This window comes from Podarcis erhardii, assembly GCF_964252035.2.
Source record: "Podarcis erhardii genome assembly, chromosome: 11".
In the NCBI taxonomy this organism is placed as follows: Eukaryota; Metazoa; Chordata; class Lepidosauria; order Squamata; family Lacertidae; genus Podarcis; species Podarcis erhardii.
This window is the reverse complement of record NC_138501.1, coordinates 13913630-14201987: the sequence shown is the minus strand read 5'-3', so window position 1 is coordinate 14201987 and position 288358 is coordinate 13913630. Positions and strand designations below refer to the sequence as shown.

The window sequence follows — 288358 nt, the reverse complement described above, 5'->3', positions numbered from 1 at the left end:
CGATCGTATGGTCAGCGGTTCGAATCCCCGCGGTGGGGTGAGCTCCCGTCTTTCGGTCCCAGCTCCTGCCAACCTAGCAATTCGAAAGCACCCCTAAGTGCAAGTAGATAAATAGGTACCGCTTTATAGCGGGAAGGTAAATGGCGTTTCCGTGTGCTGTGCTGGTGCTGGCTTGCCAGAGCAGCTTCGTCACGCTGGCCACGTGTCCCAGAAGTGTCTCCGGACAGCGCTGGCTCCCAGCCTCTTAAGTGAGATGAGCGCACAACCCTAGAGTCGGACACGACTGGCCCGTACGGGCAGGGGTACCTTTACCTTTACCTAGGGTAGTGATAAAGCGGGATATCAAATCCAAACTCCTCTTCTTCTTCTTCTTCATGGATAATGGCATTGTTCCAAGTGAATCTCCACACACACCCATCTCTCCCAATTCCTCATTCATCACTTCTACGCGGGCCACTAAGTGCCCTCTGTCTTCGAGCTCTTTGCTCTCCTACTTTTAAGGCTCGCCAGGTTCTGGGAGATGGAAGGTCTGGAATGCATTCCCTTGGTGGAAAGTGGTCATGGGATGCATGTAGGTGAGGCCAAAAGGCATCTATCAGGCAGAGGGCCTTCTCGGTAGTGGCACCCACCCTGTGGATCTCATCAGAAGTCAATGAGATAAAACGTTCAGAAGACATCTGAAGGCAGCCCTGTATAGGGAAGTTTTTAATGTTTGATGTTTTATTACGCTTTTATATTTGTTGGAAGTCACCCAGATAGACTGGGGCAACCCAGTCAGCTGGGCGGGGTACAAATAAAAATTATTATTATTATTATTATTATTATTATTATTATTATTATTATCACACACACTTGTACCATTCATACACATCTAATCTCCAGGACTCCAGTGGGAACTCACTGGAGAACAAGGGTTCATAGAAAATTAGCACCGCTCATCTCTCACACATGTACATATCACTTTATCAAACACAAACATACTTGGCTACAAATGTGTGTATTTTTAATGTTTGCAAGCAATGAAGCCACATAGAAGGGAAGGTGTCAGTCAGTAGTCATCTTGCTACATGGAAAATCACTTGATACGTGTTCTCAAATGAGGCTCTGACCTTACTGAAACCTTTGAAAGTAAACCTTTAGTTTAGCTGCTATCTCTCCCCTCCCCAATTCCTTTCCTCACTTTGTTGGTAGGGAACTACACAAGCCGAGAGAAAATTCCTACCATGATGTAAAGCTCTAATGAGTACATCATTTTGTTTGGGGACTATTTTTAGATTTCAGAGTTCTGCAAAGAATGAGTCGCTGAATATCCAATGACCGTCTGGGCATGAGCCAGTCATTGAAAGGGCCTGGAACCTCTCTGCACTGCTATTTTACATTAAAAATATTGATCTGTTAAGCGTCAAGGCTCTGTGTGCTTAAGGTGACAACTCACATTCTTTGGAAGAATGTGAGGACAGGAAACTAGGAAATGAGTCAGAAAATCACAGGCAAACCTCCTCTTGACATTTAAGGCATTGTGCCCCCCCCTTTTTTTCAAAAAAAATCTAGTCAGACAAAGAAACAGGAAATATGTTGGTGGGAGCTGCAAGGCACCAAGAATTCCTTCTTCATATAGTCATTCTTTCTGGCATTCTCTCTAAGCTATGTCAGGTATTGCTGAGGGGGAAAGACAAGGAAAGTCCTTAAAATGGAGGGAAGTGCGAAGGGAGGAGTTGATTGGCTCGAGTTTTTCTTGGTGCAGTAAATATTCTGTCAGATTTTCAACTGGCCGCTTTGCCGTGCTTCAGAAATCCTTTAGGACAAGAACCTGAGAGCTAGATTCTGTGGCAAGGACTTGTGAAGAAAAACAGCACCGGCTTGAAAAAAATAAGGAGCAACTGTATTTTTGTATCACATAGAGATGGGTTGGGAAATAATCCCATTAGCTACATATGTTTTATCTTAAAGATCAGAGGGTATGGGGGAAGAAAAGGGCTCTCAGTCATACATGTTTTTAAAATCAGTGAACTGCTTTCTTCATACGCTCTAACATTTCTCTGACGTCCCATTCCATCATGATAATTAAACTAATTATAGCCCACATGTCTTATTGGGTTGCCCCAGCCACTCTGGGCAGCTTCCAACTTATATAAAAACCATAATAAAGCATTAAGCATTTAAAAAACCTCCCTATACAGGACTGCCTTCAGATGGCTCGGGGGTCAGATAACTCCATACCTTCCGACACTTCTCCAATGAAAATAAAGACATCCTAAGGAAAAGTGGGACGCAGGTGGCACTGTGGGTTAAACCACAGAGCCTAGGACTTGCCAATCGGAAGGTCGGCGATTCGAATCCCCATGACGGGTGAGCTTCCATAGCTCTGTCCCAGCTCCTGCCAACCTAGCAGTTTGAAAGCACGTCAAAGTGCAAGTAGGTAAACGGCGTTTCCATGCGCTGCTCTGGTTCGCCAGAAGTGGCTTAGTCATGCTGGGCACATGACCCAGAAGCTGTACATCGGCTCCCACGGCCAATAAAGCAAGATGAGTGCCACAACCCCAGAGTCGGTTATGACTGGACCTAATGGTCAGGGTCCCTTTACCTCTACCTAAGGAAAAGGACATTCCAGGATCAAATCAGAAACTGGGATGGCTTCTCTAAATTGGGGGTGTCCCTGGAAAATAAGGACACTTGGAGCGTCCGCTCACTTTCCCCTTGTTACCGGAATTTATGTAAAGGTTGGGGGTGCCCCTCCAGCAGACATCATAACCCCCACCACCACCAAAATCAACACAATCACTCCTGCAAATGTCCCCACAATTTTTGAAAGCGAAATAAAATCACTCCAGTATGGATTTGCATCATTCCAGCATTGTTCAGCTCAGGAAAGGAATGGCTACCAAGGTGTGGAGTCTGGGATGTGGGCAGCCATAATCCCTGAAACCTGAGATCATGTACACTCTTGCACAAGAGATAATCACTGGCATCCTGACAGATGGGTGTCAGACAGGTAGCCATCCCACAGACAATAGCAGACCCTCCAGGAATGGATTGTACTCCTGGTCAGGACAAAGAAATGTGTTTACCTGACCGGAAAACCAGGAACTTGTAAATATTTCTATTGTAACACTTGATGGGTGTAAGGTGGGGGGCAAGGGAGGGTTGGGGGCAAACCTGATGAACAGGTTTCTGCCAGAAAACCCCTCCCTGTTTGTGACATGCCTATGATGTATCTATGATGTATGCATGATGCTTCACCAAAGGTGTTGTGGGGAAAAGGGGAAACTTATAAAAGAACATCCTCTTGTTCTGGGCTTCTTTCTGCTTCTTCAATGTGGTGGGTGGAAGTCCTGTTGCTGCAGTCTTTGAATAAAGATCAGGCCTACAGGCTGCTGTTTTGCTCCTATACTCCTGGCTAGTGTCTTTGGCAATCCAGGTGTTATGTACTAAGCTTGGATCCTAGAGCAATAGGCAGGTAGGATCCTAGAGTGCAACAACCTGATTGGCTTAAGGAGCAGCCCAATCAGACCCCAGGAGGAAGTTAATCAACCTATTAGGCCAGTAGGATACTAGTATGCAACAACTGATTGGCCTGCAGCAGCAGCCCAATCAGGCTCCAGGAGGGAAACATAATCAACCAATCAGACGGTACTCATTGTGTAAATAATGTATATAAAGCCTGAGGTTTGGGGGGAAATTCAATCACTGTTTCTAGGAGCTGAAATAAAGAGCATGAAATTACTACCCGACTCTGAGTATATTTCACCAAGCGAGCCCAAGGATTTTCTTATAATTTGTCTTCTGGGGCACATGAAATGGCTGACAGGGCTATTAGTGGATTAAAAAGCTGTTGGTGACACTGTTGGTGATGGAAGAAAGAATGGATTAATGGATGAAACTATGTTTGTATACAAAAGGCCTGACTGCTGCAGTAGTCACAGAGAGAAGGAGGGAATGTGAACAAGAAACGTCCTCTCCAGTGGCATCCACCAGAATAGCATTCTATGTTTCAAGGACTCCTTAATTTGAAAAGACGAAGAAAACACAAAGAAATGAAGAGTTCATCTTCCCATCTTTGAAATGGCTGGCTGCTGAATGTTTCAAACGAAAGATTATTTCAGAGGGTATGAGGGGATTTAGAGAGAGGGAGCGAGATCAATCTAAACTCTGTGTTCCCTGCTTTTTTCAAGCACTTAAAAATAAATAAATGATACAGTCACCCACCCACTGGCTCCTAAGCCCTGTCCTTGACACGGCACTTTGAAATATTAATTGTTCTTCTGAAACGCAATACCACCCAAGACAGGTGGAGGCAAAGGTGCTTGGGTGAATGAGGTGTGAGGCAGGTGATGATCTGAAAGAGGATGTTGCTGCGAAGGTTTCATATTTGTAGGGCCCTTTCTGCCCCTGTGCTCTGATAATTCGTGTCCATTGAAATTCTGCAGTGCATACTTGTCAGTAGCCAGAGCACTCAGCACAAAGGGCATTCCTGGGTTGAGAGAACAATGCATTTCTCTGCACTAAAATAACACTGCCATGAGAGCTCCTAAATAAGACACTTGGTGACACAGGCAACTTTGTACTTTAACCTTTTGTACTAAAATTTTATTGGATACCACGCTTGGGAAACAAAACCAGCAGCAGCACAATCACACGCAGACGTAAATGCTCCTTGCTTAGATTTACATTATTCCAGCGTTGTTTTATTGTCCCGCACAGATTTTCCCACCCCCCTTTGAATGATGTCATGGGTTTTGTGGAGAAGGCAAACAAAAATTATCTCTGACACTAATGGCTTTGCCTGCAGTTTCTATTGATCCTTTCCTTTTTATGCTTTTACCCTAGAAATCATTTGAACTTATCCGAGGGAGTTATTGAAGGCTTCCCTCCACATTACAGCATGGGCCCAGGCCACAATCCAACCCAGAATTAGGCACGCATTAATCTTTTATGTTGGATGGGGTCCATGCCAGCACTCCAACAGATCACTTCCATGTCTGAGCATTTGTGCCGTGAGGCACTTAAAGTTTTGCGGGGTTTTTTAAAAAATTGATTAGGTGTCTTTTAACTAATGAATAAATCTGCACCATTTGTCTTTTTTGTTTTTTTTTTTTACTGGTGACTAGCCATTAAAAAAAAAAAATCAAAATAAAACTGCACAGACATCTGACAGACTGAAACAAAGCAAACGTGTATCCATTAAGCTCTAACAAGCCACAGTGTCTTGTCATGACAAGATCTGATAGAGTATTTGCTTATACTTTCTTAAAAGCAGCAGGAATGATTTGCCCAAGAACTGAGCAACATTGTGCGTCATAGACTGGTCTTTCCTTCCGATGAAGCATTCCATCTGCATTTACATATTACAGTACAACTAAAGGTGCTTTTTTCCCAAGGAAAAAGCTCTTTCTATTCTTACTCTCTTTGATCTGTCATCAGCTTTCGATACAATTAATCAGTAGCTGCTTCTAAGGGCTAAAATATGTGTGAGACTTATCACAATGTTTGCAGTTGAGTGCAAACATTTCTTTCACAAATTGCCCACCTGGGGCACCCAGTCCGGATCAAAATACTGACCTGGCCAGAAGGGATGGGGAGAGAAAGCTTAACGTTTCTCAAACTTGGGTCCCTAGCTGTTTTTGGACTACAACTCCCATCATCCCTAGCTAGGGCCAGTGGTCGGGGGGGGGATGGGAGTTGTAGTCCAACAACAGCTGGGTACCAAAGCTTGAGAAATAATGTTAACCCTTTGCTACCTGTTGCACTTACAATTTGGATGGGAAGCATTCTGCCTGCAATATGCTTTGGAGTTAAATGTTTCTAAGCAAATGATCCCCCCCCCCCAAAAAAAAATCCATTTTCACACATTCCCCTTCACACATCTATGGATACCATGATGTAAACATTTGGGTTGATATGAGAAACTCCACTGTTCGTTCTCTCTCTCTCTCTCGTTTTTTAACTTAAAACTTTACAGAGATATACCAAACATAAATAATATGAACAAGATTCCAAGGAATCTCCTGGACTTCCATCCTTCCCTTTGTGGATCCTAATATTATTAATCAATTCTTCCCACATCTTTTATGATAATCCAAACCCTTTACCTCTTCCATTATGTCCAAAATTCACCATTAAACTACAAGTGGTATTCCAATCCTAACACTTTTAGCTGTTTACAATGGTCTTTAAGAAAAGTTATAAACTTTCCCCATTCCTTATTAAAATTTTGGTCTTTGTGATTTCTGACTCTTCTGGTCATTTTAGCCATTTCAGCATAGTACATTAACTTCATCTGCCATTCTTCTCTGTTTGGGACTTTATCTTCTTTCCATCTCTGAGCCAGTAACATCTGTGCAGCCGTGGTCACATACAGAAATAGTATTTTCTGTTCCTTTGGGATTTCGGCACCTAGAATTCCTAAAAGGAGGGCTTTAGGCTTTTTGACAAAGGTTATTTTAAACATTTTTTTTTCAACTCATTATATATCATTTCCAAAAATCCTTTTACTTCCTTTCAATTCCACCACATATGAGAAAATGTGCCTTCTTTTTCTTTACATTTCCAGCATACATTTGAGCATGTTTTATACATCTTTGCTAATTTACTAGGAGTTAAATACCATTGGTACATTATTTTCATATAATTTTCTTTCAACGTATAACATGCCATGAACTTTAAATCCCAATTCTGTAAAAGCTCCAGTGCTCTTAGGGTCTCAATGCACATGCTATTTCTGGTGCTCCTCCGACCCAGAAGTGTGCCGGAAATAGTGTGTGCGCATGCACACTTCTCCGTCCTGCACACGTGTGCACACGCTATTTCCGGCGCACATCCGGGTCAGAGGAACACCCATGCGCATCTGCACAAGCGCCATCAACCCAGAAGTTGGTCCCCATGCAGCGCAGCACCAGTAAGAGCGGGGGAGGCAGGGGTCACCATGGGCCAGTTAGACAAGCCTCGTGGGCTGCTACTGGCCCATGGGCCTTAGGTTGCCAACCCCTGGTCTATGCTGTTCCTTTATGGGAGGGGGGTGTACATCCATCTAAACCTGTAACATGAATTTCCCACAGTTGAAGGGAATAAATTAGTTGCCCCCATGATTTACAAACAACAGCCCGCCTCATGCTTTGTTGGCCCGTCATCTTATCCTGGGAACAGAGAATCTGCACAGACAGGAGCCATTGTTCTTTTGAAATTAAGATGTTCTCAACTTGAAAGAGAAAGTGCTTCGTTCCTTTTGACCCCCTACAAAGCAACCGATTAAGAAATGTGGCTGCTTCCGTGCTTCTCCACGAGTTGAACCTGCCCTAAGTTAGCAGAGCAAATCATCTCCTTGGGTTTAGAGATGTTTGTGTCCAGCTCGGAGAAGAACAAGAGATGTCTCCGGTGCCAAAAAATTCTTGAGTTGCATTAATTAATTCATGAATCTTTGAAGAAAATGTTGTCCTGTTAATTTACTTCTTGGATGAGAATCAATGGCTTCACTATTCTGCCATATCAACTTTCCAAATATCAGCACCGTGATTTTATTACAGGGTGCACAATGGATTGTATGTTGCTGAGTGAAATTCACCCAGGCAGCTGTTCACTCAGATTAAATACACACTGGGGGGTGGGGTGAGGCTTTTCATCTCAGATCTGGTGGATATAACAAGGAAGTAGGCACATACACACCAAGTCCCACACTTTTAACCAAGCCCGTGTCCGAAAATGACTAATGGTAAACTTGGAAATACAGTGGTACCTCAGGTTACTACGCTTCAGGTTACATACACTTCAGGTTACAGACTCCGCTAACCCAGAAATAGTGCTTCAGGTTAAGAACTTTGCTTCAGGATGAGAACAGAAATCGTGCTCTGGCGGCGCAGCGGCAGCAGGAGGCCCCATTAGCTAAAGTGGTGCTTCAGGTTAAGAACAGTTTCAGGTTAAATACGGACCTCCGGAACAAATTAAGTACTTAACCTGAGGTACCACTGTAGATTAAATGAAGAATGACAGTAAAAGAAGTAAGAACGTAAATAAGTACCGGTAACTAAGAATGAAGGCAAGTGTTAACACAATACAAGGACAGTAAGCATGGCACCATATGACTATTCCTCCAACTTTTTCTTGTCACTTTATCCACTCCAAGATGTACATCTATCTTAGGGCTGCCAATCATCTGGATTTTCCTGGACATTACTGGGATTTCAAAGGTGGAATTGACAGCCGGGGGGAATTTCCGAAAGTTGGCGCTTTGTCCTGGATCTTAGGTGAGTCAAGCTCATCATTTTTGGGGGTTTCCTAAAAGAAGCTCAACAACTTTCAGAGTGTCCTGGTTTTTACTTTTTGAAATATGGCAAGCCTATCTATCTAATGAAACCCGAAGCTTTCCAACAAAGCCCTCATACACATCTTGCATGAAAACTGAGTGTGCCTGACAACTTTCTAAGCTATAAATAGTCCTTGTCAAAATTTTGTGGATTGTGGGTGTAATAAAAATAGAGCTCAACCAAGTGAACAAAGGAGCATTTTTCCTTTAGGGACGGCTTGACTTGCAGGTGCCCAGTAAAGGAAAATGCTTCACCTGACATCATGTTCGTGTCAGGTGATTGGCAGGTGAGTGACACTACTCACCTAATAAGGCCTGTGGAGGACATCCAGCTCCCCACTTCTGCCCTATTGCAGTGACTGAGAAAACCGGAAAGTCATGTACTTTCACGTGATCCACGACTTGATCGTGGATGGAGGTCTTGACTTGGGATGTGTAACAGAGACTTGGTTGGATGAAACAGATGGGCTTGTTCTTGCTGCTGCGTGTCCACCAGGTTTCTCTTACGCACAGCAACCCAGGTCATGTGAGTGGTGAGTGGGGGTTGCAGTGGTTTTTAGGAAGTCATTAGCTTACACCAGGCGTCCTATTGAGAAGACCCAGTTCTCTGAGTGCATGTTCTGGAAGTTGGGCAATAGGGGCAGGAATTCCTTTTGGTGTACCGACCTCCCCGCTGCACCAAGGATTTCCTGCCTGAGGTGCTTCAGGTCATGGCGGATGTTCTCCTGGAGACACCTAGTTTGGTCGTCCTGGGGATTTTAACATCCACGCCGACATGGCCTTACAAGGGGCCGCTCGGGACGTCATGGAAAGCGTGGCCTCCATGGGGCTGTCCCTGAATAAGTTTGGCCCAACTCATAGTTGCGGACATGCCTTAGACCCGGTGTTCACCTATATGGGTAATCTGACACTAAGTAAAAGTTAAAGAGTAGTAGTACTAGTAGTAATTGTTGTTAGGTTCAAAGTGACCCCACAAAATGCTATTTGAAGTTTGTAGCTACTCATCATGTCAACAGAAGCTTAGCCCAAAACCCTTTCTCTCCATTTCATGTGAGAAAGGAGTGTAGAGAGTATTTTTTTAAAGAAAAATCTGTTTTCATAATAGACACTCTTAACATCATCACAAACAGTATCAAGGATCAACAGGTTTACAACCCACTTTTACAAACCTGAAGTTTAAAAACACTTTCCCTGAATTGGAACTTTCCTTGTGATCCCTCCCCCACCCAAAAAACCTGTTTTCTTTCATTACAGCTATCAGTTTGTGCAAAACTTTCAAACCTGTTTTTTGGGGTCACGGGGATGCCAACTGCATGTGCAAATGTTTGCAGGTAAACTTCACCCTTATTTTATCAGGTGACCAGCTCTAATGGGAACTCTCAATCAAGGAACTTTAGATGAGCATCTTTGCCTGTTCATGGAAACATCCTTTCATCCACTTCTGAGACACGGTGCTAGTGGCCTCTTTCAAAATAATCAATGAAAAGCTCTGGTTCTTACAGTGAACTTCCAGTGTAAGGGTCAAGCTTGCCCTGTACACAGCCTACAGGATAGATTTGCCCTTAGCATTTGTGCCATCTGGAACCATTGCAGATCTGATAAACAATTGTGTTGTTGTTGTTGTTGTTTAGTCGTTTAGTTGTGTCCGACTCTTCGTGACCCCATGGACCAGAGCACGCCAGGCACTCCTGTCTTCCACTGCTTCCCGCAGCTTGGTCAAACTCATGATGGTAGCTTCCAGAACACTATCCAACCATCTCGTCCTCTGTCGTCCCCTTCTCTTTGTGCCCTCCATCTTTCCAAAAATCAGGGTCTTTTCCAGATAAACAATTAGGGCCATTCAAAGGGAGATGCTTAATTAGGGTTGCCATATGTCCTCTTTTTCCAGGACAAGTCCTCTTTTTCATGGGTGAAGTCGACATAGCGGTTCATAGTTAAGACTCAGCAAATGTGTCCTCTTTTTTACTCTTCAAAATATGGCAACCCTAGAAGCCAGAGACCACCTGGCTGTGAGTCCTGGAAGACTTGGTCTCCTCTTTGTGGGCTTTTTCCACCTGGCTGGGAGAGTGGGGCCCTGATTGACTCAAGCTACACAAACTGAGACTGCTGAACAGTTTGGGGGTGATTATTGGGGGCTGTTCTATCTTTAGGTTTTTTTGAATTTTTCGTTTTAGATTTTTCTGTGAATTATGATTTTGTTTGTTTTTCTATCTTTTAAATGTTTTATTGTTTGTTTATGACTACTTTTGTTATGTTGTAGTTATGTATTTTTCACACCTTGAGCATGGGTTGAACAGTGGAAAGTCAACATAAAATCCTATGTCATAAAATTTTATGAACATATGTCATAAAATCCTGATTGCAGTTCCAGTGTTTATGTGCAGTTCTGGCACCACACAGGTGGGTGCATTGCCATTATAAGAGACCAAGGGTGAGTTCTGGCTCCTCTTTTTCTCGAAAAATAGCACTGAGAAGGAAGGTGCCCCAGCTGCTTAAAACTTAAGGCAATAGTTGTTACTTTAAAGGTAAAGGGTAAAGGGACCCCTGACCATTAGGTCCAGTCGTGACCGACTCTGGGGTTGCAGCGCTCATCTCGCTTTATTGGCTGAGGGAGCCAGCGTACAGCTTCCGGGTCATGTGGCCAGCATGACTAAGCCGCTTCTGGCGAACCAAAGCAGCGCACGGAAATGATGTTTACCTTCCCGCCGGAGCGGTACCTATTTATCTACTTGCACTTTGATATGCTTTCGAACTGCTAGGTTGGCAGGAGCAGGGACAGAGCAATGGGAGCTCACTCCATCACAGGGATTCAAACTGCCGACCTTCCGATTGGCAAGCCCAAGAGGCTCAGTGGTTTAGACCAAAGCGCAACCCATGCCCCTGACATCACATAGATCTTGCTTCCCTTCTTAGCCACACAGAGGCTCTATCACTGCCAATGGGACTACTCTGGAGCTGGCTGCTAGTTAAGTGCTATTGCATCTCTGGTAAGGCATAGATGGATGAAGTGTGACTTTGCCCTCAATGCAATATTAAGGAAAGTCATCTCCTTAAACTGTTCCAGCTCAGTCCAGCAGCTAAAGGCCCAGATCAGGTGATTCATTCTACCTCTGTAGCATAGCATGTGAGAAAACTCCAGTTCATGTTTGCATTAGCTCACAGAACTTTGAATTCCGAAAACAAATATTTGATTCTACATACAGTGGTACCTCTGGTTATGAACTTAATTCTTTCCGGAGATCGGTTCTTAACCTGAAACCATTCTTAACCTGAGGTACCAATTTTGCTAATGGGACCTCCCAGTGCCTCTTCAGTCATGTCACTTCAATAAGATGCACCGAGCTTCTATTTAAATGCTTTTACAGGCCCAGCACTGGATCAAATGGTAGCCCCTTTCTGTTTGCTCAGCTTCATACGTTGTTTTTAAATACCTATGCAGCTCATTCCCCAACTTCATTGCACAATTTGCATGCAATGATTTATCAATCGGATGATAAATTTACACAAATTGATCAGATGATAGTAACTCCCCCGTGCACCATTAATTTAATAGACATTGGTGTTCTACATTTTCCCATTAATAACTAATAGCTAACTAAGTACAACTCAGAGTAAATGAATGAATTCAACTAAATTATGTCCATTAATTTCAATGGGTCTATCATGGTTCTGGCTAAGACTGGGAAAAGCTAAAATTATTTTCAGTTGGTGTATTCTCATTTTGCTGCAGTGTTCAGTTCCTTCTGTTCATTTGTGTCTTTTCCTGGTGCACACAAGCGTGTGTACATATTGATGATGACACACAGCACAAAAAGGAAAGGCAATGGAACATGGGGAAGAGTGAAACCACAGAATTTAACAAGAGGAATTCAATTCATTCTTTACTACATATAGCGTTAATTTGTGTAATGTTTTTAAGGATTGGTTTGCAATATCACCATCAAGGCTGGTAGTCTAGAGGAGTTAAGCAAGTTTGGTTCAAGGGCAACTTAGTCCATAACTGCGCAAGTTGCTCATATTGAGAGGAGTCAGCCTAAGTAAGTTGCTTTCAGGTAAAGGAAAAGGTAAAGGTAAAGGACCCCTGGATGGCTAAGTCCAGTCAAAGGCAACTATGGGGTTGCAGCGCTCATCTCGCTTTCAGACTAAGGGAGCCGGCATTTCCCCACAGACAGCTTTCCAGGTCATGTGGCCAGTATGACTGAAGCACTTCTGGCAACGGGATACCATGATGGAAACCAGAGCTCACGGAAACACTGTTTATCTTCCCACCGCAGTGGTACCCATTTATCTACTTGCATTGGCATGCTTTTGAACTGCTAGGTTGGTAGGAGCTGGGACAGAGCAACGGGAGCTCATTCCGTAGTGGGGATTCAAACCGCCGACCTTCTGATTGGCAAGCCCAAGAGTCTCAGTGGTTTAGACCACAGTGCCACCAGTGTCCCTTAAGTTGCTTTATGAGACCAGAAGGATACCCGCACAGACACAGTCTTGTATTGCTTGGGGAAAACCCTGGAAAAAAGAAGACTTAGGCAGCTGTAGAGAGATGGGAACCAATAATAATAATAATAATTTATTATTTATACCCTGCCCATGTGGCTGGGTTTCCCCAGCCACACTGGGCGGCTTCCAACAAAATATTAAAATACAGTAGTCCGTCAAACATTAAAAGCTTCCCTAAACAGGGCTGCCTTCAGATGTCTTCTAAAAGTCTGGTAGTTGTTGCTCTCTTTGACATCTGGTGGGAGGGCGTTCCACAGGGCGGGTGCCACTACTGAGAAGGCCCTATGCCTGGTTCCCTGTAACTTCACTTCTCACAGTGAGGGAACCACCAGAAGGCCCTCAGAGCTGGACCTCAGTGTCTTCAGTCTCAGCAGCTACTTCATGGAGGCAAGACCGACCAGAGATGAGTTGCTGAGCTCATTAGGCCTGACACTCCTGTGCAGATCCTGCGTTTGCTAATAAAGAATTAACTCCAGCTTACTGTATATAAGCACAGGTTACAGTGATATAACTGAAGAAACCTAAAAAGTCCCATTATCTTTGCAATGCACAGCTACAAAACTGTTGCAATGCTGGTTGATTTATAGAAGATGTTCTATGTAATTGTACCGGCTTTTGTCAGTGAAATATTACCCTTTCCAAATACTTCATGTCTCTCTCACATTGAATACTGTATTTGTTCTCTTGACAAGTAAAAGGAAACACCTATAGGTTGAACAAGGCACTTTTGTGTTTGCCAGAAGGGCAGTGTCGGAGTTTTGACTTAGCATGAAACTGGGAGCCAGCCAAAGGCATGGGATCTAAAAGCAAATTCTACCACTTCCTTCTTGAATACCCTTGAAGAAGTCAGCAGCTTTCCCCTACTGGACACAGTTGTATAACCTGCCTATGACTCAACTTCTTCTTGTGAAAATATGAAACAACAAAAACAACAGGCACTTGCAAGAATATTTTGGAAGCTGGCTGCTTTGTAGAGACAGAAAAGCCTTTAACAAAACATCCCTTCTTGTTAGCAGGCAAAAGGGAATTGAGCCAAACGATGTCAATTTTGAAACATGACCTTGTGCTTAAAGTGATGAGTTCTTTTTAAAATATTTTTATTGACAATTTTCGAGATAAAATGCAGTAAGAAGTGATGAATTCTTTTTGAAAGTGTTGGTAATTACAGGGAGTACATCATTTTAAAATCCAGCTTAGTAGGATTTAAAAGATGTTTGTCTCTTGAGCATAACATCCATTTCCTTATTTTACCACCACTGGTATGGTTTTCTGCATTCTGTGTTTCTAGCCTAAAGTTCAGATCCAGCTAGATATTACTAGGTCTAACCAATATGGAAGCATTGCAATCAGGAACTGCATTCTTACACTGATTATACTGGCAGATGCCTTAGGTGTGGGAAGCGTGACTTTTCATTAACAGCTTGGCAAGCAAGTTTCTAAAATACCATAATCTCCTTTTTAATTACTGTATATTTACCAGATTTCCTCCTAGAATTGCAAAAGCCTCCAGCCCTTGTACCTCTTTTTGGCAGTCAAATTAAGGTGAGAAAATGGTGACGGTGATTTCACCTTTTACACTGGAGAATTAAATTTCCCATAGTGCCTTCTTTGCATATGTCACTGCTGGGACAAGCTTGTGAACATTTTACTGTGTAAGAAAACACTGTGCTTCTTTCTAAGCAAACTTAATAGTCACACTATAGATTAAAGTGCGTTTAATAGTCTTTCCATGGGACGTGGGTGGCGCTGTGGGTTAAACCACAGAGCCTCGGACTTGCCGATCAGAAGGTTGGTGGTTCGAATCCCCGCAACGGGGTGAGCTCCCGTTGCTTGGTCCCTGCTCCCGCCAACCTAGCAGTTCGAAAGCACGTCAAAGTGCAAGTAGATAAATAGGTACCACTCCGGCGGGAAGGTAAACGGTGTTTCCGTGCGCTGCTCTGGCTTAGTCATGCTGGCCACATGACCTGGAAGCTGTACGCCGGCTCCCTCGGCCAATAAAGTGAGATGAGCGCCACAACCCCAGAGTCAGCCACGACTGGACCTAATGGTCAGGGGTCTCTTTACCTTTAATAGTCTTTCCATCGTCGCAGGAAGATCTGGGAATGATTGTGATAGGTGGGATTGCCTGCTAGGAACAAGTAACAGAGAAATCCCCCAGCATTTCTCTAAGTTACAGTTCCCAGCATTCTTTGGGGGAACCTGATGTTTAAAGTGGAATAAAACTAATATTCACTGGTAGGGTAGACAAAGCATTAGAATGGCACATCTTTGGAACAATAAAGTTTGGTATTCCATATGTAGTATATTTTCAGTTGTTTGAATCTGATTCAAAGCGATTTAGGCTGTGCACACATTCCTATTTACTCTGGCTTCAGTATACTCCCACTGCTGGTGTTTGAAGCCATGGACACATGACGGTAGCCACAATCCATACCAACGCTGTAGTTTTTTGAGAACTACTTCTGTTTGATGTGTGTTCTCTGAAACCAGCTTCTATGCAAATTGAAAACATAAGCCACATTTGCTTCAGAGTTGAGCTGAGGTGTGAACCTTTGAGCTATTGTGAGTACACAGATGACAGTGCTGTGCAGACTACAACTTCATGAGTAGGGGCTCAGGGGGGTTGAAGTGCAGAGAAATCAAAGAGGAATATGCATCAGGTTAAGAAACCCCCACCCTTTCTTTGGTGTTTACAACAACGTGCAAATACACCTTGGAATGCAAAGTGAAAATCTGGACACAAAAGTTGTTGAGCTTTTTTTGGCAAAGAGCTTTCTTGTTATAAGGCTTGCTTGTTTCCCTTCTTTTTGCTACATCTAAAAAAGGGGAAGTTTTTGAGCTACCAACATCTTCCAACATGGGTTGCTACATCGGAGCGTTTTCTGCCAGGGACACTGTTTTCAGCGGCCGAATCCCAGTTATTTCTGGCAGTCCTATGTCAGCCCTAATATAGCCATAGATTTGCACTGTTAGAATACATGCATTTTGGGTAACGGTAATTAGAGAAGTCAAAAAGGCCTTCTGCTCCTTTAACTAATAGACAACATACAATGAACTCCCACCAATTATTTTAACATTTAATATAATTACAAGCAGTCTACTGAGCAAAGTAAGAATGTCAATACAAAAGTCCAGTAGAAATCTACTGATCAGTAGCTCACATAGTTTATTTATTAGCAGCTAGAAACTGTTAAATGTGCCTCACACCGTGATCTTAAATATAATTACCTGGAAGCAGCCCTGGAACCTACTTCTAGAATCTAGATAAATGCATTTAGGACTTCAACAGTACAATCCTATAATATCTACTCAGAAATACCACTGAGTTCAGTTGGCCAACAATTTTGGCAAGAGACGGCAATTTACTACAGGAATATAGGACTGCAGTCTAAACCACATAATTAGGAATAATTCAGAGTAAATGGTGTCAAAAAGAATGTTTACAAATGAATTCTTCCCTGCCCATTGGCATGACAGCTAAAGTTGGACTGAAAGGGTTTTAAATGTTCCCAGGGAATTCTTTTATTTATATATATAATAATTTTTATCAGTTTTCAATTACAATCCAATAATAGGCTCATTATAACAATACCAATTTATAATACAGTTATTAATACCAATCGTTCAAATACCAAATTATATAATTTAGATAAAGTTGCCCCCGCATGCGAGATTGGATATTTTCTTTATTTCTGCATTCCAAAATCTTATTAATTTCCATTAAAATCCAGTCATAATAATAATCCCTTATACAACAACTGCAATATTAATAACTTCTATTCGTGTTGACACATGAAATCATTTCTAAAGCTACAAGTGAGGAACTCAAACTATATCCTTGTTCTTCCTGTGTGTGGCAATTATTCTGTCTGTGGTGTTTCTTCCTGTCCCTGTAAGATGTTATGTTTTTCTTTCCCCCGGTTGTTGCTGTTATCTGTCATGCCTTGGGCGGAGCTGATGTCCCATCGCTAAAAATGTTCCTGTTAAGTTGTGGGTGAACATATCAGACGACTCAGCGATTCTTCAAACAGCTCTTGTTTATTCACAGGCCAGAACAGAACTGAACTGAAGGGTTCAGCCAGCCTGCTTATATAGAGCTCCAGAACCACACAACTGTAACAACTTTCTGTAACTATCCAATCACTGAATGTCACTTTCAATCCCTTATTTGCATATGTGGACCTGAGTGAAAACTATCTACAGTATCCCCCTGCTGGCCCAGGGTGAGAACTTCAGTACATAACAGTTCCCATGGATTTCTGTCCCATGTGCTGGTTTCAGGGAGAATAAGCAGACTACCTGTCAGGGAACTGCCATCAGAGCCAGAGGGAGAGGGAGGGCTCCAGAGGGATTCCGGAGAGCGTTCCGGGAGGGAGAGAAGCAGCCCATCTTCTGGGGAAGGAAATCAGCGTAGCACCAGTGGAGAAGGGGGGCAGATGGGGGAATCGGCGAGGTGGCTCCATGACTCCTCGCCGGAGACCAGCGGGGAGAGCACGGGTCCTCTGCTGCCCACACCCTCCCTGTGCAGAAGGCTTCCGCGCAGGGAGAGTAGCCAGGCAACCCAGCCAGGTGTGGCGCCGATTTATGCACGAGCAACCCCTAGAACCATTACACTACCCCATGGCAAAACACTCCTAAACTGGCCACTCACTGAACACCATTACAAGAAAAATATCAGCGTTGGGCAAGGAAGGAACAGAAAAATTATAAAGGCATTCCCTCCCCCGTCACTGCCATTCAGTTAATGAGAGATTCAAATTTTCTTTCACATTTCAAGCATCTAAAATAAATTCTGCAATTATGGATTTACCAGTTTGCTTAAATGCTTGTTTACAATAACGCTCTGCAAAAGCTTTTTTGCTTCTTTTAGGTATGCATTATATAGAGAGTGCCTACGGATGATGCATTTATTTTGATGATCCACATAGTACATAATAACATTCCAATACGGTGCAGCAGGCAAGTTATTGCAATTTACAGCCCAGGTTCCAGTTTACTGAAGTTAAGTACCAGCTTGGTTGGGTGTTTTAAAATTGCATTTGTTTTCAGTACAGGACAATGGCTTTACTTGTTTTTGTTATGTACTGAAGTTTTTGTTTTAGTGCCTGAATGCTTTCAGTTGGAATAGCTAAAAATTATAAAACCATAGTATCTCTGTAGGGGAGGAGAGGTTTGTGAGAACAGAATGTATGTCAGCCCTTTCATATGTTAATACCTAAACAGAACTCTGGGAAATCTTTTCTTAACAGCTGTATGCAGATGAAGATAAAAGTGATGCATAGCAGAAGGGAGTGAAATAGAGAGACCTGCCAATTACCGGTAGGTTTTCTACAGCCTTAGGATTGGCACTTAAATGGCATTGTGCAGTCATCTTATCCGGTGTGTGTTCCGTAAGGGTCAATACAACCTTGAATGTGAAGTGTGTATTGTTTTCCTTTGTACAGATCTTCTGCTCAAGCACCAAAGTTGAAATATCTTTCCAGGTCCAGGAACAGAAGAAAACAAAATGGGAAGGAAGACTTAACAATAATTGAGCTTATGAAGGGCAAGAGTCTATTTCACCCAGGTTAGCCTTTTCCCCTGACACTGTAGTACACCTCGTTTCTGTAAAAATCGGGACTTTGCCTGTGCAAATAAGTTCCATTTCCTGAGAAGTAAATACAAGTGGTTCTGGAAAGCTATTTCAGTGCAAGAAGGGGGTCATGTTAGTTTACCACAGCAAAATAAAAGAGAATCTTATGGCATCTTTAATGTATTCATTCTGGCATACACTCTTGAGGACTAGAGACTACTTCATCAATGTTGACCTTAGTTGGAGTATACAGACACTCACACATGCATGTGTGTGTGTGTATAGACAGTAGGAACTAAGATATCTGAGGGACCCTGACTGCAGAAGGTGGACATCAGAGGAGGATGTCCTACTCAGTTTTCTCCTGTCTTGTAAGATTCAGAGGATTAGGACATAGGACAAGGTCTTCTCTGTGATGGTAGCCAGTTCTGGAACTCTCGTTCTGGAAGACAAGGCCCTTTAGATGCAATTAGGTGGCAGCTCAAAAATAAAATAGAAGGAAACACTCCAACATGAAACATTAATGCTCACTTTCTTCCTTTCTAAATAGTGAGGAAGAAGCAAACACTGCAGAGCACTGTGTGCTGTATACATTCAAAACAAACTACAAAAAGGGCTATTTCTTCTTTTTCACAGAGGTCCACACCGTTTCCAAGTTCTACAAAACATCCTGGCAAATGAAAGTCCTGTTATAAAACAGGTTTTCCCAAACTTACTCAGATGTCTCCATCTCAGTAAACAAAACATAAAGTCCCAAGTCCAGCCCGGACTAATATCCTTTCTGGAAGGCCAACTCTTGGTGGCAAGAAACTGGGCTTGTGGGGGAAAGGCTACAAGATCACAACAAAATATTGGCAAGGTAATATGGAGGGAAAGAGGGGCAATCGCTCATTCAAACAGACACCCACCTTGCATTCCAATGGTAGCACCTGATTTCCCGAAAAAATAATTTACTTATCATTCCTCAACCTATGCACATTCTCTAAAACCTGATTCATTAGTAGGCATTGATTGATTGATTGATTGATTGATTGGTTGGTTGGTTGGTTGGTTGATGTTTGTTGAGATATGAATACATATATCAATATATACACACACACACATACAGGACCTGATTTGACACTGATGTTATTGTGCTAAAACCATGCTCTCTGCTCAAGTCATTCCTCTGCGTTTCCTGGGCCTTGACAAATCTTATGTCTCTCTAGAAGCCATGAGCAATAAGCATGGTGGTCTCCATGCTTCTGGTGCTGGGCAGCATCTTGGCAAACCTGATTCGTTTCAGCTTTGGGGACTACAGCTGTGCAGAAATGACTTCTTGAAATTCTTCACCCTATTCTTGAACAGTGAAACTAAGGAGGGCATTTCACTGAATTTCTCCAGAGACAGGAGAGAGAAATTCTCCTGCAGTTTCTTGAGATGAGCTTATTGTTAATAGTGAGAGTAGCACAGCTTTCTTTCTCTTTCTTTCTTTCTTTCTTTCTTTCTTTCTTTCTTTCTTTCTTTCTTCCCTTCCTTCCTTCCTTCCTTCCACTGCAACCATAGCAACTGCAGTTGTGTTGACAGCCTGGCCACCATTTCTTCCTCAGTGCTATAGAACTAGCATCATTCCCGATAGAGAATATTCTGAGACATTTCTGCAAACATTCATATTTCTTTTTTGTGTGTTATATAACACACACACACACACACACACACACACACACGGTAGAGACCATTTTGTACATATCCAATTGTCACGCAAATGACACGTGCGTGACTTTCAGTCCCAGAAGAGGTTGGAACGGGGTAGGGTGGAAATGGAAAGGGCTGACACGTGAAATGACCCTGAATGCAAACCAAGAGAGTAAAAACTTTAAAGATTAGCATTTACTTAGCATCAAATAATCCCCCCCCCCCCAAACAAAGGATATATCATAATACAGAACAGAAATAAAGTATCATCTCAAAAAAAATATGATAGGAATGATTTTGGCTCTTTCTTGCAGCACAGATTATATTTTAATATATATACCCCCCCACTCACACATTTTTTCAATAGCATCTCTATGTCCTGGAAATGGAAGGTGTCTGTACCTTTCAGCGATGGTACCTTATTATATTAAACTCACACTAATTTGAAATTGCACTATGCTTTGACTATTACTCCACAACTATTTTTTTTTCTATACAAGGCTATAAGTGGGTGAAATGTAACATATTTGTAGGGATTAACTACATTCTTGTTACTGCTTCTGAAAATGTACAAAATACATGGACTTTTAAAAAAATGGGTGCATGGTATTTCACATAAAAATATAATGAATGAACTGGTCCAGTAGTACCATCTATAAAATGCTAAATTTGTGAAGGTTTTCAGTTACATTGTTATTTTTAATTAATGCAGCATATTAATTTCAGATTGTTGTGACCCAGACATGGATTTAATGGACCATCTTAGTTAGCTTTGATCTCTGAGCCATATAAACATATGGACAAAGAAGATGATGAAATCCAACCTTCCAAATCCATATTTATGCAGCTGAACAAATAAACAGAGATTAAAAGAAATGAACCTTCAACAATACCACCATGAAAAGCCTGTCATCTGTTGTTTCTATTATACATAACATTAGCCACAAAACATTTGATACGGTATTTAGCACATACACAAACTAATCCTATCAGAAGACCAGCCATGGATCCAGTCTATTATATTTGTGCTTGGAGCCTTTTCAGTTGTGGTTAGTAGACTCTAGAGCATGGGTAGGTAAACTAAGGCCCGGGGGCCGGATCCGGCCCAATAGCCTTCTCAATCCCACGGACGGTCTGGGAATCAGCATGTTTTTACATGAGTAGAATGTGTCCTTTTATTTAAAAATGCATCTCTGGGTTATTTGTGGGGCATAGGAATTCATTCATTATCATTTTTTCAAAATATAGTCTGGCCCCCCACAAGGTCTGAAGGACAGTGGACTGGCCCCCTGCTGAAAAAGTTTGCTGAGCCCTGCTCTGGAGTCTCTTACCTGAGAGACCAGTCTGACCACCCCACCCCCCACCCCTTTATTGACTTTCTGACAATCAGTTAAAACCATGTTGTTTTTATTGCGTCTTTGGTTTGGATTAGTTCTGTTTTCTTATGTTCTCCTGGTTTGCAGTTTTAATTATTCCTTTGATTTCATGTGGGTTTTTGTTTTTTAGTGTGGATTTCCTCCCCTGCTTTAGTATCTCTGTTTTAATACGCATATTCCTATGTATATTGTTTATTTTATTATGTCATAATCTGGTTTGGAGATTTTTCAGCAGAAAATTGCCTCAAAAATAAATATATAAATGCAAACACAACGCTTATTCAGAAGTAAATCTCACCAACTTCAATTGGGCATAGTCAGAAGTATTACAAAACTGTATCATTGCCTTCATGAAAAGGTTCAACTGGAAAATGTGGGGCTTAGTAGCAGCAGCTCAGACGTTTGATTGAACACTTTTTATTATATGATCCACCCTCCCCTGGAAACAGAATCACCAGGAAACTTACGGGCTGTACATGGCTATGAGCTGAGTGCCACATCTAGGATTCCTTCACACCAGAAACACAAAACTAGTTTGAAAGACATTTAAAATGAAGTATTCTTTCCTGTTTTCCAATTAAAGAATACTTGCGTGTCAAGACCCCAGCGTACCCCCAAGGATAAATAAATACACACTGACACAGAAATTTAGTTTAAAGGCCAAAATTTAGACCACAACTTTATTGATTACAGCAATGTGAGTGGTATTGGCTTAGGCATTGGCAATAACTATATCTGACTCCTGCCCGCCTTGCAGGAAGTCTGGAGGGGTAAACAACCAAATGAGGGAACTCCATTGATGGCAACCAACTGAAGCTCACCCCGGGGTTCCCGCTGGATCCTGGCATGGCCCTAGGCACTCAAGCGGACTTCAGACAAGATCCAGACCCACGGATTCCCTTACCGAAATATCCTTGTACCTGGAGGGGCAGGTGATGGCTGCACCTCACCACCCCCACACCACAATAAGCCAATGCCTAACTGCCTAACCTTACAAAAGTTGTGACGATTGCTAAGAGGTAGGCGAAAACCAAATGGCCAGTGCCAATTTGCCAAATGGAAAAAAATCCTACCCGGCCCCTGTTCCAAAACAGGCAACCAACCAAAGTCCAGAGCAAGGCCAAAGCAAGCACATAAAATACAGGGCGGGAGGGTGGGTATTCGGCAGCGCGAAACTAGGTGAGGCCCCAGTCAAGCGCCACCGCCTTTTATATGCCCCCACGATCACACCACCAATCTGATTGGCCAATAGGCTGTGGTGTGATCGTGGGGCCATCGCATGGGCCGGGCTCAATCCACCCCCCCCCTTAAGGTTAGTGGGGGGGTGCCTTGGGCCCACACGCAACGTGGACCCTCAGTTAGGAGGATCTGATTTGCATACATTTGCAAACTCATCCTGCTCGGTCGACAGTTTGAGGCTGACGTTGAAATGATAACCCAACTGGGAGAAGCTGAGCAAATCAGTTTGTTACACTGGCCTGTTGATCACTCTGCTGGATCTCACTGGTGCATAAGAAGGAAGGAAGGAAGGAAGGAAGGAAGGAAGGAAGGAAGGAAGGAAGGAAGGAATCTACCAATAGAGGCTTGGGTTAACAACATGTTGAGCATAGCTCTATCAAAACACCTCACATACCATTGGCGAATAATCAAAGGCATCATACACACACACACACACACACACACACACACACTTGACACAATTTCGTCTTTTTTTCTGTTTTATTGAAGAACAGGATATTTTAATGTGATCATCGCAGATGTGTCTGTGGATGGGATATATTGACTGAAAGCCAAAACCAAATAGGTAGTTAGGTGTCTATTGAGGGTATTTTGCAAGCTAACATGAGAGTGATGGGAGATTTTTTACACTTAAAAAACTGATGCATAATAAGGTCTGCAGATAAGATTTACTCAATGAGTTACTTGTGTGAAGACATGTGCAGGGTTATGCAATAAATGTGATAATTTATCATCCTGATACTTATTATTATTGCCTGAGTATCTGCCTGATGCAACAAAATATTGTTTAAACATGACATTGCATTGGCACCCCAATAGACACATCCCATCCAAGCAAACATTTTATTTGCTGGCATGTTAAATCATGGGATTGGCTCATAGGATAAGTTTCCGGAGTGTAAACCATAAACATTTCCAGAACTGGCAATACAGTACTGTAGTAATTTATTTTCTTAAATTTTAGGAACATGGTAACCGTAGAGCAGTTGAGGATTTATGTAATTATGCCCTTTCAATTAGGATGTACAACGTTGTGTCTGCAAATCTGGAAGCCATTCTAAAAGGTGATTTAATGCTGGTCGTGTAGAGATGAGGAATGGGAAGCCACTTAAAAAGTTGGCCTGACTTGTCAGAATCTGCCCACTCGTTTCACAATCTGATTTGACTTTGCAAAAGGTGGGTGGCGACATTGCTTTGGGGCTCCCATAGGCAGAAATGGAGTGAAGCAATTTGCTGCGACGGTGTTCCGAACGAAGCTCCTGTTTCTTACGGAACCCAGCTTAATTTATGAAATATTTAAGGTTCTTTAGTGAATAGCCTATTTGTGTTCTCCAAGCTTACCTTCCACAAAAGGAATCCAGAGGTTAGACTACGTTCCCTAACTCAGTAACAGGCATTTCTGAACTATAATTAAGTTAAGTAGGCAGTGAGTGCCATTTACTTTAAATGTTAATGCAGCTGAAAGAATACTCCTCTGGCAATGAAGTATTTTCTTTATTAGAATTTTAGGCACAATGAGGAACATTTTACAACAGGGCTTCATTGTTAAAATGTTCCACCGACATCCAGATTCTAGATTGAAAGTAGTGTATTCAAAATTGGGTGTTTTCACCTCATTCTATCCAAGAGGCAGGAAAGAAATCCTTAGAAATCTTTGCAGAATTCCTTTACACTTCACTTTCACTTCATTTGCTCCAGTCTCTCTGTCTCCACACTTAACTGGAAGACAGCAACATCTAGTTCAGCAGATGCTCTGATTCTGAGCCTGTTTTCTTGGAAGCAAACCCACTGGAACATATTTAAAAGTGTGTTTAGCACCACAACTTAAATGATGGACTCAGAAACCACATCAAGGTTAACGGACGGGCCATTTATCAATATTTGCTATATTGAGCTTCTCGGGCACACTACCTGGAACATCTGTGGAAGCAGCTGTGTTCAGTACAAAGCTGGGTGGATTTATGAAGTACATCTTGTGATTCCTCTACTGGCTTCTTAGCTGTAACAACAACAACAATTTATTTATACCCCACCCATCAGGCTGGGTGGTGCCCAACAGAATATTCAAAACACAATAAAACACCAGACATTAAAAACTTCCCTAAACAGGGCTGCCTTCAGATGTCTTCTAGAATTCAGACAGTTGTTTATTTTCTTGACATCTACAGGGCGGGTGTCACTACCGACAAGGCCCTCTGCCTGGTTCCCTGTAACCTCACTTCTCGCCGTGAGGGAACCGCCAGAAGTCCCTCGGAGCTGGACCTCAGTGTCTGGGCTGAATGATGGGGGTGGAGATGCTCCTTCAGGTATACAGTGGTACCTCAGGTTAAGAACTTAATTCGTTCTGGAGGTCCGTTCTTAACCTGAAACTATTCTTAACCTGAGGTACCACTTTAGCTAATGGGGCCTCCCGCTGCTGCCGTGCGATTTCTGTTCTCATCCTGAAGCAAAGTTCTTAACCCGAGGTACTATTTCTGGGTTAGCGGAGTCTATAACTTGAAGCGTCTGTATCCTGAAGGCCCTCAGAGCTGGACCTCAGTGTTCAGGCTGAACAGTGTCTGGGTTATGTCTTATTTGAGTCAGGATGGGTGTCACTTCCATAAATGAATGTTTTCCCCCCTCTCTTTTTGTTGCATCAGAGACTGCCACAACCAAGTAGCATGGAATTGGTCTGTTTCTCCCTCTGTTTTCGAAGGCTTACACTGATTCACATAGCGTGCAAAGTGATGCCACACATTGCTCAACTGACCCTGCTGAGCAATGACGAAGAGCTGAGGAGCACATGCAGCTTGGTTTAGGGCAGCATAGTAGTACAGGCAGTAGAATGTCAACAGTCCTAAATAGGCGCAGTGTTACAACCAGCATGGAATCAGTTAGGGATGGAAGAGAAATTGGATTCAGTCTGCATTTAAAAGCAAATCTATCTAATTCACTTTCCCAAACTGTGTGTGAACCAAAACACATCCTTTCTTCAAAATTCACACTTCTTTAGATTTTACAACTCAGTTTTCCAGCTAAGTAATGTATACAAAAGCGCATAAACTGGGGTAAAGTGTGCATTAAAATGCAAATATTACTGAAAATAAAATACAAAGACACAGTATTAAGGGAAATTGCTTAGGAAAATATGCCTATGAGGAGAAATCTGCACTAAACACTGATGAATTTTCATAAGGACTTAAAATAAATATGCAAACCGATGCAAATTCAGAGGCCTGGTGGGCCTTGTTATGGCTGCAGGCTGGACTTTCTATGTGAAGCAGTAGTCCTTTTTGGACTTTCTTAATTTCCCTGAACTGATTACCATAGTGGGCAAAAGGAAGACATGCTCTTCAAATCTGTCAAATAATTTAGAGCCTGGGTGATATTTTTTGGTAGTAATTTTTATTGCATTGTTTATTGCAACAGTACAACAAAGTGTTACTGGGCGACTTTTTGTGTATGAATTATATTTTATTTTGCCTCTTCCTAAAATATGTAGCTTGGTTGCCTTACTGCATTATCTGAACATAGTTCCTTCGTAAGGACCTTCCATCAAATTCAGGCAAACTCAAAAGCAGCTTTTTTTGGTCAACAGTCCCATATAGATTCAAGAATATTGTCATGCAAGCATCTGCAAACAGCTGCAATACAACAAATTTAGTCGTGTGATGCTGGCCAACCTTACATATTACAAAATGCAACTTTTTCTGCATCGAGATGTAATTTGTATAATTTACAGTCACATTTCCTCCAGCTAAATTATTTAGTTCCTATTCAGGTATGTCAAAACGGACTCAGGGCACAGATTCAACAAAGCACTTAAAAGAATGTGATATACGAAACCACACTTAACATCTGGTTTCGCTCCATTTTAAAAGCTCGGCGAAGGTAGGAAGATTCCATGCTCTTGCAAACAGAAGGCTGTCCAAGACCAACAGACTATCACCACTTTGTCTCATTTTGCCGTGCTGCCAGAACAGCTACAATCTAATGAAATCATGCACGTAGTATATATTCTCCTCCGAAACAAAACCTAAGTGTTGAAATATTTAAACCAACCAACATACATGTCTCTTTATGCAGGGACCTAATTCTTTCTTTTTCCTTTTTGGAAAAGGCCGCTTACAAATACTTCTGTCAGCCTCTGATCCACAGGCCCTTTATTTATGATAAACTTGCTCTGCTGGTTTCTGAACGAGTGAGCTATGAGTCAGTTTCCCACATGGCCGTGACCCAAATATGAACATTTTGGCATATCAAGCTTCAATTTCATTTATTTAGTTATATGGACAATTCCTGTACTGTTCTTCAGCCTGGGGCTCTCGGAATATTTAACAATGATCTCATTCATATGTGAGCATATAATTTTTATTTTTATTTTTTTAAAATCATAGGCTGATCCTCAGTCCCACCATGCTAACAGCTGCTATGCCATAGATAGCAGGCACATAATGTAATCACAGTCCTGTGAACTCACACCAACAAAGCAAAACAATATCGGGACAAGCTACAAGCTAAGGTAGCTGTCTAACCAACTGGCATTCCTTCAATGCCCCTATAAACACTGCTGCTGTCCATTGGTTGAGATGCTCTGCAATACCTATGAACTGAAGGCGCACCAATCAATGCACAGAGGAGCAGGAAACACCATGAGGTCATCACAGTCAACCCAGAGGGCTCCACGCGCAGTGCTAACAATAAGCTTTAAAGAAGCCTTCGCAGTGGTTGTCCTGTTAGAGGCTCCCCATAGCGCCATGGTAGAGGGCAGAAATTGGCGACATTGGCCGCAAAGTTTGACCAGGTTGAAGGCCTCCTCAGTAGTGGCAACCTCCCTGTGGAATGCCCTAACATCAGATGCCAAGGAAAGAAACAACTATCTGACTTTTAGAGGACATCTGAAGGCAACCCTGTATTGGAATTTTTTTGACGTCTCATGTTTTACAGTTTACAAAAGTAAATTGTCAGGGGCCTGAATCCCTCGGCAGTCCAGAAAAACCACCACCAGCTGATAAACAGCTATTTGATAGGGAGATGCCTAGAACAGAGTTTCCCAAACAGGGGTCTCCAGCTGTTTTTGGACTACAGTTCCCACCATCCCTGACCACTAGTCCTGCTAGCTAAGAATGATGGGAGTTGTAGTCCAAAAACCCTGGCCTAGAATAACACAGGGAAGGAAAGACTGCCATTACAAGTACTGTATACTAGCCATTTTCATAGTGTTCTCTTCGTTGTGGAAGTAACAATTTGTACACACCTGACCCGGTAGTCAGTGAATTAAAGGTAAAGAGACCCCTGAGCATTAGGTCCAGTCGTGACCGACTCTGGGGTTGTGGTGCTCATCTCGCTTTATTGGCCGAGGGAGCTGGCGTTTGTCCGCAGACAGCTTCCGGGTCATGTGGCCAGCATGACTAAGCCGCTTCTGGCAAACCAGAGCAGCACATGGAAATGCCGTTTACCTTCCCGCTGGAGCGGTACCTATTTATCTACTTGCACTTTGTGCTTTCAAACTGCTAGGTTGGCAGGAGCTGGGACCGAGCAACGGGAGCTCACCCCATTGTGGGGATTCAAACTGCCGACCTTCAGATCGGCAAGCCCTAGGCTCTGTGGTTTAACCCACAGCGCCACCCGCGTCCCCTAGTCGGTGAATTAGTGGGGCACAAATTTCCTTTAATGGAAGAGGTGGCGTATAGATTTTATGTTAAAGGTTTGTATAGCCAACTTCATTCATTTATTCATTCATTCGAGTATCAATCATATAGAAGGCACATCAATTGAGCACTGGGGAACAGGGTTGCACCTCCAGCCACCTACTAGTTGGCCTTGGCATTTGAAGTCTGTGTGTAAGCAGCTGCTCCTCTGCAGGCTTCCACATGACTGGTATTTTCCAGGAATCCTTTTGGGTGGCAATGAAAAGCCTCACTTCCCCACTCTGAGGATTATTAAGGCTTGTCAAGCATCTCCCGCCATCCTCCATTCTGGCTTGTCCTGTTTTGAGAATGCTTTTGAAGGCCACTGGCAAATCTCTCCTCCCACAATGAAAGGCTGGTTCTTCCAATGTGTGAAGAAAGAGCATGTGGGAGTTGTGTTTTGCTGTGTGTGTGGTTTGGCTTGGCCTCTGCAAGAATGCTGGCAGCTCTGATGAGGCAAGCTTCATATCTTGTGCTTGAACTAGATGAGAGGCCTAACAATGTCCTGTTTACAACCTCTTCTAGTATTCGGGGAGTGCTGATCTACATTGGACTACTGGAATGCGCTCTGCGTGGGGCTACCTTTGAAGGTGACCTGGAAAATACATCCAATCCAGAATGCAGCACCTAGACTGGTGACAGGGAGTGGCTGCCGAGACCACATAACACCGGTCCTGAAGACCTATATTGGCTCCCAGTATGTTTCTGAGCACAATTCAAAGTGCTTGCTGCTGACCTTTAAAGCCCTAAATGGCCTTGGCCCAACATACCTGAAGGAACGTTTCCACCCCCACTGTTCAGCGCGAACACTGAAAAGTAAAGTTACAGGGAACCAGGCAGAGGGCCTTCTCGGTAGTGGCACCCACCCTGTGGAACGCCCTCCCATCAGATTTCAAGGAAATAAACAACTGGCTTTTAGAAGACATCTGAAGGCAACTCTGTTTAGGGAAGTTTTTAATGTCTGATGTTTTATTGTGTTTTGAATATTCTGTTGGGAACCACCCAGCCAGATGGGCCGGGTATGTATGTATGTATGTATGTATGTATGAATAAATAAATAAATTATGTTTCTTCTTTCTGTCTGTTTCTCCTTTGTGGTCTAGCATCCTCTTCTCACAGTGGCCAACTAGATGCCCATGAGAAGGCTGCAAGCAAGAACTGAGCACAACAGTACTCTCCTGTTGTGAATTCCAGCATCCGGCATTCAGAGACATAATGCCTCCGACTATCTATTATGGATGTAGATTAAGAAATTTCACATTGCTCTCATTGAGACCCAAATGTCTTTATATTTGCTGAAGTCTTTTGAAGCTGGAGATACAATATCAGAAGTAAAAAAAAAATAAAAAAAAATCCTTCCAGTAGCACCTTAAAGACCAACTAAGGTGCTACTGAAAGGAATTTTTTTTATTTTGCTTTGACTATGGCAGACCAACACGGCTACCTATCAATATCAGAAGTGACATTGAACAAACGGAACAGCATGCCTTGGTACTACCATTCTGTAATATTAATACTGATACTCACTATACATGTCATGAACATTCCTTTATTCTTTATATATTTTTCCTAGGGAACTCACTCCCCAATGAAATGTTTGGTACTCTTGAAAGATCCCCAGTGATTTTCTAATTTGCTGAAACAAGGGAATGGACACCTGAGCAAAACAAATGGGTTTAAACTGGCCTTATTTTATCAACCTGAGTCATCCATACTGAGGTTGAACTAAAATAGCTGGTAAACAGTAAGCAGCAATAATATACCACCGGCTCTTCAGTCGAGTCCACAAGTAACAGACATTTTTGAGAACCCTGCAACAGAAAACAAAGTATTACTCACCCATGACTGATGAATTCTTGCTACTATTTTCTAATAGCAGACTGTTTTGTCATCTCAAGCTTAAACTGCCTTCTATTAATCCTAGGCGTCCACTCAGTATTTCATGTCTAAATCAGTCATGATTGCAGCTGCTTTAGGTGGCTGATGGCTAAATTTGTTCTAAACATAACCAACAAGTGAATGTCAATGCCTTGGAAGGAAACTCAAGGGAAACTGAACAGCAGCAGTCAATGGAGTAGTCTCTGCGGTTTTTGAACTGATCTGGCATCCCCAATTTTTTTGAAGGTTACCCACCAATACCCAGTTTTCAGTACCTTTCTAGATATTTGGCAATGGAGAACAGAGGCAGGATGTATCTATAACTGCCTGGGTGTAAAGATTATGTCAATGACTCTCAAATGGTGGGTTGTGTGAGCCAAAGTATTCCAGCACGTAGATTGCAAGTGGAGAAGACATTCGCAACACATTTTATTTCTAGTTAAACAATTGGAATCAACAGAAGAATCCAGCACAATTGCTGAAAGGACATACTCCCCACCTTAGACTCAGGAAAGTGGAAGAGGGGATTTCCACAAGTGCTATGCTTATTGTTCTATGCAGACCTCACTTTGTACATCTGGCTGATTCCACTTCAAATATGCTTTGCCTTGGTCCAATACCAAGCCTTGTTTCAGAAAATCCAAGGCTTTCTATGCCTGCCTTCTATGAGGAAATCGTAAACCGGCAACAACTTTCTTTCTGACAGAACTGGATGAAATTTGCAGACATAGCGGACCTTTCTGAGAGGATGGTGCCTGCCAAATTTCAGACAGATAGGTACAGGTGATTTTATGCAAAAGGAGACTTAAAAGTCTGAGAGAAATTGATTCACTAATCTCCCATGGGTTTGGAGGGGATTTGTATTAAAATGGCATGAGGTGTCGAGGTGTACCAATGTTAAGTATCCTTTCAGAAGGCTAAATGCAAGGGGAGTTGGTCTTTAACATTTTGCAGAGAAGGAATTCACCCCATTTTTGTGGGAGCGGGTGGAAATAGAAGAGGTGTCCAGAGAGCCAGTGTGGTGTAGTGGTTAAGAGTGGTAAATTTGTAATCTGGGGAACCGGGTTCACGTCTCCGCTCCTCCACATGCAGCTGCTGGGTGACCTTGGGCCAGTCACACTTCTTTGAAGTCTCTCAGCCCCACTCACCTCACAGAGTGTTTCTTGTGGGGGAGGAAGGGAAAGGAGAATGTTAGCCGCTTTGAGACTCCGTAGGGTAGTTATAAAGAGGGATTTCAAATCCAAACTCTTCTTCTTCTTCTTCTTCACCACCCCCAACCCACTCCCCGCAAGCAAATGGGAGGGTAGGATTGCTCCTACAGACTGCCTGACTCTACAGTGGTGCCCCGCAAGACGAACGCCTCGCAAGACGGAAAACCCGCTAGACGAAAGGGTTTTCCGTTTTGGAGGCGCTTCGCTAAACGAATTTCTCTATGGGGTTGCTTCGCAAGACGAAAAAATCTTGCGCGTTCCCGCGGGTTTCCCCCCGCTTTTTTCGCCCTGTTCCTAAGCTGCTAAGCCGCTTAACAGCTGATCCGCTGATAAGCCGCTTCTCAGCTGATCGCTAAAAGCCGCTAGACCGCTAATAGCGCTAATCCGCTAAGCTGTCAATGGGCTTGTTTCGCAAGACGAAAAAACCGCTAGACGAAGAGAATCGCAGAACGGATTAATTTCGTCTTGCGAGGCACCACTGTACTGGCATCCTCTGAATTTTCAAGGCAGCCCTGAAGACAGGGCCGGCCCACCCAGGAGGCAAGGTGAGGCAACCGCCTCAGGCTGCAGATTCCATGGGGACAGATCAGGCCTTCGAGGAAGGAACCCCATGCCATTGCTGCCTTTGAAGCTGCAGTGTGCTCCTCGGAGGCCAGATCCGCACCTTCCTCGGCAGCCCCCCATCCCAAATTCTCCCTCAACAGCAGCCTCAGGGTAAGAGCCCACCCTTGTTCCCGATTTAGATATTCCCCCCCTTGTTTCTGAAGTACATCGTTACTCGCCTCTTCTTCCCTGGCTGCGGGAGGTGTGCTCTTTTGTGGTTTGCCTCAGGTGCCAAAAGTTATTTGGCCAGCCTTGCCTGAAGCTCTGGGAGAAGCCAAATGCATCTCACCTCATACAGAGCCTGAAGCAGCTTGCTTGGCTTTTGGAATCAGGACTTCATCTGAAGCAGACACACAACCCAAATTTCTACTAGCAGCAACCAAGAATGCAAATGAACATGCTACAAGCCTCACATGCTTTAACAATCTTTGTAGTGTTATTTCCCCCCCCCCCCCAATATTTTTTTAACATTACAAACATCCATTCAAACAAAATAACACTGATATAAACTTGGGGTTCTCTGAACCCCCAGGTTTCCCTCCCCCCCGTTTTCAAAATGTACATTTTTAATCCTTACTGAATTTAATTACATTTATCTAACTTTAATGTAATCCTTTTTAAAAATCTTTTGGTTTCTGCAAATTACAAGTGTTATAAAAATCCTGCTAACATCTTTAAGTGTTTACAATGTTCTTTAATAATGTATTTTTTCCATTCTGTATTAAACTTGTTGTCCTCTTGGTGTCTGATTCTTCCAGGCATCTTTGCCATTTCAGTGTATTCCATCATCTTCATAATCATCTCTTCTTTAGTTGATGTTTTCTCTTCCTTCCATCCCTGGGCATAAAGCATTCTCTCAGCTCTCGTCATATACATAAACAGTCTTTTCATATCCTTTGGTAATTCTATTATACCTATTAAAAAGGCTTCCGGTTTATCTTAAACATTTTTTTTCAATTCGTTATATATCATTTCCCAGAATGCCTTTGCCTTTTTGCACATCCACCAAATGTGGTAGAATGCTTAGCAATCTTTGAATGGAGGACCTTTTTTATGTACGCAACCACAGCAGCAAGAATTCTCCTGGCAAAGTATTGGAAGATGCAAGAATTACCTACTCTGGAAGAATGGCAGACGAAGGTGACTGAATTTATGGGACTGGCAGAGATGACCGGCAGAATCCGTGATCAGAGGAGAGACAGTGGAAGAGGACTGGAAAAAATTTAAACTATATCTTAAGAACTGTTGCAAAATTTCGGACTGATAAAATGTTAAGGGTTAAGAAATAAAGAACTATAGCTGTAAATATTTAAGTTAAGAAAATTTTGAGGGAAACTAAATATTGAAAAGGAATGAAGGATTGCTAAAAATTTCTGAAACAGGGGTGCAGTGAAGGGGAGGCATGGGGAAGTCATGTGTTGTTTATTTGTGTGTTTTTTTGTTTTATGAAAATTAATAAAAATTATTTTAAAAAAAATGAATGGAGGACGTACATTTTAGAGACAAAAGGAAATGTATAGCTGCATGTGATTGACAGCAAGTCTCCTGGCTAATATCCTTCCCAGCCTTATGTTACCTGAACTTGACACACTAAGGGGAGATTGTGGGGCCTATCATACAAAGTAGCCCCTCTGCTACTAAGTTACGGTGCATCTAATAGAATAAAGCGAGAGAGAAGTTGGGAATGTACAATAATTATTATTCAAAAAACACCCGAAAGGCTCCTTGTGGTGTACTTCTGATTTCCTTGCAAACTTCTGTCACACAGCAGAGCCTGAGAAGGTTGGAAATAAAATAAAAATCGAACACCCTTCAAGGAAGTGTGAGAAGATTTATTTTTGCATGTGCCAACCTTAAAAAGCATCTTGTTAATTTGTGGAGAGTTCAGTAGCATAACTAAGAAGCAGGATCAGGATTTAATTGAGGAAATTGTGATTTAGAACGAAAGGAGGCTGGATTTATAAATAACAATCCCATATAATCTGACACATGCTTATCTCAACTACCTACACTTCCTAAGATTAAAAGATTAGGCTGCAAATAACGTAAGAATGGGATTTCTTACAAGACGTTTGCTAGGGTGCTACCTAGCCAACTTTCAGCATGTTGATGCAAGAGAATGGGAGAAGCAAGTGCAAAGGTTAAATGGGTCTTTCACCTCCTTGTAGCCATTGTGTGACTGGACAGAAGTATTCTAGTTTCATCTTGTCTGAGACTCTAAAACTCTCTTCTACTGGGAGAAATAACACTTGCTCAGGGAAGTAGCTCAGGGGAAGGGCCGTAGCTCAGTGATAAAGCATCTACTTTGCAGGCAAGCAAACTCTTTTGATGAGAGTGAGCAATCATTGTTTCTGTTTATAATCTCGACGCTTCATTCCAAAGTAGCTGGCAAGCTTGGGTCTTGATTTCAGTCCCACAAAGAAAACTTTCCCCTTTATGCTCCACGTTAATTATTCTACCCTTTGTTTGTTAATGATCTCATAAAGTCCCTAATGGAAACTGGAACTCCCACTTCAGCTGTAATAAAACATTAGAAGATGGGGACAAAAATAAAATCCCTTTTTTGTCTCGAGTGTAAATATAAAAAGGGTGGTTAAAAAGTTTTATAAGTAACTAATCTGTTTGAAGTTAATCTTGAATGCGGACCCAGAGATGACAGCTTTTTCCAGTTGTTGTAGGAAGCTGAGGAAGAGGTACTTCCTAATATGTAGCAGGAGCCAAGCCCTTTTGGCCACCCTATATTTTTGGGTAGGGGCTGGGGCCACCTGATGTCCCCAAAGCCTAGAGCCAAATTTGGCGTGCCCCCAGAGACTAGTTCCTCCTCCTCCACTGACATGTATCATGCACAGCTTCAGGCCTGATGAACATGATGGGCTCAATTTTTAAAAACAAAATTAAAACCGGCATCCTGAAATTCATAAGATGCAAAGTCCACATGAGCAGCAAATGTTAAAGAAAATTTGGAATGAAATATCTGAAATGCCTCTGAAGCACCATTGCATACACAAATGCATGGTGAACCCCAATAAAAGAAAAACACTAATCAATGTAAGATATATATTTTAATAACCTTGGTGAACAAGGTCTATGTACTATTCTGTTTAGAACAGTGTGTCAGATAGGTCTAGGAGCTCATAAGCAGAATATGAAGGCAATCAACATTCCCCTTTCTTATAGTGTGAATGCTCTTTGAATATTAATAGTATATTTCACATAAATCATTTTTTAAATGCTGAATTTTTTATTTTTAAAAAACTGGAACATTTGGTACTGAGGACTTTTTATACACATAAGTATTGGCCAATTTACATCTTCAAGAAAAATAAGGCAGCCCAGTGCCAACATGTAAAACTGGTCAGAAGTGCTGCACATTCTTACAACTCTCACTGTGAACACTAAAGGTAGAAAAACCTGGAGGCTGGAACTATTTTCTCAGTACTGTGCTGTTCCTAATATCTAGAGCATGGCTAGGTTAATAAACACAGCCCAGAAGAGTGACTCATCGACAAGCCAAGAAAAGAGGTGATGAAATCAAGACACGTTTAATGAAAACTTGACATGTGGCAGACTAAAAACACACACTATCTTGTTCATCTGAATATTGCATAAACCGAAGTCCCAACCAAAGAGTGACAAGTTAAGTTAATAGAATATGTGCAGCTTGCAGACTTAACATATAGAAGAAGAGAAGAAAAACATACCTTTAGAGAAGAATGGAAAATGTTTATTGAATATATGGGAAATAGCTTGCAGCATTAAGATAAATTCAACTATGTAAATAAGTTAGGGTGGATGTAATAATGGAACACTGAATGGTATAGTTTTGGTAAAATATGCTGGGATTTATAATATGTAAAATGAACCATGGAAAGAGAAGGGAAGTCACTGATATCTTAAGGATGTAAAAAATGAGTACAGTTATACCTTGGGTTGAATGTGCTTCGGGATGAGCGCGTTCGAGTTGCGCTCCGCGGCAACCCAGAAGTAATGGAGCGTGTTACTTCTGGGTTTTGCCGCTTGCGCATGCGCATATGCTCAAAATGATGTTGTGCGCATGCGCAGAAGCGGCAAAACGCGGCGCGTGTGTGCGCAGACGTGCCATCGCTGTTACGTTCGCTTCTAGATGCGAACGGGGCTCCGGAACACACCCTGTTCGCATCTAGAGGTACCACTGTACTTTAAATTGTAAAACAGAAAATTCAAGAAAACTTTTCAATATACATGAATATTGCATAAACATAGATGTTACTTGCAGCAAAGTTTCAAAACTTTTTTAAAAAATCACCAACATTTTCTTTGTCATTTGAACCTCTACAGTGGTACCTCGGGTTATGTACTTAATTCGTTCCGGAGGTCCGTTCTTAATCTGAAACTGTTCTTAACCTGAAGCACCACTTTAGCTAATGGGGCCTCCTGCTGCCGCTGCACCGCTGGAGCACGATTTCTGTTCTCATCCTGAAGCAAAGTTCTTAACCCGAGGTATTATTTCTGGGTTAGCAGAGTCTATAACCTGAAGCGTATGTAACCTGAAGCGTATATAACCCGAGGTACCACTGTACATGTCATACAAAATATGAGTATCATGCACACTTTGGAAAAAAATTCAGGACATAAGACTTGAATGAATATCTTGGTGCAAAAGGCCACACTGTGCACCAAGGTATTATGTTTCAGTATTCCTTATACCTAAAATGAGTCTCTAGCTTCTCAGTGGAGGCCATCATCTGCTGCAATGATATCTCTAGGTTTAGTGTTTTACCTAACTTGGGGAGGTGAATGCTATCTTTGCCTCCAGCTCCTGATGACCTCATCTTCGGGGGGGGGGGCAGGTTTTCACTTCTCTCCCAGTAGTCTTGCTGATTGAAACCTGTTTACAACGTCGCCCCATAAAACATAATGAGAACCTTTGTGAATCGGGTCTACTCCAGCATGTGCAGCCCTGCCCTGGATTCCGATTCTTGGTGATGCTACGGGTAGGATGCTAGAGAACACAAAAGCAAAGATGGGACGAAAAGGTCTCTGGTGTGTGGACAGTCTGTTTACAAGCATGAAAACAAAGGTAAGAAGTGGGCCTTCTCAAAGCAAGTCACCAGCAACCCACTAAATAAAAGGTAGCGCCTGGACCCTCAAGAGAAATTTGATTTTGGACTCAAGGGCAAACCAGAATCTTATACATGAATTATGTTAACTTATTTTAAGCTGGTTCTGCACTATGGGCTTATCCACATACACAGGTCCACACTTTAAAGCCCCAGGTCTTGAGCTTTTTGAGGAAAAACCTACTCTTCAGCACTCAGTTGGAGCAAATGGCAATTTGGGATTTCTGTGGATTGCCATTTGCTCTGATGCAGCTTTAAAGAGCAGGTTTTCATGGAGAAAGCTCCAGAGCAAACAGAAACAGAAGCAGTGGTACCCGGACATGGAGAATAAATAATAATAATAATTCATTTATTTATACCCCCGCTCATCTAGCTGGGTTTCCCCAGCCACTCTAGAAGGCTCTCAACAGAATATTAAAAATGCGATAAAACATCAAACAATAAAAACTTTCCTAAACAAGGTTGCCTTCAGATGTCTTCTAAAAGTCAGATAGTTGTTTATTTCCTTGACATCTGGTGGGAGGGTGTTCCACAGGGTGGGTGCCACTACTGAGAAGGCCCTTTGCCTGGTTCCCTATAACCTGACTTCTCGCAGTGAGGGAACCGCCAGAAGGCCCTTGGAGCTGGACCTCAGTGTCCGGGCTGAACGATGGGGTGGAGATGCTCCTTCAGGTATACTGGGCCGAGGCTGTTTAGGGTTGAAAAATGCAAAGGAAAGGTAAATGTGGATAAGCCCTATGTGTATTTATACTTTGGGCCCATCCACACTGGTATTTTATTATGGGTATATTCTGAAATGCATTTTTTATACAATAACAGTTCATTAAAGACTGGATAGCTCAATTGGTTAGAGTGTGGTGCTGATAATGTGAAGGTTGCAGGTTTGATCCCTGTATGGGACAACTGCATATCCCTGCATTGCAGGGGGTTGGACTAAATGATCCTCAGGTCCCTTCCAATTCTATAATTCTATGATCAGCACTAGCTTTATTCTGCTTTAGTTCATTCTGCAATGCTTCCTCAGAGCTATCACATTGCTGCTGTCTGGAGGGGCTACAGCACAACAAAAGTGGGACAAAAACCAACCAGAACATTACTGGTGCAAAAAGTTACAGAATTTCGGCAGGGATATTCACCGATTGGAAATGTAACAGTGCAACCACCTCAAAATCTTTGAAGGAACAAGCATTATCAAAAGTGGGATCGCACGTGCGTGGCCCGATAGCACTATGAGCACAAATCATCACAAACCCTGCTGCCTATAAAGCTTATGAGACTGGTCACTGCAGATTGCTGGATACAAAGCAAGATATTTGACCTGTAATGGCAGCTATGATGTTCTCATTTTCAAGAAACAGCTGGTGTTCCTTAGATCTCATTATGCGTTAAGGGTTTTCAAAAGCTGGCTACGGTGGCAGCCAAATATTTCAAAAGCAACGGGAACACTTATAATAGGTACCTAATAAGTGCACAGTTGCTGGCTTAATTTAATTTAAGAAGGTACGATTTGTGTAATGAATACAATAGCTATGTGTAGCAGCAAACCAAAGGGCCTGAAAGGTTGTAATTGCCCCCGTTCTTTAGAGATGTAAAATGGTCCAACAACAAAAATAAAGCAGTCTGTTATTAGGAGAAGGCCTCCACTGATGAAAAACAAATTCTAGTCTTATTTTCTATCATCCAATTGTGTAACTGGGTCTCTTTAAGAATAAAATAATGCGTCATACTACAAACTCTTTTGTCAATGGGATTGCTGCTGAAGAAACGATTTGAGGAGCACAGATTTTGTCCCTCTGGCAGAGGCAAGTACTATTTCTTTTACAAAAAAAATAAATAAATTCCACAATGCTGCAAAAGAAATCTTTTATTAGCTGATGGTTATGAAAAATCCCCATTTACCAAACAAATAAACCTCATTTCAACTCCAGATAGATTCTCTGTGTTGTACCTGGATGTGAAAAACCTTTTGACTGTTGTGCTGAAATGAAAAGAGATCCACAGCCTTGGTGACCTAAAACTGAGAACACTCTGTTCCCACTTCCTAGTCAAGCAAATTTAGGGAATGCTGGAGCGTTCCAGCTGAGTCAGCTTAGAAGCTGGCTTTAGTAAATACCTGTTTCTTAAAACAAACAAACATTAGATTTCAAGGAAAACACTGAAAATATACTGCAGTGGTGCTGAAATGTTTTCCTCTCAAATGATAATAACTTGGGTGTTGTTGACATTTTTCTTATTTGCACAGAAACTCCCAAGTATGCAGGAAGAAAAATCCCTATGTAGCCCTAAATGTCATTTCTGTAACATCAAGACTTGGACATTGAGACAATAGTATTATGACTTCTCCCAATCTCCCAAGGTGCTGTGTCTCTCCAATAGACAGATGGTGATACAGTACATAGCATCTCATCTCGCAGAGTTAATGCCACAACCGAAGCAGTTTGGAGGACAGAAAACTGACCCTGATAGCAACAGGAAAAGGGCTTTCCTGAGCCACTGGTTCAAATCCCACAGCATCCCAAGCAGAAATAGATTTCAGGCTGAGGGAGTCGGCGTTAGTCCACAGACAGCTTTCCGGGTCATGTGGCCAGAATAACTAAACCAATTCTGGTGCGACGGAACACCATGACAGAAACCAGAGTGCATGGAAACACCGTTTACCTTCCCGCCACAGTGGTACCTATTTATCTACTTGCACTTTTGGCATGCTTTCAAACTGCTAGGTTGGCAGGAGCTGGGACTGAGCAACGGGAGCTCACTCCGTCACGGGGATTCGAACCACTGACCTTCTGATTGGCAAACCCAAGAGGCTCAGTGGTTTAGACCAGAGCGCCAGCCGTGCCCCATAGTCGCCTTTGACTGGACTTAACCATCCAGGGGTCCTTTACCTTTTTTTCTTTTTACCAGTGGATGGGGAGATGTTTGCAAGTAGAACCCACAAGTGAAGGAAAGCCTTCTTTACCCAGAAAGGCTCAACAGCTTTTAGGGGGCCAATGATTCCTTATATGCAGTGCTAGTATCATTGCACTCAACAAATGGGGGAGGGAGCTTTTGCACACAACAGCTTCAAGCACATATGAGGCAGCCCTGAGACTGCCTGGTAACTCATTAGGAAAGAACGCATAGGACTTACAACACAATATTGCAGTGTGATGTGCCTGGGCAAAGTTCCATCGTCAGCCAGGACACTACATTCTCCCTTTATTTACTAATATTATGTTTTACACAACAGACACTCAATATTATGTGGCCACTGAGGATGCTCAGTCCTTTTTTAGCGGGGAGGTTGCCCCCTTAGAAAGTGTGCACAGGTGTTCCTGCGAACCTTGGGTCTCCTCTGAGCATGCCAATCCCTTCCTCCCTATTTTCCAGTTTCTGTTGTTTTGGCTAGAGTCCTGCTGGAACTCATCGTCTGAGTTCACCATTAGTGGGAGTGATGCTGGAAAAGGTAACAAATGAAGGCGAGATCAAACTAGCAACAAGAACCTTAAAAAGAAAGAAAGAAAAGCTTGTGCAATGGGTAAGCTTTCCCACTGTGCAGAGCAACAGCGTAGCCTTGTTGCTGTAGAGCTGAAGCTTAACCCCTGGCCGTGGACTTCCGAAAAGAGCTGGGGAGGTAATCATCTGTATTTTTAATTAAGATTTTATATTGTTCTGTGCAAACCACTTAGAAGTTTTTGTTGATTAAATGGGACAAAAGGCATGCTAAATAAATAAAATCTGAGAAAAATGCCACAGATTCCCTTAAGACAGTAGACTGAGAGTGTGAAAAGTGAAAGCATGAGAAACTTTTTATCAGAGGATATTCTGAAAGTTAGCCGTCAGCCAGGATCCAATACCTGAATGAAGACCCGGAGAAAACTCCTCAAAGCAACTTGTAGGAGGGCCAAAAAACACGAAGACCAAATACCTCGTTTTCAAAAGGCTTATAAAGCACCAGCCATGTGCTATGGTTTGTAAAATGCTTTAGATTTTTCCACTTTTGCAGAGTTAGGCAGACAGCAAACTCCACACACACCCCCACCCGCTGGCAGATTTATTAAGCCTTTCATGAGCTGACATTTGGGGTTGTTGCACTGCAGCTGGATTAGTGGGTCACAAGATAAGTATGCTTCCTCTGCACAGTCTATATTGCAACTGAAGGAAGAGCACACAAATCACCCCTCTTTAAGCAAGGCAAATCCACGAATCCTGCAACTGAGTTCAACGCACCAAGCCTGAAACATTTACATCTGTCCGAATCTACTGTGGACGTGAGCAATATTTCAGTGCACATGCGCTCAGCAGAGCAACCCTACATTATACGGAAGACGAGGAAGGCTGCTGTATCCTATACTTGCTCTGTCTGGCAGAGGAGAAGGAAACATGCACAACCAGAAAATCCCAAAATGGCAGAATGACATAGACACATCAACACTACACCCGTTGGGCAGAGCCAGTGATTATATAACACAGAAGCACAGGGAGCCGATCCATGCAGAATATATGCCAAGGACATGTCCGTCACAATGCTACACACTACAGACATGGAAGACACAAAAAGAGCCCAAAAGAAACTGTGGCCACAGCCAAGCAAACTCCTTAGTGTGCTACAACAAAGCACAAGCAAGCATTCACCCCTAGGGTGGCTGGTTTGATTCCCCCCCTCCCCCAGACAAGTTTCCCTTTTACTCTAATGCAAAAAAGCATAAACACACACGTTCACAAAATCCCATCTTTCAAATCTACACAGGGAGAACACCCTCCTGGTCCACATCAGCCGTTGTTCACTCAAAAGCCTGCAAAGGCATAAGCAAGACTGGAGAATGGCTAGCAGAGTCGGAGGGACACACAAATGAATGCTCACACTGTTGCAATTGGCACAAATGCCATCAAGAAGAAAATGCCTGATATTGCCATGAAAGAATCAGGTGGGTGGGGAGAAGGTGTGTGCAAGAGAAATGGATTAAGAGCACAGCCATCAAACGGAAGCATCTTCACTAAGTGCCTAGTGGACTGGGAATTCTACGGAATGAATTATCCCATAACCAATGGGGGGAGGAGACCAGAAGCCAGAAGTGGGAAGGGTATATATAAGTCTTAAGGACAGCTCGTGTCAGCCAGAGCTGTGAAGGCGATGTATGCTCCATCTCCCAACTGGCCAAGAGAGACCTGAAGCCAGAGAGGAACAAAAATGGTAAAAGGACAACTCAAGCCTGGCCCACCCCACCAGTGCAATGCAACCCAGTCACCAACCTGAGCTACAATTCACACAGGAGCGTATCAATGGCTGGGGATGAGAATGATGCACAGCAGGGGGGACAGGGAGGCTGCATGAACTGGCACATAAGGCAGGTGACAACAGCACACCTGCCACTAGGGAATGACACAGTATAGCCTCCCCACTCTGTGTTTGGCTGGACAAGCCCTATAGATCTCACAGGGGACAATTACTCTTCTGAAAGAGTATATTGGGGGATATATGGAGAAAATTGCTGTTTTAGGTATCCATGGCCTAAGCATTTTAGAGCTTTAAGGGTCAATATAAAGACATCAGATCGGGCTTATAAAACACTCACTTCCTTCAAGACACGTGTTGTGTAATATTTACGATTCGCTCCTGATAGGAGTCTTACTGCTAGATGTTAGGTCAGGGGCAGTCAACCCTTTTATACCTACTGCCCACTAATGCATCTTTCTTGATGGTAAAATTTCCTTACCACCCACCAGTGCTCGATGGAAGGATTCTGCTTGTGCCGTAGAACCCCCTACCACCCACCTAGAATCCTGAAACGCCCACTAGTGAGCAGTAGGGACCAGGTTGACAACCCTTGTGTTAGGCGAACATGCTCATTTCTCATGGGGATATCACAAGCACGTTTAGTCTTATATCACATATAAAATGCTTAACATATTTCCTGGGCAGCATGTAACACCAGATGTCAACAGCATCTGGCGAAATGAATGCTAATGTACGACAAATAAAAAGATTTGTGGCCGGCAAAGCAAACTCGATTAGGATGGAACCTTTTGCTCAGTCAAAAATCCTGGCGTAGCATTTGGTTCTATGACTAAAACCAAATCAAATTTTGGCTTTAATTCCAGAAATTTTGATCAAGATATATATTTTTTTAATTACAGAGTTCTTTTGAAGGAATGTGCAGAAGTTATTGTGTGGCTTAGCTGTTCTTGGCTGACACATTTGTATCTATAACCAGTGCTATTTTTCTAGAAAAAGAGGTGCCAGAATGCACCATGAACAACTCCCTTGTTCTCTTATAATGGCAATGGCGCCCACCTGAGAGTTGCCAGAACTGTGTTCCGGTGAGATCCAGATGAAAAGAAAAGCCCTGCCTATAAGCTGCCTCCTTGCCATCTGAAGATAAGGTAGGAAAACCAGCACAAAGAACTGAAAGAATCCATGGGGTTCAAAGCATGCAATGAAGAAGCCACACTGTTCATCAGGGATGCCATGGTTCTCATACCAATGATGGCTGCAGAAAGATTCCACACATTCACTGAATCAATGGCTAAGTACTTGAGGCAGGACATAAATGGGCTTGACAAGACTAATTCTGTAACTGGAGCTTAAGACAACAGTAGCATTTGCAGAGGGAGAGCATATCCCTTCTGATATAAATATTGACATGGGGAATGTTGGTATGCCCTTCTTCAGACATACTGAACAAAGCAGGAGTAATAACCATGTGGCATCAACCGGGACTGTTAGCAGCAGCTGGTCCACCCACAATCTGGACTGTATTTTACCCTCGGCAGAGCAACGCAGCATAAGATAGGTATGTTATGCTTCCTCCTTGTTCAGAGAACACTTGGGAGGCTATCATTAGTATTTTGTGCCATCTTCACATAGATTTAGTCAAGCTGATCCTATTGTCTCGGGGGCTTTTGGTGTCTCGTTTATGACCCTTTTCTTAAGCTCAGCCAACACACTTATGAATCTCGTTTTGTTGGGTCATCTGGCCAAGGACTGACAACTAGTTTGGGGGATACAGCGCAGAGGTGACCTTTCTAGGCAACAAGCTGCCCACAAGGAGAGTGAATTTTGCATCCATCAGCAGCTTAGAATCCTTGGTTGCCGAAAGTTACCTGATACCCCAGGACAGGATTCTAGACCGCAGTGGGAGAAATCTAACTTGATATGCCCGTCGCTCCCTTCTCTAGCCAAGACCAGAACAGGGAGAAGAAAGTCAGTACCTACTATTTAGGTTTTCTGATTCACGACAAATGGTACTTCGTGGATCCATCTAAGCATGTTTAACTAAGCATTCAAAAGATACAATGAGGATTGTGAAAATGTCAGCTGAAAACATCAAGTTCTAAAAACATAGTCCTTTCTGAAGATTAACTTTTTATTACTGTTTATGGTGGTCTTGATTTTAGACTGCTGAATGGAAGGAAAAACCAACAGTAACCCGAGCTGGAAGGCAGAATACCTAGTAGCAAGTATAAAAATCATACTAACTTGCTGAAATGAGCTTTCTCATCCCTGCATCCGGCCAGCAATGAAAATCATTTAGAAGTGTTTCAGCCAGAAGAGCTTAATTATGGAATGTGCCTGGCAAACTTTCAGAAATATGGTACCATTAAACAAGAAAAAGAAAAGCAAGTGTTGGTCTGTTTTAATACACAAATATACATAAGATGCCTCATGGTTATACAATATTTGTTTAGGAATTTGTCCAATATCCAGGGGGAAAGGTAACACCAGTAACAGGTTATAAGATAAGCCTTTCCCTCACACCATCACAATACAGTGCCTATGTATATTTATGGTGAACAAAAATGAAAAATAAGACATCAAAAGAGAGCAAACATTTTGAATGGCAATGAGTCTGTGAATTATTCTTTATAAAATAATTATAAAAGGGTAGGCCTGAAACAAGATGCTCCTGTTCATCATTCCATTCACTGAGCCATACCCTTTGCCAAGATATTCCATTCCATTTCCCATCAAACTTGACTTTCTCTTCCCCACATCCCTAATCAGTCACGCTGTACTCATTTGCTTGTTTGGAGGTTGGTGGGGTTTTTTTTTAAAAAAAACTCCCTTAGGGTCTCCCCCCATTGTTTCTTCCATCTGCAAACCTTTAGATTCTTCCTAAACCTGCCGATACCTCCTTCTTGCATGTGGCCAGTGGCAGTTTGGTTACATAAAAAATGGCGCTCACACTCTGATCATTGGAAATAGAGGGAACAATTGTGATCAATAGCAACCTTCCTGGAGTTAATAGAAAAAATCCATGCAGGGAATTGTGAATTTCAAATGAGCCCTCAAAAAAGATCAGTGTTATCTGGAGTAGCGATGTATGCACAAAGCAAAAAAATAAATAAATAAAATGGCACAATACACATGAAACTTAGCTCAAAGTAATCATACACACAGTTTGACTGTCAGTACAACTTATTTAAATGAGAGGGATTTAAGTACTGTACATGCTTAACTGCTCCACTGACATACATCAGACTGAAAAGTGCTCACTGATTTCAAGATATAAAGATCACAATCTGGCAGAGTCTTTGATTTCAATTAGAACTACGGTAAGTGCTCTTAAGTGAGCTGGATTATGACAACAATCCTGTGAAGGAAGCATGTTTTATCCTATGGCCCAATTCAGATGTCATATTGCAATCGTAGTTTGAGATAACTTTCGTTGTCTGCCTTATTCTTCATTTCCAGGTTTCTTTTACCCACATGTTACCATGATGTCCGCAAACTATGCTTAACATAAACTCAAAAACCTTTATTTGAAAGCATGAAAGTCATGCTTCAGAGAAGAGCGCTAACAAAAACCGCCAGGTTCACAGCCATGCTGATTTCAATCCTACAGTTTGCCCTTGAGCACAGATTTTTTCTTTCACAAATTGCCAGTTGTTGGTGGGGCAAATTGGATCAGGAGCATGGCACAGGGGTAGGAGTTTTAAACTCTCACTGTAGTCCCAATCCAGATGAGGGAGTCCAGTTCTGCCCAATGAAAAGGGGCCTGAGTCGTCCCCCCCCCCCCGAATGCAAGCTGCAGCATGCAGGTCCTGAGTCATATGGGACCACAGCAGAGAGCAAAGGCTTAAAACCTTCTACAACCCCAACCACCCCACTCAACCTGGAGTTATGATCCACATCAGGGCCCACCGACATGCTGTGAATTTGTAAAAAGCTGGAAATGGAAGTGAGATTGGCAAAAGAGGAAGAGGGAAAGCAGGGTAAGAAGCTTAAGTCTGCAATACATTCCCAATCCTCCAAACTATGATTCGGATCATCATCTGACTTAAACCTATAACTTATACAATTGTGTGTTACACACACACACACACACTGTTTTATGTATATATATATGTGTGTGTGTGTGTGTTGGATATTCAGCACTTCAATTATTTTTAAGCTGTACATAAGCAATAATTAATACAACCAAGATATAGACACACCTAGTTTATAATAATTGTATACAGTTTCCCACCCACCTACCCTGTGACAAGCAGACAAGTCCTATATCTTCAGTATGACATAAGATAATCAAATAAATCAGAAAACACCAGTCATTTCCTTAAACCATTCATTAGACACCACACCTACAGTTCTAAAGTGGTTATTCAAAATTATAGTGTACAGGTCTTCCAGTTCTTTGCCATTTCCTCTCTACAAAATATTAACTGCATAAATTTAGGCTAAATCATGTCTTGCTTCCACCATTCTCATTGGCCATTATACAGGTGTTGTAAATTTTATAATTCATTGTTTTACTGTCTCATGTTGCAGCAGAGGTAAGACTTCTATGCTGCTTAATGACAGCAGCAGGAATTCTGCATTTCTTTGCTTTCCTGATATTTACCTTCTCCTAATTGCATCACTTATGTGGAGTTAATAGCATTCCTGCTACTAAATTTTATGGTTTTACAAAGGACTGGTATAAATGACACCATTTTGAGATAATACATTATCTCATTAATTCATTATCTGTATTAAGTATTATTCCGCAAAGAAGCAGGCTATCAGTTGAGACATTCTTTACACCTCAGTCTCTCATTCTTATCACAAATACTCTCTAGCTAGGTTGTCTAGTGATGCTGAATTTCTCCACAATCAGCAGGCAAGCAATTACTAAAGCACAAGGTTATCCAGCAATTCCCTTCCCTATGCCAAGGATGTCTCCAATGTCTATTCACAAGCCCCTTCTTAATGGTAAGGAAAACCTTCCTGATTGCAGGTCCAGCCAAGATTACTGCTTTCCTACTTGAGGGTTTAGAAATAAATTCTTCTTTACTTGTCCCTTATTTAATCAACTTTAGTTTGGGGTGGTGGGAGATGTTGAATTTCCAGTTTCTTCCAAAAGAGCATATTAAAGGAAATAAGGAGGTGGGGGATAACAGAAAGGCCAATGAATCTTGTTGTGAGCATACCCTTGTTGTGAGTGCTTTTTGGCATCTTTTTACCCAAACCTGAAGTGGCACCCATAAAAACTGCCATGTGAAACTCTGGCTATATGTGCAGTTCATGCACATTCGCACATGTCCCTTTTTGGATCGAGGCCAAACGCTCTGGGAGCTATCCAACTAAGTCCTACTTAAAAGGATACCCTATAAAATCACTAGATCAAATCTGAGCTTGACTAATGCTGGATATCACCCTCTGGCTTTACTGCAAAGCAGTTCCTAACTCTGAATAGAATTATTTAGTGTATCTCTTGGGCAGGAGAAGATAATACTGCTTTCTATTTCAGACCCTATAAAGTAATATGTTCCACCTTCTACAATTCTCCATTGTTCCATTCCCATTTATATTTATATTGCATGTCATTACTTGTGTTATTCTTTATTTACACGATGAAATCCATAATTTATTACCATAAAATATCAGCCGTGCTCTATTAGGAAAAGTATTTAATAAACAGTTTCAGTTAGATACATTATGCATCAAAATATTATGACTAATTGTTACGGGCTATTTTTTATGTACAGCTAAATGAATGCTCCACTTCACTTTCAGGGATACAGTACCTTTCCCAACACAATGTGCCTGATTACACATAGCATAAAGATAGTAATTTGATCACCCTGCAGTGTTAACAGCTAAATCTTACTAAAACAACAGCATAACGGTTTGGGCTATTGTGCTGAAAGATAATGGGAGTGGTTGGGAGGCAATGAAGGCAGAAAGGATTTGGGGCACATTCTCAGTTTCTATAGGGAGCATAGCTGTGCAAGAATCAGCCAAACAACTCCAATGTTAGAAACAGTGATAGAAAAGCTATCAGCTACATGGCTCCTGGAACTGAAGTTATGAGCACTAAAAGAGAATGGCTAGTCGTCTCTCTCTCAGTTTAGCGGCACTTTCTATTATTATTATTAATTATTTTAACACATGAACTAATACACAATTCACACCAGTGACACAGTGTTAACGCCACATTTTTAATAGGAATTCTTAATTAGACACCACAAACATAAATGAGGCACAGCCCCTGCAATAGTGGCCCAAACCGCAAGTCATTTGAATAAGTAATATTTACAAATACCTGTGTGTGTTATGTAAAATATTTGACTAGATTTAAACTTACATGTTTGGGGTGGGGAGGGGAGGCAAAGTAGCACTTAGGAGTTGGAAGGCAGCAGCCAGCGATCTTGCTTTAGAGTTGGTTCTCCTCCTGTGCCCTCTGTGGAAATTTTAATCTTGAATCTCAAGTCACCGTGATGGCACCAAGATTTCTCAAATCAGACAATTCCTAGTCATAAAGTGTGCCTGGCTGATTTTGAGCGCTGGCTGAGTCTTGCTGCTTTTGGAGTGGCAGTAATTATTTCAATTATGATACCCCAGGCAGCAGCCTAGTCCTTATGTATGATTGAACCTTACCGTCTACATTAAAACCTAAACCAGGAAGGGGAGACCTCAGGCATAGGGGCCAAATGCAGCCCTCCATAACTCTCTGTCTGGTCCTTGGGATTCTCCCTAGGCATCACACATCCCTAGGCTTTACACCTTCCTTGAACAAATCACAGAATCTTAGAATTGGAAGGGACCCAAGGGTCATCTAGTCCAACCCCCTGCAATGCAGGAATCTCAGCTAAAACATCCACGCCAGATGGCCATCCAACCTCTGCTTAAAAACCTCCAAGGAAGGAGAGTCCACCACCTCTCGTGGGAGTCTGTTCCACTCCCAAACAGCTCTTACTGTCAGAAGGTTTCTCCGAACGTTTAGTGAGAATCTCCTTTCTTGTAAATTGAAATCATTGCTCATAGAATTGTAGAGTTGGAAGTGACCAGGAGGGTCATCTAGTCCAACCGCCTGCAACGCAGGAATCTTTCCCCCCAACATGGGACTCGAACCCAGAACCCAGAGATTAAGAGTCTCACATTGAATGCTTTTGCGTGTGTCGTCAAACTGTAACAATGCCTCTCGCTTGCCTGGATGAAGGGAGGAAAAGTGTGGAGTGCATTTGGGCAGAAACATCTGGCGTTGCGCAGCTGGAATGCAATCTACTGTACAGAGGTAAGAGTCCTACCCACTGTTCTGCTCATTTTGCATGACCAGATCCGCTTTTGCCTCTGGCCCTGCCCATCCCTGGCCTGCGGGCCACAGCAGATTGCCCACCAGAGAATAGGGCTGCCAGGCTGTAAAGAGATCCCCATGCATTACCAAGCTTTATTTGGTAATGGAGTCGGAGAAAGCTATTGAAAAGCTTTGACACGAGAATAACTACTAATAGAATAATATATGTGACTGTTATTTATATTACCTGGCTGAATAGTTACCAGATGAATAATTAACTCAAGCCAGTTTGTCCACGACATAAAAAAAAAAAGTGCAGCAACCCATGAAGCCAGAACAATATACGCAAACACTCACAGCAGCACGACACGTGCAAACAAATGCAGAGGCATGTCACACAAAACTGCGCTAAAAATAAATAAATAAATAAATAAATAAATAAATAAATAATAATAATTTATTATTTGTACCCCGCCCATCTGGCTGGGTTTCCCCAGCCACTCTGGGCAGCTTCCACAAAGACCAAAAATACACCAGGATGTCACACATTAAAAACTTCCCTGAACAGGGCTGCCTTCAGATGTCTTCTGAATGTCAGGTAGTTGTTTATCTCTTTGACATCTGATGGGAGGGCATTCCACAGGGCAGGCGCCACTACCAGGAAGGCCCTCTGCCTGGTTCCCTGTAGCTTTGCTTCTCGCAATGAGGGAACCGCCAGAAGGCCCTTGGTGCTGGACCTCGGTGTCCGGGCAGAACGATGGGGGTGGAGATATGCAACACCACATCACATGCAAACACAAAGGAAACCCCGGGAGCATGCAATGGGCAAAGAAATTATATGAAAGCATGCAGCAAGACATCTCCTCGCTCTGGGGATGGCCATTTTAATTTGGGGAAACAAGCTCCACCTCAGAAGCCGCAGCCTGCCAAACTAGACACGGTTTCCACAACTTCAATCAAATGGCTTGTTTTAAATGGGAAGTCTGAAATGCCGCACAAAATAACAGGTCTTCATAAAACAAGCTGAAGGGACACCCTTGTAAACTCCTTTAAACGCTGACCGAATCTGAACCACCAACAGGACAAAGCATAAGATATGCTAGGGTGGGTAGGAGAGACGCAAAAATGGTTGCTGGCGTCGGGCACATGTACCTCTGTTCAACTTTTTACCTATTTCCTCAAACTTTTTTAGATTTAAGTGGATCCTGTTCTTCTTTCAATAACTCTTTATAGGTTGCCAATTTCCCCTCCATGTTCTTTTTCTTTACCAAGATGGCCTCTAATGGTGAGAACCACCACGGTGTTTCAGGTTCCAAGAGGCTTTTATATCTTTCCCATACCTCGTATAAGGGTTTTCAGATTATATGATTTAAGAATCTTCTGTGGACTTTTACCTTATTATAACATAGATACAAGTGCCAACTTTAACAGTTGTCCCATCCTTCAAGATCAAGTATATCTGTATAATTTAGTACCATCCATTCTTTAATCCAGCACAGACATGCGGCTTCAAATTACAACTTGAGGTTCGGCATGGCAAAACCACCCCTCTGCTTTACCCCCGTTAGTAATTTATACATGTACCTCTGTTCAACTTTTTAACTATTAATCATCTTTCCTGAGAACTTATTTTGAAAAACGATCGTCAGATCATGCCCTTTACAAGACAGATTCTTCCCATGCTGAATTTCCTGTCTTTAATGGCTCGCTTTGCAGGTGCTACTAAGCCAAACAAAAGTTTAGTCCAAACATGTGCGCTCCTGGAGAAGAGACTGCAGCTTTGCTCCCACCCCCACCAGTCCTGTTGCTGCAAGCTAAGTCATGGTTTGGCTTAGCAAGTCCCCATCTGTTCCAGGGCTTGTTGTTGTTGTCTGTCTCCCCCAGACAAACCAACAATCCTTGGCTACAACAATCCTTGGTGTCAAAGCACAAGTTCAGACAACAAACCATGGCTTGCTCACAGAAATGCAGCAGGAGGACCAAAGAAAGGAACATGCACACTCTTACATTTGCACCGGGTAATAGTACAATAAATAGGATTTTAATGCTTTATCGTATACAGTCATATCTTGGTTCTCGAACAGCTTAGTTCTCGAACGGTTTGGCTCCCTAACATCGCAAACCCAGAAGTGACTGTTCCAGGTTGCGAACTATTTTTGGAAGCTGAATGTCCAATGGGGCTTCCGATTGGCTGCAGGAGGTTCCTGCAGCCAACCAGAAGCTGCGCTTGGGTTTCGGAAGTTGAATGGACTTCTGGAGCGGATTCCATTCGGTTTCCAAGGTACGACTGTATACCAATGGTGAATTCAGGTGATGACACCACCCCAAAATAAGGGAGTGTTTGCACATGCTTGTGACTCTTTACGGTAGATATGATTGGCAGAAATATAAATTGAATGTTTTAGGCAGTCAGTATCTTTTTTCCCCTTCTGGCTATAAAATGTTTCTTAATTTTTGAACTTCTCAACTTCCTCTGACTGTTCAAATTCTGTTTTGACATGTTAATTTGTTTTAGTTATTTTACCTGTTTCGACTGTTATTGTAAACTGCTGCAAGGGCCGGAAGGCAGTCTAGAAATGTGCTTGTGAATCAATATTTAAATCTGTGAATGAAAATGTTTTAAAAAAGAGAAACATACAGAGCATTGACTTGCCAGCTGAGAAAAATAAAACTGGGGGGCTGGAAGTTGGGGGATTAGCTACTCAAGGTCCTAAGAAATAGGTGGGGAACTCCCAGTTCTGATCAGTCCCAGCCACATGGTCAATGGTCAGGGACCATGAACATTGTAGTTCTCAGCATTTATTTGGACAGACATGCTTGGCATCTCTGTCCTAGCAACTTATGGTAAGAACCTTAGAGGGAAGTATTATTACCAGTGTGGAGATACATGCTGCAGGTATAAATAATTCTCTTCCGTGCAATATGCAGGGATATTTCAGTTGAAAGGAAAGGGGTAAATGCACATTTCTCTTTTCCCATTCTGCAGGCCACTATGTATAGCTTTACAACACATAGGCTGGCAGCCATAGCACTATAGGAAAGCTGGGAAACGCTGGGTAGAGGAAAGAAAAAGGCATGGTTTTTTTCCCTTTCCCTCTTGAACACCACCCCCCGCCCCCCGGCCTAAATAAGGCCACAAGACTCCAATTCTAGTCTAACTTGAACCCAGAACAGAGATACTCCTATTACAGGTAGAACTACTCTGCAACATGTTGCTGTAGTTCCCGGTTGTAATAAGAAAATACTGAAATGGCCATCAACTTTAACTGCAAAACTGCTTCCATTAGTCTATAATTTAACCCATTAGTGCAGCGTATGCTTTTTCTGAAAGAACAAGCTCCAGAATTTTAGGATGGAATAGGCTGTTCAGTTCCCTTGAACATAGTAGAGGCTGCTAAGCTTAAAAATAGAATTGTCATTCATTTTTAACCACTTTTATATTTTCAGTGGACTAGCCTCATGGCTTAATCCCCATTGATTTCAAAGGGAACTCAGTGCAATTTAGTCCGGATTCAGCCCAATATTTAAAAATGCACTCATTGTAGGACACTGGGAAATGGCAACAGCAAGGGTAGTCACATCAAATAAGGCAGGCAGGCAGTGTAAAAAGAGAATATCAAGTTCATATTATGAATTCACTTTTTCAATGACTTTAGTAAGCTGAACCAGACTTGTGTATGACCTAAAGTTGGCAACTCACCAAGCTGCAAATAATTTTAAAATAGGATGAAACAAGACATGGTGACTCACAATCTAGATAAATTTCAGATCACACATAATGAGAGTTCTGAGTGCCAAAATCAATGGAAGAAATCAACTCATGAAAACAGAAATGAAGGTAATACGAACTGGGGGGAAATGTGAAGTTTTGTATGGTTTTCTGGATTTCACATGCTACTGTTTTTCAACAATTAAGCACATGTTTATTAGGTTTGTGGATTTGTAAACAACATCCTGGCATGGAAGATTCCCGTGCCACCATTAAACCTTAGGATGTACATACTTTTGAACTCACAATGGTACTGCCAGCATCCGGATCATATATATTAGAGAAGAAGGGAATGGGCATGAGGTCATAAAGCTTGCAGAGACAATGCACTTTAAATAAGCACACTGGAGCCTTAGTTAAATAAATAAGAATCCCTGCATAGACATGCTCTAAAATTGAAAGCGTGGAGTGGGACAGGAGTCAGAATTGAACCTAAGGAAATGGTTGGACAAATGAAAACCAACATGAGAAACGGACCTAAATATAGACATTATATATAAAGTGGCGAAGTCTACTGGTAAGCTCATCCAGCCAAGAAAATACCTCTTGCCTTTTCCTGAAGGAGCAAATTTTGCTGTAGGCCAAATTTTGTGCCTTCAGGGAGCATTTTCCACATCCTCTTTGTCTGCCAAGCAATCCCTGCACATTGTAGGGATTCTAGGTCATGTTCTATGATGCACTTTCAGTACAAAGGCGGCACTGCCCAGGCCTGTTTGACTACACCGCTGCCCTGTCAGGGAATTCACCCTAAAAACAGATCCAACTATCCAGTGGCTGCTTTATTGCTGGGTGATGATCAGAAGCAAAAGGCAAGCTATTTGGCTGATGAGAATTAGAAGTGCTGATGCTCTTTCATTTGTTTTGGTGAAAAATAGTATCTGCCTTGTTCAGTGTCTGGGGCAACCCAGCCAGATAAGGCGGTGCAAATAAAATTATTATTATTATTATCATCATCATCATTATTAATCCAACTCACATTTACTTTGAGGTTTTCTACATTCAACTGGTATATACATTCTATAGAATAAGTAAATCTCAAAGTGGTCAATGGGCCTTAAGATGAGGATAGCAGCCTTGTATAATAATAATAATAATAATAATAATAATAATAATAATTCCAACCCATGTTTACTTAAGAGGTTTTTCTACAATCAATTGGTATATAAATTCTATGGAATATGTCAATCTCAAATCGGTCAATAGGCCTTAAATTGAGGATAGCAGCCTCGTAGAATAATTATTATTATTAACTTGACTTGTGTAACTAAGCGGAATATAAATAATACCTTAAATAAACTTTTGTGTGTGTGAGAACTTCAGAAAGCAGATATAAGTTTAAATAGATCCAAAGCGTAAACCTTCTAAACCAGCTATTCTCTGCAACCACGTCGGCAGCCCTTTGGGCTCGCTGCAACGTGAGAACCCCTTGCCGGGCAGCGCAGCACAGCACTTGCAAGACTCCACTGCAGCCGGATGCTACGCGCGCTTCCTCCACACACGAACCCGCCCTGCTCCGCGACTGCAGCCGCCGCCGCCGCCGCCGCCTTCACATCTCCTCGCGAGATTTTGGCCGGCCTTTCTCCGCGCGCTAAAGGGAAACCCTCCCGGGTCCGAAAAACTGTCATAGCCTCTCATTGCGCGGCAAGAGTACCCAGGCGCCGCTCCAGTCAACCTCCGGCGCGGCGGGCCTCGCGTTGTAAGCCCTAGAGCTCGAAGGGGACCCGAGGGTCATCTAGTCCAACCCCCTGCAATGCAGTGAGGCGGCGGCCGCTGCAGTGCGAAAAGCGGGCGGCGCCTCCCCTCGTCCCCCTCCGAGCGGCGGCGGCGCCTGTCAGTGACAGCCGGGGAGAAGAGCGCGCGGCCCGGGCAGCCTCGAGGCGGCCGCCGGCGGCTCCTTTAAAAGCCGAGTCCCCCCCCACCCCCGCCCTCAGAGCCGCGAGGCGATTGGCTGAGCGCGGCCCGCTCTTTCCTCGAGCGCGGCGGCCGAGGGGCCCGTTGGTGTCGCCTGGCGGCTGGGCTTCGCCTCGGAGCACCTCTGAGGAGGAGGAGGAGGCGACACCCGCCCACCTCTACACGGAGCGCCCCGGCGCTCGCCCCTTCCGACGCCGCGCGAACCTGCGTGTGGGAAACGAGGGCGGCGGCGCCCCCTCCCGCCTTTCCCCCTCAGCGGCCGCCCGTTTTCGAGGCTTGTGACGTCGGCGGCTCCCTCAGGCAGCGGCTGGCGGGAGGGAGGGAGGAGTCGTGAGGAGACGGCGGCGCTTCTTCTTCCCGGAAGGCTGCGGCGAGGCTGTGTGGAAGCCTCGGCTCGAGGGGCCGCATCTTGGCGGGGGGAAGCGTGAGGCAGGCGGGAGCCGCTGCCGGCCGAGAGCATCACCGGCCTCATCATCACCTGGCGCGGAGGGCGGGCGGGCGGGGAGGGGCCGCGGGGCGGTTGCCTCGCCGAGGAGGCGCGGCGTGTGGCGTTGCCTCCGGAGTGCGGCATATAGTGTCGCCCAGCAGCGGCGCGGCGCCGCTCGGTAGTTTAAAGCGCCCTCAGGAGTAGCAGCAGCAGAACCAGCCGCCTTCCTGCCCGCTCCAAGCCGCGTGAGGAGGAGCAGCAGCAGCAGCCATGAAAGGGAAGCAGCCGCCGCCTCACACGCCGCCCAGCGCCGGCTCTCCTCCGCTGAAAGACGACGCCGACGAAGCGCCTCGCATCCCGGCCAGCGACGGGGATGCCGGCGGAACGGGCGCCCCTGCGCCGGCTCCCGCCTCGGCTGCCGGCGACGGGCTGGCTCTCCGACCGCTGGGTCCGACGCCGAGCCAGAGCCGCTTCCAGGTGGACCTAGTGGCCGAGACTGCGGGGCGAGCGGCCGCCGGGGGGGAAGAAGAGGCGGCGGCGGCGGCGGCGGCCCCCAAACCCCCCGGGGACGGGAAAGGCGGCGAGGAAGCCAAAGGCCGGTTCCGGGTGAACTTCGTGGACCCTTCGGCCGGCGACGACAGCTCGGGGGAGCCCGGCGGCGAAGGCTGCAACGTGAGCTTCCAGAACGGGGGCGACACGGTGCTGAGCGAGGGGAGCCTGCATTCCGGCGGCGGCGGCTCCGGGGGCCACCACCACTACTACTACGACACCCACACCAACACCTACTACCTGCGCACCTTCGGGCACAACACCATCGACGCCGTGCCCAGGATAGACTATTACCGCCACACGGCCTCCGGACTCGGGGAGAAGCTCATCCGGCCCAGCCTGGCGGAGCTGCACGACGAGCTGGACAAGGTGAGAGGGATGCGCAGCCAGCGGGCGAGCTCCGTGCGCGGCTGCGTTTGGCAGAGGATCGCGGGGCAGGCGCAAGAGGGGTGGGGGCAAGAGGTGCCTTTTGCAGAAACGCCGAAAGCAGGTCTCGCAAGCCTGGGTTGCGGCGCCGTGCAGAACTGCAGAGGCATCATCTCCTCCTTCTTTGGCGATCCTTCGTAGCCGAGTAAGATTGTCTTCCCTAAACACGGTTTTGACAGTGAGCAGAGGCATCCTCGCTTTCAGGAGTCGTAGATGCGACAGCAACCCGCGGGCTAACTTAATCCCCGTGTCTAAAAGATCTTTGACAGGCGGGTTTCCGTCTATGCCAGCCTTCGGTTCCTGAGATGTTGTTGGACTACAGTTCCCATCATCCCCAGCCAGCATAGCCGGTGGTCGGGGAGGATGGGAGCTGTAGTTAAAGAGCATGTGGGAGGAAGAAACTGCCTTGCGCATTACCAGTTTGCTATTTTGCTATGCTACACGCTCTGGAGTTGCAGCCGGCTGCGATTAGGCACACGTGCTTTATTTTTATATTTCTTTAAAGCAAGAGACGTCTAGTAGACTTTGCTATGCATGGGTAAAGGGGCTACATACAGGCTGATTCAATACTCTGGTGTTGGTATAGACTAGATAAACCCCCCTATGGGCTGCCAAAACTAGCTGAGCTTAAGTAAGGAGTGCTAACCTTATGTCATTGTCCTTCATTAATTCTTTGCACATGAACTTGGCCTTCTCAGGTACACGTGGAAAATACTGTACTTTATCTAATTCTTCCATCTGCTTTGTGTATGTGTTGTCTGCTGTCCCAAGTGCACATGGGAGCATGAAACATGTGCTTATATATCTACAAAAGTAATTGGAGCATTAACAGCTGAATATCTGCAAATGAAAAAACATGGCAAACTACTTGCTGTTAATTTCCTAAGCGGTGATAACACCAACAAAGATGAGTATTTACCTCTTGTGAACGCCATCCCTTTTTCCTTCCTGTTTATTTTCAGCAGAAGTTTCTTGCACGGGGTCAGCTGGGGAGAATGTGAAGCAAGCCCCAACTAGGGATCAATCAAAGGTCACCTTGAGATAGGCCAAAGGAAATTAATTTGTCTCTGCTTTTATAAACATAGCATCTGGGTACCACCATCACCCCTTATCTAAGTACTGGAATTATTCAGTGACACAAACTGTTTCCATATTGCATAGATTAGGCTTAAAATAATTCAACTTTATTTTTTGTTCTCTTGTAAAGGCACTTGTTTACATCATGCTTCTCTTTATGGGCTGTTGCATTCTGCATACACTTGCATGTGTGATTGCCTCCTCGGTATCCTCAGGAATGATTTCAGCTTCTTTTTAACTGTCTTCATCCATTTAGTATTAGTACTTTATTAACTGTTCCTAGAATCCTAATGCTTCCTGTGGTGTTCACAAGCTGGTTTTTAAAAGTAGGGACTAGGCTTTGTTTTAAAGGGTATTTGTTACTGATTCTCACACAAGACAACTGAAGGTGCCATGTTAATTTCCTGACTTTTAATAGTAGATCAGAATTAAATACCCTCTTCATTTTTTTTGTCATGCTGTGGGAAAAGGTAACTTAACATGAGAAACTTTTTTTAAAGTTTTCTTAAGTGTGAAATACATTTATTAGGAAATCCAGTAATAAGGTTTTTGTTTTTGTTTTGATTTCTTCAGACCTTTAGATAGAAAACAACCCAATTTTCTCACATGGTAGAAATGGTTAGTACATTTTAAAGAAGCATCTTACATAAATAAATAAACATTTGAATATAATTAACTAAATCCCTATCACATGTTTCATTTTAAATGGTACATCTGTTATGTACTACATATACCTATACCTACCTGCAGGTACATGGTGACAACACTCTTTAAAATGGGACTTCTATTTCTTAAAGAGGCATACATACCTTCATCTGTCACTTATCTGCAAGAAGTTTCCTATATTATGATGAAAATCCCACAAAGAGAAGATTGTGATATTTTTAACCCCAGTAATGTGTTCACTTTTCCCAGTAGAGTAAGTTATATATTCAAATGTTCTGTTGGAAACCTTCACTGACTAATAGGATGAATTATAAACATATGAAAGCATGCTAAAGTATGGGCTTCAACCATTCACTACCTGACTTGACCACTTATTGAAAATTTTAAACAACAATAATTTAAAGATGGGAAGATGTTTCTGATACATCCAATTCACTCCTTTAAATTTCAGTGAATAAACAATAGTGCAGTAACTTAGCAATATATTGTAAATACCAGGTATTCACTCCTGACTGTTTACAATATGTTGTATGTTTAGTGTATGTAGATTTTTAAAAAAGAATTGAAATGTTTTTTAAAAAATTTGGATGGCTTGTTTAAAACCAGTTTAAAATGCTGCATGCTGCAAGACCTAGCAGCTGCCTCAGTTGTGTTTTCAGTAGTGATTGAAGTACCTGAAGCCATATTCAACCTGGCATATGGCCCCATGGTTAGTAGGTAACCATTGACTAGGTTGTGAAGAATGAAAAGAATTAGTGTTGTGTGTAAGTAGAAGAGTCTTTGCAAAGCACAACGAGGCCGGACCCTTAGCAAATACAGTGGTACCTTGGGTTACATATGCTTCAGGTTACATACGCTTCAGGTTACAGACTCCGCTAACCCAGAAATAGTACCTCGGGTTAAGAACTTTGCTTCAGGAGGAGAACAGAAATTGTGCTCCAGCGCTGCGGCAGCAGTGAGAGGCCCCATTAGCTAAAGTGGTGCTTCAGGTTAAGAACAGTTTCAAGTTACCGTAAGTACGGACCTCCGGAACAAATTAAGTACTTAACCCGAGGTACCACTGTACATCCTTTCACAACTTTGAGGAAGTTCAGAAATGTAGGTTCATTTTTTTTAAAAAAAGAATACTTGTGCATCTTGTGTACTGCTGAAAGATTATACTCGCACTGGCAGGTTACCTTTTCAAGCGGCTAAAATTATAGTACAGGGGTAGTCAGCCTTTTTATACCTATCACACACTAATGCATCTTTCTTGATGGTGAAATTTGCTTACCACTCACCAGTGCTCGATGGAAGGAGGATTCAGCTTGTGCCATAGAACCCCCTACCACCCACTTAGAATCCTGAAACGCCCACTAGTGTGCGGTAGGGACCAGGTTGACAACCCCTGTTATAGCATACCTTAAGTATAGTTGGTGGTCAGTTTGTATCTAACCCACAAACACCCTGTGATGACTCTGAAAACTGGCAAATGATGTATTTGCTTCTTTTTAAAAAAATAATTTTTATTGACAGTTTAAAAGTTACAAAAAGAAAAAATAGAAAAGGAAAAGAATTAAACAATACAATACATTACAAAAACAAAAACACTACGTAAAACATTAAATTAACAAAACAAAACAAGACAATTAAAATCACATCCAATAATTTCAAAATCTTGTCTTTCAATCACTTGTTTCAGCGACCTCCTCTCACCTCCCTTTTTGTATTCCACTTCAATTACCTGTTTCAGCAATTCCTTTCCATCTTTCTCTATCTTCTGTTCTGTAATTTGTCTTAACATATTCTAACCTTGTTTCCCCCCCCCCCTTTAATACATTAACAATCTATCTGTACCTATTTCCTTATAACATTTCTGCTAAAGCCATATAACTTCATTCCATCATTTTTCTAACATTTCATTAATTTTACAATATTTCTGTAAATAATCTTTAATTTTTTTCCAATCTTCTTCCACCGACTCTTCTCCCTGATCTCGGATTCTGCCAGTCATTTCCACCAGTTCCATATAGTCTATCAACTTCATCTGCCATTCTTCCCGGGTGGGTAAATCTTGTGTCTTCCAATATTTCGCGATGAGTATTCTTGCTGCTGTTATTGTGTACATAAAGAAAGTTCTATCTTTCTTTGGCACCAATTGTCCGACCATGCCCAGGATATAGGCCTCTGGTTTCTTCAGAAAGGTATATTTAAATACCTTTTTCATTTCATTGTAAATCATCTCCCAGAATGTCTTAATCCTTGGGCATGTCCACCAAAGGTGAAAGAATGTACCTTCAGTCTCATTACATTTCCAGCATTTATTTTCGGGCAAATGGTAAATTTTTGCAAGCTTGACTGGTGTCATGTACCACCTGTAAATCATTTTCATTAAATTTTCTCTTAAAGCATTACATGCCGTAAATTTCATACCTGTAGTCCATAACTGTTCCCAGTCAGCCATCATAATGTTATGTCCAACATCTTGTGCCCATTTAATCATAGCAGATTTCACCGTTTCATCTTGAGTGTTCCATTTCAACAGCAAGTTATACATTCTTGACAAATTCTTAATTTTGGGATCTAACAATTCTGTTTCCAATTTTGATTTTTCCACCTGGAAGCCAACTTTTTTGTCCAAATTATATGCCTCCATTATTTGATAGTAATGGAGCCAACCTCGCACTTTATTTTTTAATTTTTCAAAGCTCTGCAGTTTTACTCTGTCTCCATCTTGTTCCAAAATTTCCCAATATTTCGGCCATTTGGCCTCCATATTGAGTTTTTTCTGTGCCGCAAATGAGGTATTTGCAAAAGGAAGCTGCATGGCACATGTTGGAGACCTCTTGAGGCAATAGCCATTGTAACCTTTCCCATTGTGGCCTGGTTCACCTGTAACAGTAAATCAGGGTCAAAACAAATGATGGCTCACTGGGAGCTGGTGCACCAACCCCCTCCCTGCTTTTGCCACACCCAGAGGAAACCAGGGATAGGTGTAAACTAGGTCTTGTGGATTATTTCTCTCCAAGCCATGAAAAGCCAAGAACTCCGGGAGGAAGGGGATGGGTTTTAGTTGAGTAGTGTACACCAGCGCACTTGCTTGTTCTGTGACTTACTCTTATATGTGAACCAGGGTAGTCTTTGCTTCCTTTTCCATCATTTCAAGGGGTGGAAGGTGAGCAAGAAGTTATAGCAATCCTGAGGAGCCACTAACTATATGTGCCAGTGTAATTTTGGCAGTTTGGAATAACTTGGGGGCTTTCATGAAAACAAAGAAATACTAGTAACCTTGGCCTGTACCTATGCATTCCTTCCATAGGGGCATAGTTCATTTTTATCTCAAATTTCTAATATGGGAATAAAGTGCCTTACCATCATTAAAATGGAGCAGTAGTAAGACACCAGAAAGTAAAACATTAATTCACAGTGCTGATGAAAGAGGCTGGCTTGACTCATCACAATGATAGTGTCATCCATGATATGCGTGGGAAAATTTATATTTTACAAAAAAATAATTAAAAAAATGCTTTTTAATGTGGAAAATTTTCTGTTTTATAAGTTCATTAATAACAGTGAATGGATGTCAACTGCAAATAACTATTAGACATGTTTGACAGTTCAAGTATTTTACCCTTTGTTGACCAACCAACAAACAAGCATGCTAAATTAGATCACTCTCTAGGGTGTCAGAAAATTCTCTCTCTCTCTCTCTCTCTCTCTCTCTTTCTCTCTCTCTCTCTCTCTCTCTCTCACACACACACACACACACATATATATATATATATATATATATATATATATATATATATATAAAATCCCCTGCAAATTATTGGAACTTGCATTGGAAGTGCAATGTTATGTTATGACTGCTGTTCACTGCTATGCTGAACACTTAACCATCTAGGACAGGAAGGAGTTTTTGCATCCCCCCACTCTTGTCCCATATTGCACCCTATTTAATTGCTTCAATTGAATTCAGTGGGAAACACTGAGAACTGATCCCACTTCTAATGTGTTTAACCCTGCTAGAATCTTGTTTGTACCTTTTAAAGCAGTGAAAAGTAGTGTAGGGAATGTGCCTGCCCAATCTAGATAGGACCAACAGCACATTCCTACCATGGTTAGAAGAGATGCTGCAGCTCAGTGAATGATTGCTGTGCCTTCAGTTGTCAAGAGGGGAGGGACTAAGCTCAGTGGCAGAATGGCAAGCTTTGCTTGTAGAAGTTCCTAAGTTCAATCAGTTGTGTAGGACTGGGAAAGATCCCTGATGCCAGTCAATGTGTAGATAATACTGAGGGTATATGGACTAATGGTCTGATTGTGAATGTGGCAGATTTTAATGTTCTTATTCTGGTAATGCTTTGCCTACCATTCCCAGCTCTTGCAGGTGAGGACAAAGATGCTGGATGACTGCAAATTAAGAGGCACAATTTGACACTTTGGCTGCTCACCTGGGGGTAACTGCTTCTTAGTGAATATATCGCAAACTGCATGGCTACCATAATGGTGCAAATGGGGCTTTATGTAGTTCCATAGTTAATTCCAATCAACTTGTGCAATCATACTTGGGCTGCATGTTGATAGTAATATTCAGTACATATAATATACCGTAGCTTGTAATACATTTGCATTGATCCCCTAACTAATAAACACTTTATGATCATATATTTTCATATTGTTGAGTTTGGGATAGTAAGTAAAACACATCTTATCACAGTCTTTTGGACACAAAAGTTCCACACTTAATCCTAAAGTTGATGGATTAGATGGATGGAAAGAGTAACAAAATGTACTTACAGTATTTTGCTAACGTTGCTGTTGGCTCCATTATAATGCTAGAACATGGTAGAAGTAATTTCACTGTTCAGCTAGAGACATAAAAGGCAATTATGTCAAGTTGTGGTATGAGACCTATATTTCATTAGTATTGTCTGCTGTCTCTGAGTCTCTTGAGGCTGCAGCCCAGTATGCACTGACATGGAAGTAAGTCCCATTGAACTCTGGTGGCCTTACCACTGGGTAGGCATGTGTAGGATTGAGCTGGGCATGTAAATGCCTTCAAAAGCATTTTCAATAAATTGATTGAGAGAGAGGCATCTTTAACTGCATGATAAACAGCCAAACTATATAATTCTGTGGATCTTATCTAATGATGGCCTTTTCAGGGGACAAGCAGCCAGATTGGGAGCAATGTTTACTTTACTTTCCCCCACTATTTATTCATTTTAGCTTTTAATGTTTATGACTGTGAGATTTCCTTGACCTTAAGATTCAGATCTTGTAGTAAGAATCTTTGGGCCATGGGGGTCATTTTCAAATAAACTTCTCTACTGGTTTTAAGGCGCTGTGTTCTTGTGGCAAGCGAGATGGTAGAAGAGGATAGATCTTTTATTGATATAAAAATGAATTGCTGGGTGAAGTTGGCTGATATTTTTGAAATTTATTCATAACATATGTGATGAGACAGAGGAGGTGGTCAATAGTGCTACCAAAAAAAATACAACTTGGGAATGGAGATTTATTCCCCAGACACAGTTTGGAATTAAGCTCTGGATGAATAGAATTGGTTTTATGAGTAGCTATTCCCATGTCTGAAAATTATTTATTTGTATGGAGGATATGTACCATATTGTAGGTTTTCTGTATTGGTGTGTTTGAAGTAATGCTTTTGAATGAAAAGTTTGGAAAACACCATAAGACATCAAACCTTAACTGTTATGGCTAAAAGTAGTTGCCATTAGGATCCTTTAAACTTTCATTCTGTTGAGACATTCACAGGCTGTCTCCCAGTGTATTCTTGAGTGGTGTTTGTAGAGCAGATGTATGGCAACAATCCTTGTGTAAAGAAGATCCTAGATGTATCTTCAAATTTGTACAATGTGAGTGTCTAAGCACAACAGACTTTTCAAAAGTACTGCAATAGATGCTCCTAAAGCAGCTAGGTCATAAAACAAATGGAGTAAAACAATCACAAAGGTGGCAAATTCGAACCACACTCATAGGAATTTATGTGTGTTCTCTTTAGTTATAGTTACAGATAGGTAGCCGTCTTGGTCTGCCATAGTCAAAACAAAAAATTCCTTCCAGTAGCACCTTAAAGACCAACTAAGTTAGTTCTAGGTATGAGCTTTCGTGTGCATGCACACTTCTTCAGATATAACTCTTTAGTTATATGATTCTCTTCTCTTCCCACCCTGCACCTCTTATCATATTAAATTACTTTGAATGGTGTGTTGTGTGTAAGTGTAACTGGCTGTTTAACCCATTCCTTCATTGCTGTTTTGTCTGCTCACAGTAACCCCTCCTTCCAGATACTTTTCATCACAAGCTGCTTTTTCTTCCTCAGCTGCTTTACATGATAAAAGAGAAGATTAGGGTGGAGGTGGAAAGTGGAATAATAGGAACAACATGAAATCTGTCCTTCTGTCTGGGAATGCAGAGAAAAACTTTCAGTTTGAGGATGGGAGAAAAATGTTTGATCTGCACTTAGGGCGAATGTTGTCACGATAACCTGGTTGAGAAGAGGAAGATTGGCCTGCAGAACTATGTTCAAATGAGGAGGTGTTGAGGATTAATGCAAGGCCAAGAACTGAAATATTAACTTGATGGCTCATAAAGTCTTACAACTGACTACAAAGTTTTCCAGTAACTAATGTCCGAGAATTAACAAGTGGGAAATCTGTTTAAGGGGCTGTATTACTAAGCAAATTATAGCTAATGAAGCCCTGAGTACAGTAAACCTGTATCGGCACAGTTTGATTTGTCAAGCAGCTTGCTCAGGGAGGAAAGTCTGTAAAAGTACTATTCTTGGGTGAGACAGAGTTCAAGTTTGAACTAGAACTTTGGGGGGGGCATGTAGTGCCATAGGAGGGACACGGGTGGCGCTGTGGGTAAAACCTCAGTGCCTAGGACTTGCCGATCGCATGGTCGGCGGTTCGAATCCCCGCGGTGGGGTGAGCTCCCGTCGTTCGGTCCCAGCTCCTGCCCACCTAGCAGTTCGACAGCACCCTTAAGTGCAAGTAGATAAATAGGTACTGCTTTATAGCGGGAAGGTAAACGGCGTTTCCATGTGCTGCGGTGGTGCTGGCTCGCCAGAGCAGCTTCGTCACGCTGGCCACGTGACCCGGAAGTGTCTCCGGGAGACAGCCCTGGCCCCCGGCCTCTTAAGTGAGATGAGCGCACAACCCTACAGTCGGACACGACTGGCCCGTACGGGCAGGGGTACCTTTACCTTTACCTATGTAGTGCCATAAATTAGAACAAGAGCCCTTTCTACACCTATGGCTAAAAGTGTGAACAGAACTTAACAACTCTTTCAGAAATAAATATATTCCAGTGTGATTGACCATGATCCTTGGAAACTGACTTATGCCCAGGATACTTCTTAAGGAGCTTTTTCAAAGGTCCTGAGTGCTGGATACCTCAGTTAGTGGATAAACTTATCTGCAGCTTTTTCTCTCACAGTACTATACTTAGCAGCCTTTTGTTCCTGGCGGCAGGAGATCCATCAGTAGACTTGAATTTTCTGTTTTCCTGTATTGAATGGGGCTCTAAGCATTGTGTGGCAGCAGAGAAGAGTCTATTGTGGTGCTTACTTGACGTTATATTAGAAATACTCGTGCATAGAAGAGCTGCATTTAGAGGAACAGAACTTGGATGTGACTACTCATCCTCTTATCTCTTTGCCTAAAATAATGAGCAACCAAATAGCATTTTTATGTTCAATGCATGCATTCTTAAAGGTAAAGGGACCCCTGACCATTAGGTCCAGTCGTGGCCAACTCTGGGGTTGTGGCGCTCATCTCGCTTTATTGGCCGAGGGAGCTGGTGTACAGCTTCCGGGTTCATGTGGCCAGAATGACTAAGCTTCTTCTGGCGAACCAGAGCAGTGTACGGAAACACCGTTTACCTTCCTGCTATTTATCTCCTTGTGCTTTGACGTGCTTTCGAACTGCTAGGTTGGCAGGAGCAGGGACTGAGCAACGGGAGCTCACCCCATCGCGGGGATTCGCACCGCCAACCTTCTGATTGGCGAGTCCTAGGCTTTGTGGTTTAACCCACAGCGCCACCCGCGTCCCTCACATGCATTATTACAATACTCTAAATTAGTCAAAAATTATTACTGTTATAGTACAGGTATGGAGGAGGCTAAGTGATAAGAGCCTCTGCAACTTAACTCACTTAGCCACTATTTTGGGCCCCCTCTTACACGTCACCAGCACAGCAATATGTTTTGATTCACTGTGTTTGTATTATACATAAATAGGACAGAAAAGTAAGTGGTTGCATTTAGTAATTTTAACACTTAAGGTGGTTTTTTTTTAATGTCACTTGATCTGTGGGAGGCAACCCTCCCCTCCATCTCCCCCCAAAAAGAGCACTCTGGCAGTAAATAACATGAAGAACCTGCTAAAAAAGTTCTGAACATATAATAACCAAGAAAAATATCCCATTTACAAGATAATAATGCAGAAACTAGGGGTGGTATTAAATTAAATTTTACTCAGAGTAGGCCGATTAAAAAGAATGGCTCTAACCTTAAGTAAAACATAGTTGAATGCCAACCATTGTCGGTAATACATCATACAAGGTAATGTATGTTGTGAAATCTTGACATTTGTCACACCGCCACATACGTGCATAATGCCTCAGTGTTTTCATTCTGAGTACTGTTCTATTAAAAGGTATCCACTTACTTCAATATTCTATGTATTTATATTTACATAGGTAACACATACATAATGCAATGTTGTCTTTTATTCATGTAACAATAATACTATGCTGATTTTATAGTTGATAATTCTTTTACTATGTCTATATAATTGTTCCATGAAAGTCTAATACTTGGGTCAGGGTACTGTGCATAATTGTACATCAGTTACAACAATAATTTTTTTTTATATGTTAACATATCAAGAGTTGACTAAATTACAGCACAATCCTATGCATATCTAGTTTCACAAAATGGTAAGCCATGGGTTTCCCCCCTCAAACCATGAGTTAACCATGAGTTGTCCTGTAGATGATCAACAAACTGATTTGTTTTGTTTTCTAGTTGCTCTTGCACCATGCCTTTGTAGTTTGGTAAGCATCTGTGGTGGAGGGGTAAAAAAAATCATGGTTAAGGAAAGATGTTGGACTCACAAAGAAGAGCAAGCCACAGGTGTTTTTCCTTTTTTTGAAACCCAAGCATTGTAAGCCAACAACAAACCATGATTAATATCCTGGTAGAGTCTACTTAGAGCACTAAGTCATGGTTTACTAAACAATGGTTTAGTGTTATGTGCTAACCAGGCCTGATACTAGAATGATTAGAACACATGTTACCAAACATTAGCAGTTTTACTTTTGGGGTTTTTTTTTTGCTAAAAGCCTGAATATTTTCTAGTTCTATAAAATTAAAATGTTCTGGCATTTTATTTTTGCATAATTTCATTTCACCAAGTAGTCCAAATCTTCCCATCGCTCCTAAATTTTAATTTGTTCTATCTAGATTCCATTTTGCTCTGTTAGAAGCTAGTAAGTATTATATCATCTGTGCTGTGGCACTAGTGAGTGACCTATGACATCCTGATTTTGTGTATTGTCATAAATAGTTCTTTTTAAATGTCATGCCATCAATTTTAACTGACTGCACAACTAGTTAAAAATTGGGGAGGAGGAATTTTCTATCCCAGGCCAGTTCTTTCAAGACTTACAAAGATTTTTCCTGGACTTACAAGCCCTTGCAATGAGGGTATAATGATCATTTTCTGCCTTTTTGAATGATAGCATCAATTGGAATTTTTTTCTTTGGTATCTTGCTGAAGTATCTGAGTCCAGAACAGATGCCTTTTTCTACACTTATGGAACGTAGCCTAATGAGGGGGAATTCAGCCATTTTAACATTATGGTATGCTGTTGTATTAATGCAGTAACTTTCCATACTGGATAGAAATTATGTTTGGCTGATCAGTTGCTTTCATTTTTTCCCCATTAATACATATTAATTAGCTTTATGCCATGTTTGGTATTACTTTTTGCTGGCCAAGCTTTAAATTTAACCTTGTGTGGAGGAAAATTACACAGTATTCCCTGAGCAACTCTCCTGTGGGATCCAATGATCCTCAAAAGCAGACATTGCTTCTGGTTCATTTCACTTTTACCCTCTTGTTGAAGTGTTATTCCTCCAAATACACAAGCACAGCTAAGTTTTTATATGCCAGTGCTTTTGAAAAATGTGATGATATGAAGGCATCTTAATTCATCTTGTATGTGCTTCAAACCTTTACGTTTAATTAACCAACTTGACAGTTACCAAGATAGTGGATGAAAATAGCCTTTTTTATTAACTTGTTCCTTCAGCTTGCATGCAAATGCAATTCTGAAACATAGGTAATATTTAGATCAGTGGGATCTAAATGTACTTAGGATTGCAACTTTAAACAGAGGCTCAATAGGTTTCCGTTTCATCTAACCCACACCTTCTGATTGTTGTTTTACTACAGGAACCATTTGAGGATGGATATGCAAATGGAGAAGAAGGAACTCCTACGGGAGATGCCACTGCTACTTACACTGCTGAAAGTAAAGGGATTGTCAAGTTTGGCTGGATTAAAGGTGTATTGGTAAGTAGAACTTTGGTAATGATGAACCCATCTGTGCTATTTTCTTAGTAACTGATGAAGCAACAATTGAATATGTCTACTTGCATATATATTGCAGATTTTTTAAAAAAAGAAAGAGCAAAATAATTGATTAACGTGTAGTAGATACAAAGTTTCTGTTTTTCTGTTTCTGCTACTCTTGTTGTTGTTTTAAAAAAAGAAATATGTATCAAGATACATTTGCCTTTGTCTCCCCCAACTCTTTTTATTACTGCGCCCTAAAATGATTTAGGACATTCATGAATGGCCAAACACTTTCTCTCTTCCTGCTGTTCCTTAACTCAAAGATAAACGCTGGCTCATCTTTGAGTGTCTAGCAAATTAAATTTCATTCCTTCAGACACTTTACTAAGAGGCAAATCCCATTTAACTTGGTGGACCTTGCTTCTGAGAAAATCTTATTAGGACTGACTGTAAGGTGAAGAATAATGAAAAGGCATTCATGTTACTTAAGGCAGCCTTGTATTGCATGCAGGTCCCACTTACCAAACACAATGCATTCCCAGGAAATCGTTTGTTAGACGGGCGTTTGCATAAGGAACCGAAGATTTCTATTATTTCCTATGGGAACCTTTCTAATCCGTGACTTGTCTTATATCTCTCCTCTGCCCCCTCCATGGTTTCTGCCTGAAAATGGCTGGCGCTGTCCAGCAAACCACAAACATGAACGGAAGTGGGCAAACTCTGGCTTATCTGAATTAGCTGTGTGCGTAGTGAGGTTTGGGCTTATTTCTTTGTGTTTGGATAAGTGAATTTTTGCATAATAAGTGGGCGGATAGCAGGACCTGCGTGTATACAGTTGGCCTGGTAACTTTATTGCAAATGGACTAGCAGGGGAGGGATGACTCTCCTCCATCTGTAGCCAGCATGGAAATGCAGACACAAGTCACTTTGCACAGTTAACTCAGGAAACACGAGGGAGGGAACATGGTGGCTCAAATTTCATCCTCCGTCCGATAACTATTGGACCAATGCCATGATGTCATAAGAATACAGTAACTTGCACAGCTTATAACATTAACTAGATTTCGTTTCTTCTGGTGGAGTGCCTGGGGAGAGCAGTCATTTGGCCCAAATAAGGGTGAGGAGAGAGCAGTATCCTGGTTCAAATAAGTAAACAAAAGGATTTCATCTATAAATTGGCTTCCCTGCAGTGTTCACTTAATGGGACATTCATCTCAGCTAGTAATTTTTCTTTGACTTATTGGAAGTCTGGGGAAGAATTCAGTGTCGTGCTAAGGTGATTTGGGCAGGTTGAGCATTTTGGCTCACCCGACAGAAGGATTCCTGCTCCTTCCTTCCCATGCTACTCTGGTTTTCCTCCTGCTCCCTGCTCCCCCAGCCTATTGTTATTGTTATTATTGTTGTTTATTAAATTTGTATATCACCCTATAGCTGCAGGTGTATATTGCAAGGTGTACAAGCCCAATTTCCCATGAAAGCAGAAGCCCTTCTTTAGGACTTCCGCTGACAGGACTCATTAGTTGAATCCTGTCCCTAGAATTTTAATTGTGTTTTCGATTTTTGTAAGAAGTCAGTGAATTAACTGAACCCAACCTTTTCCAATAAAAAAAATCTCATTCACAGCTTTATCAGACTTTATAGTTGTTTGAAAATAACTCCATGGAGAAATAATAAGATTTGTAACATCACGATTTCTGTTACTGTGGTGGTTCAAGCAAATTGCAGATTTTAACTTCGATTTACTGTAGTTGTTTCAAAGTTGTACTAGTCTGCTAAGGACACAGTGAATACTAGAAGAATGTCTATCCTTCTTAACTTAGTGTTATAAAACTGCAAATGACATGATTCCAGCTCTCATGTTATAACTGTGACAGGATGGTGGAAATTAACACAGTTCAGTTTGTACAAACAAAGCAACCTTACATGGACAAAATCCCCTGTCTTCTGGAGGAATCTTGGCATGTCTGTAGTATATTTTATCTTGACATGGCAAAAAAAGGTATTTACTTTAAATAATTGGAGTTTTTGTATTGTTTTCCAGTTTACAATTATACAGAGTATTAACTACCTTTTTATTTGTTATTGTTGGTTATTATAACTGTTAGTCACTTTTCTCACTGAGTAACTCAAAACCGCTTGCATTAAGAACTTTTAAAAAACAACCAAGTAAAATCCCTAAAAACACAGCTATACAAGTAGAAGGGAGGACTAATGGATCCCACTCCACCAAAAGATGCCACAACACTGCCTTTCAAACTAAGGGCCAAAAGAGAAAAGTATTTGCCTGGTGCCTAAATATAAAGATGGCACCATGTCTGCCTTCCTGGGGAGAGGACTCCACAGTCGCCATCGAAAAGTCCAATTCTTGTGTTTCCACCCTCCAAACCTCTTGTGGAAGGGAGCACTTGAAGAAGGGCCTCAGATTCTGCTGCTGCTGCAGGGTTTGGGTCATAAACACTTATGCTTAAACATTAATAATATTTGTTTTATGTTAAGGAGAAGTATAATTTTCATAATGTAGTGACTTCAGTCACTTCGCTTTTAAAAATGGTCTGTTAAAGCACAACTTGCAAGACATCACAAGTCAAATGGGCCCACCATATGATGGCCCAGAGAAGAGATTGATAAACCCCTACTACTGCTACTGATCCAGGACTGGAAGTATTGAAGATAATAAATTGCCACAAAGCATGTTTGGTGTGCTGTTCAGCTTGAATCACAAGTTATGTGTGCCTCCTGGAAAGAATTCTTGAAAAGTTGAGGTTCTTGGTTGCCTGTATGACAGCAGACTTTTGAAGTTGACCCTGTGAACTCGATTCTTAAAACTCTGTTGTAACTTATTCAAAATGATACCTCTATAATAAATATTGGGACAGCATAGCATGAAAATTCTTTGCTCTTACGGTGTTCTAGGTACGATGCATGTTGAATATCTGGGGTGTGATGCTGTTCATTCGACTGTCCTGGATTGTAGGACAGGCTGGCATAGGTAAGTGTGCCCACCAAATAAAACATCTGTGTGTACTATGTTAATCTTGATCAACTGTTAAAGATCGGTGACTTGTAACTTACAGCATTGGATGAGAATATGATTGATGGAATGCTGCTGATTACCATTGTGATATTCTTAACAAGGAATATATGCTGCTTATCAGTTTCACTAAGAGGCTCAGTGTGTCTCCAGAGCAATGTTCTTTTCTTTGTTATTACAGTATGAGACACTGATTAGGAGGTAATACATATTTGAAGGATTAGTCCTGCTCAGAGCATTACGTAGGCAACAAGTAGTTTTTCATATTCCTTGTTAGTAGTTGCTTGTTTCTGTGGTGTCCTCAAAAGGTGAGGCATACTCTACCTGAAAAGGTACTCCTGAGGGCAGGAGAGGTGGTGGACATGCTTGTTCTTGATGTGAACAGGTGATGTCTTGCATATTGTAGGCACATGTTAAAACAAGCTTGTTTAAAACCAGCTCGTGCATGCCTTAGGTTTAAGACATTTTTTGTTGTATTGATTTATTGAAACCAACAGCCAGCGTTTGTTAAACAAAATTGTACATTTGTTTTGGGGGAAATGATAATTTCCTGTAAATAATCTTAGGAATCTTCTTACAGGACTTGCAGTCTTGGTCATTGCAATGGCGACTGTGGTAACTACGATCACAGGCCTGTCTACATCAGCAATAGCTACCAATGGCTTTGTGAGAGGAGGTAAAACAATGTTATACATGTACTTTCCTGTTTAGTTTTCTTCAAAGGGAGCCAAATCATGTGATATTTACTTTGCATATATGCATCAAATATTTTATATAATTGCGGAGGTACAACATAAGTCGCAAGGTTTTCTTCAAGAAACAATGTGATTGTGCTACTGCATTTTTAAACTGTCAGCTCGCAATAGTGAACTTTCAAAAAGTGACTTTTGGGGTCATGAAGGTGAGGAGAGGTAGGTAGGTCACAAGTAGGGATGGAGAGTACAGCTGGTAAGACATAGATAAAAGAATTTGAAATCAGGCAAATGGTGAGTAATGCATTAGAAATGGAGAGTAACTAGATCAGTGATGTGGAACCTGTGGCCCTCCAAACATCCCATTGCCCCACCCAACATGGTCTGGAGATAATCCAACATTTGGTGGACTCCAGATTCCTCTTCCCTGACCTAGAACCACCTACACATTCACAAGTTAAGAGGCAAACAATGCGATCCAAGCTTTGTTTTGAGAAAGAGGTACCATTTATTGTAGTGAGATTTACTTGCAGCTTAATTACATTAAGGGTTGTAGTCCAAGTAATTAAAAGATGTTAAGAAAACTTAAACACTGAGCTTGCCTTTCTTAAGAGGCTAATTGCAGATTTGTATCTCGAAAATCAGCTTGGCCTTCTTCCCGGATGCTGAGCAATCTCAGTGATGCTATGGAAATGTGATTGTCTTAGGTACAGCAAGTCTGGTTTATATGTTTGTTACTATCTACAGTCGGATGCTCTGTTGATGCAACATGTTAATCATGACTTACACAATTGGACAATTTTCACCTGGGCGTACTTTTGAACACAATTGGGCATATGAACAGTGCAGTCGTGCTGCTTAAGGCAGTAGTGGAGCTTTCTATAGATATACTGAGGGACTTCTAATGGGGTTTGAGTGCTTTCCTGTCAGTGGGCCTTTTCCCCTGGCAAAGTGGTGCTTTTAACAACTCCTTGGCTAGCCTTTGACAGCTTTAGCATTGCTCTTTATATCTCCTGTGACAGGAGTGGTTAACTTGTGGCCCTCCAGATCTTGTTGGACTCTCAAGTGATTCCCATTAGTTGCAACCAGCATGACCCAGTGGTAGGGATGATGGGAATTAGAGTCCCACCATATCTGGAGGGCCATAGGTTAACTACACCAGTCGTGTGAGAATAATTTATGCAGCATAAAGGTAGAAATATGATGGCTTTATTTGAGAAGCTTGCTTCTTGAATAGAGTGTCCATTGGAACAGAAAATACAATCCATGAATAATTCTGAAGTGGATTTTCTTCATTGGTCTTATTTTTTTTGGGGGGGGGGAGGTTGCTATTTGTGTTTCTTCTCTTTTATCTACTTCAAAGTGAATGTTAGCAATCTTCAGCTGTATAATCTGATTTTTTAAAAAAACAGGTTTTCTATTTTTTTTAATGATTGCAAGAAAGAAATAGTACACTTTGATAGAATTACAAGTCAACAATGTGATGCAGGAGCAAAACAAAGTAACAAACTAATACTATTCTAGGCTGCATCAACAGAAGTATAATGTCTCAATCACGTACCATTCTATTCTGACTTAGTCAGACGCCACCTGGAGTACTGGGTCCTGGGCACCACAATATAAGAAGGATATTGACAAGCTAGAACGTGAGCAGAGGAGGGTCTGGAAGCCAAGTATTATGAGGAATGGTTGAGTGAAATGGGTATGTTAAGCCTGGTAAAGAGGAGACAGATATGATAGCCATCTTCAAATATCTGAAGGACTGTGTCATGGATGGAGCAATTTTCTGGAGTATAGGACCCAAACCAATTGATTCAAATTACAAGAAAGGAGATTCTGACTAAACATCAGGAAGAATTTTCTGACAGTTGGATAACTTTAATTCTGTTATCTTACTGAAAGCTGTTACACATGTAGCTGAGGGCAACCTGATTACCAGCTGAAGTAGCAGCTAGGGGCATATCTACATTCTACAAACGTAGAGTTTTTAGCTGTGTGTGTATAAAAACATAGTACATACCAGAGCTTGGTTTTATATAGCCTTGAATCTTGCTCTAATTCTTCTTTATTCTCTCTGCAGGGGGAGCATATTATCTAATTTCCAGAAGCCTGGGTCCAGAATTTGGTGGTGCAATAGGCTTGATATTTGCATTTGCTAATGCTGTTGCTGTAGCCATGTATGTTGTTGGTTTCGCAGAGACCGTTGTAGAACTGCTTAAGGTAAACAATTTTCCCCCAGTTTTGTTTTTCACAATGATAGAAACAGTCTGAATTTTACCATCCCTTTTCTACAATATAACTATGGATTGGATTGATCTGTAATCGTTGTCAAATCCACTACACATGTGACGTAAAATCTATAATATTGAATGACTCATTTTTACACAGACATGTAAACAACCTTGGATTTGGTGCCCCCAGAGTTCTGGATGACAGGCAAAATACTTGTTGGAATCAGCCTTAGACCAAATGATTGTGACTTAGTTGCAGTAAAAATAAATGCTGGATCCAACACTTGAAAATACTTCTGTAAGCCTATGGAGGGTTTAGTCCTATCGCTAAGCTTAATAACGTTCTTTCCCCCCCTCTAATGCAGAGCAAAGTATAAAACTTAGAGGAAACATGCTCAGTTGTTTGAAAGGAATTGGAGTTTATTGGGGGGGGTGTCTATTATGCCTGCAAGAGCCTATGAATGTGTTTAGATCCTGGTCTGCACCTTCATCTAAGGTGTTTGATTTTTAAAATAAATTGACTTAAGTTAGTAAGGTAAAACATAGGGCCATTAACAGAGTTGAACCATTAAAACGTGGTGTTTAGTTCTGGTTCATGTTTATTAGTATTTCTGTTTTAAAAAATCTGTATTTTTTTTTTGAAGTCGTGAATGTTTGACTTGATTTGTATGAAAAACGAACCCTACAAAAAGAATATAATAAATTCTTAAGAAAAACTGCTAGCACTTAATACCATATTTGCTAGGACTCAAAATCATATTTGATCACTGTTAGGGCAGAATTATTTCATAACAGGAAAGTGAACATATGGTGTCAACCTTGTCATAATTGTCTCTCTTTTCTTTCTGTAGGAACATAATTTAATTATGTTGGATCAAATGAATGACATCAGAATAATAGGAGCCATCACAATTGTTATTTTATTGGGCATCTCTGTGGCAGGAATGGAGTGGGAAGCTAAAGTAAGTAACAGTGATTTAAAACATCTACTGCCCTGAAAAGCTGAACACCTTTTGAAATCTGCAAAGCAAGTGAAGTAAACATCAACTTGAACTTACATTGGAATTAGAATTTGGAATCAGATTTCTGGCTGCAGAATATTGTTGCAGGAAATGAACTTATTTATGTTCATTATATTGTTGATTAACAAACCAGGAAAATAAACCAGTTCATAAATTTTGCACTTGGGCATGAATGAAGGCAGGCTGGTGCTGTTGAATGCATAGTTGAGCCAGTTGTGTGAGACTTTAGTGCTACATGCACAGTAACTATTTAGAAACTGAAATCTTATATTAGTAGAATTTTGCAGATTAAGTATATTGTTCAAGGAGGTGGACTTATCCTTGGTCAGTCTGGTTCATGATGTGCATTAGTCCCATTATGTGGGTTTCCCTCATGCAGTCAAGTGTTCCCTTTGCGGCATCAAAAGGGGAAAGCAAAAAGTATACTACAAAATAGAGAGACCACCCAAAAACTTAGTACAATACTGAAAGGTTACTCTGCTCGTATAGGTGATGCATTCAAACAGATCCAAGTACTCATGCAGAGACAGTTTTTAAGTGGCCCCAATGTGGTGTCTGCATTGTTAAAAGCACCCCTAACCTGCGTTTCAGGACTTTAGATGATACGTAAATTGGGAATATGAAAAGCAAGCTAAATGAAGCTTAATGAAAAGTTTTAATGTATTATCATTCTAGTTGCATGAGAAAAATATAATTGGGATTGTGAAGTGAGGGAGAGGTGTTTAAAAACAACAACAGAGGTCCTATATGCATATTCATGAACCTCACTTAAGTTGAAGAATCTTACAAGTAAATGAGTATTTCATTGTGGACTGAGGATTTGGTCAAATGACAAGTAAAATATTGATCAAATAATGGTCACGTATTTTTAAAGCATTGACATGAAACAAGCTAATCACCAATCAGTTTGATACTTCATCTAATTACAAAAACAAGTTAGATATCTTTACAACTGTTATCACATTATCTTAAATAAATTCATTACCATTTTAGAAAAAAATACTTAATCCTACTAAGCAGTGGCCTTTGCCTCTGATATCTGTTTGCAGTCTTAGCAGGTAGCCATTGTGCAAAGGTTTGCTGTGCTGCCCAGTCTGCGCCAGGCTATACACTACAGGGCTAGGAGGCAAGGTGATTTCACTGCTGCCCTTGCTTAACAAATGGTGCTGTAATGTAAGCTGCCATCTACTCCATGGTCGTCTTGGAACATGTGATCTTAGTTGACCAGTTAATTGCCCAAGCCTACTGTTTACGTCCAGTTGCGCCTGGATTTAGCTTGGATAAAAATGTATTTTAATTATGTTGATGACTTCTAAAATTACAGGCACAAATTGTTCTGCTTGTGATCCTGCTAGTTGCTATTGTTGACTTCATCATAGGAACATTTATTTCATTTGAAAGCAAGAAGCCTAAAGGATTTTTTGGCTACCAAGGTAAGGGAGAATGACCAAATATTAATTTGCTGGAAACGTAGCTGCAATGGATATCTGAAACACATTGATATTTCAATTATGTTGCTAGTGGAAATATTTGCTTTAGCCAAAGCTATAAGACTATACTATATGTCTGAAGAATGAATGCCTTGGTTCGTACGTGTCTTGCAGGCATAGGCAACCTCGGCCCTCCAGATGTTTTGGGACTACAACTCCCATGATCCCTAGCTAACAGGACCGGGGTCAGGGATCATGAGAATTGTAGTCTCAAAACATCTGGAGGGCCGAGGTTGCCTAAGCCTGGTCTATTGAGAGAGCAGGGATTTGGGTTCCATGTGATATTTCATCATGCAACTCAATATGCTCATAACAGTTGATGCACAATTTCCTCTTGTTGGATTGTGTTGGAATCAATGAAGGCTGCACATCAATAGTGCTTAGGCAAGCAAGCGGCAATTACATTTCTTGGCCTGAGGGCTGCTCTGAGGATTGGCTGATCCTCCAAGGGCCACTTGCAGCGTTGGATGTGGCCAATGCACACTCCCTCGCATGAGCACACTTACCACCACAGATAATGCACACATGTTACAGAGCCAGACACATGTTCAAATTCATTCAGACAGCTGCCTACCCCCCAGAACTCAGTTGAGTAGCTGAAGACAGGTGGACTTTCTCCCCCATGGCAGTGCTGAGCTTAGGAGAAGAGGATTTGCAATGAGGAAGAAAGCTACCCACTTACCTTGCAAAGGAGACTCCTCTCCCTCTGGTTAACACCATTGCAAGAAGGTCTTAAGGCTTATGAAACAGGAAGGAACATTCCTTCCTGTTTCCTAAGACATTCATGCAGTGATGTTGCACCACAGAGACAAGGGCTTCCTTTAGAGGCAGAGGTGCCTGGTTTTTGATGGCTGGCAGGCCCCCTGCAGCAAGGGATACCTCAGCAGAAATTTCAAAAAAGAAAACTGAATTTTGGGGGGTCCGGGGGTGGTGGTGGAGTGTATGCTAGGATAATATTTGCTAAGAAAAAACCTTTTGTGGAAACTGGATCTGAGCTGTGGGTTAGCCACCCCTGGCTAAAGGAATCACACCCAAAAGCATTAACTTCTATTTTAAATTTTCCAAGAAGACTGAGCTATTTAAGTCAACACAACACCTATGTACTTTCTCTATGTACTTTTTCCTGTATTCTAGAATCAAACTCACCTGGTCCACTCATTGCCTCTCGGCCTAATTTACCTCAAATATTTATTTGTGAGGAATAACACGAAAGAAAACGTTCTTTGTCGCTCTGACCTAGGAGGAAAAATGGAACAGAAATGTGGTTAATAAAACAAAATGTTTTGGCTTACAAGAAGAGCTAAAGTTGTTGTTTTTTACAGATTTCTTCCTTTGGGGATTTAAGAGGAAGTTAAGACCTCTGCCTTAACTGGTACATGCTGCTTAAGCAGTAAACACATCATAGAGACTATGAGTTCATGCACGGAGATCTTTCTTTGCTTGTCCCTAGCGTTTTCACCAAATCTTCCATGCCCCTGACAGGCAGCCAATTTTAGTAAGAGCTGGGGAGAGCAGCCTGCTGCACTGTGTGTTTAAAGTTGAGCCTGACTTTTCTGTAAGCTGAAAAACAGGTGAAGCTAAACAGCACAACATGCAAAGGCTGGCGGTAGCTAGCTGCTGGAGGATGGACATTTATTAATTTAAAAGCTATTTTAAAAAATAAATTGTGAGATGCTGGAGTATTGGAAAGAGGTTGCAGGATTTGTGGAGGTAGCCTAAGGAAGTTAAGAGTGGCACCTGCTGAGCCCCCTAGTGGTAGCTACTGTATAAAATAAGTACAATTTTCTTCCATCATTTAAACTAGAAAGTCAATCATCTCTCTTAGGCCTTCTCTAAACATTTGAGAGATTGTGCCCTGATTCTTAACATTTCATAGCAGATTTTTTTTAGTGGTTGTGTAAATATCTACCTTTTATAAGAATATAATGTTGTGAATATTTTTGGATAATGTTGCTTGCTATATAATTTTATTGAATTGGATAATGTAATATCTCTTAATGGTGTGAAGGAAGGTAAATTAAATAAGGCCCAGCCTTCATGCTGTGGGGAAGGACAAGTTTAGGCACTTTATTTGTTTGTTTGTTGAATATAGGGGTGCCTATATTTCAGTTTTTACATTGCCGTGTAGCAAATTTGTGTGTGCTTGGAAAACAAACATTTCCGCAAACAGCTAATGAAACAAATTCTCAGAGTTCAGTTTACATGTAACACCTCTAATCTGAGGTGACTCATTGTCATTTTACTTGCAGCTGATTAGGTGGAAGACTAAATATTATGGACATTATACAAACACAGGTTACTATAATAAACTTTTTGTAACGTTCCTCCCTAACAGCTGAAATCTTTTATGAGAATTTTGGACCAGATTTCCGAGAAGAAGAAACTTTCTTTTCAGTATTTGCTATATTTTTCCCAGCTGCAACAGGCATTCTAGCAGGTGCAAATATCTCAGGTGATCTTGCGGTGAGTGAGTGGTTTTTAGTTTTGTTGCTTGTTCAGCTAATTTGAACTGTTCCATAGATTCATAATGTTGATGTTTTTCCCCCTCCCAGGATCCTCAATTAGCCATACCTAAAGGGACCTTGTTGGCCATCTTAATTACTACAGTGGTATACATGGGAATTGCAGTATCTGTAGGTAAATAACTAATTTTTACTTATTCATTCTTTGTAGACAACTTGATGTTTTTTATATTGCTGTGGTTCTATGTTGAAATTGATGTTTAGAGCTGAATTTTTATAGCACCTTCCATTATTTGGCTTTTATTCTTTGAATTGTTACAAGGGGCTGGATTAATGATTTTATAGCATTTTGATGTTAAAGCAACATCAAAACATGCCAAAATCAGAATGGTTTGAGCTCTTCTCTTCTATCATGTTACAGAAACAACCACTTAACAATACTGTTAATTTACAGTGCCTGTATGTTCAGGTCAATCCATCATCAATTACTGTTTCTTACCCAGAGTGCAGTTGGGATCACAGATTGATGAGCATAAGTGTTTGTGTATATATATAGATGGGGAAAGGGAAAGAGGGCTTGGCAAGATATGTTGCCTGTGCATTCACTCACACCTGAAAAGGGGAACAACAACTAACCAGAATTCCAGTGACTGGGCAGGTAAACCAGCAACCAGGCATTTAGTGACAGCATTATAAAAATGGATTTTAGATTTTTAAAATGAAATATGGAAAGTATAAGAAAGCCAGTCCAAAGGTGAGGCAGTGAGGAAAATGTGGAATGTCATTTTATCCAGTAGTGTTGTTCTTTTGTTACTTGAAGTGATCAACAATAACTGCAAATTGAGCATAGGTAGACGTTCAGAGTTCAGAGATTACTTTTCCCAAAGACTGGTTGAATTCCAGCATTTTCACTTTTAACTTATTTTGCTGTCATCTTGTTGGTGCAGGCTACCTAAAGCTTTTTCGAAAAGTGGTATATCAATGGACTTAAAACATTGTAAAAGTCCAATTAATTCTTTCTACTCATGGCATCATGGCAAATCTATATATTGTCTGCCTTCAAATGTAAAGAGGACTTGTGTTCCAGGGTTTCTTAGTATGGGAGAATCTATTTTGAGAATACAACTTCTAGCATTTTACGAAGTGTGGGAAGTCTTCAGCAAGCAAAGATGACAATCTTAAGATCTGAAAGAAAAAGAGAGAATCAGCTTAAATTCCTGAGACTGGCTTTGAATTTGTTACATTTCAAGCAATAGGAGCTATCTTGTGTACATATTTCTGTTGTGTCTTTTGGTATAAACTTATGGGGACTCAAATTATGATGAAAGTTGTGATTCTCAAGAGTTTGTGGGCTGAGTAAGATATTTATTACCCCTGTGCTTTTCGGCTCTTCTCTAACAACACAACACTATAGGTGAACGCATGGCAATAAGTCTTCTTGTAGGCTTACTTTGAGGGAAAGTAGATACAGGACTGCAGCACCAACATTTATAATCCAAAAAGAATGAATGCCTTTATTGTTCACCTCTTTGTCAACAGTGCTATAGCTCTAAAATTCATTTTGTGACTAGCCATACTTATTTTTACAATACCTTTGGAGGGTAGAAGTAACTTGATTGAAATTTCAATTTCCATTGGAATATACCAAGGAGAAATATAATGCAGTTTGCTTTAATTGCTTGGAAGGTCACTGCTTCTGTTTCCCTCTGCTCTAGGCGCTTGTGTTGTTCGAGATGCCACTGGGAGCCTTAATGACACATTTGTCGGTGAGCTGACAAACTGTACCACTGCAGCTTGTAAGCTTAACTTTGATTTCTCCTCATGTGAAAAAGAAGCGTGTCCTTATGGGCTAATGAACAACTTCCAGGTGAGCGGTGATTTCTAACCCTGAGATCTTCAACTGCACTTGCTTAAAATGTTTTATGCACTTTGTGCATGACTTACAAAATACATGTAGATAAATCTTAATATACTGTAAATTAGGGAGGGATGAATCAGTCTTATTTCTAGTTGGTGCCAACCATGTTCATAATACCCTTTTCCATCCTGTTCACATTAAACTGTGAGGGTTTTTCTAAAGCACCTGTATAAAGATTGGTATTTAAGTACATATTTTATTGGAGTACATTTAATCTTAAAATAGGTATTTTCATGCATTTTGAGCTGATAACGGCATCACAACAACTGGAGAAGTGCAATATCAAGATAATTACATTCCAGTCTGTGAATTAGTTCAAGGTGTGCAAACTAAATCATTTGCAGAGCACATGAAATAGATTAAAAATAGTGTATCTCCCTCACTCCACTTTGTGTTTACGTGCATATGAGAAAGAGAATGTGTGACTAGTGGTCAAAAGTTTGAAATAGCGCATTTCCCCCCTCTAAATAGAAGTCTGAAGTTGCAATCTGTCTACAAGAATATGAATTTCACACGTGTAAAGTTCATAATCTCTAGATAAAACTGCTAAGTAGGGTCTAGTATGGTTTCAAAATGGAGTGGGTTGAGATTCCTCCATTGCTGGGGTTGGACTAGATGATCCTTGCTCTACAACTCTAGGATTCCTCCTTCTTTTTTCAAAGTGTAAACTATTTTGTATATTTAGAACCATTGTGGCTGGATGACAGGCTTTTGGAATATTTTAGAATGCTTAGTGTAAACACTTAGTGTAAACACATGTTCCCACTGTCATTTCTGGTCAAACAGAGACCAGAGATGCAGGCTTTTGAAACATATTAAAAATTGCAAAAAAAGTTTGACAAAGGCAAAAGTGGGAGAGATAACCACTCTTTAAAATTCCCTTTAATTTACTTTATTGTCAGATTGCATCTGGTCATAATGACTACTTCACCTCTGTTCTAGATAGTCTGAATTTGACTTCTCCTAAGATCAGTGAAAGTCATAGCCATGATAGTCTTTCATATACTTAAGTATAATAGCTCAGTTAAGATAAAGTACTTAGGCCTTAAAGGGCTTTCATCTACTTACTTGGCTGAATTAGGTAACGAGTTTACCTTCTGAGATTATGTCACTTTAAATCAAAAGCAGCTGAAGCAGTTATCAGTGACTACTCTAAAACATTAGTGGGTGCTTTGACAGAAAGATACTGCAAAGAAAGAGGCAATTTATTCAGGAGAAGTCATGCCAGACTTTATTTAAAAACTGGTATTTGTTTAAAAGTCACAAATCTGGGTTAGCTGCATAGCTGGAGCGTGCCAATCAGATTTTCAGTATTTTTAAAACAGAAGTTGGCTTTCTTCAAAGTTGTCTGTTGTGTGCAGAACAGCAGTACTGGTATTATCAGTATCTTGAAAATACACAGTTTCATTGGAAAATAACCCCCAAACTTGTAGCATGACAGCTCTGTAAAAGCACTCTAGTTCAGAGTAATGTACATAATCTACAAAGCATGGCTGCTATTCAGTTTCACCCACCCCCTTTAATGTGAGGCTTGTGCAGAAACTTCATTGAAAGGGAGGAAGTTATGCAGTTGCTCTGATTATTGATCATATTTTCCCCCAAATAACTCATTGGCAGAAGAGATTTCCTCTTCAAAGCCAGTATTTAGCCTGTTGCACTACATTCACTATTTATGAAAAGTAGTAAACAATGATAGAGCTGCCAAAGTTAAGAAATAACGTGCAGATCATTGTTGCTTGCTTTTATTTTAAAGCGTATATGGTTTCTGGTTGCTGTCCAAAGATTTTAAAGCACATGGTCCCTGCCTTCAGGATTAGAATACAGAACAATAAAAGATGAGGAAGGAAGAAGAAATGAGCAAATTCAGACACTTAACTGAGTGTTAAGTGCAATGTTAGTGCCTTCTCTGACTGCTGTCATAGTGTTTGAAAATTGTGCATGCTGTTTCATATTAACACAACATTGCAACAAAGGTGTTACGTGTTTGAACTGCCCTTGTTAAAGTTACATTCTTATTCCAGGTAATGAGCATGGTATCAGGATTTGCACCTCTGATATCAGCTGGTATATTTTCGGCCACCCTTTCTTCAGCATTAGCATCTCTTGTCAGCGCACCTAAAATCTTCCAGGTAAGAATCTTGAGTTGTTTGTAGCAAGCCAGATCAAACTTGAATTTTGGATATATTTTCAAACATTACTTTTCTAAATCCTAAGGACATGGTGTTTATTCACTGTTTCTCAATATACTGTTGGATTGGTCCCATAGCTAAACTAAGAAATCAAGGCTTTCAAATGTATTCTATTAACACACTTTTTCAGTTATTTCCCCCAAATCACTGACGGTTTTTCGGATCTTAAGATGTGTAGGCACTCAGTTTCCATATTGAAACCAATTTGATTTAGGCTTGCATAAAGGTAACTAAATTGTAGTAAAGCTGACTTCCGCTGTTCACCATCTAACTTTTCCCATGGTACCCAAGACCTCACTGAGTTAGTGATGTCTGCAGTTACTACAGTTTTTGTTAATTACATTCTTCACATGCCATTGCATTATTCAGATTTGATGCATCGATTTATATCTGTGTGACTATAGTTTAATTAACATCATCTTCTTTTTCTTCTTCTTCTAGGCTTTGTGTAAAGACAATATTTATCCTGGTTTCCTGATGTTTGCTAAAGGCTATGGGAAGAATAACGAGCCTTTACGAGGATATCTGCTGACCTTCTTGATTGCTCTTGGATTCATATTAATTGGTTGGTTATTACACCATTTTAAAAAGAGGGATATTTCTCTGTGGTATAAGTTTATCTGGAGCATCTAATACAGTCTCTGTTGTCTAATCCCATGTAATAATTATCTGGTTCAGTATGAATAGAGGATACATAGCCTGTTTCATGGAGAGGGAATGTACCCCAAACCACTAATGTTGGTGGCTTCTGTTTGGGAAAACTAAGAACATAGGAGCCCTGCTGAATTATCCCTATTGTCCACCATTGTTTCCTAGAGTGGCCAACAAGCTACTATGAAAGGCTACAAGTAAAGCATGAAGGCAGTTAGCCCTGTCCTGCTGTTCTTCCCCATCAGCTGGTGATCAGAGGCATAGTGCCTCTGATTCTGCAAGTAATATATAGGCATCATTAATAGTAGCCATTAGTAGCCTTATCTTAAATGAATATTTTCTAATCCCTCCCAATGGCGGCCATTGCCATATTTTCTGGAAATGAATTTCCATTGTTTAAGTCATCGCATAATCTTGGAGAGGGACTGCAGAGAGCCCACACTCCAAGCAGCAATTCTGTTCTTATCACAGCTATTTATTGTAAAATTTAATATAATTCTCCATTTCTTTTCTCTTTTTTTACAGCTGAACTGAATGTAATCGCTCCCATTATTTCCAATTTCTTCTTGGCTTCCTATGCCTTAATTAATTTCTCTGTATTCCATGCTTCTCTTGCAAAATCTCCAGGTATGAATTTTATATTGCTTCTCTTGATCATTTGAAATTAGTGACGGCAAAAGCATCTTTTTAAAATGCCTTTGATTTATAATTTAAGTAATTGCACAACATATTGAACTTGATTTTTTTTTAAAGTGTAACTGTTCGGCTAACTAGATTGTGGATAGCAAATCTGCATGAAAGCAACTTGAAATTTTACGATATGCACTATGGGTTGGTTTACCTGCAATGCTAAGCCAAACTATTGCTTAGTGCAAAGACATGAGAACGAAGGTTCCTGGAGAGGAGATTGTGGCTGCTGTGCTCCTCCTCTGATCCTCCTTCCACTGCTGTGATCTTGGGTCTGTGGTTTGTCTGATTCAAAGTGGGTGTCTGAACTGAAATTCACTGATCTTTGAAAGTGATTGCATGTTCCAGGTAAATAATAGGAGAATAAGGATAGTAGTGGGCCACTGAAGAAGACTAAATATTGAATCATATCTGACCATTACATTTTTAATTCAGTTTTAATTCAGTTAGTTGAATTCAATTAGTGTACATTTTTAGTTTTAATTCAATTGAATTTAGTTCAGTTTTCATTGGCAGTGGCCTACACCTGATAAAGAAGTGCTTTCCTTACATTCCTTTGAACTGTTCATTTTATCTTACGGAATATTATCTGTATTTATACCATCTATAATTGAGTGTTTTCCCTTAACTCTGTTCCTTTCAACTTGTGTTTTTGCTAAGGGTAGTGAAGCTTTTCCTTTGGTTGCTCTCTCCAGACAAACCACAAGCGGTAAGCCCCAGGACAGATTTTGGTAGCTGCTCATGCTTTGTCTGGAGTAAGACAAAGTATGAGGCCAGGTTCAGACAATATGCTGTCAAGCTATCACTTAGCTCATGAAACAGTGATAGAAACTGAGATATGAAAGTTAGGAGCTAAATGGCACCTTAAAGCTAGGTTATGGTTGCAGCAATGGAATGTCTAGGCACGCTTTTTTTATAACAAGAATATAAACTGAAAATGAACTTCAGCAAAAAATCTTAGGTTCGTTTTTCACATGGTCTAGTCCTCATCTGAAGACTGCAAAAAAACCCCAAAAAAACCCTAAGCCATGCTTCCCCTGCTTTTCCCCCTAATATTTTTAAGAGGGTCTTAAGAGAGTGGCTGGAAGTGGGGAGGCAGAAAAAGGACCTCCCTTCCTTCCACACGGCAGTTTTAATCTGAAATCTTAGGCGCAGTACTGCGCCCAGAGCTCAGAAACTGCTTGCTCTAAGGAAATTCCCTGTCGCAAAACCCGCCTGGAACAAAGGGAGTTTCGAATGCTGTCATGAAAGTGTAGCAGTGGGAGGACCCAGAGGTGGAGCTCAGCAGCTGTGATCTCTTTGAAGACACAGATTTAAGCCATGGTTTAGCTTAGTTTAATGTGCAGACCAAGGCAGTGTACCCCTTTTCATCTGTTGCTCTATTTTATTGGTATTTAATCATGTGCATATCATACACACAACCAGAATGTTGGCAACTTACATGTGTTTATGCTGTTAAAATGCTGGGGAATGTGGGGCTTGTGGACCCCCTCTGAAGGGGAAGCTTTCTGTTTGTACTCTTAATTTCTGTGTTTGCTTTTTGAATAGGCTGGCGTCCTGCTTTTAAGTACTACAACATGTGGGTGTCTCTAGTTGGAGCAATACTTTGCTGTATAGTGATGTTTGTCATTAACTGGTGGGCAGCACTCCTCACATATGTCATCGTTCTAGGACTCTACATTTATGTAACTTACAAGAAGCCAGGTGGGTGCATGTCTAGGAGACACTAGGCCAATGACTGGATTTATGGTTTGATTCAATGCTGTTTTTAAACATATTCAGTCTACTTCATATACAGTACATGATTCCCCTCTGTTTCCCTTCAGTGCTATTTAACAAAAGAAAATTGACTAGGCTCTGTAAATTGTATTAACTTTGTTTAAAAGGTGACAGGGAAAGTGGTAGATAGTCAGAAAGTGTTTGAGCTTGGTGGCCATTTTCCTTAGGAAACCCTAAATATTTGTGTGACGAAAGTGGGGAAAGCACAGTGTCCTTGAAAGAAACACTTTGACAAACTAGAAAAGGAATAGCATTAAGAAACCTATTTTGATACCTTAGTCTTTGTTCTGTGGATTCTAACATGAAAGACAGTATTGGTGGTTAGGATTGAGCTGGTGAGAAGGCCTTCTCTGAAGTGAGCAGTCAAGACTCTACTGACTCACCTACTTTTTCATTGCCATTGCATGTCAGCAAGGGAGGTGTCGAACAAAAGAGGAAAAAACCACCCTCATATGAATCCCACTATATTCATTTAACAGTTTATTTAGGGTTGTTCTGAAGTTACAGTGCATAGAATGCACTTTCCAAGTTCAGCTTACGATGAATTTAGCCCTTAAAGTGCACCACTCTGTCCAAGGAGTGTGTGGTGTTCTTCGCTGTGTGTCTGTCTCTGTGTGTAAGGGGAGGTTTGCATGTGTAATGGGAACACTGGGGGCAAGGGAGGGGCAGACAAATCTGCGCTGCTATTGCATGTGTCCACCTGTGATGGCTATCTCTAGAACAAGAGATACATCGAGTGCTTTACAAAAAGAAAAGAAAGAAACTTTTAATACCCAAATTGGCTTGCATCTTTAAAATTAAAAGAGGAATAAGACCTTTCCAAAGGTTATTCTCATCATTAAAATAAGGGAAGAAGCTAACATGAAGCACTAGACAATATTGGAGGTTTCTGAAATTACAAGTCTGTACTTCTTATGCAACTCCCATAGGCAACTCTGCATGTCTAGGGGTTTTTAGATGAATTAGTGTTGCTCTCAGAATTTGACCACAAAAAAGGTAGTTAGCCCATTCTGAGATAAACATTTTATATGGTTAAAGCTATAGGGTCACTTCAAAAAGTTGTCATGTGAATGCTGAATATTACATCTGAATTAGCCCCCAGGCAAGTAATAAAAAATAGACAACTTGAATAAGTTGAAGGCTTATTACAAATTCAGAATACAAACAGTTCCTTTAAAGTAGCCCCTATTTCCCAAGGCTAACAAATTTCCTCAATAGGGTTTATTTTCAAATATTGCTTGATGTCTTTGTGTGACTTCATAAACTTAATTGCAGTTTCTTAAAACTTTTATAATTGGATGGTGACCTGTCATTGCTTCTGGGGGGGGGGAACAAAAATTATTGTACATGCCAAGATCTCAAACATATATAGGAACAGAGAACTTCAGTATTAAAAGTTAATTATGTATGGGTTTTATGAAAGCTCTTATATGATGAACCTCAGGGCTTTGCTATAACGGTACAACGTTTGACTTTACCCCCGAAGGTGCACTGCTCCATTGTCTCCCAAGACAGACGGATACCAACAAGTGCTTCAGTAATAATTAACATTTGTCAGGTTATTAATCAGATCCCTTTTCTAAGGCAAGAGACACAGCTGTGACCAGAAGTAGTGTGAGAGAGTGTACAAAATTTATTGATAATTTTCTTGATCTCAAAAGATCTTGGGTCTTAAATTTGGTGCCTTCAAGCAAGCCTAATGAAGTTTGCCAAATGTTCATAATACATTAGATTTGACTCTAAAAACACATTGTCACTAATTGCTAACAAAATACTTTAGGGGGCTTTAGCTACCCTCTCCCATTTTAGGAAATAATATTTCCTCCTAAACACTCCAACACTGAAACAACTAGACTTAATCTAGATAACTTGGATGCTCCCTTCCAAACTGCTTGTGATTTTAGCTCAATTGCCAAGGTAGCTGTACAAATAGTGTCACTAAAATGTCACATTTTGTGTTTATTCTGAAATAAGACTGAGGCACATTTGCCTCAGTTGTCCTCTTCTGTCTCAACGAAAAACCATTCTTTTTACAGATGTAAATTGGGGGTCTTCAACTCAAGCCTTGACTTACCTAAATGCATTGCAGCATGCTGTTCGCCTTACTGGTGTGGAAGACCACGTGAAAAACTTCAGGTAAAATCAATAGATGTTTGACAATATGGTTGAACTTTAGAGATACAAGTATAACTATCAGTGAAACAGTGCAGACTGTTGAAACAGAATGTTCTGAAAGTGAGGACCAATTTATAGCTCTTGTCTAGTAAGCATGGAAAGTGGTTTCACACAGCATTTAGTGTATTCTAATCTGCTTGCACTATTGCAACAACTTTTCTGGAGGCAGGCTTTGGAGTAGTAACAGGGCAGAAAGAAGCTTGTCTGTAATGTTTGTTCCTTTGAGCTAATGTTATTCAGCATCGATATCATGGCATCATGAGCTAATTCCCCGATATTTTATGCAGCCAACATTTATTTTTTCCCCCATTTCATTTGTCTACCGCCCTTCATCCAAGGATCACAGGGCAATTTACGGCAAAAAAAGGCAAAAAACCCACATAAGATAGAAACAGAAACAAAAGAAACAACATTGGTATTTAAGTATCTAGCTTATTAACATATGTGATTGGGTTCCTGTAAGAAATGAATGTAAAAGGTAAAGGTACCCCTGTCCGTACGGGCCAGTCGTGTCCGACTCTAGGGTTGTGCGCTCATCTCACTTAAGAGGCCGGGGGCCAGCGCTGTCTCCCGGAGACACTTCCGGGTCACGTGGCCAGCGTGACGAAGCTGCTCTGGTGAGCCAGCACCAGCGCAGCACACGGAAACGCCGTTTACCTTCCCGCCAGAGCGGTACCTATTTATCTACTTGCACTTAGGGGTGCTTTCGAACTGCTAGGTGGACAGGAGCTGGGACCGAAGATGGGAGCTCACCCCGCCACGGGGATTTGAACCGCCGACCATGCGATCGGCAAGTCCTAGGCGCTGAGGTTTTACCCACAGCGCCACCCGCGTCCCTGTAGAAATGAATGTACACCTATTTTTCTCTTTAATCTAAAACCAGGCCACAATGCCTTGTCATGAGTGGTGCTCCAAGCTCACGTCCGGCTTTGCTTCATCTAGTACATGCCTTCACCAAGAATGTAGGATTGATGATCTGCGGTCACATACATATGGTAAGTCTGTGAATAATTACTTTCCTCTTACTCCATAGCACTTGGAAAACAATCTATATTTGTGTAATAAGTAGTATGCAAGCATACAGATAAAATGATGTGTCAAGAGGAAAAGCTGAGATTTGCTAGGTTATTGGGGTACGCTTTGGGGAAAGCTGTGCCTATAGAAGAGCGCTGGATTCATAAAAATACCATAATACAAGAAAATACTTGAAACGTAGAAGTATTATGTTGGGATGTTGTTGATAATGTATTGCCTGCATGTACTGTATTGGCTCGAATATAAGCCACACACCCCCTCCCAAAAATAATTCTGACGGAAAAGTTCAAGTGTGGCTTATATTCAGAGCCGAGCACCGGTGCCCCGTGTTCAGCGCAGTAGGGTCAGGAGATGGGCACACAGTGTGCTCGGAGCCAGGCACCGGCTTGGGGAGTGGGGTGGCAAGCGCTCCCCGTTCAGGGCGGTAGTGCCGGGAGGCAGGCCACACCTGCAAATAAGCCTTGAATTTTAAAGGTGTGGCTTATTTGCGGGTGCACCTTATAGTTGGGCCAATACGGTATGTAAATGTACCGTATTTTTCGCTCTATAACACGCACCCGACCATAACACGCACGTAGTTTTTAGAGGAGGAAAATCCGTAGGCATGCCACCCGTAGGCATTCCCTCTATAACACGCACAGACTTACTTACTTTTTAGGAGGAAAAAAGTGAGTGTTATGGTGCAAAAAATACGGTATATATGTATCTGTGGAAGGTGGTGGGTGAATTGCACAAATAATTGATAAGAAGTAAATTGGTAGTGCCCTACAAATACCAAAACAAATACCAAAACTTTAAAGTGCTAAATAGGGTCTTTTCTGCAGCAAGCAGCATGAAGATTTAAAATTAAGTGTACCCTCTAATTTGAAAGTAGCAGAATTGAATATTTTTAAAGTTCTGGTTCATTGTCAGGGTACTGATTCTGATACGTTATCTGGCAACTGGTCTAAGCGATAACATTTCATTTGAATTGGCCACACTAAAAGAGCCCATTATTTTTCTCTGTAAGAAATCCTCACTTAAAGATGTCATCCAAAACGTGCTTCTGTGTCTTTGTAATTGTGTGCTCCCCTCCCCACACGTTTTTCATAGGGCCCTCGCAGGCAGGCCATGAAGGAATTGTCAACAGACCTGGCCAGGTACCAGCGGTGGCTTATTAAAAATAAAATGAAAGCCTTTTATGCTCCAGTACATGCAGAAGATTTGAGAGATGGTGCGCAATACCTAATGCAGGTAAGTGGTCATATAAAGTGTGGAGTTCTGTGCTGCTTCGTGATCTGCTCTGAGCACTGTATTTTTAGCTGCATTGTACACACCACAATTTTATAAATATATATTTCAATTTTGCAAAGTAACAAACTTGTCCAGTGGAGAAAGGTGGTCAGAAATTGATCAGGTCCTGGGGTTCTAGGTTTGGAAGCAAGGCTATAACATTCCAGGCATTGGGAAGTTTTTTTTAAAAAAGTGGAGACCCTTCCCTCTCTAATCCCCGTAGAAAAGCAGGGCTCTTGCAACCCAGTTCTCTGTTAACCTTTTTCCTGTTTCATTGGAGATAATTCTAAAGGTTTCTGACCCTCACAGTTCATGGGGTAGAGAGAGGTCTTTCATCCTGCCACTGCCATGGGGACCAAGGAGACATATTAATTGTTGGCATTCATTTCTTCCCCGTTGGGAAAAATTGAGAGGGAAACTTCTTTTTTAAAAGAAATTGATTGGGGGAGAATGGTGCTCTAACTTTACTTCCTCCTCGCTAATGAGTTCAGCAGGGCTTCGGGTAAAGCAGTTAAACCAGCTCCAATTCCCCACTCCTTGCTGTTGGTTTGCAACATAAATGGAGTTCTCTATTGGAAAGCAACACAATGGGTTTCACATCAGTAGCAGGCACATGTCCTGTCCAAGGAGATGGGAATACTGGGTTGATAGCTAGACAGTTTGATGGCCCAGATCCTTATGGTGTGGGTGCTGCCAGTCAGGAAAAATCGCCAACAGTGAGGGTTTGTAATATTCACGAAGGCACGCAGGTTTTGAGTTAGTGCCCTATAGGGAAGAAGGGAACTGTCACCCGAAGAAAAGAATAGGACTATATTTGCTCGCAAGGCCAGTTTTCTTACCCCATCCTGAGCCATTTATCTAATGGTAAAGACTACATTCAGATGTTGCCACAGCTTGTCATAGGATCTCCAACAGGTCTAGATTATTACTATATTATTTATATTACTAGATAGGAAAATGATGTTCTCTCCTACTCATCTCCCCCCGCCACTTTCATCACTAGACTAGAAAGGAAATTCCCATTTTTCATGTAGCCTACTTTTTTTTTTTACAGACATATAGATATAACCTCCCTAAGATTTAAGTAGAGTTTTTTTGTTGTTAGGCTGCAGGTTTGGGACGAATGAAACCAAACACGCTTGTTCTTGGATTTAAGAAAGATTGGCAATCGGCTGACATGAATGATGTTGAAACCTACATCAACTTATTACAGTGAGTAGAAGAAGGTTAACGATATGCCCGACTGCGAAGATGCAGCTTTCATAGTCCAGTGCATATACCAGTTGTCCTGATTCATGTATCATCAACCTTTTCAGACCCAGAACCCACTTTTAACCCAAACATGCATTTGGGGACTCATTTCTTTAATCTTTTAATATATATTTGCCTGGTGGTAGTGCTCTTGTTGCGACCCAGGTTGAATCAGGCCACGACTCACTAGTGAGTCCTGACCCACCACTTGATAGTGCCTAGTTTAGCACTATTTTCAGGAAAAATTGTAAACAGCTATACCATTTCAGCAAGGACAGAAGCATGCACCCATTTCATGACCACCTTTTACAGCCCAAATCTGGATACGTTACAATACCGTAACATTCTTATTCCAGCTGGGATCACATTGCCATCAAAGCAAAATGGTGCCAAAAGAGATGTTGGTTTTGGCAATGGGCAGCCCATGAACAAAGGAAGAGACAGAAGATGGGGAGTTACTCTAAAAGGCATGCGTGCCTGCCAGAATTATTCACATGCAGGCATCCACCACCATCTTAGCTTAAATTGGTTCATTAATCACTTTGTAGGAACAGCGTGGTCATTTCAGGAGCTGGAATTACCTTTTGAGACTCTTTCTGCCTGATTTTGCTGACCAGACTACTTGTCCTTACAGCTGAAGTTAATCACTTGATATTTGGAAGTTTATATATTTCCCCAAAATGTGTTTATTCTATTTCAGCGATGCCTTTGACATTCAGTATGGAGTAGTAGTTATCCGTCTGAGGGAAGGTCTGGATATTTCTCACCTTCAGGGGCAAGGTAACCCTTACTTAACGCTGTCCATCATGAATTAATCTCTGGTCTTTGGGAGAAATTAGCAAATTATGCCTGGGACAAAAGATTATTGAGTGTCCCATTCCTTCTGATTCTAGCCTCACTTTGTGTTAAGTGCCTGATGAAGTAACAACTGATTACTTCCGTAAGTGCTCCATTAAAGTGTCTGGGGGTGTGTGTTATTAAATAATTTCTAGTCGCCAGGTGAACATCATTCTTTTTCCCATTTACATGCAAGAACAAAATATACTTAAATCCAGTTACATGAACTTGGCTGAGCCAAAGCACATCTTTAGTTGTCTCCCAGCTTGTAAACTCATTTGCAAAAATACTGAATAGTATATTTTTCATATTCACAGAAGAATTATTGTCGTCCCAAGAGAAATCACCAGTAACCAAAGACATTATAGTAAATGTGGACTATAGCAAGAAGACTGAGACAGTAACGTCCAAGCCTGTGAGTGAAAAAGCTCCTATTCATAAAGGTAACATTTTACTTAATGAATTTTTGTTGGCATCAGTGCAAAAAGCATAATAGTCCTCCTTTAAAAACTTCAAAGTCAGATTTGCAATCCAAAGTCTTCATCATGTGTCACCGCAAGATATTTTAAGCTTATGGGAGCCTCACTTTAGGGGTCCAACTTTTTGGTGGTGTTTCGGTCACGAGCAAGAATATTGCCACACAAGACGGATGGCCCATTGAAAGACTATCTTACTACTTCATCTCTTTGGCAAGCCATTTTTTGGAACCCCAGTGTGTTTGTAAGAAGTGTGCAACACAGCATCTTGGAGCATTGAGGCACAACAGCATACGTGTCTTTACTAAGCTGATAGCCACGGGATCAGAGATTAGCCCTTTAGTAGTAAACATGTACAGAAATTTTGGTCATGGTATTTGAACAATGTTATGTGTTTGACTTTTATTTTTCTAAACTTCTTAGAACTTCTTTTTACCATCAAGTGTTGCAAAGCTTTTGTTAAATAATTGCTCTTATAGATGCTTTAAGCACTTTACAAGTCGTGCATCTTGTCTTGAGGAGAAGCTATGGGACTAACTATTGATATCATTCCCATCTCTTCCCCCACCCCAAATATTTGCTAGGGAAATAATGTTTCAATTGCAGCAAGCATCTCTATTTTCTAACCCAAACCCTTTTGAGAGTGAAAAGGGATCTTAAATGGAAAAAAATGCTAATAGTGTAGCTACTTTTAATATGTGGTAGAACTTTGTGTGTGTCTTAAATAAAGTGGTATGTTAACATGCTAATCACTTACATTCATGAACACAGTTGCTTTGAATTCATTCATTGTTTGGCTTTTCATGCTGCATCCTAAAAAGAACGAAGAGTCCACATTTTTATTAATACTGCAAAATAACCTTTTAATCCTCCCCCCCTTTTAAACCTTATCCAGAAGACGACGACGATGGCAAGACTCCAACGCAGCCACTTTTGAAAAAAGGCAGGCCATTTTTCCATATTTTGTTTTCAATCATTTTTTTTTTCATGCTGTAAACATCAGTTTATAATTTCTCATGCTTTGTTTCATGTATCATAACATTTTACATGTCTTCGGAAGAAGATAATAGTTTGTACTTGCTGGGCTCATGGGAACCTTGTTGGTTGGGTGGGTGGGTTTCTTGGACAAGATAAGTTTTTGGGATGGGGAAAGAATTGGAACGTAATGCTGTCTTAAATATTAGAGTTGTCTTCAGCTACAGCCAGGTGAGAGAGTGCCCATAGATGACTTCTGGTGCATATATATAATGTGATATCTTTAGTTAAATATTGCAAGGTATCCTCACTCTCTTAATGGAGAGCTCCTTTTCAAGGTTCCTGCCAGACAATAGTGTCTTCCTCCTGGGATACCAATAGTTCAGAGGGGCTGAAAAAGGCCAAACTACTCTCCAAGACTACCTTAATCTTCCTTCCCTATTTTCCCAACGGACACATAATATTGTGTGATTCATGGAGGCTACTGAGCATGTTCATTGGGCTATTTTAATTTTTGGTAGGGAGGTACCTCTTAATTTTTTTATTTAAAAAAACACAGTTTGTACTTCTTTATACCTCCGGTATAACGAGCATGGTGACACCTCCTTCTTGTTTCTCGGTGGCTCCAGCCCCCTTGGCAATGAACCACTATTGAGAGAAATGATTATATTCACTGCTGAACTTCAGAGCGGTTTGAGAGCTAAGCTGGTGCGGATGGAAAATCTGTCACTCTAGACTATTTCTAAAATGAGAAAAATCAATGTACAGGAGCAAGGCTGTGATAACTTTTATTTGGGTATTTAGGCAGGGATGCCATGTGTTTTCTGCCCTTCCTAGGAGAGCAAATGCTCCCGTGTCAGGTTTCATGAGGTTTGATTTAAGGCAGTTACAGATAGGTAGCCGTGTTGGTCTGCCATGGTCAAAACAAAATAAAAAAATTCCTTCCAGTAGCACCTTAAAGACCAACTGAGCAGGCGTGGCTAACCTGTGGCCTTCCAGGTTTTGCTGGACTTTTCGAATCTTCCCTGCCTGTTGGCCATGCTGGCTGGGACTGGTAGGAGCTGACGTACTAACATCTAAAAGGCCACAGCTTAGCCACCCCTGGTTAAAGTTAGGGAGTGTCCTATCCCATCTCCAGTTATATTACTTGATGGTTATATTACAAATTCATAGTTATATTACAAATATTACAAATTCATAGTTATATTACAAATTCATAGTTGTTTTCTCATACGCTAGCATTGCTTGTATAGTGGATCTTCCCCTCCTCTCTTCTCCTTTGCAGCCTCACATGCCTCTTCAAAACTTGCTCCAAAAGGTTGTGAGGGCCGGAGGGGAGAAGAAAGGGATGTCCTGTTGCACAAGCAGAATGCCGCTCCCACAACATTGGAAGCAGAAGTAACCCATATTCTGCATTTGAGACAGGAATAAAGTTTTGCCTTTCTTGCTTCCTTTTAAATGCCACTTCTCTATTCTACAGATCCCAAAGGTCCAGCCTTGAACATGGCTGATCAAAAATTGCTTGATGCAAGTTCTCAGTTTCAGAAGAAACAAGGGAAAAATAATATTGACGTATGGTGGCTTTTTGATGATGGGGGTAAGATGGAAGTTCTTTTTAAAAATAATAATAATACTGCAACTAAGTAGTGTATAATTTCTGATACTGCCAAATCTTAACACAGTACCAAAAGTGAGAATTCTTTATTCATGTAGGCTTGACGCTGTTGATTCCGTATCTTCTGACAACCAAAAAAAAGTGGAAAGACTGCAGGATCAGAGTGTTCATTGGTGGAAAAATAAACAGAATAGATCACGACAGAAGAGCGTAAGTTTCATTAAGTACAATTCTTTTATCATTTGGCAACAAATCATTTGGATTTGTTGATTGTTAGTTAGGAGAAATCAGTACTCTTACTTACCAGACCTAATAATTAGCAATGATTTAAAAACTCAGTCTTATATTTAGCTATACAGCTTATTTTATTATTCCACTTTAAAATATTAGGGTTTTTTTCCTCCTGTGTTTTTGTTGTGAAACTTATTAAATACTGAAGGTTCTTGACGGAAATATTTTCTACTTGTTTATAAAAGTTTACTGTGCAGTCATATGCCTCTCTACTTAGAGAGTGGCATTTACTCCTAACTGTAGGATTGCATCCAAACTTTTTAAATAATCTGGTGGTCAGAATTTAGAACCAGCTGATAACCTCTGTAAGCATGCAAACCATTTTAGCTATCTTGACTGTACAGTTTTAATATATACATTTAACTGTGTTTTAAAAATTGCTTTTAGAATGGCTACACTGCTCAGCAAATTTCGGATAGATTTCTCGGATATCATGGTTCTTGGTGATATCAATACAAAGCCAAAGAAAGAAAAGTAAGTTTCTCTCTCTCTCTGTATGTGTGTGTGTGAGAGAGAGCGCATTCATTTCCTATATTTTTCACAAAACAATTTACACTAGCAGTTAGCTGCCACCAGCAGCTAGTGTGTGAAACATAATTAAGTTTATAAAAGTAAAAGCCACAACACTTTCTTCACTCATTTATTGTATTTTTAGGTATTTCCACCCTACCCTTCTATTGTTTATGCACTAGGATAGCTTATCATTTTAAAAAAAAACAAAAACCATTAACTTTTGACGATTTAAGTGGCATGTTTCCTTTGAGCTTGGAATTCTACCCTTGTTTATTGCCTCCAGGTTTTTTTTCTCCGGGGCCCCCCTTTTTTTTTGTCTGTGCATCTTTTCTGATCTCTGTATGTGATTTTATGTGTTGCCATGAAAGGTTTTATAATATGTAAACATGTATTCATCTGTTTGGTTTAAAGAGCTGCGTTTTTCTTGTGCTGTAATTTGCAGAAAGAAACATAAATAGTAAAGAAAGCAAAAATGGAGGTGATGAAATAGAAATGAAGAAGCCTTTATAAATAATGAGCATAATTAAGAGTTGTACAGCATTCATGCTCACCAGACTTTTTAAGATTCAGATGGAACTCTTGCCTGATACTCTCCTTTCCTCAAACCCACAGCAATATAAATACTAAGATTTTTCTTTTGCAAATTAAATGGCTTGAGCAATAGTAAAATGTTTCTGCACAAGCAGAGCATTTATTCATTCCATTCATTAGTGTGAAGTGATTACTTTAGGGCACAATTCTCTGGTCCCAGGGGCCATAGAATTTTGTGGATTTCCCCTTCTACAGGAGCAGCCTCCTTGTTGCAGTTCCTTCTCCACCATTATTGGTGCAGTGGAGAAGCAAAGCAGCATGTCTTGGTTCCCTGTACATGCCCCCAAAACGGCAAAAAAGGGATGCCAACCTTGGAGCTGACATATTGATATTCCTACCTTCTTTGTAAGAGTTTATAAAGCAGCCTTTCAGCACTTCCCAATTCAGCATCCATTCTCTGCAGTTTTATTGAGCATGAGACTCTTAATCTTTGGGTTGTGGGTTCAAGTCCCAGGCTGGGCAAAAGATTCCCGCATGGGATTGGAAAGGGTCCCTTCTAATCTTCCAATTTTATGACTATGAAAGCCCTAGCAAAGTACTCATTTTATAAATCTGAAGAAAATGTTCCTATTCCTCTTTTCAAATAGCGCCTCACCACACCGCAACTCAGACTGCTTTTATTCAGCTGGAAACTCGAGAATTTAAAAAGCAGCTTGCATTTATGATGGAGTGAAAAAGTGAATGAAAGTTTTGCAATATGCTGGTCTGTCTATCCTACTCATATGAATTGAGTTGTGGTGGTAAAAATGCAGCTTCGTAGGAACTCATTGTATTGGCTTTTTTAAAATTCACAAAGGAATCTTTCACTACCTAGGAGATTGCTTTGCTAACATAAAGACATAATATGGCTGTTGCATAAGTGAGATGGCTTTGGATTAAGTGGCATCACCTAGTAATGGAAGAGGAGGGTGGGCATTTTTTGCCCCTTGTTGTGTCCTCCTTCCCAAATAACCAGAGGATTTTGGCCACTTTCTCATTAAAAGCAAAAAAGCTATTATCCTTGTTAGTTGTGTATATGGCAATTTTGTCGTCTTACACCGGCTCTAGGTTTTTGCTTTTTAAACAGTAGCCCCCTGTTCTGCACGGGAAAATTCATTCTCTTGAAACTGAGCGGAGTTGTCACAGCATTTTATGATACTAGAGGGGGACCTGCTGTCCAAAGGTGGGGAGAATTTATCAAAAATTTAAAATCCGGTAGGAATGCCCAAGCAGCCTTGGTGTTTGCATAAAGCAAACGTGGATCCCAGTCGGTGATTCTGTTGTGCAGCCTTTAAGTCTGTATTGTGCAGTTTAGCTTGGAATAGAGAAGTCGCATTTATCTTGTTCAATTAATGTAGCATCTTAGTTGCAGGTCTCATTGTACAAATATTTCAGTTAGGAGTCTGAGGACTGATTAACTTCAGCTGTATGTTAAAATAATCTTTAGCATTGCAGCTTTTGAAGAAATGATTGAGCCATTCCGACTTCATGAAGATGATAAAGAGCAAGATGTTGCAGATAAAATGAAAGAAGATGAACCTTGGAGAATCACGGATAATGAAATTGAGCTATACAAAACAAAGGTATTTTTTGTAACTCTCTTTCCACATAGGAATATTTAAACGTCCTATAGTATTCATTTTGAGTATTCATTCCTATAGTATCGATTTTGAGTTGCTACATTGGTAAATCTACTACTTGCTGATCTTTAAAAATTGCTGTTTGGGCTGTTTAAAATGTTCTCATTTTAATTGCAGAGCCAACGCCAGATTAGGTTAAACGAATTACTGAAAGAACATTCAAGCACAGCTAATCTAATTGTTATGTAAGTACTGCTTTCTGTGGTTCTTGGCATCAACACCACTATTTGGGAAAGGTTGTTAATAATTTTGGTGGCTACGGAAATATAATTGGGTTGGCTTGAGGATTGCGCAGAATGGAATTTCACAAATGGGACAGTTCTCCAAGTTATGATGCAGTGGTTGTGCTGCCTGATTAGAGCATAGCAACAGACTTTCTGTGAGGCAAATACCTAGCTAGGTTTTCACAAAAATGTCCCCGTGACAGTAATTCTGCTGTAATCATGATAAGTTAGACACCACAAAGTTCTCTTAATAAACATACATATGAAGACCCTGAATTTCTAGGTTTCCCCCTAAAAAGCAGTTACATGGTAGATAAACAAGAGATGCTTGAAAACATTTATGAATGCCTCTGACTTTGGAGTTAAAGGGTTGTTGGTGCAGCAGAAATAAGTGGCAGCCATGCTGATGTAGCCAGTGATAACCATTGTTAACCTTAGTGCAGACCCATTGAAACTGATGGACTCATCAGTAGTGGATTGAGTATGACTTAGTTGGGTGTCACCCATTGTGTTTGAGAGCATAATGTTGGATTGAGCAGAAACTCCTGTTCTGCAAACCTAGATGTTTTTATTTCCTTTCCCCCTGCAGTTTACAGTATCACCATCTACACCAGGCATGGCCAAACCTGGCCCTCCAGATGTTTTGGGACTACAACTCCCATCGTCCCTAGCTAACAGGACCGGTGGCCAGGGATGATGGGAATTGTAGTCCCAAAACATCTGGAGGGCCAAGTTTGGCTATGCCTGATCTACACTGTTCCAGAAGGTGCCCAAACCTCTGGATTATATTTTTGGAGGCAGAGTAGGCTGGAAAGAGGGAGAGGGAAACAAGCATTGGAAAGAGATAGCATATTGCTTCAGCTACAGTAGTAGATAATAGAATCATGGTAGTTTTTGAGGGTTATGGTATTTAGGATTTTGACATGCTTGTAACCTACCTTGGGGTTAGTAGCACTGAATGGTGGGATAGAATTCTTAAAATAATAATGAAACAATCTAATTCTGTGCATGTTTGTCTGTACGCGTGTGTCTTACTCTCAGATAACTCCATCCAGGATTACAGCCTTGCCTTCAATGGTAGCAAAGTAGCATATCTGACAAATTTGGAAGATAATTCTCCAAACGACGAGTATTGTCCGTTAATGCTACTTCTGCTTCTAATAAGCATCATTTAGCAGCAAAAATCGTTTGGGTAACAGATCGTTTTAAAATTATCTTCTGTAATAAAATACAAACGCTGGCTGTCAATCTCAGTAATTTTGAGACATTTTGCATTAACTGATCCGGTTGTGCTGTTTACCTGACAAAATGCCCCGTTTAATTCCTCTTTTGGTTATAGGAGCTTGCCAGTAGCACGGAAAAGTGCAGTATCAAGTGCACTATACATGGCGTGGATCGAAGCTCTTTCAAAGGACCTGCCACCAATTCTCCTTGTCCGTGGGAATCATCAGAGTGTTCTTACCTTCTATTCCTAAGCACTACTGCGCAGCATGTAGCTGTGAAGAAATGGTACTTCAGTGCCTAAAGTGGGAGAGACTGAGATGTTTGATTAAAATATTAACATCACACACAGGCAAAAAGTGACTATTCTTTTTCACTGTTCCACTGACTTGAAAGCACACAAGGAAAGTCACTATACTCCTAAAGTTGTGAAAGCTTCAGTTTTCTTCTAATTCTTCTGTAATTTAATCTTGCTTAATGGGGGAAGATTTCTTGCTGGACTGAAGAATGAATAAACAGGTTTTTCTTTGCTACTTGAGCGGCAGCAATAAAAGTGTTTATTTTTGATCAGTGAAAGGATTATAGATTTATAAAAGCCTTTTAGCCTTGAGGTGCCTTCTGAAGTTAACCAAATTTCATCCATATACTCTATTTTGTAAATTTATAAAGAATGTCAGTCTGCCATTGGCTAAAACTTTAGATCAAACTTCTTTTAGTTTAGACTTCCATTTTAATAAAAATGCTGCGTTCTGGTCTTCCATAAAGGTATTAGTTTTATTGTTGTATGTTTCCTATTGTTTGGAATGGTGTGTTTTGTTTTTAAAGATCTCTGTTGGATCTGAGACAAAGCTAAAAAGTGGAGCAAGTTGGCTGTAATAAAAAAACAACAACCAAATTTGTTACGTTGATATCTAGGACTTTGTACTTTTCAATTTGTACCACTGAATAAAGCTAAAGTGTATTGACAGAGGGTCCTCTTAGATTTCATCATATATATATATATTTCCTATTGGGCTACTTTGGCTGAAGGTTAGTGGACCAGTCCTCACTCTGTAGCTCCACTGTGAAGCTGCAGTTATGTTACATGATGATGTAAATGTCAGGCATGTTTATGATATGCCATCTAATAGGATACTTCAATCTTTCAAGGACCATCTAAATAAAGTTAACAGTTTGTTCACCTGCTTAAATGGACCACATTTTATTAGAGGTGTCCCAAGGGCAATTTATTCAGTTGTCAGAATCTATGTTTAGTCTTGTTAAATACTCAGGTTTGATCCTCTTGACCTTATGTTTTAATTTGAATGTGATGACCTTGTGTATTCAAGAACTGCCAATTTGTGTGCCCTCAATTTGTGTGTGTGTGTGGTTTGACTGCTTTATATTTTTTTACTCGATGAATTGCTTACTGAAGAATCACTTGAGGTTTTATTCACTAGTTTGTAATAGTGCTTATGCCTATTATCTGTTAAGAGTTGCCTCAAACCCTTTCCCAGTCTCTTGGCATTAATACGGGGTAATATGGGCTAGAATGAACACCTGTAATTTGGATATTGAAGATAGAGAATATGAATACACAATATTTTTTACTGTGTAAGATCAGAATAAACAAACAAATTTATTTTGGTAGTCCCAGTTACTGAGACAAGGTGATTCTTGCAGATAGTGATTAGCATTCTAGTAAATTACGACTCTCATTGTCTTACCAATGTTGTTTGTGTTCTCCCCTTTTCAGAAGTGCAATACAAGTTGGCAGCCAGGTAGAGTAAATCAATGCCAGTACCTAGTTTTCAAAGAAAATTTAAAGTCTTATAATAATAACAGGATTTTTTTTCCTAAAAGGCATTCCCAATGTGTAATAGCATTGATAATTACAAGTTTGCAGTGCTTATTGGTGTGATGAGGGGCATAAAATTATTCATTTAATCTGAACTTTTGTTTCCATTGTTTATGTACAGACAGTAGGGCATGAACTTAGTGCTGCTATCGTGAAAAAGTGCACTGGTACACTTATTCAAAATTTTGCTATTCAGGAAAACCATTGCTTGTTATCTGTAAAAGGAACCAAATGAAAAGTCTCTCTGTGTGCTGTGTAAAAAAATCAAATTTATCTAAATATGCATATATGGATGGGAGCAAAATGTAGTCTGTAAATTAATAAAGGTTACTTCATACATGAGAATTCTCAGTACTTCACACACACATACCACACTAGACACCAAGACAACAATTGTACAATTTATTCTAACACTCCAATAAACATAATTGCACCTTGTTAGCAAGAGGCAATTTTATGATACATAGCCATTCCAATTTCTAGTTAGTATGAATTGATCTTTTCTTTTTGGCGCCATGTTTTCTTAAGTTCCAATCAGTAATGACTTGAAATAATTGTTTTCCATTGACACTCAGCAATACCATTTCTGTAGCAGAAACTTTATTTTATGAAATTAGGAAGTGTTTAGAAAGTAGCTGAAAAAAATCAATTATTTATTTGTTACGTTTGTATTAGGCTTTCCTTTTTACATAATTTGTTTTATATGCTTTTCTGTTTATTTAAAAATGAACTATGGTCTTAATTTAAGGATTGAGCTTGGTTGGTACTATTCCACAGTTTGAAAATGTCATGTCATATTTTGATAATATTGTACTGTAACTGTCACACACAATGGGTTTTCTAATGTTTTAACAACTTGAGTATTGCAGTTACTACTCTGTATTGGGGAGGGATCACTGCAATAAATGGGAGTGAATTAACTGTGGTTGCCTAAATCAGCCTATTTTTATTAATAAATTCCTTTCCTCTGGTTTTCAATACTCTTTATTTGAGCCCCACCTAACATGTAACATGCCAGGAAGACCTAAACACTACAAGTTTTTGATATTTCATGCACTGTTTTAAAAAGTGCTTCTGTAACCTGTAGATGAAAAAAGGTTAAGCAGCATGGCAAAAATCACTATTAAAATGAATGTCCAGTTGTTGCATTCGACTGTCCAATAACAGAGTGGAGTGGAGCTATAGAAATAATCTCATCTTGCACTTTTAGAAATATGAAGTTAAAAAATAGAGTTTCAAGGTCAATATAGCTCCAGAGCTTAGGGCGAGGAAACATGTTGAGAGACAGCTTAAATATGCGAGTGGAGAAAAACTCCAGTTGGATACAATCGGACACTGGTGAGGGCTCATCATTGAACCTATTTAGTGACAATGAAGGCAGCAATGAAAGCATACTTTGCTTCCTCCATTGCATCCTCATTGTGCCACCCTGCAGAGCTTTTCCAGGTAGCTTGGGGTTTCTTACAGTCTAGACCAATGGGATGTGGGTAGAGCTGTGGTCTAAACCACTGAGCCTCAGGTTTGCGAATCGGAAAAGCAGCGGTTCGAATTCCTGCAATGGTGTGAGCTCCCATTGCTGTGTCCCAGCTCCTGCCAACCTAGCAGTTTGAAAGCATGCCAGCGCAAGTAGATAAATAGGTACCACTGCAGCAGGAAGGTAAACAGCGTTTCCATATGCTCTGGCTTCCGTCACGGTGTCCCGTTGCACCAGAAGCAGTTTAGTCATGCTGGCCACATGACCTGGAAAGCTGCCTGCGCACAAACATGGGCTCCCTCGGCTTGAAAAGCGAGATGAGCACCACAACTCCATAGTTGCCTTTGACTGGACTTAACCGTCCAGGGGTCTTTTACCTTACCTACAGTCTGGACCAAAGGAGGTGGTAGAACTGACAGCAGCTCACTATGACTTATTTGCAAAGCAATTTGAAGACAAAATCACTTGCATCCACTGGGATCTTGACGGCTATTGCAGCAGATTAATCTCAAGGGTGCCCAAAGCACTATACAGTAATACCTCCACAAACGTCTGCCTTGTCTAGCATCCATTCTGGTGAACGTCCGTGGCAAACCTGGAAGTACCTGAACAGGTTACTTCCGGGTTTGCTGCTCGCGCATGCACTAAATTGTGCTTTACGCATGCACAGACGGGGCGCTTTGCCCTGTGTCCTTTTTTGCTAGCAGCCGGGGCTCTGGAACGGATCCCGGCCGCATAACGAGGTACGACTGTAGTCCACTTGTATTGGATGAGTTTCAGTTAGTAAGGCTTGAGGATGTAGACAAAGGGCTTGGATCAGTCAGGGTGACCACTTTGCCTGGACCCTTGCCCCTCTTGGCTGATTAAAAAACCAGCAGCGAGGAGACAGCTGGCTGGGCCATGCAGGTGATTACTGCCTCCTTGTGAGAGCGGGTGGTTGGACCCTGCCTGCTTGAAGAAGGCAGTGGTAAAACAACACCTCAAGAAATTCTCCATGGATTCAGAATGCCTAAGTAATTACCAGCCAGCTCCTCCTTGGGCCAAGTTCTTGAGTGGGTGGCCGCAGACCTGAACCAGGCACTCTTGGAAGAAACTGATTTAGTATATCCATTTCAATCAGAGTTTAGGCCTGGTTCTCTACACTGGATGGATGGGAAGTTGCCTGATCTTGATGGGGCTTTACTCCCTCTGAAGGAACAGGAGAACTTCTGGATCCTTTGCTGTGTGGCTTGAGACTCGGGTGGCCTCAGTGGCGCAGAGTTCCCAGCTGGACAGGGATAGTTAATTTCTGTTGCCTATGCTCTGATAACCTCTAGGTTAAATTACTGCAACATGTTGTTATACATGGGGCTGCCTCTGAAGTTGGTTCAGAAACTTTAGCTGGGGCAGAATTTGGTGGCTAGGTTGCGCACTGGAGCAAGATGGTTTGAGAATATCGCACCAATCCTGCCCGGCTGCCCTGGTTGCACATCAGTTTCTGGGCCTGATTCAAAGTGCTGTTTTTGACCTATAAAGCCCCAAATGGCTCAGGATACCTTAAGGACCACCTCTCCCCATATGAACTGACCCAGACCCTGTGATCATCATCTGAGTTCTTTTTGTGCAGCTTCTGTGAGAGGAGGGTGGCAACATGAGAATGGGTCTTTTCTGTGTTGGCTCCCCGTTTGTCAAATGCTCTTCATGGGAACTCCACATTGAAGCTTCCACTGGGTTTAGGCATCAGAGGCTCACCTGGCGCCTTTATTTTACATCTATCATTTATCCTTACATGCCAGGCAAAAACATTTCAACCAGGTGTTCAGCTGATTAACATTCTGTGGCTTTTTAAATGTGTTTGTGGGAGACTGGGTTATTGGTTTGTTCTATTGTGTATTTTGTACTCCCATTTTGTATTTTTCTGTTGTGAACCGCCCTGGGATCTTTGGTTGAAGGGTATACAAGTTTAATACATAATAATAATAATTAGTAGTAGTATTCTGGATAAGCCAAGGGCATTTATAAGCCTAGTCCATGTCTTGGGTTGTGTAAAGTTAATCAGAAATTAGCCCCATTCAGGAACACACTCCCCAATTCCAAAATTTGGACACCTCCTCAAGTCACTATCAGATGACCCTGGGGGAATATCAGAAGATCCTGGAAGAATATCACAGGTAAGACAAAAAGAAAAGAGGCATCACTTCTTTGTTCCTAGGATTTACTAGCTGAAGGGGTACTTCCTAATGCAGGTGTCATTTCTACATATGGATTCTTACTGGTATTTCCCCAAATAAATTGTTTTAACATCCTGTTATGCTGATAACCATATTTTCAGGTAGCAATAAACCTTATAAGCTGTGAATGAAATGGGTGGTGGGGTTTTGCTTAATATCCCAAAAGCTTTTTGCATTGGGTAAAACAGATTCTCTCAAGTGCTTATCTAGACAAATTCTCTATGCTGTTAATAACTGATAAAGAGATTTAATCCGCTGTCTAATCTTTCATGTTATTAAACGGCTTAATTGCACTTTAAAGATTCAGCACCTATAGCCAATTTTGTATATATTTGTGTGTATATAAAGTTAGGATTTTTCCTCTTGTCCAGTGAGCACTTCTGGACACTTGCACTGGACCTCTTTCTCTACTTTAGATAACTGTATCTAATCTGTCTGTTATTTATTTGCTTCTAGAAACACCAATCCAAATATATATCATGGGTAAGCGCGGTATTGTTCTTCAAACAATTTTCCAAGCCTCTGTTCCCCATCCCCTTCTAACTATTTACCAGTACATGAGAGGACCTGCCCTTTTAACCGCATGACAACTAAGGCTTCATGGGAATCTTTGCCAAGAGACTTAAATAACATTTTTAAGCCTCTCCACACTTTGTTTTGTTTACAACCGAAGACCACAAAACAAAGCCCCATTTAGAACTTGGTAATGGAGCATGCATTAAAATGCAAGCCAAATGAATATAGCCATTCATTTCACTACAGTTAGCAAAAAGGACAATATTTCAGATGAAACGGGAAGTTTGTTGAGCATCTATCGAATGGTCTCCACACCAATTAAGTAGATAAGATCGGTCTTATCTGTAGCTACAATAAAGAAAGCTGCTTTTAAAGATGACACCACTCGTAAGCCATGCCGGCTTAGCAAAAAGCCACAAGATGCTATTTGCAAAACGTAATAATTGCTCTGCTTTACCATTTCCCTTTGGTGGCAGAGCAGCTGCATGGGAGAAAGATGGCTGGTCCCTTCCTTTTAGGAAATGACCTAATAGCAATTCTGAGGCCCAGTAGATTTGGTAAAGAAAGTGTAAATGGTTCTCTTGGCAAGCTGAAGGTTGATATTTGGTGGTGGGAAACCTCTGGCACCTAGTGCAGTGTGAAAAGAAAGCAGCTGTTTGAAATAATTGGCTTTACTCCTAAGAAGCTGGTGTCTCTCAGGTGGTTAAAGGACACAGCTGAAACCTGACTGCATTATTGGAGAGAGAGAAAGGCAGCTGTGGCTCCCTTTTCCACACAAAAAGCCATTTCCTCTTCTCCTCACAAGGTGTGCCATTTGAATGGGACAGAATGACTGTACTTAGGCCCTGTTTTTTTCCCAGAGAAAAAGAAAATGGAAGAAAAAGGCAGTTCTTCTGTGTCCCTCTCTCCTGAGCAAGCAACTCTCCCTGCTTATGAAGTGCAGGATAGGAGAGATTAATGGCTGTCCTGAGGCTGGTTTTTACCCCCTCAGGTAAAAGCAAAATGGAAGAGGTGTGTGGCAGTGTTGTTTTTCGTGAGTAAGCCATGCCACTGATGAGGGGCAGGATCGGAGTGCGGCAAGGACTGGGTGGCATCCTTGAGGCCTGGTCTTGAGGTAAGAACAAAATGGAGGGGGGGGGCAACTTCCAGGTTCCCTCGTCTCTTGAGGTGGCTGCCGCTCCTCCCTCTCTCAAAATAAAAAGTGGGGCTGTTACTCTCTGTTTGACAATGGGATAAGAAAGGAAAAGGGCATTCATTTGGTAAGCTGTCTTTGGTTGCAGTTAGCTTGCTTCCTGCAGCTACAACTTGTACGCAGGGGTTTTTTTGCCGCCGGAACCCTCCGGAACTCAGTTCCGGTACCACAACGGTGGGCACCATTGCCCTTCTAAGAGAACAAGGGAGGCAGGTGTTCATTAGTGAGGTGTTTCATTTTGGGCAAGTTTCCTAAAAGATAGGTAAAAATCTTCACTTTTCGAGATTTTGCAAGCTCAACAACTTTGCCAGAAGAAGCTCAGTTGTCTCTGAAATTCGAAATGTGGCATAACCCTAACCCTATACTTTCCAAAATAACTGAAAAGGCACAAGGCTGGTGATAATTTTATTCCTTTTAGCCTCTGCCTTCCTGCTTATGTAGTTCTCCCTGTACCTACCATTATGAATGGCACAGGTGCAAAGAAACTATCACCAGTACACTGTCCTCAGCATTAGAAAATAGAACCAGAGACGGGAAGTAGTATGGAGTTAGGAGTTTGACAGAATAGCAGTAATACATTATTAATTTGCAGGTCATTGAGTGCCACCCTGTGGCCGGACAGAATATTCTAGAAGGGGAAAGGCTATTCAAGAAATCTAGTGGTGGTGGTAGTAGTAGTAGTAGTAGTAGTAGTAGTAATAATAATAATAATAATAATAATTAATTATTTATACCCTGCCCATCTGGCTGAGTTTCCCAAGCCACTCTGGGCGGCCCCAATCGAGCGTTAAATATTAAAAACTTTCCTTCAGATGTCTTTTAAAAATAGGATAGCTGCTTATTTCCTTGGCATCTGATGGGAGCGCGTTCCACAGGGCGGGTGCCACCACCGAGAAGGCCCTAATCCGTTCTGGAGGTCCGGTTGTAAACCAAAACAGGTTGTAACCCAAGGTGCGCTTTTGCCAATGGGACCTCAAAAAAATAATGAAAATATGTTGTAATCCCCCCCCCCCAAAAAAATGGGTTGTAATCCAAAAAAAGGGATACACACTTCCGGGTTTGACACGGTTGTGATCCAAAACGGTTGCAAACCAAGGTACCACTCTATTTGGGGAGGGCAAATACAAATTATTTTGGGGGGACTTGGTGCTCCTATTTGCTTTGCTGGGACTCTGAAGGAGGCAGAGGTGGGGTGGGGTGTCATGAACTGTTTTATTTGGAGGGGTAGGCACTGAGAAAGGGAGGCACTGCAAACTCCAAAACCCCAGTCTCTGTTCATAAGCGCGCGCGCGCGCGCGCGCGCACACACACACACACACACACACACACACACACTTTCCTGTCTCCTTCCCTCATTTCACTTTCTGCTTCCTCACGCAAAATTCAAAATAACTGGGAAGAGCTTGAAAGGTACCGTGTTATTCCTATGTACGCAACTCGCCATCCCCGGAAAATATCCTATCCGAAAAATAAGCACCTCTTCCCCGCCCCCCAAAGATGATCAAGTCACAACTCTTCATAGCACCTGTTGAGTATTTCTCTTGAAGTTGTGTCGATTCATTGTGCTTTGCAAGATGGGAGCAGTAAGAGAATTGAAAGCAGTTTTGCTGACCACGTTGGGGGGGGGGGGTAGAGTTGACAGACGCACACAGTGTGGCTTGTTTATTTACTTTTTAAAAACTCGACTCATCTTGAAATTTTGAAACAGAATGGACAGATCTGTTTGCTAGAAGCAACGGTGCAATGAGTTTGCTTAAATTGACTGCCAAGGAAATAATTGAATGATATATTGCTGTATTGACTCTCTTAATATTAATTTGTTCAGTAGTTGTTATACCTCCCAACAACTTCGTGAATAAATGTAGGTATCAGGGATATAAAAAATATTAGTTTCATTTGTTTCAGTTTCCTGGCTTTTTTCCAGTTAATTGAAAGTGCATGTGATAAACAGTTACCTGTATATTTCTTAAAAGAAAACACTGGAAGAAAGATACAGGCAACTGTTTATCACATAGGATAAAACTTACAAAAACCCAATAACTGAGATATATTCTTCTATCTCTTCGATAACAATAGGGCATAAAGGAAAACAAAGCAGTGCAGTATTCCTTTGATCAGTATGGAAAGAGGAAATGAGAACTGAAAAGAACATTTTTCCTTCCCCAGATGTGTTCTAAGCCAATGTCCTTCCTGTCACTAATCAAGATGGGAAGAAAGAAGAGCTGAAAGCCTATTATTTGTACATCAAAATTACTAATCCTATATAATTCCATATTGGGGTTTTCTTCGTCAGTAGCTGGGGTGTGTTTGGGATAATTATTGTCTGTTGCCAGGTTAATGGGTGTCTTACTGAAAGGCGAATGGAGTGGCTATGCAGATGTGGCACATTCCTCAAAGTTAGGGGTGTCTGTCCACAAAAACAATTGGAATTGGCATGCCTTGTGTCTGCGTTGAAGTGAACAGACATTTAAATTGTGAAACTTAGATACACACAAATGTCTTCAAGTTCAACTACTACTACTTTCCATATTTTTCGTCCCATAGGACGCTCCATCCCATAGGACGCACCTACTTTTTTGGTGGGGAAATAAAGGAAATTTTTTTTTTCTTTATTTCCCCCCCAAAACCAGGTCGGGGAACAGTGGGATGGCAGCGCTGCACCTCCCCGCTGTCCCCTGAGCTTGTGGGGCTGGCCAATGTCTGTCCGGTGCGCGGGGCGCTCTGCTTCAGGGCGTTATGCACGCCGGGCGGCAGGCTGCTATCCGCAGCGTGGGGAGCCCTGCGGGGAACTCCTGCAGGGCTCCCCACGCTGCGGATGTCTGTCCGGCGCGCGGGGTGCTCTGCTTGAGGTTGCCCCGCCTGCCGGGCGGCAGGCTGCGGATACCTGCGCGAAGCATGGGACGTCCTTCATCCCCGGGCACGCAAGGCTTGCGGATAGCTTCCTGGAGCCTGGAGAGCGAGAGGTGTTGATGCGCACCGACGCCTCTCGCTCTCCAGGCTTCAGCGAAAGCCTGCATTCTCCCCATAGGACGCACACACATTTCCCCTTCATTTTTGGAGGGGGAAAAGTGTGTCCTATAGGGCGAAAAATACGGTACTTTTATTAATATTTATACCCCGCCCATTTGACTGGGTTTCCCCAGCCACTCTAGGCGGCTCCCAACAGAATATTAAAAACACAATAAAACATCAAAAATGAAAAACTTCCCAATACAGGGCTGCCTTCAGATGTTTTATAAAAGTCAGATAGTTGTTTATTTCCTTGACATCTGATGGGAGGGCATTTCACAGGGCGGGTGCCACTACTGAGAAGGCCTTCTGCCTGGTTCCCTGTAACCTCACTTCTCGCCATGAGAGAACCACCAGAAGGCCCTTGGAGCTGGACCTTAGTGTCCGGGCTGAGCAATGGGAGTGGAGATGCTCCTTCAGATATACTGAGATGAGGCCATTTAGGGCATTAAAGGTCAGCACCAACACTTTGAATTGTGCTCGGAAATGTACTGGGAGCCAGTGTAGGTCTTTCAGGACCGGTGTTATGTGGTCTCGGTGGCCACTCCCAGTCCCCAGTCTAGCTGCCGCATTCTGGATTCTAAATCCCAATTTGATCCCCACCATTCTCTCATATTATTCTGGGGAGGGAAATATGCCTCTATAGTTGTTTTATACAGGGTGGTGATATTAATCCGTTCGTTGCTATATTTTCTTCTACTTTTTTTTTACCATATGACGTTAATTGTCTCATGGCTTCAGTTTTAATCCTAAGAGTTTATTAGAAATCCCCTTAGTGGGTATCCTAATAGTCACAGTATTTGAGGATTTCCCAATTGGGTTTGTATGTCATTAATGGTAAGGGGCATTCCGTTTTTGTAAAAATATTTCAGGTCGTATTATTGTTTTTCTTTCCACCCTTCTATGTTAAAGATTTTATATTTATTTGTAGGTTTTTTATAGGTTTTATATTTATTTGTAAAGATAGGGTAAAACTCTATTGGCATTATGAGTGATGTGCCTGGGACAAAGAGATTTGCCCATATTGTCCAAATTTTAAAAGTTGTGTTAGTAAATGGGTTTTTGAATCTGTGTAGGAAATTTAGTTTGTCTTTTAAAAGAGGTATTACTTACATAAGAATACTGTCTACTTCCACATTCTGCAGCTTATTCTATTGGATTCCCTCATTACCAGACATTAGGGCTATCATACTGCTTAGTTGACATGCATTATACAGTGGTGCCGCGCAAGACGAAATTAATTCATTCCGCAAATTTTTTCTTCTTGCGAGTTTTTCGTCTTGCGAAGCACGGTTTCCCATAGGAATGCATTGAAAATCAATGTGTTCCTATAGAGACCGTCCGGGGACAGAGGGGAAGGCGCACGCCTTCCTCTCTGTCCCCGATCCTGTTTTAAAGCAAGGGAAGGGGCAGTGGGGAGAATTGCTTCTCCCCGTTGCCGCCCCTTGGTTCAAAAGGGGTCCGGGGACAGAGGGGAAGGCGCGCGCCTTCCCCTCTGTCCCCGGAGATTGCGGGGCTGGCAACGGGGAGAAGTGATCTTCTCCCCGCCGCCCCTTGCTTCAAAAGAGGTCCGGGGACAGTGGGGAAGATGCGCTGCGCTTCCCCGCTATCCCCGGAGCTTGCGGGGCAAGCTTCGTTTTGCGAAGCAAGCCCATAGGGAGATGCGTCTTGCGAAGCACCTCGAAAACGAAAAACTCCTTCGTCTAGCGAGTTTTTTTGTCTTCCGAGGCGTTCGTCTTGCGGGGCACCACTGTAATAGCTGCTTAAGTTTGGAAGTCCCCATCCTCCAACAGTTGGGTGCTGATACAGCAGGGATTTTTAAAATGCGTGTTCTATTTGATTGAAATACAAATGTATTAATTTTTCTTTGACAATTGGACATGTGGGTTGGTGGGATCCACACTGGTAGGGTTTGGAATAAAAATAATAACTTCAGAAAAATATCATTTTGGTTGTGGCCAGTTGGTCCATAATAGAAAGTTTCATTTCCGCCCAGCACCGCCTATTTATGTTTATTGTTTTCCATACTTTGCCATACTTTGTCTGATATAACAAAGAGACTGCTCAGTTTCCATATTCTATGACAGGTCTAGGTGTTTTTATTATTTTATTACTTCTAGGCTGAGCCCTAGTTACCGTATTTTTCACTCTATAAGATGCACCAGACCAAAAGACGAACCTAGTTTTTGGAGGAGGAAAACAAGAAAAAAAAAATTCTGAATTTCAGAAGCCAGAACAAGAGGGATTGCTGCGCAGCGAAAGCAGTGATCCCTCTTGCTGTTCTGGCTTCTGGGATAGATGCACAGCCTGCATTCACTCCATAAGATGCACACACATTTCCCCTTACTTTTTAGGAGGGAAAAAGTGAGTCTTATAGAGCAGAAAATACGGTAAGTCATAAAGGAGATGGCAGAATAAGGAAGCGGAACTTGCTTAAAACATGAAAGGGGTATTTATTTTACCAACTGTTTTTGTGACAATTTCCAAGAGATTAGCTGTTTTCATTTGTCTTTAAAATGCCACAAGACTCTTTACTGTTTTTTTGTGAAGATTTATTGGATAAGTGGATTTTGTGTGTGGAAGGAAAGCTGCTTTTCTGTTGTAATTCGTTTGCAATGAAGGTGGAGTCAGTGCTTATAGAGGTGCTGGTGCATTCATCTGTTTGGGAGATATGCCCTCAATCTGTAAACCCTTCTGAATTCTCAGGGCCAAACTACACATTATGTTAGATAATCTGATGAGATGTGAGCTTGTTTTCAACAGCTGCAGTATGGCAGGCTCCAATCAGGACTGGGACTGCAACACTGAGTAATGGTGGATTAAATCGCCCCTGCCTCTCCACACTGGGGACCTAGTTAAAATTGTGCCTCTAAGTCAGGGGTCAGCAAATGTTTTCAGCAGCGGGCCGGTCCACTGTCCCTCAGACCTTGGGGGCGGGGCGAACTATATATTTGGGGGGGGAGAACGAATTCCTATGCACACTGGGAAGAATGGGGCAGGGGAAGGGCAGGTGTAATAAAATAAATAAAATAAAACAGTGTGCATTAAAGCAGGGTGGGGAAGGACCAACAGGCAAGCTTACCCACCTGCCACCCCCCAACACACACACACACACAGAGACCCACAATCGCTCCACGGAGAAAAGAGCAGCAAGTTCAATATGCAGAGCATGGCCATGGCGAAGCAGGGATGGTGGCTCCAGAGAAGCAGCATGGGAGGGGGAGCTGGAAGAAGAGGTGGGGGGGCAAGTAGTCCTTCCCACCCCCCAGCTGCCTTCTCGGTTTGCCGTGTGCCTCATTCGCTGCAGGGCTGGCGGCGGCAAAACAGGCTTCCTCCCTGCCTTAAGAGGGCACTGCGCTTACCTTCCCAGGGGCTGCCACTGCCACCACCACCGCTCTTTCTTCTCGTGAAGCAGGTAGGCAAAGCAAGCTCATCTGGTCCACAGGAGCACCAGAGTGACAACGGTAGCGGGAGGAAGAGGCCAAGCGGCAGCGGCTCTGCCAATCAAATGCCGCTGAGGTAAACCAGGTGCGTTTGATTGGCAGAGCCGCCGCTGCTCGGCCTCTTCCTCCCATCGCCATCGCTGGGAGTCTTGTCTTCTTGGCGGGTTCTTAAATGGCCAGGCGGTCCACCTACAGGACCCAGGCAGAACTGATCCGGCCCAGGGGGCATAGTTTGCCGACCCCTGCTCTAAGCTATTCAGCACAGGAGAGAAGGTCTTGCTGAATCATTGACTGACTACCTAATAATGACCAGCAAAGGGCAGGAGAATTGGCTGAAACAAGGAATTAAACTAACAAAACGGGACTGTAGCCAAGTGAGTTGTACTGAAGGGTATTCTCATTGAATTTGATGGAACTTGGCTGATTGTGTCCATTAATTTCAGTGGGTGTACTCTATGATGTTTAATTCATGATAGGAAAAGAAGCCTAGGTAGGAACGGCTTTGTAAAAGAATAGAAGGATCTCTTTTCCTCTGGAAAGAGCAGAACTGATGATGAAGAAATACAGTGGTGCCCCGCAAGACGAACGCCCCGCAAGACGGAAAACCCGCTAGATGAAAGGGTTTTCCGTTTTGGAGGCGCTTCGCAAAACGAATTTCCCTATGGGCTTGCGAGTTCCTGCAGGTTTTTTTCCCTCCCTCCCCCCTTTTCCTAAGCCGCTAATAGCGCTAATCCGCAAAGCTGTCAATGGGCTTGCTTCGCAAGACGAAAAAACCGCTATACGAAGAGCCTCACGGAACGGATTAATTTCGTCTTGCGAGGCACATTGACTCAAATGTTCTCAAGCGCAGCCTTCTGTCTTTTGTGGTCCTCCTCCTGCTGGCTTGTGGGCTTCCCAATGGTGTTTGGCTGATCACTGTGAGAATAGGATGTTGGAATCAATGGGCCTGTGGTATGATGCAGATACACAAGGGAGAAATGTAATTCTTCAAATGCAATATTCAAAACTATTGAACATTGGCTTTTAAAATCACATAGCACCAGGGACATTTCCTGCACAGCCCCACTAAAGGTGAGAATTGCGGGAAAAGCTGCTGATTTTTATTTTTTTTTAGTAGGTCAAAAATACTTTGGGTGATGAGGAAAGAGATCTGGGTACTTTCATTATTTCCCTTCAGTTAGTAGGCATTTTTCTCCAAATGCCTGGACAAAGCAAGGCAGTTACCAGAAAATAGGTTTTATTGCAGGAAAGGTGGTGTTGTATTAGTACAAAGGCTTACAAAACAATACCTCCTTTTCTCAAAACAAAATTGTAATTTACAATGTTTTCTTACTTCCATAAAGAAAATACAAAGTGAATGCAAACAGTGTGTGTAACGTGTTGCTAATCTTTGGTCAGCACAGGTAGATGCCTGGAAAAAAAACCCAGATTTGGCATGTGCTTTGGGTTGTTTCAGATGTGAGGTCCTTTTACATTGCATATTACAGGTACCAGCTGTCGTTTGTTAGCACCATGGTGACATACACTTATTAAAACATAATGGCACAACACTTTTTTTAAAAAATACTAAAAGTAAACTAAATGCCAACTTGTTGTACAAAAGTAATTCTTATAAAATAGGCTATGATAAAATGAGGCATATTGTGTATAACTACAGTATTAATGAAAATTCTTAATTGGTTTCAAATATGCATTTTTTTCTTTCTTATTTCTGTGCAGCATGAATAGTGTACACATATGGCAGCCCTGAAGCAGCTCGGTCATATTTATTTCAGCATTAATCCAAGCCAGCACCATACAGAATGAGGCATCAGGTGTTCCCTTCTAAGAATATAAGGTTTGTTTTCAGCTGCCCATGGTAATGCAAGTATGTAGAGCACCTTTAGTTTGTGGTGAATGAGGTGTTGTGTGACATTGAGGTTATCAGGAGAAAATACAGTACGGTTTGGCCTGCAATTGGTACCACAAGCAGTCCAGGTATTTTGCTACAGTGGTTGAGTGCCACCTTCCATTATTAGTAATTTCTGAAATGGAATCTAGTCCTCAGGGCAGTAACATAAGCATTAGTATTGAGGCTTATGGTTTCTGAAATTCTGATCACAGTCACTGATGATAAGGCATGGCTTAAATACCCTACGTGGAAGGGAAAGGATGTTTTGACCCTCCTGAAATGTAATGCAGTGCTCATTCGCCTTCATGATATTTTAAAGAACTGCCTTTATGCTTTGTGGGATGACTGGCACAATAGTGAAAGGACACTTTTTTTGGGGGGGGGAATCTTGGTTTCTCTTTTTTGAAAAAAAGAACCTCTTACCTGTAATAGTTCAAATTCATAAAATCTCAAGGAAAAACAGGTGTGTTTTCCTTTTTTTGTGTTAACATAGTTTGCTAAATTCTCATATATTACTGCATTAAAAATAAATAAAATCTCTATTTTTTTAATTTAGGAACTATAGCAAAATACCCAACGTGCTAGACTGCTAATAGGAAAAAAGTAGCTCACATTTTGTGCCATATGCTGACCTCTTGAGCACCAGTATACTTTAAACTGAGGTTATATGGAAGTTACAGTAACCATGATTGGCATTGTAGTCAAAAGCTTTGGCCACGGTAAAGTCAAAGGGCCATTCTGCAGTCTTGGACAGGATGGAAGGACTCAGAGGTTTCTGTCCTCGGTAGTTTTTGGTACTTTTGAAAAAGTCATTGTCTCTCTTTAAAGCTCTCAGAAAGCGAAGTATGTTCAGATGTATAAGTGCATGAATGGAAGTGAATCATTCATGAAGTGGAGCTAAGGAGTGGAGGTTTTAGTAGAGTTCAATCCAGAGCCTCATTTTAAGAGCTTCTCCAAGCTCTCCTAGGAGGTAGTTGTCCTCATTGCTTTCTTCCAGTTTCTTTAGCTCATTCTTTTTGTAGAGAGGAACGCTAGCAATTTCCAGTGCGTAAGTGCCGGCGATTGCCTTTTTCTTGGCAATCTGAAGGTAACTCAGCCCATCCTTCTGGTGTATCCGGAAGATGTTGTTATGATTACCAAAGGAAATGAGATAGCGAATGTGGTTTGTCAGGGGCTGAATTGCAGGAATGAGCTCTAGGATGTGTTCTTTATTGCTGAGCCCAGACACGTTGAATCTCATCTTCAACGGGTGGTCAATGTCCAAACTTTCCAAACTGATCTATAAACGAGAAGTGAAAATGAAATTATAGGCAAACTCCATGATCTGTCTTGTTTATACCGTTCTTACAGCTGTTAATTGGTCCAATTTGCCAAGTTTGCTGATCACACTAAATTGTTCAGGGTTGTTAAAACGAAGGAGATTGCAAAGAGACCTCACAGGACCTCTCTGAACTGAGTGATTGAACTGCATTTGCGATTTTGCTGCCTAATGAAAACAAAATTGATATTGTAATGCCATTACACAAATCTCTGGTGCATTTGGAATTCTGTGTACAGTTCTGGTTGCCATACCGCAAAAAAGGATGGTGTGGAATTGGGAAAGGTTCAGAACAGGGTGACCAAAATAATCAAGGGGGAGAGCAGCTCCTCCATGAAGGGTATGTTATAACATTTGGGACTTTTGTTAAGAGATAAGGCAAGTAAGAGGTGCCATGACAGAAGTTTATAAAATTATGCATGGCATGGAGAAAGTAGCTAGGAAAGGGTTTTTCATGAAGGACAAGGCTTTCAATGGCCCAGTTGCTGGAAACCGCATAAGGGGAGAGTGCCCTTGTGCTCAGCTCCTGTTTGCAGGTTTCCCACGGGCGTTTGGTTGGCTACTGTGAGAACAGGACGCTGTGAGAACAGGTGTAGGTGGGCACTGGCCAGATCCACCAGGCTCTTCTTATGTTTTTACCACCTCTCTGGTTATTGCAAGTGAAATAGGCAGGCGCTGGCTTATACCAGGAAGCTGCATTTCAAGAGACTGGCTATACAATTGGGACTTTTGCCACAGTTACAGCTGGGGTGACCTTTACAGACAAATACAAATAGGAGCATCTGTGCAATACAGAGATTAGTTTGAGTAAAGCTATACAACGTGGTAGAGCCTAAGAAATGTTCATGAACATTCTTGATCACAGCAGTTGACGGAATAGGGGAGGGTGGTCCCGTATGGAGCCCAAGGGCTGCATGCTGGCCTCAGAAACATTTGACACCCCCTGCCCAGCCCTTGTGCTGCCCTCCCAAAGCCAGGTTAAGTGTGGTGCTGGGATTTGGGAAGGAGGCATGAGGGCTCTGACAGGGTCTTAGCTTGCTCCCATTTCCTTTCCTAGGCCTACTTAGTGCTGGCCCAGCTTTGGGAAGGAGGCAGGATGGCTCTAGGCCCCAGTCAGATTCTCACACCTCCTTCCCAAAGCCTGGTGCTTTTCTTAGCCACCCGTGAGAAGACAGCACTGGGGCTCACCCTGTGCATGCCAAAGCAGTGTACAGCTCATGGATTCTGTGTCAAAGTACTCTTGCGGCTCACTTGGTGTGAAAAGTGAGGCTGCCCTCGGATAGGGTAATCAACAAATTCCAACCCTTCCCCCACTTTGACAGGAAAAAGCTAGCTACCTCAATTGGCCAAATCTATTCAACTTAGTTTAGGAACAGGAAGTGCAAACTAGTTTAACTCTACAGTTCTTACTTACCTCATTCAGCTCAGTTTGATTGAGACTTCTTTTCTTCCTGCTGTCTTTTTTGGAGTAGCCATTAATCTTACACTCGTAACATGCTTCAGGAGACAAAGCATTCTCTTCATCCCCATCTAAGGGCAGATACTGGCCTTTATTAAACCCCATACCTGAGACACAGTGCCTGTTGGAAGAATATAGCAATTTTAATACTTGAAAATTTAAACCATCATGTCACATTTCCACTTCCTCAGTATGGAATCGTGGCAAACCATATACTACTGAAAACATTCTTAAAATTTGGTTTCTGTGTTGAACATAAACAAGCGGTCTTTGAAGAAAAGTGAAAATGAGTTACTCTGAGCTAAGACGCAGGGCATCTTTGCAGTATTATACCTGGCTATTTCTGTAGCAATCTTCTGGCAGTGGCAGAAGAGAAAATACTATCTCTAGGTGTGGGCACAATGCATTTAATCCTTGGTTAGTCCACGTTAGTTCATTGAGGAAGAAAACAGACTCTATCCAGGATATCAAAAGTACTACAAAACTGTTCTGTTGTATAAAGTGAAGAGAGTAGCCACACTTTTAATATTGTCTAATATGGGGCTTGGTGGTGGACAGGCCTTAGTGGGTGCTAAGACAAGTTTGATAAGAAAAGCAGAATGGAGCCAGTTGACTTTATAACTGGTTGGCAGAATTGCTAGAAGTCACTGGCAGGAATCAGTATTAAGATTTAAGCAAAAACTGCTTGCTGGTGGGATGGACCAGGTGGACCATTGCTGCTTACCAGAAGAAGTAGGGGTTGTGGCAGTGGCGTAGCGTGGGTTGTCAGCACCCGGGGCAAGGCAAGTAATTTGCGCCCCCTAACCCGTGGATTTGCGCCCCCTAACCCGTGTATTTGCCCTAACCCCAGATGTTGCGCCCGGTGCGGCCGGCCCCCCCTGCACCCCCCACGCTACGCCACTGGGTTGTGGAACCAATCCAACACTCCTACCAGTGCATTTGCACTCTGCTGACCTCTGCTGCGTTGCCTTCTTCATCCCAGTGAGCATCACTAAACAACCTGCTGGGAAGCTAGTGTCGTAGCTTTGCCCCAACTGGCAACAAGTATCTGGATTTAAGACTTGTTGGGAGTGATGTAGCTGGACACCTAGGCCTGTGTCTTTGTAAAGGAGCAGAAGACCTCAGTTGCCCTGTAGTGTCTCTTATTGCTGACTGTCTAAAGGCTGTCCTAATCTCCCAGCCACTTCAGAAGGGAAAGTGTGAAAATTATGCTTCTTGTTCTCATATAATCAATCAGAAATAGTGCGTTGATAAAATACTGGATAACTAGAACACATTTGCTAACAATTTGGGCTACCTGGGCCTTCCAGAAGATTAGCATTATAATAAAACATAGATGCTGGCTTGTGGGAATCACCAGCAAATACTCACCCTTGCCCAACTCTGTAATATCCAGGTGGGCAACCACAAAGATAACCGCCTTCTGTATTGGAGCAACCGTAATTGCAGGGGTTCTTAGTGGACGAACATTCATTTACATCATGGCATGCAGCTGAGAACTGATCAAAGGAAAATCCAGAGGGGCAGGCACATTTGTAGCTTCCAAGAGTGTTGTAGCATGAAGCTGAACCACAAACACTAGGATTTGAGCATTCATTTTCATCTGTTGGACAAATGACAACATTTTATTTTTTTAAAAGGTATACAGAATTTATTAGCAGGACAATAGTAGTAAAACAGTAATATAAACAGGTTCTGAATTTAAGATTTTAAAGATTGGAACAGGAAAGTGCTCTTGCCATTTTAAATAACTACAAGATAAAACATACTTCAGTACGGTAGTGGGGTAAATATAACACCAGCAGTGTGAGAGGGCAAACCCCATCTATTGTGCTTTCTTTGACTCTTCCCACCAGAATTATTGTTTTGCTCTCCATCAGCACCTACAAATGCATAGCCCCCTGAATGCAGACTGTAGCTAAAGGTGTCCTTTGGCCACACAGAGCAGTTTCCATTAGCCAGCTAGGCTTGACGCTGCAATCCTATAATCTATGCCTCATTAGTGCCACCTACTGATTTCTGCTGCCCTGCTGTTTAGTTTCTCTGTCAGAGTTTTGAAAACTTAAATGTTGAATTTGAAATTTTGGAATGATCTGCTTGTGAAGTTTTGTTTTCTTACCCACACATTGATTCCACTGATAATGCTGAACATATCCTTGTGGGCAGCCACATCTGTAGCCACCAAGGATGTTTTGGCAGCCATGTTGACACCTGTGGTTTCCTTCACACTCATCCACATCTGTAAAGAAAGAATGCAGTAGATATAAGAAGAAAAGGGAGAGTTACAATTCTATACACACTTACCTTACAAGTTCCATCAACCTAGTGGGACTTATTTTTAAGCAACTATGCAATAGGATTGCGCCTTAACAAAATTTCTTCATAGAAAATTGGAGTTGGTAGTAACCCTTTTGACCAACCCTTTTACACCCTCCCTGGGAAGATTCCCAATCTTCTCCAAGAAATAGAGCCCCCTGGATTTTAAAGGATACCTGTTCCAATATCTCAACCAATCATTTATTATACAGTCACATAGCTGCTAAAGTTCCAATGTCTTATTGACTTATTCTTGCAGCTAGGAGGTGTTTTACTGATACAACTAAAACTGATTGCTCCTCATTAAGTTGCCCTGGTAAACAGTCTATGACATTTTAATGGATATTTGAACATTTCATTCTTCTTTTCTTACATTAGATATGCTCACTGCCTTCATAATTTCCTTAAGTGTTCAAAGTATTTACCACATTCATTGTCCTTTGAAATATCTCTAGTTTGTTCTTATCTTTCTTAAAATGTTGTGACCAGAACAGGGCACAGTAATCCAGCTGCATTCTAAGTAGCACAGGGTAAAATAATATCTCCTGTGTTCCACTTAGCTGCAAAAGACCCTTCAAATTCTAAATTGCATTTAGAGGCTTGGATCTGAAAGTGCCCTTCCATGAAGAAGAAACCTCTTCTGCTTCGAGAAGGGCTGTTAGCAACTTAGTGGAAGAGCTTTGTGTGAGAAAAGTGCACTGAAATCCAGGTATGTTCTTCTGTTTATGCAAGTCTGTTTCCTATCTGCTGCCCCCACTTCCAAATTTTTAACTAGGTATGATTTAAATCTCTTACATGAGTGCATAGCAAGCACTAATGGCTGGAATGGGAACAGTTCCCCACTGGAAAACCACTTTAAATCCTCAAGCCTTGATTAACAAATCAAATCTTGCTTTCCAATGGGGAACTTTTTGTGGTACACACACACTGCAGTGCAGTCCCAGATACCTGATTATACAAAGCCTTCAGCTAGTGCTTGTACAGAAGTTAACTGGAAAGAGCCAATAACTGAAAGCATTTAACTCAGGTTCTTTGGACCCAACCCAGAATCTGAGATCTGGTGCATACCGTATTTTTCGTCCCATAGGACGCTCCGTCCCATAGGACACACCTAGTTTTTTTTGTGGGGGGGAAATAAAGGGGGGGGATTTTCATTTCCCCCCCAAAACCAGGTTGGGGAAACCGAACCAGGTCAAGGAACAGCGGGATGGCGGTGCTGCACCTCCATGCTGTCCCCCGAGCTTGTGGGGCTGGCCGATGTCTGCCCGGCGCGCGGGGCGCTCTGCTTCAGGGCGACTCTCGCGCCGGGCGGCAGGCTGCTATCCTGAGTGTGGGGAGCCCTGCGGGGAACTCCTGCAGGGCTCCCCATGCTGCGGATGTCTGCTCGGCGCGAGGGGCGCTCTGCTTCAGGGCGTTTTTCGCGCCGGGCGGCAGGCTGCTATCTGCAGCGTGGGCAGCCCTGCGGGGAACTCCCGCAAGGCTGCCTAGGCTGCGGATGTGTTCCCGAAGCGCCGGGCGCTCTGGTTTCAGCGCGCCGGGCGCTCTGGGAAGCAGGCTGCTATCCGCAGCCTAGACAGCCCTGTGGGAACTCCCGCAGGGCTGCCTAGGCTGCAGATGTCTTCCTGAAGCCTGGAGAGCGAGAGGGGTCGGTGTGCACCGACCCCTCTCGCTCTCCAAGCTTCAGCGAAAGCCTGCATTCGCCCCATAGGACGCACACACATTTTCCCTTCATTTTTGGAGGGGAAAAAGTGCATCTTATAGAGCGAAAAATACGGTACATCTAATAGTGAGATTTAGTCATTACTGAAAACACGGCAGTGGCAAACATATGAATAGACATCACAGTGATTGCTTTAAAATACTTGCTTAAAAATATTGCTTAAAAATGTTTGCTTAGAAATATTCACCCAGCTACTTAGAACTAATAGAGCAAATGGTATAACTAATGGAATACTTATGCTGCTGTCTCATTAGACTCAACTAGCTGCCTAAGCTAAGGCATTCAGATTTTGAATGTTGTGTTGCAATAAAGTCCCATAATAAACCTGTCTATGCTCTTATGAATTTATAGTATAAGCTCAGTATGTAATATTATGTAAATAGGGCTATGATCTTACACCTTCTGCAAATATATCATCTACAAATAACTTTTGATGTTCAGATTTTACCATCACAGTTTAATCCAGTTGAGTCTAGAGAGAAACCTCTTTGGCATTCACAGGTGAAACTTCCAGGAGTATTCTGACAGATTCCTTTTGATCCACAAAGTGAAGGCTGTGATCCACATTCATTGTTATCTAAAAAGTTATTCATTTTTATGAATCAGATTGAAAAAAGAGATCTAATACAAATATAGAAGTATATGGCAATGGATATATATACATGCTTGAAACTTGCACATTTCTATAGCTATCAACATAGCACATGATGTTGACTAGGGGTTCAGAATATGATTAAGATTGTGGGAATTATTTGCACCCACAGTGCTACTTCCAGATGCAAACTAAATAAGGGGGTTCTCTTTTGAAAATATTTCATTCTACATCATTAACTTAATTCCACAAGGTGTGTGCTAAAGGTCAAAGAAGATTATGGACATTTGATATGCCAATAAAAAATACTTTTGAATGTAGTTTTAAGCAACTGTAACTTCAAGTCAGCTTTTAATAATGCTTTACTCCTTTGTCTCTGTGTGGTTACATTTACGATGTAATATTCAGCAACTGCATAAAAATCCTCAGTGAGTGCTTTCATTTCTTCCGACATTTTTATCTACATCCCCCCTTGAACTTCTAAGTAGTGCAGTGATGACAAATATCTTTATACAGTTGGGTGGTTGTTGTTGTTTAAAAAATAATAATTCTACACAGATCAGATAAAAAAAATCAGGCAAATAATGTGACTTGCTTTCATGAACGAAAATTCAATTTTTCAATTGAACTTACCAATACAAGCCGTATGATGTTGCGTGAAACCCGGTGGACATTTACATGTGAACCCTCCCAAGGTATTGACACAAAGGAACTGGCAGTTGTGCTGCTTAGTTTGACATTCATCAAGATCTAAAAGTGAAAAAGAGGTAAAATGTATTATGTTTAAAATGAAAGGTTATTTACTAACAAATTATCTATATCACAGTCAGAAAAATTATGATTTCCTCTTATTTCAATCGATCAGTTACAAGGCTCTTTTACATGCTTACCCCATGCTTGGCTTGAACAGTTGAAGTATAATTCTATAATTAAGAAGCAAAGCCGAGCTGGCTGCCTTTACCCAACTTGTCAAGACCCTACCTCTGTTTTAGTCAGTCTCAGATACACCTGGACAGTTTTATGCCTCTGTTCCATTTAGGGAACACTGCCCAAGCCTTCTCTGCTTGCAGCAGAAGCATGTAAAGGCTCTTGCAATATACAATTGAACATACTGGGCCAAACTAGACCTTTTTTAATACAAAAAACAAACAGAAGTCTTGGTCTAGCAGGCTACTTTTATTCAAAAGGAAAAGGAGCAGTGGGGAACGTACTCCCAGTCCAGACTGGGACCCCACACCCAATTTGCTGCCAAAAATTCAAGTATTACACAAGAAGGAATTAACGAATAAAAGCAACCCATCAAAGCACTCAGCCACTAACCTCTACAGGTTTTTCCATCTTCTTGCAGGATATAGCCACGCGGGCAAGAACACTGGTAACTTCCTTCACTGTTCTTGCAGATAAAGTTGCATGGTTTGGGAGACTGGGAGCATTCATCAAGATCTAAGTAGGATAATGAACTATTAGTAATTCAGTTTCTTTCTGGAAATAATATCTAAAGATACAAAGAAATGACTATTCCCCCCTCATATGGGAAATATTGAAAAGAAAAACAGGTGTGTGCTAAGAACCACCTTGAACGCTATTTGGTGTGAAGATGGGATACACATTCAGTCAATAAATGCACAAAATGGGTGAATCTTTCTCCTAACATCCGTAATATTACTATATTTCAGGATAGCTCCAATATGACCTCTGCTTCCTTTCCTAACTCCCAGATATGGGTCTGATATGGAGTGGGATTGGTCTGCTTAGATGGCGATAGCAACCCCTGCGTCACACACTCACAGCTCATTTGTAAACCAGTTGTTACTGTTCCACAGCTTAAAGGGGGAAATTGCTACTTAAGGCTGTGTGGCCAGAAGTTTCCCCATTTTGTACTGCAAAGTGTTCATTCACTTATGTAATGGAGCAACCAGGAAGGCTATAAGGCTGTTTCAAAGTCAACCAAAAAGAATGAAGTTGGTCGTGGTAAAACTTACCCACACAAGAAGTACCACTAATATCAGTGGTGTAGCCAACTTTACAAAAGCATCTGAAGGAGCCCATGGTGTTGATACATTGGCCATGCCTACATAGACTTGGCATGACTTTACACTCATCGATATCTGTGGAATAACAGGAAATATTTCAAAAATAACATTTCTTACTGTAGCATAAGAGACTAAGGATGCAATCCTGATGTGGAGCATGGTCTAATTCCCTCATTCTGCACACTACTGGCAGGGGGAAAGGAGGCTGGACAAACAGTATTTCATGCCAAGAAACAGAGGACTATAGACTCTTAAAAAAAAAAATCTCCCCCAATCCCATTTTACCTCCCATTTCCACCCCTCCCCCATTGTCTCCCTTAGAAGGATAACATCCAATCCACTCTATTATGCTTCGAATGTCCCCTCAGAAACCATAAAACTGCACCTTTATTTGATTAAGAATGTATTACACAATTTTTCAAACAAATTATTTATCTTTCGACGATACCTTATTGCCAAATTCTGAGTTCAGTGGTACCTTGGGTTAAGAACTTAATTCGTTCCAGAGGTCCATTCTTAACCTGAAACTGTTCTTAACCTGAGGTACCACTTTAGCTAATGGGGCCTCCCGCTGCTGCTGCGCTGCTGCTGTGTGATTTCTGTTCTCATCCTGAAGCAAAGTTCTTAACCCGAGGTACTATTTCTGGGTTAGTGGAGTCTGTAACCTGAAGCATCTGTAACCTGAGGTACCACTGTATTTACTTTCATTGCATTAAGTAGAATTTGTAGGCTTGTCACACAAATACCAAACCATTTGCCTAGCTACTTACCAATTTAACTTAACAGAATTCATATCTGCCCAGCATCAGTGAGCATAAATTGGCTGGAATGAATAAAATTTGAAAACTACAATAGTATATGGTAGGTGGCCCATTTTGCATGTCACATGGTTTATAGTTAAAATAAACTATGAGTAGCATGCCAGCAGGGCACATTGCAGATATCACAGGCACTCCACTCCTCCCTTGTTCCTACTGCTCCTGATCTGCTAGGAAAGGAGCCACGGTATGCTTTGCCATATTGTCCGAAAGTGGGATTGCCGTTTGTGTCCCTTGGACAAAAGAAACTAGATATCCATTCAGAGTGTTCCGCTAAGAGAAACTGCTGCGCAGTTGTGTTTAATTTACAACACTGTCAACATATGCCACAAAATCATTGAATTTTTGGTTTGCAGAAAGCTTTCTGTCTGTTATTTTTAACTTTACAGTTAGCCATCTACTCCTGTTTCAGCATAAAATACTGTTCAGCAAATTAGGAAAAACCAAATAAGACCCATTTATCCCACTTATCTATCAAACAGTACCTCTTCCATCGGTGGTGTACCCGGGACCATGTGGGCAAAGTTTCTTGTACTGGGTTGTTCCTGGGAGAGGGCAAACCTCGCACTGATTGCCCCAGCCTCTGCCTCCATCACAACAGCACTCTGATTTTGTGACAAGATTTCGGCTGCTAGAAGCCATCTGGCACATTGTCTGCAAGACTTCAGCAAAGCAGAAACCTTCACGGTTATCTGTGAAGTGAATGTGAAGTAGCAACATATGGATTAGAACAAGGTGACATCCTTGTTTAAAGCATTTATTATCATATTCTACAGAACCATTTTATGCAATTAGCCAGCAAGTCCTTTTCCAAATTATCATACTTCATCACAGAATACTACCTGAAAACTGACAAATCTATTTTATTAGAATTATAAACTGGTCCAATTTTTGTACTCTGATGTGGTTTTTCCATACATAATTTTAAATACCACTCACAAAATACTTTTTCATTTTAATACTACATACATGTCCATAAGTTCTATAAGCCAAAATTCAAATATACTTTTAGTAGTAACAATACACTGATTTTTACCTTCCTTGTTTTTATGCATTTTATTCATGTAAAGATTTTAATACACAGTAAGGTTACAAGATGGCATTTATTTACCAAATTTGTAAGCAAAATGTGTAAGGTAGATATGTTGGAATCTAAATGTTAATTATGAAATTTAATAGCTTTATCACCATCAAAGATCATACTCTCAGAAAACCGGGCATGCTACATTAATCTGTGTCCTGAACACTAACTCTTAGCAATTTGATGGGGGAAATCCAGTCTGTATCCTGAACAATTGAGCAATATATACAGTATAGCTCTTGCAAAAGTACACCTCTCTCTTGACATATGACAGGATAGCTTGATAGTAGGGCAACTCTGAAAATGGAACATTGCATGCATGAAAGGTGTTAAATCACTACTTGATATAGTATCTCCAGCTTTCCTAATTTAATTAGTTTTCTCTCAAACCATCTGTCTGGTATTTTTTATTTTTTAGCAAACAGAGGAGGATAATCTTTTAATTTCCCTTCCTTGTAGATAAGACAGATACAAAAGATTTTGTTTCAGCCAACTACCAGTTATATCCAAACTGGCAAAGATTTCTTAAACACTCTCTTCATTTGACAGAAAATAATGGACTGTAGGTTTACTTGCCAATGCATTCAGTTCCAGATGAACTTGACTGGAAACCATCATTGCATTCACACCTGTAACTTCCAATAATGTTGACACAGCGGCCATTTTCACAGATACCTGGCTTGGTGCGGCATTCATTTTCATCTTTATCACAAATACAGAAACCAAAAATAAATATGTACAGAATCACAATGCAAGTTAAATGATACCAATACAATCAACAACTTAAGATCACTCAGTTGGGTTTCCCCTTCCTCCTCTAAGGAAAATGCTAACTGAAGCTGCCGAAGGACAATAATAATTTGAGACTGATAGTGTTGCTAGAAATTAGTCTGAGATCTAGGAGCCTGATTTCCTCTCTGTAATAATCCAATGCTATGGTGCTGAGGGTTCTCCTAGAAAACTGATAGGAAGTAAGAAACGTCAGAATTAATGCTGTAAAATCCCAGCTTACCCTCAGTAAATATTAGGGACGGGGAGAAATTCAGTTCAGTTCACAATTTAATGGAAGCCTACATAATTCGTACTTCCCAAAGCAATATGCAGACTGAAATGCAACTGTCCTTCAAAATTCACACTTCTCCCAATTTTGTGATGAAGCTTTCCAACCAAAAAATGAGCACACATTAGAAGTGTGCATCAAATCCATAGGTGAGTGAAAGGAGCATACAAAAAAATCCTAATATCAGGGACACTGCTTGAATAAATATGTACGTTAGGCAACACTGCATACAAAAATGTGTCTATTATGTGCACTAACAATAGATCGGAAAAAGTCATAATATACATTAACTTTTATTCTTAACAGTCACAACAGGAATACTGAGTTAAATAGGCTCAAGTTTTTTTCTTGAAGCACCCTATCTTAATACTTACCCATGCAACCTTCTCCATCTGGTCTGCGGGTCATTCCAGGAGGGCAGATGCACATGAAAGTTCCTATCAGATTTTTGCACATCATACCTCTTGATTCACAGTCATGTAGACCTTCTGCACATTCATCAAGATCTTTAAAAAATAACCAAGGAATGTATATGCTTAGAACATCAATCTACTATTTGTTCTGGGGACAATATTCTGTCCTATACATATGCACCCCAAAGTAAACAGCACAGAGTATAAGGGAACTTAAGTGAGTATACTGTCTTGCACAGATGGGGAAAGGTAACGTTCTCTGAAATGTCCATTCTATGCACAGGGCCAGCTAGACATACGAAACAAGGCATCTCAAAATGTGGATGAGCCAGTCATGTTGGGAAGAGGGGTTCAATTTGTTAGGCACTGGAGAACGGTTTAGGGTAATTTTTGGAATAAGTCATGCCTGTACAAAAGGGACTGACTCCACTGGAATCAGAATGCAACCAGATAGTTGGGAGCTTAAAATAAAAGAAGTAGCAGAGCACCTTTAAAAATGATCACCAAGGAAAAATCAAAAAGAGCCGAAGAGTTTCCAGCTGAGGATAAATCATCCCTAAGGGATGAGGATGAAAATGTTCATGATTGCCCAAACAGGAAAGAGGTAGGAAGTACCATTTGTACCCAGCTGAAAGGTAGATTTGCATGTCCAGTGTAGCATCACTGAGTTGGGCTTACTTGTGCCTCTAGCGGACAAAGGAAGGAGTAGGTTTTTCAGGAAACAGGCTAGCCTCAGTTTTGCATATTTGCTGAGAATGAACTGGCCAGAACTGAAACTCAGAACAGTGTTAACCTACTTCCTACAAGAAGCAAACAACATAAAGTCCAATTGGGCAACTGGCAATCAGTGTCACAGGCCATAGAAGGGTGTGGCCCCAGTGATGCTACACTGGACAAGGAAATCTACCCATTTGCCAGTGTGGAACTGCTGGATTGGGACGTTGAGGCTTCTGACATCCTGACTGTTACCAATCCCTGTCATGATCCGCTGCTGCATCCAACCAGTGAAATAATAATAATAATTTAAAAGATCTCTGGACGTAAAAGCCCTGGGCAAGCCACGATTTCTCCCTCTTCCAGAGTCAGTCACAGTGGGGAAGGAGGAGAAAGATTTGACAAGGCACACATGCATGTATACAGGATAGAGAAGACGAGGATCAAGAGGTTAAAGATTGAAGTGAGAAACACTAAACCAGGATGAAGAATTCCTTCCAGTAGCACCTTAAAGACCAACTAAGTCAGTTCTTGGTATGAGCTTTCGTGTGCATGCACACTTCTTCAGATACACTGTGTATCTGAAGAAGTGTGCATGCACACGAAAGCTCATACCAAGAACTGACTTAGTTGGTCTTTAAGGTGCTACTGGAAGGAATTTGTTTTGTTTTGGCCAGGATGAAGAAGTGAGAGGGACCAAAGGGAACAGGACTGCTTTGTGGAGGCAGGAGCAAAAAACTGAGGAGGGGCAAGCCTCCTGGAGGTCTTTAAGCAGAGGCTTGACAACCATATGTCAGGAGTGCTCTAATGGTGTTTCCTGCTTGGCAGGGGGTTGGACTCGATGGCCTTTGTGGTCTCTTCCAACTCTATGATTCTATGATTCTAAGTCTATTTCCTGAAAAACCTATTCCTGCTTTTGTCCACTAGAGGCGCAAGTAAGCCCAACAAAACTGGCAAGCGAAATTAAGGCAAAGAACTGAAGGGTGCTTTCTTCATGTCTGTAGGTGATACATTTTGAAATAAAAAACATTTTCCTATGAAAGATCTTTTTTTAAAAAAACAACAACAAAAACACCATCCATACCTTTACACATTTTTTGGTCCTCTCTTAATTCATAGCCCACTGGACAGGTGCATTCATAGAAACCATATGTGTTTATGCAGCGAAAAGCACACAGCAACGGGTTTTGTACGCATTCATTTATGTCTGAACAAAATAGAAACAACATCAGTGTTATCCAGGCCTTAGAAATCTTCTTCCAAAAATAAAAAACAAACAAGCCACTCTTCCTTATTTTTACTTCCCTTTGGCGGTAAAGGGAATCGGAAAAAGATTCAAAGGAGGTTAGTTGCCCAAATGTAGTCAGAAGATAAAACAAATTATAATTTACCTTCGCAGTTCATCATTGGCCCAGGTTCAAACCCGTCCAGGCAATTACATTCAAAGCTACCAATAACATTGGAACACGTGCCATTTCCACATGGATTACCAATTGAACATTCATCGGTATCTAGGGTGTAACAAGCAAAACTTTTGAAAACTGGGATGCAGATCAATTTCATGAAGCTTTAAAGATTACAATGCATGAAATAAACAGATTTTACATATGGCTTTGAATCCGCACACACCTACACAACGCACTCCGGTGTAATCTAGCTTGTATCCCAAAGGGCATTCACAACGGAAGGATCCATCTGTGTTTATGCAGTGACCGTTGGAACAAATGCCTGGGCTCTCAAGGCATTCGTTGACATCTAGAAACAAGAAAGTGGCATAAAATCATTTGTACTGTTCTGTTATCCACCTCGGGATTCCTTTAGTATAACAGATACACATTTTATTGGACAGTAATAGAGGAATAAATGAATAAAAAGGAAAGAATTATTTCTTATGCCAAAAACGCGGAGAAAATAAATGAATTATTATGAAGGACATCTGCTTTGCTTCTCTGATAAACAATTAGTTCACAGAGATAGATGAAGAGAATCGCGGAACGGATTCTTTTCGTCTTGCGAGGCACCACTGTACATAGAGTTTAAATCCTGTGGGCTGCATCTACTACCCTAGGCCTATATTAACTTGTGCTGCCTTGTGACCTTTCACCAATAAGAGAAAGTAAGGACATTTTCTGGAGTAAGATTTATGTTGTCTCCCCCTAATCAGGAATATTATTCGTATCTGAAAAATCAACACAGCTTGCTTTCTAAAAGCCAGAGAATCCTGGAGTATAATTCATTAAAGAAATAAATAGTTTTAAAGTGATATCAAAGTAAAGCCAATACCTTCTCGGGTATCATCAATCCCAGGTATAGTCCCATGACCAAATGGACACAAATCCTGGAAGGCAACTGCACGAGAACATTTTTTGGAACAGCAGCACCACAAAGGGAATAAAAATGGCAATGATTATACAGCTGACTATGGCCAATTAAAGCAATAACAGGCACACACATATACATATATGCTTTTCACAAGTGCTACAAAAGGAGTCCCCCTTCCCATTTTTCTTCCATATCCGAATACTGCGTAATAAGTGCCACATCCATAAAGTAATCGGCAACTGTAGCTGTAATCAAGATTCAGTTTTTAATATAAGCCAGTAGCAAAACCCCAAAGACACCAATTGCTTTACTGGATTTTAACCCATGTTTAGCCAGCTCCAGTTTCCTGTGATGATATTGGTTCCATATACGCTATACATTGAAAGCACATCTCCCCACTTGCCCCAAAGATCCATTGCTCCTTGTATAGTAATCCACAGTTAGTCAATAGAGAAGGTAGAGGGTCTTCTCAGCAGTGGCGCCTGCCCTGTAGAACGCCCTCCCATCAGATGTCAAGGCAATGAGCAACTATCTTACTTTTGAAAGACATCTGAAGGCAGCCCTGTTTAGGGAAGTTTTTAATGTTTAATGCTGTATTGTGTTTTTAATATTCAGTTGGCAGCTGCCCAGACTGCTGGCTGGGGTATAAATAATAAATCAATAAATTTATATTTCTTCTTCTTCTTCTTCTTCTTCTTCTTCTTCTTCTTCTTCTTCTTCTTCCTGAAACCACTTACTTAGAGTAGCTCCACTGAACTATTGGAATTGGATCAAGGATCTGGTTGGACAAGTAGAGGCTCTATATGCCCATCGTTTTTTTACCACTGCCTCTTGAAAGCCAACTAGGGCTGGGCAATACCTGGTTTTCAACATCACGATATATCACCAGCTAAACATCACAATATCTTGATATATATCTGCAGTGGCAGAGGGTCCTGCCAAACCTCCCTGCAGTGGCGGAGGGAGTGCTTCACTTCCTCACAAAAGCAGAGGGCCTTGCCATGCCTCCCCACAGTGGTGGAGGGCCTTAAAATGTAAGGAAGTAGTAGATTTAATCAAAATATTAAATAAACCTCCATATATTTAAAATGTTTTCAACTAATTTAAGAGTGGTTTAAGTGATTTACTAGTCAAGTTGCATCTGCTTCCCAACTCAGAGGTCTAAGTGGAATCTGTGCATGCATAAGCCCCCCTGAGTTCAACTAAACTTCTACTTTTCTGGGAACTTTGATTGTCTAGCCATGGGCGTGGTCCCTCCTGGATTGTTAGCAGGCTCTGCATAATTAGCTGAGCTCTAGGTGCAAAGATACTGGTGAAGCTGAAAGAGTTTGCTGGTTTGTATGAGGGCTTATCCTAATCTCTTACAGGTTAGGAGGGAGGAGAGAGAGAGCAAACAAAGCAGGAGTCTGGGTGCCTGCAAATTATCTGCAAAGTATCTCTAAGGTATGGGTACAGCTGTACCACCCCCTGGGAAGCCATTAAGTCTCCACCTTTTGTTCACCTGTATATTGCCTTGTTACAACACTTATCATGATGTAATTTCCAATACTGTTATTCAAATGTATGGCGATTGATCGCACAGGCCTAAAGTCAGCACAGAATTGATGCTTTTGAATTATGGTGCTGGAGGAGACTCTTGAGAGTCCCATGGACAGCAAAAAGATCAAACCTATCCATTCTGAAGGAAATCAGCCTGGAGTGCTCACTGGAAGGATAGATTGTGAAGCTGAGGCTCCAGTACTTTGGCCACCTCAGGAGAAGAGAAGACTCCTTGGAAAAGACCTTGGTGTTGGGAAAGATTGAGGGCACAAGGAGAAGGGGATGACAGAGGATGAGATGGTTGGACAGTGTTCTCGAAGCTACCAGCATGAGTGACAAAACTGTGGGAGGTAGTGGAAGACAGGAGTGCCTGGCGTGCTCTGGTCCATGGGGTCATGAAGAGTCGGACATGGCTAAACGACTAAACAACAACAACAACAAAGCCAGCACATGTTTTTTCTTTACCTTTTTCTTCCTTAGGACAAAGTTCGCAGGGATCACCCCATCCTTCTCCCGGCATCTTGCTGCAGCAGCACTTGGCCTTGGTGGTGTTAAATGCTTTCGGCACAGAGCACTTGCCATTCTCAAAGTTAGTGAAGCAGAAGCTTTGTCGTGTATCTAGGGGGGAAAGCAAATGCCACAGAATAACTTTAGACACTGGGTGGCTGGGTAAGTTAATAAAAATCAAAGGAATGGTTTCACTTCTCACTTGCGTGGGAATTCCTGCCTGAACCTCTATCAGCAGGAGGCATTATTATTTTGTAATGCCTTTTCCATGCACTGAAGCCCTTTCAGTCTGCTTATACTAGGCATTGGGAAACCTCTGATCCACCCACCCTTGAAAAATTATTTTTGTAGTGAAAATATTTGTATCCAAAAATGGCATAGTTCAGTTTCTTCCCCACCCACCCCACATCATCCTTCATTCCCTCTCCATCCATCTACTCCATAACGTCTTTTAATTCTCATTTGTATCTCCTTCAAGAATTATTTGACAATTGAACAATCCCACACATGTGCTAAGTAAGCCTGTGGATTTTTGTACAGCCAGCTTTCATCCATGTGGGGAAAACTCAAGACATTTAAAGCATGGCATCCAGTAGGCTCAGTGTAGTACAGTGGTGCCCCACAAGACGAATGCCTCGCAAGACGAAAAACTCGCTAGACGAAAGAATTTTCCATCTTTTGAGTCATTCCGCAAGACGAATTTCCGCGAGTTTTTTTTCTTTTTCTTAAAGCCGCTAAGCCGCTAATAGCCGCTAAGCCGCTAATAGCCGTACTTCGCAAGACGAAAAAACCGCTAGACGAAGAGACTCGCAGAATGGATTAATTTCGTCTTGCGAGGCACCACTGTATTTTGTTTGTTGTTGAATTAATCTCAGTCTAATATTGCAGGTGGCTGTTTAAAAGTCATAGGGCTCTGATCCATTTGGAAGAATGGGGCAATTTTCTCCCTAAAAAAAGTTCAACAACTTAGGGTTGTCTGGGGAAAAAATGGGAGAGTTCCTGTACCTCTTTTCTAGAAAAAAAAAAAGCACTGGTGTTAGGCAAAGCAAGGCAAGCCTTCAAATCCATTTTTGCCTTGTCTGGGCTTAGCATGGATTTGTGATTGAACACTGTAGATGGAACATCCATTATATTAAATATTCATACTGGTTTTTTATTGTATTTGTATTGCTTTTATCGCTGCAACTGGGCCCACAGCAACTGGTCGAGCCAAAGTTTGTCTTTCTATTGTGTTTTAAATTTCAAGCATTGCACGTTCATCTTTGCATGTGTTAATGATTGTATTTTCTTTTTATTATAATATTAGCCATCCCGATAATTTTTTAAAGTGTAAAGGTGAGGTAGAACTCCTTTAAATAAATAAACGCGAGACAGCCCAACTTAGCCAAATTTTACTGAAATTTTACTGAAGTTTACTGAATGGCCCTCCCTTCTGAATATTTGAGCTGACTGTTAACAGCCTGCTGCAATCACTGTGCTTACCAAAACATCTCCTGCCATTATCAGATATCACAAAGCCTGTAGGACAGATGCACTGGAATCCTCCTGGCGTATTAGTGCAGGATCCAAAGAGACAGATGTTGGGATCCTCGTTGCATTCATCGATGTCTGAAAAATCATTTATTTATTTATTTCATACAACTTATACGCAACTTGATTGTAAATAAATAAAATTTTAAAGACAGTTAAAATGAAAATGTGATTACAACATCAATCCAAAATGGTATTCATCTTGTGTATTTTCCAGAGAGCTGATGGGAAATAGTGCATTAGGCAGAATTGATTTTTAAATGAGCAAACCAGTTTGTTCTGTTTTAAAACACCAATTGATTTATAAAGTCTACTCTAAGGCTGTGCCAGTATATTTGGTCATCTCCTCCCCCAACAGTTTGGGGGAAAGGCAAAAAGAAATCACCCAGAAAAGTGAGTGTGAGAACTTGTGAAACATTTGAGGGGTTGGGCAGGGGTTTGCCTATTCCTGTTCCATTATAATGTAGTTGGGGGCTGTTTGCATTCTCTCTTCATTAACCATGAGCTGTAACCAAGAATTAACCTTGGCTACAACTTATGCTTAATGGAAAGAGAGTGTTTAACTACAAGTCCAAATTCAGAAAACACACTAAACCTGACTTTGACTTAGCTGCCGCATCATGCCATGCTAAGAGGACTGAGAAGAAACACAGTGTTTGCCATCTCCTTGCCAAAAGCCCACACATTTGCTCTAAGACATTATTTCTCTTTGTGTTATGTGGTAATGTATCTGGTGTCTTGCACATGATATTCACTGCAGCCCCAAAATGCTGTGCTTTGAAAGGTTTCAAAGAAAATATGACTTGGATTACTCTCAAGAAAAACAGTTAATATTGCTAGCAATAGCTGCCAAAAATATTTAAAAGCTGGCAAGAAAACAAATTAATAAATGCACTGTGTTACAAAAGTTAAAATCTCCAAAAAAAATGTATTGCTCAAGATAAAAGTCCAGCATATTTAAGCAAGGTTTTGTTCCTTGATTTATGAAGACTACTGAAAGCACACATAAAGTTTCCCTTCCATCTTTATCTGGGCAAAAAATTCACTAACATCAGTCAGTTTGGCACAGAAGACATGAGGATTTGCTTCCTGTATGGTTAATTTGAAGATATTTAAGATTGGCTGTCTGGTACCAATATCTTTGTTTCTTAGTTTGATGAAACACATTGTGATTTGCATGGATCCACTTTCTCATTTGATAGCTGTGTGTTACTTTCCCCCCATATAATGAAAATCTAAAGCATCTAGCGTTCTAAAAACATTGGTATATTATTTTGTATCAAAACAAAAATTCCTTAGATGTTGAAATAAACATCAAAGCGCTATGCAAATAACTCAATTACCTTTACACACTAGGTGTGCATTTGGTGCGGAATTTAGTTGCGCATAACTATGATCGTTAAGGCTTAAAACAGAAACCATTTGCTATATTTCTGAGTCTGGGTGCATTTGTATGTGGAGATTATTAAATTACGGTAGTTTTTCTGGTTATAATGCAAGCGCTTTTTGCCCCAGTTTCTAACATTCCTTTTACACTGTATCTATTATCAGCTGTGTTACTGGAATTGCGGCTTTTTGATTGCCATATTGCCAGGGCATGCTAAATTTCATTCCCACCAGTGGACATGGTGTAACACCGTAGATGTGACCAGGCGTGTCGCCATGAGTGATTCTGTTCCCTCATGATTCACACATGAAAATGGTGGGAAGGTACTGTATATTAGAACACCACTGCAAATTTGGTAACATGAGCTGTAGTGGCATGATCCATGAAAACTGTGGGGAAATTACAGCACAAATGCTCCTGTGATTTTCTAGGTTAAGTGGATTTTTTTCCTGAAAGCAATTAACACAGAAATGGCTTCTACTAAATTCCACTAGGTTTCCAGAACTGGAATTTACCTCGTGTGAAAGATCACGTAAAATGAGAATGTTATCAGGTAAGGAAACTTTAGGGAAATAGAATAAAATGCTGTCTGAATGCAGCCTATATTTCCAGACAAATTTTCAGCTGAGTTTTCTCTATGTACTTGCCAGGGCGTGGTGGTGTGTGGATTTGTTTGTTTGTTAAGCAAAGATTTTACGAATCACAAACCAGCATATTTCCCCCCTGATTTCTGTTAATGAAATGCCATGACTTTGTTTGTTTCTCATCATGACATGAGTTTGTTTCTCATCACAAGCACAAGAATGCCGTATCTTGAAAGTCGTTACATTTGTAAATGAGTGACACAATCTTTGCATGTTATTTCTACCACATCCAAAATACCTATTCTTTACTGTGTTAGTATTGAAGTTCAAAATAAAATATAATGCAACATTACCAATGCAGCTTTCGCTTTTTACTTCATAGCCTGGTGGGCAAATGCACCTAAAAGATCCTTCCAAGTTTTGACATGTACCAGGGAAGCATGAGCCAGCAAGGACCACACACTCATTAATATCTCAAAAGAATAGAAAAAAGACAAAATATGTTAGTGATTCTAGAAGGATTACCTACAGTCTAAGTATGCAATAAGAGAGAAGAATCTAGATCAAGATCATTGATCCTCCTCACACTTTTGTCTGTCCTTTGTTGTGTTAAGTAACCCTGCTCCCATCTGTAAATAACTACTACTACTACTACTACTACTACTACTATTATTAGATAATAATAAAATTAATAATACCACCCTTCACCCAAAGATCACAGATTTCACAATATAAAAACACAAAAATACATAACAAATGGAAACAATAGCACTCCTCGCCCCTAGCTCTTGCTGATGGGGAAAAGTTCCTTACTCACCCCTTTGCAATGAATTCTGCTGTTCAGTTTAGCATACAAGAACCACATAAGGCAAATGTATCAACCAAAATTGGTAAAAGAACAGAGATTTCCTGAGAAGAGGGATAGGCTCTGTCTTACTTGTCTGATACAGTGGTGCCTCGCAAGACAAAATTAATCCGTTCCGTGAGGCTCTTCGTATAGAGGTTTTTTCGTCTTGCGAAGCAAGCCCATTGACAGCGGATTACCGCTATTAGCGGTTTAGCGGCTTTTAGCGGATCAGCTGATAAGCGGCTTATCAGCGGATCAGCTGATAAGCGGCTTAGCGGCTTAGGAAAAGGGGGGGAGGGGAAAAAACCCGCAGGAACTCGCAAGACGTTTCGTCTTGCGAAGCAAGCCCATAGGGAAATTCGTTTTGCGAAGCACCTCCAAAACGGAAAACTCTTTCGTCTAGCGGGTTTCCCGTCTTGTGAGACGTTCGTCTTGCGGGGCACCACTGTATAGGATTGTGTTTCAGCTGCAGTTCACAGCTATATCCATAAATAGCTGCCGGAAGTGTTTTTGTTGGGCTTCTTTAACTTCTTTAGGTTTTTTTAATTGAAAGACACTAGGATATATGTGACTGAAAGACTCTGTAACATGATTGTGCAAACGTATACCTGAAAAAGCAGCACAACTGTATGTTTAGCAAAAGTAAGTCACACTGTATTCAATGGGATGTAATCCCAGATAAGTGTGCACAGGATTGCTGTTCTATCAATGCACATTCACACTAGGTAGTTGCTTTCATACATACCAATACAATTCTTGCCATCTGGAGTAAGTTCATAACCTTCATGACATAAACATTTGAAAGAACCAATTTCATTGAAACACCTCCCATTTCTGCACACCTGCCCAAAGAAGGAACTGCATTCATCAATATCTAAATGGTTAACAAAAAGCAACAAAATGGTTAACAAAACAAGGGCAACAAAAAGCATTAATTCTATCATGCAATAATTGCAAGCTACAACACTGCTTTGGAACACATTTTTAAAAGAAAAGCCCGACTAGCTTTTCAGATACCTTTTAATTTGAATAACTTTCTAAAGAATTGCTTGAAGTAACTGATATTACAATTTGAAGTCTGGTTTATTCTGTTATATTTTACTCCAAGAAGACCAATTTATCCTAAATAGAACTCAATAAGGCAGACATGTATGTACAAAATATTTTTTAAAAAATATGAACCCGTTGAGATTCCAAGATGGAATTTTGGAGGTAGCTCTTAAAAATATTAAATAACCAATACAATTTTTGGAATTTTTAAATCATATTTTTAATCACTTTTTAAAAGTTTCAATTTTGAAACTTAAATCTAAAGTTTAAAATAAATCCATCATGTGACATATCACATTAAAGCCCATGAGGTTCTGAAGAGACTGGTGTTTTTAGTTTTGTTGTATCTCAGTTCTGGGCTGAGCTTTTATGTTTATTGTGTAGTCCGGCAAGGCCGAAATTGTCAATTTTTTAAAATCTCAAACTCTCATGAAACACCTCATAACGGGATGAGATAAAAATTTAAAATTTTAGATTCTAACTTAGTTTTGATCATTCAACAAGTGAACAAAATATAAAGAAAATAGGATGACATGAGTTTAAAAAGTTGGATCACTTGATATGGAATGACCTACTAGCAGTCTTTTCCTACCCAGTTTAATTTTCTGCCACCACAAACAGCTATAGTGCTGCTGTTGGTGGCCCAGTCAGTAGAAACTGCAGTTCCACACCAACATAGCCCTAGGATGATGCTACATGACAACATAGTGTCATTCCAAGGGAGGATAGGGATACCAATAGCAACTCTGCTGCCACTTGCAGGAGCAGCAACTACATTTTAAATGAATGAATGAAAGGAAAAAAGCCACTGCTGTCACTTCTTTCCCTGGGGATCTCCTTCCCTTGCAACTGAAAACTGCACGATCCCTTTCCCAAATTCTCAAAATTCATCCCCTGCTGACCATTCTGAAACCCTCATTTTCAATGGAAAAAGATGACTTCTGGCTCATATGTAATTCTCTCTTCCCAAATTTGTGGTCCTGATCTAGTTGGCGGTTCCTGCAGCTACTTGAACGGTCAAAAAAGGTGTTTGAAGCTGAAATACTATAATACTTTTTTTTCAAAATTAGTTCCACAACAGAGTACAGACCTTAAATAGATTTGTCTGTTAAAATTCAGAAATTTCCTGCTTTTATTTGAACTTCTTGCACCATCCCTCTTCCTAAATGAAAAAGTGTAGTTTTCTTTTGATTCTCTTACCCATACAGTCGTTATTATGTGTAAGCTCAAATCCTGGATAACATAGACAATTATATGAGCCAACCGTGTTTTTACACGTTCCATTTCCACAAGGATGTCTTTCACATTCGTCAACATCTGCAGCGAGAAGGCATTAATACAAAGGAATTATTATTTGTAGAATCATCTCGGGAAACCTTAAACACTGGCTTATATTCCCCCTCCCCTTTTTATATTTCAAACTTTCGCAATGATATAATAAATGCAATCACCGCATTTATCTGACAACACATAACTTATATTCATCTGAAATAAATATAACAGTATCAACCCAACCATCACTCACCAAAATGTCAATTAATTAAGCTGTTCTAGATTTTCTAATTTACATTTTTACACAGATAACATTCTCTCAACATACCCATACACATAGTTTGGTCATGAGATGCCTTAAAGCCATTTTGACAGATGCAATGGTAAGTCCCCTCTTTATCCACACATGTGCCATGACTACATACATTAGGAATTTCCTGGCATTCATTGCGATCTGTAACAAAAATACACAAAACACATGGTATACATTATTGATTTGTGGTTTTGTTATTGCTCATTCGTTACTCACGTTTTACAATCTGCTAATGATTACTGAAGGTGAACTTAAAATGTCCATTTTATAAAGACAGTTGTAGCACTAAAAGCCTACTATTTGTCTGTTCATGTTAAAGTCAGATACTGCTAAACATGACACGAAAGTCAGGGAAGCAACATAATTGTAAGTGTGCAAAAAAACCAAAAAACAAAAAAGCAAATTCAGAACAGGAAAACTGCAATATTCTAGAGGGAAGACTTAAGCAAAATAGTGAATACAAGTTATTTCTTACCAACACAGGCACCATTGGGTGAAAGTTTGAAACCTGCAGCACATTCGCAGCGGTAACTACCAGGGCTGTTAATACAATCTGCATTTCGTTGACAGAGATTGTCACCGTTGCTGCATTCATCAATATCTGCAAGATCAATAATTCTTAGTCAAATGTCAGTATAGGTGTCCTTCATCTCTTTGAGGTATTCAGATACTTTTTGTGCTCTACATTGCAATGGACATAATTCAGCTAATGTTAAAACACTTTCAAATCCCACTTACTTCAATTAGAGAATTTTCAACACAATCTCAACATACCAACTGAAATCAATGGAACTTAAATGTGTTTATATCCCTTATCTTTGTGTTCATCCCTCTGAAGTAGTGACCAGTACATTATTGAAGATGCCTTTGTTTAATATCTTCTAAGGAAAAGGAAAGATGGGTTCCTGCCAAACAGGTAGAAGAAGACTGACAGAAACTAAAAAGTAGAGGAGGAACCCAAGCACACTCTTTTTCCCACAACCACACCACTCCAGAACATTTTTCATCAGAGCATTTAACAAATTCTTCTCATACAAACAGCAGGAATGTGGCACACTGTACACACAGAGCAAATGCTTTGAATAATGTTCCTGCCTCCCTTTCTCTAAGAAATCTGCCAGGAAGATAAATACAACCCTGTGAGACCAGACAATACATGGATTTGAAGAGAAATACTTATATTCATGGAAGAAAGGGCACCTAATGATCATGTTCAAACACTTCATGGAATTACTGATATGCGTTTCAAAACCTAGGTCCCGAATCAACTGATGACGCTTGTCTTTGAAAAAATAAAGCTGCACTTCTACACCTTTTCATCAGTCACTATTTTTCTATACTTTTCTAATACCAGCTGCACTGGCTCCCAGTGGAGTACAGGATCAGGTTTAAGGTGCTGGTTTTAACCTTTAAAGGCCCTATACGGCCTAGGACCCTCGTACCTATGGGACTGTCTCTTCTGATAATCTGAATGGTATATCCCACGGAGGACCTTACGGTCTTTAAACAAAAACATCTTGGAGGTCCCGAGCCACAGGGAGGTTAGGCTGGCCTCAATCAGAGCCAGGGCTTTTTCGGCTGTGGCCCCGATCTGGTGGAATGCTCTGTCACAAGAGACTGGGGCCCTGTGGGACTTGACATCTTTCCGCAGGGCCCGCAAGACAGAGCTGTTCCACCAGACCTTTGGCCAAGGCACAGTCTGACCCCCTCCTTCTGTAATCCTCATAGAATTCTAGCCCAATGGTTGCCATTAATTTGATTTTGAATTGATTTTAGAATGAATTGATTTTAGAATGTATTTCAATTAATTGACTGTGATTTTATGTAAACTGTACTATTTTTACTGTTGTTAGCCGCTCTGAGCCCGTCTTTGGCTGGGGAGGGTGGGATATAAATAAATTATTATTATTATTATTATTATTATTATTAAAAATAACTGCTGCTCTATTTTGAAGATATATCCACATGACTCTAATTTACTGGAGCAAATCACAGACAGTTGCATAGTAGACATGTGCATGGTTTGTTAGCTTGCACTTCCTCTCTGCTGGTCCACACAGCCAGGTTAGGCCATTGTGTAGGACTCAGTCAGTACAATCAGTTCCTCTTTGATCATGAGCCTGACCTGGAGGCAGGTGTGATTTCTAGGTGTATTCCCTCCCCCCCAAAAAACCCCCCACTTATGAGCTGCAGTAAAGTAGGAGTGGAGACCGTTGCTGAAAAGCTTCTTGCCATGAGGATAAACCATAGACAATACGATTTACATCACCTTCGCAGACCAAGAGCAGATCATTGTAGCTGAATCCTGTTGGGCATTCGCAGCGGAAGCTGCCAATCTGGTTAATGCAAACACCATTTGCACAAATCCCTGGGATCTCTTTACATTCATCAATATCTAAAAAAACCACAATATTTATTAGTCAAATGCAATGACAAGCTCTGCTTTTTCTCAGTTTGTGCATGAAATAAGGAAAATAAAGTGGTCATAAAATTTACCTAGAAATATAATACAGCAAATTGAATATAGCAATTCAATTTTAATTTTAATGAATGCTTTTTGTATAAAGGAAAAATCCATATAGGGGAACTTTATACATAAAAAGCTGAAACGTCTTCCCTGTCATGTTATGTTTTCCACACATCTTATAAATAAATAAATAAAAAGGGGGTGGGTGGGAGGGGGGAAAGCCTCTAGTTTTCAGATTCATGCTGCATTCATTAATCTGAACATCGCTTTAAAAACTCACCAACAAGGAAAGCAGTATTTAATGTCTGGACAAAATACAAAGACTTATTGGAAAACAAAACTCCAAGGTGGCTTTCACCTCTGGAAGCTAAGGCCCGAAAAAGACCCAATATGGAGGCCAAATGGCCAAAATATTGGGAAATATTAGAAAAAGATGGAGACAATTGGAAATTGCAGAGTTTGGATAAAATGAAGGACAAAGTGCGAGACTGGTTACATTATGCTCAGATTAAAGAAGTCTTCAAAAATAACAAAAAGCTAGGGTTTCAGGTGGAGAAATCGAAATTGGAAACAGAATTGTTGGAACCAAAAACTAAGGTACTTTCAAGAATGTATAACTTGCTGTTAAAATGGAATACACAAGATGAAATGGTTAAATCAGCTATGATAAGGTGGGCACAGGACATTGGGTATAATATTATGTTTGAGGATTGGGAAAGGTTGTGGACCACTGGGCTGAATTTCACTGCATGTAATGCTTTGAAGGAAAATGTAATGAAGATGATATATAGATGGTACATGACCCCAGTTAAACTTGCCAAGATATACCATTTGTCTGATAATAAATGTTGGAAATGTAAAGAAAATGAAGGAACATTCTTTCACCTCTGGTGGACCTGCCCTAAGGTGAAGGCCTTCTGGGAAATGATATATAATGAGCTGAAAAAGGTATTTAAGTATACCTTCACCAAGAAACCAGAGGCCTTCCTTTTGGGCATTGTCGGCCAGAAGGTGTTAAAGAAGGACCGAACATTCTTTATGTATGCAACAACGGCAGCAAGGATACTCATCGCTAAGAACTGGAAAACTCAAGATCTACCCACACTGGAAGAGTGGCAGATGCAACTGATGGACTATATGGAACTAGCCGAGATGACTGGCAGAATCCCGAGACCTGGGAGAGGAGAGGGTCGAAGAAGATTGGAAGAAATTCAAGATTTATCTAAAAAAACACTGTAATTTGGTTGAATGTTAAGAAAGGATGCTAGATCATAAATAATTGTGCACCACTAAACTAGATGGAATTAAGATGATAAGTAAGTTTGAGGAAAAATTAGAAACCTATTGGAGAATTAATAGACTATATTTAAATGAATTTGACACAAGAGTGTAAACAAGATGATAAATTGCGGGCAAGAATTGACAACGATGCGAATGGGAGCGGGAGGTGTGAGGGAGTCCAAAGATGTTAAGAAAGTATGTTATGATATATGTTATACTGTTCTTTATTTTTGCATTTATGTTGAAAAACCCTAATAAAATATATTTTTTTAAAAAATAAAAATAAAAACTCACCAACAGCTTTGCCTGTGTGGATGTCGAATGTGAAGCCAGGAATATTTCCACATATTGACTTGAATTCAACTTGAAAGGAAAGAAAGTGGGGTGGAATCAAGAAGGCTAGATATAAAAATAACTCTTGGACAAACAATCCATTTACAAACAGCAGTAATCCATTTTATTGAATAAGAGGACCCCCCCCCCATACACACACAAAGCAACAATAAACAAATACATTATTTAATCAAAGTATTAGCTTTAATGTTGACAGAATTTGGAAACTGAAGGCAGCACTGACAAGGAAAACCCCCAGTGTGGAATTATATAGGATTAGCAATTTTGATGTACAAATAATGGACTTTGAGCTCTTCTCTCTTCCCATCTTGATTAGTGACAGGAAGGACATTGACTTAGAATACTTCTGGGGAAGGAAAAATGTTCTTTTCAGTTCTTATTTCCTCTTTCCATACTGATCAAAGGAATACTGCACTGCTTTGTTTTCCTTTATGCTCTATTGTTATCGAAGAGATAGACTAATATATCTCAGCTATTGGGTTTTCATAAGTTTTATCCTATGTGATAAAAAACAGTTGCCTGTATCTTTCTTCCAGTGTTTTCTTGTAAGAAAACTTCTTTTAAGAAAACACTGAAAGAAATATACAGGTAACATTTATGGTAACTGCACTTTCAACTAACTGGAAAAAAGCCAGGAAACCGAAACAAATTAAACTAATATTTTTAATATCCCTGATACCTACATTTATTCACAAGGTTGTTGGGAGGTATAACAGCTCCTGAACATTGCGTTCGCTTAAATTGACTGCCAAGGAAATAATTGAGTAATATATTACTGTATTGCCTCTCTAGGAATCTGGCCAGAAAGGGGTGCACATATCTTAATATTAATTTGGGCTCAACAGTCTTTACAACATCCCCTGTTAAGTCTAGTTTTTACCTGTTCCTGGAGTTGGACATGGTTCACAAGGTTTGTTCCAGGCTTTCCCAACATTATAAGTGCAGCAACACATCCTCTTGGTCACGTTGAAAGGGAGTTCATTGTCGCAAGATGTTCCATTGTAGCTTCTATAGCAAAAGCTCTTTCTCATATCTGTACATGTAGAAATCTCATGCTTTTAAATGGGTATTTTAAAGTATGAAACATATAACAATTGGATCTTGAGCACTGGCTTTCTTTTTTCCTATACATCTAGCAGCTACCTGTTTCAGCTGACTTTCCTGTTTCGGAACACAGAATAACTCTAGCTGGATCTATTCTCTGTGTTTTATTCAAGAAGACTGGGGCAGATGCTAGATCTTCCCAACCACGATGGGGGAATTGGTTCATTTTTAGCTGGTTGCCATGAGGAAGCATTTTCAACCCCCCAGAAGTTGAGAGGTGGCTGCGACTGGCTGCAACCACCTCCACCCAGGAACTGGGTAAGCAGCCATTATAAGCATGCTTAATTGAAGTAAGCATAATCAGGATTGAGTTATAAGATCCAGAAAGCATATTTAGTACACAATAAAAGTAACTTACACAGCTGTTCTATGGAATTGAGGGGTGGGGAGAATCTGTGGCAGACCTACCACCACTTCCCTTGTCCTGACAGCTTGATATATCTAGGGCAGGATATGTGGGGAGGCCTTTTTCACCCCTTTGTCTTTCTCCCTATTTATCTCCCATTGAAATCAATGAAAGGGAAATTAACTATGCAAGCTCTAGAATCAGCATAGTTCTTGGCCTTTTTTGAGCACATGTCATGGGCTTTAGATCCCAAGCTCTGCAAGGCACCCACCCACCACCAGAACCCCACTGGGGATACATCTGTACCCACAGAACTTTCTAGTGGTGAACCAGAGGCTTTACCAGAGGCATTGATGCTATCCTACTTTCTGACCTCCTCTCCACTAGTAAACTGACACCTAAACACATTCAGAGACCCCACAGCCATCTTCTGGCCAGATGTAGGAATGCAGCCTCAAGCTATAACTTAAGCTATTTCAATAACCATGCACATTTCCAGAAATATTAGTTTAAATGACTTTGACCAATCCAGATATTCCTCTGAGCCATTCCAACACCAATGGAGGCCTCACGTGAATGCTGTCCAGCTGTGAGCCTGGATCCTATGTGCTACTGAGGAAGCTGCATAGGAACAGCTGTTAAGTGTAAACTGGGCCTAAATTTTAGGAACTCATCTGGTCTTCAAACTCTTCTCAATATCATGGTAGGAAGTGGAAATATAAAAGGTAACATACCCATACAGTTGTGGCCTCCATTCACCTGCATGTATTCTGGAGGGCAAATGCATGTGTAGTTCCCCAAGGTGTTGTAGCATGTCCCTGGACCGCAGACGCCAGGATGTGCAACACACTCATCAATATCTGTGGGAGATCAGGGAGACTCAATAAGCTATTAAGGTACAACAAACAAGTGCTCAATTAATAACAACATATAAGGCCAAACTGAATTACCAAACAAGTATTTCTCATTTGTGGATAAAGAGGCTACGTAAGAGTTAAACAATGAATCCACCATCTTTGAATCCCGTGTTAGGGATTTTCCTCCTCTTCTGTAGTAGCTATGGAGTTCCATGGTAGGAGTTCACCCACCCCTTGTACAGTGGTACCTTGGTTCTCGAACTTAATCCGTTTGACTACCGAAACCATTCGAAAACCAAGGCGTGGTTTCCAATTGGCTGCAGGAGCTTCCTGCACTCAATCAGAAGATGTTCAGCTTCCGAAAAACGTTCACAAACCGGAACACTTACTTCTGGGTTTGCGGCATTCAGGAGCCAAATTGTTCTACAACTAAACCTTTCAGGAACCAAGGGAACACTGTACTGCTTTCCCACTGAAAAAATCAGCCACCTGAAGCTGTTACTCGACTAAGTTTTGTTACAACAAGTACAGTGGTGCCTCGCAAGACGAAATTAATTCGTTCTTGCGAGTTTTTCGTCTTGCGAAGCACGATTTCCCATAGGAATGCATTGAAAATCAATTAATGCGTTCCTAGGGAGACCGCCTTCAGACCAGATCCAGGGACAGTCTGTCCCCGGACCTCTTCTGAAGGCTGGCGGGGGGAGAAGGACTTTTCTCCCCACCGCCAGCCTTCAGAACAGCCTTCTGAAGGCTGGCGGTGGGAAGAAAAGCCCTTCTCCCGCCGCCAGCCTTCAGAATAGTTCAAGCAGGGCTGCCTAGGCTGCAGATAGCAGCCTGCTGCCCGGTGCGAGGGACGCTCTGAAGCAGAGCACCCCTCGCGCGGGGCAAACATCTACAGCTTGGGGAGCCCTGCAGGACTTCCCTGCAGGGCTCTCCAAGCTGCGGATAGCAGCCTGCTGCCCCGCACGAGGGGCGCTCTTAAGCAGAGCGCCCCTCGTGCGGGGCAGACATTCACAGCTTGGGGAGCCCTGCGGGGAACTCTTCTGAAGGCTGGAGGCGGGAGAAGGGCTTTTCTTCCCACCGCCAGCCTTCAGAACAGCCTTCTGAATGTTGGCGGTGGGGAGGAAAACCTTCCTCCCACTGCAAGCCCCGGGAACAGAGGAGAATCGCTGCGCGCCTTCTCCTCTGTTCCCGGAGCTGTCCTGAAGGCTTGTGGTGGGAGGAGGGCTTTCTTCCCCACCGCCAACATTCAGAAGGCTGTTCTGAAGGTTGGCGGTGGGGAGGAAAAACCCTCCTCCCACCGCAAGCCCCAGGAACAGAGGAGAATCGCTGCATGCCTTCTCCTCTGTTCCCGGACCTCCCACCGCAAGCCTTCAGGACAGGTGCTGCGCTTCCCCACTGTCCCCGGAGATTTCCCTATGGGCTTTCGTCTTGCGAAGCAAGCCCATAGGGAAATTCATCTTGCGAAGCCACTAAAATATCGGAAAACCCTTTCGTCTTGCGGGTTTTTCGTTTAGCGAGGCATTCGTCTTGCGGGGCACCACTGTAACATCTGAAGCTGTAATTCGTCTATGAAGATGTTACTTGCAGCAAAAAGCAGATGCAGGGGCGCATAATATCTTGAGGAAGTATGTGGGATTCAAGTTATAATCCTAACCCACTAAAGTCATTAGTTTAAAAAGAAAAGAGAAATAACTGAATGTGTAAATGTAAGTTGCAAATCCTAAAAATCTACAACTTTAGATCTAGTACCTGCATTTTATCTGCAAGCTTTCGGGTGAGGGGTGCGGGGAGAAATGTCTGCAGGGAAGAATATTGTTTGAGAAGAAATGGGTGCTCTACTATGAGAAAAGATAAGAATTGTTACCTTCACAGATACGAGTTTCTTCACTGAGGTAGTACCCATGGGGACATTCACACTGGAAGCTGCCAAATGTATTGATGCAGTTTCCACCTTGGCAGAGGCCAGGCAGCTCTTGGCATTCATCAATGTCTGTGTTAAGAGAGAAAGGCATGTTTTTTTGGCTGATGAAAGACTGTAGCAGACTACTTGCATAGATGGCTAGCAGAGAATGACTTTTGCCTGTTTTTGTTTATAAATCTGCTGAGCTTTTTATGAAAAAGATCTGATAAAAGTATGAACCGGCCAAAGTACACTTAACTCCCACTAACTGCAGTACGAAGGATTGCAATATAAATTAAAGTCTTCCCAAAAAGTCAATGGGTCTTCAAATACTGTGCTCAACCATGACCAGGTTGCATCGTATTTTATCACCTAGGAACATATGCCCTGTAATTATCACTTTTTGGTACATTGCATGCATGCTGAAAGCTTAAAAGATCAGCTGTAAAACAGTCTGAATCATGCTTCCAATTAATTTTTTGATAGGGTGATAGTAGACACAACTAACAGACTCAGAATGAGCCAAATGAATAAGATTAAGGCAGCTGATAAAGGAACACCACACATTACATTTTCCCTTTAGCAGTAAAGCTGCCAAAATCCAAAACAATTTAGGAACTCAAAGTTTATAAAGCAATTTGCAGATTGCTGGGAAGCTCTTAGCAGATGGAAAAACTCAGGTGAACCTGAGGCTCTCTGGATTGCTGCCATTAAGAAGTATCTGTGCTTGAAATGGCCAGCACTTTAAAACAAAGCTGACAAAATGCATACATTTTAGTTTCTTCTATGGAACTAACAGATTTCACTACCTCCCCATAATAGACATTTTACAAAACCTGACTCTTGTTTAAGCCATAAAAAGCTATAGTGGTTATTTTAAAAGAATTAACTTCTTTAACTATGTTAATGACCAAAATCAAGACCCTGTTATACCACTCACTCAGCCTTCTCAGTGGAGAGGTCATGTTTAGTGACATGTTTGGACACTGAATGTGTAAGTTTATGTCTAAATTCAATGGATACAACAAACACCATTATATATACTTCTGTATTATTATTATTATTATTATTATTATTATTATTATTATTATTATTATTATTTACCCCATCCAACTGACTGGGTTGCCCAGCAGCTTCCAATGTAATTAAAAACACAGTGAGACATTAAACAAAAGGGTTTAATGGTTCTTGTTTTTGTATTTGTTTAAAAACCAATAAAAATTTGTTGTAAAAAGGAAAGGAAGGATGGAAGGAAGGACTTACCTTCTAGAATAATAGTGATAGGATTTGGTCTAAAACCTTCACCCCCTGGACAGAGAGTATTATATTCACCTACAGAGAAAAGAACACAAGCAAGAATTAAACAAAAGGCTGTGGAAAGATTAACACACAGATAGCTTCAGTTGTTGTTTTTGTTTTGCATAGTCCTGTTCACAGCTCATGAAATTTATCATCTTAATAGGAACTGTGTTTTGATTACAGATAGGTAGCCGTGTTGGTCTGCCATAGTCAAAACAAAACAAATTCCTTCCAGTAGCACCTTAAAGACCAACTAAGTCAGTTCTTGGTATGAGCTTTCGTGTGCATGCACACTTCTTCAGATACACACATGTGTTTTGATTGTCAAGGCCCCTATTCTTGACCCCACAACAAATCACACAGATTTATAATAACTTTGTCTGGAAAGCAGCACATAGGGGCCCCATTCAGTGTAGTGTCCTTTCGGACTCTTACAATCCATACATACTTTGTGTCCATGCAGCTGTTTTCCCACCAAATCTGTCCTACACAATATGGAAAACAAATATTTTCAATGTGTCCATAACATGTATCTGAGGTGAATACGTTTGAAGGAAGATCATAATTCTTTGGTGTCTTTTGCAGATGCATTAGAACAGCAGTTGTTCTAAACTCCCACTAAGTACATGGCAAAACACTTTAAATTAGTGCCCCTAAACATGCTTTCAATTTTACACACAGGAAAAAGGATACTTAGGTTAACAAGGTACTTAGGTTATGGCCATCATATGTTGTCACAAGCAAAGCTGGGATCCTTGATTCCCGCACTCTAGGCTTATGAATCACATCTGAGAACCTAGGCATGCTTTTCTATTTAATGAGCACTCACATTGTGGGTGTCCTTTGCAGAATCACGCGTGGTGCTACAGTTCCCAGAGAGCTTACTGGCAAACAGGGGCTGGCTTGCCTCTCAGTGTTAATCTGTGAAGGTTCACGCCCAGCCTCAGTAATCAAGTTTCTTGCTGGGAGGTGGGGCCAGCCCCATTTATAAATAGGGGGTGGAGCTGACAATAGCCAGGCAGTCGGCTCTGGAGATTCACCCTCCCTACCCTCCCTTTGTTTAATGTTTCTTGTGTGCAGGTTAACATCTTCTTCTTTTCTTTTTTTTAAAATGATATTTATTACAATTTCAAATATTACACATAAACATAACAATACAAACAAACACACAAAAAGAACAAGTATAATTTCAATCCTCATTTTTTTATAACTTACTTCCCCGACCTCCTCATACCTCCCCTTTCTGTATCCCAATTTCTAATTATCAAATCAGCAAATCCTCTCCCTTATTTTTCATTTACTTTTTAACCCTTCTTTTCTTTTTACTTAATCATTGCCGCTGAAAACCATCTAAGCTTCTAAACCCACGTCATTCTAGCATTCATTAATTTTACAGTATTTACTAAGATAGTTCTTAAATTTCTTCCCAGGTTAACATCTTCTTCCTGTTTAGCCGGTGGTCTTTGACTGGTTGCTATCGAAGGACCGGGAAGAAATTTTCCTGCATTGGCAGGTTCTGTCTTCCCCGTAGCAATTCGTCACAACTTTGGCAGTTATGGCCTTGGGTGGAATCCTTTAGTCTTTTCTTCCCTATATTGGGGGGGGGCATGAAGTGGGGACTCACCCCCCCCCCCCCGTGGTGGTGATTCAAGGGTCCCCCTCTTAAAGGGGTGTCCCTGGCCATACACTGAAAGGTCGTCAGTGAACTACCCTGCGTGCGGCGATATGGACTAGGCTGCCTGCTACATTTACGTCTCGCAGACCACCCCCATATCCCATTTACCCTGATGAGACCCAGTTCCCCCCGGCTGGGGGGCTGGGAGGGACACACGCCCAAGGCCTAAGCCAAGGTCTTCCTACATTCAGAAGTTTAATAAAGTTGTGGCCCAATTTTAATTCCATATAATGTTGTCAGTTTTTATTCCTTCCTTATGATCCTTGGGGGTTGGGGCTGTCGCCGCCTGGTCATGTATACAACGCAACCACATGAAATGGTTTTCACTCCTTATGATATACTGTTAGTAGTTTTTCTTTTCGTCCTTGCGTCTAAGAGAGTCATTTCCTTACTGCTATTTACAGGCGGACAGGTCTCGCAGGGATTCCCCCAGGCCTTTCCCAGAGAGCAGCAGCAAGAGGAGCGACTGACTCCAACACCAATTTCCGTGTTGCAGGATAGACTTCCATCCCCTCTTGGTCCATATTTCAGGTAACAGTTGCCAACTCGATTATCTGTGGAGAATGAATGGAAAACAGTTGTGCCCACCAGCCACAGTCATGTGAAACACGCATCATGAATGCTTTCAGTAGTAAACCTCATAATCTTACATTAACTTCAGTATTTTTTCTCAGCTTTGACCTAAATGTGAAGCTGCAACACCAGAAAAGTTCTTAAATGATCTAAGGGGGAAATGGGTAATGCAAGTCATAACTGACTGCCAAGGGTCTGTCAGCGTAACAAGATCACAAAATAACAGAGTAAGACTTGGAAGAGGTCCAAAATGTCTTTTAGTTCAGCTCTCCTTGTCTCACCAGAAGGCAGGAACACTCAGACCCAGTTCCTCAAAAATCACCTGATAGAATCTAATTCCTAGTTTGCCACGATGAGAGAAAAGTACACGGGTAATAGGTGTTTAGGGAGCAAGTAAGCACAAAAGACTCAGATAAATGAGCAAAACCACAAGTCTCAGGGAAAAGCAATTGCCATTTTTGCAAGGGGCATTGCTAATTGGACCAAGAAGAAATGTCCTTCCCTGATTCAAAGATGTTGGCCAGTCAGACTAGCATGAGAATGATCTTTGCATCATATAATCAATAGGGGATAATTAGGTGCATTGCCACACTACCCAATCTTGTCTTTCATTGAGGCAGTTCTTTTTTTGTAAATATTTTTTATTAATTTTCAATTACCTATCTCCAATATATTGAGGCAGCTCTTGGCGTAGCAGAAAATAAGAGCCTGCTGAAGATCGTATGTAGAAATAAAACCTTACTGACTTTGATGGGACACGGTAAAGAAACAAAAAATTGTATTATATTTGTTATAAATTTATTAATTCATCATGAATCCATTTACAGTTGGGATCTATCCTGGTTTGGGGTTTTTTTGCACAGTTCATGTGATATGAGTGGGAAGTACATTTCTCCAGAATTTGTTCCACTGTATTTAAGTAATGAATCAATATTGTTTCATATGGAATCCTTTAACCTTTCTGCTTATTTATTTAATATTCTTACCAACACAACCAACTCCTGTTGGGTTCAGCTGGAAATCTGGAGGGCAGTTGCACTCATATCTTCCAGGCGTGTTCACACAGAAACCATTAACACAGTTGATAGGATCTGCACACTCATCAATGTCTAAGGCAGGAAGAAGAAGAAGAAGAAGAAGAAGAAGAAGAAGAAGAAGAAGAAGAAGAAAATTTAAAATTTATGCTGAGCTATTGGGGGGGGGCTATTGGGTTGTTGTTTTTACTTTTATTGTGTATTTTGTGGTTTTATATCTTGATTTTATTCTGTGAACTGCCCTGAGACCCCCGGGTATAGGGTGGTATATTATTATTATTATTATTATTATTATTATTATTATTAATCACCACCATCATCATCATCATCACTATTTTAATTCAATAAAAGAGGCTAAAAGTTTTGCATTCTCGTTTCATAATGAATGAATGAATGCCAGTTTTCATCAAACTTCTCCATCAACTTTTTGACTTACCTGTACTTCCTAAAATGTATCTGTTTAACCACAAAGGGATATTTCTGAAATTCTCCTAAACCAATCAATACGTTTTTACACTTCCAGTTCACAGCCACCAACATTGTGGCTGCCATTAAAGAAAGCCAAAAATGTAAACATTTATTTAACAAAATCTCATTCTTCTACTACTACATTCTTCAAGTGTGATGTGTTTACCTGTGCAATTTCCTCCAGTTCTATCCAGCTCATAGCCATCATCACAAATGCAGTGAAACATTCCTGGCAAGTTATTGCAAGTACCAAACACACAGATATTCTGGAAGGCACATTCATCAATATCTGAAAGGATAAAATATATATAAAAATTAGTTACCCACACATCAATATTGTACATATTCTGAATAATTTGTCATCGAATGCAAATGTGCATTTGAAAAATGTAATCTGTGCTTGTGTGGTTTTATTGGGAACGAAGAAGCATGCAGTTGCGTACCCTCATCACATTCTACAATAAGAAACATTTGTTTGAATGCAGTACTTTTCTACATGTCTTTTAGTAACTGATACAAGGAAGATGAGTCCAAATTTAGCTGCAAGGTTTTTGGTCAAAGGCCATGCAAAGTCTTTAAAAATTAAGGCAGCTTTTATCAGAGCTGGCACAGCATAGTAATTCTTGATTAGAAAAATGTATTTTCTATGCAAAGCTTGTGCTTGAATGTTCTTTTCAGTGCTTCTTGTGGTTTCCCTCCTGGAATACATTCCAAACCCTGAAAATGCAAATGGAATAGTGGTGAGTTACCTTGGCAAGATCTGCTGTCTGAAGCCGGAGTGAAACCCATCTCACACTCACAACGATATCCACCAGGAATATTCAGGCATTGTCCATTTTCACATAGATTAATATTTTCTGCACATTCATCAATATCTGTTGAATATAATTAAGTTTGATGTTCAACGTAGCAAAAGGGATTTGGCCAGCAAATGTCCATTATAAACATATCTAGATAATTCTCCAAGTTACTTGTTTTGTTAAGTATTACTTGACATAAAGCAAAACTGGTGAGAAATATTTCTATTTTATATTTAAAGCCTGTTAGTGGAAATGCTAGCTTTATCCATTATAGAGTAGCTTGGGTGTAAATGCCACGTTAAGAAATTACACAACTAGGTATGCAGAAAACTAAGTACAGGGGGGAAACCTGTGCTCACAATGTTGCTGGAGCTCTGAATTCTGCTTCTAAAGGAAACAAGCAGATAAAATGATTTCCTTAAACTCTCTTAAATCTCTCTTACCAGAACAAGTGAATCCATCTCCAGTAAATCCTTCCGCACAGGTACAGCGATATGATCCAGGAGCATTCACACACTGCGCATTTACACTACACTGGTGTGTTCCGTTAGAACATTCATCAAGATCTGCCAGAAAAACACACACAAAGGAACTAGAAAAAGGATGCACATGTTCACAGAAACAGGGATTTCCTCAGGAGTAGCCTGCTTGCACAATTGGTTCAAAGAGTGTCAGAACTGGCTCTCAGCCATCATGCGTCACAGCTCAGTGAAGGAGCTGGTGCTCTGCATGCAGAAGTCCCCAGGTCCAAACCCGGCCATCTCCTGCTAAACGTATCAGGTAGTAAGTGATGGAAAAGACTTCTGCTAGAGAGCCACTGCCAGACAAAATAAACAATGTAGGGCTGAGATGGATCAATGTCTGACTCAAAATGAAGGTAGCTTCAGAAATTGATCTGCCTATTGCTATGTTCAGCGTTAGTGGAACATTTAAAATACTTTACCAATTTTGTTTGAACACTTTTTCATTTATATTGCATGCCTCTGTTATAATGGTTACCATAATAAGAATATATATATGCACCAATTCATTAATCCAAGGCATGACTTTATTGCTGTATGATTCTAGATGGCTGCCTAAGGCAGAACTACTTTTTTCAACCATAAATGAAAGGGACTCTTCTCCTTCCAAACACCACATTGATGCATGTATGCTGGTGCTTACCAAGAGAAAGAAAGTGGACAAGTTCAGCACTCCTACAGGAGTGGGGAGGCTGGCAGGCATAGTACACAGGAGATGATGAAGGAGGCTCAACAGGTCACATGAGAAGGGCAGTATAGATGAGGAGAGCAGAGCACATAACCTCCAGGATCCATTATGGGTAGAGGAGTTTGGAGGGCTGTGGACAAGGGAGCCAAGGGGGCATAGGGTTACTAGGTCTAAATCTAGACCTTGCTAGGATATTTCAGCCAGATTTGGCTTCAGTTATCACTGCAACATTGTGACTTGGCAATTGTTCAGGGGTGAAGAGTGCCAAGAACCAGCGGGAGGGAGGGTAGGAATTAATCTCAAATATATTGTTTTGAACTAATTAACTCTGACTGCAAGCTGCAAGTTTAGCTTAAATTTGCCCAAAGCGTTAACTTCAAACTTGCTTTCTCATAACCTCTCATAACATGAAACCATAAAATTATTTTGTTTCTTCCATTTCATTTATAATCTTTACATTTTAAACATCAACTCATTAGCACTAGGTAAATATTTAACTAATATTCTGCTCTATAAGTGATTGGATTTAACAATTGTCTTCAAAGGCTAGCTCTAACAATGTTATCAATCTCCTGTCAGTAAGAAGTACAGTGGTGCCTCGCAAGATGAAAGAATCCGTTCCGCGAGTCTCTTCGTCTAGCGGTTTTTTCCTCTTGTGAAGCAAGCCCATTGACGGCTTAGCGGATTAGCGCTATTAGCGGTTTAGCGGCTTTTAGCGGCTTAGCGGATAAGCGGCTTAGAAAAAGGGGGGGAGGGGAAAAAACCCGCAGGAACTCGCAAGACATTTTCGTCTTGCAAAGCAAGCCCATAGGAAATTCGTTTTGCGAAGCACCTCCAAAACGGAAAACTCTTTCGTCTAGCGAGTTTTCCGTCTTGCGAGGCATTCGTCTTGCGGGGCACCACTGTAAGTAAGAAATCATGAAAAGAAAATGGCTTTACTTTCTTTGTAGACTTCACATAGAAAAATGTTCACAAACATGGAATTATAATAGACTGAGGCATTCTAGAAAGAAGGGAAATTTCTTATCAGAAATTTCTTTCTCTTAGGGAAGAAGGTAGTATTCTCAATACAGTGGTACCTCAAGTTATAAGCACCTCAGGTTACAAACGCTTCAGGTTACAAACTCCGCTAACCTGGAAGAGTTACCTCGAGTTGAGAACTTTGCCCCAGGACGAGAACACTGCTGGCGGTGCAGCAGCAGCAAGAGGCCCCATTAGTGAAAGCACGCCTCTAGTAAAGAACAGTTTCAGGATAAGAATGGACTTCCGGAATGAATTAAGTTCATAACTAGAGGTACCACTGTACTTCAAAAGTCCTATCCAGATGAGAAGCAGGGGCTATGCGCTGATTAAGTTGATTAAGGGACATCCTCTATGAAAATCACCAAAATATTCCTGAGGTGGGAGATTAGGGAGAGATTTTGCTTCAGGAGTTTCTCTACAAATTTGGATTTTGTTGGAACCACAAAGTTGTCTATTACGCCCATGGAATACTCCAGCACGTATCCTATTCATATTGTCTTTCTCACACTATAGATCAGTGTGGTCTTGTTTCCACGGAGGCACCAACCACATGAGACAGACAATTACAGCATAATGGCAATGGGGCAGCCTATCTCCTGCTAGAACACTGTTTGCTTTTAACCTTGGATGACGAACAGTTTCCAGGGGAGATCAGTGAGGAATTTCAGTTGGAATATATGGAATGTGGTTATTGAGTCTTATAGCTGGTAGATTCCCAAGTGGTACTGAGATGCTGGCAAGTCCCAAAAGGACTAATAGGACATGGGAATTTCCGTCCTCTCATTTGGCAGTTTGGACAGACTTCTTTTACTTTTGGTTTCCACTGGCACCACCGAAGAACCTGGTGCCAGAAAACAGTGTGGCAATCAGGCACCACTTATGGCTAGATTCGTGCCGTGTTAAGTACACATTCCTTCTGTTTCTGACATTAGAGGCTATAATAGAGTCTGCTAGGACAGTGGCTGATAAGAAGAACCTTTTCGGTCTACTCTTCAGATTCTTAGAAACTAATTTCAAAGAGGCAAGTCGGTCAGGAGGGTCAACATTGTAGAGATGGAGTTGGTGACTGATGAACACAACAACACTGAACATGCCTCAGTGTGGCTTCTCCATTTTTATCACAGGGATCTTTTGGGTTTCCTTCATGACATCTCTCACCCAAGTGCCCAATGGCACATCTATTGTTGGAATCTGTAGTTGATCATAATATTCTCCAGGCGAGAATATTAACAAAACAATATATCACCTTGGCTCTAGCTAGGCTGGATGGTCCTACTGAAAGAACCTGGCAACTCAGCAAGGAGGAGACTGTATGGGAGGAGAAAGCAGGAGTGGAATATCCATATCAATAGTGTGGAAAGTTTTGGAGCTCTCATTCCCTAGACAATTTAGAATCCCATTCTTACCTAGGACAGCTAGGCAAGAAAGAGAAGGTGAGGAGTTAACAAAAAAGTGTTTTAAAATAAACTAAGAGCTCTATGGGAGACAGACAGATACTCTCTTCCATGAAGGAGTCAACCAGCAAGCTGGCCCCATTTCTGACCCAAATAGGAAGAGAAGCCTGAAGAATCAAAAATGCCGCCTTCTGTTTCTGGGTGAAACATTTCCATAGCTACTTCAGCCATCCCCACCTCCAGTCAACCTACCCAATGATTCTAAAAATAACCAAGTAACTTAGGCCTACCATCTTGTCAGCTGAACAACTGTATCAATTCATCTCTACTCACCAATACACTTAATTCCATTTCCAATCCATCCTTCTTTACAGCTACACCTGAAGCTTCCTGGGACATTGACACATGAGGCATGCAGGTCACAGTTATGGGCGCCAATCTCACATTCATCCACATCTAAGAAAAGTTGCACATTAAAAAGTTGAATTCAGAATAACAGATATCTTCTGTTCCAAGATAAACTTGGAAACAATGTCAATATAATACATCCAGCATTATTATTTCACACTGATTTTATTAGAACAGTATCTGATTTTAGGAATTATCTGTAATCCTTGGCAACTGCTCATGGTTAATGAAGAGAGGGCATAACCATGAGTCTTGGCTCAGATGATACAAGCCTTAGCATAGTGTAGTACAGCAGCAACAAAGGAGGAAAGTGGTTGTGGTGTCCTTTCTAGGAGCCCATGTTTGCACAATCTTACTAAACCAAGGTTAGATAACTGTAATTCACAATGATATTCTTAAAGAATTCAGAATTATAATGGTTAAGCCTTGTTCTTCTTCTTGTAATTAATTAAATTTCTGTACTGCACGTTAACCAAAGATCACAAGGTAGATTACAGTATAAAATGTGTATCATAATAACAAACAAAAACAATAACCCCCCCAATTGAAAAGGGCATAGATTGTTTAATTATCTAAAAGCCCTGATGCATACAATACAATCCCATGCATGTTTCCCGAGCAGAAAGCTTCACTGTGTTGTTTGGGGCTTCCAGCTAAGTATGTATAGGTTTGCAGCCTTAAATACTTCAAAAATAATGGTTGCAATATGCCAAGCATTTCAATGGGACCTCGGTAGGAGCACAAAAGCAGTGCTACTTGATAAAATGGTACTGATAGCTAAATATTTTTTTTTAAGGAGCATACTAAATTCAAAAGTAACTGCAGTTCTGAGTTTTGCTCTGCAGGACTGCTTCCCCACAATTAGATATGTGCATGTACAAAGAGGTAGGGGGAGCAAGTGGTGCTGTGGTCTAAACCACTGAGCCTCTTGGGCTTGCTGATTGGAAGGTCGGCGGTTCAAATCCCTGCGATGGGGTGAGCTCCCATTGCTCTGTCCCAGCTTCTGCCAACCTAGCAGTTCCAAAGCACACCAGTGCAGGTAGATAAATAGGTACTGCTGCGGCGGGAAGGTAAACAGCATTTCCATGTGTTCTGGTTTCCATCATGTTGTTCTGTTGCGCCAGAAGCGGCTTAGTCATGCTGGCCACATGACCTGGAAAACTGTTTGTGGACAAATGCTGGCTCCCTTGGCCTGAAAGCGAGATGAGCGCAGCAACCCCATAGTCGCCTTTGAATGGACTTAACCATCCAGGGTTCCTTTACCCTTTACCTACAAAGAAGTATGCCTCAAAGAAGTTGGGAAGTATATCATACCTGTACATCCTGTGGTTCCCTTCTTGACAGAGTAACCCAGCTGGCAATGACAAATGAAGGACCCCTTGGTGTTCTCACACTCTCCAAACATACAGATGTTGGAATTCAGGTCACACTCATTCACATCTGTAAGTTAATATGGCTTAGTTAGTAACTGAAAACTTGTTCTTCATTAGTCAAGTCACTCAAAATAAATGATCTTATAAAATGAACGTACTAAATATACCAAGAATTATACATTATTTTTATCTTAGATTTTTCAACTAGATCATATCATTGTATGAAGCAACAAGATAGGAACCAGTGAGAAAATGAGACACTTCAGTGTAGCAAAAAGATATACATGAATAAAAGTATTACTGAAGCATAAGACCTGATAGTTGCTAAAATTTGAATCGGTTTTCAAAAAATAAATCAGAATTATTTCAGCTACTTTTCTTTAAGAAGTCTATTACTTTTATAATACATTAATATATTCTCCATCATCCATGAACTAGCCCTTAGTTTTCAAGATTCCCAAAGTGTGAATTGCCCTTCCTTGTAGACTTATGAATATTTATTAGGGAAGGTATAGATTCTAAATATGTCTGGTTGGGCCAGGAGGAAGTTTCTATTCTGCAAAACCACAACAGCTGAAATAGGAACAATGTGTGCCATATTTCAACTGGTGGGATAATGGCCAACTGAATGGTATTCTCCAAGGAATTTAGTTTTTATTCTGTCTTGGTTATCATCAAAGAGGATGACACCAGAGCTTAGCTCAGAAGTTAACTTCTGAGATTCTTAAAAGAGCACCTTCCAATCCTTTTTTCAGATCAGATCAGTAGAGAGCCAGAATATGTAAGGTTTTCTCGGTGGCAATGCTAATTTCTATTATTGTTCTTTCAGTCCTGATGTGCTGTAGAACTTGTCAGGGTGACTGTAAGGAAGGAGGACGGAAAACCTTACTTCTTGTCCTGTGCTGCTTCTACCGCCACCTTTCCCCAACTTTGAAGGTTAAAAAAAAAGGAAACACTTTCCCCAGTACAGTCAGAAGGGAATCTAGGGCAGTTTACCACCACAAGATTCAACTACATTTTAGTTTATCAGTGCTTCTTTAGATGAGGTTTAAACCTTCTTCTGTGAAGTAGTCACAAGAACAAATCTTAACTTGCTACATTAGTGTTTTCCCCTAAGGAAAAGGTTTATATTTTTGAGAATAAAAAATCACATTAACAATACATTTACAACTCTTGAAAGCTACCTCTAAATTACTTACCAATGCATATTTTCATGTCCATAGAAGCCATGAATCCATCATAACAAAGACATCGATATTCTCCTGGGATGTTGGTGCACTGCCCCCCATCACAGATATCTGGGTTGTTTTCACATTCATCAATGTCTATAGGAAAATTTTATCACTGTGAAATTCTGAACAGACAAATCTTCTGTAAACCCTGCCATGCTAAGTTTGTTACTAGCCTGTTGCTATATATCTACATGGCTCTAATGGTGTTAACATATATACTACTGCTTAGCATTAATGTAGAATGTTTAAGACATTTGATTTACACAATGCCAGTTCATACATAATGGAAAAGCATGTGTTGATATTGCATGAGCAAGCCTTGGACTTTCCTGATCTCTCCTCCCCTTATCCACTCTGATTTCCTCCCTGATTTAACACCTGAACTGGTAAGGTAATATTTGTGTTTGCCCTCCAAGCCAGAATTGGGAATGAGCTTCCAACTGTGTTTTCCAAGGAGGGAAATTTAGAGCATGCCAGGAGGGATTTAGAGCATGCAAAAAGAAAAACAAAGCTTGTGAGCCCAGGGCTCGTGGTTGGCATGACATGTGAACCAGGTCACCTATTCATTCAACAACACTGCAAGATAAGCCTATACAATTTTCTCCATACTGCATCCAGAGAAACAATCGCTTTCCTAAGGGCACCTATTAAGTCCATTCTATGCGCAGGTGGAGACCCCCTGACCCCAGGTGACACCCGGGTGGAATAATGACTTGTGACAAAATGTTATGGGATTAAAATTGGCCACAAATTTATTAAACTTTCAGGTGTAGGAAGACCTTGGCTTAGGCATTGGGCATTTATCCCTCCCAGTCCTTGGCCGGGGATCTGGGGCACATCAGGGTTAACCAATCTATCTGGGGATTAGACTGGCTCTGGAATATGTATATTTAAGCAGAGAACCCACCCCTCATTTTACTGCAACACAGGGGAGTGCACTGACAACCTTTCAGTGTATGGCCAGTGACTCCCCTCAACACAACCCCTTTAACAAGGAACCCTGGGATTGCCACAGCAGGGAAGACAGGCTAAAGCAGGCATGTCCAACTCCCTAGAGACCGTGATCTACCCATTGTCATGGAAGGAGGGCAGGCCAAAGTTGCTGAACTTTTTTTAGGGGAGAAAAATGTTGGTGACCTTTCTCGGGGGAACAGGACATAAAACATTCGGAACCAACACCACTATTAGTAAGCAGACGCAGCAATAAAGGAAAGCTTAGTAGAGCTAACGACTGCACATTTCACATAACAGATGGACAGAGAGAGGGCTGCAGGGGTCAGAGACTTTCAACACAATGCTTTCTGCTACCATCAATCAATCAGAAGGGAGACCGCAATCAACCACGATCAACAGCGTTCACTCAGGGATAAACTAGTCGATCACGATCGACCTGTTGGACATCACTGGACTTAAGGATTCCGTACAAGTCCTGACTGAGAGCTCTAAGGTAGGCTCCATACCCTTTATGCTTAAAGAACGGACCCTTACTTGGTCCACTCCCCTGGCTCCACCTCCCCAATCACGATTGGTTATTTGAACTGAGGTTTGGTGGAAACCTCAAGCTTAGCTACCTGGGGAGGTGGTCCAGGAGCACTCTGCCGGGAGTCACATAGGATAGGGGGTGCTGAGCGGGGGCACGCAAAAGACGCCCTCCATTTGATGTGGAGAGCAGTCATTATCTCCACCTAGAAATAGCCAAGATTGCATTTGAACCAAATAGAGACCTTCTGGTTCACGGCTTGCTCTTCAAACCACTGCATCGTACAGTAAGGAAATTCACACACAATTCCAATGTTTTATGGATGCAGTTCTGCAGAACAGACCTGAGACGCTACTCTTCATTCTTTTACCTGAACAAGTCCTCATATCTGGCATCAGAGCATATCCATCACTGCAGCTGCATTCATAGCTGCCTTCTGAATTAGTGCAGTGGGTGTCACAGCCTCCGTTCATGATCATGCATTCATCAATATCTAGGGAGGGAATATTGTGGACAGATTATTAGATCTATTTGGTACTTTGTTTAAAAGCATCCCACCTGTCCCTCATATTTCCCCCACTCTCTCCTTCCTATCAGCAGAAGACAGTAGGCACTAAGTGCCTAAGTGATTTTAGAATGAAATGACAACAGTGAATGAAATAAAGTTAACATAAAATAAGAATGCAAAATATAGCTCAGCAATAAAGAGTAATAATGGGGTGTTTTTTTAGAGTAGAGGGGCATGCCCACTGCTTGAATTCTGAAAGATGCTGTCATTGATTATTTAATTTACAGTTATGAAATTGAAGTTTGGAAAAAGAAACAAACTAGAAACATTTGTGCAGAAATAAAAATAAAATACTTGCCAATGCAGCCCTGTCTGTCCAGAGTGGCCTGATACCCAGGATTGCATGAACACTGATACATCCCAATCATGTTCACACATTTGCCATTTCTGCAGAGGTTATCACTAAGAGAACATTCATTAATATCTGAAAAACAAGAATTACATTACTGGCCTTTGGGAAGTTGAGAATATAGTTACAGACTTAAAAGTTAACATTTTTATGAAAGTGGGTTCTGATATGAAGTTTTAACTTTATTCTGAATGTTTCCATGTGTCAAAATAACACACAAATTTCAATAGTATACCCCCCCCCAAAAAAAAGAGACACAAGGAGCTTCAAATTTGTATTAAACTTCAGTGTGGACAAAATGGATTTTGCTTAGCCTTTAGCTAATTTATAATATAATACTAATTTATTATTTATACCCCGACCATCTGGCTGAATTTCCCCAGCCGCTCTGGGCAGCTTCCAATCGAGTGTTAAAAACAATACAGCATAAAATATTAAAAACTTCCCTAAACAGGGCTGCATTCAGATGTCTTTTAAAGATAAGATAGCTGCTTATTTCCTTCACATTTGAAGGGAGGGCGTTCCACAGGGCGGGTGCCTCTACCGAGAAGGCCCTCTATCTGGTTCCCTGTAACCTCACTTCTCACAATGAGGGAACTGCCAGAAGGCCCTCAGTGCTGGACCTGAGTGTCCAGGTAGAACAATGGGGGTGGAGACGCTCCTTCAGGTATACTGGGCCGAGGCCATTTAGGGCTTTAAAGGTCAGCACCAACACTTTGAATTGTGCTCAGAAACGTACTGGGAGCCAATGCAGATCTCTCAGGACCGGTGTTATGTGGTCCCGGCGGCCACTCCCAGTCACCAGTTAGATTGGGCGACTTCCCTTGTCCTGGTCAGACAAGCTCACAGATTGCACAGCTTGCACACATATTTGCTTTGCCAAATATGAAGGGCCTTCACAGTTCCCATGGCATTTTTTTAAAAAAACCAAAATCAGACTTGAAAAGCTCAGCCTGGCTGTGTCCATAACATGGACCAAAACAGATGAAATAGACTGCTTGGATAAGGAGTCTGGTCTGACATTTTATAGCAACCAGTAAGAGTTTCATTAACAGTTCAATATTAAATAATTTCTGTGAATAGGCCTTTATGGTTAGGCTGATCTCTGGCTTCATGTGTGCAAAATCTCATTTTACATTTCAAGTCCAAGAACTTCAGAGGAAAATTACACTCGATTTGCCATTTGTCAAAGCATTAGGAGCTAGACAAATTCATATTACGAACCAAGTTATCATTATAGCTAGGAAAAACTACTAGCTATAGAACAAGGAACATTTCATTCAGAGACACCTGAAACTCACCCACACAATCTTCGCGTGATGGAGACAATTCATGCCCAAGAGGACAGTCACACTGAAAGCTTCCTTCAGTATTCACACACGTGCCACCTCTACAGAGAAGAGGGTTACGCTCACATTCATCTATATCTGAAAAGAAAATATAAGGGAAATATTGTTATAGGGACCATTTGAGATGAAGTAAGAGATTGTAAACATCTGGAAGTAATTAGGGACGTCTGACTCCCTGAGAAGGAGGCTGTTTCATAACAACAATGATACTTATATCCTTCAGATTTCATAATAAATAAAACATAAAATTGTATAGAATACAGGAAATTGGATGATTTATTCACCTGAGGGAAACTCCCAAATTCATAACTAGGTTAAAGAAATTCATGCAATTTGAAAACCTAGACCATGCAGAATTCTTTTATTTGAAATTTCTTACATATATTGCTATCAAATATTCAAAGAAAGTTTTCTTTCATCTTTTATTATGAAAGACTCGTTTTAGCAAATGGCTGTAGGCAGCAAAACAAAGGAACTACTGTTGTTGCAACTACTGTGATGAGGGGAAATGTGTTGTTTTATATACTGTCGTTTGCACAACTTTCAGATCATTTAACCACTACTAATCCAAAAACAAGTACACAATGTTATGTCTAGTTTACGTGTTCAGGCATGAAAGGTTACCTTGTGCCCATAAAGGGACAGGATATTTATAATACTTCATATACATAATTGCTGGCTGTAAGCACAATCAGGTGGTATGAAAAATGGGCATATAGCTATGAACATGTCTTACACAACCTTCGAAATGTATATGTGGTATGTGTACTAAAACCTTCATTGTTTACTTACCCATGCAGTTCTTCATCATCATAAATCCACTTTCATAGCCTTCAAAGCATTCACATTCAAAGCTGCCTGGAGTGTTGACACAGGTACCACTTCCACAGAGGTCAGGTGATATATGGCACTCATCAATGTCTAGTTTCAGAATAATTAAAAAAGAAAAAGACAATCCATTTTTAAATCCATTTTTTCATTTAATAATTTGCAAAGAATACTGGAGATATTTAAAATCTGAAATATCGAAGTGTCAGGAATCCTAAATACAGTAGGAAGAAAGATCATGATATCTGAAAACGGAATTTGATAATTGAAGCGGTTGGGAAATAATTGAAGTGGTTGTGACGAGCAATTTGTACAACTTCCCATGGAAACCCTCCCTCCTCTAGTACGATTCTTTGAACACTTCTTCATAAAGTTGGCATGCTGTGATCTCAGGGCGCTGCCTCCTGAGTGGAAAGCAATAGCTTAAACTTCACAAATGGGTGTCCAACTAGACTCTTCGCAGGCATGGATGAGATCCATCAACTCTAATTATTCTGAGTACTGTTCCATTCAGCTCCATGCTTAGATCACATCCTGGAATTGCTGATTTGAGCCACAGAAAGTGTAAAAAGGGAGAGTTCACCTTAGCTGAATACTGGGTATTGTCTCTTCCCCATTGCCATATACTTCCAGAGCAACGGGCTGGAGGAACAGGAGTCAATCTGTGGGGTGACAGATGCTCCCCAAACTGGCTGAAGAGGTGAGACAAAATTCTCAGGCATAGTGTCCAAGTCTGGTAAAAAGGGCAAGCAGTCGGCTTCCCAATGGGGAGCCTTTGAGATTTCTTAGGTCTTGTATTGGCAGAAGGTCTCACAGAGATTAGCCTTCAGTGCTTCTTCCCTTTCTGTATAAGTTCAACTTCAGCCCCTTTACTAGAGATTATAGAGGAAACGATGTGGAAGGGATATGCTAGATAGCATGGCAGGAAAACTTAAAAATAGTTTAAAAGTCTGCTGAAGAACTTTGAGGAGCTTTATAAAAACGGCGTTTCCTGGCCATAAAGCAGAACTAGTTTGGGATGGCTGGGAGATTTCCCCTCAATTAGAAGACTGACCCTGCAGGTGGTGTTGCTCTAGAGGTAAAGAAAGCTCTCTTGACATTTGTGAGGGATTCAATCTCCGGGTGATATTTTCCTTCCCAACTCTCAGAACTGCTTTAGACTTAAGAGCTAAGCCAAGCAAGTGCATTTCCCATCAATGCAATCATTAGAAAAACAAGGAAATCACCAGCTATAGCAACATTAACATCTAGAAAGGCCTTGATTCACATGCCTTACCACCCACATTTTATATTACTCCAGCACATTTGACTTCCGCAGTTCCAGAACAAACTTCTTTTCACTGTTAATGTGCAACCACCCACTGTGCACACATCCATTCATCACAGTTGTAGAAAGTCTCAGGCAAAACCTCAACCTCAGATTTGCTCTGGTGTGAAAAGAATGGCTTTTGCTTATAGGACAATGCTAGATACTGATTTATTTGGTCAGCTTGGGATCCGTTTGGGAGTCATCCTGCTAATACAGCAATTTCGATAAACTGCACCTGTGAGAATGTTCCCTGGTGTGTTGAAGATACTGGATGTACAACACCTAGAACACCATTGGTGGTAACAGTAGATACTGTTATTTTAAGCAATCATTCCGAGCACCCAACTGTCACAAGATTTCTTGCCCAAACTGTTATCTCTGCAAAGCATTATAAAAAGATGAAAGATGCATTGCAAATTTAGTAAATCCGGGATGACAGAGGAGTGGCTGGAATATCCTTGTTCAGTCTTCAGAAGTTCAAGTCTTGAGACCCTGAAATATGGCACAGTCAATGGCTGTTTGGACAGGTTGGGCCCAGCATTCTTGGACTGAGGTGTTCTAGGGGCTGAAACAAAAGCAATCTTGCACTGAAACTTGGGGCTTGATAGTTTTGAGCATTAGCTGGAAGTATTTCAAAGTCTATATAAATAAATGCAAGGGCAAGCAGTGGTCTCATGAAACTCACTGAGGAAAGGAATGGCAGATAAGGCTTTCTAACGCTAAGTGTACCCACCTCCTCTTTCTTACTGCGGTTGCTGCTCTCCATATGCCTTTCCCTCTGGGCTCTATCAGTAGCATTTAATAATAATAATAATAATAATAATAATAATAATAATAATAATACAATACTATTTATACCCCATAGGGACGTGGGTGGCGCTATGGATTAAACCACAGACCCTAGGACTTGCCAATCAGAAGGTCACGGTTTGAATCCCTGCGATGGGATGAGCTCCCATTGCTCGGTCCCAGCTCCTGCCAACCTAGCAGTTTGAAAGCACGTCAAAGTGCAAGTAGATAAATAGGTAGCGCTCCGGCGGGAAGGTAAACGGCTCGCTTCCCCTTGGTTGAATTTTATTGCATGTCCTTTTAACAGTTTTCCAAATCCCAATTCTTATGAAATTTAACTTAAACATTAACATCCTTAAATCTTCACCTTATGGAATTAAACATATTACTTCATCCCTTAACATAAATAAAATCCTAAGCCAATTAAGTATCTGCAAGCTATTTTCAGTTAATTTAACTTAACAAATTTAACTAGATAATCATTAAATTTATTCCAGGAAGGAATGGAATAAACCAAAGTGTTCTTAAACCAAGGCGTGCTTTCCCATAGCAGCGGGGGACTCAATTTAGAAATGGAACACACTCAACAGGAAGCGAAACATGTTCTGCTTCCAAGGCAAAGTTCACAAACCAAAACACCTACTTCCGGGTTTGCAGCGTTCTTAATCCAAGTTGTTCATAAACTAAGCTGTTCTTAAACCAAGGTACCACTGTATACTTCTTGCAAGGTCTTTGCAAGCTTTGGTTGTGGTGAGGAGCCCTCAACCACCCAGATTAATGGAAAGTTGCTACAGGATGCAAACTTGAATGCCATGCAAGCCACAATCCAGGAGCGGATGAGTGGACAGCTCAAACCTCCCTTTGCATGTACCAGTGTTTCTCTAAGGAGTCCTATCTCAAACTCACCTGTACAATTTCTTTCTTCCATGTCTAAAGCAAATCCACTGTTACATCTACATTTGAAGCTTCCAATTGTGTTTCTGCATTTGCCATTTGTGCACATGCCAGGGAAGACTTTGCACTCATTTATATCTGCAAGAGGAAAATAGATAAAATGAGTTCACATATTCTATGCAATTCAAGAGCTCACTTATCGAGCAAACAGTGATGACTCAAAATGTACTGTTTTATCAAAGCGAACTAGAACAGCGGAATCTTTTTTAGTAAATGCACCAGGTGTTCCATTTCTGCAACCGATCTTCTCAAATATATGTTAGAATTTACAAACAATTAACATTTTAAATCAGATGGTATGGTTCTCTGTGGCTGATAAGAGTCAATAGGAGAGAGAAAGTGAATAAAGAAAGATTTAGTCTCAAAACAGGTAATTAGTTGGTCAAATTACCAAGCAAGTGTGTGGAGGTCATTAGAAGAGGAGTATTAATTCATTCATAAGAGGGGGATTGTGCAGATCGAATAATAATGGGCAAAGGAATATTTTGTCTTGCCAAATTATCTATTTTTAGGGCCCACTCTATTGTTCAGATAGTGCTGAAGACCCAGAGCCACTGTAGAGTAAGGGCTTCATAATTACAGCCACAGTGAATCAGAATAGCCTTTCTATACTCTGCTTTGACTTGTATAATGGCAAAACTAGGTATTGCTTGGCAGATCTCTAGATAGTCTTCTCCTGACACCTGTCACAAGCCTGTGACATCGTGGAAGAACGAGGTGGAGAGGGGCTGATTAAGCTTCTTCTCCTGCAGCTACTTTCCTACTCTAACTCTCTTCTCCAAGCTAGCTTTCCATAGTTGGTGAAAGACATGGGTTTTCAAATAGAAAAATAGCCAGAGGGGAAAGCAGAGTAAGCAGTATGCCTCCTCATTGCTTCACTCAAACTCAACAGTCCTCTACAGCTGTTTTTCTTAGCAGAAAGTTGAGAGGCTGCTATACGCATCATCTGTGCTATGCAACGTCTGGCTGCTTGAATAGCTTGCATCGGAGTGGGAGGGCTGGGTAGGGACATGGGAAGAAGAAGAAGAAGAAGAAGAAGAAGAAGAAGAAGAAGAAGAGGAGGAGGAGGAGGAGGAGGAGGAGGAGGAGGAGGAGGAGGAGGAGGAGGAGGAGGAGGAGGAGTTTGGATTTGATATCCCGCTTTATCACTACCCGAAGGAGTCTCAAAGTGGCTAACATTCTCCTTTCCCTTCCTCCCCCACAACAAACACTCTGTGAGGTGAGTGAGGCTGAGAGACTTCAAGAAGTGTGACTAGCCCAAGGTCACCCAGCAGCTGCATGTGGAGGAGCGGGGAAGCGAACCTGGTTCATCAGATTACGAGTCCTCCGCTCTTAACCACTACACCACACTGGCTCTCAACACCGCATTGGCTCTCAACAACATGCCACTCTCATTCCCTGTAATGCCCTAGGTAGAGCCTGCATACATATGCCACAAGGAAGGGGAAGAAACAGGGCTCTCTTGAGCCCTATGGCTCAAGGGCAGTCCCTAATGTTTATGGCATGTCATCTACTGGACTGCAGACCTATACAGTGGAACCTTGGTTCTTGAACTTAATCCATTCTGGAAGTCCGTTTAACTCCTGAAACCATTCGGAAACCAAGGCGCGGCTTCCGATTGGCTGCAGGAGCTTCCTGCACTCAAGCAGAAGCTGTGTCAGATGTTTGGCTTCCAAAAAAAGTTCGAAAACTGAAACATTTACTTACAGGTTTTCGGCATTCGGGAGCCGATTTGTTCATCAACTAAGCCATTCAAAAACCAAGGTATGACTGTATTAGGTGGGCTATAAATCCAAGCGAAGAAATTGTAAATTATATATGCTTACATGCATAAAATTATACAGAAAACATATTACACGTTGGGAGAAAAGTAAAATGTACAAATGATACTGCACTTGACGGAATTCCACCACAAATGCTATTTTACCTTTATAAAAAGGCCTGCCTGTTAAAATATCTCCTCGGTTGGAGAAGCCTGGTCCTCTGGGACACAATATTTCATACTCTTTTGTCCCAGGCTTGGGACATTCCTCGCAGTCCAATCCCCAAGCGGCACCTACAGCACAGCAGCAGGTATCCATCCGGAACTTTCCAGGGACAAGTTGAACACATTCATCTTCATCCCACTTCAGATAGCACTGCTCCATTCGGATATCTACAAAAGAGATTGAAAACAATGCCAGATGTTGAAGTTCTGGAGCCCATCCTAAAACTTTCACACCACAAAGTATGTGGCTTATCATGAGCGCTCCAAATTCTGGCTTGGGCAAATATGGGACCAGCGACATTGATCTCTGGTCTATGGAGCCCTGCTTAGGGAAGTTTTTAATGTCTGATCTTTTATCGTGTTTTTAATGTTCTTGTTGGGAGTCACCCAGAGTTGCTGGGAGAACCCAGCCAGTTGGCCGGGGTATGAATAAATTATTATTATTATTATTATTATTATTATTATTATTATTATTATTATTACTGAAACATGGGAATCAGATTGTGATCATCTGAAACTAAATAAGAGCAATGTTTTTTTGAAATGGGATTGTTATATGAGGATCAACAATTTAATATATCAGGAACAAGATATTCGGAGGTGTTTAAACAGTGAGGTTTAAGCGCTGGAAATCCTTCTTGATTTGGGCTCTTTCAATTTACGTCTTTAATATGAGGAAAATACAAGAAGTAATCAAGGAGTAGTGGCTAGTACAGTGGTGGAGGATCATGAAGCTACCTGCCCCATACTGGCATCACCGCACCTTAGCTGGATGTGGCTGGGGCAAGGACGGGTGGTGGCAAAGTTGGGGCTGTGTGGACATGGCTGGAGTAGGAACATCAGATTGGCTCCACAGCCCCAAACTTGCCACTGCCTTGCCCTGCCCCACCCAACACTTTTCCAGCTAAAATGCAGTGACACCAGTATGAAGAGGGTGGCACTTTCTTGATCTCAATCTGTATTATGATAGCACTGCCTTTTCCTGATATAGCGTGCAGTTCTTTCTGCTGGTTTGTGTGTGTGTGTGTGTGTGTGTTTATTTTTAATAAATAAATAAATAATGAAGCTGCTAAGAAAAGATACATAAATAGTACAGTGGTACCTTGGTTTACAACCATAATCAGTTCCGGAGGTCCGTTTATAAACCAAAACAGGTTGTAACCCAAGGTGCGCTTTCACCAATGGGGCCTCAAAAAACAATTGTTCATAATGAAAAAAAAGGGTTGGAATCCAAAAATAGTTTGCAAACTGGGACACGCACTTCGGGGTTTGACGTGTTTGTAATCCAAAACGTATGCAAACCAAGACGTATGCAAACCAAGGTACCACTGTACTGGCATCTAACACAGCAAACAAAGAGTTATTTTCACATACGTCAGGAAAGCACACATGGCTCCATGCTGGTATCTTCACCCCCACATCACCTTGGAGTGACGCCTCGATATGCCACTTGGCCATTTGACCATTGTTTGCTGTGTTTGAACTACTACATAAGATTTTTGTTCTGAAGTGCCTCGGGGCAGACCTTCTCAACTGGCACGTTGAGTGAGCTCTGTCCTACTGCAATAGCCATAATAAATGCCGGGTCCCCAAATCTGGATGCTGGACTTGAAAATAGTTTCCTTGGTTCTGTGGTTTATTCAAAAGGTGGCTGTTCCTCACCTGGGTTACGAACAAGGTAGTGTAGAGGGGAATTCTTACCTTCTGCCCATCAAATATGTGGAAGGGTAGAACTACTGCCAGTGAGTTCCCTGCAGGTAGCAGCCAGCAGTAAGCCCCTAAGTGGGGTGTTTGCTGAGTTTGCCTGTGATCCACTGGACTTTAAGGTGGCGCCTCTGCTGTCACAAGATGGCATCAGGCCAGATTTGGGTTCGAAAACTGTTCCAGCTCCAGGCTGGCACAGCAAGCTGCCTTCTCTTTTCCCCTTCCCCACCAGCCGATGTGAATCACAGGACTGAAGATGCAGTGGTTGCTGCAGTTTAGGTTGCGCAGTAAATTTTCACCCACAAAGATGAACAATGTCTTGCTAATGAAGAAAAACAGGACTTATGGTAGCAAGTACAGTGCCAGCCCTCTGCCCTACTGGGCAAGCCAATGCCTTTAGGCATTTCCCCCCAATAACTTGCCCAGAAACTGAGCTCATTTTTTGAAATTATCTTTCTTCAGTGCGTTTTTACCCTGCTGTTTTCTTAAGAGTGAGAAATTCCTGAATTGTATGCTGGGTTGGTTTGGGTGATGGCAGAGCTTCGTTCCTACTTTTCATTCTCTTTTGGCTATAGTGTTTTAAAATGGATTCAATATGTCTACAGCTATTTCATAAAGTACTGGCATCTAACAAGTACATAACGAATGTGAAATTCCTAGAAGTAGATGGAAAGTACAATTGCAAATAAACCAGTAAAAACTTAAAAAAAAAACCAAAAAAAACAACACACCGCACCAAGCACATAAAAAGGCCTTCCAAGTATAGCCTTCAGATCTTACACACTTCTAATATGAAAAGTTAAGAGTATTTTAATCTAATGGACACATGTCATGGCATGATCTTTTTCTCTGGGTATTTCTAACTAAAAAGATTGACAGTAGTATCCTATAAATGTTCATGCAGAAGTAAGCATTGCTGAATTCTATTAGATTCACACCCAAGGGTTTCAGAGCCTAGGGGGACTTTCAGACTGCCACAATTTTCAGGTAGCATTCAATCACGTAACAGCAAATTCAGGTCTTGCAATCATGGTGGATTGGCAAGTCTTGCAAAAGATTGGACTTTTTGAGATAAGGAGTGTGATGGGGAAAATGCACTGGAAAATGTGGGATAACACTTGCTTTTACATGTCAAACAAATCAGGGTGAATGCTCAATAAACAAGTAATCTGGATGTCACTTGTCATTGTGGTATTTTATGCATTGTGACTTGTCATTCTTTTTACTGATTATAGCTTAGTAGTTCTTTATTGTAATTGTTATGTGTAAGCTGTTTAATTATTATTTGCTGATATTTAATTTTACTGTTTACTATTATGTTCTAATGCGTTGTTGAACATTGCTTTCTTTGATATAAGTTATCTATCTTAAAGTTCTATTTTGTTATGACTTTTTTGTATTGGATCAGATTGTTATTAGGTATGTGGTCTTTGCTATTTTGTTGTTTCTTCAGCTTGTAAACTGCCTTGTGTATCGCAATATAGAGAAGTGGTATACAAATTAAAAGTGAAATGAAATGGCTATTACAACTGGAGGTCACTAGGAGCACAAAAGGATTCAGGGCATGTGGACTCTTAGCACAAAGCTAATGTGTGAACCAACCCTAAATCAACCATGCAGTGAAGGTTTTATGGTTGCTCACCTAAACACATTCTGCCTGTTCCATCCAATGTCAGGCCATCAGGACACTCGCAATGAAAAGATCCTCTGCTGTTGACACACCGTCCATTGGGGCACACTCCAGGGAAAACTTCACACTCATTTACATCTAGCATAAAGTATGAATAGGAAACTACAATTTATCCTGATTTTATTGAGACTAAATAAAATAAAATAAAATAAATCCTTCCAGTAGCACCTTAGAGACCAACTAAGTGAGTTATTGGTATGAGCTTTCGTGTACACGCACACTTCTTCAGATACACTGAAACAGAAGTCACCAGACCCTTATATATAGTGAGAGGGTGGGGAGGGGTATTACTCAGAAGAGTGGTGGGAATGGGTGATTGGCCGATAGGTGTGGTAAACCTGTTATGACTGCAAAAAAGGAAAAAGCAAGGGGTGAGATGGCTAAAAATAGCTTTATCATGTATAATGAGATAAGAATCCAATGTCTCTATTTAATACTATCACATTGCTCCAATTAAGGAAATATAAGAATATGAGAATATAAGAATTGGCATGCTGAATGGGATCAAGGAACTGTCCCGCGCCCCATTTATCACATTCTTCAACCCCCTCAGCCTTTTCACTGACTCAGTGGTTGTTTAGAAATTGTATTTTTTAAAAAAATAATGCACAAAAATAAGAAAGGATAAGGGATATGGAGCAGCTTGGAGTCATGGTTCCTTGACTTCAATAGGCGTTGTTGTTGTTGTTGTTAAGAAGAAACAGGTTCAATAATTACATTTGTGAAAAAGAACAACAAAGAATAACTGTACCTTCACAGGAAACACCTTTGACTCTTGCAAATCCTCTGGGACATGCTGTGTCTGCAGTGAAGCAAAGATTTATTTCAGAACATGCTAGGTCAATGAGGCCGAGTTGCCGTGAAGGGGACCAACAGCTATATTTGTTAACAGATTTGATAAAATTCAACCATTTTAGCCCATGAATAAGTTTAAGCAGTGAAATATAAACAAGCTATATTAGGGATGGGAAACCTGTGGCCCTCCAGATGTGACTGAATCCCAACACCCCTCATGCTCCAGCCAACACAGCCAATGGTCAAAGTAAATGACAACTGTAGTTCAAAACCTACTCAGATGAGCCGGGGGGGAGGGGTCTGAATCTAGGTATATCCTTCCGCCCTCTTACAGCTGTTTCAAAGCCAAAAGAAAATAGCATCTGTTCGACATGGAAATCCTCATGCACACCTGTGCAAAAAGATGAGAGGACCTGAGCCTTAAAGTTTTTGGCTGTTTGAATTTCAGTGTCTTAACCCCTCTTCCTGATATACCAAAGACATAACATTCTTCCTATTATCCAGGATGTCTAAGCAGAAATGAGCTTTACTTGAACTGACAGTAGAATGGGATTTAAATGAGTGAATGCACTCTGTTTGCCCTGCTTCAGTATGCTGCTACTTTCTTTAAATACTGGAAGATGATGTAATATAATAGTTTTTTAAATCACATAATTAGGAAATGTATCACTGCAAAAATTCCTGGTTTGCATACAATGTGAAATGAGATGTTAATATCTGTTTGTGACTGACAGTTCAGAATTCTTAACCGGTGAACACTTTCTTTTATTTAACCATACTTACATACATACATACATTACATTACACAGAGAATATATTATGGGCTGTACCCAGATTCCCCCTTCCACACATGGAAGGGATTCTAATCCTGCTGGAAGAAGAGGGAGAAGGTTTTCACCAATTTCTCCTTCTGCCTTCAACCTTATACGTTTCTGAGCAAAATTCAAAGTGTTGGTGTTGACCTTTAAAGCCCTAAACAGCCTTGGCCCTGTATACCTGAAGGAGGGCCTCCACCTCCATCATCCACCCTGCACACCAAGGTTCAGCTCTGAGGGCCTTCTGGCAGCTCCCTCATGGTGAGACGTGAAGCTACAGGGAACCAGGCAGAGGGCCTTCTTGGCAGTGGCACCTGTCCTGTGGAACACCCTACCACCAGATGTCAAACAGATAAACAACTATTTGACTTTTAGAAGACATCTGAAGGCAGCCCCATTCAGGGAAGTTTTTAATGGGTGATGTTTTATTGTGTTTTTAATATTTTGTTGGGAGCAAACTGGAGTGGCTGGGACAACACAGCCAGATGGGTGGCTTTTATTATTATTATTATTATTATTATTATTATTATTATTAATAATAATAATAATAATAATAATAATAACCTACACTGCCACCTCCCATGCTTTTCTGGAACCCTCCCCCCCCGCAAACATCTGGAGTAGATTTTCAGGGGGCATAGGTGGCTACATAGGGGAAATATAGAAAAACCACCTCCTCTCCCTCCAGCAGAAGCATTCCACTAGGAGTATTCCATTCCTGGGAAGTCTGAATCCAGACCAATTAAATATATTTGGTAACACCGTAAATGAGTTTAATAAGCAGACTTTTCTTTACTTAAAGGATGCATACAGTCAGCCAGTTTTAAAGCAATGTTCCACCACTGAAACAACTCACATATTTCTGCCAAGTAGCTAGAGAACATTCCAAAGTAAAAAATCCTACCTAATTCGCAGCGCTCACAAGGGCTACCCCAAGCAGCTCCCAAAGTAGCACAGCATTCTGATTTTAGAGTGGCTCCATTGATGTTCACTTCACAACGATTGTCTTGAATGTTCAGCCAACACGTTCCTTTCAGACTGTCTGCAGTGAATCGAAACAAAACAGGATATTCACAATCCACCTGTGCCATCAGTGTTGGAAGTGAAAATGGCTATAGCCAGCCTGATCATTGGGATGCTTGCAGTAGTTTATGTCAGTTGCCTGTTCATCAATGGTAAAAAGGTAAAGGACCCCGACAATTAAGTCCAGTCGCAGACAACTCTGGAGTTGCGGCGCTCATCTTGCTTTACAGGCCGAGGAAGCCAGCGTTTGTCCGCAGCCAGTTTTTCTGGGTCATGTGGCCAGCATGACTGAGCCGCTTCTGGCGAAACCAGAGCAGCGCACAGAAACGCCCACCAGAGTGGTACCTATTTATCTACTTGCACTTTTTGGTGTGCTCTCGAACTGCTAGGTTGGCAGAAGCTAGGACAGAGCAATGGGAGCTCACCCCATTGTGGGGATGCAAACCGCCAACCTTCTGATCAGCAAGCCCAAGAGGCTCAGTGGTTTAGACCACAGCGCCACCTGCTCAGCAGACAGGTTGGATTGTACATACCACTACGAAAAATCATTATTTGAGCCTTATTAGAAATATTAATGTAGACACAAAGGTGCAAGTTCCCAAAATGTCTGGAACAGAGTGGGAACCTGTGGACCTAGTGCAATTGGACTCTAATTCCCATGGCCCTCAACCACCATGGCCTGTCATCAGGAATGAGTTCTAGTCCAGCAACATCTGGAAGGCTAACGTTTCCCATATCTGGCCTATAAAATGTATCAACAGTGAAGCAGATCTCTCTTGAAAGTTAGAGCCAGAAAAAAAATCTTTTCTCACCATATTCAGTATTTCATAAGTCCAAGATAAGACAGCACATGAAATATTATTCTTGAAACTTTGTTTGATACAACTCTCATGGAGAAAATGAGAATCTTGATATATTTTGATAAATTCTTTCTAGGGAGCAATACCTTGCTGTGTTACAAGTTGGATATTTCCAGATACCATTCTTTCTCTAAGGAATGTAGTCAACTGAATTTAACTCAGCACAACAGTCAATGGAATTCGTGCTTTTGTTTAAACAGCAAAACAAACCAATAGACTCACCAATACAGATGAAACCCGTAGAGTCTAGTTTGCTGCCAGATGAACACTCACAGATGAAAGAACCAAGATTGTTCTTGCAGGCACCATTGACACAAGGACTGCTTTCACATTCATTTATATCTATAATCCAGAAGGAAAAGACACTGTTAGATTCGCCATGTGTTTTTGGAAAATATTATGTATAAACCCTGCCATGGACCATGTTATGCCAGAATGTCTGGAAAATTTGTTCATGTTTTTTTTGTTTAAGCGTTAAACTAAATTTCTATAATGCAGAGAATGTAGGGCAGAAGACAGCTTGCATACTTTGGGAAGTACTAATTAACTGGCTGCTTCGCATAAAGCTACAAACTTCCAAGAACTTGGACTGAAACTGTTTTCCAGAATAAATTATAATTGTCTTGTGAGAAATCAAAGCCCATTTAATGGAAAGCAATCCACTCCCCGCCACAATGTACTGCGGCCAAACAAAGGCTGTATTGTTTCTGTCATTTTATGGCTCCATGAGGCTTTGGGAAAATTAAGAAAATACTGTCAGAAACTAAACATTACAATGCTGTCTGTGACTCCACAGACCTGGAAACTTCCTAGAAAGTTATGCTGCAACTATAATATACAAAATAGTATCTCCCTACCAGCCCATTTCCTAAATTTCACCTGGCCCTTCCCATGGCTCAACCTCAGGCTTTCCATGTGCTGTTTTTAAGTAGGTCCGTATGTAGGTGTGCAACCCAACCTAACAATATCAATCTTTTTTTAATTTTTAAAAAAGGAAAATTTGCTTGAACTCTACTTTTTTAATAACGAAAAAGTAATTTTTTTCAGGACGGTAATTCTCTAAAGAGTAGTTTTGTGTGTATAAATGTATTTGCCGTTCACCTGAATCTTTTTTGATATGAGTCTTATATCATGCAAGACAACTATTCTAAACAGAGAGTTCATGTTATGGTTCAGGAATGGAATACATTTTAGTACTTAATTACTTTCTCAAGGAGGGACTAAGAACTAAATCCAACCCACTAAACCTAAAATTAAAAAATAAGTGAAATATTAAACACAAGAGCTAGTTAAATACTGGATAAATATACCCTAGTAGGTAATAATAAATACACAGATTAGACATATAAAAAAATCCACTTATACTTCCTTTGAATATGATATGCTACTCTGGTCTCTCATTCCCATCCCAAATCTGTATTTCTCCAGAAATACTCCTTTGCACCCCTTTTTAGATTCTCCAGACCAGAGTGCTAAAAACAGTTCATTGCCTGAGAAGAGGCTGGGTTAGTACATCTGGGATACTCTACTGATTATTGACCTATATATATATAAATATACATATATAATGAGAGAGGGAGAGAGGGGGATATCTGGGATACTTGTATATCTAGACATTTCGGGTACTTGTTCACAGGGGAGACACCAAAATTCCCAGGATAGCTCCAGACTGTATTACTTAATCAGAGGAAACACTGGTTGGAAGCATTCCAAGCCCACAGTTTCACAGTGCAACTAAGACACAAAGCTAACTTCCCAAGATCCTCATCTATGTTTAAAAATTATTTGAAAGAAATTTTAAAATGACATCCTTCAACATTAATAAGTTTTTGAGTTCATCTATTCTTTATACTCTTAATACTGAAAAACGTAGCCTAGCTATATTGTGAGCTGACCTTTTGTAAAAGTAACATGTTTAGTTTGCTTAGTCATTTCTTCAGAGTCAAAGCCAAAGTTGGAATTGTCCCTTGTGATTACATTACAGTGATTTATACTTTGTTGTTTGTGTTCTGGATTCATGTTCAACTGTGTGAACACATTTATAGCTAGAGCTGTGCTTTGAAGATAAATATCAAGATGAACAGATCCAGTTAGCATCTCCCTCTTGTATTATTTCAACCTTCAGCCTACAATAAAACTCCCCATGATACTAGGACATAAAACACACTCACGACCATTTGAGCGCCTATAAAAACATGCAGTGTAATCCTACGCGTATTTACTCAGAAGTAAGTCTCAGTATTTTCAATAGGGCTTGTTTCCAGGTAAAGTGTGTATAAGGATTACAGACTTAAGCTGTCATTGAGTTCCAAGTAACCCTATTGCGCTTTGATCAGGCTTCTTCAAAGTAAATGGTTTTAGAATTGTAGTCTGTTTTCAAAAATTATGGAAGCTCAGGATTGAAGAATAACATTTGAACAGAACTGCAAGTCTAGTCCCTGCTGAATCATCTTAATTGTGCTTGGGGGAGGGGAAATGTCTGTGTTGCAAGTGCTTTTCACAGACATAACTATATCCTTATGATACAATTCAAACAACTTCACCATGATATTAAAGGCTTACATCAGACGATTTAGTAAATGTTCATGGAACTAAACCTGAATTGACTCTGGCAGAAGTTAAGCATCTGTAGAGCGAGTTTACTTTAGTTAAACTGAGAGATAACTGAGTTTAGTTCAAGAAGCAAGTCGTTTCCTAAAAGGGGCAATTTAAATTCACTATGAAATCAAGACAAAATATTCCATAGCCAATCCAAGTGCAGGCAGGTCTTGGCTGACTGTTTGATATCTGAATGCACCTGATTCTTTATAAATAAGGAAATGCTACTCACATGCCCAGGGAAATTCAAGAGAATTATGTGGCAATAAAAATGAGTAGACACTGTATGTTCAAAAGTACACATAAGTTTTTAGATGTTATCAAATCAACCCGGATGCGGACTGTCTTAATCTATGGCTAAGCTGACCCAGGCTAACGGACAGAACAATCCAAAGGGAACAAGAAAGGGAGACTCCCTGGTGGGTGGAAGACAGATAAAATTCAAAGCCCTGCTGAGTTACTTTATGGCAGAACAGATGGTGGGAATGTTTGATGGAGGGAGGGGGTAATATTTCCTGGTCATTTTCCAGTCTTTCCCTCCCACTTATCCCAATAGGAGAAAAATCAGTAAGCCAGCTGCAGGGCTTGCATACTTTTATCCCCACCCAGGAGGTGGAGTGGGGAATAGAAGGGTCTGGATTGAGCAAATTCAAGTTCCTGGAATAACGCTTTTCACTGTCACCACTGAGCACCAACAGCAAAGAATCATGTGTGATCAAGCTTTCTGTGCAATAGGCGGCCTACAACAGTGGACTTTCTTCCCTACCCCATAGATCTCCCTCTCTGTTCATGGAGAGGAAGCTCCACTGTATCCTATGGGCCTTTGGATCAGTGGTGTAGCCAAGTAATTTTAGACCCTGAACTGAATGACCTTACCAACAATGGGGGCTCTTTAAATGGCACATTAGTAACATTTCTGTTTTCTCCCCAGCCCTCCCCACTCCGCATGCTTTGCAACCAGTTCTACATGCGTGATATGTTAGAGCAGGACGGTCCAACTTTTCATACCAAGTGGGCAGCAAGAGTACTTCAACATGGAACCCGCGGGCCACACACTGCCTTGTCATGTGGTGGGGTGGGGAACCAAAAATTAATATCCCTCCTGCCCTTGCGCTGCCTTACCAAAGCTAGCTAAATGAGGCGCAAGGCTCTGGCAGGGTCCCAGAGCACTCCTACCTCCTTCCCAAAGCTGGGAAAGCACTAACTAGGCGTTGCGAAGGAAACAAGAGGACTCTGGACTCTGTCAAGGTTGTTTATGCCTCCTTTCCAAAGCCTAGCACCTTCTTACCCAGCTTTGGAAAGGAGGCGTGAGGGCTGCGGGGAGGGCAGTGGTATCAAATGTTGCCAAGGGCTGCTTGCAGTCCTCGGGTGATGTGTTGGACAGCCCTGTGTTAGACCAGGAAGGTGCAGAAACCTAACTAACAAATGTTGATTAAAAAATGAATAAAAATACTCTGAGTAAGTGCAGCTTTGCATTTTAAATCATGGAGCCAACATGACAGGAATAAAATTTGAGTTTTATCCTCCTGTCCTGATGCTTAATACATTTACCTAGGATAAATGCCCACCTATAACCATGTACATCAGTGTTTCCCAAACTTTGGTCTCCAGCTGTTTTGGAACTACAACTCCCATCATCCCTAGCTAGCAAGTGGTTAGGGATGGTGGGAATTGTAGTCCAAAAGCAGCTGGAGACCCAAGTTTGGGAAACAACCCCTGACTAAAATTGAAAGTAAATAAAAGAAGAAGTAACATAGGATGCTACAGTGACGAATGAAAGCAGAACAGTCCCTGGCATATGCTTGCTTACCCAGGTGATGACTTGGGGCCTGGTTGGCGTTAACTAAAGTTCAGCCCTAGCAACAATGCTGCCTGTCTTAGTGGCCCATTCCAGCTTTTCATCATCAAAATATTATGCACAGGAGTAGTGGTAACGAAGGGCCCATTCCAAGTTTAGTATTCATTCGGCAGCAATGAGACCTCCAATCATTCAGTCTACTTGGGTGAATGACCAGAGGTGCAGCAAACTGCAACTATTCTATAGATTTTGGCCCAAAGGAATACTCTGCAGGTGTCTCTTAAGAACAATCGGCTGCTTAGCTGCTCTGTGCTGGTGCAACTTAATGTAGCTTAATGAGATGTGGAAGATATTCATATTCAGGAAATGAATTCATATGTAACAAAAAGTAGTTATAGCCTATTTGACCAGTTTCCAAGCTTAAAAATAATTTAAAACAGGAACTAAAAAATGGAAGAAATGAAGCTTTGGTACCTTGCATTAGGTAAGACGACAGAATGTGGTAACTCGGGCTTATAACCAATGACTTTCTTTAAATTCTTAATTAGTTTTATGATATAAAGAGTTATGAACTATGGACTGCAAGAAGATCAAACCTATCTATTCTGAAGGAAATCAGCCCTGAGTGCTCACTGGAAGGACAGATCCTGAAGCTGAGGCTCCAATACTTTGGCCACCTCATGAGAAGAAAAGACTCCCTGGAAAAGACCCTGATGTTGGGAAAGATGGAGGGCACAAGGAGAAGGGGACGACAGAGGACGAGATGGTTGGACAGTGTTCTCGAAGCTACAAACATGAGTCTGACCAAACTGTGGGAGGCAGTGGAAGAGAGGAGTGCCTGGCGCGCTCTGGTCCATGGGATCATGAAGAGTCAGACACAACTAAACAACAACAACAAGAAGTTATGAACTCAGGACTACAACCATACTTTTCGCTGCAGAAATCTTACCTTCACATGTGTCAGTTTCACTGCTGAATATATACCCCTTTGGGCATGAACAGCTGTAGCTTCCAGGGGTATTTCGACACAAGCCATTGTCACATAGCAATCTGTTCACTAGACATTCATCGATGTCTGGAAAGGAAAAGTTGATCATATCAATTAGGATGTACGACAGAAATGGTGTTGCTCCTTCCCACTCAAATAGCAGAAGGAAAATTACCATTAGTGCTATTCCACAAATGCTTCCGTCAGTGATACTCTTCTAGAATAAAGAGATGCTGGAATTCACCATGAACACCTCTCTCGTTGTTCTCTTAGAATGGCAATGGCGCCCACCTGAGAGGTGCCAGAACTGAGTTCCTGTGAGTTCCCGCTGATGAAAAGCCCTGGCTTCTATAAGCAGAAGCAGAAGCGGTTCAATTGGTATGGAGGAGCTTCCTGGCAGGAAGGCTGGTTTTGCTTACTGGAAGGGAGAGGGGTGAAGTAGTACACAGAGTTTGGTGTGCAAATGCACTGTGCAAATTGCCAGTTTAGCTCTGCCAGTACTGTACGTTTGCAATGTACCAACTTCTCTGCTTCTCTCCCCTTCCTCTTCTGTTAAGCAACAGTGACCCACCTGCTAGAAAGTGGTCCCACTGCACCCACTGAGCAACAGTGAAAGAATTCATCCAGCTCTATATAAGAGCTAGCATGCTGCTTTTGCACAAAGGCCTGTGCAAGAAAAAGGGCAATTCTTTCTTTGGTTTCACTTTCCTCACACAAAACTCTAGTGAAAGATATAAAAGAGCTCTTCAATTAGCAGAACAGAAGACCAGGAAGGTTCTTTCTCGTTTGAGGCACCCAACACTCCCTCTATTGTGCAAGAAAGGCAGTGACCACAATACTTAGCTTTCAAGCACTATTCCTGCTGCTCTTAGACTCATAGGCAGCCACAGCAGAAATCGTATGAAGACAGTTCAGATAACATACCAACACAATTTCTTCCTGAAATATCCGATTCATATCCGCTGTTACAATTACACCGATAGCTGCCACGCAGGTTTTCGCAAACCCCATTGGAGCAAATATCAGGATCTAAAGCACATTCATTAATATCTGCAATAAAAAAATAATTAAGGTTATTAATGTAGGTGGTTAATATTTTAAATGACAAACAATACACAGTATTCTTACAGCAAAACCATTTAGTAAAAAGTGAAACCAACCATACTGAAGTTGCATAAATTAAACCAGAATTAAACATCAGCAGACAAAAATATAACATTGGTCTGTTTTGCCCAGACAATAAAGGAATATTAATCTGCTGCTGTATTTTCGTGTCCATTAGTATTTTTACCTGGTCTCAACTGTTTTTCAGTGTGGTTGCTTTAAATATGGCAACCTGCTTTGAGATTAGTGCTGGGCTAAAATATTTTAAATAATAACTCCTTATTATAGGACTGCAGCCTGAAGCTGCTTGGGAACTGCTTGGAGCATATGCACAGTTTTAAGGAATGAAAGTTGTTTCATTTTATTAAAATACTATGTATATGCTACTGCCAAGAGAACATGTATAAATACATTCCATGCTTCTGTTGCAGCAAGAGAGAATTTTGCCATTGGTTCCAGTGGGAAAACAGCTTAGCCGTTCCTCAGAGTCTGGTTCACTTTTTTAAAAAAAAATTGGTGCCTCATACCTAAAACAACAGCATGTGGGAGGTTGAGGAACAAAATATTTTTGTCCGTTTATCTGATTTCATGCACATGATTTATTTATTTATTTTCATTTCCTTCCCTTTTTTATAGGTCACACCTGTAAAATGTTATGGAGCATTACCTCTTCCATCCACTGTAATTCCCACGCCACTGCTACACAGACCACGGAACTCAGCTTTTCATATGAAAAGAAAAAAGGTAGAAAAACGTAAGAAAAATAGGTTAAGTATTGCTATGTTTTAATACTATGTTACCTCAACTACTGCCGATTCAAATTGGATGTTAATTAACATTAGCAAGCACTGTGGAAGGACATAATAGTCCCAACTAGGGAAGAACGGCAAGCCAGTCCAGTTTGCTGGACTATGCTGAAATGGCAAAACTGATCGGGAGACTCAGGAACCAAAAAGATCCTTTTAAAAAAGAATGGGAAAATTCGTAACTTACTTAGGAAACCATTGCAAACAGATAAAAATGTTAGTTGGACTTTAAAAACCACTTGTGAAGAAACAAAAGATATGGACAATTTAGAGAAATGAAAACTGTGGAGAATGTACGGATATGTAGTTTTTGAAAGATTATTATAAGGACCCATGTAGGGGACGGATGGGGGGGGGGTCACAAGATCCAGGGAACCTCATAAATTGATATGTTAAAGGTTTTTTCTTTTTAAAAAAATACTTTAAACTTGTTTTCATAAAAACCAATAAAAAAGATTTCAAAAAAACAACAACAACAAAAACATTTGCAAGTACTGTAAGGGTTTTTTTATCGTTTATGTATTTATTAAATTTATATCCCACCCTTCCTCCCAAAGGAGCCCAGGGCAGCCGACATGTGATAAAACAAAGAAAACATCTTTAAAACAATTCCAATACAGATGTAAAGTGGGAAAGAGCAATACCTATTTATCTATCTGCACTTTGACGTGTTTTCGAACTGCTAGGTTGGCAGGAGCAGGGACCGAACAATGGGAGCTCACCCCATCGCGGGGATTCGAACTGCTGACCTTCTGATCGGCAAGTCCTAGGCTCTGTGGTTTAACCCACAGCGCCACCCGCGTCCCAACAGCAGGGTAACATAACATGCTGCCAATATCCTGCTCCAGGGAGAAGCCGAGACGCCACATTTTGCATCAGCTGCAGCTACCAGACCAACCTCAAGGGATCATCAGTGCATGGGTGAAAATTATCAGGTTATCCTGGTCTAGAAATGGTTGCAGCTGTCTTATCAGCTGAAACTAGCAGACTGACTACTACTACTATTCCCTGTTTTCATGGACAATATATCTTTTTCACAGTAATCAAAAGAAGAACACAACTTTACCTGAGTTCTTGGCAGGGCATGGGTGGCAAGGCTCTCCAAACCCATAGTCCAGATTGGCACAGCAACATTCAGATTTTGTCACTGCCCCAGGAAAAGGACGGACACATATTCCCTTTCTGATCCCACCATAGCATGTGCTGCGCATATGGGTATCTAAGAGGAGTCGGGCAGAACAATAGGTGAGTTGTCTTACAACTGGAAATGGTATGAAGAAATACTCTTCACATAAAAAATGAACCCAAAACCTTTACATCTGCAATTTGTTAATTAATATTGACAAAACTTGGCTTCTGCAAAGTCTAATACCAACCAAATGTTGACATCTAACATAGGCTTATATCTGTATCTGGATATTGCGTTCATGCCCAAAGTTATTTCTAATATGTCTTACTTAACTTTATTTCCTGCAGGTTACTTTTGAGTTTGTATGAATGCATGTATGATTTAATATTATTTACATTGCAATTCTATACATGTCTACTGAGTACGTGTGTATAGTATGGCAGTCTTAATGAAATTTTCTTTTCATACAGTCTGTTAAATATTTAACCTGCTTGTCAGCACTACTAAAAGCCCTAAGCAGAATGTTTAATAAAATACGCCAATTCTCAGACTATAAACACTTTTCAGCTGCCTACAGTTTCTGCCTACATCACTTAGATCATTCAAAAGATCCTGCAGCTTAGCCAACAAGGAGGGTTTTGAAGCCAAAGAGAATTTACAGTAGATTTGTTAACAGTACAACGCACACTTTGAAATTCTGTTCAGAGTAAAAAAAAATTTATTATGCGCTATTTAAGATTTCTTCCTATTACTGCATGTCTAGAGTAATTATATCATCTTGTTGGGGAACTGAATTTCCTAAATGATTCCTGATTTTGCCTCAATTGAAGAAATAATCTAACAACTAAGAGCAAGTTAGATTCTTTTAAGCACCAGCATTGTGTATTCCAAAAGAGAATTAAACACACTGGACTACAGGCATTACTGCTAGTGCAGGGCCAGGGCTTAGTAGGTTTTAGTTTCTGCCCTGAAACTTGTACTTTCAGCAAGGCAAATTTCCCCAGCAGCAACAAATCTATGGCAAATTGAGAGGTGGGGGGGGTGGGGAAATCCCCATATAACTTTGGGATTATTTTAAGAATTGAACAGGTTATTCATGCCAATTTTGAATTTAGCCCTTTGGGTCTGGCACTGGAATTACACAGAGTCAGTATCATAAACACAATGCCAAACCTAAACATTCTCATTTTCATTGATTTATTCCAGACTGCCAATGAACAATTTGCATTTATTAAAGAGTTGGTAGTAGAGAACAAAGAAGATGAAAAACTATAGTGTACACTACTAATTCATTAGGCAGTGTTTATTTATACAGTCATACCTCGGGCTGAAGTAGCTTCAGGTTAAGTATTTTCAGGTTGCGCTCTGCAGCAACGGAGCGTGTTATTTCCGGGTTTCGCCGCTCGCACAGACGCTCAAAATGACATCACACGCATGCGCGGAAGCAGCGAATCACGACCCGCGCATGCGCTGTCGTGGGTTACGCTCTACTCAGGATGCGAATGGGGCTCCGGAACAGATCCCATTCGCATCCAGAGGTACCACTGTATTTAGAAGACTAAACGGACTATGAAACTACAATGTGCTATCTGTTTCAAGTATGTGACAAAATAGGCTTTAGAACACATGGTACAGTTCATCTTTGTAAACAAAAGAAGCGGGAAAGTAGGCATTTCTGCAAAAGCTATTTTCATGGCAGAAGTGCTAGCACAAGTGGAAGTCAGGTAACAGCATGCGCACGTGCGCACACACACACACAGACACACCAGGAGCAGCAGTGGTTGGCTTCGATACACAACCTGCACTGTGCCAAACTCCTGCTGCCTTGACCCTCTCTTTTGGTAAGCGGAAAAGACACACAACATTCAGGAGACGAAAAAGCAATGCAGTCCCAGCCACAGGGCCCTAGTGGCCGTAATGCTGAATGGTATATGATATTCTAGTGTTGTGCAACACTTCTGCTAGCCCAAGCTACCCACTGGGTCTAGCTGTTGCACTACGTTAACATTGGGGACCTCACTAGCAGAATGACTGTTGTACTAGCAGCTGCCACCATTTGCTCTCACCCATATTTGTTTAAACTTTATCACATTAAACTGTAAAAGTGTATCTTACCTACACAGACACGACCATCAACTCCCACAGCTAGGCCTGGCGGACAATCACAACGAAACGAGCCCTCGGTGTTAATGCAGTGACCATTCATGCAAATCCCTGGCTGATGGCACTCATCAATATCTGGAGGAAAATGTATGTTTTACTGATTAGTAAATGAAACCACGATTTTCTTATAAAATTGTGTAACTGTGGCCTTCTAATGTCATTCACCACCTGCTTCCACCAAAGATTCATATGTGGATTAAATAAACAATCAATGAATAAGCTCAGGGCAAAATTTGATCAAAGGGCACAAAGCTCAAGACTGGCACAATTCAGTGGAAACTTTTCCTATGTCAGCACAACTGAAATAAGCAGGAGAGAAACAACCATAGTGTTCTCTCTCTCTCTCTCTCTGTTTGTGTGTGTATAGAGTGAAGATTGCCATAATATGGTGTCTTACATACCAGTACAGTAGCGCCCATTAGGAGCCAGGACGAAGCCCGGTTTGCAGATGCATTTGAAACTTCCATCCTCATTTATACACATGCCATTCAAACACATGTTGGTAGTTGTGCATTCGTCATGATCTAGAAAAACGAATTAGTAGATATATTTAATCCTTGAAGAAACTACTCAAGATCTCTTTCAAGATTTGTCTCATTTAATGAGAATCTTTCTACCAGAAAAACAAATGGGTGAAATCACACAAAATAAATGGCAAATCTTTCTTTTAATCATTTTGTGCCAAACTTGGCTATACCTTAAGAGAGTGATCCAGCTGGAATGTGAAAACTTCAGTTCATCCACTTTAAATAAGTGGACATGAAGGGCATTCACAGTGCACATGTTCTTAGCATTTTCTCAGGGTGCTAAAAATTATGGCCATTGCATTCTATATTAATTGAAGCATCCCAACCACCATCAAAGGCGGCCCCACATATAAAGCATGGCAGTGCTGCTTAAATCAGAATTTATAATTGGAATCTGAACCTAGTTTCATATCCTGGTTTGCAAACAACATTTAAATTCAGTTCAGAAGTTCAGGCGTCTAAGAAAACTGGTTTTAAATAGCCAGAATCTAAACACTGGTCAGACACATGGAAGGAGAAGACGGGGAGAAACAAAGAGCAAGGGCTCGGCTCCATGATTCATTATTGGCCCAGCAGTCTGCCTTGGTCTGAGGCTGCCTAAATTCAGCTCAGGATCCATCCAAGGCTGCTTTATTTTATCTCCATTCAACACTAATAAATAAAAAATGCCTGAAACTTTTGTTCCTTTTCAAAAAAAAAAAAAAAAGATACAAATTGCAGAAATAGCTGCCCCTGCAGGATAGGTAAAGCCTATCAAATTACAGGCAAATAAGGTTTGGGGCTTTTGTGCTGAGCACCTTAAAATTTGTTTTGTTTTTAAAAGGGGGGCAAAGGTGCAAATCCTTCTGAGGGCATGAATCCAGCCAAATTTCAGAAGGATAACTGCAATAGCTTTTTTCAACATCAACCAGAGTGTGACTACATGTCAACCTATTTTGTAATTAACTGGCAAAGGCTAAATAAATAATAAAGTTATGTTAAAATTGAATTTGTTATTATAAAAAAAAAAACCTGAAATGGTAGCTGAAATTTTAACAAGCCCACAGTATAGTCTCAGTATATAAATTGTTGATGTTTAACCTATGAATATACTTTATTCTGTGCCATATGGCAGGACAGCATGGAAATTTGCACGTTTTATCAGCATTAAAAGTGAACAAACAAACGAAACAAGCAATCTCATACCAACACAGTTTTTCCCATCAGTAGTTAGTTCAAACCCAGCATTGCAAATGCACTGGAAACTTCCATCAGTGTTCACACATCGGCCGTTTTTACAAAGTACGCCGTTCTGGATACATTCATCAAGATCTGAGAGGGGTGGGGGAGAACAGAGAATAATAACAATATAATTATCAACTAGTTTCAAGGAGAAAACAACAAACTGCTTCAGACCACTGGGTCCAAACCTCAGGTTTACATACCCCTTACTCAATGAAAATCATATCTTTCAATTTTGCTATTGGAAAGCAAACATGAAGCAGTTTGTCAGTATGTTTGAATTCTGTTTACAGATCCAGACTTGACACCAGCACTGTCCCACTACTTAGTGTAATGGAACTCACATAGCTAAATTTAGCTAGATTGTGTCTTGTACATTTGAGATGTGAACCCGTATATACCATATTTTTTGCTCCGTAAGACTCACTTTTTCCCTCCTAAAAAGTAAGGGGAAATGTGTGTGCGTCTTATGGAGCGAATGCAGGCTGCGCAGCTATCACAGAAGCCAGAACAGCAAGAGGGATTGCTGCTTTCACTGCGCAGCAATCCCTCTTGCTGTTCTAGCTTCTGAGATTCAAAATATTTTTTTCCTTGTTTTCCTCCTCCAAAAATTAGGTGTGTCTTGTGGTCTGGTGCGTCTTATAGAGTGAAAAATACGGTACCAGATATCAAGTATTTTATCTGTCCACAATCACTTGATTTTTCAAATACAAGCAGATTTGACAAAATCTGCTCCTGTAATAACACTTCTTTTGTTTCTTTTTGTTAGCATCCGTCTGTCTCGAGAGACAATAGTGTGTGCCTCTGGGGGCGAAATGAACCACTGAACAATTACAGCGCGTGCTGTGGCTGCAGAGACTGGAGACTCATAACTGCTATTTCCCACATTGTTTTTGCTGTGTTAGTAGCACTGAACACAAGCCCCGACAGTGTGTATGGAGGTCCTGGGCTGCCCAAATGAAAGACCTCCCTCTCGGCCTCACTGATGTGGTCCAAAGGAAAGCACAGCAATACATTTGGCACTAGCTTGGCTGCAGCAGGTGCCAGAAGGAGGCGTACAGGGCGCCATCCAACCATTTTACGGATTCCGGATTTGTGTAGGGTTTGTAAATACTACATCACTGTCACCGTTTGCTGAAAAGGCGATTCAAAATCGTATTGATAATCTAAGGGGGGTGGGAGATCAAACTCAGGTCAAATATAAGCACGAGTAATTGCAGAAGTATTGGCCTTCTTACCAATGCAAGCCTGCTTTGTAGGTGTTCTCTGGAAACCTGTATGGCATTTGCAATAATAAGAGCCAGGCGTGTTCACACAGTCTCCATTAGTGCATGGATTTGATATGCACTCATCAACATCTGTTGATATCAGGAAAGAAGACAATCAGATTTCACGAGTTATACAAAAAAGCTCCTAACAAGTACAATCGCTGAACAGAGAAATAAATTTCACTTTCTTCAGCAGAAACTGATTCAACACACTAATCTAAAAAAAAAAAAAACCTGCACCATGATTCTCAGTATACAGTCATTACCTAATACAGCCCACTCAGTCCATTTTCAAAAATATGAAGCATCTCATGCTTCTTAAATAAAAAAATAAAATCTAGGTAGAGAAAGAAAATAAAGCAATGAAGAAATATAAATATACACTTGTCACTAGATTAATAGGACTGAATCACAGAGTTATTGTTTCTCCATCATTAATTTGCCTTTCTGTGTTTTGGAGATGTGCCTGGCTGCAGATTTTAGGATAGGTTTCAACACACTTGGATCATGTGGAAAAACAAAGTATCAGGATTGACAAACATATAGCAGTCAAATGCACTCACAAGACATGGCTCTTCACATGGAGGAGGCTGCCAAATGTAGCTTAACTACAGAAAAGCAACCACGTGAACCTATTACTTACTGCATATAATGCAACCCCTTGTTTCTGTTTATGGGCATTTCCTTAAATCAACAACCATTCATATTTATGATTTTGAATGAAGTGTTTTAGTTAACAGCCTGAATGAAGTGTTTTAGTTAACAGCCTTCCCAGGTTTTAGTTAACCTGGGAAGAGGTTTAGCAGCTGTTTATGGCACAGATTTTCATATGGCATAATAGTGAGCATGTTCAGTTAGCTTCCTTCCTTCCTACTTTTTGCAGCAGCAATTAGATCATGCACAATGTCTTCCTTAAAGTGGGAGAACTGTGTGAATACTGTAATGAGCAGTGATCAAATGAAGGAGAAGAAGAGGAGGAAGAAGAAGAGTTTTGATTTGATATCCCGCTTTATCACTACCCGAAGGAATCTCAAAGTGGCTAACATTCTCCTTTCCCTTCCTCCCCCACAACAAACACTCTGTGAGGTGAGTGGGGCTGAGAGACTTCAGAGAAGTGTGACTAGACCAAGGTCACCCAGCAGCTGCATGTGGAGGAGCGGAGACGCGAACCCGGTTCCCCAGATTACAAGTTTACCGCTCTTAACCACTACACCACACTGGCTCACAGTGGTGAAGCCCCCGTCCCCATCTATGCAGATAAACCTTATTACAGAGGTAAAATGGACAACAGTTTAAGAAATCCATTTCCATTTCACCTAGGAGCTTCTGGGACTCTATGAAGCTGACAATACATTCTGAACCACTTGTGATTTTCATCTCTGTGGTGAAAAGGCAATAGTTTCTTGTCAGAGCATTCCCATTCTGCTCATTGTCTTTTTCCTTCAGCCTGTCCTTTCTTCCTGGGATCGCTTTCAAACTCTTGTTGCGTACAAAATGTGATGCTTCTTTTGCCTTTCTTTTTCTGGGTTAAGTCCTTAAGTTTTAGCTCTGTTGTTCCTTTCTGGAAACTTTACAGTGAGCTCCTGTTAGTTTGGCTAAAGCACTGGTTTTCTGAGCCGGCTGTGATGAGCAAATGGTAGCCTGACCTCCAGCAGGAGCGGAACTAGAGGCTGCAGAGGGAAGCTGTTCCCTTCAGCACAAGACTATCCCCCAACCCATCACCCACAGTTTCAGAGGAGGCAACTCTCAGGATACAGAAACAGATTCACATGCGTGTTCCCAAAGCAAGCATGGAAACAGGGCTTCTCTTTGCAGGGTTTGTACAAAACCTCTCCAAATTTGTCTACCACGTTGCACTTCCAATTCCCAACTTACGTAGGGGTTATATTCCAAGGAACCTCAAGTTTATGTGAAAACATGTATATTTGAAACACCATTGAAAAATCATCGAAACAAACCGTTTCCACCATCCTGCCCCTGCCTCACCCTTTTCTGCCCTCTTTTGTGGCATTTTCAGTTCTGAGTTCAGTGTGATGTGCATGTGCGTAGTGGAGCACATATTGGACATGCCTAAAACGGTCACTGTCTCTCTTTTCTCTCCCCTGAAGACCTTGTGAAAGAGTTTGCACATCAAGCTGCTAATAAATTTTTACTCAATGTAAATGAAATCACATATAAAGAGGATTCCAAGTTATTTGCCCACACCAGTGAAAAGTACAATATAAACATCAGAAATCTAACCTGGCAGATTATGACAATATTCTATCTAATACTATAGACCAATTCCCCATTTCTCATGCAAAAACCCCAGCTTAATTTCACACCCCACTTACTTTTGAGCATGTAGTTGAGAAAACTGCAGCAAAGCCATAAACATGAAGCAATATGAAGAGAACAGGATATATTAAAATAATCAAATGTAGCAGCCATTCAGCACTGACTTTTATAATTTTCTGTCTGAATTGTACACAGTAACTTGGGGATTCCTCCTCCCCCACAAACTTCCCTGTAGAATTTGATTATTTTTCTAAGTAAAAACATTTTGCACTCATGCACAGCAAGCCAATCTGTCGCTGGATTATTTGTTTCCGCCCTCAGCAAGCACATAATGCTAATAATTTCATCAGAACAAAGCCCAAAAATTAAAGCGCTATTGATATTATTTCAACTAGGCCACAGGTCCTCATGAATGTGTTGCCTGTTATATCCTGTCTGTTAACTTCATATGAAAATAAAAGAACTTCTTAAAGGAATGGACTGTACTGAACTGTTAATATATTCATGGGTGGAAGATATTTATAAACAACAAACATAACACTCCTTCCGCCTTGGCATGGTTTCTTCGGAAAGAAAATGCTAAGTTTACAGAACGTATATTTTCTTTATGTCCTATGCAAATACATGTACTCTGTGTGATAAGCAAATCTTTTAAGCACAGCCAGCAGTTTGCTTTTTTCACTAAATTCATGTCTACAGGGAATATTTCTATTCAGATCAACTCGTTTAAATTTAGTAAATTCCCATATTATTGCTGGTGGTGGAAGGGAGTAAAGATAAATGTACAATGGCTTTTCAATAAGGAAATTGCCTGACTAGAGTAAAACTCTTACTTTTTGTTGGAAACCTTTCCGAAGAAACAGAATCTCCTTGCAAATGCCCCCCACATGAGAACACATTGTCTACTTAGTGCTATTTTGGCTTTTCTCTCATCTGCTCACTGTACCTCTCAAAGTACCCTATTATTGCTCAAATGGTTTTCCTTTGAACATTTTCCAGCTCTCTAAATATCCCAGCTGCTCTCTTTAATGCCCTAGCTCTTGTGGGAGTTCATTACAAAGCACTTAGTAGTTTATTTTGTTTCACTGGGCAGTCCAGTTACTTGAAAACTAATATCCCAGTGAATAGCCTTACAGATTAATACATACATTGTTAGAACTGTGGAGGTGCTTGCTAAACTGCTAGAACACACTAAGTAGCATCTTTAAACTGTTGCTTCCAAGTATGTTCTAATAATTCAGGAAGTACTGCCATATGATACAGCATCCCTAATATTAGATTGCCAAACCTCCAGAAAAGTGTTCTCTTATTAGTAGCTCGTTTGATCATCTAGACATTACACAGAGTTCCTTGTTACTTCCCTCAATAGTTTCTCTCAACCAAGAGCGGACTTGGTAGGCTGCCAATCTGACCAGAGGAAGGGCTGGAGAGCAGAGACTGCTTAAACTATTGGCCATTTTGTGTGTGTGCAGTCCAACCATGCAAGATGCTCGATACATTTTGTAGAAAGTAGAAGAAAACTAGTAAGCATTTGCATCACTGTACATAAGTGTTTATAAGTTTTATATCAATATGGTAAAAATAAGTGATAATATAATTCTTCACAGTTGTCACATTAATCTACATTTCATTGAGATAAAGTCTCAAGAGCACATTGGGGGCCTTTTAATATTTCAGCATCTTTATAGAAGATATATTTCAGTATCTCTGTAGAAGAGGTATTTTAAAGATGTTTACGGATCGGATGAAAAGCAGGTGAAATCGGAAGTTGCACTCACCAATACAGTCTCCATTTGCATCTTGCTTATACCCCATATTGCATTCGCATCGATAACTGGAAATCGTTGGGATGCAGCGTCCATTTAAACAAAGATTTGGATGGTGCTTACAAATATCTATTGTTTGATTGAGTATTGCTAAGGGGAGGAAAAACAGAACCAAGTTGTATTACAACATTAAAGTTAGGTCCAGATGATCAAATGACTTTATTTTCCATAGTATATTTATTTTAACTTGCAATCAGCAGTATTAACAGTGGTAGGGGATAATAATAATAATAATAATAATAATAATAATAATAATAATAATAATAATAATAAATTAATTTATACCCTGCCCATCTGGCTGGGCTTCCCCAGCCACTCTGGGCGGCTTCCCAAAAAATATTAAAATACTATAATACATCAAATATTAAAAACTTCCCTAAACAGGGCTGCCTTCAGATGTCTTCTGAAAGTCTGGTAGTTGTTATTCTCTTTGACATCTGGTGGGAGGGCGTTCCACAGGGAAGGCGCCACTACGGAGAAGGCCCTCTGCCTGGTTCCCTGTAACTTGGCTTTTTGCAGTGAGGGAACTGCCAGAAGCCCCTCGGTGCTGGACCTCAGTGTCCGGGCAGAACGATGGGGGAGGAGACACTCCTTCAGATATACTGGACCGAGGCCGTTTAGGGCTTTAAAGGTCAGCACCAACACTTTGAATTGTGCTCGGAAATGTACTGGGAGCCAATGTAGGTCTTTCAAGACCGGTGTTATGTGGTCTCTGCGGCTGCTCCCAGTCACCAGTCTAGCTGCCGTGTTCTGGATTAGTTGTAGTTTCCAGGTCACCTTCAAAGGTAGCCCCACATAGAGCGCATTGCAGTAGTCCAAGCGGGAGATAACCAGAGCTTGCACCACTCTGGCAAGGCAGTCTGCAGGCAGGTAGGGTCTCAGCCTGCGTACCAGATGGAGCTGGTAAACAGCTGCCCTGGACACAGATTTGACCTGTGCCTCCATGGACAGCTGTGAGTCCAAAATGACTCCCAGGCTGCGCACCTGATCCTTCAGGGGCACAGTTACCCCATTCAGAACCAGGGAATCCTCCACACCTGCCCGCCTCCTGTCCCCCCAAAACAGTACTTCTGTCTTGTCAGGATTCAACCTCAATCTGTTAACCTCAATCTGTTAGCCGCCATCCAACCTCCAACCACCTCCAGGCACTCAACTACTACTACTACTACTACACACACACACACACACACACACACACACACACATTATCCACTGCAAGGAAAAACAGTCAAATATGGCAACTTACTCAGCCCTGTAATGATGGGGCCATTTCCTGTGGGACCTTGGCCACCAGTCCCTACTCCAGCCCCACCCACACCTGGGGAAAAACCATTTCCTCCAGGAAGGGGGATGAATCCTGTTCCTCCTGGTCCATAGCCATTTCCATTTCCTCCAGGAAAGAACCCATTTCCTCCTGTACCACCAGGTCTGGAACCCCCTACGACAGGAATGCCATCTATGCACAGCCTGCGATATTCATCTACGAAAATGAAAAACAACACAGAAGCATTAATATCTCATCTTTTCACAAGGAGGTAGGAACATACACCAGTTCATCTATTTTGGAAAATAAGATATTCACTTAAAAAGATACTATTACTTATTAGAGATTTTGCCACCCCAATTAGCTTTGGGCACAGCTAATTTTTGCAAGATTACTCCAAGAGTTATCATGACAGAATTTATTCTCAACTATTCAGCAGCTCAGAAATAGAGGATATTCTTTCTTCTACCTTGTTTTAAGTCCCGCAAGGCTGACAGAAAGAAAAATATACGTCTCACACCGAGACGAAATTTGCTTCCGGAAAGGGCGTAATTTATCAAGATAAACCATAATTTCTGTACAGTTTTAGATTATACCGTTTGTATTCATGTAAATGTTCACAGCCATCTCCAAATGTGTACTCATGTGAGTAAATATGGAATTGGCTGCGATCACTAACCATTGTCTCCTAGTTCAGTCACATTAATTTGCTAAGCAAGCACTGGTGACAGCTGGAATAATACACAAAACCTCAGCTGACTCCAAGAGAATATATCTCTTCAAGTTATTTTATTGTTTGGAATAGGCAGAATATTATTTACATTAAGGTTGTTTAGAAAACATTTAGGGATTCTAAAGGGAATAAAGTAAGGATGAGGATATGAGTGATATGGAGCCAGATCACTATGGAATGCAGGTGGGATGAGCAAGACCCAAAAAAGTTCAAAGGGAACTCTGATTTGAGGGAAGTAAGAGCAGGTCACAAAGACATAAGGCAGGAAAGACTTCGTTACAGCAAGGCAGATAATAAATATAAACATAGAAAATTAGCATTTTCTTATGTTAAAAAGGCAGATCTTTTAAGCGAATGCATTTTCCTGGAGGATTTCGGTTTTATTTCAGACGTTTTCTGCAAATTTGAATGTTTCTGTATTCAAACCTCTTCCTCCCAGGTTATTTGGAGAAATAAAACAAAATATGGGTGCCTTGTATCCTTCCAGTTCAATTTAATATAACAGTTAAAAATATGCAGTACAAGGAGTCGTTATTTCTCTATATCGAAATGAGCTATGATTGCTTTAAATAATCATGGCTTTAAAGAAGTATTTTCAATAGTAATAGAAAGAGGTTGTCCCTTAACAGTAACTGATCAGAGAGAAGTACAGGCTGGGAACTTCATGTACTTTTGAAGCAAAATGCAATTATATATTTTTTCATATCTAAGCTTGATTTTCAAAATTGGTGCAATATTATTCCAGCGATCCTAACTAAAACTGGGCATACAAAAGCACTCACCAGAACCTCTAACAGGACACATTTCCGGTACGGATCCAAGTGCCCAACAACGTCCAGATTCACAGCAGCATTGCATTTTGGTAAATCTGCCAGGAAGTTCTTGTGCACAGCGACCATTCACCAGACTGGAGAAACACGTACCTGCTCTTTGATCTGGATATTGATAATGAGAAAAATTACTAACGGACTATTTATATAAAGTAATTTAAAACATTTTCTTAACCCTAGGGTAGCATTTAAATCAGGTATAGGCAAACTCGGCCCTCCAGATGTTTTGGGACTACAACTCCCATCATCCCTAGCTAACAGGATGAGTGGTCAGGGATGATGGGAACTCTAGTCCCAAAACATCTGGAGGGCCGGGTTTGCCTATGCCTGATTTCAACAATTTGGGTAAACAAATGTGAATATTATCAGTGCAGTAGAACACATTATGCAATGCAGTTTATGGTTATCACTTCTGTGCAGAGAGCCCATCTACAACTGGCTGCTACAGTTGACAAATGACACCATGCAGCCTAAAAGGCCATAAAACTCCTGCATTCATGCTGTAAGGCAGAGATAAACTGGAAGGTAGCATTCCTTGCTGTTAGCAGACCTTGCAGCTTCGGTACCTTTTGCAATAACCACTTACAGTTTCTGGAGTTCAAAGGCTATATTCATGTAGGAAATATTTCCAGGATGAATGGAAATGAGAGAGAAAATAACAGACATCTTGTCTTAAGTTGGGAGAACACAATAAACCAAAATAACCTCTAAAAGGCGGAGTCGAGTTAGGCAGAGGGGCTACAATTGCGGGCTAGATTGTTAAACAGTGCCCTCTGATGGTTTAAAGTAACACATGCATTAACTAGAAACTCAAGAGAAAGAAATTTATTTGCTTTTCTCCCCAACTGGCTACCAGATGTCAGAAGCTTTTAGGCTTTGCCTGTTGACATACAAGCACAGAAATAAATACATCTTCTTGACCACTTTTCCTCATTGGGCATGAGAGGGTACTTAGGCCAAATAAAATAGCAATCTTTTCTGTTGATGTATTCTAGCTTCATAGGAGTATCTTTCAAATATTGACTTTGTGGTTATAGACACCAATCCAAGGCAAACTTTACAATATTAAAGAAGAATCAAATTAATCTTAATAAATCAATCTGAGTTTTCCCTTCAAGTTTAGTAGAGGCTGGATTAAGTAAATGATATAATTTTAGTTTCCTCATGTCTTGTTTTCCAAACATCACAAATAAAGTAAAGTACATATAGTTTGGAAATGACATAGTCTTAAACCATGGAAGTAGACTATAACCAAACTGTGTAAATTATTGCTGTATTGTTGTATTTCTTATCCACCCTTTACCAGAAGGTCCCAGAGTCTTTTTTGCAAACACACCTCCATTTATTTATTTTAATGGTCAGTGCATGCAAGGATCACAGCTCCTTCCTCTACAAATAGGGAGATTGTGGGATATGACCAGTGTTGTATGATGGCCGAAGACTAGCAAATTAAGTTCATAGACTAGAAATCTTTATGAACTGGCCAAGGAACAGTAGGTTAGAACTGGCCAGCAGTGAGCTTCGAGACCGTCCAAAGGGTCCATAAAATAATATACCTACCAATGCAATGAGAGCCATCTGTCGATGTCACAAAACCACGTGGACAGAGGCAAAAATAACTTCCCACAGTGTTAGAACATTCACCAGCATCACATATTCCTGGAATGAGGCTACACTCATTAATATCTGGAGACAGAAGCAGATGAAGAACACTTTTAAAATCTTTTTCCTTCCTTAGGAGTTCCTGGATGAGACTGATTGCTATATGCAGCAGTTCCTGGATGAGATTGATTAGCTAGATCTGCTACAATCTGTGTTCAGTCCTGATTTCGGAACTAAATCAGCCTTGATTGCTCTGACCTTATCATGAGAGATGGGGGAGTGCATCCCTGTTACTTCTGCCTGATCTCTCAGCAGCTTTTGATACCAACAGACCATGGTATCCTCTTGGACTCACTTAGTGGGATGGGTATCAGAGGCACAGTATTATGGTGCTTCCACTCTAATATTTAGGGTTGCATTCAGAGAGTAGCACTGGCTGAATACTCCTCAGCCCCCTGGAATTTGTGGCACAACTTAGGTTCAGGTACCCCAGGATCCTAAACATTTATATCCCAGCTCATTTCCTGAATTAACCTGCAGGAACCTTGTTAGTTGCCCCTGTTCCACACTGACTGGCAAGGCTCACCTGACGGCAACAAGAACCCAAGCCTTTAGCATCATCAAGCCTTTAGTGTGGGATGCTCTGCCAACAGATGCAACAGGTGCTGTCTCTTTGAATATTTAAATGACCTCTGGAAACTTATCCATGCCATCACACTTATGCAGGCAATTAAGAAAATATCTACCTGTAAAAGCTGATCTCTGGTTTTAAATTTGTATGTGCTTTTTATTGCATAAACATATGTTTGCTGTAAAACCATTCTTGATATGTATCATGAATACAAATATTTGTACTGTGCTCTAACTACACCACCTGATGTGTTTAGCATACGGTCTGCAATAGTAACTATTGGACTTCTTTAAGTTCCCTGTGCCAATGTATCACACCTGCCACATTTGTATATATATTATGTTACCGAGCATGCTCAAACGCAATACAGCATGCTCAGTAATGACAACTGGAGTCAAATTTCACTGCATAACAGAAAACGCATACAATTTGATTCTAGTTGCCATTACTGAACATGCAGAGGATCATACACGGTGTAATGTGTGTCAGGAAAAAGTACAATCATGTTTATAGCTTTTAAAAAAACACACCAAACAAGCCACTTCTTTCTTACAACTCCTCCAAAGCTGGAATGAATACAGCATGCCCAGTTTCTCCCATTGTAGCCACTACCCTGACCATGCTTGTTGTCATGAAAACAAAACAAAACACCACATTCTCAAAAAAACAAAACAAAAACAAAGGCAGGAATTAAGTGATCTCATTACAAAGTGAAATGTAGGTGATTACTATGCGACAGCCAAAAACAGCAAAGCAGAACGTTTATATTTAAGTCTGCTTGTTCTAATAAGCATGTGCCCCAAGAATGAATTACTCCAAAGTGACCACAAGAGGGTATAGAATGTATCCCTTTATTTCCAGCAGGATCAGACAAATGTCTGCTAATATACCCTAGGCTAGAAATGAAAACAGTACATTCACTTTCACTGCAATTCAGATCTCTACATCAAGGTTTTTTCGCCTATGTTACAGTCACCAAGCAGATCCCTGTATAAGCGAATGTTGTGAGAAGAAAAGGCGGTTTGTGTAGTAGAATTTGTGAGGTTCTCATGGAAAGTAGGGAGCGGGGGGCGGATTATTTCTGGACCTTAAACGGGATTAATTCCCGAGAGCGTCTCATACACATAATCTTCCTGACAAGAATATGTTTCACAGCAGGGTCATTTCATGTTGCATTGTGTTGCATAGTGTCATTCTGATGCCAGACACATAGGAGGGGAGGTGTATAATATAGTTCGTAAGTTATAACCTCACAGGGGTGATTAAACCATTTCGGAACGTAAAGGGAAGTTTTCCTTCTGCACATATGTTTTCCCTCTGCACATAACTGTTGCATTATGGGGAAGCATTGCTTCTTTTCTCTTGCATTCTGGGAACTCTCGCTTATAATCTTTTCTCTCTTTCTGCACACACTTTACGAACCTGCTCCAAACACCAAGACATTCCCTCATCGCTCAGTTTACTTTAAGTTCATGGTGACTTGTACTCCATGCATAGCTGACCACATCTATAGCTATATTAATCTTTAGTTATAATTAATTAGGAGGTTTCATGCCTGTCTAGTCCCAACCTCGTTTCCCAGCCTTTAATCTACCGGTGATTAATGTTCACATGTAATTCCCACCCCTCACATGTAATTCCCGCCTTGTATGTATGTTAACCAATCAGCATTAAGTTTCTTTGTGTTTGTATCAACCAATCAGCCACAAGCACACCTGTGGCAATGTTTGTAATATTCAATAAAAGAGAGTTCCCGGGACTTCCCCGGCAGACGCCTCATGACACCCACTGCTCGTCTCCCGTGATTTTCATTACTACAGGAACAAATGTTTTGCTTTTGTTCCGAAGTACAGTGGTACCTCGGGTTACATACACTTCAGGTTACATACGCTTCAGATTACAGACTCTGCTAACCCAGAAATAGTGCTTCAGGTTAAGAACTTTGCTTCAGGATGAGAACAGGAATCATGCCTCGGCAGCGCGGCAGCAGCAGGAGGCCCCATTAGCTAAGGTGGTGCTTCAGGTTAAGAACAGTTTCAGGTTAAGTACGGACCTCCGGAACGAATTAAGTACTTAACCCGAGGTACCACTGTAGGGGGAATTTCATTCTGCGTATGCCTCCCAGGGCCATGACTCTTAGATTTTCACTCTACACATAATTGCACAAAGCAAATCATTGCCTGCAAGGTGTTATGTGCTACACCACCCCTCAGAAAACTGGACTTTTAAGAGTTTTCTCATGGAACATCATTGTTTAGTCTTTATGAGTCCTGTCTTCAACTAGATTGTGTAAACACTGGTCCTGTTAGCTAGGGATGATGGGTGTTGTAGTCCCAAAACAGCTGGAGGGCCAAGTTTGGCCATGCCTGGTGTAAACTAATTCAGTCTTCCCAAGTCTATAAGAGACTATGCCAGGACCATTCCCACTCTAGGTAGTTTCTCCTTCACTGTCTCTTCTGTTGTGTTCCATTGCCTCCACTCTCTGCTTGTCCTGTCCCCCCTTTGGTCGCAGTCAAGAACCTAAAAGGGGCACTAAGCCTTGCTTACATGCCTTTATGTAGTTTTCCATATCTTGCAACATTTCTCTGATGAAAATAGGGACGTCCCATTCCGTAATGATAATTTTACTATTTATACCCCACACATCTTACTGGGTTGCCCCAGCCACTCTGGGCAGCTTCCACCCTATATAAAAACATAATAAAACATTAAACATTTAAACAAACACCTCCCGATACAGGATTGCCTTCAGACGGCTCAGGGGTCGGATAACTCCATACCCACCAACATTTCTTCAGGAACATCCTACCATACCTTCCAATGTTTCTCCAATGAAAATAGGGAGATCCTAAGGAAAAGTGGGATATTCTGGGATCAAATCAGAAACCTGGATGGCTTCTCTAAGCCAGGGACATCCCTGGAAAATAGGGGTACTTGGAGGGTCTGATTTTTCTATTTTTAACTTGACTGGGAAGATTCAAGGAGAACCCCAGATTTCTTGCTTTAGGTACCTACAGGCTCAAAGGAACCTACAGGTGCATCTAGGGGTTGGCAAAACCAGCCCCTCTCCCCGGAGGGGGGCACCAAAATCACCTATCAGACTATGCAGCGTATGGTATATGGCCTGTTATTGTGTTGGCGCCTTCTAGACCTCTTGTGGAGGAGGTACACACAAAGAAGGGCCTCAGATTGTGATTGCAGGGTCTAGGTCAGTTCTTATGGGGATATGCGGTCCCCATTGATTCTATGGTGTATGCCTCACACTGTACTAAAGTGCGCAAAGCATTAGAATAGTACAGTGGTACCTCAGGTTACATACGCTTCAGGTTACAGACTCCGCTGACCCAGAAATAGTGCTTTAGGTTAAGAACTTTGCTTCAGGATGAGAACAGAAATCGTGCTCCGGCAGCGCAGCGGCCCTATTAGCTAAAGTGGTGCTTCAGGTTAAGAACAGTTTCAGGTTAAGAATGGACCTCCGGAACAAATTAAGTACTTAACCCGAGGTACCACTGTACATGCTGTTTCTTTTCTTGTCTTTCTCCGTGTACTTTATTTTCCTTTAAAAAGAGAATGTGTCTTTTTTTGTTCCCTCCTGTTAAAAAGAAAAAAGAAAAAAGAAAAGAAGACAAAAGGGAGGGGGACTATCAGCATATAACTGGTGAGAGATGGAGCTTAAAATTTTCATTGCTTTCAAACCACACTGTGAAACTTGACAATACTGCTATGCTCTTATACTAACCATATAGTTGTTCCTATAGTATCTCTAATATGATTCTCACAAAGCAATGCCATTTTATAGTGACCTCTGGTACATGTAGTCAGAGCTCCTTGTAAATCTCTTTATGCAATCTATCACCAGTTAAAAGTTGCCAGCTTTCAGGTTTTGTAACGAACTTGGAGGCTGGCCCAGGTTTAAACTGGGATTCATTTTGTTCAAGCTTAGGCCAAGTTTCCACAAACCTTGAACTGACTTATGTTTTCCATTTTGAAGCTATGCGAAACTCTGTAGGGTTTGTACGTCTCAATCTATAGCCAGATGATTCTGCCTCAGCTGCCTTTTAAGTTGGATAAAAAGAAAAACGAAGAACATTGTCCTCATAATGTTCTCATAAAAGGAGTCCAAATCCATGAGCCTTTATCTATAGCTATGGAATTCCTCACTCGAAAGGTGTTCAGAAGTTGTCACTGGTGCAGAATGCAATAGTTGTTTTGTGCTAGGACACTGGCTTTCTATAGCGTTCTGAGCCTATTCAAGGTGCTAGTTTTATATATTTAAGACACAAATTATGTATATTAAAGTGAACACAAAAATAAATAAAAGCTAAATAAATAAACCATGAGGTCAGTGTTAACAGAAAGCTTGATAAAAAAGGCATGTGTTTCATCTGCCATTTGATGATTTGAACAAAACAAGTTTAGTTCATTGTCTTGTTGTGTTGTGCATGTGACAAAGGGGAACCACGCCAGGGTGAAGACATCCTCCTTTGCTTGTCCCTGTGCTAATTTAAGTTTGTTGGCTAACTTTTCTAGTTGGGCGGTTTCCCACCCATTTTGGTACCAGTAGCCCATGTTCGCTCCTGATAGGTACTTCCAGTGTCTAGTTATGATGCATACAAAATAATATGGCTAATCTGACCACACAACCCACCCCCAAACACATACAAACAAGCCACACTGCAATCAACTGAACGCAACCAACCAGGCTCCTGTCCCCCTAATCTCTTGCAGTGCCAATAAAAATAAATAAATTTACAAATAAAGGACCTACCGGCGTGATGCTGACACAATACCCTACCCAGATGCTATGGAATTGAACAAAAGAACGTTACCCTCCCATCTCTCTCCCTCCCCATCTCCCCCCCCCCCCCGCAACTGCATTATGTCTACGACGATAGTGTCTCACACATAAACGAACTGACTATGAGTAAAAAATGGAGATGTTATATATACCATACTTTTTTGTCTATAAGACACCCCTTGTATAAGACACCGCCCCGCCCCCCCCATTTTGGGGGACTAAATTTTAAGAAAATGAGGGGAGATGGCCCAAAGCTGTTGAGCCTCTCCCCCCACGAAGCTGTGGGCAGGAAACACTCACTAGATCGTTTCCCGCGCGCAGAGGCATTGGGTGAATTTGCGCTCCGTCCATCCATCCAGTTTGCAGGAATGCAACCTCCCCCAATGCCATCATGCACGGGAAACAATCCAGGGAGTGCTTCCCATGCACAGCGGCATCAGGTGGATTTGCGCTCCCGTCAAAGAGCTAGCTGGCAGCGCGGCGCTTCTCCCCTCCCCTCCCCCCCCATGCCACTATCCGTGTATTGGACGATCCCAGTTTTTTGACGTGATTTTTGAGTCAAAAAACCTCATCCAATACACGGAAAAATACAGTACTCTTCCTTATTTATTTGTTTGCTCTGTAACACTAGAAAATCTTAAATAAAAACTAATTTTAAAAAGCCAGTTTAGGAACACAGGAACCTGCCTTATACTTAGGCCAAAACAAAATAAAAAAATTCCTTCCAGTAGCACCTTAAAGACCAACTGAGTTAGTTCTAGGTATGAGCTTTCGTGTGCATGCACACTTCTTCAGATACACTGAAACAGAAGTCACCGGACCTTTCTATATAGTGAGAAGGTGGGGAGGGGTATTACTCAGAAGGGTGGTGGGAATGGGTGATTGGCAGATAGCTGCGATGAGCCTGTTGACGACTCTTAACGACTGCAATAGGTCTAACAGGTCTATCTGCCAATCACCCATTCCCACCACCCTTCTGAGTAATACCCCTCCCCACCTTCTCACTATATAGAAAGGTCCGGTGACTTCTGTTTCAGTGTATCTGAAGAAGTGTGCATGCACACGAAAGCTCATACCTAGAACTAACTCAGTTGGTCTTTAAGGTGCTACTGGAAGGAATTTTTTTATTTTGTTTTGACCATGGCAGACCAACACGGCTACCTATCTGTAACTTATACTTAGGCCGTTTGTTCATCTGGCTCAATGCTGTCTACATTGAATGTCACCAATTCTCCAGAGTTTCAATAAGGATTCTTATAATCCTTATCCAATAAGGATTAAATCTTAGAACTTCTACCACCCATCCTGGAGATTAGATCTTAGACCTTCTACACGTAAACGCTCTACCACTGGGACTCTGTGCACAACTCTAAGATTTTGTTTCTTGGAGAGTGTGCACAGTTTGTTTACAAACCATGCACCTCTCCTTCAAATGTTGCAGAGTTCTCTTGGAACACATAGTGGATGAGTATTAAGCCCGTCTGCTGCACATGACTTGGCCCTTAGGAGGTGAAAGAATGTTTAGCCATCATCACCATAAAATCTCCCGAGTCCTTTAAAATCAAGGACCAAGCCAGCACTGTTTTAAGCCAGTTCTGTCAAACAGTAAAGACAAACATCCAATTAAACACAAATACAGTCATACCTCAGGTTACAGATGCTTCAGGTTGTGTTTATTCGGGTTGCGGATTGCCGAAACCTGGAAGTACCGGAATGGGTTACTTCCAGGTTTCAGCAGTTGCGCATGCACAGAAGCGCTGAATTGCAACCTGCGCATGCGCAGACGCGGGTTGTGAACACTGTGGGTTGTGAACGTGCATCCTGCACAGATCACGTTCGTAACCTGAGCGTCCACTGTACCTCTTAACTGAATGAAGAAGGAAAATGAGGGTGAATATGTTGTTAAGCGTTGTGCAAGGCGAGAGAGAGAAGAAGTTATATTTTAAGCATTATACCGAGGACGGGACTGGACATGGCCATAAAATGGATAGCAAATTCCCACCTGTGGGACATTTTACTAAAAAGCCAGCCAGCCAGCCTACCTGCCTGCCTGCCAAGCAAAACAACTTCCCTGCTTGTCTGCTAGAGGTCATCTCCTTTACCAAAATGACTTCAATGAACAGGATATAATAATTGGGAACTAACCTTGCCAGAAAAAAAGTTTGAAGACATTTCTGAATAGTTGCATGTTCCCTTTTCATCATTTGCTGTATTAGAAGCATTTTAAATACCGTATTTTTTGTTCTATAAGACTCACTTTTTCCCTCCTAAAAAGTAAGGGGGAATGTGTGTGTGTCTTATGGAGCGAATGCAGGCTGCGCAGCTATCCCAGAAGCCAGAACAGCAAGAGGGATTGCTGCTTTCACTGCACAATCTATTAACAATCATGTGGCAGGAATCGTCGATTCCAGGTGGAAGGGGAATCAGGTGGAGTATTTGGTAGAATGGGAAGGAGAACCGGAGGCAGAGAACACATGGTACCGGCAGAAGAGGTCAATGACGAGGTTTTAATAGAAACGTTTCATCAACGGTTCCCAAGGAAACCTCAGCCGGTGACACGGTTCGGGAGGGAATACTTCGAAGGGTTCCTAGAATCAGGGTTGGAAGAGGGAATAGACTCCGATGAGGAGGAGTACTCGGGAAGAAGAGACGGGAGTCAGTGGAGAGAAGTGTTCGAGTCCTCTGACGATGAGGGAGGTTCTTTCCGGGGGTTTCCGTCCTCACCGCCCGTAGATGAGGGGGCGGGAGGGGGTGAAGGGGGCCCTGGAGGGGAGGTGGATGTCAGGGAACTGCCATCGGAAAGGCAGGCGGTGGAAGGGCTCTCGGACGCTAAGAGAGACTCGGCAGCAGAGGAAGGTACCAGCAGGGGGAGGGAAGGAGCACAGAGAGAAAGTGAGTCGGAGGGAGGGCTCTGAGAGACTTCTAGTGAAAACAGTGGAGAAGTCTCAGGACCCCCCATAGGTACACCCACTCCTCGCCGGAAACTGTCGCGCCGAGAATCCCGAAGACGCGTTTCCGTTAAGGAACTTTTATGTTGGAGCAGATTCTGCAAACGCCCACTGTCGGATTCTGCCAGCGATTAAGGGAGTCATGTTTAAGGGGCTCCGCTTAAGACAGAGTTTTGAGAACCATGCCCAAGCTCTGAGGGACTAAGCTTTTACGCACAAGCAGCTCATCATCCCATCACAGTCGGGTAGGGAGTGGACAAGCCTAGGGACTTTTCTCTGTCTCCCAAACATAGGGAGGGAAAAACGTCTAATGAGGACCAAAGACAAGTGACTTTCAGAAGCATTATAATACTTTTTATTATGTATATAAACTAAAGAAATGCTTTTAAAATGTAAAGTACCACAAACAAAAACTTTTTTTTATTTGTACTGGGTTTTCTAAAAAAGAAAAATGTGATACCCACAGAATTAAGGATTAAATGTGTATTTCCAGGAATACTGAGAAAATCACTAAGCCTTTATACTGTAGTTTCCCCTTAATACTAGACTACTACTACTACTAAACTAAAATCCTTCAGAAATAAAATGAAAGTCTTGTAAAGAGTATAAAAATTTAATTAACCTGTGGATCCATGAGACCAGAGTACAAGTTCTACTGAATTACAGTAGGTTTTGTGCTCTTAAGTTATTTAAGCAATTTTGGTCAGCAAAGTACTGAGAATGTAATGTGAATACTTCTTCACACTCCTGCCAGGAAAAACGTTTCTTTTAAGCATGCTAAAGCACATCTGGTTCTTCAAGTCCAAAAGGTAAAAAAGAAACTGAAATTACATGACTCTTAGTTTATTTTCTTTTTTTAAAAAAGTAAAAATGGATAGTTAATGTCAAAGTCATACCATTCCTGTTAAAAACTGGCATCTTGCCTAGGTAAGGCCTGCAACACGTTTGCCCCTTTGCAATGTTTGATCTGGCTTTACATATATGAGAGGGGAAGGGAGTGAACTAAATACTTGCTGGTGAGATCACTTAAAAGAAAATCCAGATTAAAACAAGTATTCTTCTATTGACTGAGTTCTCATGCTCTCTCTTGCTCTTTGAGCCTTATAATAAGCCCAATTTTGTCAATACTCTCATATTTTGAAACGTTTCCTGCACTGAAGGAGCTCAACTTAACCCCTAAAATAATGTTTACCTTCAAAAACCTAAAGCATCTTTTATTAATTTCAGGCGCCCTTTCACAAAGTGGTTTAAATAAATCAATAAAAAATCTACTATCTGTTTTAGAAAGCTGTTCTCTGTGCATTTGGATACCTCTCAAGATACTCATGACCAAATTTTGCACAATAGTTCTTGAAGCCAAGGAAGGGGTTTTCATCTATGTTTGGATTCAACTGAAAGCCATTTTGAATCAAGATGGCGGACTGCACCTTTCAAAACTACACTGATTTTAACCACTGATTTGAAAAGCACAGTGATATTTTGGTTTCGACAAACCTAGATTCCTGAACTGCAGTGTGTTGAGATTCCTGAACTGCAGGGAATTAATTACATGACCCTTGGGGTCCTTTCCAACTCTATGATTCTACAATTTTATTAACACACAAGTACCCATATATGTGGGTGGCGCTGTGGGTTAAACCACAGAGCCTAGGACTTGCCGATCAGAAGGTCGGCGGTTCGAATCCCCGCGACAGGGTGAGCTCCTGTTGCTCAGTCCCTGCTCCTGCCTACCTAGCAATTCAAAAGCACGTCAAAATGCAAGGAGATAAATAGGTACCACTCTGGCGGGAAGGTAAACGGCATTTCCATGCACTGCTCTGGTTTCGCCAGAAGCGGTTTAGTCATGCTGGCCACATGACCTGGAAGCTGTCTGCGGACAAACGCCGGCTCCCTTGGCCAATAAAGCGAGATGAGCGCCGCAACCCCAGAGTCGGCCACAACTGGACCTAATGGTCATGGGTCCCTTTACCTTTACCCATATACGTACAACATCCACCACCTGATCTTAACATTTGGTAACTGAACAAACTGGTAGGCTTACTCTTAAGCTTGTCTATTCATCCTAATGACACAGCAACACTTTTTCAGCATGGTGTGTGTACAGAAAAGGGCTGCCGAAAAGGAGAGGATGAAGCTTAGAAATGGGGATGGTCTGTGTACAAAAGAGTTGAGGAAAGGAGAAGGTAGAAAAAGGTGTTGAAGAAGGTGATAATGTTGTGTATTGGCAAAGCTGGAGGACCTAACAGGTGAGGGGAGAATGCATGAAAAGTGATGTGTGATCCGTGTGCAAGAAAGAGTTGAGAAAAGGGAGGAGGAGGAGAAGGGTAGAAGGAAATAATAATAGCATTTCTTGCCTACATGTTACATGTTTCAAAAACAAATAACTTGTGAATTCCACAATACAGCACAAAAGCCAAGGACATACCCACACTTGCTTTGCATACGCAATATCTGTACTATGTACAGCTAAATTTAGAAACTAAAGCCGTTTTCACCTAATTTGTTTCAGTTGCTGTTGTGCAAGTAACAGTACATTTCCAAATTTTCACTTAGAGAAGATAAAGGATTTCTCATGGTGAAAATATACAACAGTTCTCTATTTATTGTTACCATTACCTTTATTATTTATTCCAAAACTGATTTATTTATGATATAGTTCCAAGCAAATATTTTCTCAGTGATAATAATAATAACAATATATTTATTTATTTATTTATACCCCATCCATCTGGCTGGGTTTCCCCAGCCACTCTGGGTGGCTCCCAACAGAATATTAAAACCACGATAAAACATCAGACATTAAAAACTTCCCTAAACAAAATGTTTGTTTTCCTTCATTAAAAACTGGAGTTATATCCTCTGTTTTGCTAGCTTTTCTTCAAAGCTTAATCAATTCTATTCATAGTTACAATGTCTGTTATTTAGCAGGAATTGTAAAGAAGTACAATTTTAAAGAATGTTGCAGGCGAGAAAAAAGATTGGTCTTGCTACCTTGCCCCCCAACACTGTTCCCAAGAACTCAGATTTTCCTGTCAAAGTTCAGTCAAAATGAGCAAATAAGTTAAAACATAATTAATCTACACATAACATACATGTGGTTCATCTGTTCATGATTAAATGGATTTTCTCTTCCACTGTTCCTCTCTCACTCAAACACCTGTGCAATCAGATTACGTTACCTCACTCTCTCATGGTCAGCGCGATGGACCTTCTTAGGTCTTACAATTCATTTAATAGTAGAAGAGGTCAAAAAAGAGTTCTTAAGCCTAAGGAAGGGTTTGGAATATTTCCAGAAATGCTTATACAAGAGAACGAGAGAAGGGATTTAGAGTCTCTGTCCCATGATGCTGAGATTGCTTGACAGACTGAAGCAGGAAGGAAATGGAGGATGAAGTGTTTTGGCAAATTTCAAAAAATGGAGAGGGAATAGCTGGAAGAAGCAAAAATAAATAGGGTGCAAAGTGTATGTGGCAGGCGTTTTATGGGAGAAAATGAAAATTGGTGTTCCTATCAAGCATCCGACTGAATTCCTCTGTTAGGGTCCAGACTCTAAACCCCAAACTATGCCCCCCATGCTCTCAGTCCAATATATCATAAAACAACAGGCAGTGAACACTATGTATGAGGTTTCTTTCCAGTTTGTTACACTTACCTTCACATTTCTGAGTTGCTTCATTCTGTTTGTGACCAGCAGGGCATTTGCACTCATATGATCCAACTGTATTGATGCAATTTCCTCCTTGGCAGATTCCAGGTATTGCCTGACATTCATCAACATCTGCAAATAAAATATGTGTTTTCAATATCCTAAATGAAAATAAACCTCATGTGAATGCTAATACAATGTACACGAATGTGTTTTCTTGCTGAGGGCAATGATAATGTGGAATCTCCATTTCCAGACGATGGGATTAGCTACCTCTATGCTCATCAGTATTCCACAAATCCTGAAACCTCAAAGGTCCCTGCGATCTAGTGCTGCTGGCCTCCCAAACTCGCCCACTCAGCCTGGCTGGACTGGCTGGAATTCAAATCAATCACCTGGTGAGAAAGCCTCACCAATCCCCAGCGGCCGGCCTGGGAAGTCCCCAAACTGTTGTCCCAAGCATCGCTCCCTGGGGGATGGGAGTCGTCTGCACTGGGCCACAACAGCTGCCCACCCTATGACTGGGTAAGCAGCCATTTCTGGAGTGTTTTAAAAGTTTGTTTTATTTTTATTTAAGAACTTCTGTAAATTCTGCATCCGCTGAGTATGGAGAAGCTACCATCTAATTTTAGATGGCCCCATTTTGCTTTTACACTATTAAATTTCCACATTACAAGGAATTATTCTATTTAAAACCAACCAACGAACAAAAACAATTCTAGTTCCAGAAACCTGAAGACACATACATTGCAAACAATAAGAATTTGAAAGACTTTTCAATGTAGACATCTAGCTAAACATAGTTTATTATAACCATTGATTGCCAAACTTCAGTTGTAACTACATTTGCAGAAGTGTTTATACTTGGCTGCTGAAACTATGCTGAGTTTATTTAGAAATAAACAGCCTCCATAATGCATAGAATAGACAAAACAAAATAAAAAAATTCCTTCCAGTAGCACCTTAAAGACCAACTAAGTTAGTTCTTGGTATGAGCTTTCGTGTGCATGCACACTTCTTCAGATACCATGCACACGAAAGCTCATACCAAAAACTAACTTAGTTGGTCTTTAAGGTGCTACTGGAAGGAATTTTTTTATTTTGTTTTGACTATGGCAGACCAACACGGCTACCTATCTGCATAGAATAGAGATGATGTAAAGCCATGTGGACTCCTGCATGTCCTTCCTAGAATTGCCGTTTTTTAGTTTTTGGTTTACAGTATAGGCTGTTCAAGACAAACAGCACTTATAATGAGGGTACATTAGAACAATCAATTTTCTTTCTAATAAAAAATGACATGCATTCAAGTAGTCTAGAACTTGGTTGTCTGAAAAAGCTCTATTCTTCAATAGAGAGGCCAGATTTTTGCCCTTTGTCTGGATGGCAGGTGCAATGGTGACCAATCTTTCCACCCAGAACCCCATGACACAGGCACTTACGTTTCTTTTTCATCTCAGCAGTGCTAATTCAGCACATTAAAAATCCTCAACACATCCCACACCTATATACAGATTTTAGCATGTTTAAATGGCACATTAAGAATTTTGCAGACTGTTATCATTATCATTATTTATTGAATTTATATATCACCCTATACCCACAGGTTCACAGACTGTTGATGGTGCCTGTAAGAAACTGTATTTTTATGGGAGAAATCTAAATGTAACAAGATGGTGCTGTTAATTGTGTGAAAGGGGGAGACGACTTTTATTCCTAAATGACGGCAGATACAGACATACCTCGTGTTGCGTTAGGTTCATGTTGCATCTTTTTGGCTTGCGAACGCAGCAAACTCGGAAGTGTATACTTCCAGGTTTCGCCGTGCACTTTGCACATGAGCAGAAGCATTCTGCATGCTTCACACATGCACAGAAGCTCTCTATCACGCTCCGCGCTTGCACAGAATCGCCACTCTAGTTGCGGAATTTTTGGGGTGCGAACGGCACCCCAGAACGGATCGTGTCCACAACTAGAGGTACCACTGTACACTGTATTGGGGTACCATTGGCAATTTGCCAGGAGGCAGATAAACTGATGAGCCGAAAATATTATTATGTAACGCATAAGGTTTCAGTTGTGACACTTGGCTATAGAATTCAACTTTCATACATTTCAGTAGAAATTCCACTCAAATATATTGGTCTGTAGTTATAAGCCAATGAAATTTTGGAATTCCAATGAGAACCTGGTGACTGGTTGGAGGGTCTGACTGGAGAGAATAAAAGGGCAGACTCAGCATTTTTTAAGGGGCTTCGGAAGACTGTGAAGATATGTGTTGAAGAAAAAGAGACAAGTCTGAGAGTTTGGAATGGAAAGCTCTTGTTGCCAGGGGAAACAACCAGTGTCCATAGGGGGCTTAGGAAGTGAGGAAGGAAGAAGAAAGACCCAATGCTTTAATGCTGAAATCAATGAAAGCCGAAGCTAAGAAGGTCTGCAAGGACAGAGGAAGTCTCCCACCAAAGTCCTTTGGAAAAGCCAATGGGAGCAGTGGCAGACTTTGGGCTCTCAAATTTCATTGGTGCCCTGTGCAACGCAAATTCGGTACCCCCTGCCTCTTGTGCTCCGTTCTATAGAATTGTTGTGGTTCCCCTTGCAGTGCGGTGCCCAGTTCTGCCACATTGGTTGTGCCACCCTAAAACCACCTCTGATGTCACTATTATATTTCAGTATGTTAGCTTGAAAGAAAAAAACAGCAAGAAGACTTCAGGTGATCAGCCAGTGATTTAACAGAGCTGGGGCTTAGAAGGGTAATTGGCCAGTGATATAGTATAAGACGAACTAGAGCAAGCTTCTCTTTAAGACAACAATTACAAAATGACAATGGGTTGGGCAGGAGGAAGTGCTAAGGGGGAAATGTGTAATTTACTCTACCTCTTCGCCAAAATTTTCTCCTGTGTATTTTTTCAACCAATCTTCATCAGTTAATGGGAAAAGAATTTGTCTTCAAAAATTATCAAGGGGGAGAGGATATTTTGGTAAATTTCTCATGGGCAGGGTGAAGGAAATTGTTGTGCTTCTGTTACTTCTGAGGTGACCAAAGGGTACTTTGTGAGTGCCCTTTCTTGGATTCAACAAATCATCTCACTAATAGTCTGCGCTATGGAGTTTCTGGGGTTCCTGTGTTTTAAAACCCAGGGCAAGACGTCATAAGGTAACTCATCCCATGGGGCTTTTTCAGATTAGGAAGCATGGAGTGGCAGGAAGGCAGCAGAGTGCAAGAGAAATCTTTACTGGAAGGCAAAATGCATATACCGCCCTTGGCCACCTTGAAACAATAAGGTAAGCTCAAAAATGGAAAATTCTAAAGTGCTCTGAGAATAAGGCCAAAAAAAAGTGAAGGAGAGAAAACTTTTGAGACACTGGAGGGCAGATTTCAGCACTGCAATTATTCGCCCAAAGTTAAGTCCCACCAGACACGTGGTATTAGTAACCACGTCAGTTTTCCCAATAGCCTCTTTCAGTTCTTAGCTGTAAGGTACAGGGTTTGACCTTTAGCCTTCTGCTTCAATATGCACTCAATGCATGGAGGCATTCAGTATAAGTAGACCTTTTATCTGCCAATGTTGCTTATTCAAATGCAGCCAACTGTGTCAGCAGAGCAGTAGCTAATATTAACAATTTACAGATGTTGTAAGTAGCAAATTAATGTGCAAACAGCAATATATGAATTCTCTGGTGGCCACTACTTCTACAAAGAGTGTCTCTGTTTGACTCCTTCACAAGAGAATGTTTCACAGCTAAATGAGTTGCAGATATTATATTATTAAATAATTAATTGCTCTACTAGCAGGAAACAAAAATAGGCTAAGTTTTCTTCTCTCCCTGCAGTGAAAACATTTTAGTATTTAAGAAACTTTATTAATCATTATCGGCTTTAGTTCGATTTGTGGTAAAAAAACAAGAAAAGACAGCAACTTGCATTATGTTAAACTGTTCTATGGGAAAGAAATCAGGAAGTGAAATATGAATGGAGCCTTGCTACATCAGCAACTGAAGCTAGAGAAGCTATTGATATTTACATATGTACACAAATTAGGTCTGAAATTTGGTTGGACACAGTCTTACACAGTGAGGTTCTGAACTAGCCAAATGAAAGCACATATCAAGTTGATTTCAGTGGTTTCATAGGCCACAGGTTAGAAGCCACATTAGTTTCCATCTCTGTAAATAGCTCTTATTATATTTTTCATGCCTCGCTTCATTTTTCATGTGAAAAAGGGGTCATAGATCTTTTGGTTCAGCAGAATACTAAGATGAAATCAAAATATTATTGTGACCATTTATAGGTGGGAGACACTGACAGCAGGAGAGTCTGTCAGATAGGACATTGTTCTGCCCGCTTCCATGAATATTGTGGTTCCCACTATGCCATCCTATGGTCCAGCAAACCCCACTTCACCAGAATCAACTCGAGTCCTTTCCAGGGATATAGAAACATAGGTTTCAGACATGAGTATTTCCCACCTCTTCCTGGATGCCAGCATGTGCTCATGAGAACTCAAAATTCCATGGCTACTTGTAATGGTTCTAGGGGGTTGCTCGTGCGTAAGTTGGTGCCACACCTGGCTGGGTTACCTGGGTGAACCCTCTCTGTCCGGACAGCCACCCATCCGTGGCTGTCTCAATCGCTGGCAGAATCCGTCAGTGGGCGTTTCTTGAACTTCTTCCAGCATAGAAGTTCTTTGACGCCAAGTCTCCTCCTACTCTCCCTGCGCGGAAGTCTTCTGCGCAGGGAGGGTGTGGGCAGCGGAGGACCCATGCTCTCCCCGCTGGTCTCCTGCGATGAGTCCTGGAGCCTTCTCTCCGATTCCCCCATCTGCCCCCCTCCTCTACTGGTGCTACGCTGATTTCCTTCCCCAGCGGATGGGCTGCCTCTCTCCCTACTGGGACCCTCTCCGGCATCCCTCTGGAGCTTTCCCTCTGCCTCTGGCTCCGATGGCAGTTCCCTGACACTACTGAACAAGTTCCCTCTGCACTAGGCTGTCAGTTGCTTTTTAAAGTATTTGTTAACATCAGTGTTTCCCTAACATATGCTGATACCTCTGCTTCTTGTTCTCAGTGGCCTCATTTTGCCTACATTCTTGTCAACACTCACCACCTGAGTCTGCTATTAGAACGAGTGGTTCTAGCCAGTCACGTGGGCAGAAATATTCACAATCCTAGTGGCATAAGATGGACTTGTACGGAAAGAAAGCTCAAGTCCAGTTAATACATACAGTGGTGCCCCGCAAGACGAACGCCTCGCAAGACGGAAAACCCGCTAGACGAAAGGGTTTTCCGTTTTGGAGGCGCTTCGCAAAACGAATTTCCCTATGGGCTTGCTTCGCAAGACGAAATGTCTTGCGAGTTCCTGCGGGTTTTCCCCCCCTTTCCCCCCTTTTCCTAAGCCGCTAAGCCGCTTATCAGCTGATCCGCTAAAAGCCGCTAAACCGCTAATAGCGCTAATCCGCTAAGCTGTCAATGGGCTTGCTTCGCAAGACGAAAAAACCACTATATGAAGAGCCTCACGGAACGGATTAATTTCGTCTTGCGAGGCACCACTGTATTTACAGTGCCCTTTTACTGTAGATAAGGCAGGACTAACATCTGTTGTTGTTGAGTGTTTCTCTAATCTTACAATGTCTAACCAGATGTGTTCTTAGAGCAATGTTTCACATCAGGGTAGTCTCCGCTGGAATTGCTTCTCATCTGTTTTTAAGTTGATTATAAATGTGTACTAATTACTACAGAGATGTCAAATGGTCATCTCTTCCAGCTTGACCCGTCCCCCCGACAGGTACAAGAGAGGAAACCAAATGTTTGGTTTAAAGCATACCTTTCAACTTTAAAGCCCACTTTGCTGTTTATAGCTACATGCATAGTTGGGCTTTTTGCTTTTTGTATTGGATAGCAGCTCTGCCATGCCACATCAGAAGCAGCCACTGAAACTAAGCGAAGCTTCCACTGCAAAGCAAAATGCTCCTCAGCAGATAAAGTGATATCTGTCAGTGTAACTTTCTCCTCCTCCAGTTATCTTGTGGCTAAAAAAAAAAAAGGCATGTCTCTCCTTCCTTTTAAGCAGAGGTTGGATGGCCATCTGTCACGTTTGATCTAGTTGTAATCTAGACTAGGTGACCCCGGGGCCTCTTCCAACTCTACAATTCAATGTGTATATGTCTGTGTTCTTTAACTCTCTCTCCTTTCTTTCGTTCTCACACACCACTTGTATCCTGCCTCTCCAGAATGAAGTGCTCAAGAAAGCTAATCAAAAAACAATCCATCTAAAAAATTCCAATAGAATGCAAACAATCCAGTAATGCCTAAATCCAATAATATAGAATGTAAACAGCTAAGACTAAATGCCTGTCTAAATAAACAGGTCTTCAACAGGCAGCTAAAACCTAACACAGCTAGGGGAAGATAGATCTCCCAAGGCAGGGAGGTTCCACATCTCAGAAGCTTTCCTACCAGATGTACCTCAGTTACAAGCAGGACATGTAGGAAGGCCTCTTTGTATAACCTCATAGATTGGGGAGGGTCATCAAATAAGTTTAATCTCCCTTTTGGTTACAAGGCAGCTCACAATCTAAACTCTTCTAAAAGCCACATGAAAACAAAACTCAAGCCAGCATCAGAGGCCAACAGCAGAACCATACACATCAGGGAAGGCCACAAGCCAACATGCAGAATCTCATTCAAGATCATCAGATTTCTTTAAACTTAGGAACACACATTTTTTGGAAGAAGCATGCAAAGCGAATCACACTTGCAAGGAAGATGGGCTTCTACCCTACACTTAAAACAGGGGGCCTCTCAAAGTGATGGGCACAGGAAAGCTTGTGCAAAAGGGCCTGTGCAAATAAAGATCAGGATGCTGGCACAGTTCTAGAAGGAAGAGGAACAGCAAACAGTGGTACCCTTAGAACCCTTTGTCCTAGTGAGGACGATGGCTTGGACATGGCAGTTGTTTGCTGCCACTATTTCCATGGTGCCATTGTTCTAAACAGAAAAAACAAACCCAGGTAATCTCTCAAAGTAAAAAGCAGAAGATATGAGTTATGTGTCATCAAGCACAACAAGCAAGAGAAAGAACAACTGGGCATGGACTTGAAATCTATATTTTCAAATTAAAAGTCAGGAGGTGTACAACAACAGAATTCTCTCAGTTGCTCAGTTCAATGGCAAATTAGGGAAACTGATAATGGCTGTCAAATAGTTCCATATAATACCTTTATGGGATTGTTCTGAGGATGCACAAAATGTGATTTCAAGTGCTTCTTTCATTTGGTTGGAAGACATAGCAATTCCATCTGGATCTCAAATAGGGAATCTTTTCTGATTATGACTTGAAAATGGGATTCTCCATTATCTTCCCTAAGGGTCGTGGGTTCGAGCCCCACATTGGGCGAACGATTTCTGCATTGCAGGCAGGTGGACTAGATGATCCTCATGGTCCCTTACAGCTCTATAACTCCACAATTCTATGGTCTGAATAAAGGCCACACATAATCAGTTCCTATGTTTCTCTGTTAGTTAACAAAAGGAACACAGTACTGTGTGCAGGAAAGCAAATTCAATCCATGTTTGCAATTGGCCTTTGTGTCTGGCTTAATAAGAATTATGGATATTCAGCACTTTTCAGGATTTGTCCCTTGTCAAAAGTCTGATGTTATCTTTATGCCTTTGATATTTTGCTTCTCTCTGAAATGATTTGACAGTACAAGCTTCTCAGCAGCCAAGTTCCTAATTCATGTTGAACGAAGCACATTCAGAACGCCATAAGAAGCAATTGTGAAATTACATAGTGTAAAAAAGAAAATGGTTGTTTTAAATGCGCATTGTTCACAGGCAAAATACCCACACTGTTTTCAATTTCCACAGTGTAATTCTGCAACAATGTCAACTGTTCATTGCACAGTTTAAGGATATTTGTCATGCTCAGTTAACCAGCAGCCAAAGCCGTGAAATGCCGAAAAACATTCTCAAGGGCACTGAAGCTACAGAGCCAAATGAATCCTTGACATACTTCTAATCATTTCTCTCCATAAACTACAGGAGTCATAAGCAACAGAGAAAAGATACTCATATAGTGAGCATACCCTTGAAAACCTCCAGGCCTGACACACAGTCTGTAAACTTCCACCCATTTCCTATAAAATGCACTTTAAGCATTTTATTGACTACTTGTAATCGGTAAACTGCTATCTCCTTCCCCAACGGGGGGTGGGGAGCTACCTTCACATAGAGGAGTAGCAAGCTTTCCTGGGTCCCAGCAGAAAGGCTTTCCCGACCAGGAACCAGGACTGAGACTAACAGTTCCAGAATCCCCCAAGTCTTTCTTTCCTTTCCTATGAAGAAAATCCCTGGGCACACTCAGAGGCATTTTGGGAAATGGATGGGGAAAGTGTGAGGCTGCTTGCGGCCTGTGCTTCTCTTTCCAGGCAGCCCATCCACTTCAGCGGACACCAAGGAAAGTGTCCAGAAGTGTCTTGGCAGCACACTGGGAACCCCAATCCTAGACGCAGGAAGGCCAAACAAACTCTTCTATGAGTTCTGACAGTGCGTGCTACCATTAAGGAAGGCTGGACAGAGCAAAAGATGCAGTGCTAAAACCTTTTAAAAACACCACATACTTTGTTTCCCATGGTCAGCTTTTTTTACACACTTTTGTATACATGAATAAAAAACTATCCAGCAGCACCTTAGAGATCAACTAAGTTTGTTCTGGGTATAAGGTGCTACTGGACAATTTTTTAATTTATTTCGACTGCGTCAGACCAACATGGCTACCTACCTGAATCTACTTTTGTATACAGTTACACCTCTTGTGCATGCTAGAATATACTGTAAGTTTGCATATATTCTCTCAAAAAACATACCAATTTTCCTGCATAAAAAATTGTAGTTTTGTAAAATAGTAGCAAACAGCGATGTGTGTATTTCATGTCTGTGCTTCAATGTCTTTGAGAGTGTTCTGCTGGTTCAAAGAACGCACACGAAACCTGAGGCCCATATGGCTGCATTACATAAAATAAAAGCTGTTTACACTGTTGTGTTCCCACTGCAAGATCTGCAAAGAAAGTTTTATTCACATTCATCCATGCCACTGCCTTCTGAGTCACATGAACAATTGTTCTGTTATTACACTATTTACTTGGGTGCGAGGCCATGAACCCAATTCTTCTACAAGACCTATGGAAGTCTATTGAAACACTGTGTTTTTATTTCGCGGCCTAAGCCTATGACACTTTCAGTGAGACTTTCCCAATCTAGTGTCTCCCAGATATTTTTTGAACTACAACTCCCATGATTCATCATTGGCCATGCTGGCTAGGGCTGATGGGAGTTATATGCCAATGACGTCTCGAGGGAACCAGGATGCAGAAGGCTGTTCTAAGGAGAAGGAAGGATATATTTACTACTTGTTACTACAGGAAGGGATGCGGGTGGCGCTGTGGGTTAAACCACAGAGCCTAGGACTTGCTGATCAGAAGGTCGGCGGTTCGAATCCCCACGACGGGGTGAGCTCCCGTTGCTTGGTCCCTGTTCCTGCCAACCTAGCAGTTCAAAAGCATGTCAAAGTGCAAGTAAATAAATAGGTACCACTCTGGTGGGAAGGTAAACGGTGTTTCCGTGCGCTGCTCTGGTTCGCCAGAAGCGGCTTAGTCATGCTGGCCACATGACCCAGAAGCTGTACGCTGGCTCCCTTGGCCAATAAAGCGAGATGAGCGCTGCAACCCCAGAGTCGGTCACGACTGGACCTAATGTCCAGGGGTCCCTTTACCTTTACCTTTACTACAGGAAATTACTACTGGTTACTTTTTTTCTACTCGTTCCACATTAGATTCGATCCAGTGGAATAAAATTGGCACATATGTCTGACTGATGTAGAACGACCTATTGTTATATTAATTCACCTTAGAAAGCAAAAGATCACTGTATCAATCCACTGAGCAGAAATTATGTCACTTACTCATTTTGTACAAGGACAAATATGCTGCTTTGTTAAGGCTGCCAATTTTAGAACCAGTCCCTATAATGAGGATTTCTACTTGACTCTCAGATTTTAGTGTCAGCCCCGTAATTGCATTAATTACATACTCAGTGCCTATAGGGACAAAAACCTTTGAAGTACATTTTCTTAATAACTATAATAACCCTCACAATTTTCAAGAAAATGTACTTTAAAGTTTGCCTGGCAAAGGCCGGGAGTAAAAATGGACATTTCTCCTATATTTCACAATTCAGTATGTTATGAACAAGTTACAACTCTGGGGGTGGGGAGGAGGGGAGTTGCTCTCACCCCTTTCTAGGAAACCCCACATTTCACTTTGGGAACCACTCATTCACTTGTTTTACCAAAATGCAGTTTGTTCAAAGGCGGCAGGGGCCTTTATTATGTACAGGGGCAGCAACAGTCATCAAAGGAGAGTACCACTCAGGACATGGCAGCACTGCTGCAGACTCGGGTGGCATAGGGTAGGGCAGCAATGAGGTTAGGCCAGCAGGGCACACTAGCAGAAGTGCCAGATTGGGTGCCCAAACCACCCTGCTCTCTCTGCTGCCCTTACCTGCCCCCTCACTGTCCCATGGTGACAGCAGCTGCTGGGAGGCCAAGGCTATTGTGGCTGCTCTCTCCACCAACTGCTCCTGTGGAGGGGGAATTATAGACACTTAATAGACATGGTATATACAGTGGAACCTTGCCTCAGTTCTGTGTTATGGACGGGATCTGTTCCGGAGGCCCGTCCGTAACACAGAACTGATGCAACTGAAGCGCCACTTCTGCGCATGCGCGAGCGGCGAAACCTGGAAGTAACTCGTTCTGGTACTTCCGGGTTGCCGCGGGACGCAACACAAAAACACATAACCTGAAGCGGACGCAACATGAGGTATGACTGTATAATGGTTATCCCAAGAAAGGGAAAAGGCATCTATTGCAGTACATGAGGCTCTATCTCAATGAGTAAATGGAGTTGTTTTCACTCTTGTGTTTCATGCACAGTCTGTGGGTCTAATTCATTCTTCCACAAACACATTGGTTTCATTATTATGTCAATGCAGCCTAACAAATATCTTGACACTTACAGAAATGCTTTATATTTTGAATATACTCTCACTTTCTCTCTCTCTCTCTCTATATATATATATATGAGAAAGGAGGGAAGTAACATCTGGCTTCAATCAATTGCTCAGATCTACTCTACAGTAGGAAAACATTTAAATTGCAGTAACTAATGTAACACAAATGGCTTACCTTGACATGCGCCAGTGCGGATGTTGGGGATGAAACCACGGCGGCATGGCTGAGGCTGAGCAGGGCACATCTCACAGGGATGGCCCCATGCACGTCCAATGGTTGCGCAACAAAGCGTCTTCGTGCAAACAATGCCAGTCAGCTGGCCTTGACACATCTGGTTGCTGACCTGAGTGAAACAAGGGCCTGTTCTGTAATCTGGAAATTAAGAGGAAACATTTTAATGCCTGAGGAGTGCCTCCACCTCCACATCTATAAACAGAGCAACTTTTCAGTTTACTTCACTTATCTGATGCAGTAATATGTTCCGTTTGAAAGCTTGCAACATAACGAACCATTTTTTCTCTGAAGGGCCATGGCATGTTGTGACTTTTTAAAAATAAAAAACGAACAAATTCGCTATATCCCACTAGGGATTTAAATTCCTTAGTGTACCTTGTCTATATTTTCAGTTAAAAGGAGGGATTGTTAAAGATATCTATCAAACACTATCCACACATAGAATGACAGGGCAGGTGTCATGCAGCTTGCACAAATTTTGATCAGAGTGCTGCTTTGATATCATGACTTGGCATGACACCGAGAAAATGGAAGAGATCCCAGTAAGGGTGTAGCCACCGGGACAAGCTGAAGATGGGGAATGGGAGGCTGGGACTGGGGAGGTCTCCTCAATGAACAGCAGAGGATGCTGAAGAGACAGCCAGCAGTTCACAGGGGCCAGAGGTAATAGACATGTCACCAGAACCAGAGGTGTCCCCTTCTCCATGAATGTGACAGGCTCTGAGGCTCCAGGAACAGTGGGGAATATACCTGAAGAGGCTGAGGTAGATGACAGAACACAGCCCAGTTTACTAGTTGATCAGGTGAAGATTAGGTGACTTGTTAGGTCTGGGAGGTTTGTGGTCACTCAGCTTGATTAAGCTCAGATCAGGTGATGATCACACGCTTTGTTAAGGAGAGAGATGGCCTCTAGGACTTCCGGGTTGATGCGATCGGTGTAATGGCGGATTCCCTCCGAGCTCCGGAGGGAATCGGCTCCTCTGAGGACGGGTCTTGCCGCGACGGCGACGCGGGGACCCTTAGAAACCACAGGTGCAGATACCTGTGGACCTGGTGACTCGGTGGGCACCTTAAGCGCCCCCCTTGACAGTCGAAGAGCCTTTTTAAAGGCTGCGGAGAAGGTACGGGGGGAGGCGCGGTGCTGAGAGTAAACCGCTACCTCAGTGGAGTGAAGCCGCAAGCCATTCACCGGAGAGCGTCAACTTTCTACCTGAAAATTCGATTGGATACAAACACCCCGTGAGTAGAAGAAAATTTGGACTTTAAAAAAAAAAAAATCGTTATTTTTAAATCGGGCAAACGGGGGGATGTGCTAAAGGGAAGTCCGCACCCCCCCTTCATACAGGCAATTGGAAGCAAGGAGCGAAAATCTAAGATCGGAAAAAAGATTTTATGATTACGGAAACTGGTAAGAGACTTTAATAACTTTTAAGAACAAGTTTTATCTTGTCAAGTTGTGCTGGAGGGAAGAGACGAACTTTGGAAACTTTTGTGACCCCCCCCCCCCCTTGGACCTGGGAGCGTCCTGCACCAATCTAGCCTTAAGGAATCAGAGTTTGACAGCTGTCAACTGAGCTGTCAAACAGCTGAACAAAGGACAAAACTGTATTACTATATATCTCTTTGGTTTAAAGGTGTTACATATAAACAGACGTGATTTGAAACAAAGTAAATAAACAATAGGGTAAAGGATTGCTGGTGTAGAACTTTGAACAATGGCAATCCCCCTAGGGGAAACCAGTGACATTACAATGGCTGCAGAAGGAAAATTACTAGCACAAATAGAGAGAGCCTCTTTTCTCGTGGGAATCTTACAAGAACAATACACGACCTTGATTTTCAAAACAAACAATCTTGCTGATGGAACTAGAGACTTGTTCTTGAGAGACTCTGTAGCTCAACCAAATATGACATCTTTGGAGGGGGTGAAGGAGGAAGTTGGAGAAGAGAAAGTGTGGAAACCTATGTTGCCAGAGAACAAAGAAACCTTTTGGATTACAAAGTATGAAGACATGAGACTGAGGAGAAAAGTGAAGGAGGAAGCCCTTGGAAACTGTGGAATTATGAAAATTAAAGGAGTAAAGAAATATAACTGGGACTTCCTCCTCTTTTCTGGCCTTTATTATCTGCAACCTGGAGGACTTTTGGTAGAACCCTGGCAACAAGTTTTCTCAATTAGGTTTGAATTGGGAGAAGAGGAAGTAACTGTAACAGACACCCTTCGAGACCTGGAAACCAGCAAAAAGGAATATCAACAGAAAAACCGGAGAGAGACTGAAATAGACTTGAGGGCTGGAGATGTGAGGAATCCTGGCTAGGAATTTTATGGAAGGATAACTACCTGGGAAGGGACAGATACCCGGGCAGGGAGGGAGGGGGGAAAACAGATTCTTGAAAAACTTTATGATTTTTTGTTATTGTAAATTTGATTTATACTTTAATATAAAAAAAGGGGAGATTGGTATAAAAATTTTGATTGATCTTAGAAAAAAGGATTTATTGCATATAAGAAGATAGGGTAATAATATGGGGTTTAATAAGATGAACTAAGTTGGAGAATAATGAGATTAAGTTTAGAGAGAGGAATAAGAATTTGCTGAATTAAATGGGGGAAGTGGGATGTATGTGGGGGGGTGGGGGGAAGTCATATGTGTTGTTTGTTGTTAAAAATTTTGAAAACCCAATAAAAATTTATTTTAAAAAAAAAAAAAAGAGAGAGATGGCCTCTTCTCCCTTGCAAATTGCCCTGATCAAAGGACAATTTGCACCTGGAGAGGGAAAGGAGGAAAGGTGTGCTTAACTTTCCCCCAACCATGGGGAAAACTAGCTAACTAAAATTCTTTCTCTTTCACACACACACACACACACACACACACACACTTTTACCCTGCCAGCGTTCTCAACATGTGCCAATTTAAAAAATGTGGGTTCGGGACACCCTGATGCTACAGTAAAGGCAACTGCTGGGGAAGATTCATGGGAAAACAACTGGCACACTTTCTTGCCCATTCTCCAGCACTAATTATTCCTTCCCAAAGGTGCCTTGCAATGAAGAAAGGTGTGCAACAATGCCATTACACACAGCTATAATGCAACAAAGCCAGAAATTGCCCCTTCATTTCAGCAAAAGAAATGGCGAGCCTGCAGGTTACATTAAAGTTTTGTATTCAGTCGCTTAATGTCCAAGCCTCTTGCAATATAGGCCACTATAAAAAAACCTGTATTGTATAACAAAACACCACCTTTATCCAGAGAACACAGAGCAGTTTAAAGTATAAAATACAAAATACATGATAACACCACCCCCTCCGGCCCAATAACCCCACCGCAGCACCCAAAGGCTTGCATGATAGACAAGACATGGTGAATAATGATGCTGAAACCAGCAACAGACAAGCCCTGGTTGAAATACATAAAATTTCTTTATGTATCAACAAGTCAGAGAGGATTCAATGAACTGTTTGGAAAACAGGTCGTACAAGGACAGGCTAAATGTCTAAGGAAAAAATGAATATAGCTAAGATTCAAATAAAAGTACCATCCTAAATATATCAAATAAGAGTATGCATTTCTTTACCTGGGTAACTAAAGGAGGGGTTTTAAAAGCTGGTTTCAAATGTAGCAAATTTATGCCCAGACTGGAAAAGGTTCCTTATAAAAACAGATGCCCATGCTCTTGCAGCTTTCCATCTGGATTCTGCCCCCACACCAGGATTCGATTTAGTTCAGTGTGGCATAGTACCCCTGCTATAAACCTTTTGGTGAGATGCTTGATCTCCCTACTGGAAACGTATTCATGCTGGCACAGGGACAGCCAACATGCTTGTGTAGCTTGCAATTTTGTGCCGCAATGGTGAGCAAAGATGGGACATTATCACAAGGCTGTCGGCCTGTTTTGCATGTTCATGATATCTGCCCAATTGCAGTGTTTGTATCAGTCTAAATAACTTTTGCTTTGTTCCGCACGCTGCCGCCTATGTCTGGAGAGGCCCACTACTAAATGTTGGAAGTCCAGCAGGGATTCTTATTAAATCTTTATTCTATGCTCTGAGAGTCAGAATAGCTTCTTTCACACAGAAGAACAAACTGTGTATGTAAAAGTTGAAGGAACCGCCGCCCCTAACTTCTGGACTTTAAGCAGAAATCAGTAGTTACTTTGTTTTGTTTGGGCTATACACCCTGCTCATCTTCCTCCTATCGCAATTATTTCACTAATTACAGAGCAATTCAAAGCCCCCTTGCGACGGATGTGTAGGTGTATGTTGGATTGACCCTAGGTGTCCCTCTGTCTTTTTCCGCCAGCCTCCCCCTGCCCACTACCTGCAAAGTAGTGCCAATGCGACTCTACTAGAGCAGAGCACCTTCATGAAGCCAGGCAAAGTTCTGCCAACAGGATCTCTACTGGGTGGCAGCCAGCAAAAAGTACAGTAGCAGGGCTTTCCCGGAAGAAGCTGATCAGGGCTGAGATCTGTTAGATTCTAAGCCTGCCCCACTGCCATCATATAATGGAATTGGCACTGCCTGCCTTCTGCCCTGGCTTTTGGAATGGCAAAGCTGCAGTGGTAGTTCCATCACGCCATTAAGGTACTGCCGAGCTAGGAGGGAGTATGAGAGCCAGTGTGGTGTAGTGGTTAAGACTCGTAATCTGGTGAACTGGACTCGCGTCTCCGTTCCTCCACATGCAGCTGCTGGGTGACCTTGGGCCAGTCACACTTCTCTGAAGTCTCCCAGCCCCACTCACCTCACAGAGTGCTTGTTGTGGGGCAGGAAGGGAAGGGAGAATGTTAGCCGCTTTGAGACTCCTTCGGGTAGTGATAAAGCGGGATATCAAATCCAAGCTTTTCTTCTCCTCTTTGCAGTGGTTCCCAAACTTGGGACTCCATCTGTTTTTGGACTTCCCATCATCCCTGACCACTGGTCTTGCTAAGCTAGGGGTGATGGGGCCTGTAGTCCAAAAACATCTGGAGACCCAAGCTTGGGAAACCATGGTTTTTAAAGGAAGACTTGCATCAGCCAATGCCTATAGGATTTTTAATATTTTCATGCCACTTTTCCTTTGGGATGCTCAAAGACGTTTACATGAAGTTGAGTAGGAGATTGTCCATCAACTTGGCTCTCTGGGCTGTAACAAAAGTATCCATATCATGCTATGATCAAACCATGCTATGGATCAGCTCCACTCTAAGGGACAACCACTTCCTAAGAATGCCTGATACCACAGTGGGGTGCTTTTAATTTTCCTTTTAGAATTATCTTCCAACTCATTAATTTCTATGTTAAGGCTGAGGGATTTCACAAGTCCCAACACATGGTGATGTATTCATGATGGTATCCTGGACACGTCACCAGTGTATCAGGCCTACAAGTCCACAATTACATGGATCTGAAATATTTCCGTAGACACATATCCCCGGTGGCATTTCAAACCAACCTATGCAAGGCTGATAAAATGATTTATTGCCATGGTGCATAGGAAAACAACCTGGCACATTGCTGAAGGCATTCCACGCTTAGGCTGACGACACTTTTTTCCCTTATACCTAATTAAATTAAACGTAAAATTAACATAAACAAAAATTAACTTCATATTTTCCTTGTGCGCAGACAAGTGTCATGTTAGGAGTTTCACAATTTGTTTTTGCCCCGCTGTTGCTATGGGAACAAATCTATCAAAAGGCACTGATGGAACACATGTTACAAATTATAGCTTGCTTAGCAAATCTTATGCCTTGATGAGAGTAGGTAACCTACTTTTCACATGTAGTGGCTACGTTTTTCTCTGTCTCTGAAAACCGTCATCTCCAGGAATGGAATGGCTTAGGACATGGAGAATGACAAAATGGCTATAATAAAACAATTATCCATCTCTCTGTATGTACACACATATATTTACGCCTACCTTATGGTACTGTTTCAGCATCTTTCATTTGTATTTTAAAACAACAGCCAGATCCTAAGACTGGATGTAACAAAAGTTACATCAATGCAATGTCACAAAACTTACGCTAAGCTCCAAAACACACAAGCTAGGAAGTAAGCCTCATTGAGCACAATTGAATTAACTTCTGAGTAAACCCAAATAAGATTGTGCTGCAGATCTTATATCAGCAATGTTAGGCTGGCATGGCACTAATGCAAATATTTGGGCTCAGCAGATAAAAGCATTTCCATAGTTTGTTCACCCCCACAAGGCCCCCTTCATTGCTCAGATGGCTTGCAACAATGAATAATTACAACAGAATAAAATATACTAAAATACCAAAAAAGAATTCAAGAAAAATACATAAACTACATAAAATTTAAAAACCATTTTAAAGCAGAGCTAGAGATCATGAGTAAAAAGTGCCCATGCTTCATGGGGTAAGATGGTGCAGCCACTGAAAAGGTCCCAGCTTTTGGCATCATCAACCAGGCCTCTACTCTAGGTGGGGCAAGAAATGGGTTTCCATTCTAGGTAGGGGACAGAGAGCCCAATACTTAGTGAAGCAATCATAGTATCACTTCAGCAAACACCCTGATTTAGCCCTCATTCCACTAACCCACAAATCAGACTTTTATAGGGTTCAAGTAAATCATGCCTTTGTGTTCCCAAGTACGTGTTTCATTTCTGTATATAATTCTTCAAAATATAAGCATCTGCCAATATGCTTTATGTTCTGGCCTACTGTTGTACAAAACAGACTATTAAAACGTCAAACTGTGCAGAAGCTGCAAATAAATACATTAATGATCATCTCAGACATTTTATTCCAATAGTTTAATGGTCATTAATGAAAAACCTATTCTTTTTAAAATAATGCATCACAGCCAAAACAAAGAGGTTGCCATGAGGCTTTAGCTGTTTACATTAGATAGTCATGTACTGATTTAGACAAGATAAAAATAAAAAGCATTTTTACAATGTTATCTAGCAAGCTGGGAATAATACAGTGCATGTGGGAAATGAGAGCCAGTCTCTTCAGTTGGGGGAGGATAATAAAAGTGGTCATTTTCCCTAGAAAATTAACTATGCTTAGAATAAGATAAGTCTCACAAATGAAAGATCAAATGCTTTTCTGCAACCCTCTACTCAATTCATGCTGGGACTGATATATGCCACCACTGCACCATTTCATATTTTCTAATTGTGTGCTTTCTCTTCCATCTAGGCTGAGTAGATATGGAATTTGACAGGCGTTCCACTGCCATAGTAGCAGAACATCTCTGAATCCAGGGTTAAGATTGCTAACTTAATCTAGCTGCTCCCAATACTCACTGGGAGTGGTCGCCGAGACCATATAACACCAGTCCTGAAAGACCTACATCGGCTCCCAGTACGTTTCTGAGCACAATTCAAAGTGTTGGTGCTGACCTTCCAAGCCCTAAACGGCCTCAGCCCAGCATACCTGAAGGAGTATCTCCACCTCCATCGTTCAGCCCGGACACTGAGATCCAGCGCTGAGGGTCTTCTGGTGGTTCCCTCGCTGCAAGAAGTGAGGTTACAGGGAACCAGGCAGAGGGCCTTCTCGGCAGTGGCACCTGCCCTGTGGAACGCCCTCCCTTCAGATGTCAAGGAAATAAACAACTATCTGACTTTTAAAAGACATCTAAAGGCAGCTCTGTTTAGAGAAGTTTTTAATGTTTAATGCTGTATTATGTTTTTTAATATTGTGTTGGAAGCCACCCAGAGTGGCTGGGGAAACAGAGTAATAATAATAATTGCTTGAGCTCCCACATGCATGCTAAGTAGTAACCTTGACTTCAGTTTAATGCTTGTGTAAAACAAAGAACATAGGAAACTGCCTTATAAGAAGTCAGATCACTGGTCCATCTAGGTTGGTATTGTCTGCACTGATGGGCAGCAGCTCTCCAGACTGGGGACATTCAAAGCCCTACTGGAGATGCCAGAAACTGAACCTTGGATGTTGTGCCAGCCCTCCCCCTTCATCCCTTCAGTTCTGGAGAAGGTGCTTTGAAAGCAAAACAACCCAGGTTCAATTCCCCTGTCTGAAATGCTGAAGAGCTGCTGCCAGCCAGTGTAGGAAACAGTGAGGCAGGTGGACCAACAGGAGCAACCAGTGTGAGGTGGGGTAGCAATAGAAACCACACTCCAACACAGGCTTTGCACACAGAGGAACTGCAGAGGCAGCAAGTAACAAAAAACACTTAATAATAATAATAATAACAGATTTTATTTATACCCCGCCTTCCCCAGCCAAGGCCGGGCTCAGGGCGGCTAACAAGCAATACTAAAAACAAGTTGAATGAATACAACTTAAAAACAAGATTAAAATACAACATTGAAACATTAAAATGCAGCCTCATCAGAGGAGGAGAAAGGAAAAAAGAAAGGGGGGGTGTCAAATTGAATCCAAGCCAAAGGCCAGGCAGAACAACTCTGTCTTACAGGCCCTGCGGAAAGAAATCAGATCCTGCAGGGCCCTGGTCTCATGAGGCAGTGTGTTCCATCAGGCCGGAGCCAGAGTTGAAAAAGCCCTGGCTCTGGTTGAGGCTAATCTAACTTCCTTGGGGCCCGGGACCTCTAGGTTCCCTCTAGGCGGTCCCGTAGGTATGAGGGTCCTAAGCCGTGAAGGGCTTTAAAGGTCAAAACCAGCACCTTAAATCTGACCCTGTACTCCACCAGGAGCCAGTGCAGCTGGAAAAGCACTGGGTGAATATGCTCCCATAGCAGAGACCCCGTGAGGAGCATTGCTGCTGCATTCTGCACCCGCTGGAGTTTCTGGGACAGCTTCAAGGGCAGCCCCGTTTAGAGCGAATTACAGTAGTCAAGCCTGGAGGTGACCATCACATGGATCACTGTGGCCAGGTCGGAGCGGGAAAGGTAAGGGACCAACTGCTTGATGCAGCAAAGGTGGAAAAATGTCGCCTTGGCTGTTGCTGTAACCTGCACCTCCATGGAAAGGGAGGCGTCACAGATTACACCCAAACTCTTAACGGAAGGCAATGGCACTAATTGGGGCCCCGCAATTGAGCAGTGCAGCAGTAGAGGAAAATCTTGAAGGGCTCGGGTTTTGTTTTGTTTTCAAAACAAGTGTGCTACAAATGCACAAAGGAAATTAAAAACATAAAATTTTTTGCCTTACTACTTATGGGCATAGCCTTCATACACAGCAGTTATTAAGGAGAATTTAAATATGGCTATTAAAATGGATCCTACAATGCACCGTTTGAATAGAGCAATCAGTCAATAATAGCAGGGCAGTCAAATGGAATATTGGATTCATACAGGATAAGCCGTAACAGCATTTCAGGCTTGCAGTCCGTTCCAGCACAGAAGAGAGTTATTTCCCATAAAAACAAGGCATGCCCAACCTATGCATGTCAGATTTTTAGACTGGAAAATTTCTCTCTCATTATTACTTTTGATTATTTTCAGATGTTTTTTGGTTTAGAGGGAAGCCTTTCCCCCCAACTTTCCATGTACTGCTTTCATTGTGCTAGCTGATCATTGCTGGTGCAAACAGACAAGCGGGATCGCCACAGGTGGCACAGCAAACTATGGCGCACAGCCAGAAGCAGCAGCCAAGCCAAGCCACTTCCCAAACTGGGAGGGAAGATAATGGACTTCCCCCAAACTGGGAGGGAAAGGTAACCCAGAAAAGGAGGAGAATGGAGGATAAAAATCAACGCCAAAGCAAACAAAGAACAGACTTGTTTCTTCTCAGGGATAGTTTATATGGAAGGCAAGATGCTTGGAAGCCTCCGTGTACATAGAAAGCTACTGGGAACAGATGCTGCATTCAGCTCCATAGAAAGTGTGCAGTTCCAGTGCAACACTAGGCCAAATTCACCACCACAAACCTAGCCACAGAATGACCACTGCCCACATTAAATGGGGGGCACCCTTTGCATGGTCGCGGGCAGCCCACTGAACCCTATGCGGCACCATTAACACAGGCTTGGCTTCACCTTCCCCAGGTGGGATACCTGGAGGTCTCCGCCTACCTTAGCCAGTTGCTTAATTCCGCCTGGGGAGGCGTTGCCAAGGTGATCAGGCCAGGTGGGGGGAGGGACCACCCTGCCCACCCAATAGGGGGAGGATCTTACCTGGGAATCATCAGTTGGCTCCAGAGCTTCTCCCACCCTACCCACCCTCGTTAAGACTTCTTTTGCAAGGTTAACCTTTTCTCCACAGGTACGCAGGCGCTGCTACGTCAAGGTCACTGTTGAAGGAATTCTCCTGCATTGGCAGGTTTGCCTTTGCCGTAGCAAAACGTCACAACTTTGGCGGTATCAGGCCTTAGGCGGAATCCTTTAGTTTATCTTCCCTAAATTGGGGGTGGGCGTGTAGTGGTGACTCACACCACCCTTCTCTTTGCGGCGGCGATACCAGGGTTCCCCATTAAAGGGGTTGTCTTGATGGGAGGCTTTGGCCGTATGCCAAGAGATTGTCATTGCTCTCCCCTGCGACGGCGACATAACGGGGGCGGGCTCTCTCTGCTTGAACATATGTTCTCCAGAGCCACCCCACCCCCACACTCTGGATAACCCTGATGTTCCCCAGATCCCCGGCGATGAACTGGAAGGGATAAACGCCCAATGCCTGAGCCAAGGTCTACCCACATCTGAAACATAATAAAGTTGTGACCAATTTTAATCCCATAGCACATTGTCTTGAGTCATTATTCCACACGGGGGCAGCCCAGGGTTTGGGGGGACTCTGCCTGTCCATGCAATGGCAATAAGAATCCCTCTAAATCTCCCCAGAAGGGCATGCAGCTTTACAAGCCCCCCAAGGCCCAAGCAGTACACTCAGTTTGTACCTGGTACCCCCAGAGTTGTCTTGTGGCAACATAGGCAATTGCAGGATCTGTTAGTCTTTGAGGTGCCACAAATTGCTTAATTGTTTTGGTCAAGATGGGCTGGTTTTGTTGGTTTTTGGAATATGAGGTATGGAAATGTTAAGGCTCAAAAGAAACCTGTTTCTGTAAAAAAAAATATAATTTATGAAGATATAAAAAGTTGCCTTGATGCTTTTTTAAGCTGTCCTGCCAATGAAGAACTAGATATACGTCATTTAAATAATGAAATGCAAGTTATCATAATATGAAAATGGCCATAAATGCACAAAAGTAGCACAATGGCATATTATGTTGCAACTAGGAGTGAGGGAGAAAGTCTGTTCACACATAAAGATGAATCTACCTAATTTGCATTTCCTGAAACCACCGGTATATGAGAACTAAAACGCAGGCATGATGTCAAATCCACACTTTGAATGTTGCAATGCAGTTCTCCAACCAAGTAATCTGTACAAAAATGCATATGCTATGTAAAGTTTTCATAACAATGCATGTCTTAGTGAAAATAATGTACAAAAATGCATTATACTAAGTAAAACACCACTAAAATGTACAGATTATGAGAAATTCACAGTAAAATGCTGGTGAATTTTCATAAGGGGAAAAAAATCACAAATTGATTTAGCAATGTGGTGATCTGAACTTATGACTGGAAAAGAGAGAAACAGATACTGAAATTGACAAGATTTTCTCATCCCTAGTTGTAACCTGGAAAGTTCTATCCTTATCTCTTTGTAGGCTGTGTATAAGGCTGGGGTAAGGTAAAGGTAAAGGTACCCCTGCCCATACGGGCCAGTCTTGACAGACTCTGGGGTTCTGCACCCATCTCACTCAAGAGGCCGGGGGCCAGCGCTGTCCGGAGACACTTCCGGGTCACGTGGCCAGCGTGACAAAGCTGCATCTGGCGAGCCAGCGCAGCACACGGAAACGCCGTTTACCTTCCTGCCAGTAAGCGGTCCCTATTTATCTACTTGCACCCGGGGGTGCTTTCGAACTGCTAGGTTGGCAGGCGCTGGGACCGAGCAGCGGGAGCGCACCACGCCGCGGGGATTCGAACCGCCGACCTTTCGATCGGCAAGCCCTAGGCGCTGAGGCTTTTACCCACAGTGCCACCCGCATCCCATCCGCCACCCGCTGGGGTGCCTCCTTGTAATTATTTACTTTTCTTTTAGGCACATATACACACACACATATAAGAAAGGAATGTAACAATGTAATTACGACTATTTACCTATCCTAGCCAACTTTAAATATGCTACTGGATAGATAGACAGACAGATAGATATAATACAGATGTGAATATATACATTCCAGTAAATACTGCTGAATAAATAGTATTACGTACTATAGTGTTATGTGCTGCAAGAATCTTTAAAGCATGAATTTACTTCTAACATAAAAACTTTTTACTTTTTATATAATTTAAACATAAATTCATCTCACAACTTTTGAAAATTTCATGACTATTACAATCCTTCTCTATTCTCCAAATTCAAGTCTAAAACTATTATTATTATTATTATTATTATTATTAAGATATCCAAAGCATACAAAATATTATTAAGCCAAAATAGCGGTGTTTGCCTGCTTGCACAATGGAAATCCACTTTGCAGAGTTAGACTTCTGGTTTCTCTTAACCCTGCTCAGCCTCATGCTTACCTTCAAAATTTGGCCCAGAAGGTTCTCCAAGCCGCTGAAGCAAATTTTGGAGGCCAAGCCGCTGAAGCACATTTTGGAGGGATAAAGATGCCTGCTCATGTTAGAGCTCACCCATAATTCACAGTATAGTAATACGGATCTTTGTCTTTATTTGTTTGGTTATCATTATATCACCTAGTCAAAAGGGTTGAATAGCTCTCCCAATTTTTTTGGGGGGGGGGCTAAAGATGGAAGAATTAATCAAAAAACGCCTTCTCCCTTTTGCTAGCCTTCTATGAATGGGAGGGGCCCTTCCCTTCACTGATGGTTATTTTATTATTCTGGTAAATATCAGTTGTATCTGATCAAGTCATATTCAGAAGAGCCCCCCTGAAAACAATGGGCTTGTTAAAAAATTACTATCTTGAAACCACTGATTCCTGAAGGAGCGTCTCCACCCCCATCATTCTGCCTGGACACTGAGGTCCAGCGCCGAGGGCCTTCTGGCAGTTCCCTCGCTGTGAGTAGCAAAGCTACAGGGAACCAAGCAGAGGGCCTTCTCAGTAGTGGCGCCTGCCCTGTGGAACGCCCTCCCACCAGATGTCAAAGAGAACAACAACTACCAGACTTTTAGAAGACATCTGAAGGCAGCTCTGTTTAGGGAAGCTTTTAATATTTAATAGGTTATTGTATTTTAGTGTTCTGTTGGAAGCCGCCCAGAATGGCTGGGGAAACCCAGCCAGATGGGCGGGGTATAAATAAATTATTATTATTATTATTATTATTATTATTATTATTATTATTATTATTATTATTTCAATGGGTTTATTCTGGGTATGAATTATCTGCCCTTGGACTTTATGGTAATACATGGGTAAGAAATCTAATTACTAAATATAATAAAATACCACCCTCAAAAAAAAACCCCCAACATTTTTATTAATTCATATGACTACTGAAATTCACACGATCTTCATAAAATTCATATTGCATAGGAAAAAAATATATTCTGCAGTTCACAAAGAACATTCTTCTAGATTATCTGCATATCTTCAAAAACCAAGAAGCAGAGCTGGCCACAGGAAGAGTTTCCAATAAAGGATACAAAATAATAGATAGGAAAGTGTGGCTGGGAGGGTCCAAAAGAGGTTGTGCTTTCTTGCAGCCCAGCAGCAAACCTTCAAGTTAAATATACTGTAATCATGCCAGTGATTAGTTACTGCTCAGTCTCCTGTCTCCAGCCCGGAAATTAGTCTGCTAGAAACCCAGATAGCTGAACAAGCGGTCACGCTTTATCATACCACTGAGTTTGAGAGGCCAATCTGAAGGAAAGCTACATGTGTTCCATATTAGGGAGAAAATACCTAATTTAAATTACCTTAATTTACAGAACTATAAAATCTCTGTATTTAAAGTACAATAACATAAATATTAGCACGATAAATTCTTTAAGGCTGCAACCCTAAACACAATTACTAGGAAGAAAGCCCCACTGTACACAGTAGTTTACATCTGAGTAAACATGCGTAGGATTACACTGCACAAATATTAACACAATTTACCCAAGGAATCTGCAGAAACTTTAGCTATAAACTTCTAAGACTTCGAATTAAGAACTATCACTAAAATTTCAAGCTACAAAGCAGGCAAATTACCAGTACTGTTTTGCTATTTTATCATTAGGCACTTGCTGCCTCAGTACATTAAACAACAGTGATCTCTGCTCTACAAATTGTGCTGGTTATGCATTATTACTAAAGGTAAAGGACTCATGGATGGTTAATTCCAGTCAAAGGAGACTATGGGGCCGAGGGAGCCGGCATTTGTCCACAGACAGCTTTCCAGGTCATGTGACCAGCAAGGCTAAACCGCTTCTGGAGCAACGGGACACCATGACAGAAGCCAGAGCTCACAGAAATGATGTTTACCTTCCCGCGACAGAGGTACCTATTTAACTACTTGCACTGGTGTGCTTTCGAACTGCTAGGTTGGCAGGAGCTGGGACAGAGCAACAGGAGCTCACCCCATCGCGCGAATTCGAACCGCTGACCTTCCAATCAGCAAGCCCAAGATGTTCAGTGGTTTAGACCACAGCGCCACCCGCATCCCCCTTGTGGCATGGAGCCTCTGACAAGAACCTGAGGAAGTACAGGCTGTGGCATTAAGATCCGTAGTTCCAACTCAAAAACATATTTGGCCTGAATTTATGGAGCAAATGAGGCTGTGTTGTGAAGGCAAGAGAAGTTTAGCTAACAGGTCAATATAAAGCTATAGCCACCCCACTATAAACAGTTCCCACGGGGTAGGGGTGAGGGACTAGAAGAGGCCTAGCTAATCAAATAATCATCAAGTGAATGATATATTTAAATCAGACAAAAGAAAAGGGTTTGCTGCTGAAATATTGAAAGTTAAGAAAGATCTATTACAAAGTAAGACTAAATTACTTTCCCAAATGTAGATTGTTGCTGGTTTGGGAACTGCTGGAGGAGGAGGTTAAATCTGTGATGATTCAGTGGTCTAAAGATTTCGGTTATAATATTCAGATGGCATCCTGGGGAAAGCTTTGGAGAAAGGACTTAAAATTTACTTTAGAAGAAAATTTTATGAAGATGTTCTACCGATGGTATATTACACCAAGCAAGCTGGAGGAAATGTATAAAACCAGCTCAAATCTTCACTGGAGATGTAAAGAATCAGACGGAACAATGTACCACATGTGGTGGAAATGTAAAAAGATTAAAAACTTTTGGGAAATTATCTATAATGAACTTTTAAAAATGTTCAAACTAACTTTCATCAAAAAGCCGAAAGTCTTCTTGTTAGGTATTATTGCTGCAGAAATACTGAAAGAATTAAGAAAGATATTTATGTATGCCACTACTGCGGCGAGAATGTTAAGAGCTAGATGGTGGAAGGGAGATAAAACACCAACTAAATTGGAATGGCAGGCGAAGTTATTTGAATATGTAGAATTGGCAAAGATGACAGGGAAAATTAGGAATCAAAGAAACCAAGAGTTTAACAAAGAATGGGATTTATAAATTATATTTAAAAGAAAATTGTTCTCAGATGAAATCTCTGACATGTTTTGAATAACTTCTGCAATGTTATATGCTACCAAGAATATGGACAATTAACAATAAGTTAAAAAATATGAAAACATGAAGTCACCAAGGTAATGATGGACCCACATTGATTTCATGTACATTTCCCTCCCTGCAGTTTTTAGTTCTTACCTCTTTCACATTGTGGGCCTGTGAATCCATACACACATGCGCAGCGATTGGGTCCTATGCAGCGACCACCATTCTGGCATCCATTTTCACAGACAGCTGTGTTTTGAAATAGAAAAAGGGGGGGGGGACCCATAATTACGTACTTGGTCATACTGAAAATATCCCTTTGAAGTTCTACAGAACAAATTAATAAAATGGATGCTTTTCACCATCATTATGCCCAACATGGTAATTAAGTGAAACCTGCAATAAGTCTTTAGAATAGCTTTAATAAGAAATTACCTGCTTTTATGCTCGAGATAGCGCTTGCTATAATACAACGGAGTAAGTGAGGTTTGCGGCAGAGTGTTGGGAAGAGGTAAATATGAACAGATTCTAGGAAAAGGATCTATACTAGGCTGAAATTCTATACCAAAGGGTGGGGGACAGACCCAGACGCTGAGAGCATCCTAGGAGGTACCCCATGAGTTTTTATAGTTTGGTACATACTTTTCTAGATGCATGATGAACAATGAGGTATACACACATATACAAATTCAATGGGTGCAGAGAGGAGGAACCTGTTTTTCAAGGCTGAATAAAAGATAAAGGAATACATCCTAATACCAGAAATACAATCAGTGAGCCTGTTGGGGGTTATGAAAGAATGGGAGGTGGAACCCAATATACCAGGGGTTGGCAAGGTTTGCCGATCATGGGCCAGTTCACTCCCACAGAGATCTGTGGGCCAGACTGGTGCAGTGCATCTGTGGGCCGGACTGGTGCAGTGCGACACCGGAAATTGCTTCTGCGCATGCCCAGATGCTGAAAATCGCACCTGTGCAGAAGTGATTTTCCGTGTCTGGACATGCGCAGACGCGATTTTCTGTATCTGCGCATGCGCAGAAGCAATTTCCGGTGCCGCTTGGCGTGTTGCCGTGCCAGTTTAGCACAGCGCGCGGGGGGGGTGGCTTGTTGGCCCGCACGTTGCCGACTCCTGCAATATACCAATCATAAAACTGCACAAAGAAGGTCATATGGACTGCGTTATATTACAAATACAGTGGACCTTTGGGATACGAAATTAATTCGTTCTGGGGGTCTGTGCGCACCCCAAAAAATCTGTATCCAGAGGTGCCGCTTCTGCACATGCACGCGGTGCGATAGAATGCTTCTGCACATGCGCGAGCGGCGAAACCCAGAAAAATACTTCCGGGTTTTTCGCTTTCGCAACCTGAAGTCTACATTACTAGGGTCTACAGTACACAGTTTCCAAACCAAAAAAAGAGAGTTCATAATATCTAGAGAAGGGCAGGAAACCTATAGCCCTTCAAATGTTGTTGGACTCCAACATCCATCAGCCTCAGCTAGCAAGGCCTGTGGTTAGGTATGATGGAAGCTGTAGTCACAGATTTTTCCACTTCAAGATAAAAATCTAGAATCCAGATACCATTTTCCTTACAATGGAGGAATAGTTCAACGACAGCTTGAGCAAACTGCAGCCTACCATTTCTTGCAAAAACAAAACTGTAAAACATTGCAAGGAATATTATCACTGATAATTATGTGTGAAATAATATTGCAAAACCATCTGAAATAAGTATTTCTATCATACGGCAATCAAAGCTTCAATTTGCTGGCCTGTTAAGTGAAAACAGGATCAGTTCTCCCAAAGAAATATTTCCTTTTATACCCCTAGGATTTCTGAATGGGCCTCTAAGCAAACAAGCATTTACATACAGCAGAAACCATTCCCCTCCTCTCCATATCGAGACACCCCAGGGGACATGACATTTGTCTGCAGTGCCATGATGTCTGGGAACAGAGGGACGAAAAGCACATATGTAGATAGCAGGAGGTAGCAAAGAATATGCAAACAGAAGGAATGAAGGAAAAGTTTGTGTTGACAAGATCAGAGTAAGTGTAACTTGCTGGTAGGATATAAGGAGGGGCAGTGTAATTAGGCTAACGTGCTGTGAAAATAACGCTGATGGCTTAAAATCCGTTCTGCATTTTTCAAGGCTCACTTATGAATCTGAGCATCTAGATTGCATTAGCAAACCCCATTTCACACAAAAAAGCCACATATAAATGTACCGTTTCTAAGAAGAGAGCAAGAAACTATACTGCAACATACTCCAATCTGGTACTTTCCAAATGTTACAGAACTACAACTTGCGTCACCCCTGACCACGGGTCATGCTGGCTGGGGCTAGTGGAGATTGTAGTCTAAAACATCTGGAGGTCATCAGGTTGGGAAAGGCTACCATACTGTGTGCCTTGCCTCACCGACACAGGAAGACGCTGTAACTTTGCCCTCCTAATTTCCTAGATTGAGGCCAATGGTAACTAATGGGGGGAAATGTTATAAAGACAAGAGAATGCGTCAGCCGATGAGTGAACGTACATAGTTTAGAATTATCAGCAGAAGAACAGACTTGAGTGCTATTATGTCAGTGTATTCTGTACCCCACCCTGGGATCTATTGCAATGAAAGATGGATTATAAGTGTGCTAAAAGAAAGAAAGAAAAGGATGGATGGATGGAAGGTATTGAAAGTTCAGAATAAGTAGGCAGAGCAGTTCAAAATGGCCAGACATTTTGAGCCACAGGTGCCCCTTTCATGAGGCAGTTCTGTATGCTGTGAAAAATGCAAGTTTGGAATAGGGAGGAATATTTATCTTTTCTTTACAGTTTTGTTCTTTTAAGTGTCTGTTAAACGAAACACACACAAGTCTCACTTTACAAGCATTCGCGTATCAAGTTCAATATTTCCATTCATTCCTATGGGAACACTTTGAATGCAGGATTTGTCCACATTCTTCTCCCTAACTCTCCATGTCCCCCCACTGTAAAAAAAAAAAAAATATTGCTGCAGCCAATTGGTAAAAGAGAGACAAAGGGGTAAAATGGATTTATCCAATCTCTTCAGCTCTCCGATTTGTCTGATTTTTCCTGCTCTCTAATTGGTCTAATCTCACTCCACATTCCCTTTCTTCATGGTTTCTGTCTGAAAATGTCAGCCACCAACCATCAAAGCACAAAAAACCCCAAGGAAATAAGGAAGTTGGCTGTTCAGGTATGTGACTCTACAGCATGTATAGCAAGGTTTTGACAGTCCATTTGTGTTCGAAATACTTGGGTTTTTTTATTTGCCTTCTTACTCTGGAAAAAAACAATAGTTTGTACAAGAACTTAAAGCCCATTCTTGCATTGAGCTCAATCTGCGAGTTTCCCTTTCGTTGGACTGCAGTTAAAGAGATACTCTAAAATGAAATAATCCAGAGTTGTTTCACAAGTGCATATTGCAGTGCAATCTATAAAGTGCTAAAAGTATCTATGTCTGCAATAGCTCCATTTTTACCTAGCAGATTGCAACCATAAGAGGTTTCACTGTCTTAACAATTTCCTCAAGCAACAGCTAAAAGTGATTTGGTCTCAATGTTTTTAGGCAGGTTTCCAACCCAGCCCCTATAGCGTATGGTCAGGTTTTGAAAGCATTCAGCTTTCCTGTGCCAAAACAACACAGAAGTAGGGAGTGAATAAATCATTCATACTGGGGGGGGGGGGGGGAGGGAAATGAAAGGGAGGGGAGAACTTTGAAGTGTGCTAGAACTATCCCCTTATATCACAAGGGGAAACACATAAAAATGTACTGTTGTCGCAAGACATTCTACTCCTTATCAAGGCTTATTAAACCGAATTACCTTTCACTCATCTATGCGCAGAATGACAACACTTCTGTGTTGTTATAAAAATATATAGCGAGTGAATTATGATGCCATGTGAAATAACATTGGGTTTTTTTAAAATCTCAAGTACAGTGCATTTAAATAATGTTTGCATAGTGATAATGGATAAGAATAATATTTGTCTAATTTTCATGTGAACTACAATTCAGTGCACACAAGCTGGACCTGCAACAAAATGGTGCAGTGTGTGGCGCGCTCCTGTCTGCTGATCCAGTCAGCCAAGCATGCCCTCCTCCAGGATATGGAGAAAGGGAGAAAGAGAGAGAGAGATTTTTTATTCTCCGCCCTCCCCACTACGCCAGCAAACAGTCAGCATTCCAAAGCCAAAGGGAATATTCATGGGGCTTTTGGGAGTTGTCCCCCCTTTAAGGGGTCCTCTAATATTTATTGTACTTCTGCAAACCTTGGGAACTACCAGGTCTTCTGATATCCCCTTCTCGTGCATGGGTGGGGTTGTTCTGGCTACAGAAACACAAGCACACAAAGACTTGAGCATGTTATCAGCTTATAGGTTACAGCCCAAATCTTCAAGTGTGGCTAAAATAACTGCACCGTTTATTGCCAGCTCAGATCTTGATTCTCACTGATATAAAATGCCGGAGCCAAAAGAACCGCTGAAAAAGGAGACAGAGCTAGTAGAAGGCGAGAAATGTTTGAAATTTAAGGAGCAAGCAAGGGTGTGCAATGTAACAGCAAATAATATAGGGAAGGAAGGAAGAAGCAACACACATAGAAACACAGAAAGATAGCAAGGGTAGGAAAGGGGAATTCTATCCTACAATTATCTACCCTTCTCTTCCTAAGCTCCATTCTGTCTGTCTCTATATGGACAATAAAGACTACTCAAGTGTATGGAGACATAATACCAAGCAATGCTTTGGTATTAGCATGCATGAGCAGTCAGGTTTGATGTTGCAAACTCCATCCTCCCTCTCTCATACTCTTGCACACTGCAATTTCTAAACGGGGTTCTTGGCAAATGATTTTGCTATTGCATCAAAAACGTAGCAATCTATAGTCTGAGTAAGCTGTAGTTTGCTCCTAAACCAGAATGAAACCATGACCTGGGATCTTGGTTAAAAGGCAAATTATGGTTTTCCTACAGTCCAGAAGGAAGCCAAAGTATCTACTTACGTTGTCCACAGTAAGTACCAATATATCCCTTCTGGCACTGGCATTGGTCTTCTAGACAGGAACCACCATTCATGCATCTGATACTGCACTGTTGTACTGCAGCAAAACACAAACAATTTAAAATTATGGCAGGTAGCTTTAAAAAATGCACAACCACCAATCAAGCATGCAGTGATATTTCAAGGCTGCCCAAATACTTGCGATAGGTATTAATTTAAAGCAGAAAATAGGAAACAACCACATAAGAATACGTAACATATTTCAGCACCTCATTAACTGAAAAGACTTTGCTGTAATCTTAAAAGCGATCTAAGGCACGTTATTTTAAGCTACAGGCATGGAGCTAAAGGCTGGTGAATTCCAATGCATGTGTAACTAATTCCTTCATTTGCTGCTACCCTGTCAGGAAAATGGGGAAGTCTCTCACCTCTTCACTTATACACACTTGCCTCCCCACTTTCTCACATTAAGATATCTGTGTCCCCCCTCCCACCACTGCATCCTTGTTCATGACACTTTTTTTTTCTGTCCACCCTTCTCTCTTCTTGTGCTGTTGGGGTGAAACTACTCTGCCAAAAACAGAGAATAGGCATGGTGCTCTGAATTTTGCAGTAAAAAAACAACAATCCAACTATAACTTTTGCCTTTAGACTGCCATACTCAATATATTTTTCCTTCCTCTAATTTCACTATGATATTATCCTTTTCTTAAATCTCTGCACTTTCCCCTTTAGATTTATGTTGTCACTTTGAGGCTCCTTTGTCTTTATCTCTTTTATCCTTTATCTCAAAGGTCTTTACCATTCCTACAATTAGTTTCTTTTCTTTCATTTTCTTATATCAACCTCATCCCATCCATCCATCCATTCTCTGACCTCAAGGTCTTTTGTTCATTATTCTAGGTGCACAGAATAATCGACATGAATTAATATATTACTACCTTCCTAAATTTTCTTTATTAAAACAGAGGTTGCAATCCTAGACGCAGTTACGCGGGAGTAAGACCCATTGAACTCAGTAGGACATGCTTCTTGGTAATACTGCATGCATAAAACTGCACTGCTGATAACTTGCTCTTCAGGAGATAAGCTAATTCAAAATACAATACAATGTCAGTTTTAAAAATAAAATAAAATAAGAACTATATACATAAAAAGACCCCAAGCAGAGAACTGAAGTAGCTGAACAGCAAAAACTAAATTACATTTCCTACAAATGCGTTCTTAAATAAAGGTGTTTTCACTGTTCACTAAAAGGCAAGTAGGGACAGAACCCGTTGGACCTCCCATGGGAGAGCATTTGAGACACAGTCATAAAAAGTGATGAGCAGGAATCTTCTATATGCAAAGCAGCACCTTTCATGCAAAAGAAGGTAGGGAAGATGAGACAGGTAACTCTCCCATGCACTTAGTATTTATCTATCCTTAAACACTATCCTAGTGTAAAATGTTGCAAAACACTTTTTCTCCCTAACTTTAAAAATGGAGACTTTAGGCCTTACTTGATTTTGTTCCACAGGTTGGCGATATCTGACCACTGGAACAAGTGCACATGTTGGGGCGAGAACAAAATCCATCACCACAGCTATTTCTACAAATTGCTGAGGAAGAAAATAATGAATCAAAATGCTTGTACATCTTAAATTGCTTAAGAAACACTGGCAAACAAGATAAATTATTTGCTTAAATGTGTCCAATTCCCACCCCCACCCCCCACACACCCCAAGAACATAAGCAACTGTGTATATGCTGAAACAATGTTACTTTTGTTTTTGGTTTTGTGTTTGTTATGCTAGCTTCACTTTTACTAAAAACAGGGCTGTAAAGATAGAATCTGTTATGATGCGCTTAAGATTTTAGAGGGTGGTACAAAACATTACTTCTCTAAGAAGTGAGATTTGTGTGCTAAATACAGGTAAAAGTCAATCTGGAAATCAGAAAATTCTAAAATTATGGAGTGACATTTTACTTTTGCGTGTAAGGGCTGAGAGACAAAACAGATGTGACCTTAAGCGTGTAAATGCATTTAAGACACCTGTTTTTGCTATCAAGATAATAGCCACAAAGGAGGGTAGGATGAGTTGGATCAGGACCATGGCACTGGGTGTGGGGAGGAATGGGAGACAGGGCTAAATTCTTTCCTTTAACGCTGTGGTCTCAATGAACCACTGGCAACCACTGGTGCCAATGGAAGTTTCCTTCTTGGGGTTATTAGCATCTTTTTGAAATGGGAGGGGAATCATTGCAACCATGATGTGGTCCACTTATTCCACAGAACCAGACCTCCTACCTTCCCCATGGCTGTTATTTTGATAATAAAAAGCAGGCGAATTAAATTCATCCATATATTTAACAGCAGGATTGTTTTATCCCCCATAAGCCTAAACTATGGCTTTCTAGTTGGCAACAGTATCTTCAAAAACAATGCTAACAGCTGACTTTTTCCTAGCCAAAGAATACATAGAACTAGTCAGAGACTTTGAAGTTCCTTTGCTGTAAAGATACATGATTACCTCCAGACAAGTGATTATTTTTGAGATACGGTTCATTCAAACATTTTCTAGGAACATTAATTTTAAATATCTCTCTGACCTCGTTTTAGAGACAATGGAATATTTTCTAGCTTAACTGACACATTTAAAAGATGAGCAGATGGAACTTCCCACACCTGTTTTAGCGCTGCAAGGAATAAATAACTTTGCACAGCTAAAGTGCAATGCAAATGATACGTAATGAAATTAGTATTTTCACAGCTCCAGCATATCCATGTTTACTCAGAGGAAAATCCAGTGTTCAGTGCAGCTTACTTCCAGGGTTGCTACCTTGTTTGAGATAGCAATACTTGCATAGAACTGTTATCTTGTTTGAGCTTTTAATGATGGTTATTGAAATATGGACAGAACAAAGCATTCCACATGAATATAACAAACCTGCTATATAACTCATACAGTGGGTTTTCAGAGGACTGATGGAGAATACTCAGGCTGAACACATCTATACTCTAAGCACTGCATCTATAATAACGCTTTTCAGTGTACTAGCAGCATATTCTGAGCGAATTTTCCCATCTGAAACTAACTAGATATTCACATGTGCCTTTGAAGCCCTTTGTGCTGTTTTGTGTACAGTGTTAATAGTGGATGTTGTTAATATGGGATAGAACACAAAATAGAAAATGCATGTATATCGTAGCCAAGATATGTAATACAAATGTAAAACCTAACAATTTAAGCCAAAGCTATTCCAAGCATCATGTGTGAAAATGTTCTGAAGATTGGCCTGCAATATAAATGAAACTTTGTCCAAAAATGCCATAACTGAGAACAGAAATAAAATAAAGGTCACCCTTCTGCCACTTGAGAAAGTAGAATAAATAGTTAAAACACAGATCTATTCTCTTACTTTTATTATTTCTGGGTTAGGAAACTTTAAGGTATGCCTATATGGTGCAGTTAATGTTAAGGCCAACTAGACACCTGGGTCAGAATGTGAACAGAATTCCTTCATAACTAAGTTTAAAATTTCAAACCCCAATTCAGGTCTTCTTAGTCACTTGATTTGTTGAATGGTGCATTAGGATATGAGTTAGAATGGATTATCAGGATTACACTAACAAAAGAAATTTATTGCCCCTTCAACAGTCCTTTGAGTTCAATAGAACGAACTCTTGGTTCCGGATCTATACTTTTCGGGAAGCATTGTAGCAGTGCTGGTAACTATTGCTGCATTAGTACTGGGCTTGAGGATTAGACCTCAGCATCTATGTAAAGTTATGTATTGTGCCCCTGCAACAGCTTTGGAGATGTAGCACCTGACTTTATAAACTGTTACTGTGTCACAGTGCAAGAGCTCAGGCCATAAACTACACTAACAGATCATAGAATCATAGAATCATAGAATTGCAGAGTTGGAAGAAACCACGAGAATCATCTATTCCAACCCTTGGCAATGCAATAATCTTTGTCCCAATGGGGGGTTCAAACCCCTGACCCTGAGATTAAGAGCCTCATGTTCTACTAGACTGAACTATCCTTCAATACTAGGCATGCCGCCTGAGAAGTAAGCCACACTGAGTTCAATGGAATTTACTCCCAGGGAAGTTTACAGCAGGCTACCCTCCTATACAAATTCCTGGGAGTGAGGTGCACGGAACACAGTGGGCCCCACTGAACACATCGTTTTACTTTTGATTAAACTTGCATTGCATTGTGCTCTTAACTTATAAAACCCCAACTGCCTGAACCTCTTCTCTCTAAATCCCAGAGATAGTGGATGTTGATAATATTAGTCAGTGGGGAAATAAAAGCCCTCTAGTCTGCATATGCCCAAATGAACTTTTAACATTTTTCACATGTTCCAGGGCTGAACTCTGACCTTAGCCGCAGGATGTAGGCTCACTCCTGGTGAGTCCAAACCACAGTTTAACTGATTTACATGCTTTTGTCAAGTCTTATCAGTTGTCACATAGCTCAGCACAATAAAGAGCTTTGCCAAATAAACAATCATGTTGTTGTTAAATATATATTTAAGAAAATCTAATCTAGATCTATTGTAGCACAGCTACAACTAACTAACAAAAACAAACTAACAAAAACAACCAACAGCCTTATGTGAAATATTATTCCTAGGTAACTCAGCTACATTTTCTCTCTGTTGATAAAGTACAACCTACTTTGCTTAGTATTTGACTATTTCTGTTTTAAGTGTTCATTGCTGGATTTCTGAATCTGTAAAAGGGCATTTTTTAAATCAATAGATTTGCGAGTTAGTGTCTAGTTTTTAAAAGCATAATGGAAGCCTAAACTTAGCAACCAGAGTAGATTAATTCCTTACTTCCTTTTTAAAAGGGTAATTAATTAAAATTCAAAGATGTCTTTTGGATGGATTATTACTCAGAGGTTGTAAAATCTGAAGCCAAACACTTACGAACAATACACTGATTTCCCCCAGGGAGTGTTTTCCATCCAGGACAACAGTAGGAGTGGAATCTGGAGCCACACACATTTGGCCTGTTATATGCAAACAAGTGTGTACACAAAAAATATAGGTCAATGGAAACAGATTTTAGGTCTGCATGATAAAAATGCATTGGCCTCAGAAACAACATGCAAGCTTTTCTTTCTTTTTCGTTTTACAAAACCCTCACATTTCTTAATAAAAAAAAGCATTTCACTGAATCCCTCCCTCCAAGAGCTAAGAGCCCAACTTTTGAGCAAAAAGAGACAATGACTAAGTAATAAGTATTTAGTAAGGTACCAATTTTAAACAGTTCTGAACAATGGACCAAATGCATGCTCTTCTGTAACTACTTTACAAGCAGTAAATAATTCACACCAAACATATCTAAAACAGCCTTTTCATCTTAACACCAAGAGTTACATTTTATATGAAAATCAGATTTTTCTAGAGGTATATTAGAAAGATTTGAAAGTGGAAAGAAATGATCATGCATTTTATAACTTAGCATTTTAAAGCCTCCCTCAACCAATCTGAAAAAACATGTTTCTTCAGCAGATTTTAATTGAAATCACCCTTCAGCACTGTTATAGCAAAGACCATTAAAAACTTGATCATGAAACTGAAGCAATATTTGCCACATTTGGTATTGCTATTAGTGTCGTATTTACACATGCTTTCTTTTGCAAAAGCCAGATGTTTTTTACACCACTCTCAAGAAACATATGGAAACTTTCCAAGATGGACCAAAATTTAAAATTAACATTCAAATCAAGCCAATCAGAAGACATTAAGAAGAAAAGCAACAATTACAGAAGGGGGAAAGGATAGAAGTAAATGGAGACAACTGTTAGTATTTGGATTGAAAGTTTGAAAGGGAATGCACAGATGTGTGATGGGACTGATTAGGAAAACAAGCTGTATAGAGAGGTGGCTATTGGGATACAACTGCATCTTAACAAAACAGCCTGGTAGAGACAAGATCAAAAGAAATGTGGCTGTCCATTAGAGCTAGCTGCAAACCAGTGGTTCCTATGTATTGCCTTGTTGGTAGGTTTTCTACAAGACAACTTCAAAGATAAAGGCGTAATCATAGGAGCCAACTCCTAGGGGCTGAGGGGTCTCCAGCCTCCTTGCCATAAAATATTTGAGGGGGCCAGGCCCCCCAAAAGTTGATGGGAATTCCCATTCAAATAGTGTGTGGGCACTGCATCATGTGATCAATAATGTGGGGCAGGGCTTACCTGCCCCCCCATATGTTATTCAAGTTGGCACCCCCTGGGAGTAATGGTGTCTATTTCATGGGGAGCTTTGGAGAAGTCAAATAGAAAAATAAGGCAAACCCATTTCATCTTCAAAACTGTAGCCTTCTATGAAAGAGAACCCTCAATTGCTCTATAGCGGTGTGCTTCAAGAGAGCACATTAGGACTAGTTCTGGGTGTGGGGACCAGACAGCAGGACAGTGAAGGGAAATATTAAAGAATGGGTCCAGGTCCAAGACTTGATGCCACCCACAGGCAACTATCAATTGCTTATGGGATGTTGCTAAGTTCTTACAGGACAATAACAGTGGCAGAGTTAATATTGAAATCCTGAATCCTGGAAGAAAGATTAAAGGCTATTTGAGGTAAAAGAGAACTTGGTGGGAGGTTGATTGGGCTCTGATGCCAAGGGAGAATTATGGGTTGAAGGAGGCTGTTCATGGGAGACAAGCATTGATGGGACAGTTATCAGGAAGTGGCTGCAGGCTTTACAGAGGCAGGATAAAGTGATGTTTTCAGCTGAAACACTGCATGAAACACTGGTTTATCAGAAACAAGACTTACGGATGGTGCGAGACCAGTTAAAGAGGATAAATGAGCTAGAAGATAGGGACTGGGAATGTGGATAATTTACCTCTGAGTTGCACGGAAGTACTTGAAGGAGAGCAGAAGAGGAATATTGCAGGAGTGGCTGCATATTATGGGGTAGGGAAGGAATTCATTGGGGCTGGAGCACTGGAAATCAGGAAGTTGCAGGAAATGAGCACAGAACAAGAGGAAAGAACTACAGAAGTGCTTTTAGGGGTTGTCAGCAGGAGTAGCCAAAGGTTTCATGGAAGCAGAATAAAGGTGAGCTGAAGGTTTCATCAAAGCACAATAAAGGTGGCATTTCAGAATTTTTGCCTGTGGATCACCCAGAAGTTGCCGAGATGGTGTGCATGCACATATTTGATGGGGGGGGGGGCGCAGAATGGCAGGTTGCAGCTGGTTGCATCCACGCATAACCTGCTGCTAAGGCGATACAAGGAGTACGACAAGGCTGTATATTGTCTCCCTGTTTATTTAACTTATATGCAGAATTCATCGTGCGAAAGGCGGGGCTGGATGAATCCCTAGCCGGAATTAAGATTGCCGGAAGAAATATTAACAACCTCAGATATGCAGATGACACAACCTTGATGGCAGAAAGTGAGGAGGAATTAAAGAACCTTTTAATAAGGGTGAAAGAGGAGGGCGCAAAATATGGTTTGAAGCTCAACATCAAATAAACGAAGATCATGGCCACTGGTCCCATCACCTCCTGGCAAATAGAAGGGGAAGAAATGGAGACAGTTAGAGATTTTACTTGTTGGGCTCCATGATCACTGCAGATGGTGACAGCAGCCATGAAATTAAAAGACGCCTGCTTCTTGGGAGAAAAGCAATGACAAACCTAGACAGCATCTTAAAAAGCAGAGACATCACCTTGCCAACAAACGTCCGAATAGTTAAAGCTATGGTTTTCCCAGTAGTGATGTATGGAAGTGAGAACTGGACCAGAAAAGAAGGCTGATCGCCAAAGAATTGATGCTTTTGAATTATGGTGCTGGAGGAGACTCTTGAGAGTCCCATGGACTGCAAGAAGATCAAACCTCTCCATTCTGAAGGAAATCAGCCCCGAGTGCTCACTGGAAGGACAGATCCTGAAGCTGAGGCTCCAATACTTTGGCCACCTCATGAGAAGAGAAGACTCCCTGGAAAAGACCCTGATGTTGGGAAAGGTGGAGGGCACAAGGAGAAGGGGACGACAGAGGACGAGATGGCTGGATAGTGTTCTCGAAGCTTCCAGCATGAGTTTGACCAAACTGCGGGAGGCAGTGGAAGACAGAAGTGCCTGGCTTGCTCTGGTCCAGGGGGTCACGACACGACTAAATGACTAAACAACAACAAGGCAATACACGCCTGGCCTAGTTCTCACAAACAGCATCGGATCGAGGAGATAAACCTTTTGCCTGCCCTGTACCACTTCAGACTGCAGGTGGAGGCCCCCCAGGTGACCTGCTCTTTGGGGCGGGGCTAATCATGACACACCTACGACTGGAGCATCAAGGAGCATCAAGCTAGGCTAGGATCCTTTTCCCCCTGACACCTAGCGGGCCCCCGTGTCCACAGAGACTGCTCCACTCCGTTCCCACTAAGACCATGCACCCCACCCCCGCTTGCCGCCTGAAAGTGGTACGATCCGGGCACGCGGCTTCTATAAATGCCGCCTCGCCGTCGCTGTTTGTGAGAGGCAGGCCTACCTGCGCGGCGCGAGGCAACGCGGCTTCCCTACCCCCTGAGCGCGTCCTGCTGGCCTCTCCGGCGGACTCGGTTCGTGGTGGCGGCGCTCTCCAGGCTCCTCGAGGCTGGGTAGCTGGTGCCGCCGCCGCCCCCGCCGCCTGTTGCTCCATCCGCCGGGCGGACCTGCTGCTTGCCTTGGGCGGCTGCTCCCTGCGCCCAGAGCGCCACACAGCCCAGCCAGAGGAAATAAGGCTGCAGGCGGAGCTCCCGCCGCCTCGCCATGGTCGCGGGCGCGAAAATCCTGAGGTGCCTCAGAGAGGAGCCCCGACCTCCGGCTCGCCCCTGACTTCTCCCTTCCTGAGGAGAAGAGGCGTTATTCCTCCTCCGGGCCGCGCGCTCTCTCCCCTCCACCTCAGCGCGACGCTCTGCTGCTGCGGGTCGGGGCGGCCAGGGGGGCGGCGGCGGCTGCTCCTTCTCTCGCTCCGCGCTGCATCCTCCTCCCTTTTCCCGCCTCTCCGCTGCTCGCCTTCCCGAGCGAAACGATGAAAAGCCGTCGGGGAAAGAAGGGAGAGAGAGGAGGTCCGGCTCTTCCCGAGCGAGGGGGAAAGGGGGAGAACAATCGAAGGGTGTGGGCGCCCTCAGAGGGGCTTTTCGGAGAGCGAGCTCGAAATTGCCCGCCTCGAGGATAACAGCAATAATGATGAGGAGCCGCTAGTGACAGGGGCCGGCAGCAGCTTTCCACCCTGGAAGGCGAAAAAGGAGTTGAAGAGAAGCTTGCTGCTGCTGCTGCTGCCGACTCGGGGGAAGGCGAGGCGGCGGCTCTTGCCCGGTGCGCCGCGAGAAGAATGAGGGGCGAGGGAGGGAGGCAGGGCGGCACTACCGCCCGCCCGTCGGTGGGGAGCAGCAGCGCCGCGCCAAGCACGTGGGAGAGGAGCGCGCCCGCGGAGGGCAGGGAGGCTGAGGGAAGGGGGCGCCCGGAGGGGAGGCGGGAGAGGGAGGGGCCGCGGCACTTGTGAAAGGGGGCTGGAGGGAGAGCGGGAGGAGCTTCGTTGGAAGCCGCGGGGAGGGAGGGGCTGAGGGGGCGCCGAGGGGAAAGTCTGTCAGAGGAAGAGGAACCGTTGGGCGCCAGTCAGTCAGTCAGTCACACAACCTTGTTGCCCGTTCTCAAGCAGTCCGTCCATCCACTTCCCAGCCCCCTGGCCTCGTAGTTTCTCTTTGCACCCAAAAAATCACCTCAAGAAAGGCGGGACAGTTCGGGGGAGTTTCTCACCCGTCGCGGGCCAAATTTCCCTCAGTTGGAGTCTCCGGGATAGGGTTGTCATGCGTCCGGGTTGTCCCGGACACATACGGAACACTGCTGTATATAGTAGCGCACCGGAGTCACTGCCCGGAGGAATCCGGACGTATGGCAGCCCCTGTCGGCGGCGTCGATTTCCCCGCCCCCCCATCAAAAATCGCTCAAAAATGACATTATTTTAATTTTTTGCGATTTCGACCAAAAAAGCTGAGCAACTTTGCGGGAAACTTTTTAAAAAAGCTCAACAACCCTACTCTGGGAACCTGCGAAGGAAAAAGGCGGCAGCGTCGTCCTTTGCGCCTCTGGAACGGCTGCCTCAGAAACCTTCGCCGCGAGCGAGAGAGGAAAGATGTGGTTTGGAGGCTGCATGGGGTCTCCGGAGAGAGCTGGCGGGGGACTGTCTGGCACGCACGAGGGGATCCCTTCACGAGCCTCCGGGATCCTGACAGGCGCACGAGGCGACGCCCCTCGTAAAAGGAACCAGATGGGAACTTGAACGCGATCCAGAGCCCACGGATGTCAACGAGAGCGCTGATTTCTGTCGGCTTTGATCAGTGGAACTGGCAGCTGGAGGGCAGAAAAGCGAGGATCCCGCGCAGGGCTCCAGAAACGCCGACAACCAGGACTTCAGTGGAGCTCAATCCTGGCTGGCAAATGTCCTTATAGACCAGGGTTTCCCAAATTTGGGGTTCCAGCTGTTTGTGGACTACAACTCCCATCATCCCTAGCTAGCAGGACCGGGGGTCAGGGATGATGGGGGTTGTAGTGTCTGGAAACAGCTGGAAACCCAAGTTTGGGAAACACTGTTAGAAACTGTCCTGGGACTGTGAAGGAAACTCAGCTGTAACCCAGGGGTAAGAATCTGACCACCTGTGACCTTTCCACCAAACTTCAGTTTCAGTAGAGCAATATGGAATCCTGGTTTCTCTCACTGACAACAGATATGTTTCTCTTGCAGCAAACTACAGCAGCAGAACAATTGAACACAGGAAGCTAATAACTGAAAACTGCTACCGCAAAAGGCATCGTCATGCAGTCTAGTCTTTTGTTTCTTGTACTGCAAGGATAATATTGTAGATTTAGCAGCAACACAAGGACACGGGTGGCACTGTGGGTTAAACCACAGAGCCTAGGATTTGCCGATCAGAAGGTCGGCGGTTTGAATCCCCGCGACGGGGTGAGCTCCCATTGCTCGGTCCCTGCTCCTGCCAACCTAGCAGTTCAAAAGCATGTCAAAGTGCGAAATTTTAGAGGGGAAAAAGGCACCCGAATCGTGGAAAGAAGCCTTTATCACACTTATACCAAAGACTGAAACTGAAAAAAACCAGATCAAGAACTACCGCCCTATATCGTTACTTAATGTGGATTACAAAATATTTGCTGACATTTTAGCAAAAAGATTGAAGAGGGTGTTGGTGGAGGAGATTCATAAGGACCAGGCAGGCTTTCTCCCAGGGAGACATTTGTCAGATAATGTAAGGAACATAATTGATATTATGGAACTTTTGACAGTAAATATCAACACGAAGGCGGTTTTAATATTTGTGGATGCGGAGAAAGCTTTTGACAATATTTCTTGGAGCTTTATGAAGAAGAATCTCCATGGGATGGGGGTAGGCCAAAGATTTGAAAATGGTATAAGTGCAATATATTCTGAACAAAAGGCAAAGTTAATTGTAAATAATGTGGTTACTGATGAGCTTCCTATAGAAAAAGGGACACGTCAGGGGTGCCCAATATCCCCATTACTTTTCATATCAGTCCTGGAGGTTTTGTTGAATATGATTAGGGGGGACCAGCTGGTAAAAGGAATCCAGGTCGGAGCCAAACATTATAAACTGAAGGCATTTGCAGATGATTTAGTATTGACTTTACAAGAGCCATACACTAGTACAAAAAGAGTTCTAGAACTAATTCAAGTTTTTGGTCAGGTAGCAGGATTTAAGCTGAATAAACAAAAAACTAAAGTCTTGGAAAAAAAATTAACAAATGTTGAAAGAGAGAGGTTTCAAAGTGAAACTGGGTTAATGGTGGCAAAGAAAGTGAAATATTTGGGGATTAATATGACATCTAAAAATGTGAACTTATTTAAAGATAACTATGACAAATGTTGGACAGAGATAAAGAAAGATCTAGAAATATGGTCAAATTTGAAGCTCTCCTTGTTAGGTCGAATTGCTGTGATCAAAATGAATGTATTGCCTAGAATGTTATTTTTGTTTCAGACATTACAAATTGTGGACAAACTAGACTGTTTCAAGAAGTGGCAGAAAGATATATCTAAATTTGTCTGGCAGGGCAAAAAGCCCAGAATAAAATTTAAGATATTAACTGATGCAAAAGATAGAGGGGGGTTTGCCCTGCCGGACTTAAGACTGTATTATGAATCGGCAGCTTTCTGCTGGTTGAAAGAATGGCTACTTCTTGAGAATACAGATATTCTGGATCTGGAAGGATTTGACAATAGATTTGGTTGGCATGCATATATATGGTATGACAAGGTTAAAGTTCACAAAGGATTCAAAAACCATATTGTCAGGAAAGCATTATACAATGTTTGGATTAGATACAAGGATTTGTTGGAAAATAAAACTCCTAGGTGGTTATCACCTATGGAGGCTAAGGAGGTGAAGAAGCTTAATATGGAATCTAAATGGCCAAAGTATTTTGAAATCTTAGAGCAAGAAAGTGGTAAATTTAAATTACAGAGTTTTGAGAAAATAAAGTCCAAGGTACGAGATTGGCTCCATTATTATCAAATAATAGAGACTTTTAAACAAGACAGGAAAATTGGCTTCCAGGTGGAGAAATCGAAACTAGAAACAGAATTGCTAGAACCCAATACTAAGAATTTATCAAGAATGTATAATTTGTTGCTGAAGTGGAATACAATAGATGAGACAGTTAAATCAGCTATGATTAAGTGGGCACAAGACATTGGTCATGATATTATGTTTGCTGACTGGGAACAGTTATGGACCACTGGTATAAAATTTACGGCATGTAACGCCTTAAGAGAAAATATTATGAAAATGATTCACAGGTGGTACATGACCCCAGTCAAGCTTGCGAAGATTTATCATTTGCCCAGTAACAAATGCTGGAAATGTAACGAGACTGAAGGTACCTTCTTTCATCTTTGGTGGACCTGCCCAAAGATTAAAGCCTTTTGGGAAATGATTTATAATGAAATTAAGAAGGTACTTAAATGTACTTTTCACAAGAAACCAGAGGCATTCCTCTTGGGCATGGTCGGCCAATTGGTGTCAAGGAAGGATAAGACTTTTTTTATGTACGCTACTACAGCAGCAAGGATTCTTCTAGCAAAGTATTGGAAGACACAAGAACTACCCACACTGGAAGAATGGCAGACGAAAGTGATAGACTTTATGGGAATGGCAGAAATGACTGGCAGAATCCGCGACCAAGAGAAAGAGACGGTGGAGGAAGATTGGAAGAAATTTAAAGCTTATCTTAAGAACTGTTACAAAATTGATGAGTGTTAAAATGTCAAGGGAAAGGAAGAAGCAGAATTACAGCTGTAACTGATTGATGAATTAAGATGAAATTGAGAAAGAAAATAAGTTAATATTTAACTGGAGTGAAGGGTTGCTGAAAAACTTTAAAATAAGGATGCAGAGAGGGTGAGGTATGGGGAAGTCCGAGAAAGAAGGTTTATGAAAAGGAGGATTTGAAATTATACTTGTTTGTATGTTTTTGTTTGGTTTTGTGTGTATGTTATTATGTTTTAAATTTGGAAAATTAATAAAAAATTAATTTTAAAAAAAACAAAAGCATGTCAAAGTGCAAGTAGATAAATAGGTACCACTCCGGCGGGAAGGTAAATGGCATTTCCGTGCACTGCTCTGGTTCGCCAGAAGCGACTTGCTGGCCACATGACCCAGAAGCTGTACGCCGGCTCCCTCAGCCAATAAAGCAAGATGAGTGCTGCAACCCCAGAGTTGTCTGCGACTGGACCTAATGGTTAGGGGTACCTTTACCTTTAATACCAACACTGGAATACTGGGAATTCACAAGACGTTTGGACCAAGCGAAATGATTGCTAACAACACACGAGAAAGTAAAGGTTTGCTGCAAAGTCATATTGCTCCAACTCTAGCTATCATCATGATTTTATTATCATCAACATCAAATGCATATCACAAAACAATCCTAGGTATTAAATCAGGCTTTGCCAACCTGGTATGGCCAGATGTTTTGGGTGACAAATGCCACTGGACCTCAAATTCATCTTCCTATGCTTTCTATGAAGGATGGTGAGCTCCAGTGCTATTTTGGGAGAAAAAGAGGTTCCAGAGCTCACTATGAATTTCTCCCTTGTTCTTTTAGAATGGCAATGGCATCCACCTGAGAGGTGCCGGAGCAGAACTCACGTGACCTCCGTCTGAAAAAAAGCCCTGGTGGTCTCTACCATGGTTAGCTCTACCAACCAAGTCTTATTTAAAGCCTGCAAGAAAATAGCGAGCTGCTTTCTCCAAATTCTTATGTTTGCTTTGTAATTTCATTCCAAAGTAAATCATCATCATCATCATCAAACCTTTATTGGCATCACTTACAAACATTCAGAATAAATAGGCCAATGCGATCTTGTCACCATTTCAACAGTACAGTGGTACCTCGGGTTACATACGCTTCAGGTTACAGACTCTGCTAACCCAGAAATAGTACCTCGGGTTAAGAACTTTGCTTCAGGATGAGAACAGAAATCGTGCTCCGGCGGTGCGGCAGCAGCAGGAGGCCCCATTAGCTAAAGTGGTGCTTCAGGTTAAGAACAGTTTCAGGTTTAGAACGGACCTCCGGAACGAATTAAGTACTTAACCCGAGGTACCACTGTACAATCATTTCCAAAAGAAAGAAGAGGCGAGCAATCTATTTCACCTCTGTGGGTCTCCAGAAAGGGCAGGGTCCTGTAGCGTACTTCAGCGGCAAAAAAAATCAAATAGCAGAACTTAGCTACTGTCTTGGTGAGCTCCTGGCTCTCCCCTGTAATAAGAAGCACATAAACTCTGTCTCTGGTTTCCACATTGGGATACATAGATAGTCTAAGAATTGTTGGCGGAGATTATCATACATTTTATGTTTAAGAACCATGTGAGCTAGAGTTTCCACCAGGTGGGCATCAAATGAGCAGATCCTATCTCCTTCGGCCATACCTGCAAACCTACCCCAAAGGAGGTTAGAAGGATTACAATTGAACCTAGCCAGCGAAAAAGCCCTTCTTTCTTGCGGGTTAAACAGAAATTGTAAATAATTAAGGTTACATTCCTGCGCCCAAGAGAGTCAAAAATAAAAAGGAGAGAGTGTATGTGATGAACAAACAACGCTAGTGGGTTTTAAAGAAGCTTTGTGAGAGAATAAGGAATATTGCAAGAATGCAAATATGTCTGTAAAGGTATTTTAAAAGGCGATATTAATTTTGGGAATGCGTAGATAATAAACTTAAATATGGATGATTGTCAGAGAAGCTGAGGGAAGTCCAAAAGAGAAAAATATGTTAATTGGGAGTTGTTAATTGGAGATATTTGTGTAAAATTTAATAAAAATTTATTTAAAAAATAAAAATAAAAAGGGGAATATGTTTTTTTCTGCAGCTGAGATTAGTTCCTGGTGATCCAAAATAAATCACATAAATTCTGATATGCCATCATCACTCCACCATATATTTAACTACAGGAAAGAAGCTGTACCTGGCTGGCATAAATACAGAGTTTCCGGCTCCCATGTCAAATGTAAGCACTTCTTATAAAAGAAATCTAGACCAGCCTTTGCCAAAATAATGCCCTCTGGCCTTCTGTCTGTGGCGTTGTAATCCAAAACATCTGGAGGGCACCAGGTTGGCCAAGGCCAATTTAGACAATGTAAGCAAACTCAAGTGGGAAAGGCATATATGCACTTTCCCTGGAGCTTTCAGAATAACCCGATGCAATATCAAGATAAAAAAGCTTATAGCAGTTAAATAAGCAGGGGGAAAGTAAGCATTATTTTTTAGGCCATCTCTGCAGTCTTGCAATCACAGAGTTCTGCAGGGAATTGACATTTACTATTGTGTTTTCAAAAGAGAAAATACATAGTTTGTACTATGGGGAAAGGCCACGGGAAGATAGAACACCTTTTTCATCTTTGGAAGCCCATCCATACACAGGGCTCTCTGTCATTACGATGACTTCAGAAACCTCCATCAAAAAGATAACTTTAGCCACCAGTGGGGCTGGATTAACTATTATGTCAAGAACATCTAGTCAAAGAGACCCCTTTTGTAGTGTAATTATATGACAGCATGTCTTGAGTAGAGAGCGAGTCAAACATGCTTTTTTTCGTAGTGGAACACTTTAAAATCCCCATAGTTCAGACAAGCTACAAGATGACTGTTTCCTTTTCACATTGTTCAACCCAAGACAGCGCCATGTATTTTTCTCTAGCAATGGTCACTGTTCCATGACAATTGGCCCTGACTCTGGAAAGTAGAGGCCTAGAGGTTGTTGTCCAGTGTTGTTATCTCAGGGTTCTTATCCAAGAAGTTGTTACTATGAGATAACAACCCATGTCTATGGGAATAATTACAATGTCTTTCTCTCTGTCATTGTTTCTTGGCCATTTTTACAAGCCGACATGCCTCTCTTGTTTTCTGTCACCAGTGAATGTGTTCTTTGCAAATTATAAGTTGCTGTGTGCAAGTCTCAAATCTTCCTTCAAAACTTCATACAAATGCATAGAATCTGCTGGGGCCTCCCAGCTTTATAATAAAGGCTTTGAGCTTCAAATAGTTCCCAATAGCCTGGCCTTGCTCCCATTTTGCTAAAGCTACGGCGAGCCTATACTGCTTTGATCTTTCAGTACTTATTCAGGAAAGTACAGTGGGAACAAAACACATCCATCTGTTATTCAAACTCACTTCATATTTAAAACATTTGAAATAGTATATGTTAAAATAGAACAATGAAATGTTAAGTTGGGCCTTACGTAATCATCAGGGTCATGTACCTTTTCAAGTTATTGACACTGGAAGGTTCATTCTAGTGATATATGACAAATGCTCATTTGTATAACCCTCAGCGAGTCTAACTTAGCCTTAAAGAAAGCACTGTGCATTTTTCTTAAAAGTTCACATATAGCTAAGCCAAAATGTTGACGAGATCCACTTTTGATTCAGATATTACATGCAGGGATGCCTGTAAAATAACAGCTTCTTTTTTCCCCACTCTCCATGGGGAAGGGAGAAATAACTACAGTAATTTTCTAGGCTTATGCTTGTCTCTGTGATTCCTAAGCACCCAACAGCTGGCTTCTAGGTGCTTGGGAACCCCATGAAAGGTACTGTCTTTTGAAGTATATTGGGTCACCCACCTGTCAATCATGTGTTGTCATAATGAGGTCACATGATTACAATATGAGTGGCCCCACCCACCTGTCAAATTTGGCCCCGCAGGCCAATCCTGATAAGGTTGGGACTGGTAGAGTTTCCCCACCCCTGCTCTGAGGATATTTATGGGAGCTTGCTAATTATTTCAAAGAAAACTAACACCAATGACTGGTGTTGAGTAGATGCGTCAAAATGGTACCAACCATGGGTCAAGTGATGTTTTATTTTGTTTTCAATGGAGACCAGCAAGCAACTAATACTATCATTAGTTTTACGTATCTACTATGACAACCTGGCTGACCCTGAAAATACATGTTCCCTTAGATTTGATTTGATTTGATTTGATTTGATTTGATTTGATTTGATTTGCCAATCCTTCTAATCCTGTATCCCATCTCCTACTATGCCTATCTCTAATAAAGGAGATAGAAGAAAAGGAGAGGGGTAATTTTGTCTTCTTTTCTGCCTGCCTTCTTTGAATCTCCAACTGTATTTGTTTCTGGAATCTACTGAAAAGCAGGATAAAATTAGCAAATTACTATGTTGCAGAATATTGGATTGTAGCCAACTATTTTTTTCCCAGAGTAGACCCACTGAAGGTAATGGGCCTAAGTTAGTCATGTCTATCAATTTCAGTGTATGAAGTGTCCCTACTTTAATCTACAGCTATATTAAATGAAAAAATGCATATGCAAAGCCAAGTACATTGACTATTACCCCAAGGGATGTGTTAAAAAACAATGGCATTATACAGATGAAATGAAAATAAAACAGAAGAGCAAATTAACATAAGCAATGGACGGCCAAGCAAACCAAAATACTGGCATAACAGACAACCAAGAAGAACAGATACACACAGAGAGAGAGAAAGTACCAGCAGGAAAAATAGAAGTAATATTGAGTCAGTAAAGTGCCAACTAATGGAACTTCAACTCTGAAAACTGGAGATGTTACAATCAAAAAGGTGGAAGTGTCTCAAAAACATTAACCAAAAAAGTCACAAAATGCTGAATGCAAGATTTGCAGGGAAAGAAAAATGTAAAAGTAGTCTGGGAAATTGAAGTCTGGGTTGGCAAGACAAAGATGACAGACAGTTGCCAATACCACACGGACTACCACAAATAACAGAAGAGAGAGACCGTAGTAACCTCAACAAGTAGGTTTATTGAAATGAGGCTGAAACTATATCCCTTGAGATATTTGACTAAAGGTTTTAAGAAGGAGTAATGACTTACAAAACATTTGTTCACTGTTCATTACAAGAGATTCTCCTTATCTGAGGCTAAGATTGGGATTTTTCATATAAACACAATTTTTGTAATGGTGGTCATTCATTCTCTCTGTGTGTATGAGTGTGAGTGTGTGAGTGAACAACCAAATCAAGAATTTTCAGCAATCATTGAGGTTGATTATGTATTTGATTAATAATATTTCACAGCAGATCCATATTAAGAAGAGTTACAGAGGGGGCAGTTTTAGTAAGCTTGTTGGCAGAATGCTCTTCTCCCAGCAGTGTTTATAGTAGCTGTAAGATTTTAAACCATTTTGAGGGGTTTTTCTACAAGCAAGCGATATATATATATATATATATATATATTAAATAAATAAATAAATAAATAAATAAATAATCAACCCCAAAAGAACATGCACAGCTTTAGCAGCCCTTCAGTTTATTCATAGGTGTAATGTGCAACTGGAGTGTGGTTGGTTTCAGAGTGAGACTTGCACCGCTTCCGCTCTGGCCTTATTCTAGTTTACCTCACAGCCTGTTTGTTGTCATTTAGTCGTGTCCGACTCTTCGTGACCCCATGGACCAGAGCATGCCAGGCACTCCTGTCTTCCACTGCCTCCCACAGTTTGGTCAAACTCATGCTGGTAGCTTTGAGAACACTGTCCAAACATCTTGTCCTCTGTTGTCCCCTTCTCCTTGTGCCTTCAATCTTTCCCAGGGTCTTTTCCAGGGAGTCTTCTCTTCTCATGAGGTGGCAAAAGTATTGGAGCCTCACAGCCTGTAGCTCCCCAGAATACCAAGGAGCCACTCAGGCTCCGCAACAGCAGAGGAGATGCTCAGGATCAATCATGTCAACCACCCGTTCCGTAGCAAGACCAGAGAGTTGACAGGATCATCAGCTTTCTCCACGGGAAACTCACCCAGAGCATTCAGGATTGTATCCGTTTCCATAGGTTTCCAAGGGTGGGTCGTCCAAATGGGCCCATCAACATTACAGGGGGGAATTGTTTCTGGGTAGCAGGTATGCATAGTCCCCATTTCTGAAAACATGTTTGGCTATTTCACTTAAGGCATGAGACAGACCAGGGTGACAGACTCCTTCCTCCACACACCTCTTAAATCTGTTATTGGTCCGTCCATCCCCCGCAGTCATCCAGAGAGGATTTTGTGGGGAGACGAGAGAAGAGGAGAGAGGGGGAAATCCCAACATGCTCGTGCAAATACTTTGTTGGATACTGTTCAAGAGTATTTCTTCTTTAAGATGTGAAAGCAAAAAAATCATCTAACTAGGCACCGTAGGAACACCATACATTCAATGTAAATGTGTAAAATATACCATACTTGGTATGAGGCTCATGCAAATCCCATAACTTTACATTTGATATTAATTGCATTTGCAAAGTTTAAACTGTAGCAGACACTGTGAGCCTTTCTGCAGTTTCAAAGTGTTTCCTAACTATAGTTAAGCCAATGTGTGATACTCCCACAAGTTTCTGTCCGATGCCAAGAGTTCAATATCCCATGATTGGCTTCTTCGCAGTCACTGCGTTGTCTGTGTTCATCTGATTCCACCAAAAGCCTCAAGCAAACGTGTTGAAGCTTCCTCAGGAACGGCTGGTAGCGTTTGTTTTTAAAAAACAAGGCCATATTCCATTTTTAATCATTGGACCCTTTAGCATGCTCAATCCTAGTGCTTTTATTAGCTAACACAAATCAAGGCTTGTAATCACATATTGGAACTGTGCAGTTCTGTGAATTTTCAGGAGGGAAGGATGTTAATTTCACACAGATGTGCTGTTGCATTCCTCTAGTTTTCAGTCTGAAAAGGAAATGCTAGTTATTCGCTTCTTGCAGACCAGGGGAAAATGTCTCCCATACTGTGTGTGTGTGTGTGTGTGTGTGTGTGTGTGTGTGTAGCATCTGAATAAAATTTTCATCATATTATTTATTTTCCTATTTTATATATATACATATTTATACATTATTTTTATTTTTTGCAGCTGCCACTGGAGCCAGAGCTCCAGAGCAAACCTGAACGGGGACTGGACTAGATTCCCTAACACTGCACTCCTCTTGTCTGCCCATCAAAACCTCCCATTGGCTTACTTCTAACTCAACAAATATACAACAAACAAACTGCACTTTACATTAACTTTTTCCTGAAGTCTGAATGTTTTCTTTAGCAGTCTCCTTAGTGCTGCGACATAAGATAATCTTTCAAAGGATCTTGGCAGCTTTAATGTGTCCACTGGATATCACGAGGTCTTTCCATCACTAGGAAAAACTGGTTCCAGGGCTGTCAATGTGCAAAATGGGGCTCAGTTGTGTGTGCATTCAGGTCTAGTAGTTCCATAAGGGCTGGAGGCACCTGATGAGGTCCCTTTAGAAATTTGAAGTGAGATCACTGACCCTTGGGCGCTTAGGACTTGAGGCCTACCTAGGGTCCCTTGCACCTTTGGTAAGGAGCTGTATCAGCACCCCTCTCAGGGAAAACAAAACCCACTCTATTGCAAGAACCTCATTAGAAGGTGCTACATTTTACAGGACCCAAGTTTTTGACGCATCTGAAGTGAGGGCAAGGTGAGGAGCCGCGCTTTTTTCAGAGGGTACACAGGGGTGCTTTTGTCCATTTACTACATTTATTTTTCCTGATTTGAACTATAAAATGGTGATTTCCTTGAGTCAAAATGTAAAGGGACAGTTAAGTCCAGTCGCGAACGACTCTGGGATTGCGGTGCGATTCTTGCTTTACAGGCCAAGGGAGCTGGTGTTTGTCCGCTTCCGAAGACATTTTTTCCAGGTCATGTGGCCAGCATGACTAAGCTGCTTCTGGCAAAACCAGAGCAGTGCACGGAAACGCCGTTTACCTTCCCACCAGAGCGGTACCTATTTATCTACTTGCACTTTTTCGCGTGCTTTCGAACTGCTAGGTTGGCAGGAGCTGGGACCAAACAACGGGAGCTCACCCCGTCGCGGGGCCTCAAACCGCTGACCTTCCAATCAGCAAATCCAAGCAGCACAGTGGTTTAAACCACAGAGCCACCATCATCATCAACCTTTTATTCGACCGTCAGTCAGAAAAAAATACAAATACATTTGTCAATACACAGTTAAAACATCCAAGAAGATTTTAGAGCTTAGCCAACACTAAAAGGGCTAAACAGGTAGCCCCATGTCAATACAGTCAATTATGGTCTTGCGACGCTTAAAGGCTAAAAAAAGAAATTTGCCCACCAAGAAAGGTATAGCTCTAGTGACATTATTCAGCAAGTATAGAACCTGGTTTTCTCCAGGTAGGAAGCTAAGTTGACATAGGAGTGGGTCTATAAAGTTTTGTCTAAGCTCTGCATAAGAAGGGCAAGTCAAGAGAATGTGTTCGGTGGACTCAACCACACCGATAGCACAATGACAGGTTCTCTGGGTGTATGGTACTCCCCTGTACCTTCCCCACAATATCGCAGAGTCAAGGACATTTAATCTAGCCGCTGTAAGAAGTCTGCGGTATTCCACATAGTGGATTTCTGCAAGGTAGAGGGCTGGTATGGTCCGATAAATCTGGTCCCCTAGGAACGTCCCAGGTTTTACCTGGACTATGTCCTCTTGTCTGGCAATATCACTCAGTCTCCGGGAGATCACATCTCTAGCTTGATTGTACATCATAGACTCAAAGTAAAGGTGAGACAATCCACAGGATTGAACCTCGTTAATGACCTCCCTTTCCCACGATGATTGGAAATCATCCCCCAATATCAAGGGGGCAACACCCACTGGTTTAAAACAAAGCTTGAGCCATAGCCAGAGCTTCGTCTTCAAGGCCACGTACCGTAGAGCTTGCCAGCCGACCTCTAATCTCATGACCGAACCCGCTACCGAGGGGGGAATCCTAAGGTTGGCTCTAAGGAATCGCGTTTGAATAGAATCCAGTTTCAAAAAATCCCTACGGGAACCTAAAGAGATGCCCACCAAAAGAAGGGGGGAGGATTTTCATTTGAAAGAGTCTCAAAGCCAACTTCACTGATTGGGCCTGATTCTTAGCATATAGAGATCTAATCTGGATGGCTGCTTTAGATGCATTAGTTGTTATATAGTCTCTATGGGCCAGAAAAGACCTATTTGACCGTCTTACTTGTCCCAGATATTTAAAGCAGTTAACCTGCTCTAGCCACTTGTGTCTCTGAGTCAAAATGAGAGTACCCTGAAACATTTTTTAAAGAAAAAAATCACTGGTGAGGAGGAAGGGTGGAAAAAATTGCACACCTTTGTGCCACATTGCAATAAGGACGGGAAGCTTCCCCATGTTTGATCTTGCAATGACAACAGCTGCATGTTGCCACACAGAGATGGAGGCTGGTTTCACCAACCACTAGGTATGCCTCTGTTTGGATATGATATGGCATTCATCCAGTGAAAAGGCATCTCTTCCAGTGTTGGTGAGAAGGTAGAATGACTCTTCTCAGAAGGTGGCTGTCTTCTGTAATTTCTTTAAGCACTTGACTTGAAGCTGAGGCTCCAATACTTTGGCCATCTCATGAGAAGAGAAGACTCCCTGGAAAAGACCCTGGTGTTGGGAAAGATGGAGGGCACAAGGAGAAGGGGACGACAGAGGACGAGATGGTTGGACAGTGTTCTCGAAGCTACCAGCATGAGTTTGACCAAACTGCGGGAGGCAGTGGAAGACAGGAGTGCCTGGTGTGCTCTGGTCCATGGGGTCACGAAGAGTAGGACACGACTAAACAACAACAACAAATGAAAATAATAATGGGGGCAGGAATCTTATGTCCAATCTATCAGTTTTTATTAGATGAATCTAAGTGACGGATTGACTAAATACTGAAGCCCTAATTGATACTGGCCCAAGATGACATAGGCAACAGCTTTCTGGGGAAATAGACTGTCAAAATAAGCCAAATTACAGCACAATCTTATACATGTCTACTCAGAAGTAAGTCCCACTAAGTTCGGTGGGGCTTATTCTCAGGTATGTATACATAGGATTGGAGCCATGTGTGGATTACAGCCGTAGTCGCTGAACATTCATAAGTGCTTTTTCCGTATAGAAGGAAGGACGTTTGAGACAATTCCTGGAAAATCCCTCCTGGATCTTAGGCTCTAACTGAAAGAAGACTGTATAATTTTATATTTTAATGTATTTACTCATTCAGATAAAGCCTACCTAAAAAACAAGAGCCTGCTTCTGCCCTGCAAATGGATATTTATAAGAGACTAATTTAGTCCTACATTTCTGGCTAGAATTTCCCCCCCCAAACAATATGCCAAGTGTGTTGTACATTGGACAGTGCCTTAAGGCATCATTTAAGCAGTGAATAATGCAACTTACGTGTTTGCACCCAGGACAGTGTAGCGAGACATAGTGTGTGTCTCCTCAAAGGAGCAAAATGAGAATCCACACGGAAATAGGCTTACAAGCAAAACATTGCACAAAATCATGAAATCCTAGACACATTTACATGCAAGTAAGTCCCAACAATGCTTTCTTCTGAGCAGTTATGTATGTACAGCACTCCTTTGAACAAACAAATAATACTTTAAGGTGTGTTATTAAGTTTGTGGATAAACTGAGCTTCCTTCGATCAAATTCAAATACAAGTTGTTTCACTTCCACTTTTATTATAGTCACTGGAAAAATACACAGGGAAAGTGAAAGAGAAGAAAATATATTTTATTTTATTAGCTGCATGTCTTGACTGCAGACGGATGTGTGTAAAAAGTCAACATTTCATCAGTATGCTTCATTTATTTTTGCTTCCTCCCATGACCTAATCACAATACACATCAAATATAGTTCACATTCATGTGAAATCTTTTAAACCAGCAGTTCCCAAACTCTCCTCTCCTGTGGGCCACTTGAAAACTGCCTAGGGTCTTGGTGGACCACTTAATCATTTTTCTGCCCGTTGTGGCAATTGTAACATGCTGTGCCAGATGCTGTATGATTTTAAATTGTATTTTGTTGCTTAGAATTTTTTTATATCTAAATTTCATATAATTCAAACTGTAATACAATAAAATACAGAATAAGAAATAAAAGAAGTAGAGTGGTACCTCAGGTTAAGTGCTTAATTTGTTCTGGAGGTCTGTTCTTAACCTGAAACTGTTCTTAACCTGAAGCACCACTTTACCTAATGGGGCCACCCGCTGCTGCCGCACGATTTCTGTTCTCATCCTGAAGCAAAGTTCTTAACCTGAAGCACTATTTCTGGGTTAGCGGAGTCTGTAACCTGAAGCGTATGTAACCTGAGGTACCACTGTAATAAAAAAAAAACAATTAAAACTCACAAGGGCACAAAGGGGTACTTATTGTACTTGTCATCAAATGAGACATGACTCTTGGGTTAGCCCCCTTCGTTCGTTTCCAAGGAGAAGGGGCAACAGGGCTACATTGCTTGCCCATCTCAGTATCCCACATGTCCAGGGAATCAGCAGTTCAGTCCTGCTGTCCCCCTTCCTATGAGTAGGTTTCACATATGGAGAATGAGCAATGGGATTTCCGAAGGAAAAAAAAGAGTTCTGAAGTCAAAAGGAATGTTGGAGCTATAGCTCAGTGGTACAACATAAGCTTTGCATCCTAGAAGTCCAAGGTTCAGTTGCTGGTATCTCCAGGTGAAGCTGAGAAGGTCTCCTGCCTATCAGGTGATTTGACACTTGTCAAAGTAACCACCAGGACTGAGGACCTCAAGATCTAGCCAGCCAACCTAATTCTGTTTCCCTTTGTTGTTTAGTCGTTTAGTCATGTCCGACTCTTCGTGACCCCATGGACCAGAGCACGCCAGGCACTCCTGTCTTCCACTGCCTCCCGCAGATTGGTCAAACTCATGCTGGTAGCTTCAAGAACACTGTCCAAGCATCTAGTCCTCTGCTGTCCCCTTCTCCTTGTGTCCTCCATCTTTCCCAACATCAGGGTCTTTTCCAGGGAGTCTTCTCTTCTCATGAGGTGGCCAAAGTATTGGAGCTTCAGCTTCAGGATCTGTCCTTCCAGTGAGCACTCAGGGCTGATTTCCTTAGGAATGGATCAGTTTGATATTCTTGCAGTCCATGGGACTCTCAAGAGTCTCCCCCCGGAACATAATTCAAAAGCATCAATTCTTTGGCGATCAGCCTTCTTTATGGTCCAGCTCTCATTTCTATACATCACTACTGGGAAAACCATAGAGTTAACTATACGGACCTTTGTTGGCAAGGTGATGTCTCTACTTTTTAAGATGCTGTCTAGGTTTGTCATTGCTTTTCTCCCAAGAAGCAGGCATCATGGAGCCCAAGAAAGTAAAATCTCTCACTGCCTCCATTTCTTCCCCTTCTATTTGCCAGGAGGTGATGGGACCAGTGGCCATGATCTTCGTTTTTTTGATGTTGAGTTTCAGACCATATTTTGCGCTCTCCTCTTTCACCCTCAATAAAAGGTTTTTTAATTCCTCCTCACTTTCTGCCATCAAGGTTGTGTCATCTGCATATCTGAGGTTGTTGATATTTCTTCCGGCAATCTTTTACTCCTGAGCTATGAGGACTAAAGTTGGTCCTACCCCAAGGTATCTCTAATAAAGGGGCATGAAGAAGGCTCTTAAGCTGAGTAGAACTGTGCAGGGAGGCTCCGAAAAACCATGAAAGGAGCATGGCCCACACATTTTTAAAAATTTATTTAGGCTCAAAGCAAGGAGGAAAAAGAATCCTTTCCCACAAATCAGAATAACATTTCATCAGACATAGATAGGAAACTTGGAAGGATTTCTACTGAGGGGCCAGACGAACCCCATTTGGCTGCTCCTCTTCGTGAACAGTTTCCATTCAAGTTGGTCATTTAAGAACCCTGAACTGTTGTTGTTTTTTAATTAAAAAAATTTCTTCCCTCCCTATCTCTCTTTCCTTTTAAACTGTAAACTTGATCGTAGAGACGGTCTAGTTTCTTATCAGTGTTATGTAAGCTGTTCTGCAAGCCTTCTTGGCTGAAGAGTGGGGTAAAACACTTCAAGTGAATTAACTAAACTTTTCTCAACATTAGCACAACCACATCCACTGCACATAAAACAGCTTGCCACCATATGACTGTGTGGAGTAGAACAAACCTAAAGGCTTGCAGCCAAAGCTCTGCATTAGGAAAGAGGTTTGCCTGTTCCAGTGACTTTTCAAATAAATGATTCTCCTGTTCTACTCCCATAAACGGCGATTCAGACTCCCCACCAGTTATAGTAAGGCTTATTCCCCCACCCCAAAAAAGCACATCGTTTGTTCAAAATTGCAGGAATGGCATTAGCAATACTATAGTATCAAGGAAGACCACACTATCATTGGCCAGAAGAAGAAGAAGAAGAAAATCAGTACAAATGCTTAAGATCCAGGTTATTAAAAGGCAAGTTGGGAAGTGTGTTGTTTTTTCTCTCATATTTTTCTTGCTCATTATAGTTATTATATAGGTGCCTTCAGTTATATGTTCTGAGAAAGCCTTACTTACTACATTTTCCAGATAAAACAAAACCTTGGCAGAACTAAACTTTTAGACCAGTTCCCAGTTTCCATGATATATCATTTCAGTTTGTGCAGTATCTTGCTTCCATACTTCTTACATTAAAATTCTTTGAATTCTACATCTGTGAGTTTGAATCAGATCATAATTCAAGTGAAAAATATTCAGAATTCTTCTTTCACTTAAACACTAAAACTGATCTTATTCACAGGATCCGTGTAGATGAACTTCTTGCATGCACGCGCACATACATTTAAGCACAGTACAAATTGCCACGTTTTCCATACAGTATCACATTCTCTACTGCTAATATTACACATCTTCCAGAAATAATATTCCTGACAATATTGGAGCGCCTTTTAATAGTAATGAAACAGTAGCCGATGCCATGGCAATAGAGGGGTAGGTACTCATCTGAGTCATGATGTTATTTGTAAAGATCAGGATTTCAAGAATAGGCTCTTCTGAGACTGGACTGGAAACTAATTCGGCCATTGTCTACATTGCTTATTGTTGTCAACTGCAAGTATAGGAGATCTGCTCAAAAGTTCCATCAGTGGAACTTTATTTGAGTGAAAGCACATGGTTTTGTCCACAGTGCTAGTGGTGGTGATAATTTTATATTTGCTTGTTTACTGCTTGTTTTTCAGTTGTTTCCGTTTCTCTGCTTACTGCTTTTTCTGTGTGCCACTATTCGTCCCCCTGTAGGCTTCCAAAGTCTTTCATAATAGTCTGGTTTTCCAGGATCACTGCCATCAATATATATTTCTCTCCTTTAATGTTTCCCCACCCCACCCTGCCCCTCGCATCTGGATTTCAAAATGTTCTTCATCTGGATTTCAACATTTTATTAGGTTTGAATCACTGTAACTCATTCATTCTGTCTTGCTGACCTTTAATTCCAATAGGTCCAGGAGAATTCTGACACCATTTTGGGTGGAGGGGTAGGGGCCTTCATCTACCAGATAGCCTCCTTTTTGGATGTGAAGAGGTCACATTCCTTAGCTCCTACAGTGTACCCCCTCCTCCTTATCTGTGCAGCTATCTCCTTTTACTGCAGGCAAAGTCCCAAGAAAACCCCCAATATTAACTGGAGTGGCTGTGGAACATTAGCCATGAGCACTTGCCATCATCATGAACAAGCTCCCAACTTCCAACACCACTTTTGAAAGTTCAAATCTGTCCACAGGCCTCAAAAGGTTGGGAATCCCTGCTGTAGTGCATGAATATTTTTTGTTGATGCAGACCTCTGTAACAGAAGAACATTAGAGGGGTAGTCTGGAAAGTGTATTCTAGATCCACAAAATGTCTCTTATGGCAAACTGGATTTGTTTGTGCAGAAGCTACCAGCTCTGTGTTTCAAGGTGAAATTAAGTGTGTAGGGACTTTGCTCTTCATGTGTTTTTTTTTGGGGGGGGGAGCAATGGAAGTGTTTGCTTGTTTACTCTTACATCTTTAGCCCATCTTTCCTTCAAAAGGCACCCCAGGGCAGGATTCACAGTACATGAATTGGCTGCAAGTAGGGCTTTAAGGGGGGTGCGGGTGGCGCTGTGGGTTAAACTACAGAGCCTAGGACTTGCCAATCAGAAGGTCGGCGGTTCAAATCCCCGCGACGGGGTGAGCTCCCGTTGCTCAGTCCCAGCTCCTGCCCACCTAGCAGTTCAAAAGCACGTCAAAGTGCAAAAGATAAATAGGTACCGCTCTGGTGGGAAGGTAAACGGCCTTTCAGTGCGCTGCTCTGGTTCGCCAGAAGCGGCTTACTCATAACCCAGAAGCTGTACGCCGGCTCCCTCGGCCAATAAAGTGAGATGAGCGCGAAACCCCAGAGTCGGCCATGACTGGACCTAATGGTCAGGGGTCCCTTTACCTTTAGGGCTTTAAGGGGTGGCAAGGGATTCAAAATTTATAGTCATTTCTTCCCGTGGCAGGAGGACCAGTGTGGATGTAGAAAAGTACCAGTAGTAGCAGTAATGTGGGAAGGTTCACAGAAGAACCTTGTCAGCTGAGAATGGGAAAGTCTATAGTCCCGTGGGCAAGTGCATCCCAGGTTCCCGGTTCAATCCCTGTTGTTTCCAGTTAAAATGACCAGCACATGATGTGGAAGACCTCTAAGAGAAAGTCTGGAAAGCTGCTATAAGTCAGAGAAGACTATACTGGCCTAGAAATAATAATAATAATAATAATAATAATAATAATAATAATAATAATAACAACAATAATAATAATAATACCCCACCCACCTGGCTGGGTCTCCCCAGCCACTCTGGGTGGCTCCCAACAGAATATTAAAAAACACAATAAAACATCAAACACTCTGGGTGGCTTCCAACAAAGATGAAAAATACAGTAAAATGTCACATATTAAAAACTTCCCTGAACAGGGCTGCCTTCAGATGTCTTCTGAATGTCAGGTAGTTGTTTATCACTTTGACATCTGATGGGAGGGCTTTTGCACAGGGCGGGTGCCACTACCGAGAAGGCCCTCTGCCTGGTTCCCTGTAACTTGGCCTCTTGCAGTGAGGGAACCGCCAGAAGGCCCTCGGCGCTGGACCTCAGTGTCCGGGCAGAACGATGGGGGAGGAGACACTCCTTCAGATATACTGGACCGAGGCCGTTTAGGGCTTTAAAGGTCAGCACCAACACTTTGAATTGTGCTCGGAAATGTACTGGGAGCCAATGTAGGTCTTTCAAGACCGGTGTTATATGGTCTCGGTGGCCGCTCCCAGTCACCAGTCTAGCTGACGCGTTCTGGATTAGTTGTAGTTTCAGGGTCACCTTCAAAGGTAGCCCCACATAGAGCGCATTGCAGTAGTCCAAGCGGGAGATAACCAGAGCATGCACCACTCTGGCGAGACAGTCTGCAGGCAGATAGGGTCTCAGCCTACGTACCAGATGGAGCTGGTAAACAGCTGCTCTGGATACAGATTTGACCTGTGCCTCCATGGACAGCTGTGAGTCCAAAATGACTCCCAGGCTGCGCACCTGGTCCTTCAGGGGCACAGTTACCCCATTCAGGACCAGGGAATCCTCCACACCTGCCCGCCTCCTGTCCCCCCAAAACAGTACTTCTGTCTTGTCAGGATTCAACCTCAATCTGTTAGCCGCTATCCATCCTCCAACCGCCTCCAGACACTCACACAGGACCTTCACCGCCTTCACTGGTTCTGATTTAAAAGAGAAGTAGAGCTGGGTATCATCTGCATACTGATGAACACCCAGCCCAAACCTCCTGATGATCTCTCCCAGTGGCTGCATGTAAATGTTGAAAAGCATGGGGGAGAGGACAGAACCCTGAGGCACCCCACAAGTGAGAGCCCAGGGGTCTGAACACTCATCCCCCCCCCACCACTTTCTGAACACGGCCCAGGAGGAAGGAGCGGAACCACTGTATGACAGTGCCCCCAGCTCCCAGCCCCTCAAGACGGTCCAGAAGGATGTCATGGTCGATGGTATCAAACGCCGCTGAGAGATCCAGCAGAACTAGGAAACAGCTCTCACCTTTGTCCCTAGCCCGCCGGAGATCATCAACCAGTGCGACCAAGGCAGTTTCAGTCCCATGATGAGGCCTGAATCCCGACTGGAAGGGATCCAAATGGTCCGCTTCTTCCAGGCGTGCCTGGAGTTGTTCAGCAACCACTCGCTCAATCACCTTGCCCAAGAATGGAAGATTTGAGACTGGGCGATAATTGGCCATCGTGGCGGCATCTAAATATGGTTTTTTAAGAAGCGGTTTAATAACCGCCTCTTTCAGCGGGTCTGGGAAGGCTCCCTCACAGAGGGAAGCATTCACCACCCCACGAAGCCCATCGCCCAGTCCTTCCCGGCTAGCTTTTATAAGCCAGGATGGGCAAGGATCCAGGAGACAGGTGGTTGGCTTCACTCGTCCAAGCAGCCTGTCCACATCCTCAGAGGTAACAGATTGGAATTGATCCCACACAACTTGACTAGACAGGACTCTAGCACTCTCCCGCCCTGGCCCTGCTCCCACGGTGGAGTCTACTTCTTCCCGAATCTGAGCGATATTTTATTATTGTGCTCGGAAACGTACTGGGAGCCAATGTAGGTCTTTCAGGACCAGTGTTATGTGGTCTTGGTGGCTGCTCCCAGTCACCAGTCTAGCTGCCTCATTCTGGATTAGTTGTAGTTTCTGGGTCACCTTCAAAGGTAGCCCCACGTAGAGTGAGTAGTCCAAGCGAGAGATAACTAGAGCATGCACCACTCTGGTGAGATAGTCTGTGGGCAGATCTGATCTGGTAAATGGCAGTTTCCCATGTTCTGATAAAGGGAAATGGCAGGGCACTCCCAAGGCCAAGTGCTCAAGTGAAACGGTAGTCTATGGTTGTGAAGATATCACACGGGGTTGTTGGCATCATCGTTGAGGTACTTGCCTCACACTTTCCTTTCAAAGCAAATGGATAATTAACAGGACCGGCACATGGGTGAACGGAATTGTGTCAGGGGAACTGCTCTTGTCGGTTTCTCTGGCTTATCAGCCCAGGTAGTATTACAGCCATCTTCTCCACAGTGGTTTGGATAACTAGCATGCTGGTCCATGCTCCTTCAACAAGACTGTGGCCTGTTTAATCTAATTCTGGTGCTTGCCTATTTATTTTCTTCCCTGTGCAATGAATGCCCACAGTACAGTGGTACCTCAGGTTACATATGCTTCAGGTTACATACACTTCAGGTTACAGACTCCGCAACCCAGAAATAGTGCTTCAGGTTAAGAACTTTGCTTCAGGATGAGAACAGAAATTGTGCTCTGGCGGCGCAGCAGCAGCAGGAGGAGGCGCCATTAGCTAAAGTGGTGCTTCAGGTTAAGAACAGTTTCATGTTAAGAACAGACCTCCGGAACGAATTAAGTACTTAACCCGAGGTACCACTGTACAGGCAACAGTGCCTCTGTTATACCACCTCTGCCACTCTTTAAAACTATTATCTGTTTCCAGTCAGGTCACACAAAGCAGTCAATGGGACTGTTAAAGGTCGTTCTAGGAATAGGCTGTTTTCCCAGGAATGTTTTGATTACCGTCCATGAAAACGACAAGTCCCTCAGGACATAAGTTATCTGCAAAATCTTTATTTGTAGAAAGAGCTTCTAAATATGAAACCTTTGGAATTTCGTATTTCTGGAGCATTCCTATTTTGGCTTCTCTGCATCTTATGTTCTTTCTTCAGTACCTCCTTAAAAAAAAAAAACCCTGCTTTTCGCTATTTCTGTAGATGAGTTATTTCAAGAAGAAGAAGAAAAGACAGTATTTGGGGAGGAAGGAAGGGATAACAGATCTACCCAATAATATTCACTTCTCAGTCACTGATATCGTACTGATATCACTTAGCATTTTTTGCATACTCTTGCTGTTTCCCCAAACAAAAACAGAAGCAATGCTACAGTTGATGAATGTGAACAAGGCCACCCCCACTTTAATTTCCAAACATGTGTTCGGCATTTTTATTCTATAGCGAAGAGGAAGCACTCCAGCTTCTTGCACAATGACACATAATTGCATATAATTCCTCTTGCCAGCGTTGGAATAAGCGCCACACCTTCCCACACAGTAGCCTGCAATGCAGCCCTTGACTACCAAAGGGCAAGTGAGAGGTCAAGGAGGAAGCAGACAGGAGGTCAGTGGTGGCAGCATGGATGGTAGAAATCTCGCACCAGCCTGAGCTGCCACATTAGTAACTGCCCCTGGCAAGAGTGAGGAAACATACCACACAATATGACAAACACAGAGAGGAAGGTGTGTGCTAGGGCTCTGCATATGCCCTGCAATCTGGTTCAGAGTCCCATTTGCATTTTTTCATATTAAATTTCTATACCACCCCTCATCTGAGGATCACAGGGCGGTTTACAATAATTCTCTCCCCGATGCTTTTTAACATCTTTATGCGCCCCCTCGCCCAGCTTGTCCGGAGTTTTGGGCTGGGTTGCCATCAGTATGCTGATGACACCCAACTCTATCTGTTGATGGATGGCCATCCTGACTCGGCCCTAGACACACTGGCGAGATGTCTGGAAGCTGTGGCTGGATGGTTACGTGGGAGCTGGTTGAAGTTAAATCCTTCGAAGACAGTGGTCCTCTGGCTGGGGCGGGACGATATGGGATTGAGGGGGCAACTCCCATCTCTTGCGGGGGTGCAATTAGTGCCAGCACCGCCCGTTAAGAGTTTGGGTGTAATCTTCGATACCTCCCTCTCTATGGAGGCGCAGATTACAGCTATAACAAAGGCGGCATTTTTTCATCTCCGCCAAGCTAAGCAGTTGGCCCCTTATCTCTCTCGCCCTGACCTAGCCACTGTGATCCATGCGATGGTCACCTCCAGACTGGATTATTGTAACTCACTCTACGTGGGGCTGCCCTTGAGACTGACCCAGAAACTCCAGCGGGTGCAGAATGTGGCGGCGAGACTCCTCATGGGGTCTTCGCTGCGAGATCACATTTATCCGGTACTATACCAGCTGCACTGGCTCCCGGTGGAGTACAGGATCAGGTTTAAGGTGCTGGTTTTAACCTTTAAAGCCCTATACGGCCTAGGACCCTTGTACCTACGGGACCGCCTCTCCTGGTATGCCCCACAGAGAAACCTACGGTCTGCAAATAATAACATCCTCAAGGTCCCAGGCCTCAGAGAGGTTAGGCTGGCCTCAACTAGAGCCAGGGCCTTCTCGGCTGCGGCTCCAATCTGGTGGAACGCTCTGTCACAAGAGACTAGGGCCCTGCGGGACCTGACATCCTTCCGCAGGGCCTGCAAGACAGAGTTGTTCCACAAGGCCTTTGGTCAGGGCGCAGCCTGACTCCCTCCTCTGGCAACCTGCACAGAATCTTGCTTAATCGGTTGCCATTAATTTGATTTTAATTAATTTTTATAATGAAATATTTTTAGAATGTGTGATTATTTGATTGTTTGATTATTTGATTATTGTTAGCCGCCCTGAGCCCGGCTTCGGCTGGGGAGGGCGGGATATAAATAAAATTTTATTATTATTATTATTATTAAAGCCAAATTAAGCATGTTACTGGTTTGAGGAGATGGAGAAGAAAGGTGAGGCATCTAATCATAAGCCTGCATGTTTATCAAAGCTTCTATATATTTCAATCAAGGCTTGTATTTAAAAATGAGCTTAAAAAAAGGATTTTCAAATGTTTCATGCCAGGCAAAAGACCAGCTGCCTAAAAGAACCTTGGCAAGATGTTTTTCCTCCTAAGACAAGAAGGGCCTCATTGATTTATAGTAGAAAAACAATTCTCAAAGTCATAAAAAGGGAGAATTAAATATGCTGCCCCAAGGCTGAGAAAACACCATTAGGAATGGGGAAAGATAATACTAATGTGCCTCCCAGTAAAATGAGCCAGATCTTCTTTCTAAGGTTGAAAGGCCAGGAGCAAATGGAAGGAAAAACATTTAGCTAGAAAGAAAGAGAGCATTTTTGGGGAAGTCTCTTCTAAAGCTGTTTCTTAAACTAAGAGAGTTAAAAAAGGTTAAAATGTGTTAAATGTTGGAAAGGCAACTGGCTTGGCAGAAGAAGCAGCTTCTTCCTATTTTATTTTGAGGCTGGAGAGGAGGGGGAAAGGGGGAGGTGCAAACTGAAGAGGCTTCTTTTAAAAGCTGTGTTTTATTGAGTTCCTTCCTTTTTACTTTGAAAAGCTTTATTCTTTTAAGAGGCTACCTATGATAAATGTATGAAATATATTAGCTTAAATATATTGGCTTAAATGTAATTATGCAAAGGATTTAAGGAATGCTAGATTCTTATTTCATATGGTTGTAAGAGTTGTATTTATCCTGAAATTAAGTCAGCCACCAGCCCCCCCCTTGCCAGACAGAAGACGCCATCCGGGCAGTCTTGATATATAGTTGTCAGGCATTTTGTTTAGAAACATTAAATGAAGGAAATCTTTCAATGTTTATGTGAAACTCAAGATCCTTGACATCTGTTGAACATAAAATGTAAGATTAAACCATTTGTTTTAGAAGGCAATAGGGCAAGAAGGGCAAGAGGTGAGCTGGTAATTAAGATTCCATGTAAGATATATTATTACTTATTTGTCATTTATATATAGCTCTTTGTCTCCCATATAAGGGCAAGGAAGTGGGTGTATCTTTTGTGGGTGTATCTTTTGTGATTGGCTCTAGCAAACAGCCAATAGGAATTTCAACCAGGCTGATTGGACAGAGGCAGCCACAGGAGGAGCAAAGGGGGCTGGATTAAGGGAATATAAGTGCTGGCCAGAATGGCAGGAGGCCAGGCCAGAGCTTGGTAACCACGTACCACTGAGCCTCTTATTTATTTGTCTGACAAATAAATTACTATTTTAATTTCTCTATTGCTGCGTTGAATATTTCATTCCAGCTAAGCGTTAACCACAAGCAGGGTGCTACATTTTATGGTGCCCTGTGACTCGGATAAGTGGTCTGCTGGAACGCAGCCCCTTCGCCCTACTGGGCAGGGTACAAGAGAGAGGACAACTGCTTACCCAAAGCGCGCACTGGTAATTTTTTCCAGGGGGAACGCAGAAGACTCGTCTGTCTGATACCCTGCTCACTGGCGGCGACGGACCGGGGGAAACAGGGAACCAACCAAGGGTAAGTGCACAAAGGGATTTTTGGCCCTCCAATTAATTGGGAGGAAGAGAAGTCTTGATCAAACTTCTGCGTCTCAGTAAGGGGAAACTGAGTACGCTAGGTGGTTGGGTACATCAGATGGTGATCTGGTGTAGGGAAAGGGAAAAATTGGGAGGTAGAGTGTGGTGAAGTATCCAGCGCATTGTATGTGTGAGAAAGTACAGAGCAATCTGTAGCTGACCCAAGTGTGGAGTGGGCAGTACTTCGGTTCCTAGTAAGGCGACTTCACTAGGCAAGGAAACCCACGAAGCGCGTCTGTGAGTGACTGAGTGGATACTTCACAGGGCCATACAATGGGAGTTGGGGGTTCAAAGGGGGAAAATACACCTCTTGAGTGTATGTTAAATAATTTTAAGAAAGCCTTCTCAGGGGCATATGGAGTCAAAATGACGCCAGAGCGCTTGAGAACGTTATGTGAACTAGAATGGCCAAAACAAATTACTGGATGGCCATCCCAGGGAACCTTTGATATAAATTTAGTAAGCAAACTTTGGACTGATATCGCCAAAGAAACTGGAGGGTGCCCAGAACAATTTCCATATATAGATTCCTGGCTGAGCACATTAAATAAAAATCCTCCATGGATAAGGGAATGCAAAGTCAAACGATGCAAATTATTGGCTGTAAAAGCCGAAGCTAGGAAAGGAATCTTGCCAAATAAACTCAAACCCATTTTTGAGGGGCCAGAGGAAGAGGTGCTTCCACCTCCACCCTATGCTCCACATCGAAGGGAGCTTAATCCAAACACTCCACCAGTTGTAACCCCAAGGCAAGAAACTGGAATGAATAATGGGAGTGGAGTCACAGAGCTTGATTCCTTGATAGATTATGATAAATATCTTCAGGAGGCATTGGAGTTCTATAATAAAGCCCAAGCAGAAGTGGTTATTCCACCTGTGACTCCTAATAGACCTCCATCTACAGTCTCCTTTAGTGGAACAACTGATTGCCCACCCCAAACCCCTGTACATCCAAGTCCCAGAGAAATGTTACAGAAGTTACAGGGAGACCTTGCTCGGTCAGCAAGCAATACAGCCAGGCGTATAAAGCTGCTAAAAGAACGCCTTGCGACAGATACCATCCCCTATGATTTGAGGCCCCTAGAGCAAAGTGAAGAGAAAGATCACGTAGTAGCCCCTCTTAGAAGAGTATTTGATGCACTTGAGGAGCCTGCGCTGGTTAATGGGCAACCCGGACCACGGCCACCTCGAACTTCGACCCTGCAATATATTCCATTCACAACTACAGATCTGATGAATTGGAAAACACACACCCCATCTTTTGCAGAAAAACCTCAGGCTATGATGGACTTGGTGACTTCAATAGTAAATACTCATAGCCCTACTTGGACAGATTGTCGCCAGCTCCTAAATACTCTGTTCACCACTGAGGAAAGGAGAGACATAATTGAAAAGGCACAGATATATTTGCGTGAGCAGGCCAGAGCGGGAAATATTTATAATATTGACCGTCATCTCCAAGATAACTTTCCCTTGGAAGATCCTAATTGGGATCCAAACAATGCAATTCACCTGGCCAGACTCACCACCTACCGCCAGACACTTGTGCAAGGTATCCGCAGGGCATGCCAGAAGCCCACTAATATGTCTAAAGTCTCAGAAGTAGAACAAAAACCAAATGAGAGTCCGGGAGACTTTTTAGAGAGGCTGCAAGAAGCCTATCGTATATGGACTCCTTTTGACCCTGAAGCCCCTGAAAACAGTAGAATGATTACTGCTACATTTGTGGCCCAGTGCGCTTCTGACATTCGTAAGAAAATTCAGAAATCAGAAGGATGGGAAGGGATGCTGATGAGCCAAATTATGGCCATTGCACGCCGAGTTTATCGGAATAGGGATGAGGCTGAGAAGCAAGAGAAGAAGAAGTGGCAGAAGGAAAAGATGGTAATGCTAGCCACAGCAGTGAAGCAAGACCACCGCCCCTTAAATGGAGGGCGAGGGCGAGGAAGGAATCCACCACTGGGAAGGAATCAATGTGCAAATTGCAAGAAGGAGGGTCATTGGAAGCGGGAGTGTCCTGAACCCCTGAGGTTGGAAGAAGTACGCCCAGGCCCAGGCCCAGGCTCCGGCTCCGGCCCAAGAAACCAGGGACGGGGACGGGGAATGATCCGAGATGGAAGATATCAGAGACCAGGACAGGGACGGAGTAGAGACAATTTCATTGGACTGGCAGAAGAGGATTTTACCCAAGACTAGGAACGACCGGACTCCATAAAGTTAGGCTTCCAGGAGCCCACGGTCACGATTCAATTAGGAAGCCATTTAATAGATTTTATGATTGATACTGGGGCTGAATACTCAGTACTCCCAGAACTATTGCAGAAAAAGGCATCCAAAAGTGTAATCATTAAAAGTGCCACTGGACAGTCAGCTAAGAGGTCTTTCCTCCAACCTTTGGAATGCCAGATTGGGGGACATCGTTTAACCCATCAGTTTTTGTATATACCTGAGTGTCCAATACCTCTCTTAGGTAGAGATATGCTGTCCAAATTGCAGGCCCAAATCACTTTCACTCCTCGAGGTCCAGAAATGAAACTGCCATCAAAAGCAGCAGGAATAATTACCCTCTCAGTACCTAAGGAACAATCATGGCGCCTAATGTCAGCCTTGCAAGTCCAACCCACATTGGATACAGAATTAAACAAGCTCCTCCGAACTCTACAGGTGCCACCAGGAGTATGGGCCGAAAATAGCCCACCAGGAATGGCTAAGAATATAGCTCCAATTGTAGTAACCCTAAAACCTATGGCTACCCCTGTATCTGTAAAGCAATATCCCTTACCCCGGCGAGCAGCGGAGGGCATCCAGAAACATTTGGACCGCCTATTAAAATATGGTCTGCTTAAGCCTTGCCAATCAGAATGGAACACACCCCTTTTGCCTGTTCGAAAACCTGGGACAGATGAATATAGGCCAGTGCAGGACTTGAGGCTCGTAAACCAGGCTATCGAGACCTTGCACCCAAATGTGCCAAACCCATATACCTTGCTGAGTTTGATCCCACCAGAAGCAACATTTTTTACTGTATTGGACTTGAAAGATGCATTCTTCTGTTGCCGGCTGGCACCACAGAGCCAACCTATATTTGCCTTCCAGTGGGAAGACCCTTTGACAGGAACAAAAGGCCAGCTAACCTGGACAAGATTGCCCCAAGGATTCAAAAATTCCCCAACTTTATTTGGCACTGCCTTGGCGAGGGATCTAACAAGTTACCCCTCAACACCGGGAGAAAAGGTGGTTCTGCAATATGTGGATGATCTTATACTAGCTGCAAAGGATTTTGATACCTGTAAAGAAGGGACAGAGGAACTGCTCCACTTGCTCTGGGAAGCTGGCTACCGAGTTTCCCAGAAAAAGGCACAGTTATGTTTAGAAAAGGTCAAATATTTGGGCTTTGACATCTCACACCAACAACGAGCATTGAGACCAGAGAGGAAAGAAGCTATTTGCCTTATCAAGGAACCTACCACAAGAAAACAACTTAGGGGATTCCTGGGAACAGCAGGGTTTTGTAGACTATGGATACCTGATTTCAGTAGTCTGGCCAAGCCCTTACATGAAAGCACTCGAGGTGCAGAAAAGGACCCATTCGTATGGGGACCTGAGCAGAAACAAGCCTTTTTAGTTATCAAACAGCGACTTATGGAGGCACCAGCCCTTGGATTGCCTAATTCGGAAAAACCCTTTCAGCTGTATGTACATGAACAGAATGGGATTGCAGCGGCAGTCCTGACCCAGAGATTAGGAAGTTGGAACCGTCCAGTAGCTTATTTGTCTAAACAATTGGACTCAGTAGCAAAAGGATGGCCTCCATGCCTAAGGGCAGTAGCGGCCACTGCGAGCCTTGTCAAAGAAGCTGATAAATTTACCTTTGGCCAGACGATGTATGTGAATGTACCTCATGCTGTTCTGACACTCATGGAATATAAGGGTAGTTATTGGCTAACGAACCCAAGGATGGCTAGATACCAAGGCCTATTGTGTGAAAATCCCAGGATTCATCTACGAGTAGTGAATATGCTCAATCCAGCGACTTTGCTGCCCCTACCAGAGGTAGATGATGAGGAATCACATGATTGTCTCCAAATAATGGATGAAGTTTATTCCAGTAGACCTGATCTGAAAGATGAGCCATTGAAAAATCCAGATGTTGTATATTATACGGATGGTAGCAGTTACCTGCATGAAGGTGCCAGACGAGCAGGATATGCTGTGGTCACCAATGAGGAAGTTGTGGAAGCTGAAGCTTTGCCTGCTGGCACCTCAGCACAAAAGGCTGAACTTATAGGTTTAACTAGAGCTCTGCAATTGGCAGCCGGATGTAAGGCAAACATCTATACTGATTCAAAATATGCCTTCTTAACCCTGCATGCACATGGAGCTCTATGGAAAGAAAGAGGTCTAATCGGAGCCCACGGGAAGGCTTTGAAATATGGACCTGAAGTAGAAATCCTGTTAGAAGCAGTATGGGCTCCAGAACAGATTGCTGTAATGCACTGCAAAGGTCATGGACGAGGAAGGGATCCAATAACCAGAGGAAATCATGCTGCTGACAAAGCAGCCCGAGAGGCAGCCCAAAAGCCTGTGGGAGGATTTATAGCAGCCCTCATACCAGAGGTAGTTCCAGAAGAAGTTAAACCTCACTATACCCCAGAAGAGAGGAAGTGGGCTGAACAGGAAGGAGCGGTTGTGAGGGACGGTTGGATGATCCTGCCGGACAATAGGATTTATGTACCTCATCATCTAGCAGGCACAATTGTAAGAAATTATCATGAATCTACTCACCTTGGCGGTACTGCAACTAGAGAGAGTCTCAGTCGGAAGTTGTATATTATTAATCTATCACAATTAGCAACTTGCATTTCACAGAAATGTGTTCTTTGTGCTAAAAACAATCCCAGGCAGGGACCGGTACAACCTCCTGGAATTCAGCATGTGGGATACGTCCCCATGGAAAGCCTAATTGTGGACTTCACAGAGCTGGTCCCTTCTAAGGGATTCAAGTATCTCCTTGTGTTTGTAGATACTCTTACCGGATGGGTTGAAGCTTTTCCCACCCGAACTGAAAAGGCACGAGAGGTAACTAAAAGACTCCTCACTGAATTGATCCCAAGGTTTGGATTACCTAGATGCATTGGAAGTGATAATGGGCCAGCGTTCATTGATCAAGTAGTACAAGATGTATGTCGAGTCCTACAAGTAAAATGGAGACTGCATACAGCATATAGGCCTCAGAGTTCAGGGAAAACTGAAAGAATGAATCGGACTCTGAAAACCCAATTGGCAAAATTAACCCAGGAAACGGGATTGGGATGGGTAGATGTGTTACCCATAACACTGTTTCGTGTTCGGTGTGCACCCACAAAAAGACTTAAGTTGTCACCTTTTGAGCTCCTGTATGGGAGACCGCCCTCCTTTGTTCAGGATATTCCAGCTGACCTTAAACAAATAGGAGATCATGTGACACAGGAACAAGTGCAATCTCTCTCCCGTGTTTTTGTTTCTCTTAACAGGTGGGCCCTCGAGCGCACGCCGTGCAGCATTGCCGAGCCGATTCATCAGTTCCAGGCTGGCGATAGCGTATGGGTGAAAGAGTGGAAACGTGATCCACTTGCACCTAAGTGGCGTGGACCTTACACCGTCTTGCTCTCTACTCCAACAGCGGTGAAGGTAGCTGAGGTGACCCCCTGGATTCATCACTCTCGTTTGAAGAAGTCTGAAGGCAGTTGGACGTGCAAAGGTGACCCCTCTAATCCTTTAAAACTAACTCTCTCCAAAAACCCCTGTATCTAGCCCTACCGGGAACGGGCTAGGTCACGGGCAACATTTGACGACCGGCCTGCTGCAGCCACAACCTGGAAGCTGGCTGACCTGCGCACGCCTGAAGCTTGAGGAGCGTCTGAACCAGCGACTGTGAACGGAAAGATTCTCTAATACAATTGATTGACTGCCCCCCCCTTGTGGAACAATTATCAGAGATATTACTCATTGGGGATCCTCGGGATATATGTTTTGGTCTTGGTGGTTCCCCATTTCTGTCACTGGGGGAATTATATTGGGGCTAATAATTATTTGCTATCACAATAAGGTAATCTTTTGTGGAAGGAATGCATATACTAGACATCAACATGATTTTATTATTAATCCTGATCCCTTGGGAAGGGGAAGGGTCCTTGAATCTGACCAAATTGGCTAAATATGGATTCAGCCATGACCACAATATGTGGGTAGGTTTAGCTGAAATGGTAGCTAATGTTGCAAATAGGACCAATTGCCTTGTTTGCTCTCTTGGGCCAGATGATTCAGAGGGAGGTATGCCCTTATTACCGATACCATTAGATGCCATTGGTATGGTAAGCGAAATGCCACACCAAACTGAAATACAGAATTTCCCCGGATGGAACTCAACTAAACCATTACGAGTTATACCTGTACAAGGGGAATTCTGTGTACATAAATCATCAGATGCAGCTGATTCTCCCATGATAGGCTCTTCTCATTGTCACTATACTTGGGATTATAAGAAGAATAGTCATACCTGGGCACACGGTACTACCTATCGAACTCGGAATGCCTTGCCCTGTGCACCTCCTTTTATTCATGCATGGAAAGTGGTGTGGAACATAACTGTGACAGAAAAAGGCAATCTAACATACTGCACTGTGAACTCTCTACCCCTTTTGGTATTTCGCCTTCTGTATTCCCCGTACCAAAAACCTCAGACCCGATGGTTGTGGTGGATATGTGGAGAATGGGCATACAAGAAACTCCCTTCCAAATGGAGTGGGACTTGTTTCTTGGGTTGGGTATTACCACCAATGTGGATTATGCCCACTAGTTCGGCCAGGCGAACACGAAGGAATGCTGATATTTCTCATATAGCAGGAGGAAGTACCCAAAGTTGGAGCGGTACTGATGATTGGCCGCCAGAGCGCATTATAGCCTATTATGATCCTGCCTCCTGGAATCCTGGTGAGCTCATACAAGGGGCACGGGATCCTATTTATAATCTAAACAGAATAATTCGATTGCAAGCAGTAGTGGAACTTGTAACCAATGCAACGGCCCAGAGTTTGAGACTTATTGCACAACAGTTGGATGAAAGTAGAGCCGCCATTTTGCAGCTGAAAATGGGAATGGATTATGTACTTGCCAGGCAGGGAGGCCTATGTGGAGTCTTGAACTTGACAGGGAATGCCTGTTGCTTTAACATTTCTGATAATGGTGAGGCAATCCGTGTGTTGGCCACAAAGATGGAGAATATAGCACATGTCCCAGTACAAACATGGGAAGGATGGGATATGGGATGGCTCACCAATTGGTTACCTAATGTCACAGGACTCAAAGGGATACTATTGTCTTGCTTGTTTTTCTTGACAGTAGTAGTATTGGTTTTATGTATGATGCCATGTATCATTTCATGTTTTAGAAGTACAATTAGCAAGATGGTTTCAAATGAAACTCTACCTCATATCATGGCCCTATACAGAGCTTTACCTCAGGAATATGATGAAGGTCAAGCTATCAAGGACACTTGGGATGAAGGTCCTTGAGCTTGAAAGGGGGGAATGAGGCATCTAATCATAAGCCTGCATGTTTATCAAAGCTTCTATATATTTCAATCAAGGCTTGTATTTAAAAATGAGCTTAAAAAAAGGATTTTCAAATGTTTCATGCCAGGCAAAAGACCAGCTGCCTAAAAGAACCTTGGCAAGATGTTTTTCCTCCTAAGACAAGAAGGGCCTCATTGATTTATAGTAGAAAAACAATTCTCAAAGTCATAAAAAGGGAGAATTAAATATGCTGCCCCAAGGCTGAGAAAACACCATTAGGAATGGGGAAAGAT

The 288358-nt window shown here is 41.7% G+C and overlaps 2 protein-coding genes and 1 long non-coding RNA gene across 6 annotated transcripts; 2 read left to right on the top strand and 1 right to left on the bottom strand.

The window, feature by feature from the left end:
- Positions 1-55597: 55597 nt before the first annotated feature.
- SLC12A2 (solute carrier family 12 member 2) lies at positions 55598-104063 on the top strand. 2 transcript variants are annotated; one of them, XM_081880346.1, is made up of 27 exons: positions 55599-56618; positions 68885-69004; positions 71921-71996; positions 72619-72714; positions 74811-74950; positions 75813-75923; positions 77308-77416; positions 79809-79936; positions 80026-80110; positions 81651-81802; positions 83875-83982; positions 84484-84607; positions 85219-85320; positions 86929-87084; positions 89196-89295; positions 90218-90329; positions 91462-91602; positions 92747-92853; positions 93593-93672; positions 94047-94172; positions 95101-95148; positions 96661-96777; positions 96894-97005; positions 97474-97560; positions 99617-99752; positions 99927-99994; positions 101373-104063. In XM_081880346.1, exons 1-27 carry the CDS (start codon positions 55971-55973, stop codon positions 101506-101508), a joined length of 3525 nt encoding a protein of 1174 aa, XP_081736472.1. In that variant the 5' UTR covers positions 55599-55970; the 3' UTR covers positions 101509-104063. The 2 variants fall into 2 exon arrangements, with proteins under 2 accessions (XP_081736473.1, XP_081736472.1); XM_081880347.1 differs by lacking the exon at positions 95101-95148 and having other exon boundaries at positions 55598-56618.
- Positions 59594-62019, top strand: LOC309352265. Its single transcript, XR_014161211.1, has 2 exons — positions 59594-59894; positions 61202-62019. It is a non-coding gene; the product is annotated as an uncharacterized lncRNA (long non-coding RNA).
- Positions 104064-116155: 12092 nt separating the features above from the next.
- FBN2 (fibrillin 2) lies at positions 116156-254379 on the bottom strand. 3 transcript variants are annotated; one of them, XM_081880295.1, is made up of 65 exons: positions 253532-254379; positions 249925-250007; positions 246501-246599; positions 245000-245095; positions 240135-240230; positions 224398-224595; positions 213165-213290; positions 201094-201219; positions 199486-199638; positions 197953-198186; positions 196659-196796; positions 192574-192693; positions 191300-191425; positions 189989-190111; positions 189540-189662; positions 187362-187514; positions 186157-186210; positions 185310-185435; positions 184347-184472; positions 179224-179343; positions 178023-178160; positions 176260-176310; positions 175461-175586; positions 172055-172282; positions 170080-170205; positions 167040-167168; positions 166200-166325; positions 164848-164973; positions 164352-164474; positions 162469-162594; positions 161211-161336; positions 159822-159944; positions 156306-156428; positions 155812-155937; positions 155229-155351; positions 154547-154669; positions 153380-153541; positions 151277-151345; positions 149978-150103; positions 147988-148113; positions 146684-146836; positions 145744-145812; positions 143971-144096; positions 142177-142302; positions 141717-141842; positions 141317-141433; positions 139812-139940; positions 138573-138692; positions 136201-136326; positions 134677-134829; positions 132634-132699; positions 131980-132105; positions 131742-131861; positions 131435-131557; positions 129598-129729; positions 128740-128865; positions 127568-127774; positions 126214-126339; positions 125552-125674; positions 124865-124981; positions 124088-124216; positions 121723-121842; positions 120975-121206; positions 119559-119724; positions 116156-118105 (listed from the first exon to the last, which is right to left on the bottom strand). In XM_081880295.1, exons 1-65 carry the CDS (start codon positions 253759-253761, stop codon positions 117740-117742), a joined length of 8700 nt encoding a protein of 2899 aa, XP_081736421.1. In that variant the 5' UTR covers positions 253762-254379; the 3' UTR covers positions 116156-117739. The 3 variants fall into 3 exon arrangements, with proteins under 3 accessions (XP_081736421.1, XP_081736422.1, XP_081736423.1); XM_081880296.1 differs by lacking the exons at positions 197953-198186; positions 199486-199638; positions 201094-201219; ... (5 more) ...; positions 249925-250007; positions 253532-254379 and adding an exon at positions 194937-194959 and having other exon boundaries at positions 196659-196722; XM_081880297.1 differs by lacking the exons at positions 196659-196796; positions 197953-198186; positions 199486-199638; ... (6 more) ...; positions 249925-250007; positions 253532-254379 and adding an exon at positions 194937-194961.
- Between the last annotated feature and the right edge of the window lie 33979 nt (positions 254380-288358).

What these genes read in the sequence shown, in the direction of transcription:
- FBN2 (XM_081880295.1), bottom strand. Translation starts at nt 253,761, where the DNA reads ATGGCGAGGCGGCGGGAGCTCCGCCTGCAGCCTTATTTCCTCTGGCTG. An exon ending in TAATGGCAGGAGATGTTTTG is followed by an intron (nt 134,830 to 136,200) that starts GTAAGCACAGTG and finishes TTTCCCCCCTAG; the next exon opens with ATACACGACAAAGCTTCTGC. An exon ending in GATTGATGATACCCGAGAAG is followed by an intron (nt 132,106 to 132,633) that starts GTATTGGCTTTA and finishes TCTTGTTTCTAG; the next exon opens with ATGTCAACGAATGCCTTGAG.
- SLC12A2 (XM_081880346.1), top strand. Translation starts at nt 55,971, where the DNA reads ATGAAAGGGAAGCAGCCGCCGCCTCACACGCCGCCCAGCGCCGGCTCT. An exon ending in AAAAGCTCCTATTCATAAAG is followed by an intron (nt 94,173 to 95,100) that starts GTAACATTTTAC and finishes AACCTTATCCAG; the next exon opens with AAGACGACGACGATGGCAAG. An exon ending in GCAGCCACTTTTGAAAAAAG is followed by an intron (nt 95,149 to 96,660) that starts GCAGGCCATTTT and finishes TCTATTCTACAG; the next exon opens with ATCCCAAAGGTCCAGCCTTG.